Here is a 288,358-nt window from a genome sequence, read left to right as displayed (position 1 = left end):
AAATCTTTGGGTTGTACGTGATTTGTTGAGATACGAGAATATTTCATTTTTTAAATAATAGTTATCGTTTGAAAAATGAAAACAGGAATAAAAGACTGTTACTGTTTGCTTGAATTTGGATAAAATACACTGGATATCTTTTATTGTTTTTTAAAATTTGTATTATGAATAAGAAATTATCCTTAGTTGTCGAAATTATCACTAAATATTACGTAAAAAATTATTTATACGTAATAATTAATTATTATTTGCTTTCAAAACATTTAATCTTCACTACCAGTTAATCAATCCAAAGATAACTTTCGACGTAATATATCAACATTTCGTTGTAATAAATTAATCGAGAATAAATAAATAGCAAATTACTTTAATCTATACAAATTTTATTCTACTATTCTTTGAGTATAAAGTAAATCTGACAAGAAAGATAAAATTAATCGCGCAATTTCCCTTAAAAAGAAAAATCTGAAAACCCTGGAGCGTTAAAATTAAGTTTAATTATCTAGTGGCGACGAAACGATCGATCAAAAATGAAAATTGATTATTTTTCTAACGTACAATCTTCGATCCCATAGGAATCTTTACAAGGCTGATCAGCATACGGCGGCCACGATTACCAACTAAATCAAACCGATCGCGATTATTGAAATATGCTAAAAGAATCCATACCGCCACCTGTTCCCTTAATGCACTCATATGTATGTGTAGGATATTCTAATGTAATTTCCAATTCATAATGCATCAAAGGAGAAGAGGGAGCAAAGACGAGAGCATACGAACGTGACGGAAACAAGAATCGCGTTATCTTTCCGAATTTTCGAAGATATGAGATAATTTTAATTTTAATCGAGGACCAGATCGAGAGAGATCGATATCTTTCGCGATATATTCTTACAAATTGATCCACCGCGTACTTTTTTATTAATTAATTGATTAATTTAATGCAAAAATAATCGAAAAATATTTGTTCGTATTAAAAAATTTACAATATTCGATATTGTAAATGAGGAATTCCGATGCGACCTATCCTCGTCTAATTTGTATATTAATTTTCAACTTGTTCTCAAAAATTTTCAAAACATTTCCCGGAATGTTTCACAGATACGTAATTCAAGATATTTTCATGGATTCTAGCTTTTCGGTCGTGGGCTTTCCAACACAACCGAAAACGTTGAAAATATTTTACACCGGTAAAAACTAATCAGAATTTACATTTTCCTGAGAAAATAGACCATGAAAACTGCGTTAAATATAAAGTCAGATGAGAAATAATGAAAAGCGAGCCTGAATATTCTTCCATTTTGGCTGATGCTGGTTTCCGGGAATGCATTAACACATTACACGTTCGTTTATTACTAGTTACATATTCGTAGTACGTATTAACGGTACATTGCATTAATGGAAATGCCCTTTCTGCCATTTATCGAAACTAAACAGAATTCCTTTTGCATCATGCTAGATCCGTACATACACTATTCCATGTCCGCGCTATACATCATTCTAATCACGTGATTTATACCCGACTTTCTTTTGACGTATCGCGTTCTTTTTCATTCTTAACATTTTTCACGGAATTCCGCAAAATAAAATATCCTATAATATACGTCTCGATATGATTGTAAATAAAAATATTGTATTATTCTTAAAATCGAAAAAATGTAATGCAATACATTCCAAAATTCCCTAAACTCTTTCTCTGTTTCACATTCACTTCTAATATATTCGATCGTGTCCAAAAATTTCATTACATCATTCTTTTTAACAAAGAAAAATGTATATATTCTTACCAAATTCCTCGTAAATTTTCTAAGTAACACGATCCAATTGTTTATTAAGTATATTTGGTAAAATATTTATATGACTTTTTTTATTATTTTTACTTATAAAAATATACCAGTAGGCGAAAAAAAATATGGGATATTGTAGCATTTCGATCAATTCGAGTTAAAGTCATCGTGTACAGTGGACATTCGGCCGATCCGTAGAAGTGTTGAAAATACGATTACGATGGACACGAGGGAGAATTTTGATGAGAAAGCCCGTACGAATATCCCTGACGGAGATTTACACTCTGGTGAAAAACGTTACAGCATTGTACGAAATCGATGGGATTACAGCCCGGCCCGAAGAGAAAGACAGATTTCGCTATCGTGCTTCCATCATCGGTATTTTCCTCCTTTTTTCCCGACCTATATCTCGCCGATTTTGCCTTCGATAAATGTTCATTTCACCGGAACGAGAATTATAAAATCCCGCGAAAAAGTTCCCACGCCGATGTCCGTGACAATTGAATTCCGTTGTTTCCGTTTTGACATCGAGCTAATCGAAAGGTAAGTTTGTTGCGCGGCAATGGAAATGGAAATAAAAACGCTCCATCTTTCCACCTAGGTAGAAATACATCGTATCGAATTTAATATGGATACCTGACGCGAAATTAAATTTAACCGTGAAATGTGGATCAACCGCATTCGGATCGAAATCGATCGATGCGATTCTTCTGAAATCCCTTGTGTAATAACCGATGTGACAGCCGGTTTTATTTCCCACAATAATACACCAAATTGAAGCTACATATTTCTCGCTATGATAAAGAAAAATATATATATATATAAAAAAAAGAAAAATATAAAAGAAAGGAGTCTCTCTCCCTCTCACAAGAAATCAGTTCAAACAGGAAAGGATAAAAAGGAGAGAATCTTGGAGGCAAAAGCAAAATAAAAATTAAATATTAACTTTATGAGGAAGAAAAGAAATCTCTCGCAAGTATAATCCCAAATGTTGAATTGAAGAAAGGATGACACGGAAAGCGAAACGCCACAACCAGAGGAATTTTCGAATGATCGTAACGGGACGAGATAAATATTTCGAAAGCGCAAGATATGGAAACGGATATGATGGCTAATGCGAATAAATGGAGCAGCAACTATTCGTATATACCGAAGCATTATGTTATAAATTAGCCATTGTTGCCCGGTCATGTCCGGATGTGGCTAACTGACGAAGGATAATTTAACCGTGCCGCGTTCAGCAGTATCCATGGGGGGTCGCCGCGAATATCCGGAAATGCCCTTTCTAATTAACACACCGGCCCATGTGGAAATTATGTCCGATTTGTTACCGATTTGACAGGATACGGAAGCGAAACGAAATTCCCGCTCGACGATTTCGTCGAATTAACTGGAAATATTTCAAATTTCGGTGTTAATTAAACGTATCGTTCGATCCTGCTTTGGAAATGATATAATTCCGTGAACGTTGATCAAAAAGTCATCCATTTGTAATATAAAAAAGATGGTGGAATAATTTTGGGGCGATGATTTGAAGATTTGAAGAGGCGTTTTGAAAGCGTTACCAAGAAATTAATCATCTTGATTACTTTCGATGTATAAATGTAATTGAAATTGGAATTGAATTTCGTTAATTAATTAGAGCAACCATAAGATTCAAATCGCTGCATTGGTTTCCCAATTTCTCTAATAGTTAAATCAAAATTAAATCGAACTAAAAATACCATTACTAAAAGAAAATACTGTCGAATCGAAATTACTTCGATGAAAACGTTTTTTGAATTTTCATTTATTTGCAAATTTTCCAATTAATTTTTCGTATCGACACAAGAAGAAAAAAAAAGGAAATACCAATACAAATTCCAATAATTTTTAAGATCGATTAGTCTCTCCGTCCAAAATCATCGATTTTAAATTTATATCAAATACAATTGTTCGAAAGATATCATTTTTTTCCATGGAACGATTCGCACGAAGGACAGGCAAAATTTTACGTTAGCCGGTGTTCGAGGTTGGCCGAGAGAAAAATTAGATTCCCAACACGAAGGACGACAAACTGGTAACCGCGACTGTGCCCGCGAACCATCGATTGTTGCGAATTGAAAAACAATTAGTGAATTGCGGTTTGCACCGGCACCGCCACCATTTGAACGTATCACCACCCCCACCCACAATCTCTGCAATTCTCTCATCCTGCAATCTCGTCGAGGTCATTCTACATATATCGATGTTCATTTGCATACGCGCGTGGCTGGATGGGGGATAAATGAGAGTTGCGAGAATTTTAGAGGAATTGGTGGTTTAAGCAAAGCATCGATGTTTCAGAGAATAAACTAAGAGAGAGGGATGGAGGAAAAGAAAGAAATTGATAAAATGATTGGAAGAAATATTTTCGAAGTAAATTATAATAATCGTATAATAATCTATCTTTAATTCTAATCCCTATAATTTCTAAAGGGTATGTAATAAAATAGTTTTTATTAAAATAATTTAGTTTCCTCTCTATATCTTTTCTGATTCACACCAGATTATTTATATCATCATTATACTTTGTTTCTGAACGCTTTTGCCGAATATCCAGAATCTTTTTCTTTAAATCAGTTTAAAATTAACAGCTCCTTTCGGGTTGTACAAGTACTCTTAATTTTTCGACCTGTGATTTTTCACCTAACGATTAATAATTCTTTTTCTGCTCATAATCCATTAAGTAAGATTCACGAATACAGGTGTAACTATTAACAAGCTCGATCGATTTTTCGTCCTTCACCCCCCGCGGAAAACGTCGATATGACTAATAACGCCGATTAATATCCTACCATCATCACTCGATAAAATGACTTAATCACAAAGAAAAATCCCCTGAAATAACTGCTGTCCTTTCGCGCGAATTTCAGGTTCAATATATCTCGCTTAACTTTTCCTTGCACCCCCTGCCCCGATTTCCTTGCTCGCCTATCAATCTATCTTCCCCTCCGCCCAATTCATTTTTACTTTCCACCTCGTCCAGCTACGAGGCAATCCGTCAGAATAAGTTACAAGCACGAGCGAATAATTCGGTTAACTGGACGCGCTCTCTCTCTCTCTTTTGCCGGAAATTCCAAGAGAACGAGGAGGAAGAAGAAACACCGAGAAATCCAAACATTGTCGGTCTAAATCATTCGTAAGTTTTTGCCACGATCATTCAAAATAATATCCTCACTCGAAGAATTTTCCATCGAATCATCGAAGCTTCGAAACTTTCTCGATTTTTCTCATTTATAAATGCGTTTAATTTCGTTTAATTTTGTAGGAATTTAGCTTATCCGAGACTCGATTAGAAATATTTCAAAATATATTGCATTATAGAATGCATTATAGAATTATTGCATTTTTCAACACTTAGACGGCCAAAGATCTATCACAGAGAGAAATTAAAATGAGCTGCATTGACTGATATACGATTATAAATAAATCTGATCGAAAGTAATTCGAATTTTTCCTATTCCATTCCTTCAATTTCAATTCGTAATTAAAAAAAAAAAATAATCATTTTCTTCAGCATTAACAGCACGATGAAAAAAACCACAAAAAAGAAAGAAAGAAATAATATATTCAGCACGGGGCGAAAAAACGAGCGGTGCAAGCCGATATTTCACAACGTCGAGCCTACGGCTAATTTCCATATCATTTCAACTACACGCGCGAACGTACTTCTGACAATCATCCGTTTTATACGCGTACACACGTCCAGAAATTCACGCTGACCGATGCACCGGGACGAGCATCACTTGAAAATCAAATTCTCACCGATATATTTCAGGGGGAGGAGGAGGAGGAGGCGGGGAGGTGGTAGGCAAGGGGCGTATAGGGGAGGCGATTCAAATACACGCACTTAAGTTGGCATAGTGCGTTTGATAGTTGTGAATTGTTTTATTCGCATGTGACAGATTGTATTAAACGAACGAGCGGAACGGTAATTGACGCGTTTATCGTGTCCACGTTTCTCACCCTCTTCCCCTGTTTATAACGAATCGTTTATAAAGGTCATTCCGCGAGCTCCGTTGCGAGAATTTAATTCCACGTGTATGAATACGCGGTCGAGAACGAATTTTCGCTCCTATTATTCCTATAATGAGCATCGCGAAATCGTGGAAAAGTGACGATTTTTACGATCGAACAAATTATTTCCATATCCCCTTTTCCCTCTCATCTCTTGCGGGGGAAAAAAAGGTGATTTTTCCGATGGAAGAAATTATTCTTTTGCTCTATTCATTCTAGTTAGAGTTAATTCTGTGATTGTTAATGTTTTGATGTAAGATCCACGGTGTTGGATTGTACGGAAAGTTTGTCAGAAATCTGGAGAGACACTTTCCTCAAAAATTGGTAACGATGGGGAAAACGATTGAAATAAAAAATACCGAAGTAAACTCATCAACGTAGTGTTTCGATATGCAATTATAAATATCGCAATTAAACGAATAAATTCGATGGTTATAACATATATACGTACTGGAATTTTAATAATTCCAGTTATCCAGCTATAGATTCCTGCCACTCGACCGACTCAATTATACGCCCGGTGAAATAATCTTCATTCATTAATGTTTTAATAAACATAAGGAGGAACGGCAGATTCGCAGAGGCTGAAGCACGGCGGACTGTCACGTCAAGTGTCAGGAAAGCTTCAGGAAGACGCACTTCAGCACATCATTAGTCGGTATAATCATCAACAGACCATAAAAATTCACAGAACCGTGAAGTAGCGACAGAGTGAAGGAGAGAGAAATAGAGAGAGAGAGAAAAATAATAACAAATCGAAAAATTCTGACCAATTCTGACGCATTCTTTCAATGCTTCCTAGAATCATCGAAGGGAGAGAGAGAAAGAGCGAGAGGATTTCCTTGAATTTTCGAATATAAGAACATAATATTTACAATATTTATCTATGATCGTAGAAACATTTTCATCGCTCTCGAGTTTTTATTTCTTTTCATATATCTCTTAAATATTTGGCTGAACGAACGATCGTACAACGAAACAGAGACTTTGAATAATTCGCAATTAATTTCACGATTTATTAAGCATTTTTTGATCGACGAATTGTGAAAAATATTCGCGAGGATTAATTGTCTATCCGCGAAAAAGATTCACGAATACGTATCGTACGAAACGAGAAGGAGAAAAATCTTGGAAAATCGTAATCGTAATAAAAATCGTTTGACGATAAGGACGCAATCGGCAAAATTAATCGAGAACACGAGCAATTCGCAAACGCGTGTATCCATTCACGTGAATGACGCGATAATGCCAATACAAGCATAGAAACTACCATTCGTTTCTGGGTGAAAATCTCGCTTAATATCTCGAAACACATTGACCCAGGCTACCAATTTATCCTACATATACGCGATTAAAATTCTATTTGTAAAATTCATTATACGATGCTTCCGTGTGCAGATGCTGCTCGATAATCCCCTTAAAACACCGATGTACCGATTCGACGATGCACCACCGCTATTAACAAGCTTCACAATTAACAACTATGTCGCGATTCCCGTGATTGAGAATGGGATACGATAAGCAACGCTCGAGATGAATAAATTAATAGAAAATATTGTTTCCAGATCGTTGTAAATCCAACGATATAAATTATTTTCTTTAATATCACGTGAAACATAAGAAGATTTATTAAAACATTGTTGTAATTATCTTTGAGCGAATATTTCGATGCAAGTGCAAATGTATTATATCGAGGAAGATTATTTTTCTTCTTCTTCGTTTAAGAATTTTTAAATTCTTTCGTCACTGTATAATCTCAGACCCTTTATTTATTATCGTCAAAAATCAATATCCTGTTCGAAGAATTTATTATCGAAGAAAATTAAATTACGAATTTTTCGAGTAGATTATACATCGACGTAGAGTCGTGAAATCAGCGACACGATTGAACGCGACAACGAAAACACACACGATGGAATTAAAATAAACGCTTATCGCGTGTTCGGGGATCGATTAAATGATATAAAAAAAAAAAAAAAAATATTGAAATTACTTTTTATACAAAATTGATATTAATGTTTATCGAAAATGTCGTCGAAAAAGCAGTAAGGCCCGTTTCCATTAATATGACAACACATCGGAAACATAGGGGGAAAATTGTTAAAAAATCGGAGGCGTTCACCGTGAAATTTCAATAAATTCGTTTCGTTCCGAGTTTTCGAACATTACAATAAAAACGCATCAATTCTCTCTATACTTCCTGATAATCGTATTAGCACCAACACGAGACTGCCACCGATATTTTCGATACAATTGCACGAGAGAATTTTCATCGAACAATGACCGTTCTCTCTCCTTCTCTATCTCTCTCTCTTTACCTTTTTCTAGCCCTCCTCTTTCTTCGGCCTCGAAACGAAAAAGGGGGAGAAGCAGAGGCGAAAACACGACAATTATCTGGGAATCGCTAATTTACAATTTTGTATCGTTGGAGCCGGTGCGCGTTATGCGGCTCGAAAGGATTACGCGCATTCCGACATCGAATTCGAATTACAATTAATCTAGCTAATACTGAGGGAAGTGAAAGTTTGGTGGACTGCTGAACAGAATTGCTTCCACATCGAGCGACAATTGAATTCTTTATATTATCGTTAATAATCGCATAGATGCGATTGACAGATCATCAAAAATCTGTTAAAAAAAACACACACACGCGCGACGAGCAACGTGAAATTTCACGAAAAAATTACCTATGAAAAACAGCAACAATGCGTCATTCGACAAAAATATCGGGTGAAAAGGAAATAGGAAACGCAGAGAAGAATGGGCGGGGAAAGCCGGTATTGGTCCAGTGGCCCAATTCGCGTATTCTTTTTCGCATGCCTACTATACGAGCACGGTGTATACACACGTGATACGTGTAGCAAATCGAAATTCTATCTCCGGACGATGCGTGGAAAAGTGGTATCGAGAAGTACGGGACTTCGAGGCGGGCATGAACATCCAAAACGTATCTCGAACGCACACGTACGTTTCGACCACCTCTCTCTCTCCCTCCCCCTTCTCGACCCCTTGTCGCGTACGTAGTACACCGGCTAAAACCAAATTCAACCGTGCTAAAGGGCTTTTTTTTTCTTTTTTACACGTTGCAAACCTACCGTACGCGGGACGAAATAAACGACAGTGCACCGCATCTCCGCTTTCCGCGTGTAAGGGTGTGCGTGTGTCGATAGGCGCGAAACTACGAGCGTTTTGTACACGAAACGTAACGTGTGGATTTTTTAAATCTACGAGAAATTCCGCTATCATGAACAAGGGAAAAACGAGAGAGAGAGAAAATTGCATTGATATATCGATATGCGTAAATTACGCGCGCGAGAGAGAGAGGAGAATAATATCGAAGCGACCTAGAAATTTCTGTTGCGACGGTATGGGAATCGTTATCGATAGAATTTATAAGCGATCGAGAAATTTATATGTACTCCGATGTCAATTACTGGAAGATTAATCGAACGCCAGAACGGATTAACGGCGATTAATATTGTTAACATTACACGTTTATGGAATGAGCTTTACTGAAATGCGCTATTGAAATAGATGGAGGGGGATAAGTAGAAAGACGTGTAAAATTCTATTGCTATATCGAGCCAATATGTTGTAAAAATGTGGAAATTTCTGGAGAAATTGATTTGTTATTTATTGGCTGAAAGATTATTTATTAATGAACAGAGATGTACTGTGTATTTAAATAAATATATTATAATAATACGATTTTCCTAGACTTCCAATTTTAATGAATTTGAGTTTCTGAAATCAAATCTTGTAATTGTTATCCTTTTCTTTCTCCCTTTCTCCCTATATTCAAAGATTTCTATTTAATATCCAATACTAGTCGTTAATTTATTATTTAACAAAATATTTAAATTTTATTTTGAAAAAAAAAGATAAGTTCCTAATTTTCTTCCTCAAAACGAACAAATTATTGAATATTTTGAACAGATTGAAAAAACAAAATAATTAATCTTCCTTAACATAAACAAAATCGAAGAATCTTAATACTTAAAATATACACAATCGGTTGTATCTGTAATACACGTAGTTCGGAAGTGCATTAAAAATTCACACGTAACGTTCCACGTTTAACTTTCCTGCGCTAAGTTTCGTGCCAGATAGTTGAACGAGCCCCGATTCAATAAAAATTACAAAAGTCGATTTCGAACCATGGAACACTGTACCCCCAATTGCGATGTATTTGCATTTTCGCGAGCTCCAAGTTCGAAATTGTTTCGGGGTCAAGATTTACATGTCGAGTACACAGGGAAACGTAAATTTGCTTTCTCCAAGAAATTCTTCCATATTAAAATCTTCGTTAAATGTTGGGAAAAAAACTCGTAACTTGGAGGAAAATTAAATAATAGGGAGTGAATTAATCGAATCTAGGAATAATTTTTCCTCTTTTCTTTTTCAGATAATAATTTAACGCTACTAAATTATCATCGAATACAATATTTATCTTGAGAGAAAATAGAGATAAATTTATAAGAAATTTTCTCCATATTTCGAGTGTTGCATCCCTAGTTTATAAAAACTTCATAAACTTTTCCGTTTCCCTCGGCATAAAATTTGAACCGAACAAAATTTTATCAATCATCAATATATTTGGAGTTCAATTTAACACATTTGTAAAATTGCAATCTCTGTATATTCGATATTTCCATTTGGACACGATTTAATCGTATCGAAATGCAGTTTCGATACGCCACGCGATCCTTGTCGCGGCGCGTTTATCAAATTCTTGTTTATCGAAGCCGCGGATAAATTGGCTTCGAGGGTGGCCTCTCTGTCGCGGGGAGATTTATCGTTACCGCCGACTTTCCACGGACTTTTCCACGTGCTCGTCGTGTCGAGGAAACGAGAAGCGATGCTCTCACGTCGGCCGCGACGTGACGGCATAACTTTGCATAGACCGATATGAGCCACCTACGCGTCATCCGTATGTACAAACCCTTCCAGTCGAATCTCGTGATCGAGATAAGGCGTTCGGCTCCGTGTACGAAGCACGGCATCTCCGTCGCGAGATAAGCTACGACGCGAATACGAAAGAGTACGGCTCTCTGCGAATTTATAGGGAATCGTCTTTCTTCTTCCTTCTATCGCGACAACTTGTGTAAACCCAACATCCCCCCCCGCCTCGATCACGTGCTAGAGAACACGTTTGTTCACGTAGCACATTTTTTTAACATTGGAAGTGTTGATAATCTCGTCGAAATGACTTTAGATTTTTAACTTTTGTATCGAGGATCAAGATTAAGAGAAAATTACATGATTTTTTTTCCTGATAATGTGAAAATGTTAATTTTAACACTTCAGATTCGTGAAGAATTTCGACACCAGGGATGAGACATTCGGACATTAAATATAAAATACAGGAAAATTTAATTTTGCGAACTGTGAACTAGCAGAGACTGTGAATTAAATTGCAAGAAAAAAAATGAAAACTGAATAAATAGCGGAATTTTTCGCATCGTTTGAATCTAAATTTGAAAAATTCCAAAAATCAAAATTTGTTAAAATTTTAGTTGACGATAAAATGGATATTCGTTCGAAGAAAAAAGAAATAACATAAATAACTAAGTTTCGCGAATTTAAAAACTAGATTTCGAATTATCTCTACTAATTATCCTTATTACGTAATTAGGATAAGTTAATTTTTAATCATTAAGAAGTTTCGCGTTCTCTTTCTCATTTTAAACTTCTTTTATTTTGTTTCCTATTCTCTTTCTTCTCTCCCTTCTTTCCATTCGAGCAGCTTGTCTACCAGTTACATCGCTCGAGGCACTTTTCAAAGCACTAAATGGCAACCAAGATGAAAATTTAGCATTGAGCTACCCTTTAGTTCCGCGGACTGAACTTTTGATGAAACAGGAAGGAACAGAAAAAAAAAAGAATTGGATAATTCCAATTTTTAAGTCGAAGTTTGAGTATATACAATAACGTTAATATTTGATCGTAAGTTCTAAAAAAAAACTGATTAAATCTCGATGATTTCTTATAAATTATAACATCCTCTATGAAGAATACACTCAAACTATAATAATATTAAATTATGTAGATTTACATATACCCATATATATATAAATGCATAAATTAAATTTGATTAATTGAAAATTTTGTAAAAAATATTTATGAAATGTTATAAAATATCATCTGTAAAAACAATATTAAAATATTTCACGTAATCTATGCTTTTTTATGATTCTATTATGAATTTATTCGCGTTATCACATCTATTTATGGAACAAATTACGAAGCAATAGTTTTCGCAACAAATACATCGACATGAAAATGGAATATTCACTGTAAATAAATATATCTAAAGCTGGAAGTTTCGCATCAGCAACAAATAAATAAAACACAAAATGTCGTTAAATTAAACATTTCGCTTAACTTATGCTTAAACAAAAATAAATATTCCATTAAAATTAGCATGTTATACGTTTGTCGAAATGTGAATGAAACGGAAATACGATTGAAAATAAATTCATTACCGTGAAATAAAAATTTTGAAACGTCGATAAATGCTCGCCTAAATTTAAAAAGTAATTCAAACGTAATTTCGTAAAGAAACTTTTAATTAATCCCTAGAGCGAATCACTGAATCCTCTCTTTTAATATTTCAAAACAAAGTTATTAGGGACTAGATGTGACGAAAAGGAATAATGTTCTAATGCAGAGGAATTATTTTTATTTCCTTGAATGGAAGATCTTCTGATGGCACTTAATAATTATAGATGACTCTAAAAACCATTCCCTAAGACTATTTCCTAAAACTATTTGCAAAATCGTTTTAAAAACTGAACGAGACCCTGACTTGCTCCATAGTGTTTTGTAGATAATCACTTAAATCCGAATATTTATGCATGTAAAATTTGAATATAAAAAAATACACATACGAAAAAAAAATGAGTGCATCTCAATCAATGATCATGCAATAAAATTTCTACACAACAGATAATTATTTAACGTTCCAAATTAGATCTAATCCATTTTTTACACGAATGTGTCATTCAATTTCAACTTAAAACATAATTATCCTTCGAAGCAGAAACCTAATTTTACGACTATACCCGATGTAATAGAATATCATCAAGATAATTCGAAATTTAGTCGGTTGTCGAGACACGCGCCAAAATAAACAGAAGGACAAGTAAAAGCGACCGAGAGCATGACGCGGGGGCGACATATGTCCTCGGGGAGAGGAGAAGAGCCGCGGGCGCATTTACGCAGAATCCACCCCGCGAGGGATATCTGGATTTCTCTCAACCCTCTCTCGATTTTCTTCCTTCGCTCGAGTTCTTCGTTAGCGGTTTCGAGGGGTAAAGTACCGTGGAGTTAGCTAATTGGTTGAACGCCTCGGGCGGCCACTCTCGGAATCCATGAGATATCCTACCCCCCTCCCCATATTTTCACCCAACCTTTGCTCCACCGTATCTCGTATATCTCGATATCTGGAACGGCTCGAGGAAGAAGAAGGTGCAACTATATACTTTCTTCGAGATTAGGAAATCGCGTTTTCGAAGGGAAAAGGGCAGCGGTCGGTTGCTGCGGGGGTGGAGAGTAACGACAGAAGCGAGGTAACGGAAGGAACGCTTCGAGGACATTCCCATCGAGTTTATCGTGAAAGTTTTCGCCGGTTGTCCGAGGATAAGGACGAAAATCCGGCGAGATCTTGCCACCGCGACAATCAGGACTTCTCTGGACGATATCGTACGATCGTAATATAGTGCTACCGATTTCGGTGGCGAGAATGGCCACGAGATACCCCACGTCCCCTCTGTTTCCTAGTTTCTAGCCTTTATTCTCGGATATATTTTCTAGCGATCGTTAATTTACGTTCGTAAAATTGGAATCACTATCGTTAAAATCTATATCTCGATCGGGATGTGAAACTCGTAAGTTTGAAATCAGAAAAATTTAGGATTCTCGAAAATTCTTTTACTTGCGTGAAATTTGAAATCGAGATGAAAAATAATATGTGCAATTTCTTATGATTTGTACAAGACTATCACCATATGTCTTTGTTTTTATTTAACCGATAATGACACAATTGAATTTATGTTTATACTATAATGTTGATTCCTTTTAATTAGTATGATTTCACATCCCGATTTTTTTTATTATACATTATACTATATTTTTTTATTATACAAAAATTAAAAATAAAAACTATTCACTATATTGATATAAAAAAATGTATAATTGAATAATAATTTCATATCAATTGTTATTGAAAAAGCAAATGTTATAATAATTTTCACAATTCTATTAATTAAATTCAAAATTTTCTAACATACAAATGTTTTTTTGTATAATAAAAAATTTCTCAAGGAAATTTTGAAAAAAAACTTCTACCTATATTCCTCTAGAGGTCACAAGTTAATAGACTTCTCACTTATTTATCATTGGTTGAAAATGTAGAAACCTAATTTTCCATCACTAACATTTTAATATCATTTTCAATATTACCGATTCAGCATAAAAGAAAGACTTCAATATCAACCGTAGATAAAAAAAAAATTTCAGTGCGAAACTACAAAGTACAGACACAGTTTAGAATAAGAATTTCTATATCTAGCCTATAAACAGAAAAAGAACTACTTATATCTATTGCTCTAAAATACTAACGTCTGAAAAGATCAATGTGTTTCTATTAAATATAAATTCTAGTAAATATTATCATATCAGGATATTTTATTATAAATTCTAAATTATCTAGAGAAATAATAAAAAAAAGGACATAACATTCAATTCCCATTCTACGCCTTACGTAACATGCTAAAGCATCAAGCAAGAAGAACAAATAGTAAAAAAAATACAAATACAATAAAAATTGAAAAATCAGCGTCATTTTTAGAACATCGAAAATAAACCAACAACAAATACAGCAAATAATTAAAAAAAAAGGAAAAAATAAAAGGAAAAAAGAAAAAAAAATAAGAATTGATTATCAGCGCCATCTCTTGAAATTTAAAAACATCATTCCAAAACAAATTATATACCGACGAAATTCACTATTCTATCATATCACAAGCACAAAAAACACAAACTACACAAAAAACACTCATAATTCTAGAACATGCCCTCGATCCAATATTCATTTCATTTAAGCACATACAATACAGTGAATGACTGTTGCCAATAATCTATTAGACGAAATAATATACTTTTCAAAACCCAAAATGAAAATGTTACAAATAACATAACAAAATATAAAAAAAATTCTAAATCGCGTGCGCAGCCAATTAGCTCATATTATTTTCTATAAAATTTATAATCGTATCATACATGATACAATTATGAACAATATAGTAAATAATAATGATTTTCCAGGTCTCACCACGTGGAGGTTGCTGCGAATTGGAGACCCACCCTATCCACGGTCCCATCCACCCTCCTTCGCGGAAAAAATTATTTAAAACCAATGATAAATTTTCCTTTTGATGTAATTCTGCAAAACGTTCGATCTTTGAACGTTGTGCAAAACAAACAGCAAAAAGAATTATAAGGAAATCGACGCGACAAGCTAAAGCTGAAAGTAAAAATAAAATTGTATCGTACATAACTCTACATGAGATACATTACGTTATGTACAGTTACGTTATGTATATCAACAATATTAAATTCATAAAAATATAAAAATATAATAACGAAGGAAAATTCAAAAAACGAAATGTATTTCACACAGAATTATTATATAACCACCAGCATTTTAATATCAACATTATTATTTGTTAAGCATGCACATATGCAGATACATTATATTTTGAGCAATATTTCTACAGCAGCAGTTGTACAAGCAATCAACTAATATTCTATTTATATATTTTAAATTTGTAAGATTTTACGAATCACTTAAATTTAACTTAAAAACTAAACTTAAATATACCTTAATTATAAATGTAACTTAATATGATCGTTAAGGAATAACAAAATAGTCTAAACCTATGTTTGCAATTCCTACCTTGACTATGTTAGTCAAATGCTTTTTCTTCGCTACATAGAATAAATTTAAAAATAATAACACCATATATTAAAAATAATTTAAAAGGAAAAAATTTCAACAAAAATAGGAGAAGAAAAGGATTATATAAAATACAAGTATCTTTTTTTATCGAATTCGTATTTATTCCACATTGATCGCTAAAATAAATCAAATTACAAATAATTAGTTCCATAAGATATGAATACTTACTATTTACTGATAACACATTTCAATATCATATTCATTTCAAATACATAAATGGTGTTTCCGCGAGTTAATAAATCTGAAACAAATTTATTGATTAGTATAATAATAAAAAAAATACAAACGAAAAGAATATTTTCAAAAAAAAAATAAATCTAATATAATGAACATTTATTAATATTTATTACAAAAAGTTTATTATCAAAGGCATTTAAATTTATTATTTAAAAAAAAACTTAGAAAAAACAAATATACATATTATAGTAATATCTCTTACAACAAATGCAAAATGATAAGGGGTGCTGAAAAAGAAAAAATAATTAAGTAACCAGATGGGTTACTAAAATAAAAATATTCTTCCACTCGATATAAAACCCGAGCAATAAACCGCGAGTGGAATATTCATTTCGTATCGCGACACTAATAAACTAATATTTATTGCAAAATAAAAAATCTTTTAAATGAACCACGATGAGTGCATTACAATATTTGCAATATTAATTAATTTACAACTGTCAAAAAAAAAAAAAAAAAAAAAAACTGAAAATTTCCCGTAAAAATCGTATCAATTATTTTCGCAACTCTACTCTACGCACTCAAATTTAAATAACGCAACACTAATGATACTGGAGAGAATCCAATGCAGTCTCCTTGTATGACTGCTATTGTACAATCACCTTTGCAGCTTTTTTAGCCGCTTAAAGTGATTCAGGAACAGGAGTGCGAATACTTTCACACTCTCCATAGAAGACATTTGGGCATTTATTATTATTCGCAACACTACTTAAAAGAACGCGATTATTTATAAATTTAACGCTATTATTTAAAATCAAATATAAAAAAATAAAAAAAAAATCATTTAATATTATGATTGGAAAGTTATTATTAATTAAAAGTAAAAAAATTAATGACAAATGATACAAATTTTAAAATTATATAACAGTTTATAACAAAAAAAAACATATCTTATAATTCGCAACACTAATGCAAACGCGGCTCTCATTTTAACGCAACACTAATGCAAACGCGGCTCTCATTTTAACGCAACACTAATGCAAACGCGGCTCTCATTTTAACGCAACACTAATGCAAACGCGATTCTCATTTTAACGCAACACTAATGCAAACGCGGCTCTCATTTTAACGCAACACTAATGCAAACGCGATTCTCATTTTAACGCAACACTAATAAAAAAACGCGATGCCCATGATGACTGGATCTGGATGATGGGCCGGCATGCATAATCGGCCAGACGATACAACATCAAATACTACGTATTACTAAACGAGCACAGTGACAAAGTAATAACAATGATTTCCCATTCTTTGGACCCAGACAAGATCCAAAAAATGAGAAACCATTCGTTGCAGCCCTCTTCGTGACAGTTTGTCGGGCCTCTTCGGTCTTCCTCCTTCGGGCGCAATGCCCGCTGAAACTTAAATCTAGGCTCGAGATTCACTGATCGCAAATCAAAAAAGGAAAAAAAAAGGACTAAATCGCGGAAACTAAGTACATGGACGACCAACGATCGCAATGATCCTTCTCCGTACATGCACAGAATCTCGAGCGCAACGTTCGTTTCGAAAGCAAATCGCGACCGCGACCGCGAAATTCGAAAAATCGAAAAGCGAAACCAGAGACGAATAGTACTACGAATAGTAGTACATTCGTCTCAGCTTTACCCTCGATTTTTCAAATTTTATTTCCTGAAACAAGTTGTCACGCGAAAACGCGCCTACCCGACAGAGACTGTGACAACCTGCCCGGCCCTACCTACTTATAATTAACAAACACACAGAAGTATACTACCTATCCTACCTAGCCCTATATTTAAAAAATGACAAAACAGGCATACCAACACATTCATTCCACGATTCTCACACATAATACTCGGGCGCAAAAGCCTACACTAGGGAAAGCGTCCCGGGACGCCTCCGACACCCGAGCTTGGCACACTACTCGCACACTCTAACTGTACGTACCATTTTCCTGAAATCGACTGACGATGGCTAGCGATCATTGCGTTATGCGTATATCTTAATTTTAATTACAAATTCTTATTGTCAATAAAACAATATGTCTTTTAAAATAATTAAATCATTAGAATAATATAAAATTTGATATAATGTCGTAACTTCAAAGTAAGAATTATAATATCGTATAACTTATTGTTAGAAATTATAATAGTAATTAATATTGTAAATATTTTAAACATATCAAGTTAATACTGTATGCGATTATGTAAACGAACCGACGCAATTCCACAGCCTAACCACACACACATAATGTGGAAAATACGTCGTGCACGATACACTAACGCATCGTCAGTCGCTGAAAAGTCATTAATCAACTTATCAACTATGATCATCATATCCATCACCTCTCTCTCACCCAAGTAGCACCTGGGCACGTGAGTGAGATCCTGGCAATGAACATGGAAGGGGTTAAACCTGAAAATCCTGAGCTAAAAAGAATATTAGTGGTTCTAACGGACTAATGTTCTGTAAAATTCTTTGAAAATTTATTTGTATTTTAAAATTTAATCAAGTTTCATAAATTTACTTTAAAAATCTAATTAGTTCTAATCTTATTAATTTCAAGAACAAAAAACAAATATGAAATTTATTAATAATAAATTTTTATATCATAATTTATATATGTAATTAATAATAAGAAATTGACTCTAAATGAAATATTCATAACAAAAACCTCAGGCGATCTCTTCATCAAAGTACATTTTCGAAAAAGCAAAATCAATGTGAAAAACTTGTTACTTTGATCTAGAAATCTACCTGTCGCGAAATATCTTCTTGCACATAATTTTTCATACATTTTTCTTACGGAAAAAATAAAATATTTTCACATTTCAAATTATGCTTCGCTTTACAGAAAATCAAATAATATTATGAAACTAAAGATAGAATTAAACGTTATTCGTTATATTCAATATTATATTATTATTATACTATTGTGTAACATTTATTTTGATATTTTTATTGTAACGAAATCAGAGGATATCTGATTTCTTCACTAAAAGAGACTTTATTCAAGTCACTTCAATATTTCTCATTTATTAAAATATTCACACATTTTATTCATAAATATATTCATAAATGTATATACCTATTTATTATATTTGATTTCACAAATAATTATATATATAACCAAACTAATTATTTATGTTATATTATATTATATTAAAACATTATTAATATAAAATTAACTATCAATATTGTCTTTTCAAAAACGCGATGTGCAAGAAGCCCTATCCTGATCTAGTAAATAAAACATCAAAAAAAAAGAAATGTTATTACTCACGGGTATAATAAATACCCGCGGTCACTGTGCTCGTGCAAAAATCTACGTATACAACCAATCACCCGTGTCGATTCGGACCTTTCATCCTACGACATGATTGAGTGATTGGAGGAACATAAATGCATGCGACTCACCAAACGATGCGAAGAATCTGCAATGCTATCCAGGACCCAGGGCACGTCATCGAGAAAGGAGTCATCAAGCATAGGAAACTGTAACAAAAAGTGCAAAACCATTATTTAAACACACTGATCATTTGAAAAAGACGGAATAAATGGAAAATATATAAAAATAATTACCTCTTCGCGTGATGGATGATCGCCTTATTCTCTTGAAAAGCACTGACTCTACTTTATACCGAAAACGAATATTTATACACACATATATATATATATATAAAAAAAAAAAAAAAGAAAAAAGAAAGAAATTATTAACCCGTCCGTATAATTTTCAATCGGCGAACAAACACTGACTTTAACTTCGCGAATATAATATGTATAAATTTATAATAATATATAAATTTAATCAGAGCTTTCATGCTCTAAAATATCAAAAAACTCTTACGCAGCAAACACTGAATCTATAGACCGCATTGCGCGCGATCAAAAAAAAATTCTGAAAATAAATCTGTATTAGTTGGGGCGAAGGGAATCTTTAGAAAAAGAACCTACTAATGAAAATATTTTTTCCATAGTTTCTTTCCTTTCATAGAATGTACTTATGTCATAAAATATTAGTATTTATTAAAACTATGGACTAATTATTATCAATTTTTCAGGAATAAAAAATGTTATATACAAGGAAATAGAATAACTATTTTTAGATTGAATACACTATTTAAAGAAAAGTATTAGTATTTGTAATAAATGTTCATTATAAAAACGATCCAATAGAAGTAAAATAAATATATATAATATAGAAATAGAATAAACTTCTCTTTGACAAATTATGATAGCGTTTATACTGGAACTTTTTCCGCTCGTCAAGTTGGATGATTCCATTTATTGTTTTGGACCAGCCATGTACTTTTTGGACGAGTCTATGTAGAACAGATAATAATTCGTAAAATTAAAATAAAAATTTACGAATAATGTATAAAATATTTAAAATTAATCGATCATGTTAAAATAAAATATTAATCAAATATAAATTCTTTTTCAGATCATGTTTAACATAAGAGAATTCGAAGTTATTAATTTCGAATCATTGTGCGTATGCTGTAAATCGTTTTTTCTTCGAGGTATATCAATAATCGAATGATAATTTATCCAAATGAAAATTAAAATCGTAAAACAGACATAAAAGAATTATATAAGATGAAATAACGTGCGAAATCAAATCTCAATTGAAAGAAATACGAAACATCGATAATCTCGATGGTCGAAATATACGATCCACGAAAAATACATAAAAAAACGTAAAATACTAGATAAGATTATTAAATAAATGAAATTGATAATAATTTATAAAGTTTATAATAAAATATGAACTAAATTACTTACTGCGTAGTTGAATCACCAAAGCCGGTGACACGATTACGATACACGTCTTATCACTATGACTTTTCATAGAAGACTGACACCGCGCGCCAAAATTCTCCTTGGCGCGCTCTGATTGTTTAGCGTCGTAAGCAAATTCGATAATCGAAATAGCATCGAAAAATAAAATATTAAATAATATATTTTAATTATAACAATTAAAAATAAAATTTTAATATATTTATATATTAATAATTTTTAATTTATTAATTAATTTCTATATTTGTACATTTGTTTATTAATTAATTTATTTATTGATTTATTTATCGATTTATTTATTTATACATTTCTTTGCATATTTCTTTACTTTATACGTATAAATATATGCATCTATTTAGTAATTTATTTATTTATTTATTTATACATTCCTCTACAAAGTACTGATAAATTTTTTTATCTGTATTATTATTTATCCATTTGTCCAATGATTTGTTTTTAGATTTGTAAATTTTTTTTAAATTTGTCTTATTCACTCATCAATCTGCATCAATTTATTTATTTCCCTATTCCTTTCTTCATTTATTTATTTTCATATTTATATATTATCTATAATTATATTATTTATTTAATTCATTTATCTACTGATTTATTTCTAAATAATAAATAATAATAATAGTATTTTGAAAATCATACTTTCTTGCACTTATGCATATCTCTATTTATTTATTTATTTATTTATTTATTGAGTTATTCATTTTTTTAATGAAATATTTATACATATTGTTTCAAACATTTTGTTCATTCATTTATCATTTAATTTACTTATTTGTTTATTCAACTTTCTAATAATTTAACTATAAACATTATATAACTAATTTCATTCTTTTATGCACTTGTTTATGAATTAAATATTTCTTTATTTATTTATATATATTTATAATGATTCAATTATGAATATAGTTGTCAAATTTTGCTACCTTTCTTTTGCTACTTATGTATGTATGAATTTAATTTTCCATTTTTTGTTTCATTTTTATTTTCACATATGATCATTTCTTTGTCAAGTGATATCAACATTTTTATTTCTCCGATATAAATAATTAAATTAATATGGTAAAAAATAAAAAAACAATTATCCAAATAAAAATATAAATAAATATTATATGAATGAATATATATGAAGAAAATGAATAAATGAGAAAAAATAAATGAGAATAAAAATATTTACATAACCAAATATGACGATTTATAAGAAAATAAATAATGTAAAAAAGGAAAATATAAAAGTGTACAACAATTGTCTACAATAGTAAGTCTACAAATAAATCATAAAACAAATGAAAGAATAAACATAAATAACTCTGTAAATAATTTTGAAGAAGATAAAATGCTGATGAAAAAAAAATTTAATTTTTTGGAAAAAAATAATGAATAACATAACATCTATAAAAAATAGTCCATAAAAAAATAGTATATAAAAAAATTAACTATTTAATTAAGTAATTATAACTAAATGAATAAACAGATTGATATTTAAATGAACAAAAAATTACATTTGTAACAACTAAACTGTTTACAATTAAATCACTAAATAAGTTATAATTAAAAATTAATTAATACTTGTACAATTATGCAAAAGAACAAAGTTAGCTGCAATGTTTATAACTAAATCATTATAAAGTTGAACAAACAAATAAATAAATTAAATGATAAATGAATGAACAAAAGAATGCCCGCTACAATAATGTTTAACATTAAAAGAACGAATAACTAAATAATATAAATGAATAAAATATTAACAAATAAATTGATATATGTAAAAAAATATGCAAAAAAATAAAATTTACTGCAGTATGCAGTAATTTTCTTTAAATAAATAAATAAATCTTTCTTTTAATATAGCATTGCAAAATGTTCGATCTTTGAACACTGTGCAAGACTAACAATAAAAAGAATTTAAGAAAATCTCTAAGAAAATCAACACGATAAACTGAAAAAAAAAATAAAAAAATAAAATTGTACCTTAATGCATAACTCTTCATGAGACACATTACTTGTGTTACGTATATCAACAATAATATATTCATAAAAATATAAAAATATAATTAATAAAATTCAAAAAGTAGAAGTAAAATTAAAAAAAATGAAATGTATTTCATATAGAGTTATCATATTAACCACCACCATTTTTAATACCAACATTACTATTTATTAAGCATGCACATGCAACTACATTCTACTTTAAGCAATATTTCTATAAGCAGAAGCAATTCTACAAGCCATCTACTTACACTTTACTTATATATCTACTTTCGTATTTAAACTTCTAAGAAATCACTTAAATTAAAGTAAACTTAACTTAAAAACTAAACTTAAAAATATCCTAATTATAAATGTAATTTAATATGATCCTTAAGGAATATCAAAATAGTTTCATCTACATCTACAAATATTTGCAATCTACATATTGTTCAAATGCTCCTTTTTCTTCCCTACCTAGCATAAGTTTAAAAATAGTATCTTCATATATTGAAAATAATTTAAAGAGAAAAAAATCTCAACAAAATCAGGAGAAGGAAGAAGAGGATTGTAAGAAATACAAGTATATTTTATTGATTCCGTATTAATTCCACACTGATCTCTGAAACAAATAAATCTACAAGGATTAATAACAATTGCATAGAGCATAGTTGCTTTTCAATTAATTAAAAACTCATGTAATTTTCTACAGAAATATAAATGTGCATATAAAGAAATTTTCTTCCTTCCTAATGCTGAAAATACTATCTATCTATATTAAAATCTAAGATTTATTTAGGGGCCCCTCCTACATAAATTAATCCTACTAATATAATCGAAGGAAAGAAAAATATACCTTTACTTTGATTGATTTCACAATTTCTGAATCACAGTCTCTGAAACAAATCAAACTACAAATAATTAGTTCCATAAGATATGAGTACTTACTATTTATTGAAAACACTTAAATATCACATTTAATTAATTAACACTTAAATATTACACAAATGGTGCTTCCGAGAGTTAATAAATCTGAAACAAATTTATTCATTGAATTAGTATAATAATTAAAAAAATACTACCGGAAAGAATATTTTAGAAAAAAAAAAATAAATCTAATATAATGAACATTTACTAGTACTCAATATAATAACTTTTAAATTATCAAAAGCATTTAAATATTATTATAATATTTATTATTTTAAAAAAAATTAAACTATTTTAAAAAACAGAAAAAACAAATATACATATTATAGTAATATCTCTTACAACAAATGCAAAATGATAAGGGGTGCTGAAAAAGAAAAAATAATTAAGTAACCAGATGGGTTACTAAAATAAAAATATTCTTCCACTCGATATAAAACCCGAGCAATAAACCGCGAGTGGAATATTCATTTCGTATCGCGACACTAATAAACTAATATTTATTGCAAAATAAAAAATCTTTTAAATGAACCACGATGAGTGCATTACAATATTTGCAATATTAATTAATTTACAACTGTCAAAAAAAAAAACTGAAAATTTCCCGTAAAAATCGTATCAATTATTTTCGCAACTCTACTCTACGCACTCAAATTTAAATAACGCAACACTAATGATACTGGAGAGAATCCAATGCAGTCTCCTTGTATGACTGCTATTGTACAATCACCTTTGCAGCTTTTTTAGCCGCTTAAAGTGATTCAGGAACAGGAGTGCGAATATTTTCACACTCTCCATAGAAGACATTTGGGCATTTATTATTATTCGCAACACTACTTAAAAGAACGCGATTATTTATAAATTTAACGCTATTATTTAAAATCAAATATAAAAATAAAAAAAAAATCATTTAATATTATGATTGGAAAGTTATTATTAATTAAAAGTAAAAAAATTAATGACAAATGATACAAATTTTAAAATTATATAACAGTTTATAACAAAAAAAAACATATCTTATAATTCGCAACACTAATGCAAACGCGGCTCTCATTTTAACGCAACACTAATGCAAACGCGGCTCTCATTTTAACGCAACACTAATGCAAACGCGGCTCTCATTTTAACGCAACACTAATGCAAACGCGATTCTCATTTTAACGCAACACTAATGCAAACGCGGCTCTCATTTTAACGCAACACTAATGCAAACGCGATTCTCATTTTAACGCAACACTAATAAAAAAACGCGATGCCCATGATGACTGGATCTGGATGATGGGCCGGCATGCATAATCGGCCAGACGATACAACATCAAATACTACGTATTACTAAACGAGCACAGTGACAAAGTAATAACAATGATTTCCCATTCTTTGGACCCAGACAAGATCCAAAAAATGAGAAACCATTCGTTGCAGCCCTCTTCGTGACAGTTTGTCGGGCCTCTTCGGTCTTCCTCCTTCGGGCGCAATGCCCGCTGAAACTTAAATCTAGGCTCGAGATTCACTGATCGCAAATCAAAGAAAAAAAGAAAAAAGGACTAAATCGCGGAAACTAAGTACATGGACGACCAACGATCGCAATGATCCTTCTCCGTACATGCACAGAATCTCGAGCGCAACGTTCGTTTCGAAAGCAAATCGCGACCGCGACCGCGAAATTCGAAAAATCGAAAAGCGAAACCAGAGACGAATAGTACTACGAATAGTAGTACATTCGTCTCAGCTTTACCCTCGATTTTTCAAATTTTATTTCCTGAAACAAGTTGTCACGCGAAAACGCGCCTACCCGACAGAGACTGTGACAACCTGCCCGGCCCTACCTACTTATAATTAACAAACACACAGAAGTATACTACCTATCCTACCTAGCCCTATATTTAAAAAATAACAAAACAGGCATACCAACACATTCATTCCACGATTCTCACACATAATACTCGGGCGCAAAAGCCTACACTAGGAAAGCGTCCCGGGACGCCTCCGACACCCGAGCTTGGCACACTACTCGCACACTCTAACTGTACGTACCATTTTCCTGAAATCGACTGACGATGGCTAGCGATCATTGCGTTATGCGTATATCTTAATTTTAATTACAAATTCTTATTGTCAATAAAACAATATGTCTTTTAAAATAATTAAATCATTAGAATAATATAAAATTTGATATAATGTCGTAACTTCAAAGTAAGAATTATAATATCGTATAACTTATTGTTAGAAATTATAATAGTAATTAATATTGTAAATATTTTAAACATATCAAGTTAATACTGTATGCGATTATGTAAACGAACCGACGCAATTCCACAGCCTAACCACACACACATAATGTGGAAAATACGTCGTGCACGATACACTAACGCATCGTCAGTCGCTGAAAAGTCATTAATCAACTTATCAACTATGATCATCATATCCATCACCTCTCTCTCACCCAAGTAGCACCTGGGCACGTGAGTGAGATCCTGGCAATGAACATGGAAGGGGTTAAACCTGAAAATCCTGAGCTAAAAGAATATTAGTGGTTCTAACGGACTAATGTTCTGTAAAATTCTTTGAAAATTTATTTGTATTTTAAAATTTAATCAAGTTTCATAAATTTACTTTAAAAATCTAATTAGTTCTAATCTTATTAATTTCAAGAACAAAAAACAAATATGAAATTTATTAATAATAAATTTTTATATCATAATTTATATATGTAATTAATAATAAGAAATTGACTCTAAATGAAATATTCATAACAAAAACCTCAGGCGATCTTTTCATCAAAGTACATTTTCGAAAAAGCAAAATCAATGTGAAAAACTTGTTACTTTGATCTAGAAATCTACCTGTCGCGAAATATCTTCTTGCACATAATTTTTCATACATTTTTCTTACGGAAAAAATAAAATATTTTCACATTTCAAATTATGCTTCGCTTTACAGAAAATCAAATAATATTATGAAACTAAAGATAGAATTAAACGTTATTCGTTATATTCAATATTATATTATTATTATACTATTGTGTAACATTTATTTTGATATTTTTATTGTAACGAAATCAGAGGATATCTGATTTCTTCACTAAAAGAGACTTTATTCAAGTCACTTCAATATTTCTCATTTATTAAAATATTCACACATTTTATTCATAAATATATTCATAAATGTATATACCTATTTATTATATTTGATTTCACAAATAATTATATATATAACCAAACTAATTATTTATGTTATATCATATTATATTAAAACATTATTAATATAAAATTAACTATCAATATTGTCTTTTCAAAAACGCGATGTGCAAGAAGCCCTATCCTGATCTAGTAAATAAAACATCAAAAAAAAAGAAATGTTATTACTCACGGGTATAATAAATACCCGCGGTCACTGTGCTCGTGCAAAAATCTACGTATACAACCAATCACCCGTGTCGATTCGGACCTTTCATCCTACGACATGATTGAGTGATTGGAGGAACATAAATGCATGCGACTCACCAAACGATGCGAAGAATCTGCAATGCTATCCAGGACCCAGGGCACGTCATCGAGAAAGGAGTCATCAAGCATAGGAAACTGTAACAAAAAGTGCAAAACCATTATTTAAACACACTGATCATTTGAAAAAGACGGAATAAATGGAAAATATATAAAAATAATTACCTCTTCGCGTGATGGATGATCGCCTTATTCTCTTGAAAAGCACTGACTCTACTTTATACCGAAAACGAATATTTATACACACATATATATATATAAAAAAAAAAAAAAAGAAAAAAGAAAGAAATTATTAACCCGTCCGTATAATTTTCAGTCGTCGAACAAACACTGACTCTATTTTGTACCGAAAACGAATATTTGTACACACACATATAAAAAAAAAATTACTAACCCGTCCGTATAAATTTCATCGGCGAACAAACACTGACTTTAATTTCGCGATTATAATATAGAAATTTAATCAGAGCTTTTATGCTCTAAAATATAAAAAAACTGTTACGTACAAACACTGAATCTATAGACCGCATTGCGCGCGATCAAAAAAAAAATTCTGAAAATAAATCTGTATTAGTTGGGGCGAGGGGAATCTATAGAAACAGAACCTATTAATGAAAATATTTTTCCCATAAAATGTATTTATTTCATAAAATATTATTATTTATTGAATCTGATTATTGTCAATTTTTCACGAATAAAAAATTTTATAGAATATTTTTAAATTATTTAAAGAAAAGTATTAATATTTGTAGTAAATGTTCATTATAAAATTTAATAGGAATAAACTAAATATGTATAATAAAGAATAAAATAAAATAAAATTAAAATAATATAAAATAAAATAAAATAAAAGAAAATAAAATAAACTTCTCTTTAACGAAGTATGATGGTGTCTGTATTGGAACTTTTCCCACTCGTGATGTGGACGAGTCCACTTATTTTTTTTGGACGAGTCCATTTTTTCTTTTTGGACGAGTCCATTTTTCCTTTTGGACGAGTCCATTTCTCTTTCGACGATTCCACGTAAAATAAACTATAAAATTAGAATAAAAATTACGAATAAACATATAAAATATATAAAATTAATCGATCATATTAAAATAGAACAATAATTAAATACAAATTTTATTTCAGACGATGTTTAACATAAGCTAATTGAAATTATAAACGTCAAAAGAATGATTGAAAATAAAACGAATTCAAACCGAAAAAATTCACAATTATATAACAAACGTGTATTGATTAAATAAAATATCACTATGTAAGGAAATAAATCACATTTGTCAAAAAGAAATAGAATTTTTAGTATCAGAAATATCGATAGCACAATGACGCGCACGTTACAATTTTGAATCGCGTAGTAAGGGAAAGGGAAATGCGCAACAAGTCGAAACATGTCGAGCGTGACACGAACGCGAATCCCCAATTTCTTAGAAATATTACTTAGCTGTTATGAAAAACATCAACAACCTCGAGCATAACATTGAACGAAAAAAGAGAAAAAATTATAAACATTATGCAGAGGACGCATATAGAAACATACAATATGTATCACTGATAATTTAATATTCTAAAATAAAATTTGTATCCTGTTTTAATACGAATAAAAATATAATATAAAAATTTATTCTAAGCAAAAATAAATTTATTAAAAATAATAAAACATCAAAATTATTAATTCCGAATCGTTGTGGTATGCGTATGCTGTAAATCGTTTTTTTTGCGAGCTATACCGACGATCGAACGATAATTTGTTCAAATGAAAATTAAAACCGTAAAACAGAAACATAAAAAATTATATAAAGATGAAATAACGAGGGAAATCAAATTTCAATTCAACGAAATACGAAATATCGGTAATCTCGAGTGTCGAAATGAACGATCCACGAAAAATACACAAAAAAACGCAAAATACTAAATAATTTTGTTATATAATATATAATAGATTGTTAAATAAACGAAATTGATAATAATTTATAAAGTTTATAATAAAATATGAACAAAATTACTTACTGCGTAGTTGAATCACCAAAGCCGGTACACGATCACGACGCACGTCTTACCACTATGACTTTCCACAGAAGACTGACGCCGCGCGCCAAAATTCTCCTTGGCGCTCTCTAATTGGTTGGCGTCCTAAACAAATTCGATAATCGAAATCGCATCGATAAATAAAATATTGCATAATATATTTTAATTATATTAATTATAAACAAAATTTTAATATATTTATATATTATTAATTTTTAATTTATTAATTATTTATTTAATTTCTATACTTATACGTTTTTTTTATTAATAAATTTATTTATTGACTTATTTATCGATTATCGATTTATCGATTGTATATTATTTGTACATTTCCTTGCACACTTTCTTATTTTATACATGTATATATATATATATATATATATATATATATATATATATATATGATATCTATTTATTTATTCAATTATTTATTTATTTATTTACGCATTCCTCTATTTATTGATTAGTTATTTTATTCACATAATTATTTATCCATTTGTCCAATGATTTATTTATAAATTTATTTTTTTTAAATTTTTTTTAAATTTGTCTTATTCACTCATCAATTCGAATCAATTCATTTATTTTTCTATTTCTCTTTTCATTTATTTATTTTTATATTTATCTATCATATATTATATTATTTATTTAATTCATTTATATACTGATTTACTTATAAATAATAATAGTAGTATTTTTAAAATTATACTCTTTTGCATTTATACATCAATTTATTTATTTATTTATTTATATATTTTTTTAATGAATAAATTATAAACATTGCTGCAAATGTCATTCTTTTGTTTAATTACTTATTATTTAATTTATTTCTTTGTTTACTAAATGATTTAGTTATAAACATTGTAGCAAACTTTTTTGTTTTACACAATTGTACATACATCAATTTATTTATTTATTTGTTTAATTATTTATTTTTTTAACAAAATATTTATTCATATTATAACAAACTTTATTCTTTTTTACATCTTCTATACATACATGAGTTCATTTATTTTTTCCTTTGTCTATTCAACTTTCTAATGATTTAGTTATAAACATTGTAGCAAAGTTTTTTGTTTTGCACAATTATATTTACTTTAATCTATTTATTTATAGTTTTAATTCTTCAATTTTTCAATAAAATATTTATACATTCTAGTAGAAAATTTTATTTTTTTGCACATCTATTTAAACATCAATTTATTTATTGATTTATTTAATTATTAATTTTTTTTAATAATTTAATTGTAAATATCGTTAATATTGTACAAATATGATCCTCTTCTTTATTTATTTATCATTTTTTTATTTATTTATTCATTTATATTCTCTTTTAATAAATAATTTGTAAACATTATTATTTACATCATTTTTGTCTAATCACTTGTCATTTAATTTATTTCTTTGTTTATTCAAATTTCTAATAATTTAATTGTAATCATTGTGACAAACTTTCTTTTGTTGCATAATTATAATAATAATAATTCAATTTATTTATTTATTTATATAATTGTGTGTTTTTTAAATAAAATACTTATTCATATTATAACAAACTTTATCCTCTTTTACATCTTCTATACATACATGAGTTTATTTATTTTTTCCTTTGTTTATTCAACTTTCTAATAATTTACTTTTAAACATTGTGGCAAACTTCCTTTTTTTGCATAATTATACATAATTCAATTTATTTATTTATTTGTATAATTGTGGGTTTTTAAATAAAATATTTATTCATATTATAACAAACTTTATTCTTTTTACATCTTCTATACATATATGAGTTTATTTATTTTTCCTTTGTTTTTCAACTTCCTAATGATATAGTTATAAACATTGTAGCAAAGTTTTTTGTTTTGCACAATTATATCTACTTTAATCTATTTATTTATAGTTTTAATTCTTTAATTTTTCAATAAAATATTTATACATTCTAGTAGAAAATTTTATTTTTTTGCACATCTATTTAAACATCAATTTATTTATTGATTTATTTAATTATTAATTTTTTTTAATAATTTAATTGTAAATATCGTTAATATTGTACAAATATGATCCTCTTGTTTATTTATTTATCATTTTTTTTATTTATTTATTCATTTATACTCTCTTTTAATAAATAATTTGTAAACATTATTATTTACATCATTTTTTTGTCTAATCACTTGTCATTTAATTTATTTCTTTGTTTATTCAAATTTCTAATAATTTAATTGTAATCATTGTGACAAACTTTCTTTTGTTGCATAATTATAATAATAATAATTCAATTTATTTATTTATTTATATAATTGTGTGTTTTTTAAATAAAATACTTATTCATATTATAACAAACTTTATCCTCTTTTACATCTTCTATACATACATGAGTTTATTTATTTTTTCCTTTGTTTATTCAACTTTCTAATAATTTACTTTTAAACATTGTGGCAAACTTCCTTTTTTTGCATAATTATACATAATTCAATTTATTTATTTATTTGTATAATTGTGTGTTTTTTAAATAAAATATTTATTCATATTATAACAAACTTTATTCTTTTTTACATCTTCTATACATACATGAGTTTATTTATTTTTTCCTTTGTTTTTTCAACTTTCTAATGATTTAGTTATAAACATAGTAGCAATTTTTTTTGTTTTGCACAATTATATCTACTTTAATCTATTTATTTATAGTTTTAATTCTTTAATTTTTCAATAAAATATTTATACATTCTAGTAGAAAATTTTATTTTTTTGCACATCTATTTAAACATCAATTTATTTATTGATTTATTTAATTATTAATTTTTTTTAATAATTTAATTGTAAATATCGTTAATATTGTACAAATATGATCCTCTTGTTTATTTATTTATCATTTTTTTTATTTATTTATTCATTTATATTCTCTTTTAATAAATAATTTGTAAACATTATTATTTACATCATTTTTTTGTCTAATCACTTGTCATTTAATTTATTTCTTTGTTTATTCAAATTTCTAATAATTTAATTGTAATCATTGTGACAAACTTTCTTTTGTTGCATAATTATAATAATAATAATTCAATTTATTTATTTATTTATATAATTGTGTGTTTTTAAATAAAATACTTATTCATATTATAACAAACTTTATCCTCTTTTACATCTTCTATACATACATGAGTTTATTTATTTTTTCCTTTGTTTATTCAACTTTCTAATAATTTACTTTTAAACATTGTGGCAAACTTCCTTTTTGCATAATTATACATAATTCAATTTATTTATTTATTTGTATAATTGTGGGTTTTTTAAATAAAATATTTATTCATATTATAACAAACTTTATTCTTTTTACATCTTCTATACATATATGAGTTTATTTATTTTTTCCTTTGTTTTTCAACTTCCTAATGATTTAGTTATAAACATTGTAGCAAAGTTTTTTGTTTTGCACAATTATATCTACTTTAATCTATTTATTTATAGTTTTAATTCTTTAATTTTTCAATAAAATATTTATACATTCTAGTAGAAAATTTTATTTTTGCACATCTATTTAAACATCAATTTATTTATTGATTTATTTAATTATTAATTTTTTTTAATAATTTAATTGTAAATATCGTTAATATTGTACAAATATGATCCTCTTGTTTATTTATTTATCATTTTTTTTATTTATTTATTCATTTATACTCTCTTTTAATAAATAATTTGTAAACATTATTATTTACATCATTTTTTTGTCTAATCACTTGTCATTTAATTTATTTCTTTGTTTATTCAAATTTCTAATAATTTAATTGTAATCATTGTGACAAACTTTCTTTTGTTGCATAATTATAATAATAATAATTCAATTTATTTATTTATTTATATAATTGTGTGTTTTTTAAATAAAATACTTATTCATATTATAACAAACTTTATCCTCTTTTACATCTTCTATACATACATGAGTTTATTTATTTTTCCTTTGTTTATTCAACTTTCTAATAATTTACTTTTAAACATTGTGGCAAACTTCCTTTTTGCATAATTATACATAATTCAATTTATTTATTTATTTGTATAATTGTGGGTTTTTAAATAAAATATTTATTCATATTATAACAAACTTTATTCTTTTTTACATCTTCTATACATACATGAGTTTATTTATTTTTTCCTTTGTTTTTTTCAACTTTCTAATGATTTAGTTATAAACATTGTAGCAAAGTTTTTTGTTTTGCACAATTATATCTACTTTAATCTATTTATTTATAGTTTTAATTCTTTAATTTTTCAATAAAATATTTATACATTCTAGTAGAAAATTTTATTTTTTTGCACATCTATTTAAACATCAATTTATTTATTGATTTATTTAATTATTAATTTTTTTTAATAATTTAATTGTAAATATCGTTAATATTGTACAAATATGATCCTCTTGTTTATTTATTTATCATTTTTTTTATTTATTTATTCATTTATACTCTCTTTTAATAAATAATTTGTAAACATTATTATTTACATCATTTTTTTGTCTAATCACTTGTCATTTAATTTATTTCTTTGTTTATTCAAATTTCTAATAATTTAATTGTAATCATTGTGACAAACTTTCTTTTGTTGCATAATTATAATAATAATAATTCAATTTATTTATTTATTTATATAATTGTGTGTTTTTTAAATAAAATACTTATTCATATTATAACAAACTTTATCCTCTTTTACATCTTCTATACATACATGAGTTTATTTATTTTTTCCTTTGTTTATTCAACTTTCTAATAATTTACTTTTAAACATTGTGGCAAACTTCCTTTTTTTGCATAATTATACATAATTCAATTTATTTATTTATTTGTATAATTGTGTGTTTTTAAATAAAATATTTATTCATATTATAACAAACTTTATTCTTTTTTACATCTTCTATACATACATGAGTTTATTTATTTTTTCCTTTGTTTTTTCAACTTTCTAATGATTTAGTTATAAACATAGTAGCAATTTTTTTTGTTTTGCACAATTATATCTACTTTAATCTATTTATTTATAGTTTTAATTCTTTAATTTTTCAATAAAATATTTATACATTCTAGTAGAAAATTTTATTTTTTTGCACATCTATTTAAACATCAATTTATTTATTGATTTATTTAATTATTAATTTTTTTTAATAATTTAATTGTAAATATCGTTAATATTGTACAAATATGATCCTCTTCTTTATTTATTTATCATTTTTTTATTTATTTATTCATTTATATTCTCTTTTAATAAATAATTTGTAAACATTATTATTTACATCATTTTTTTGTCTAATCACTTGTCATTTAATTTATTTCTTTGTTTATTCAAATTTCTAATAATTTAATTGTAATCATTGTGACAAACTTTCTTTTGTTGCATAATTATAATAATAATAATTCAATTTATTTATTTATTTATATAATTGTGTGTTTTTTAAATAAAATACTTATTCATATTATAACAAACTTTATCCTCTTTTACATCTTCTATACATACATGAGTTTATTTATTTTTTCCTTTGTTTATTCAACTTTCTAATAATTTACTTTTAAACATTGTGGCAAACTTCCTTTTTGCATAATTATACATAATTCAATTTATTTATTTATTTGTATAATTGTGGGTTTTTTAAATAAAATATTTATTCATATTATAACAAACTTTATTCTTTTTTACATCTTCTATACATACATGAGTTTATTTATTTTTTCCTTTGTTTTTTCAACTTCCTAATGATATAGTTATAAACATTGTAGCAAAGTTTTTTGTTTTGCACAATTATATCTACTTTAATCTATTTATTTATAGTTTTAATTCTTTAATTTTTCAATAAAATATTTATACATTCTAGTAGAAAATTTTATTTTTTTGCACATCTATTTAAACATCAATTTATTTATTGATTTATTTAATTATTAATTTTTTTTAATAATTTAATTGTAAATATCGTTAATATTGTACAAATATGATCCTCTTGTTTATTTATTTATCATTTTTTTTATTTATTTATTCATTTATACTCTCTTTTAATAAATAATTTGTAAACATTATTATTTACATCATTTTTGTCTAATCACTTGTCATTTAATTTATTTCTTTGTTTATTCAAATTTCTAATAATTTAATTGTAATCATTGTGACAAACTTTCTTTTGTTGCATAATTATAATAATAATAATTCAATTTATTTATTTATTTATATAATTGTGTGTTTTTTAAATAAAATACTTATTCATATTATAACAAACTTTATCCTCTTTTACATCTTCTATACATACATGAGTTTATTTATTTTTTCCTTTGTTTATTCAACTTTCTAATAATTTACTTTTAAACATTGTGGCAAACTTCCTTTTTTTGCATAATTATACATAATTCAATTTATTTATTTATTTGTATAATTGTGTGTTTTTAAATAAAATATTTATTCATATTATAACAAACTTTATTCTTTTTTACATCTTCTATACATACATGAGTTTATTTATTTTTTCCTTTGTTTTTCAACTTTCTAATGATTTAGTTATAAACATAGTAGCAATTTTTTTTGTTTTGCACAATTATATCTACTTTAATCTATTTATTTATAGTTTTAATTCTTTAATTTTTCAATAAAATATTTATACATTCTAGTAGAAAATTTTATTTTTTTGCACATCTATTTAAACATCAATTTATTTATTGATTTATTTAATTATTAATTTTTTTTAATAATTTAATTGTAAATATCGTTAATATTGTACAAATATGATCCTCTTGTTTATTTATTTATCATTTTTTTTATTTATTTATTCATTTATATTCTCTTTTAATAAATAATTTGTAAACATTATTATTTACATCATTTTTTTGTCTAATCACTTGTCATTTAATTTATTTCTTTGTTTATTCAAATTTCTAATAATTTAATTGTAATCATTGTGACAAACTTTCTTTTGTTGCATAATTATAATAATAATAATTCAATTTATTTATTTATTTATATAATTGTGTGTTTTTTAAATAAAATACTTATTCATATTATAACAAACTTTATCCTTTTTTACATCTTCTATACATACATGAGTTTATTTATTTTTTCCTTTGTTTTTTCAACTTTCTAATGATTTAGCTATAAAATTGTAGCAAACTTTATTCTTTGCAAAATTATATATATATAAATTTATTTATTTATATAAATATTCATTTTTTTAATGTAATCTTTATACATATGAAAACAAACTGTATTTTTTTGCACACCTATATATCAGTTTATTTATTTATTTCTTTGTTTGTTCAACTTTTTAATCATTTAGCTGTAAACAATAGAGAAAACTTTATTATTTTGTACAATTATACTTAATTTTAATTCATTTATTTGTATGTTTTGATACTTACTTTCATAATGACATATTTATATTGTAGCAAATTTTGTTTTTTTACACATTTATTTATACATCCATTTATTTATTGAGATTTTATTTTATTTATTATTTATTCATTTAATTATTTAATTATAAATTTTGTTGTAAACATTATTCTTTTGTTCATTTATTTACGAATTAATTAATTTATTTATTTATATACTTTTTTAATGAATAATGTAAAAACATTGTTACAAATGTCATTCTTTTGTTTAATTACTTATCATTTAATTTATTTCTTTGCTTATTCTATAATTTAGTTATAAACATTGTAGCAAATTTTTTATTTTATATAATTGTAATGTTTATAATTAAATTATTAGAAATATGAATAAACAAAGAAATAAATTAAATGACAAGTGATTAGACAAAAAAATGATGTAAATAATAATGTTTACAAATTATTTATTAAAAGAGAGTATAAATGAATAAATAAATAAAAAAAATGATAAATAAATAAACAAGAGGATCATATTTGTACAATATTAACGATATTTACAATTAAATTATTAAAAAAAATTAATAATTAAATAAATCAATAAATAAATTGATGTTTAAATAGATGTGCAAAAAAATAAAATTTTCTACTAGAATGTATAAATATTTTATTGAAAAATTAAAGAATTAAAACTATAAATAAATAGATTAAAGTAGATATAATTGTGCAAAACAAAAAAAATTGCTACTATGTTTATAACTAAATCATTAGAAAGTTGAAAAAACAAAGGAAAAAATAAATAAACTCATGTATGTATAGAAGATGTAAAAAAGAATAAAGTTTGTTATAATATGAATAAATATTTTATTTAAAAAACCCACAATTATACAAATAAATAAATAAATTGAATTATGTATAATTATGCAAAAAAAGGAAGTTTGCCACAATGTTTAAAAGTAAATTATTAGAAAGTTGAATAAACAAAGGAAAAATAAATAAACTCATGTATGTATAGAAGATGTAAAAGAGGATAAAGTTTGTTATAATATGAATAAGTATTTTATTTAAAAAACACACAATTATATAAATAAATAAATAAATTGAATTATTATTATTATAATTATGCAACAAAAGAAAGTTTGTCACAATGATTACAATTAAATTATTAGAAATTTGAATAAACAAAGAAATAAATTAAATGACAAGTGATTAGACAAAAAAATGATGTAAATAATAATGTTTACAAATTATTTATTAAAAGAGAGTATAAATGAATAAATAAATAAAAAAAATGATAAATAAACAAGAGGATCATATTTGTACAATATTAACGATATTTACAATTAAATTATTAAAAAAAATTAATAATTAAATAAATCAATAAATAAATTGATGTTTAAATAGATGTGCAAAAAAATAAAATTTTCTACTAGAATGTATAAATATTTTATTGAAAAATTAAAGAATTAAAACTATAAATAAATAGATTAAAGTAGATATAATTGTGCAAAACAAAAAAAATTGCTACTATGTTTATAACTAAATCATTAGAAAGTTGAAAAAACAAAGGAAAAAATAAATAAACTCATGTATGTATAGAAGATGTAAAAAAGAATAAAGTTTGTTATAATATGAATAAATATTTTATTTAAAAAACACACAATTATACAAATAAATAAATAAATTGAATTATGTATAATTATGCAAAAAAAGGAAGTTTGCCACAATGTTTAAAAGTAAATTATTAGAAAGTTGAATAAACAAAGGAAAAAATAAATAAACTCATGTATGTATAGAAGATGTAAAAGAGGATAAAGTTTGTTATAATATGAATAAGTATTTTATTTAAAAAACACACAATTATATAAATAAATAAATTGAATTATTATTATTATAATTATGCAACAAAAGAAAGTTTGTCACAATGATTACAATTAAATTATTAGAAATTTGAATAAACAAAGAAATAAATTAAATGACAAGTGATTAGACAAAAAAATGATGTAAATAATAATGTTTACAAATTATTTATTAAAAGAGAGTATAAATGAATAAATAAATAAAAAAAATGATAAATAAATAAACAAGAGGATCATATTTGTACAATATTAACGATATTTACAATTAAATTATTAAAAAAAATTAATAATTAAATAAATCAATAAATAAATTGATGTTTAAATAGATGTGCAAAAAAATAAAATTTTCTACTAGAATGTATAAATATTTTATTGAAAAATTAAAGAATTAAAACTATAAATAAATAGATTAAAGTAGATATAATTGTGCAAAACAAAAAACTTTGCTACAATGTTTATAACTAAATCATTAGAAAGTTGAAAAAAACAAAGGAAAAAATAAATAAACTCATGTATGTATAGAAGATGTAAAAAAGAATAAAGTTTGTTATAATATGAATAAATATTTTATTTAAAAAACCCACAATTATACAAATAAATAAATAAATTGAATTATGTATAATTATGCAAAAAAAGGAAGTTTGCCACAATGTTTAAAAGTAAATTATTAGAAAGTTGAATAAACAAAGGAAAAAATAAATAAACTCATGTATGTATAGAAGATGTAAAAGAGGATAAAGTTTGTTATAATATGAATAAGTATTTTATTTAAAAAACACACAATTATATAAATAAATAAATAAATTGAATTATTATTATTATAATTATGCAACAAAAGAAAGTTTGTCACAATGATTACAATTAAATTATTAGAAATTTGAATAAACAAAGAAATAAATTAAATGACAAGTGATTAGACAAAAAAATGATGTAAATAATAATGTTTACAAATTATTCATTAAAAGAGGGTATACATGAATAAATAAATAAAAAAAATGATAAATAAATAAACAAGAGGATCATATTTGTACAATATTAACGATATTTACAATTAAATTATTAAAAAAAATTAATAATTAAATAAATCAATAAATAAATTGATGTATAAATAGATATCCAAGAAAATAAAATTTTCTACTAGAATGTATAAATATTTTATTGAAAAATTGAAGAATTAAAACTATAAATAAATAGATTAAAGTAAATATAATTGTGCAAAACAAAAAACTTTGCTACAATGTTTATAACTAAATCATTAGAAAGTTGAATAGACAAAGGAAAAAATAAATGAACTCATGTATGTATAGAAGATGTAAAAAAGAATAAAGTTTGTTATAATATGAATAAATATTTTGTTAAAAAAATAAATAATTAAACAAATAAATAAATAAATTGATGTATGTACAATTGTGTAAAACAAAAAAGTTTGCTACAATGTTTATAACTAAATCATTTAGTAAACAAAGAAATAAATTAAATAATAAGTAATTAAACAAAAGAATGACATTTGCAGCAATGTTTATAATTTATTCATTAAAAAAATATATAAATAAATAAATAAATAAATTGATGTATAAATGCAAAAGAGTATAATTTTAAAAATACTACTATTATTATTTATAAGTAAATCAGTATATAAATGAATTAAATAAATAATATAATATATGATAGATAAATATAAAAATAAATAAATGAAAAGAGAAATAGAAAAATAAATGAATTGATTCGAATTGATGAGTGAATAAGACAAATTTAAAAAAAATTTAAAAAAAATAAATTTATAAATAAATCATTGGACAAATGGATAAATAATTATGTGAATAAAATAACTAATCAATAAATAGAGGAATGCGTAAATAAATAAATAAATAATTGAATAAATAAATAGATATCATATATATATATATATATATATATATATATATATATATATATTTACATGTATAAAATAAGAAAGTGTGCAAGGAAATGTACAAATAATATACAATCGATAAATCGATAATCGATAAATAAGTCAATAAATAAATTTATTAATAAAAAAAACGTATAAGTATAGAAATTAAATAAATAATTAATAAATTAAAAATTAATAATATATAAATATATTAAAATTTTGTTTATAATTAATATAATTAAAATATATTATGCAATATTTTATTTATCGATGCGATTTCGATTATCGAATTTGTTTAGGACGCCAACCAATTAGAGAGCGCCAAGGAGAATTTTGGCGCGCGGCGTCAGTCTTCTGTGGAAAGTCATAGTGGTAAGACGTGCGTCGTGATCGTGTACCGGCTTTGGTGATTCAACTACGCAGTAAGTAATTTTGTTCATATTTTATTATAAACTTTATAAATTATTATCAATTTCGTTTATTTAACAATCTATTATATATTATATAACAAAATTATTTAGTATTTTGCGTTTTTTTGTGTATTTTTCGTGGATCGTTCATTTCGACACTCGAGATTACCGATATTTCGTATTTCGTTGAATTGAAATTTGATTTCCCTCGTTATTTCATCTTTATATAATTTTTTTATGTTTCTGTTTTACGGTTTTAATTTTCATTTGAACAAATTATCGTTCGATCGTCGGTATAGCTCGCAAAAAAAACGATTTACAGCATACGCATACCACAACGATTCGGAATTAATAATTTTGATGTTTTATTATTTTTAATAAATTTATTTTTGCTTAGAATAAATTTTTATATTATATTTTTATTCGTATTAAAACAGGATACAAATTTTATTTTAGAATATTAAATTATCAGTGATACATATTGTATGTTTCTATATGCGTCCTCTGCATAATGTTTATAATTTTTTCTCTTTTTTCGTTCAATGTTATGCTCGAGGTTGTTGATGTTTTTCATAACAGCTAAGTAATATTTCTAAGAAATTGGGGATTCGCGTTCGTGTCACGCTCGACATGTTTCGACTTGTTGCGCATTTCCCTTTCCCTTACTACGCGATTCAAAATTGTAACGTGCGCGTCATTGTGCTATCGATATTTCTGATACTAAAAATTCTATTTCTTTTTGACAAATGTGATTTATTTCCTTACATAGTGATATTTTATTTAATCAATACACGTTTGTTATATAATTGTGAATTTTTTCGGTTTGAATTCGTTTTATTTTCAATCATTCTTTTGACGTTTATAATTTCAATTAGCTTATGTTAAACATCGTCTGAAATAAAATTTGTATTTAATTATTGTTCTATTTTAATATGATCGATTAATTTTATATATTTTATATGTTTATTCGTAATTTTTATTCTAATTTTATAGTTTATTTTACGTGGAATCGTCGAAAGAGAAATGGACTCGTCCAAAAGGAAAAATGGACTCGTCCAAAAAGAAAAAATGGACTCGTCCAAAAAAAATAAGTGGACTCGTCCACATCACGAGTGGGAAAAGTTCCAATACAGACACCATCATACTTCGTTAAAGAGAAGTTTATTTTATTTTCTTTTATTTTATTTTATTTTATATTATTTTAATTTTATTTTATTTTATTCTTTATTATACATATTTAGTTTATTCCTATTAAATTTTATAATGAACATTTACTACAAATATTAATACTTTTCTTTAAATAATTTAAAAATATTCTATAAAATTTTTTATTCGTGAAAAATTGACAATAATCAGATTCAATAAATAATAATATTTTATGAAATAAATACATTTTATGGGAAAAATATTTTCATTAATAGGTTCTGTTTCTATAGATTCCCCTCGCCCTTAACTAATACGAATTTATTTTCAGAATTTTTGATCGCGCAATGCGGTCTATAGATTCAGTGTTTGTACGTAACGGTTTTTATATTTTAGAGCATAAAGCTCAGTTAAATTTCTATATTATAATCGCGAAATTAAAGTCAGTGTTTGTTCGCCGATGAAATTTATACCCGGACGGGTTAATCGTTTTTTTATATGTGTGTGTACAAAATATTCGTTTTCGGTACAAAATGGGAGTCAGTGTTTGTTCGACGACTGAAATTATACGGACGGGTTAATAATTTCTTTCTTTTTTCTTTTTTTTTTTTTTTATATATATATATGTGTGTATAAATATTCGTTTTCAGTATAAGTAAGTCAGTGCTTTCAAGAGAATAAGGCATTCATCCATCACGCGAAGAGAGGTAATTATTTTTATATATTTTCCATTTATTCCGTCTTTTTCAAATGATCAGTGTATTTAAATAATGGTTTTGCACTTTGTTACAGTTTCCTGTGGCTGTCCTTTCTCTGATGACGTGCCCTGGAGTCCTGGATAGCATTACCCAGATTCTTCCGCATCGTTTGGTGAGTCGCATGCATTTATATTTCCTCAATCACTCAATCATGTCATAGGATGAAGGTCGAATCGGCTTTAGGTGATTGGTTGTATACGTAGATTTTTGCACGAAGCACAGTGACCGCGGGTGTTCTTATACCCGTAGTATGCTGTTTCTTTTTTGATGTTTATTACTAGATCAGGATAGGGCTTCTTGCACATCGCATTTTTGAAAAGAAGACAATATTGATAGTTTTAATTTTATATTAATAATGTTGTAATATAATATGATATAACATAAATAATTAGTTTAGTTATATATATATAATTATTTATGAAATCAAATATAATAAATGAAGTATATACATTTATGAATATATTTATATAGATAAAGATGTGTGAATATTTTAATAAATGAGAAATATTAGGTAACTTGAATAAAGTCTCTTTTAGTGAAGAAATCAGATATCTGATTTCGTTACAATAAAAATATCAAAGGTAAATGTTACACAATAGTATAATAATAATATAATGTTAGATATAACGAATAACGTTTAATTCTATATTTTAGTTCATAATATTATTTGATTTTCTATGTAAAGCGAAGCATAATTTGAAATGTAGAAATATTTTATTTTCCGTAACATGAAAAATTATATGCAAGAAGATATTTCGCGACAGGTAGATTTCTAGATCAAAGTAACCGTTTTTCACATTGATTTTGCTTTGAAAATGTACTTTACAGTAGAAAAGATCGCCTGAGTTTTTTATTATGAATATTTCATTTAGGTAATTTCTTATTAGTAATTACATATATAAATTGCTGATATAAAAATTTATTATTAATAAATTTCATATTTATTTTTATTCTTGAAATTAATAAGATTAGAACTAATTAGATTTTTAAAGTGAAATTTGTAGACTTAGTTAAATTTTTAAAATACAAATAAATTTTCAAAGAATTTTACAGAACATTAGTCCGTTAGAACCACTAATATTCTTTTTAGCTCAGGATTTTCAGGTTTAACCCCTTCCATGTTCATTGCCAGGATCTCACTCACGTGCCCAGGTGCTACTTGGGTGAGAGAGAGGTGATGGATATGATGATCATAGTTGATAAGTTGATTAATGACTTTTCAGCGACTGACGATGCGTTAGTGTATCGTGCACGACGTATTTTCCACATTATGTGTGTGTGGTTAGGCTGTGGAATTGCGTCGGTTCGTTTACATAATCGCATACAGTATTAACTTGATATGTTTAAAATATTTACAATATTAATTTCTATTATAATTTCTAACTATAATAAGTTATACGATATTATAATTCTTACTTTGAAGTTACGACATTATATCAAATTTTATATTATTCTAATGATTTAATTATTTTAAAAGACATATTGTTTTATTGACAATAAGAATTTGTAATTAAAATTAAGATATACGCATAACGCAATGATCGCTAGCCATCGTCAGTCGATTTCAGGAAAATGGTACGTACAGTTAGAGTGTGCGAGTAGTGTGCCAAGCTCGGGTGTCGGAGGCGTCCCGGGACGCTTTCCCTAGTGTAGGCTTTTGCGCCCGAGTATTATGTGTGAGAATCGTGGAATGAATGTGTTGGTATGCCTGTTTTGTCATACTTTTTAAATATAGGGCTAGGTAGGATAGGTAGTATACTTCTGTGTGTTTGTTAATTATAAGTAGGTAGGGCCGGGCAGGTTGTCACAGTCTCTGGTCGGGTAGGCGCGTTTTCGCGTGACAACTTGTTTCAGGAAATAAAATTTGAAAAATCGAGGGTAAAGCTGAGACGAATGTACTACTATTCGTAGTACTATTCGTCTCTGGTTTCGCTTTTCGATTTTTCGAATTTCGCGGTCGCGGTCGCGATTTGCTTTCGAAACGAACGTTGCGCTCGAGATTCTGTGCATGTACGGAGAAGGATCATTGCGATCGTTGGTCGTCCATGTACTTAGTTTCCGCGATTTAGTCCTTTTTTTTTCTTTTTTTCTTTGATTTGCGATCAGTGAATCTCGAGCCTAGATTTAAGTTTCAGCGGGCATTGCGCCCGAAGGAGGAAGACCGAAGAGGCCCGACAAACTGTCACGAAGAGGGCTGCAACGAATGGTTTCTCATTTTTTGGATCTTGTCTGGGTCCAAAGAATGGGAAATCATTGTTATTACTTTGTCACTGTGCTCGTTTAGTAATACGTAGTATTTGATGTTGTATCGTCTGGCCGATTATGCATGCCGGCCCATCATCCAGATCCAGTCATCATGGGCATCGCGTTTTTTTATTAGTGTTGCGTTAAAATGAGAATCGCGTTTGCATTAGTGTTGCGTTAAAATGAGAGCCGCGTTTGCATTAGTGTTGCGTTAAAATGAGAATCGCGTTTGCATTAGTGTTGCGTTAAAATGAGAGCCGCGTTTGCATTAGTGTTGCGTTAAAATGAGAGCCGCGTTTGCATTAGTGTTGCGTTAAAATGAGAGCCGCGTTTGCATTAGTGTTGCGAATTATAAGATATGTTTTTTTTTGTTATAAACTGTTATATAATTTTAAAATTTGTATCATTTGTCATTAATTTTTACTTTTAATTAATAATAACTTTCCAATCATAATATTAAATGATTTTTTTATTTTTATATTTGATTTTAAATAATAGCGTTAAATTTATAAATAATCGCGTTCTTTTAAGTAGTGTTGCGAATAATAATAAATGCCCAAATGTCTTCTATGGAGAGTGTGAAAATATTCGCACTCCTGTTCCTGAATCACTTTAAGCGGCTAAAAAAGCTGCAAAGGTGATTGTACAATAGCAGTCATACAAGGAGACTGCATTGGATTCTCTCCAGTATCATTAGTGTTGCGTTATTTAAATTTGAGTGCGTAGAGTAGAGTTGCGAAAATAATTGATACGATTTTTACGGGAAATTTTCAGTTTTTTTTTTTGACAGTTGTAAATTAATTAATATTGCAAATATTGTAATGCACTCATCGTGGTTCATTTAAAAGATTTTTTATTTTGCAATAAATATTAGTTTATTAGTGTCGCGATACGAAATGAATATTCCACTCGCGGTTTATTGCTCGGGTTTTATATCGAGTGGAAGAATATTTTTATTTTAGTAACCCATCTGGTTACTTAATTATTTTTTCTTTTTCAGCACCCCTTATCATTTTGCATTTGTTGTAAGAGATATTACTATAATATGTATATTTGTTTTTTCTGTTTTTTAAAATAGTTTAATTTTTTTTAAAATAATAAATATTATAATAATATTTAAATGCTTTTGATAATTTAAAAGTTATTATATTGAGTACTAGTAAATGTTCATTATATTAGATTTATTTTTTTTTTTCTAAAATATTCTTTCCGGTAGTATTTTTTTAATTATTATACTAATTCAATGAATAAATTTGTTTCAGATTTATTAACTCTCGGAAGCACCATTTGTGTAATATTTAAGTGTTAATTAATTAAATGTGATATTTAAGTGTTTTCAATAAATAGTAAGTACTCATATCTTATGGAACTAATTATTTGTAGTTTGATTTGTTTCAGAGACTGTGATTCAGAAATTGTGAAATCAATCAAAGTAAAGGTATATTTTTTCTTTCCTTCGATTATATTAGTAGGATTAATTTATGTAGGAGGGGCCCCTAAATAAATCTTAGATTTTAATATAGATAGATAGTATTTTCAGCATTAGGAAGGAAGAAAAATTTCTTTATATGCACATTTATATTTCTGTAGAAAATTACATGAGTTTTTAATTAATTGAAAAGCAACTATGCTCTATGCAATTGTTATTAATCCTTGTAGATTTATTTGTTTCAGAGATCAGTGTGGAATTAATACGGAATCAATAAAATATACTTGTATTTCTTACAATCCTCTTCTTCCTTCTCCTGATTTTGTTGAGATTTTTTTCTCTTTAAATTATTTTCAATATATGAAGATACTATTTTTAAACTTATGCTAGGTAGGGAAGAAAAAGGAGCATTTGAACAATATGTAGATTGCAAATATTTGTAGATGTAGATGAAACTATTTTGATATTCCTTAAGGATCATATTAAATTACATTTATAATTAGGATATTTTTAAGTTTAGTTTTTAAGTTAAGTTTACTTTAATTTAAGTGATTTCTTAGAAGTTTAAATACGAAAGTAGATATATAAGTAAAGTGTAAGTAGATGGCTTGTAGAATTGCTTCTGCTTATAGAAATATTGCTTAAAGTAGAATGTAGTTGCATGTGCATGCTTAATAAATAGTAATGTTGGTATTAAAAATGGTGGTGGTTAATATGATAACTCTATATGAAATACATTTCATTTTTTTTAATTTTACTTCTACTTTTTGAATTTTATTAATTATATTTTTATATTTTTATGAATATATTATTGTTGATATACGTAACACAAGTAATGTGTCTCATGAAGAGTTATGCATTAAGGTACAATTTTATTTTTATTTTTTTTTCAGTTTATCGTGTTGATTTTCTTAGAGATTTTCTTAAATTCTTTTTATTGTTAGTCTTGCACAGTGTTCAAAGATCGAACATTTTGCAATGCTATATTAAAAGAAAGATTTATTTATTTATTTAAAGAAAATTACTGCATACTGCAGTAAATTTTATTTTTTTGCATATTTTTACATATATCAATTTATTTGTTAATATTTTATTCATTTATATTATTTAGTTATTCGTTCTTTTAATGTTAAACATTATTGTAGCGGGCATTCTTTTGTTCATTCATTTATCATTTAATTTATTTATTTGTTTGTTCAACTTTATAATGATTTAGTTATAAACATTGCAGCTAACTTTGTTCTTTTGCATAATTGTACAAGTATTAATTAATTTTTAATTATAACTTATTTAGTGATTTAATTGTAAACAGTTTAGTTGTTACAAATGTAATTTTTTGTTCATTTAAATATCAATCTGTTTATTCATTTAGTTATAATTACTTAATTAAATAGTTAATTTTTATATACTATTTTTTTATGGACTATTTTTTATAGATGTTATGTTATTCATTATTTTTTTCCAAAAAATTAAATTTTTTTTTCATCAGCATTTTATCTTCTTCAAAATTATTTACAGAGTTATTTATGTTTATTCTTTCATTTGTTTTATGATTTATTTGTAGACTTACTATTGTAGACAATTGTTGTACACTTTTATATTTTCCTTTTTTACATTATTTATTTTCTTATAAATCGTCATATTTGGTTATGTAAATATTTTTATTCTCATTTATTTTTTCTCATTTATTCATTTTCTTCATATATATTCATTCATATAATATTTATTTATATTTTTATTTGGATAATTGTTTTTTTATTTTTTACCATATTAATTTAATTATTTATATCGGAGAAATAAAAATGTTGATATCACTTGACAAAGAAATGATCATATGTGAAAATAAAAATGAAACAAAAAATGGAAAATTAAATTCATACATACATAAGTAGCAAAAGAAAGGTAGCAAAATTTGACAACTATATTCATAATTGAATCATTATAAATATATATAAATAAATAAAGAAATATTTAATTCATAAACAAGTGCATAAAAGAATGAAATTAGTTATATAATGTTTATAGTTAAATTATTAGAAAGTTGAATAAACAAATAAGTAAATTAAATGATAAATGAATGAACAAAATGTTTGAAACAATATGTATAAATATTTCATTAAAAAAATGAATAACTCAATAAATAAATAAATAAATAAATAAATAGAGATATGCATAAGTGCAAGAAAGTATGATTTTCAAAATACTATTATTATTATTTATTATTTAGAAATAAATCAGTAGATAAATGAATTAAATAAATAATATAATTATAGATAATATATAAATATGAAAATAAATAAATGAAGAAAGGAATAGGGAAATAAATAAATTGATGCAGATTGATGAGTGAATAAGACAAATTTAAAAAAAATTTACAAATCTAAAAACAAATCATTGGACAAATGGATAAATAATAATACAGATAAAAAAATTTATCAGTACTTTGTAGAGGAATGTATAAATAAATAAATAAATAAATTACTAAATAGATGCATATATTTATACGTATAAAGTAAAGAAATATGCAAAGAAATGTATAAATAAATAAATCGATAAATAAATCAATAAATAAATTAATTAATAAACAAATGTATAAATATAGAAATTAATTAATAAATTAAAAATTATTAATATATAAATATATTAAAATTTTATTTTTAATTGTTATAATTAAAATATATTATTTAATATTTTATTTTTCGATGCTATTTCGATTATCGAATTTGCTTACGACGCTAAACAATCAGAGCGCGCCAAGGAGAATTTTGGCGCGCGGTGTCAGTCTTCTATGAAAAGTCATAGTGATAAGACGTGTATCGTAATCGTGTCACCGGCTTTGGTGATTCAACTACGCAGTAAGTAATTTAGTTCATATTTTATTATAAACTTTATAAATTATTATCAATTTCATTTATTTAATAATCTTATCTAGTATTTTACGTTTTTTTATGTATTTTTCGTGGATCGTATATTTCGACCATCGAGATTATCGATGTTTCGTATTTCTTTCAATTGAGATTTGATTTCGCACGTTATTTCATCTTATATAATTCTTTTATGTCTGTTTTACGATTTTAATTTTCATTTGGATAAATTATCATTCGATTATTGATATACCTCGAAGAAAAAACGATTTACAGCATACGCACAATGATTCGAAATTAATAACTTCGAATTCTCTTATGTTAAACATGATCTGAAAAAGAATTTATATTTGATTAATATTTTATTTTAACATGATCGATTAATTTTAAATATTTTATACATTATTCGTAAATTTTTATTTTAATTTTACGAATTATTATCTGTTCTACATAGACTCGTCCAAAAAGTACATGGCTGGTCCAAAACAATAAATGGAATCATCCAACTTGACGAGCGGAAAAAGTTCCAGTATAAACGCTATCATAATTTGTCAAAGAGAAGTTTATTCTATTTCTATATTATATATATTTATTTTACTTCTATTGGATCGTTTTTATAATGAACATTTATTACAAATACTAATACTTTTCTTTAAATAGTGTATTCAATCTAAAAATAGTTATTCTATTTCCTTGTATATAACATTTTTTATTCCTGAAAAATTGATAATAATTAGTCCATAGTTTTAATAAATACTAATATTTTATGACATAAGTACATTCTATGAAAGGAAAGAAACTATGGAAAAATATTTTCATTAGTAGGTTCTTTTTCTAAAGATTCCCTTCGCCCCAACTAATACAGATTTATTTTCAGAATTTTTTTTTGATCGCGCGCAATGCGGTCTATAGATTCAGTGTTTGCTGCGTAAGAGTTTTTTGATATTTTAGAGCATGAAAGCTCTGATTAAATTTATATATTATTATAAATTTATACATATTATATTCGCGAAGTTAAAGTCAGTGTTTGTTCGCCGATTGAAAATTATACGGACGGGTTAATAATTTCTTTCTTTTTTCTTTTTTTTTTTTTTATATATATATATGTGTGTATAAATATTCGTTTTCGGTATAAAGTAGAGTCAGTGCTTTTCAAGAGAATAAGGCGATCATCCATCACGCGAAGAGGTAATTATTTTTATATATTTTCCATTTATTCCGTCTTTTTCAAATGATCAGTGTGTTTAAATAATGGTTTTGCACTTTTTGTTACAGTTTCCTATGCTTGATGACTCCTTTCTCGATGACGTGCCCTGGGTCCTGGATAGCATTGCAGATTCTTCGCATCGTTTGGTGAGTCGCATGCATTTATGTTCCTCCAATCACTCAATCATGTCGTAGGATGAAAGGTCCGAATCGACACGGGTGATTGGTTGTATACGTAGATTTTTGCACGAGCACAGTGACCGCGGGTATTTATTATACCCGTGAGTAATAACATTTCTTTTTTTTTGATGTTTTATTTACTAGATCAGGATAGGGCTTCTTGCACATCGCGTTTTTGAAAAGACAATATTGATAGTTAATTTTATATTAATAATGTTTTAATATAATATGATATAACATAAATAATTAGTTTGGTTATATATATAATTATTTGTGAAATCAAATATAATAAATAGGTATATACATTTATGAATATATTTATGAATAAAATGTGTGAATATTTTAATAAATGAGAAATATTGAAGTGACTTGAATAAAGTCTCTTTTAGTGAAGAAATCAGATATCCTCTGATTTCGTTACAATAAAAATATCAAAATAAATGTTACACAATAGTATAATAATAATATAATATTGAATATAACGAATAACGTTTAATTCTATCTTTAGTTTCATAATATTATTTGATTTTCTGTAAAGCGAAGCATAATTTGAAATGTGAAAATATTTTATTTTTTCCGTAAGAAAAATGTATGAAAAATTATGTGCAAGAAGATATTTCGCGACAGGTAGATTTCTAGATCAAAGTAACAAGTTTTTCACATTGATTTTGCTTTTTCGAAAATGTACTTTGATGAAGAGATCGCCTGAGGTTTTGTTATGAATATTTCATTTAGAGTCAATTTCTTATTATTAATTACATATATAAATTATGATATAAAAATTTATTATTAATAAATTTCATATTTGTTTTTTGTTCTTGAAATTAATAAGATTAGAACTAATTAGATTTTTAAAGTAAATTTATGAAACTTGATTAAATTTTAAAATACAAATAAATTTTCAAAGAATTTTACAGAACATTAGTCCGTTAGAACCACTAATATTCTTTTTAGCTCAGGATTTTCAGGTTTAACCCCTTCCATGTTCATTGCCAGGATCTCACTCACGTGCCCAGGTGCTACTTGGGTGAGAGAGAGGTGATGGATATGATGATCATAGTTGATAAGTTGATTAATGACTTTTCAGCGACTGACGATGCGTTAGTGTATCGTGCACGACGTATTTTCCACATTATGTGTGTGTGGTTAGGCTGTGGAATTGCGTCGGTTCGTTTACATAATCGCATACAGTATTAACTTGATATGTTTAAAATATTTACAATATTAATTACTATTATAATTTCTAACAATAAGTTATACGATATTATAATTCTTACTTTGAAGTTACGACATTATATCAAATTTTATATTATTCTAATGATTTAATTATTTTAAAAGACATATTGTTTTATTGACAATAAGAATTTGTAATTAAAATTAAGATATACGCATAACGCAATGATCGCTAGCCATCGTCAGTCGATTTCAGGAAAATGGTACGTACAGTTAGAGTGTGCGAGTAGTGTGCCAAGCTCGGGTGTCGGAGGCGTCCCGGGACGCTTTCCCTAGTGTAGGCTTTTGCGCCCGAGTATTATGTGTGAGAATCGTGGAATGAATGTGTTGGTATGCCTGTTTTGTTATTTTTAAATATAGGGCTAGGTAGGATAGGTAGTATACTTCTGTGTGTTTGTTAATTATAAGTAGGTAGGGCCGGGCAGGTTGTCACAGTCTCTGTCGGGTAGGCGCGTTTTCGCGTGACAACTTGTTTCAGGAAATAAAATTTGAAAAATCGAGGGTAAAGCTGAGACGAATGTACTACTATTCGTAGTACTATTCGTCTCTGGTTTCGCTTTCGATTTTCGAATTTCGCGGTCGCGGTCGCGATTTGCTTTCGAAACGAACGTTGCGCTCGAGATTCTGTGCATGTACGGAGAAGGATCATTGCGATCGTTGGTCGTCCATATACTTAGTTTCCGCGATTTAGTCCTTTTTTTTTTCTTTTTTTCTTTGATTTGCGATCAGTGAATCTCGAGCCTAGATTTAAGTTTCAGCGGGCATTGCGCCCGAAGGAGGAAGACCGAAGAGGCCCGACAAACTGTCACGAAGAGGGCTGCAACGAATGGTTTCTCATTTTTTGGATCTTGTCTGGGTCCAAAGAATGGGAAATCATTGTTATTACTTTGTCACTGTGCTCGTTTAGTAATACGTAGTATTTGATGTTGTATCGTCTGGCCGATTATGCATGCCGGCCCATCATCCAGATCCAGTCATCATGGGCATCGCGTTTGCATTAGTGTTGCGTTAAAATGAGAATCGCGTTTGCATTAGTGTTGCGTTAAAATGAGAGCCGCGTTTGCATTAGTGTTGCGTTAAAATGAGAATCGCGTTTGCATTAGTGTTGCGTTAAAATGAGAGCCGCGTTTGCATTAGTGTTGCGTTAAAATGAGAGCCGCGTTTGCATTAGTGTTGCGTTAAAATGAGAGCCGCGTTTGCATTAGTGTTGCGAATTATAAGATATGTTTTTTTTTGTTATAAACTGTTATATAATTTTAAAATTTGTATCATTTGTCATTAATTTTTTTACTTTTAATTAATAATAACTTTCCAATCATAATATTAAATGATTTTTTTTTATTTTTTTATATTTGATTTTAAATAATAGCGTTAAATTTATAAATAATCGCGTTCTTTTAAGTAGTGTTGCGAATAATAATAAATGCCCAAATGTCTTCTATGGAGAGTGTGAAAATATTCGCACTCCTGTTCCTGAATCACTTTAAGCGGCTAAAAAAGCTGCAAAGGTGATTGTACAATAGCAGTCATACAAGGAGACTGCATTGGATTCTCTCCAGTATCATTAGTGTTGCGTTATTTAAATTTGAGTGCGTAGAGTAGAGTTGCGAAAATAATTGATACGATTTTTACGGGAAATTTTCAGTTTTTTTTTTTGACAGTTGTAAATTAATTAATATTGCAAATATTGTAATGCACTCATCGTGGTTCATTTAAAAGATTTTTTATTTTGCAATAAATATTAGTTTATTAGTGTCGCGATACGAAATGAATATTCCACTCGCGGTTTATTGCTCGGGTTTTATATCGAGTGGAAGAATATTTTTATTTTAGTAACCCATCTGGTTACTTAATTATTTTTTCTTTTTCAGCACCCCTTATCATTTTGCATTTGTTGTAAGAGATATTACTATAATATGTATATTTGTTTTTTCTAAGTTTTTTTTTAAATAATAAATTTAAATGCCTTTGATAATAAACTTTTTGTAATAAATATTAATAAATGTTCATTATATTAGATTTATTTTTTTTTTTGAAAATATTCTTTTCGTTTGTATTTTTTTTATTATTATACTAATCAATAAATTTGTTTCAGATTTATTAACTCGCGGAAACACCATTTATGTATTTGAAATGAATATGATATTGAAATGTGTTATCAGTAAATAGTAAGTATTCATATCTTATGGAACTAATTATTTGTAATTTGATTTATTTTAGCGATCAATGTGGAATAAATACGAATTCGATAAAAAAAGATACTTGTATTTTATATAATCCTTTTCTTCTCCTATTTTTGTTGAAATTTTTTCCTTTTAAATTATTTTTAATATATGGTGTTATTATTTTTAAATTTATTCTATGTAGCGAAGAAAAAGCATTTGACTAACATAGTCAAGGTAGGAATTGCAAACATAGGTTTAGACTATTTTGTTATTCCTTAACGATCATATTAAGTTACATTTATAATTAAGGTATATTTAAGTTTAGTTTTTAAGTTAAATTTAAGTGATTCGTAAAATCTTACAAATTTAAAATATATAAATAGAATATTAGTTGATTGCTTGTACAACTGCTGCTGTAGAAATATTGCTCAAAATATAATGTATCTGCATATGCGCATGCTTAATAAATAATAATGTTGATATTAAAATGCTGGTGGTTATATAATAATTCTGTGTGAAATACATTTCGTTTTTTGAATTTTCCTTCGTTATTATATTTTTATATTTTTATGAATTTAATATTGTTGATATACATAACGTAACTGTACATAACGTAATGTGTCTCATGTAGAGTTATGTACGATACAATTTTATTTTTACTTTCAGCTTTAGCTTGTCGCGTCGATTTCCTTATAATTCTTTTTGCTGTTTGTTTTGCACAACGTTCAAAGATCGAACGTTTTGCAGAATTACATCAAAAGGAAAATTTATCATTGGTTTTAAATAATTTTTTCCGCGAAGGAGGGTGGATGGGACCGTGGATAGGGTGGGTCTCCAATTCGCAGCAACCTCCACGTGGTGAGACCTGGAAAATCATTATTATTTACTATATTGTTCATAATTGTATCATGTATGATACGATTATAAATTATATAAAAAATAATATGAGCTAATTGGCTGCGCTCGCGATTTACAATTATTTTAGGATTTGTTACGTTATTTGTATATTTTCATTTTTATGGTTGTAAAGTGACATTTCGTCTAGTAGATTGTTGGCAATAATTGTCTACTGTATTATGTATATGTAGGTTGATAAAATGAATAAATGGAAAGTGCTAGATATAAGAATTTTTTTTATGTATTTTGTGTTTATAATGTAGTAGAGTAAAAATGTATCATGTAGGAATGCAGAACGTATAATAAAATATAAAAATGTTGATCTCAATCTGCAGAATGTCGAATTAAATGAATTTTTGCAAAAAGAAATGAAATTGGGACATGTTGGACATAGAAAAATTCTTATCTTTTATGTAAGAAACTGAATGGTCGTGACATCTTACGGCACTTTTGTCATATGTTCTGAAATATCGACGTCAAAAAAAATTAGAATTTTTTTTGTGGCATCTAACATGCTAAAAATTTAGATGTGTCGATAATGATCACAATAATGAATGACTGTAAAAGTATTTTTGAAATTTAATAATTATTAATTTAGTAATTTTTATATTTTTGTTATTTAACAATTTGTTATTTATTACTTAAAATTGATACTAATTTCTTTAAAGATAATAGATAAAAAATATAAATAGAATAACAGTTATTTTTCAGTCTTTTATGTCATTTTTGGAATTTTATGGATATATTTCAAGAGTAAAAATAAATATTATCATTATCTCTTGAATGATAAAAATATTTTAAAAGTATTTAATAGATGGCGCTAATATTCATTTCTTATTCTATTTCTATCCTTCTCATGTGATTTCCTATCCTTATTTCGTGCGATACTCTGTAGATGGCGCTGATTTCCTTATTTATATTCTTTCTACCTTTTGTTCTCCGTATTTATTTTTCTTATTTATACGTAATTTACAAAATTTATACTTTCTAGAGACGACTTCGATATCTGATTAATTTTATTTTATTTTTTCGTTATGCATAATTTGTAAATTAAAAATCCTAATCTCTATTAAATCAAATTGTTTTGTCGTAAATATGCATTTTTATACATTTTATTATATATCATATATCATTTTAGTTATATATATATAAGTTTTTTTTCTCTAAAGTATATATCATAAAATGTATATTTTATATATATATATATATATATATATTGTGTGCAAACTATCAATATGTACAAATAAATTTAAATGTAGAATATAACCAAATTGTGAATAATTTAAATTATATATGACAATCTACTATTCATAGCATTCAAATAATTTATCAAGAAAATTATTTTTAAGATCTGTTGACTTTATCAATCTTTGTGATTAAATTGAATATAATTTCTGCATTAATCGTAGAGGGCATGCCAAACATTTCAACTTTTTGCGCAATCGGTATGTCAGGATATGGAACATGAAATTTTATAAAATATTAGATCTTTTCTGTATATCGTTTTTAAAGCGGTATTATATTATAAAAATTATTTATAATTCTAATGAATCAGATTTATTTACCACCATATGGTATGGCGTTATCTAAATTGGAAAAGTCCCATATCTAGTAATTTTTTAGATAAAGTTGTCAACAATGTTTGCAACTAAACTTGTATATTTTGTGAAGGTTACTACGTGCGTGGTTCCTGTTAGTTCATGTTTTGATATTTTTATGCCATTAAGGTATATAGTTTTGCCAAAATATGCAGTGCGTATAACCTCAAAAAATATAGTTCTGATAGTCCTTAAAAAATACATTCAACGATAAGTGTCGACGTGTAAAATGGCGTGGTTCGGTGACGGGCTGCCTAGCTTGTCGAATTTAAAGGGACAATTAACGAACTTTACAAAGGAAGTATTATCAGAGGGCATTGTAGAAGAAATAGGTGTGTGTAATTTCTTGTAAATCATATAATTAACGTAAATCATAGCCTATTATCGCGCAACGTAAATTACTGACGACTGTCAATGTAAGGGTTTGTTTTATCGAGTGAGTGCATGACGAAGTGGCGGGAAATTCAAAACGCAAAAATATAATTGAATAAACAAAATTTTGTATTCTTTTATCAATTATATGTAATATTCCAATTCTCTATTTGCATAGACGAACGATCGAAAGCACTGAAGGAAGCAAATCAAAAATGTATCGAATTGCAAGAAATACTTAATTCGAAAGATGCTGAAGTAAGTATAATTTTAATTTCTAATTTGTTGATTAATAATTTATTAATATCCAGTTTTAACTGCTGTAACCTTATGTAACACTATCATTAAAAATGCATATTATGCATTTTTATTATCACGTATTCTAATCTTCCTCGATATGCGATATGTAAATAATTTTCACAATATCGTTATTCCTTGAATGCAAAATTATTTCCATTATCTTTATTTCTATATTTAACAAAATTTTTATATTTTTAATAGTAGTTTTTAAAGAAAGTATTAATCGATCGCCAACATATTTTATTGTAAATTCTTGACACGTACGCAGATGTCGATCACCTCGATAAGAGAATATAGTTACTCTGCGGTAAGGAATTATTTTAACAGATGTTACTTTCCATATTAAACTGGATTGAGTACAATGTAAACACGTTTACCTTATCTCGCATGACACCAACCCCGAATCCTTTCAATCCTCGACAAGGAACGATAGGAAACTGTCCTTTATTACATAAGCTATCAATCATATTTTCCATATAAAAAAGCTTTACCATTTTAAACGAATTAAACAAATTAAACGAATTAGAAATTTCTTTACCAATAAACTGACGAGCCTTCGATCTCGTGATCCTCGATCTTGATAGTTTGATCGATTGTTCAAATTTTCGCTCGTCCACGAAAAAGTTTAAATATTCCATTTTCTTCGATATCGTGGCATTTCTTTCATAAAATATTACACGTTCGACCTTCGAACGTGCAATCGTTCTATCGTGCAAAAATAGTTTCTGGGGGGGGGATAGGGATGTCGAAGGAAGAAGGGGGGTCATTGAAGTCTGTACGGTCACATCGTTCCGGTTTGTTATCGCGGACAATTTGTGGAAGCATAAGAGGCCGAAAGCGTGCACCATGTTTGTTCGTGCTTTTGTGGTAAGCCTTAGGATCGTACCCTCCGTTGTTCTAGCAACCAATAGATAGCGATATCAAAGCCTTTCGCTATTCATTGCGCAATGCTTATATGCCCTGCCACCCTTAGAAATATGTATCTAAGTATATAACGTTATAGTGTTAATGCACCGATTGATTTTTACCCCATACCTTGGTACATAATACGTATTTTATATATATATATATATATATTTGCCACGAAATATGACCACTTGTAAATCGATCGCGGTATTATATGGACAAAGTTTTAGAAACGATTCGACTAATTAATCATACATGGACAGAAGGAATTGGATGATGAATTTGGATAATAAAGAAGTTTGTACTTTGTTTGTTCTTCTTAGTGTACAAACTAAATTGTATTTCAAAATTTTTAACTTATTTATTATCTTTTATGTGTATTACTTGTAAGTATGTAGCTTATCTATGGTTGATAAGTTTTTCAATAAAAGCTTGGATAAATTTATACAATATTTTTCAACAATAAGTTTTAATTCTGATTAGAGATTAAAACTTTTTATTATAAGAGTATATGTATTTGTATATTAATACAAGTTCTCATACAAAAACAATTTTCTTTAGAAGGAGAATAGAAAAAGGAAATAGAAAAAGTATTTGTTATTTATTATTTTTCATGAAAGTCTAGATAAAAATAGCGTGATAAAATAACGGGAAATTTAAAAAAAAATACAAAAATATAATTAAGTAAAATTGTTATTATCAATCTAAATAGATTTTCGGATCACCAATATTAATTATAAAATAACAATCTCTGTAATATTTCATTCTATACATATATATTTCGCGTTATTAATCATAGCAATACAAGTTAAAATAAATTTAAAAAATATATTTAATTTTTGTTTAATTTTACGAAAAATTGGTCGATTTCACATGAAATGAATTATTGCAAGGATTGAATTCGTTACAGTTAAATATGATCGTTGATGACGAAATTATATTTAATGATATATCAAAATGATGGGCTATCGTTGTAGTGCAAACAAATAAAATTGTCCAAACTTTTTAAAGCATCTGCTAATCGCGTTATCAACCTGCTGGAATCGTAATATCGTTTTCCAATATTAACGGTCGATATCCGAGTCGTGTTCCTGGAATATAAACCACATAGTATATAGGAATAGGGAGTGTCTTTGATCGTAAAAGCCAATCGCGTATTTTCTATCAAAGGGAGAGAGGGAGAGTTTTTCGTTCAATTTCTTTTTAAAACTTTATATCGTTTTCTTCAAACGTCTCAATGTTTTTCGTTAAATCGCTCACTGGCAAACTTTTTATATTAAAACTATTTTATACAAGTTCGAAATTGCTTTGTTGATAAGCTCGTGTAATTTCGGTAAATTCGTAAAGATGATATTAAACTCTATCTTAGTTCTCTACTGTAATTTTAATAAATAGATCGCTGTACATCTCTTTTTCAACCACGCAAATTTTTCCACTCAATGATAGACAAACAAAAAAAGTTGAAATTCTGAAAAAAATATATATATATATTCTCCAATATTACATCGGTATAAATAGTATCTATGTGTTAATAAATACATCACACTTCGTCCACACTTAAGTTATCTCATCAGAAATTTCTTTTACACGCCCTCAAACTTTCGATAACTCGAGAAAAAAAATAGAAAAAGGAAAAAAGGAAGAAAGGAAAAAAATATCCGATTAGTTATACGCGTTATTTGTGGTGAATTTAAAACGTTTCGAATCGTTTCACTTTCGTTGCTCCCACCGTTCATGGCAAGATGTTAAGCCGGTATAGGTGGAATAACGTTTGGAGAAGAGGAAGGGCGGTTTATCGCAGCGCAAACCTGAGATAAGAAAGGCAAACAGAAACGCGCATCGTATGGTCCGTATGCCCATGGCGTACCACCGGACTTCCTTCTGATTATGGTTACCAATATTTAAGTCTGTAGCATGATTACCGTGTTCTCCATGTCAGCTTTCCTCTTTCCTTGCCCCTCCACATTTTTTTCATTCCCCTTCAGGTTAGGAGATATCGATTTTTTTGTTTGCTGTTTCAACAAAATCATCGAATTCTAGATATTTGACTCATAAATATCGAATGTGTTTGGATTTTACAATATTATCGCGTTTCGTCAATTTATTTATTCGTTTTTTTTTAAGGATTATAAGGATAATTTGGAAGAACAATGGAATCTGTGTAAGATTTTGTGTAAAATGTGTTATTGATCTCAAAAATATATAATTCTTCTAATAATTTCATAATTGTAGAATGATGTCATATTTGTAGTATAGTGTAATATTTATTTTATAACGAAATGATTTAGAAAATTATCTGCTCTAACATGATTGCTCGGTCTAGTCAAATATTAAGATAACATTATTTCATTGATTATTTTACGAATTTTCTATTTCAAGAATATTCAAAGCTTCGTATTTCAATGTTACAATAGGTGAGTAATATTTAATAGCATTTAAAATCAATTAATTAATTAGCGTCGTACTATAATAATATAAATAACGAAAAATTTTATGAAGAACGAGAAGTTATATTACTTGGTAATATTTCACTCGATTTTAGAGATTAAGTTTTAAGGTATGATGTAATCACGAAATTAATAACTTAAAGTGTCTCGCGTTTAGATCGTAATTTGCATTATGAACTCGATATTACAAGGCAAGCGAATGATTTAAGCAATTACGTTTAGCATTTTCACGCATTAAAATGCTATTAAAGTTCCTTTTCTTTTTTATTTTGCGTAGATTTCATTACTACGTCGACAAAACTGCGAACTTCAAAAGGCAGTCGTCGAATTAAATGCGAAACCAAAGGAATCGGTAAGTTTTTAAAAGCATACATATATGTATATATTATTTGTCACAAAAAAAAGATATCATTTATAATACTGATATATTAAAAAAAAAAATTTTTTTTGAAAAAATATACTTGTTTATCCAAACTTGCATATTCAGTGCTTGAATAATTACAGGATTTTATTTGCATTCGTGACTCAGTAATAATACATTGTTACTTAACTCAATTGAAAATGTTAGCTAAACATTCATTTATTTATTTTTGTATTTCTTTAATTATTCCAAAATTTTATATATTAAAATTCTTTCGTCGACTTCGTACGTAATATTAATTTTACCATAAATTCCATCGTGAAACGAAAGTTATTCAAATCTATATAAAATACATATATTTCCATAAAATTATTATTATTCCATATTAATTAATCGGTTCACTTTCGTAATCGTGCAACTATGTGTAAATGCTGAATAGCAGCTGATGAAGCAGATATAAAACTGCTAAACACAGTTCCCTCTTCGTATTTCGTTTGTATATATATATATTCGCTCTCTAAACGGTTCCACGCGTTCTCGATAATAAATAATTATTAAAATCTTGCTAAGTACGTATACATTAACTTACAAATTCTTCTCGCATTCTGAGGTAATCTCCTTCCATCCCTTTATTGTTCTAATTTTTATTTGTTTAATTTTTCACGGGACTTTAATGCGATTTATTTCGAATTTCTAAATGGGTTTTTAATAAGATTTAAAAATTTAAAGTTTAACGGAGATATTGATTTAAAAATGTAGTATCCCCCCCCTTTTTTTTTTTTAATTTTTAATCAACGACAGTGATGTTTTCAATGTACTTCGAATTCTTCTGTTACGATATTCTTGGAACCAAAGGCGTATTCTTGGTGATATTGACAGAGGTAACTTCTGCACGGAAGAATTATGCGTATAAATATTTAGATATTTCGCATAATTGATTGTGATACGACAGATATGAATAAAAATAAAATCCGATACTTATATTTCAAGGAATGTATACTCTACGTACAATGTAACCATTCAACAAATGATTAGGTTTAGATTATACTTATACTATATCTATGCGACAAAGATACAATTGAAATCAGATATTTTCTTTCAAAAATACACAAGAGTTTGTTTACTTAGATCAAGAAAATACATTAAAATAATTAAAATAGTTAGAGAGATATCCTTTGGAAATTCGGTATCCATCCATTTCAATAGTATATTTATCCACTATTTTTAACAAATCATTTTATCCTCATTTGGCGTGCACAAATTAAATTAACAGTTTAGTAACATTATCACGGTTGTTGCAACCAACTCTTCTTAATTCGCTGTCTCGTAAAATATCCGTGGAAACATCGAGAGGAACGCGTTTCACGCGTTCGAAAGTTATTCACCGTCCCATCTATCAATGGGAATAGCAGGCGGTACGCGAGTTCCGTTTACAAATGTATTCCTGAATAATATTCATTAGCTTCCTGGTGCGACGTTCCTGCGTCCATAGCCGTGCAACAAACAAAAATTGCATCGCAATAGGTGTACGCAATTTCACGTGGTTTTCACGCAGCTGTTGGGCCGCGTACCATTTCATTCTGAGCTCACGACCCGAGTTCCATGAACCCTGGTGACGACCGTGTGTATGCAGAAACATACCGTGTAAGTAAGTACAAACGAGCCATTCTCGAGCGTTCCACGCCTCGACGAAATGGTAATAAAAAAAAAAAAAAAAAAAAGGAGGGGAGGGGAAAAAGGGAAAGAGAAGAAATGGAAGGCATCTAAACAATGAGCGCGTATCGTAAAGGTTCGGTTGCACGATCCACGAAGCACGTACCCTGCCACGACACGTAACTTTTACCCTGTTAACATTCGAAAGACGATAACTCATTGTTAGGTCATCGCAATAATAATCAACGATCGAGTGTCATTAAATTGCTTGCCACGGTGCGTTATTAAGTTTCGAAAGTGACGCAAGCGTTTAGAAATATGGGAGCAACACGTTGAACACGAAGAGCAGCGATCGTTTCAGTTCCTACTGGGAATTATTTTTACGCGAGCCCCTTTTTTTTCTCTTTTGGAACGAAATGCGTGAATCGAAATGCAGTAGGGGAGTTAGTGGAGAGGTCGTGGTTCACTTGTTGCTTCCATGGAAAGGAAGTCGATACTTTTGTCGAAGGGAGGATGTTGGCATATCCGAGAAATTATTTCTCTTACGGAATTCCAATATTATTAATGAGATTGTACATATCGTGTTAATAAATTTTCTTCTTTTCTACAATAAATAATAAAGGAATGTGTAAATCGTCGAGTTTCTGAAAAATGACCATACATAAATTTAGATATTTTCATTGTGATTTTTTGAGTTTCATTCAATTTACAAATCATTTAATTATTCTATGATATTATTCTATGTTATATATTTGATCCTAATGTTATTACATTCCCTCGTATAATAGTATAGAAGTTGATAGTAGACAAATGAAATTTTAAAAGCAGATATTCTTATTATCCATTTGATATAAAAGAAAAAAGAAATCTAAAAGAAAGAAGAAGAGTTTATAATCTACGATAACATTATTAATTCATTAATGTCGATATTATAAAATCTATATAATAAAATTTTTCCCGTCAAAAGAAATAAAATAAACGATTTATATAATTTAATACATAATAATTAATCTATATAAAAAATATTAAAATTCTGTTGAACCAATTTATATTGTGATTAAATAATCTAAAGATAATTCAGTACATTTAATTACGCTTACACGTCTCGTTATTTAAAAAAAAAAAAAAGTAATCTCAGTTCACAAAAACTGAATATTTCAATTATACCGTTTTAGTAGATTTCTATATTTTGTTTAATATAAATAAACTAATTTTTGTGTTTAGATTATTTTGTAATTAATTATTTATAATATATCAAGATTTAAAAAAATAAAAAAATAAAAAGATTCTTATAAAATTAAAAAATATAGATCATTTGTATTTTAATTGTGATATATTTTTCTTTATTAAGAAAAATTTATATGTATATATTCCTGTTTAAAACGGAAATTTCAATTTTTACAATAGTAGATATGTGGATATATATATATATCTATTTGAAAGGGAAAAATCAATTTAAACAAATATCTCTTTAATTCTGAATAGTCGATTAAATTCATATTATTCATATTCGAATAATATGTTCAAAAGATTATCCTCAATTATAAATTATTCTATTAAAACTATCATGTAACTGTATTAATTATAAAAGCAATTTTAAAATTAAACGTGAGACCGTCTGACCTTCCTTTTGGAGGCTAACCAAGAAATGAGTCATTTATATTATCTAGAACTCCAATAAATTTGTGATATAAGACTAAAAGAAAAAATATTTCTAATACAATAGGAAAAAATAAAAACAAGTTTCAAAACATTAAAGCTCTTCAAAAATTTATTCAACAGAAATTTATCGTTGAATAAATTTGAAGTTTTTTCCAGCATTAAGGAATATATAATCTTTTTATAATTTTGTAACGTTACGATAAAAAAAAAAATAAGAAATATCGTCAAAGGAAGTAATTGAAAAGATTTCTTCGATACTTGCACTGTGTGTCACATTAAAAACGTTAGGAATGCGAGATAAGCTCGATAACCATAGCCTCGCACTTTATTTCATATCTTGGACCAACAAAGGATCGGTCCAACCTCTCCCTATTTTTCCCCTATCGTCACGGATAAAGTTTGAGAGAACGTTTCTTTTTTTTTTTATTTTTACATTTTTTTTTTCATCTATCATTTCTCAAATTTCTTTTTATTCAAATTAAAAAATGATTAAAGATTTAATTTATTCAGTTAGCTTTTATTAAGTATGATTTCTATCTTCATATAATTTAATCCTAAAATCTAAATTTAACAACATAAATTTTAAATGAAACAAAGAATATTCGTTAAATACATATACATGATATAAAACTTCAAGTTAATGCAAAACTATTGCAACATTTGAACTACGGATGTTTATGCAAAAATTTCATGAATATTTTCTCATTGTTCAAATATCGTATTAAGTATTATATTTTATATCTTTTTGCGTATTATGCGCATAGTTTTTTATATATTCAAATTTGCATTAACATCTTCAGTTTAATCGTTTTTTAATACATTCTCAGGCGCTTCCGCGATAAAATGTTTACACAGTGGTACGAAAATGTGGCGTAAAAAAAAAGTGTATTCGAATTAAAATTCAGATTAAAATTCAAATTAAATTCTACAAAAGGGGGCCAAACACATGCGTCTTGGACTGATCAAACGTTGTGCCATTCACGAGCACCGGATATGAACAATGACCTCTGCCACTTCGGCTTTTAATAACTTTAAATAATCAGATGTCGAAGCATCGTACAGTATTCATTGGCCTGATCGCATAAGAATTCGCGATTAAGCAAGATAAAATTCGTTAGTGACACATTCCTCGTCGACGAACGGTTCCGGAGACATTTCAGCCATTGTTTTTAACAATCCTCGGAATTTTATTCCAACTTATTTCACGTTGCATTTATTTATAACTCGTATTGGATGGAAATTGTTTGAATAAGCATTGGAGGAATTAATTTTTTTTTTTTTTTGTATAATGCGTTGATAGTTATTACAACTACTTTGTGGTTAATTTATTGACTGTGATACACTTTATCGCAACCGGCTAAATACGTTAGCTAAATATTAACTTAATAACAGCACGTTAATTATCGTTTCACAGTGTCATTTGAACTTACATTTAGCACTTATGTATTTTCAAACGTAGTTCGATAAATAGCCTCGTCCCATAATGCCTTTGTGAAATAGGAATATACAACGTTATCGTATTATTTGTTAAAAAAAGAATTATTAGTTAGTTTTACTTAGATAAGAAGTTTCGATTCGATCGAAGAGAATTTTGAAAAAAACAATCATATTTATAAAAAATTATATAACGATTAATTTCGTAGAATGTAATGAAAATGAATCGTTAAATTAAAAAATTAAATAATTTCAAAGGTAGAAATAGAATTTTTCTGTTCAACAAGATAAAATTGTTCAATTTTTAATAATTTTTCGAATATCTTTCGATATATATCGGAAATTTAAAATTTCTGGTTTTTAAAAACAATTCCTAAACAATCGAATAAACTATTTCAAGCTAAAAATTCTCTGTCCATTCATTTCCTCATAATTCATCAAATGAATCAATGTTAGTAATAAAAAACAAAAAAAAAATCGAAAAATCATTTCATACAGTTTACATTGTTCAGAATTATAATATCACAATTATAAATTAAATATTAACAATTTTTATCTCTTAAAAAAAAAAAGAAAAAAGGAAACACTTCGATCTGATCAGCGTATGCGAACATTATTACTTCATTTTCGTTGATAACACATCAGATCCATGATAGGCTGAATAACAGGGGGTGCTTAGTCTCCGGGGATGATAGTGTCTATGACTACCCCCCACGAATGGCTATAAATGTAGGTCGAGCGAGCTTTCACTCCGCTTACGTGTCTACCGCTACTCTGTTCGCCTAATTAAGAATTTCGCCAAAAGGTTAGTAGAACGAACCCTTAAATGTTATTTTTATTCCTTAATATTAGAATCACCGCCTACGCTATCTCTTTGAACGTTATTTTAATATCGTTTTTAATAATACCGACTAATATCATGGTGAAATTTCACTCGAAAACAAAATATACGATATCGAATCGCTTCGTTTCTTTTATTTTTAATCGAACGATGGAATCAATAGTTCATTATCGAAAATTTTAGCAAGTCGAACGGAAGATTGCTTTGGTCGAGAGAGTGTTAGCTATCGGGATTAATATCGCTAAAATTCGAAGAAAATCTGATAAAGTGTAAGATAAAGTTATGAAACGTTTGTAAGCAATAATTGTGATAGTAAAAATAAATTGATGATTCAACATACACGAGATCTATTTAAATAATAAATTTATTGATGATTAAATGTTTTGCTGAATAATATTTGTTACACAATTTAAAGATAATGAAATATATATATATTTTTTTTTATTATGAAACGAATAGAGGATTTTTAACGGATTTTCACTTAAACAAATCTAATCTTCGAATAAATTATATAATATTGTTTAAAAAAAAATATCAAAAATAAATTAATTCATAATATAATCTCATTTTACATGATGAATAACCATTTCAACATAATAATAGATAATTCTAATTTTCCATGAATCTTATCAAAATTGTTTCTTACCATGTATAAAATCAGGTTTTCTTCAAATTTTATCGATACGTTTGTTTTAAAAAAATTTAAGAATATTTCAATCGAAATACAATTTTTAGCGCCAATGTTATCCGTTTATCGAACACAAAAAAAATCATGATACATTTTTCACTCTTCCAACTCTTATATTCATTTTCGAATATAAGAATATAAATTATCCAAAATCTTGAAACTCGTCAAACACGAGTTGCATACATACGTTTCTCAACGATTTTTAAAACGTCCAAATGTCTGATATCGCGAATGACGTGTCAGGTTAGATTAGTTTCCAGACCACGAAACTCGTCTCGAGTTGTCAAACAGAGTTCTTCCGTTGAAAAAAAGAAAAAAAAAAAAGGAATTCCTCGTAGGTGGGCCTCGTAGCCACGAAAAGACAGGGGAAAAAATATGGCAGTGACCACGATTCTCCAGTGGGGGAGAAGAAATCGAAAAGAGGGGCAATCCCTCGATTATCATAATGTCACCGGTAATGTACCTTTTCCACTCTGGTTTCCTTCAGCTGCGCCCGCAGCACCCGTTCACATGAGGGCCGATAAAAATGTCCTGTCGTTAACAGTGACGCGTTGTACATTCGTGCACAAACATGTTCAAATGGAAAAGGCGGCTGCCCAGCCTAATTACATTATTCATGACCACGTCTGCGGTGTTTCTCCGTTTAAACGATACGTTTTGTCAGACGAAGAAACGTTTTTTTTCTTTCTTTTTTTTTTTTAAACGAATCTTTATGCACTCCGGAAATTTCGTCGACGCGTCCGCATTCGCGCTGCAAGAACACTGGACTATTTCCTGTTACGATTTCGTGTGACGATTTTAATTCTAAATTTTAAATTTGAATGTGTTATTTATTTTTATTTTTTTTTTATAATGTTACATATGTATAATTAATGAATAATTAATTCGTGGAATGAAATAATTCAGTGAAAAATTTGTAATTATAGGATTTAATGAAAATGTTTTACAAGTGAATGTTTTTTTTGTTAACTAAACATAATAAATATTGCATAATATTTATATAAAGGAAAAATAATGTAATATTTTTAGTGTTTTTATAGAAAATACAAATGTATATATAATTTTTGTAGTCAATATAATAAATGATAAATAATATTTATAAACATTCACATAGAAGAAAAATATTACAAATATTTTCTTAGTATAATAGCGTTTTTGTGGAAAAGTGTATTATATTTTTAAAATGATTATTCATATTTAAATTTAAAAAAAAATAGCACAAATGTATTCTAATAATGATAAGAATTGATACAAATGCATTATTTTTCCTTAAATAAAACATAACATTTAATGTTTTAATATTTGAAAAAACATACAGATTATTTTATTAAACAAATAGAAAATATTATCACTATATCACTTTTCTATCTTCAATTAATCTTCTAGATATATCTATTCTTATCTCTTTATTTGAAGCAATTTGTCAAACTTATAAAAAAATAAATGATATATGTAAATAACTAATATGTGAATTAATAAAATTTCTGAAATCTACAAATTTCTATGAATTTAATTTAGGTGTTAATTAAAGTTTCATAAATTAATATTATATTTGTGAAAAATGAGATAATTATTATAGTTTGTAAAAATATTGTCAAAATATAATATAATTCAATGTATATAATCTTTTTTTATGATAAATTTATGGAATGCATTTGTAAAATTTATTTCGTGGAAGAATATTTTCATACAATTCTTCTCTCGTTCTTCTCGAAGAAGATTTTTTTTTGGATGTTTCGAAAAGAAATATAGATCGTTTACATTTATCAAGATACGATTTGTATTTCATGATTTCATGAAATCACAAATTTTTATTTTTTTCATTGCTGAAAAATATTTTAGTAATTGTGAAATAATGACTTTCACTAATTGCAAATATTTTAAATATCTTAAAATTAAAGGTCTTTAAATATTCATTAGTAGTAATGTTTCTTTAATGTATTAACTAGATAGATAAATTAATCGAACGATCAATCACATATATTTATTAATTTTTATTTTTATGAATTATATCATATGCATAAAATTGGACAAATTGTTTCAAAGAAAGAGAAAGAAATTTTTGATATCTTTTTTAATATAAAAATCAATTTAAATTCTTGATATAATAATGATGCAGGAATAGATTTTTTTCTTGAACGTTGATAAAATAATATATTTTTTTAAATATTCATTCATCGGAAGCATTAATTTGATTATCTAAAAATTTCCTATTTTTTTAATGTATTTATGTTTACATCTTCAAAGAATAACAACAATATGATAAAAATTCAAACTTCTCTTTGTTTTAATTCTTTGCTTGTCAAATGAAAAAGCGTTTGTTCAAGAATTCATTCAATTAAAAAATTAACGAGGTTGTAAGCAAGTAAATTGACTCTTGATACGCTCATTATTCACAATCCCTACTCTCCAGACTAAAGCTCCTGTTTCACGAGCATTCACAAGTAATAAATATTTTCCTATTTTCTCGATATGAACTATTCAGCACTTTAAAACAATTATAAGTTCAATTTTAAAAAATTTCTTTCTTGTTAAATTTATGCTTCAAATTCGAAAAATTCGCTAATAATTGAAACAAGAAATTATCAATCCTATAGCTATTTACTACTTATTATGTATAAAAAAGATATATTTCTTTAATTATTCTTTTTAATCTCAAAAACAACTTCATAAAGCAGATTCTCCTTCTAATTTCTCTAAAATTGTTGCAAAAACGGATCTGTCCTCTTCTCTTATTGCAAAACCTTCAATTAGAAATTAACTCGATTCTTCGTTCTGCCTTTCAGTATTCTTCCGAATATTTATAAATTATCAAGTCGACATCGAAATCAATTCCTAATTTAAAGTGTCAACATTTTCATTATCGTATTGTGCGTACATTTTCACTATCCTACAGTGAATTTGCACACACGGTAACTGAGCAACGGATAGGACAGAGCATATGGCACGATGTCCTCGAGGATCGTCATCATGGTGCATAGAGAGAGCCGTATGCGATCGCTTGCGTGCAAACACGACAGCGTTTACGACACGCTTTGTGCGTGCAGCAATCGTTCGGATGCACTTGCGTTTGTCATCGGTAAGCAGACTAAAGAACTGCATCGTGCGTAGTATGTGCACGTGCGAACTGAATATATTATCGAGTGCATCGACGAACGTATTAGCGATGGACGAAGTGACGATGAATGTAGTAGAATAAGAATATAATAGGAAAGGTGGTGGAAACGACTCTTGATAATTCTTGTACTTTTCAAGGAGAGTGAGAAAATTAATTAATTTTTTCGATGGTAGGAATAATTTATATATGTATCATTTGAGTGTTGAAAAGGATTTTGAATTAACAAATAATCTGTAGGAAATTTTAAAAGAATATAAGCAAAAACGAAGTGCGGTTTGGAATATTTAAAGAATGAAACAATCTTTATTTCAGTTTTATTTTTGCAATTACTTTATAAAAGAAAAAATTAAATTGAATTTAAATTTTTGCTATGAATTTCTTATTTATTTAGCAAGTATGTATCTATTTCTGTAATTTTAAGGATATGATAGCAGGATCAGCAATTATTCATGATAGAACTATTTATAATAAAGTGAATCAGTAAAATTATAAGTTTATAATTATAGTAGTTATAATCAAGCGATTTAACATGATGAAAATTAAATTTCCTTTAAATAGAATTTATTTCTGCATCATGCATCATGCAATTATTATTAATAAAAGATATTTTTATTTCTAGAGATTCTTATTCTCTATTCAACAACTTTTTTTTAAAGGAAGCAAAAATCCATTATCGATTATATTTCAAGAAACCCGTGACTTAAGGGCAGGAACGAATCTATATGATAAAATTAATCCAAAAAAGAGCTAAAAAAACCTTAAATATCTGGAATATCAAAACAATCGATCGATGCTATATATAATTTACAATTTTAAACAAACGATATTCCTTTTTCCCTTTCTTTCATCCACTATCTTCACCTATAAATACTTGAAGAAAATGGACTCACTCGAATGCGAGTTCACAACAGTAAAGTTCGACTGTTACAGCACACACTGGTGCATATACCTTCTTCTACCTGCACTTCTTTTCGTTTCTCTCCTCTCAACTCGTTTTTCGTAATGCATTTTTCGTTTACACAGGCCCGACTGCGCTCAGGTGTACGCTAGGTGCGCGCGCGCTCACCCCCGTACCTGTATAGGTGTGGAAACACGAATCAGCCTTATACTTACACCAGCTCGCATCACGTATACACCGCGTATATCTTTGATATCTGCGTTCGCTTGCTGTGGCGCGAGCGTTTGTGTGTCAGCAGTAGAACGTGGCCTCTTGGTGCGTGTGCCCTCCTCTCCACGAGGAGGGTTGCTAGGTGGTAGGAGGTGGAGTAGCCGCGAACGCACAGTCGCTTCTCGACGGTTGGACGGTGAACGTGGCCGGATCGTCCAGCACGTGACGGCTATCCTACTCGGCCGTGAGCGTCTACGCGGCTGCAACCTTTTTTTTTTCCCCCCCACGTTTCACCCCGGATATTCGTGTGTTGTTCCAGTGGGAAGGAAACATTTAGGGGTGGCTACGTTCCTTATAATTCACCGATGGATGAGTACGAATTGCGCAAGTAAGAGGTCTCTCTCTCTCTCTTTTTTTTATTCTTCGTTTTTCTTCTTTTATTATTTTTAAAATAGGCACCCGATGGAAGAATTCTGTTTCGGATAAATTTTAGAATTTGCAGGTTGGTGTTAAAGATTTCGATTTAAATAAGAAAGTTGATCGTGTTGGAATAGACGGCCGAATGGAATGGAAATGTTTTAAGTGTTAAAGTCGTGACTTATCTATTTGACGAAGGATTTCCCCACTAACCCGTGGATCTGGAGCGTGAATACGAATGTGTGTATCGCGTGTACGTGCACGCACGGTGGAAACCGAGATAAGCGTTATTTCCATCGAGCCTATTAAAAAAAATCGAATCGAAACACATCGTGACAGGATTAATATCGCGTCGAGCTACTGGTGTGTATTAATAATATTTGTTACGATGAGAATCGCGTTACAATGTTACATATCGTTGATTCCTGGTAAGTTTAACTAGCTGTAAAACGAATGCGACACACGAGACTGTGAGACGGTTGCCAACCAGTGTATTACGTTTCCTCGGACTATGTCTCTGGGACAACATTTACTCTTTCGACTCGTGATGATGTAGTGTTTCTTTGAAACTTGCTTCGAACAATATTTAAATCTAATCGGAACGTGCTGCAGCGCTAATGATCATTTTTCACGATCAACTTTGTTCGTAATAGAGATTAGCTATTCGGGTGAGTTGGGTGGCGCAAAGGATGCGCAACAAGTTTCCAATGGGGTACAATTTAACTTGGTCTAGTTTAAATCGAGAAACATTTTCCGGTTAAAAATCGCTTAACTCGTTAACTCTTTGATTCGTTTTTAATGCTTTTCGATCGTTGCAAGTTTTTCAAAACGATGCAAAAATATAATAAAAATTAGAATTTTTATTCGAGATAAGTTCCATCGGGAAATTTTCATTAATCCAGTTATGGATTATCGTTACGTGACACGTTTACTTTCAGTTTATAATTCCTTCTGAATTTTTCGAAAATCAAATTACGATTTTTCCTCGCAATTCTCTTAACGTGTCTCTCTTACGAAAAATCCTTCGTAATAATAAGTTGAAACTATAGACAATTGCCGTGTTATTTGCACGAATGCAAATCATGTCTGTAGACGGCGACATTTTTCATAGGGTTTACTGTTTCTCGGTGTCTGAAAATGGCTGTTGCAAACGACTCGCGGCCCATTTGCCGAGGACGATGCTCGCCACGTGTAACAATTCGCTGTTGAGAATATTATGGAGTCGGTCTGCGCAAATAAGCCTACGAAATAATTTTCCACAAACGCATTTCGAAACGTGAATAGCGCCGCGTCGGGCAAAGATTTCCAGTTTTTAATTGCGCAATTATGTCATCGATTTATATCTTGAAAATATGAATCTATTGTTAGTGTAATTATAGTATTATAGTTTTGTTTTTGTGATAAATTGTTGTAAAATCGAATATAAATTATGCAATAATTTGAAAAAGAAAATGTAGATAAATTAACGTAAACTTGTATTTTAAAGAGGCTAACATATTTAGAGAAGAAATTGGAAAAAAAAAGTTATAACAATTGATTTTACGATTTATTTTTATACATTTTTTAGGCGAAAATTTATTAGTATCTATCCTACTAAACCGTTTAACTTTTTTTTGGAAATTTTGGAAATTTTTGAAACGATTGATTATCTTTAGAAAGTTATTCAAAATAAATAAAAATGAATTTTCCAATTACATTTATGTAATAATACGCGTTAATCGAAGTTCCAATCGAAGGAGAAGAACTCTCATAGATTAATTCCGGAGAAAAGTAAATTTCAAATAAAAGATATTTGATGTCATTAACAAATTAAATCTTAATTCGTTAAAATATTTATACAATAATGATATTTTTAATATTTTAAATATTAATCTAGTCTAGAATTTTCAAATATATTGAAATATACATATTAGTTTTAGTTAAAATAACTTCAAACCGAATAAGTAAAAAAAAAAAAAAAATGAAACACGAGTACGCTATCGGTAGATAATAGGCGAAGGACGAATTTACCTGATTACTTAACGAAACTGTCGAACGATTAGCCATATATACATGTATACCATCATCTTCGTTGTAAAAGTATATTAGTTGTGTCGCGTGATAAAATTCGCGGTGCATGCTTATCTGAGCGCCATAATGCTTAACGTGCATCAATACGCGCGAAATTTTATATTTTTAACGTGCTCTTTTTTTTTTCAAACAATGGCGTACAAATGAAATTTTAACAAAGTTGGAAGAGATTTGATAAGATCGTAAAAAGAAGAAGAATTAAAATACTAATAGAACTGGATTATGAATTGATACAAAGTAAAATGAACTTTAATCATTTTATGTCATACGTGATATTTTATAATGTATTCATTTTAAAATATGCAAAATATCTCAAGAATTGATTTTTTGATGCAATTATCACGCTGTAATGCGTTGATTTTTCATCGGAATAAATTAGATTATATTTAATAAATAAATGTAATGCAATCTTTATAATTTGTAGAATTCAGAATAATTCGATCTTTATAAGTTGAAGTAGATGAAACTTTTATCACAATTTTTATAATCACTATCACTATTTCTACATTTTGAAGTAAATATATATCGCGATCTGTTAATATCTAGACATTCGATAAATTTTTCTTTCTTTCTAGCTCTTCGCAGTTGGAAAAATATTAATCATTATATAAATTTTTTTTTAAAATAGAAATATTACTTAAATAAATATTAAATATAATGATAAAATATATTTATTTACTAAATCGTCTGATTTATATTGGATATGTATTCTATCATTTAATTCCTATTTAATAATTTATAATTTAGAAAATTCATTTAAATAAATTATACTTGATGAAACGAATAAAATAATATTATATATGATAATACAATTTATTTAGATTCAGTAGAAACGCAATTTTTATTTGCACAATAAAACTCGTTTTAAAAATGTACATTCTTGTTTAACGGGATTAAAAAGATGATTTAGAAAAACCTTTATGACAATGCTATGTGACAATGTAAAACACATTCTAGTGATTTGAAATATATATAGATAAATAGATTCTTGATTGACGATAATTAACACAACGATGGAAAATAGAACCATCGGCGTACTCGATACGAGAACGATATAATATTTTCAGCCATCGCTACGCTTCTATACCTGAGGTTAACAATGAGATTGCGTATCGTACGATCAACAGATTAATGTATAGCCTAATTTATCAAAGTTCTATATAGGCAGTACATTATTTCAATTGTGTCTCGATATAGTTAGTTTTTTATCGCGTAAGACTTATAGCGTTTTCGTTATCACACAATGGAGAAATAACACTTGCTATGGAAAATTAACATTTGCCAGAAAGAAACTGACGTGCTGCATAAATGCAACTATATTGAAAAATTTTATTTAATAATTCTTGATTAATAAAGAAAAAAAGAAAAAGAAAAGATTAATAAACATGTATTTAACATTTTTAAAGTTGGAATCGTACAAAAAATATATTAATTATGAAATAGTTACACGTACAGTTACGTGTATTACTTGAACGGCTAATTAAATCGATCCTTGTACTTTAACCTTAGAGACAGTAGCTCTGAATCCATGGTAACGTGCAATTGCACCTGTGTTCGTGGTTTGCTTATCTATTTCTTGCATGTCACGTTTCATATATGTTGCGCTTTTGCAAAGTGATGAAACGTTACTGAAGTCCGCTAAAAATTAAACATATCCCCAACTTTTAGGTCTTTAACAGCCGTATCTTTGTATATTGCAAAATCGTTTATTTAATTTTAGTTTGATTCTTTTTTTTTTTAATCTTTTAAAAATTAAACGAAATTAATTTATTGAATAGTTTTTATGCAGAGATGTTCAAGATAGCGTATTATCGTGAAGATGTTTATCGATGAGAAATTTCTTCCGTCAACAAGAATTTTTCTAAACGAGCATTCGAGGAAAGGAAAAATTTGCTCGAAGACTTGTGTATCGTGAAAATAAAAATACTTGCAAAAGTGCACGCGTCATCGAGGCCTGTGTTCACCGATCGAGTTACGCAATATGAGTTTTCAGAACTACAGTATTCATTTTTTTTTTTTTCGTTATGTTTCGATGATGGAAAAAAAAACTTGCGCGAATTTACTTTGCTTGAACAGAACGCATGTATTTTCTATATAAATTCATTCTCGATAGAAAATTATTTTAAGAATTAAAATAATTCGAAAAGAGAAAATGGAATAAAAATTCACAATAATACAATATAAAAATTTTTTGAATTATTCGTAATATCGTGTATTCTTTAACTTTTACTCGAAGAAAAAAATACTTAATTTCTCGTTAATTCTATTTACGATTTCTCTTCTCATTTTTTGAAAATTACTCGAAATTAAAAGCAGCGATAATATCTCGAAAATATAGCTATTTAGTCGAAATAATTTCAACTCGATTCTACTTTTGTTAAATTATTATTAAATAATTCAATTGTTTCAAAATTCTACAATTTTTTAAAGTAACTCTTTTTTTTTTCGAAAGAATTCATCGATTAAATCGTATTTTTTGCTGAGTCAATATTTCCAACATCTTATGCTCTATTTTTTCATATTTAAACTTTTTTTACGTTTCAAATATCCTTTGTTCGGATTTTTATTATAAATTTCGTTCAATATATATGATTCGTAGTAAATTCTTCTTTCGTAATCCATTTGAAACGAACATTCTTTTATTACTCTATCTCTCCAATAAGTTATTTGTCAAGCTTAACTTCAATAAATTCAATTTTAAAAAACCAATATACCATTAATCTTCTTTTCGGATCTCGAATTCATCAATCTATTTTATAACAATTAACGTAGTACGAAAATTTAAGTCCATTATTTGTCCATTGAATTAAATCTCTGTGAAGGAACAACACTTCACATGCACCAACTTAATTCAAATTTCTTGATACATTATCGCTGTTTGAAATACTTCACTTCGTACAAACGAATCGGCGAAAAAGAAGCAAACCATTCAATATATATACTTCGAATGAAAAATGAGCATCGAGCGATTGCTCGTGAAAAAAGGAAAAAAAAAAAAGAAGAAGAAGAAGGGGGGAAAAATGAAAAACGAAATGGTAAAAATATCCGCGAAGGTGCAAGCGTAATCAAGGTCCCCGTCCACCGATCCAGTTGCGCAATAAAACGTGTCACGTGATTATCGTGCTCTCAGGTAGTTCCAAGGAGGCACACGGCAACGTAACGAGACTTCTTACCGAGATTCGCAGATTTGGAATAACGATAAGTGATAGATCACGGATAGAATTCAGTCTAATCTTTTCCGCTTCTTTAATTCAAAAAGCCACGATGCATCGGCGACGTGTCTCGACTTTACGTAAGTAACCGTTGACAACCGCGTCCAAAGTTCAGGCTTATGATAGTGGAAAAGGGGCATTCGAGAAACATGTCTTGAGAAATTTCTGTACGTCGTTTTTCGAGTATTCTGAAGGATTTTAAGGAGAATTTCGAGGAGTGTGACACGAGGATTGATGAGAAATTAGGATACCATCGAATGCTTTTGAAAAATCTTTTAACCGGAAGAGACACTTGTTCATATTTCTACGTCTGGCTTTGCATTAAAATCATTTGTAAAGAGAACTTTCGTACTTTGGAATTTTGTGAAAAAATGGAATTTTGTTTTTTTTTTATTTTTACACGAACTGAATAATTAAAATAAATAATATCAATGCAGAGAACTTCTTTATCTACGAAGAGGGAGACGGGCAATTATAATTTTTTGTGTATTTAAATAATTGTTAATACTTTGCTTTATGGATTTTGCTAAATGTATTAAATACCGATAATGTAATATTTTAATAAAAAAGAACTTTTTTATTAAGTAATAAAATAGTGTTAGTTGATAATTAGGCAAAAAATGATAAATGCTATAAATATATTATAAAATAATTAATTCTTGATTTTTCAATAGATATTACTTTCCTTTGTAATAAAAGAAATGTGTGATATGCGAATCTTTGAAAAATTAAATCTTAATTTTCGATACTGTATAAGAAAATCAGTTCGCATTATTTCTTCAGCCATTTATGATTTTGTATCTTTGGAGAATTTCTAGATAATTTCTTAAAATGCGACAAATAAACGTTAACTCATAAATGATTTTATATAATATATATCTCCATAAAAATGAACTTTCTTTTTTGTGAAAATTTTCACCTAAAATGAAAATACATATAAAATTTACATCAATTGACTTTTAAAATATAGATATTAGGAATCATAATACATATTAAATAAAAAGAATGAATATTTTCTATTTTATTTAATATCAAATTTAAAGTGCCATTCATCAAAACATAAATAATATCTATATTTTTAGTCACATATTACAATATTTCTCTATCTTCAAATCTTTTTACGTAACATTCCAATCATAAAATTACACCCTAAATTTAAAAATGAATCATAAACTTTAAATACGACTTCTATAGAAACCATTTTCAAATAAGAATCTCACCGAACGAAGTAGAGCACGTCGAACTTTCAGAAAACACGTTCAATCGTTCATTCGTGTGGGATGAAATTGTTAAGACAAATAAATTCGTTAAATTTATCCCGGTTAAAAATTTTCACCGATACATGTGTAGCACACCCAACGGAGCATACGTGCATGTATTCTGGTTGTTTCGATGCTCGAACGTCCTCGAACGTCAGAGCATGGGGGAGAGACTTAGGCGTGAATTGGAACGCACAACCCATGGAATGCTGTAAACTCGAGTAAATTAACATCGACGTGTTTTCACTTAACGAAAGAAAGAAGAAGAGAGAAAGAGGAGAAGCGGCGAGAAAGAGTAAAAAGAAAATTGAAATTAAGATAAAGAGGGAAGAGAAATGGAGAGAAAAAAAAGTTTGAGTTATTTGTTTCGAGCACTACTGACAACTGTTTCGTCTCGCAACATCAACGTCGGCGAGTTAAATGAGAAGTGACGGAATATACGATTTTTCAATTGTTTTTATCCCTGAAGATAATGCGCCATTACGTGAATTTAATCTTGAAATGGAATCAAAATCATCGTTGCATTCGTCAGTGTAATATGCAGAATAGAAAATTAAAAGATATTAAATGTGATCGATATTTTGTAAATGAAATTTCTTTATTTGTGAAAGAATATGTAAGTTGGTTGATGATTGCAATTTTTTCAGTTTCATCTGAAAAAAAAAGAATTAAAAAGTTGTGTCAATTGATTTTCATACTTTGTCATGCTGTAATAACGGAATAATGTAATGGTATAATATAGTGATAAAGTGATAAAAGTGATTTTTCTCATGGAGAAAAAGAAAATGCAAAATATTAAACATTTTATTACTTGAAACTTTATTCTCTAAAACAAATTATCGTTAGAAGAAAAGTGATACGAGTGATTTTAAAATTGCAAATTTTGAATTCAAAATTTTGGAAACATTTTATTAATATTCCAACATCAAAATCAAACTATTAATTTTCTGTTTAAAATTCTATTATATTAATCTCTTTCTATTCATATTTCTGAGAATTTAGAGAATACAAACAGCATACATCGATAATATAATTACAGAATTAAAAATTATATGTGATCCAGAAATAAAAGTAAATTTACAAGGATCTAAAAGTTAAAACTCGGGATAAACATCCAAGTCGAAGTAAGTGAAATGAAGGCAAGTAGGGGTTATGATTTCACGGTAGCAAAACGGAGAATGGGATTACCAGTGTACCACGAACCGCAAATGCGGCCTTTCCCGCTCGATGTACTCGCGTGCCCCGATTTTTAGCCACGGCCTGATTTGCTCGTCGATGGGCAAAGATCGATAGGCAACCGTGTATAATTGATATTGGAGAAAGTAAAGGTAGACCCGTGTGTATTACCGTTTTTCACCCCTTGTGAAACGTCACGTTGGGCAGAACGCTGTGATATGAAATAGAGATCTATACTCGGTATCGATCTTGCGCAATTCGACCAATATTATATTGGCGATATTTTTTTCTTTTTTTTTTATAAATAGCCGTTATGAGTTTAGTATGTTAGTTACGAGTTTACTATGTTAATAGTTTTTCTTGCGTAACATGTTTACAGTAGAACGAAGGAAGCTCTGTTTTTGAAGTGAATTTTATGATCTGCTTGGTCAAAGTTATATTATGTTATATGTAAAAGTTATTGATAAAAATTAAGAAACAAATTAAATATTTGCAAATTGTTTTTGCTTGCTCTTTATACAAGCACTTATTCGAACTTGCAAGCATAAGAAATTTATTGTTTATCGATGTATAAATAAACTGTTTTTCAAAAGATCAAAAATATAAATATATAAATATATTCGAATATATGAATTTATTTCTTAATTTTATCGGTAAATGTACATTCGTCTCTTGATATTATACTTGATACTGATTCAAATATCTAAATTTTTGCGTGATTATAAATAGATAAATAGATAATTTTATCTCAATGATATAGTTAATTAATATATATTTGGTAATTATAGAAAGAAGAATATGAAATCTATTGATATTGATAGATATAATAGTTAAGATACACGATCAAAACTAAAACAGAATAATATTGTTATCGATATTCGTATTCTCCATCGGATAATCTTTTCTATCAAGTAAGTAAATAATTCTTACCATTGTTGAGAAACCATTGTTCCCTTAGAAAAAAAATTTTGTAAGTATCCATTTTCCATCGAACGAACTTTAACATTGATTAATATTTTTTCGTCAATTCATCGAAACAAATACAGTATCTACTTTCGAATAAAGGTCTTATATATACCCTCTCTTTGTGCCATTCTCTCGTTTCAAACCGATTATACACGTAACAATCGTAAATTATCGGTGACCGTAATGGCACTAGTCGCAATTCTCTGCTCGTTGAATCAATCTCTCGGCAATCGATTCAACTTTGACAAGCGTTTTAAACTGTACCAAGGTATTTGCAATATCGCGAATTACCTGGATATCGTGAAGGGAGGCGCGTTGGGATTGAGTTGCGCGCAAGTTGGCAAAGTTGAGAATTTCCTTGTTACACCTATTGCACAGGAGGGCAATAACTTATTATTATGTTATTTCGTTGACATAATAATTAACCACCGGCTTGGTTAATTGGTTAAAATATCGTAAAGGAATCCGTCTTGAAAATGGATCGATCATTTCTTCGTTATTGCCCTATAATTTTGAATTTTGGACTTGATGATTCATTTTTTAAAAATCATATTAATTTAATAACAAAATAATAAGAAACTTTATCTTATATACGAGATCTTGTTCAAATTTTATAGTTTATATTAATAATTATATTCATTTTTTGCGAATTTTGAATTAAATATAGGGTTGTTTCTTGCATGCTTATATATAAGTCAAAAATAATGAAAATATTTTCGTTTTTGAGAAAAATTTGTTTGAATATTTAGCGCGTAATTGTTTACAACTGATTTTCGAAAAATTACAAAAAAAGTTATTATTTGTCCAAAACTTTACTCAAATTAATAATTTATATTAATAATTTTAATAAAATATAATTTTCGAAACACTTGAAATAGAAATCTATTTTAAAGTTCAAAGAAAAATAGATATTTTTCTAAAATCTCTTAACAATTGTTCCATTGTAATTAGATTTTCACGTCAGAAACTTTTCCAGCCGCGGCGATTGGAATTTTCATGAACTTTTAAAAATTTTTATCGGTAAATAGAAGTTTTCTCATGCATGTAGGCAAACAGTTCACGACGTTAAAGATCCGATTTTCCATTAATGGGGACAAGCGTAGAAGCATTGAATATCTGACACAATTTCCGGCGTGCATATTTTATTTATGTTTAAATACATAATCCGCAACGCTATCGACAGCCATTCGATAATAAAAATTTGCATCGCTATCGAACTGTTGGACAATAAAAATTCATTCGCGAATGATATATCATTATCTATGAAATTTTTCGATATATTCTAAAACCAATAAATCTTGGAAATATTTATTTGGTAATGAAAAACGTACATGATATTAATAATAAATTACGGATGAAGAATATCTTAACGAGATTGATAAAAAATTTAAAAAGATTCTAATGATTCTGAAAATTAGAATGAATATATAAAATTATTTTTAGAGTGAGTAGTTTAATTTTATATTATTGTAGATGAGAGGAAGATGGGATGTTGCAGATATAAAGCTATCTCGCTTTAATGAAAAATTAATAATCATAACTCAAAAAATAAGCTTTAACAAATATTTTTTCCAATTCTAATATTTATTGTTATAGTTTTTAAAATTATTCTTTAAATTACCTAACTTATTCTAAACGAATTATCTTATATATTAACTGATGAAAAACGTTTTAATTATGCAAAAAGACAAAAAAAGCAAAAACTGAAAAATTAAAAGATTTTTGAAAGCTCGTTTTTTCCCCCACATGATCTAAAAAGTAATAATTAAAAAAAGGAAATAAAAAAACGAATCAAATATTCAATGAAATTGAATATTTAAATTTCTTGGATAGTTCGAGCACGTTTCATTACAGGAAAGTATCAATAGCTGCATTTTTCATACGTCTTGTTTAGAATATTAAACGATAATAAAGAGGGAGTAACTTAATTTAACGTATATTGTTTGCGAATATAGCAAAATACTTTAGTGGAAATAAAAATATAGAATTAATTTAATGTTTAATTACAATAACTATCATAAACTGTAATTGTCGCTAACATAAATATTTACGCTCTAATATTTTTCTAATTTTTTTTATTATATTTATTATTATTTATTTTTTTTATTTATGAGAAGATTATGGAATATTTCATTTTTTTTCAGAGCCAAAGATCAAGAACAGCACGAGTAATAGGTTTCCCTGTCTTAGTACGCTATTACATCGATAATATATATTTAGATGAGTTTTTTACATGAAAAGTAAATTTCTATTTTATAAATATATTTGTATGGAGAAAAAGAATAAAAATAACCTGTTCAATCGTTCGTAATAATCATAAATAAAAATTTCATATATAATATTTTTAAAATGAAGAACTTGCATGTAAAAAATTAAAGAGATTAAATGCTTTTTAATATTTTTAGAAAAAATGCGATTAATACGGGACAATTATTTATAAATCAGTGGTATTCTCAATAATTAAAAAATGTAACAATTGTACGTGAAAGAAAATTAAACTTATATATATATATAATTATTACATGAATTCACACTATAAGCAAATAAAATTGGATATTTAATCTTTGTTCGATGAATCATCACGAAGATTCATTTTAAATAATTAATATTTTATTTTTTCTCTTTTATAGAAATTCCTCCATTTCCGTTAAAAAAATTCGCCAAGAAATTGAATCAAAGATTAATAAAAGGAAAATTTCAGTATTAATTCAAAAACTTTCATCTCGTCATTGAATGTTCGTTAAATAGGCCGTTTACCCTGACGGACGTTTACCGTTTCTTACGTAAACTTCAACCACTTAATATTTCATCACATTGATGGAACTAACGCTAACACGTTCTCGATATACTACCAGTTTGCCCTCTTTTTCACTGAAAACCGTTCGCCCACCTCACCGGTGTGAATTTCCAACTCCGTCCCTCTCATTGTTTAAGGTTTTACAAATTCCATGAACTGGATGCGGAGTTTCTTTAAGGTGTTTCACACATCCCGATGTGTGTTTTCGGTGCTATTATTTGCCCAAGAATTACGAAACGAGGAGAGACACTCGCGCCTCTTCGGACGAGGAGGTGGAGGAACCTGGTGAATCTCGAACCGTGTAGGTGAGGAATCCTACTTGGGACCATTCGACGTTGATGTCGACTTTCTTTCGTTTCTTTTTTTTTTTCGCGACATCGGTCGATGTACGAGATTTTTCCGTTCGCATTACGTGACGTGAAACACAATGGCCACGTGTCGAATGAATAATATATTTTCTGAAACGATATACATCCTTTTTTTTTTCTTCTTTTCCATTTCTCAATGCGTCATACGAAGGATATGTTCCGTTTGCAGGCACAGATGTACGTACAGTCGGTGGAAGAAATCTTTGTACATGGGGGAGGAAAAAAAGATCGATAACGCAACGATCGAAAATGGTGAAAGATATAAAAGGAATTTTTTGATAGAATGTTATTTTAAAAGAATGAAATGAACTTTAAATATAATTTTGGAATATATCTCTAATATTTTCAATTCTTATAAAAATATAAAAGCATTTCAAATGAAAATTCGAACTTTAGCGAACTTTATTAAGAGATACAATGGTTTTTTCTATATTTATTTTATAATAATTTACAAAAAATAGCATATTTTTAATTATATTATTTTTGTTTTATACAGGAAACTTTTACTTTAAAAATTAACTTTGTCTCTTCGAAAAGATTTTGCATTGAAAATAAATGATGTATAATAAATATATATATATATAAACTTTTATTAAAATCAAAAGTAGGCAAATTTTCTTGTAAAATAATGACTTTCGTGACTGTACATTTGATGAAGCAGAAACGGAGATTATTTATAGTGAAGGAAAAAGGAATAAATATTTGCTGATAAATGTAAAGGAGAATGATAAGATGAAATGAATTGATTCGTTGTTAGTGATCGGAATATAGATATTTTAAAGAGATTAAGATATTATATTATCTCGGGGATTAGATATTATATTATCTGTGTGTATAAAAAAAAAATCTAAAGTGTAGAATTTTATTACGAGGCAAGAAATAATTGGAATGCTGACATCATTAACATTTCATGAAACGTGAGGGTTATTGAAATATCACTTTATTAGTATCAAATATAGAATTTTAGAATCAAGTAAAAAATAAAATTATTAGAATGCTGACATTATTGAGATATTGAGAACTACTTAATTAATAAAATTAAACGTAGAATTTTTATTTTCAAGATCAAATTATTATTGAAATAAAGATATTTAAGAAATATTTGAGTTATTAGTATTTTAATATATCAAAAAAATCAATATAAATTTAATACTATATATTTCATCGCATTGATTGAAAGAAAAACTTATTTGGAGAGGGTTAAAAGAGTCATCGCGATCCCGCGGTTGACCGCGAATCCAGTTCCCTTATCTTCAGTTGGAACTCGCTGAATGTCAACTTCTGAGTATACGCGAGACACGGTATATCTTTTCCATCTAGCTCGGTAACATAGCGAGAAGGGGGTGGATGGACTTACTTGGAAAGAACCGTGGGGGTGGGTGCAAAAGGAAGGAGAAGGAAAAAACGATGAGAACGTCGAGTCTCGTCGCAAACACACTTGTCGCTCTGCTGACTAATCGTTGGTCGTCTTCTAACTCCTCTATTTCGTAATCGTGTGTCCTGGATTGGAGACATTCACGCATCCGTTCGCGAAATTTTAGAGCCGATTTTGCTATACGCGCCGCGATAAAACCGAGATAAAGTGTGATAAAGAATATCGAAGATTCAGATATTTTATAATACGTGGTTTGTAATATTCGATAACTTTGTAGAAAGTTTCTTTGGAACTTGTTGACGTTCCATGGAAAATAAATGGTGAATATATTCGAGGATTTGTATTTGAATTTAAAAATATTGTGGATAATTTTTTAAAAGAAGCAATCACTATATATATATATTATTTTTATAGGTTTGAAATTTCGAATTTAATGTAAATTGGAATGAGTTGATACGTGATCAAAATTTCGAAGAATACAAAGAAGAAAATCAAAGAAGGGAAATTATTCAATTGCAAGAAATGGCAAATTGAAAATCCTCAGTGTTAAATCTTGAAAAAATATTGTTTTACATTATTTTGCATTATATTAGATTTGATCTAATAATTTCGTGAACGTGTTTCTTTATGGGGAATGTTCTCGCATTCGTTCGCGAAATTTAAGAACTGATTTCGTTAGCATTATAGAAACTGAGTGTGCAGTGTGATAAAGAATGTCGAAAACTCTGATATTTTATAAAAATATATTAAAGGGAGGTCTTGATGAAATATTTTTAAAAGCTGTGTTTAAATATTTTATGCTGATACTAATATATTAATATTTAGTATTTCGAATGAAATGTTAATTAATATCAAATTATACTTTTCAATGAAAAATTTAATTGTTAAATTCTGAATAATTTTAGAATCGACCATTTCATATGCAAACATCTAGTATTATTTATTTAATGAATCTCTAATATTACTTTTCTGACGTCTTTGCATTTATTACATCTCGTTCATGTTTAATTAATCGATTGGATATTGAAATGTATCAAATTCATTCTTTACAATACTTTAAATCCTTTATGTCGATTAAACCTTTCAATAAACTTCAATTTTTAATTTTTCATTCTAGAACAAATGTAAAAAAAAAAAATATCCAATTATGCGCAAAGTTCGCTCGAAGTTGATCAAAAATTGAAATTGTCTGACAATATTGAATTTCAACCTTTTTGTTTTTTTGCAAAAGCTCTCGTCTGCATTCGATTAATTACATTTCACATGGAAAACGTTTCGTCGTCAGTTATATTTAATCGAATATAAAATTGAACGAAACGATGTATAATAATCCCACGCAATGCGAGGATAAAAAAAAAGAAGACTTACCGTTTTGAAATATACATTCGTTTAAGAAGTTGGCGTGCTGATGCAACGAAAAAATTCAGGAATGAGAAGAGCGTAAAGATTCGTTTTTTACGACTCGATTCATCAGAGACGGAGATGACGCAATTTAGTGACCAACATTTATTACAATTATTCACTAAACCTTAAACCGCTATTGTAATGTTCACGATCGAAATAATTTCTACACTGGTGTTTTATGCTTCGAGGATTCGAGGACTTTGAAATTGTTATTTGAAACTTTGATTGAAAATAATCTACATTATATAATGTTATGGAAAAAATGTAGAATGTAAAAACAGCGGATAAAAAATATATAAATAAGAAAAGAATATTTTATTGCATTTGTAATAAGCAAATTGGATTTTTTTTTCTTTTATAATATATTATAAAACGTTCATTTTTATATTGAAATTAAGATAAGTCATATATATTTATTTTCTAATATAAGAAACTTACGTCGAATTAGAAATCATTATCCAATTTGAAAAAGATTTATTAACGGAAGAATAAAAAAAAAAAAAAGAAAGGCTTTTGCTACATCTTCTTACGAAATTAATACGTAAGTAGTCATTATCTAATATAATACTTATTGCATATGTATAAGACAGAAAAATTAATTTTAAAAATCCATGATTTATATTAATTAATATACATTTCTTCAATTTTTTTTAACACTGTATTCGTTACATTAATTTAATTTTCTATACCGATTAATTTCCAAATAATGATAATAATTCAATACAAATTTTGAATATTTAAAAAAATATTTATTATAATTGAGGAATTTTAAGTATATTCGTTGTAGGAATAAAAATATATCGGCAATAATTAATAATTAATTCAATCAATTTTACTTCTAATAAATCGATAAACAATTAAGAACGGGATAATTAAAATTTTTAAAAATTAATTATAAAAATGTATGATAGAAAAAGGAATTAGAAATAGATTGTTGAAATAATTATGAAAAAAATTAGCTTCCATATCTTCTCTTATTAGTAATTATATGTCAAAAAAGAAAAAAAAAAATTAAAATAATCATCACGATACAAAGTATAATCGTCATGCACAGCTAACAAATTTAATATTCTTCGAAATGTCACTGATTAAAATTCAGACACTCTGTAACATGAATGGTGGCCATCGTTGAGTTATGTCACTAGCATCGCGCGACATTATTACATCCGTACCGGTACAGGTACAATGTACTTACCTGGCGGAGTATTAGAGGTAGTGCATGTTAACCTGAAATACTGCACACATACGCATGCAATAAAGATAGGCGCTAAGTCTATTTCATAACGTAGCGAAACTTGATAATTCGCGAGACCGATTTGTACCGTGGTGTCCTCTTTAAAAATTGACCTTCTTCCCCGCTTGAATTGCCAAGAGTTTATCTCGCAGAGAACGATATATTTCTCTTATTCCTTACATGTGCGTTGGATAATAGAAATTTGTATTGTAATACTTATACTTTTTTATATATTTCGTAATTAGAAATACTAATTTTTATTATGTCATATATTTTGAAAATATTCCTTTTTTCTTTCTTTCAATTCTTTCTTAATATTTTTAATATTATAGATGATTTTAGATTGTAAAATTTTCTAGTTATTTCTTTTCCTTTCACGAGGAAATATTGCTGATTTTTTAACAATTCGTAAAACAATTCTCTTCTCTCTTAAAATTAATCCTAAAAAATATCTCGCTTTCATTTTCTCGTATATGGCAATAATGATCTTTATTTCCCAAAATAGCATTTGAAAAAGCATTTAATAAATAAATACACGATATTAAATCAACATTAAAGGACAGGTTCCACACTATTTTCTTGATTCAATCATCGCCGTAATTTCAGAAAATCCTGAAATGTTGAACAACTTTTACAACGTATCGATACAAGAATTCCTTGACCACTATGCTCACGTACTTACACACACGGGCAACATTTTAATTAAAGAGCTTAATGCAACACGATCGATTCTCAAAAGCAGAGCAGTTTCAGCGATGTAGGTCTTTGCCGTTATCCATTGTTTCCAGTGGATACAATACGCCTCTTCGCTGATACCTTTCAATTTTGAAAATTATATCGCTTTATCGACTCGTGTTTTTACACACGTGCACCTCGTTATATAACACAATTAACCTACATAGAACGCATGCAACAACGAGCGACAAATTTTACGGTGCTCTGAAGGGACATTAGTCGGAAACACATTATTCATAATCAGATTATGCGGATGTTTATGTAAATTCGTAAATTTTGATGGGCGCAAAAAATACAATAGAATTCAAGTAAAAAAATTGCCTATTTTCATATGAAGCTTATTATGAAACTATTCATCGTAGAAAAATTGTAAGAAGATATATGATGGATAGTAATTATTGATTTTTTCAATTATCATTAAAGGTAATGATCTAATATTTAAGAAGTAAAATGATTGAAAATGATTTATTCGTCAAATAAGATTTTAAAATTTATTTGCACATGTTTTCATTTAAAAAAAATATCCAATCTATTTAGAGAGCAAATAGTTGACAACAAACTCAAGCATCGTTTTAAGATAAATATTCTTTCCCTAAATTATTTTTTCGCTCCTACGTTTCACGTTGGTGCGCGTTCATTGTGCTAATTCGTTCGACTGTTTGCCTTTTCCCTTTTCATCGTGCACACAGATATACACGGTATGTAGGAGTAATTTTTCAAGGGGAAAGTAACAACCCGCATTGTGTGTCGTATAAATTCTCTTCATTTTGCAATCTGCTTTATGCTTATCCTTTCAATTTCAGCGATTTCACGCTTTTTACCGAGTCCCGTGGTAAATTTTCTTCTTCTTTTTTTTCTTTTTCTTTTTTCTTTTTTTTCTTTTTTTTTTCTCTTTTTTTTAATAATTCTCTCTACCACTGTTGTTGCTTCGAATAGACAAAGCGCTCTCCTTGAAAAATTTTACATAAATCTTCTTTTTTTAAAAAAATTATAATATATATCTTTTAAAATAATCTTTAAAATTTTAATATCCAAGATATTTAAATTATACATCATTTTTTTTATTTATTTTACTTATGGAATAATATTATTTTATATTATTTTAATAATTTGTAATTCGTATGAAAGAAGATAAAAAGATAGAGTAAAGATAAAAAGAAAGAGAAAGTACATTTATATGTATTCGTTTAAAATATCTTTAAATTAAAATTTAATATTCTGAATATCTGAATTCTTTATCGTTTTTTATTTTTACGATTCTTCGACGAGAAAAATGTTATTAAATATTCAAACATCCTTTGAATTACGATCGTGGAGATAATGCGGAAAGTTTTCACCATCAATCCGTTTTCTTCCTCGTTTCACTTGAAACTCTTAACTGACATTGGTGGAAAGCGAAAATTGATCGTCAAGATAAATAGACAAGAGATTAAAGGATCGAATTACAAAGTTTCCAATTCAATTTACTCCGTTCGCGATCAAATTCATCAAAATCAAACTCGACACTCGCTTGACACTCGCACTTAATAACTTTCTTCTGTACAAAAACGATTTGGAATATAAAAAGATATGTATTAACGTTTCTTTTTTAAATTTTCTTTTAAAAATTCGAAATACGAAAATTATTTTAAATATTCAATCTCAAAAGCTATCAGAACATTCATATCGACTTATTACATACATTTCACATAGCACCAGAATTGATCACAGAATTCCTTTTACAATTTTTTCTAACTATAATCTCTAACCAATAATTTTCTAATATTTTAAAAATAATATCTCTCCAGAGAAGAAATCGCAGAAAGCTAGGAGCAATTTCGGTGTCAGACGAAAAATTCCAAAAAAATCCACACTTGTATCGAAAAGTTTGCAAAGAATCTGTGTTTCTATGAAATGACAAGCAATTTCATGCCGACTACAAAGTCGAAACGCAAAATTCGAACGGTTAAACAGCGAGACACCTCGCGTTGGTGTCTGGTTGGCAATTATATCGAACAAAAACGGGAGAAAATGGGAAAGAAAGGGAATTACCATCAGAACAGGCAGACAAGTAGCGCAAGGAGGTCACGATAAGAAGCGGGTATAACCAAAGGTTCCCCCGTTTCCCTCCACCTAGATACGTCACTCCAGGTATCAGGAATAACGAACGTTCGAGCATTCAGCCACTCGGTGCATTGTTCGCACTGCAAATATTAGCTGCGGTCTCGAGTGCGGCTCGGGATATTTCTATCTGCTGGTGGTCTCTCCCGTAAATTTACCGTATAATCTACGTTTCCTTCCTTTGAAATGTAAGATTGCACGCGATTACGATCAGGGCACATTTCATTTACTTTTGTGTCAAGGGGGAGAGGGAAAGTAAGGAATAAATTATTTTCGTATTATTATAATTTTAACTTTTTTGAGATTAGTGGGATGATAAGAAAATAAATAACAAGAAATCGAAGAAAACTATCTGGAAAGAGAAAGGGGAATAAATTATTTTCATGAACATCGGTGAACATAATTTAATATAATTAAATATTTTGAGATTAGTAGGATAATATTCGAAAAAGAATCATTTATTTTTTCGAATAGATAATAGATGAGAAGTTGACTGATATATGTCTGAAATGTGAGATGATCGTAATTATATCGAATTTATATAAATGAATAAAAATAAATATTACTATTTAATTATTGCTACAAGCAAGATTTTGAAAACGACTTCAGAAAAAGAAAGTTGAAGATAATCGATATGCTATAGAATTTTAATTACTTTGTGAATGCCATAAGATTAATGAGATTGAAAATCACTGATCCGTATCAATATTTCCCAACTGATGTGAATATCTTCAAGTGTGTAGCTGTGAAAGTTTCATTAAAATTTGACATAAAAAAAATTATTTAATATTTTAAAGCAGTCAATACTCATAATCAAAATATGTTATCATTTTAAAAAAGTAAAAATTACGATGTGCTGTAAAAAAATCTAATTAATTTCAAAAATTGGAAAAGATTGATTTACATTTATAAACAATTTTATTCGAATGTTTCATATGAGACCAAAAATTTCATTCAGACTTATCTGATACGAATTTAACAACTATATTACAATTTCTCGTTTAATCGCCCATAATACTCAACTATTCTATCTGTCAATTAAAATAATCCAATTGATGTTAACATTCACCTAACTCGAAGCCCGCACGAGACATAATTGCCTCTTCAATGGCAATCGATGAATGCAATTTCTAACCCCGACCTGCATTTTACTTCAATCACGTTATAACCAAAGACGATCAGTTCATTAATTAATTGTACAATTTAATTTTCAATCAAATTCGTTTATGATTGACGAATCAAAGCTTGATAAAATTAATTTTAAAATAATATTGGCAAAATATTTAAAAATTTTAATGTGAACGATGTAAATAAATTTCGATGCGGGAAATACGGTATTTACACAGACTGTCGCGTTTATTTTATTTTCACAATTGCAAAACAATTCATTTGCTTTTATAAATTTATCCTTTTTTTACATATAATTAAATAAATAATATTTGAATTAAAATTTGCTTCGCGTTGTAATAAAATGAATATTTGTTTTTAATATTGTCAAAGCTATCAAATTTATCAATGTACAACAAATTTTACATTTTTTGTTCTTATAATTAATAGAACGTGTTGATGCTTTTATCACTTAATTAATTTTTATATAATAATATTAATGAATATCAACATTTCCTAATTGTTATCACGTAGCACATATAAAATATGGATAATCTATTTATTTTATGCGCATATATATATATTTTTTCATACTTTAGACAAAATTTTTTAAATGTCCTCGATCTATCAACTTTAATCTGACTAATTTTTAACTCGCTTAGAGACACTCTCGACATCTAACTAAAAGAATCGAACTATCCTCTCTAACGATTAATTTTTATTTGTCAATCAAGTGAAGAATAATTCGTGATGTAATAGAGCTAACGTAAATCAGAGGTAGAACGAACGTTTGTTAGGCACATCGAAATGAAGAGCAGAGGATTCGAACGAGGCGTGCAATTAACGAAATCTCTCGTCCCAGAAATGGTATTGATATACGTGAGATGAAACGAAAGCGTATGTAAACGGGCAATCACTGATTGCATATAATTGTTCCGTGTGCCACACGATTACGCGTAATCCCGTGCATGTTACAAAATGTATTTATTACGTGATTCTCGCGCAAGAAATGCGGTTAATAATTACATCCAATCGCAAATGATGAGGGTAATTATTAAGAGTGCTGTTGACCAAATCGATAAAAATTACGAGGAAGATTTTTTTTTTATTTCTGTAATTATTAAAGATACGAAGAAGCTGCTTTTAACAAAATTAATGTTGATTTTTAATGAAATGTTTTATTTTTTATTACACAACTTTCATCCTTTAATTTTATTTTATTGCATAAATACTAAAAATAAATGAATACTGTAATTATAATTCTATAGTATATTCTTTTGGTAGATTTCAGATTTTTTTTTTGCATATTTTCATATTATTTTTTGTAAAATTAGTCTTATAATTATCAATAATATTCATAATTAATACATTATTACAATTATTATTATTTATTAATTATATAATCTTTATTTTTTGATTTCGCCTAATTTATTCGTTATTAAAATATCGTAAATATTTTAATAATTATTATCAAATATTAATTGGTAGAATTTTAATAATTATAGTTTGCATTATAATGATTTTGTAATATAATATAAAACGGTCTGATCTTTTAAAACTTCGACGACAATTTGATACTTTGCTTCCTAGGTTTTTTTTTTTTTTTTTCTTTGAATGAAGGAATATGACTGTTCATTTGCATATCTATTTTTTTATCTTATATTATCTTTCATATATTAAATTAAATTTACAATCACAAAGACTCGACAATATCGAATTGCGTAGCATGTGTCTCGCTTGAGTTTCGTTTAATTTTATCCACGTTGCTTATAGTGGAGAAATAACAACGAAGATACTCGATCATCAATTGAAAACATAATATAGTTTCTAGCTGCGACACGCGTCCACCAACAGTTTTCATAACTGTCGATTCTTGTCTCTCGATGTTTGATCGTTCATCCGATCGAATATACAGGATGAGTCAGATATATGTGTGTGTTAATATCTCAAAAAGTAAATCTACGCACTAAAATAAATAAAAATTTTCATGTGTCATTTGTTCATTTGCTGAAATAATCGTATAATTAAAAAATATATAATTTTAGAGACAATTATTTTCAAGTTAATTACAGCAAATAAGCAATATGTTTTGTACATTTTTATTTTCCAGATGATTAAAGAAAATACTCAATACTTTCAACAAATGCTATTGTATATCTCCTTGTGTGGAATTAACATCAAAAGATCTACTTCACTTTATCCAAGGAGAACATCTTTGCAAAGATAGTCACACAATAAAGGACGTATGTTAACGTATAAAACGTAGTTTATACGTCAGCATATAAAGCATTCTTAATAATTGTCTTATTAACTCGAAAATTAAATTATATAATGTATAGAATATAAGTATATTTTATATTTTTTATTTAAAATGTAAATTCATCCCTTGAAATGTTGACGTGTATCTTCGTGAATGATTATGTAAAATTTTGCATGATGTGAAAAAGAGCCGCCAATGACAAAGAAATTCCGTATCATTGAAACAAAGCATATGGACACGTACAAACGATGTGACGCAAGTTTTATTACAGTCTGTGTTGACATAGCTCTCGCATTAGAATATCGAGTAGCATCTGCACGAATTTAAACGTCGCAGTTCAACCGTCTTCTTCATCGCGAGTCCCCCATTCGAAAATTATATCGAAGAAGGAAATATTGAAAGATCTGATCGATCGGAGTTGAGCGATATCTGACGAATATCTGGTCACGTCGTTCGATTGATTTTTGTTCGCGATGATAACGTTCTTTGATGTGGACAAGAGTTTTAACTCGAAATAAAAAATATTATATTATTCTTTTCAAGTTTTAAAATAATTTTTTCGACAAGACGAGAATATACGATATACTTGGAAAGATTAATTATCTATCTTATATCTCTATTATCAATTTTTGAAGGGAACGAATTTTATTTGCTATGAGACATTGAAATATATTATTTAGTAGAGATTAAAGTAAGGTACATTTCTACCAGCAAGCTGATAGAAACTTCCTTTCCCACGGTTGTTATCAGTAACTACAGCATTTAGTTTCAGGATGTCTCTTCGATAAGGTGACACAGTTACACACGAATCATTCAGAAATAGGATTATTCGTGTTTTTATTATTGAATAAATATTCAGTGTATAGAAAAAATTTAATATACTCGTACTTTTTGAAATTTAAAATGTAATCCTGATCGATTGAATATAACTTGGATCTTCTATAAATTGAATATTATTTATCTTCTCTTAAAATTCTTTTCTTGTTATTAAATGTTAAATTGTTTGAGAATCGTAAATTAAATTTTAAAAATATTGTATAAGAAACTTGAATAGATCTTGTTGCATCGTTTTTTTTTTTTTTTTTTTATTAAGCATCAATTACTAATTAAATCTTTTTAGACCGCAAAAAGAAATAAGTACTATTTGTAGAATGGATTAGAATACACGTGTCCTTGCTACACGTGATTCACTTGGAGTGCGGTGATCAATATACATTTAATGGTGCTCGAATGACTCGTCACCATGTTTGAGGTTCTGTGACGTCATTTATCTGTACAAGATTATAATTACTGTTTAGAGACCTCGAAGTTACATCCACAATCCATATAAAACAAGGTTTCATTTTCCACATTGAATATCTTCGCTTATAATTCTTCGATCCACGATCTTGACTTATTTCCACTTACGCTAATAGATATCTATTAAGATTATGATAGATCAAGAAACATATAAGGAAAAGATGTATAATTTCAATTATATATTATAATTATATATAGTATGTAAGTCTTATTTTTTAATGTTTTTAATTAAAAAAAAATAGAATTAATTAATTTTTATTTTAATCATGATATTAATATAATTTTTAGAATATAAAAACGATTTTCTTTTATTTTTTTTACAAAATTTAATCAACTTAAGAAAATATACATTTTATTATTTAAAGACATTTATGAGATATTATTTGTCTCATGATCTTTTATGATTTTATTAAAAAATATGTTATAATAATGTATGCAATTTTAAGTAATAATTATTAGATTTTCTAAATCACGGTATTAAAATAATTGGTATTAAAATAAAATAGACTTGTCACAAAATGTATAAATTTTAAGTGATAAGTTTAATTCATTATTTCTTCAATTTATTATTTAAAGTGTCATGTAAATATTGATTTTAGCTTGAATTAGGAAATTCAATAAACGTTAAAACGAAAATAACATTGCAAACAAAGCTCATAAATGATATCTGTTGTATGATATAATCAGTTTATTCCTTATCATCCTATAATATTTATCCAAAATTATATTATCATATCTTTGATATAGCGAATCATTTTTAAAATTAAAATCAATTTTTTCAATTTGATATATTTTTTCAAAATTCAATATTTATAAAATCTTAAATTTCTGCAAGAAAATTAATCTATTTATAGATTGTAGAAATTATATGAAGTTTATTCTTTTTTTTTCTTTAAAGAATTAATTGTGATTGTATAAATAATTGTATTAATATAGTCACAACTAAATACACATAAAATTATAGAATTAAAATTTTTTAATTATATTTTCATATCTCTGTAATATCATTTGTAAAATGTAATAAAATCAAGAGAAAAGTACATGATTTATTTTTATCTTATTGCAATCATTCAAATAATTGCACACTGCACACGTTATCTCATAACGTCTCATAAGCCTAAGCAAAAACGGAAAATTTATTAAATGATAATCATATAAAAGTATTTAATCAAAAATTCCATTTTCTTATCCGAAAAGGTGTGGCACTTGCAACAAACTTATTACTTACTGATAATTTCTTTTTGTCAGTATTTATCTACTGAGATAAATTACTTATAGAATTATTTTTATATTAAATTTTTATCATTAATTCTAATATTCGAAATAATATATATTTCCTTTATATCATTTATCTTTTCACAAAAATTGCATGGATCTTATAACTATAAAACATTCAAAATTTCTTTTTGTATTTTTTTATTGATAGTTATATTTACAATTTATATTTTATTACTTATAGTTATTAATATCTGCAATAGCTTGACCTTGTTTTATTTATCTTTTCTAATAAAATTTCATATCTCTTTTTTCTAATAAAAGTTTTTATTATTCAAATAATCATAAATGATAATAAATATCTATCCTATAATTATATATATCTATTCCTTTTAAATAATATAACTACATACATATAACAAAAATAATAAAAATTATATTATTATGTCTGATATATATATATATATAATTTGAATACATTTCCACTCACTCATTTATTTAAATAATAATAATTTTTAATTATGAAAGGCAAGTTATGATTTTAATTTCAAAAATAAAGTTTCTTACTAATGCTTAGCGCAGACTATTTTAAAATAATTAACGCCAATTTTATTACAAAGTGATTTCACAATCTTCGAAATCGTTCAAATAATTAAGAATAGAGACGTTAATTTTTTATTTTTTTTTAAATTCGCTAATTAAATTATGTTTATGAAATTCTATTTTAAAAAAATTAATTTATAACCATGTCATCAGCTTTCTTTATCTTTTAATATCAATAAACAGCTTAAAAAACATATGCATCTATAAATCTATGTCATTGTGTCTACACATTCACGATCTGCATCAAAGGTTGATACAATAGATAAAATAAATATTTTTTTTTTTTGAAACGTGTAAAGCAAATAGATATTGACCACTATGTTGGAAAACAGAAAATTATTATCATTCTATTTCATCATAGACGGTTTACTTTATAAAGAAAAAATTGTATTTTTTTACAGTAATACAAAAAACCAAATTACCGTTTATTTATTTATTCATTTTTTATAGCTCTTTATATGAATTCAATGATGAACATATGGACATTTAATAAATTTTTTATTGATTCAATTTTATAATAAAAATATATTGTAGAAATCAAATATCAGAAATTTGATAATATTGAAAAATATTGAAATTGTAATGGAAAAATTACTATTCCAATATATATTTCCATGTATTTCCATATATAATTAAATGCTTGTCTCCATGAATTAAAATTAAAATAGATTTTAATACAATAATAAATTAAAGTCTAATTAAAATATCTATATTATTCACATATAATAATTTTTTATTTAATTAAAAGAAATAATACAATCAACTTCCTATTTCATCATTTCATTATTCTCTTTCATCTAACAAAAGAATTCTTTTATTTATATATTTTTAGTCTATAATCAATGTGATTCGTGTGCAAAATACCCGATAAAAACTTGTTGTCTCTTCAATTAATTCAATCAAATTTCGATCGGCGATATCGGTGATCTCTTTTTATCTTGTAATTTCCCTTAATGCGAGGTAAATGCATTGTAAGATCGTATCAGATATATCATTTCCCTCGTTTTCATTTTCCAAATAATAATTTTTAATGAATTACATGCAATATCTTTTCGCAAAGATGATATTGTAATCATAAATATGTGTGAAGTGAAATTAACACATCTCTTAATGTTATACGTTTTTTTGAAAAAGATTAACGTTTTACCATATATAATAATAAATGAAAAATATATCAATCATGAATATATCAACAGAACGAGCCCTTAATTCGATGCATAAATTGCGTAGCATTTTTTTTTCCAAACGACCCTGGAATCTTCTCCCTGTCAATCTTAACATATCATATGTTCAAGGTGAAATAAACGTATAAACAGACCGTAATGGAAAAAAAAAAAAAAAAAAGAAAAAAAAAGGAAACTTTTGTCGTGTAAGACTGTATGCAAGTCAAACGATGCATTATTCCTTGACCTGACCTAACGGAGACTCCTTTCATATTCATTAGAGTTGCGCTCCCCTTTGGGTACGAGGCGCCTGCATGTTTGTAAGAATACAATGTTTCAGCCCAACTTTTTTTTTTTCACGCAACTGCTTTTTTCTGACATATTTTGTCTTGGTTATTTCTAAAAATAGACGTGTTAATTCTTTTTTTTTTATTATTATTATTATTATTATTCATCTGTCGATTCGTATCTCTAAGAATATTATTAACAAGATAATAAAATTGCGATAATCGGTAATTGGTATGAGAATGAAGATATATACACGAGATGTGTTGATATAAAATGAGAAAATTGTGTTTCTTAAAGATCGAATCAAAATTTAAGAAGAGAATTATATTTTCTTTTTTTTTTTTTTCTTTATAATGAAAGTTTTAGAATTCAGGTTAATTAGGGGAACACACAATCGTTTAGGAAGATTGATGTATTACAAGATTACGCAACAAGTTTAAGTTTTATATTCTCACATTATTGGAAAAAGGGGAAATTGAAAATTATTTAAATTATTTCTTTCTCTTCGCGCTAAAATCGGGGTTATATTCCGGGGGCAAAAGGACTGTTTATCGCGGGCAGGATCGATTTAAAAAAATATCAGTCGGAGGCAGGCAAGACAGATGCATAACGCGCGTGCATCGATTACCATTTCGACAGTGTGCATCGAAAGCTTTTCAGTATCAGTCGCATATCTGAGAGGGTCGTATGAATAATATGCATCGATGCGACACCAAACTGTTCCAACATATGCATCGACGAATTGATTTTTGTTTATTCAAATTACTTTACAAAAAAAAGACAGGAAAGATCATGGAAATATTCCGTCCTCTTGCGTATCAATCTTTGGAAAATTTAAACAAAAAATATAACTAAATACGTATCATCATAATTTACATAATAATGATTAATAATTTTTCATTGAATATTATAATTTTTTCTTCATGTTGAATCGATTTTCCAAGGATGTGTTATATGATTCTTCAATGTTAACACTGTGGAAAAATTACAACTCGTTAAATTAATTACTTTGTATAAAACGAGCTCTTTTTTTTTCTTAAAAATTATAACGAGAGCGTTAATATAAAATATTGAGAGAATCGATTTTAAAGGTTAAAACAATCACGAAAGCAATTACTATAATTAATTGTAAGCAATTCAAGTTTGCTTTAGATAAAGTGAGACAAGAGATGGAGTAAGATGGCGCTTTGACGAAGATACAGTTATCTTGCTCTATCTCATTTCGCCTAATGCAAACTCAATTGCTTTATAAACTTATAAATAAATTTCAACCGATATTTTTGCATACGTTTGTATTCGATTTAATCCTCAAGATCAATTCTCAAAAAATATTCTATGAATTATTATCCACATCCCATACACAATACATTTTTGCCTAACATTTTTGCTCTATTCTTTTTACTATTATTTACTTCTTTTTACTGGTGGCAAAGAAGAAAACGTAGGATTTGTCTGGAGTAGGCGAAGAATTGACTTTTAGATGAAAGAACTTTGGGCAGCATAAAGCCCGGTCGAAAGATGAATCTTTGCTTCCCCTGTCGAGATGGGAGAAACTTATGGTAGGTTAAAAACCTATTTGTAGTCTTTTGTCAGGGTTATGCGTGGACACAATGACAACCCATTGAATAATTTGTATAGAATTATGGTAATGCATGGCGAAGGACTTTCGAATCAATTGACAAGCTATTTCTCTCTATTGACTCTTGACCAAAGGAATTTCCACATTTTTCGAAACAATCCTTACGAGTGTCCCTGTAAATTTATTTTTTTCAGGGATAATAATCTGTTTTACAATTTAAATTGGATGTGGCGTTCATTAACGAGGCATTGTAAGTTTTGAAACAATTGTTTTTCCCTTTTTCTCAAGCGAGTTATAGTTGAGCGCATTATAAAATTTCGTGACTCGCTTTTGAATTATTTTTCTATTCATGAAGTTATTGTAATTTATTAAATCTGACTTTATTAGATTACTTCTCTATGGTTTATGCTATTTAGGTTTGAAATTATTCAATCATCTGATATTTCTTCATGTTTGAAACATATAATTGCGCATTTATTACATAGAGAACGATAGAGAACGAAAGACGCATTATTATTCAATTATTATTAACTATTAATAGAAATAATATATATATATATTCGTTCGTATTTCACTTTAAACTTTTATCTTATTATTTTGAATATGAAAATTATCCATCATATAGGAAATAATAAAAAAATAAATATATTTCTAAGAATAAATTATTATTATCCACACTATTACGTTTAATAAAATAATTCCACTAAACAAATTGAAAAAATTTTGAAATTTTGAAATATCTATCTCTTTCACGTTATATATACAGTGATTCGCCAATAAATAAATAAAAATATAAATTCAAAAGGAAAAAAGCTTTTCAGTTAGCTTATCAATAACCTAGTTTCCTCGACAATTGAAAACAAATATATACACTTTTAACCGTTCTCATTTCAAATATAAAAATTATTAAATAGATAAATAGATAAAATAATAAAAAACGAAAGGCACACGAGCGAATACAACCCGTTCGTTCAACGATCCTCGGTTCTAAACTATCTAAAGGACCCGTTACATTTATATCATAAAATACAATTCGAACAAACTTCGAACCGTAACAACTTTGAAAAGAAGAGAAAAGAAAAGAAGGAAATAAAAACAGAGATAAAAAGGAAACGAGATTGCAATTTATCCAGCACGCGTTTTCAATAACAAATTTAATTTACCGTATCTGGCGGTGCGAATTGAATTAAATTGAGATATCCGATCGGCTTTTGCATAGATAAAAACAACAGGCGAAATATGCATGGAACACGTGAGAGAGTACACGAGGGGTTACATAATCGAGGCAATTTCTATGGAATGACAAGGCTTTTATAAGGTCTCAATTCACCGTAAAATCTTGACATCCTTTCCCGCATCGGGTGCGGGCAATTTGAAAAACCGAATGTATCTTCAATGTCGTTTTTCTTTCTCTTCCTCAAAGAGACTGATCATAATTTCGATTGCATAAGTGCGCCCATCCCCGCTACTCTTTTTTATTTTTTCCCAGTTTTCTCTCTCTCTCTCTCTCTCTCCTCTCCTTTCGCACGAGACCATGGTCGCAGCAACAACGTCTATGCTAGGTTGCATTGTTCATTGGCATACGAGATACTTATGTAAACCTGTGTAACAATCATAAGTTAGTAATCATATACGCTGCTTACCAGTTGGTCACATCCTGCTTCGAGTCAAAAAGTTGCAGAGAAACGTCAGTGTGGCACGATTCATGATGCAATGTTTTGACAATTGGGTATATTGAATTTAGGATTGTGTATCTACTATATATTGTATATTTAACGATGCAAGTTAAATATCAATATCATTGACATCAATGATCCATTGTATTCATAATCAGATTTATATTAATTTTATAAAAATATTCGCATGTTTTTACTAATTATAAAAATCGAAAACTTACTCATAGTTTGGATACGTTCGTTAAATCTTATAAAATACTTGAATTTCAAAAAGCAAGTAGCTAGATTCATACATTTACAGGATAGGAAAGTTCCGATTAAAGTATTATTATTCGGAAAGATTCGAGTTAAAATATATAAAGCATTATATTCACCAAAGTGCTTACTTATTTATCTTTATAAATTTTTATTTATAAAGAATTCGAACTTCTTTTAATTTATTGAATAAATAAAACTGTAATTCAATTTGTTAATATCTTAAAGCAGATTTGTCAATAACATTCGTTACTCAATGTATCTATATTAAATGTAGATTACATTTGTATAAATAAAGAATATTTTGACCTAAATTAATTTCTTAAAATACATTTTATTGATCGTAATTTTTTTTAAAAATATATTATAATATAAGCATTTATTATTTTAACTTCAATTAATCGTTTATTAATTTCTTAAGATCTAATTATTAATTTAATTAATTTAGGAGAAAAAAATTAATAGATTATTTGATATAAATTAATAATAATACGATTCTTTAATATTTCTCTGAAATTCATAAGTCACTCGAAAAATGATCTCCACTATTTTTTACGCGATATAATCGCGAGTTTCCTCTCCGATAAAAATTACTCGCATCCGACATGGCCATTGAAATGTCATGGTACGTTACGATTTGCCGATCTATTCGTCTCGATAAATAATATTTTCTTGTGATTAAAACACGTGTGACACTTTTTTTTTGTACGTGTGTATGTCTTGCGAATTATCGCTCGTTTTCGTAAGAATTGTTACAAGACATTTGAATTTTCAATCGAACCACATGTTTGCTAATGCACCGATGCATATCTTGCTTTCGAAAGATCATCGGGATCTATTTAAAAGATCTTTGTGAATTTTTTTTTTAATTCTATCTCTTTGATATAATAGTGGCTCCTGTATAATTTTATCTTGCATCTTTGCATGATAAAATATGAACGTATCATAAAATAACGATTAATCGTCGAAATTGTTCACAATTATGTTTATTTAGTAGAAATGTAATGTATGTGAAATACGTCGATTGGGAAATTTATAATATCTTCGATGTATATTACGTTTAATGAGATTGGAAGAGAATTATTTGTTATGAGCTTCTGTCAAATAATGAATAAAATGCTGGATTTCGGATTATTATTATTTGTAATTTCAATGATCTGTTCGTTGCAGAACGATAATAATCAAGATGATGAGGGCGAAGTATTTTTTTGGGACCCGCCGTCCGCGAAAAATCGAAATTCGAAAAATCAGAACCACGTACGACAGTTGCAAGAACAATTGGTACAAGCCACCATGAAGATACGAGATTTAGAAGCCGAAGTTAAACGCATTCAAAAGGTAAAGTATTCTATGCGTACAAATTTAATATTTTTAACAAAATTTCTTTCTGTTCTTGCTAATATATATCAAATACAATCGAAAAAATTAAATTTAAAATCTTAAAATCTTATTCAACGATGGGAAAAATTCTAATATTGGGACAAACAAATCTGCATTGATAACGAAAGTTTTGAAAAAATTTTTTATAAACATTTTCTACTCAATTTTATCAATAATTATTATTAGTATATCTTCAAATTAATGAGAATGATTAATGAGGATATATTAATTATTAAAAAAAATATAATTTAATCACGATAAATAATAAATAAATTACAAGAATCGAGACAAATTGTAAATAAATGACTAGCGACAAAAAAAATAACAGTTTAATACATTCTTAAAAAATTACCGGCGCTACTCGTACATATAATATTTTCATAGCTCCCTGTCCATTTAATAATCGCATTGTCTTCTCTGTCCCACTAAACATAAATGGTATAATTACTGATGCAATTGTTTTCAGATAATTGCGTTTAATTTTAACTCGGTACCGACGTTTTACGCACATACACATGTGACAACACATGTCATTACGCATTATCTTCAATCAATATCGTATCACTGCCATCTTATTGATTCAAAATATAACGCGTAACATAATCAATTTACTATTACTGTTTTTTCTAAAATTGCATAATAGATGTAAATGTTGACACATTTTCTACCTCGTTTTACCACTTTACTTTGTGATATTTCATCCTAAGAAATTTTAATCCATTCCATTGTTAAAAATATACGATGAATTTTAATTCACAAATTTGTAATTATTTTTTAATTTTAATTTTAAATTTCATATTACGTGTACTTTTATTTACATGGTCTTAATTATTATTTAATTATGGCGGATAAATATTTACATTAAGCGATATAATTACATTCAATAACAATTTTTATTAGAATAGTACATAAAAATGTTTTTCAACATCTATGATTCTGTTTGTAAATGACATAAACTAAATTATAGGAAGTTACTTTACTGCATAAAAATATACAAATATGTATGCAAAAATGTAAAATTTTTTAACTTGAAATTGTATTTTGAAGAAAATCAAGTTCGAAATAACAGACATTGAACACATTTGGTTAGAAATTGGTCGAATTTACATATATTCGAAGAATTTTCAAACTCAATTTTCTTCAATTTTAAACAAAAAAGTTATTATTTATTCTGTTCTATTTTACATGAATCTTCATTTATAAAATAATTTTGATTTATTCGATTATTTTATTTTTATTGATTCAGAATTTAGAAAAGTATTCTTTTTTTACGTACTTTGTAAATATGTTTAATATATTAATAAATGAATAATGAAGAGAAATAAAATACATATGTCATAAAGAAAAAAATTTAACTGTCGTTGTAAAATTTCTAATAATTATTCATTTCAGGTTAACAATTCCTCCTTGAAAGATGAATTAACCGATGGACATCAGAAAGCAGAATTCTTGAGAGCGAAACAGGATATGGTGAATCGTATAATACAAATGGAAGAAAAGGTATTAGAATTTGATAAAGACAAATCGAAAGTATAATTTATTCTCTTTCAGTCGATTGAAAAGTATGTTTCGACCTTCGTTATGTATTAGCATGATTAAGAAGCATTCCTAGTGAATCATTACGTTTAATCAAACAAATTTGAGATTACTAATATGTCTATGTAACAGATGGTTATACAAATAACAAATTTGAATAAAAGGATGTTATGAAATTGAATTCGACACTATAATACTTTGGATCACTTTATTTTAAACGGCACAGTGTATTTAAAGACTTAAATCTGGTCAAATAAAACAAACGATCCAACACGAAGATATTTATTATTATTAACTGTTAACACTATACTAATGATTCTTACACACTAAGAATATAACAAGTGGTAGTTAAGCACGTGCAAGTGTTTTACTAATTGTTTGCATACTTATTATGAAATAAAATCCAATACCTTTTTTTAGACACGAATTAATATTACGTTACAAAGACTTTTTATAATCAAAAATCCTCTATTCTTTTCCTTAAATTTATTCTTATAAATATTTTGTCCAATATAGAATAGATTTCAATCGATACAAAAGGAATAATTATATTTTCTTGATTAAAAAAAAAAAAATATTCTCGATCAAATGAGCATCGTAATATCGTGTGTTAATTAGAGTCGAGAAGCTGAGAGGAATACGAAACGCATGCAATCGGATGAAACAGCGTTGATCAACGATTTCCGCATGGTGTTGTCCAAATTGAACTCTCTCGAGAAGCTGGATTTAGTTCGAAGTGCGCTAAAAGCGCTGGAAACCGAAAACGAGAAATACAGCGAGGCTAATAAACAAGAGAAATCCGACTTCGACGAAAAGTTTAAGAGACCGAGCACTGTCACCCACGAATCCGTTCCGTTGAAGCCTAATTTCAGCGTGAACTCGGAGAATCACGTGAGACACGATGGATTTATCGAGGCCTCGAGCAACAGGGAAATGGAATTATACAAGAAAATCGAGGAGCTTCAAGAAGAGAATAAAAGATTGTTCACCAGTGTCGAGGAACTCGATCAGCAACACGAAGAATCGATAGGTAATGATATAAATCATTCACAATTATATCTTAAGGAAATTTTTCTTAATTTTAATACATACATAGTACTTTTTCAAAGATCAAATGATTTTTTTAAGTTTTATTTTTAATCCTTTGATTTTACATTATGGTATTTAGATATTATTTTTTTCCAAGATGCAAATTTTAGATTTAAGAATTTTTATACAAATGCATCGCATTAATTTTGACTTATCATTGTTTATGAATTAATACAGTATATCGATCTGAAGTGATTGATTATAACAGATATAATGGAAAGATTAGTTTTAATTAATTATCTCTTCATTCCGTAGAAAAACTGTTATCTCTCAAGGAGGAAGTTGAAAAGAAACATCAGTGCCTTCAAAACGCTTACGAACAGCTTTACGTAGACTACAATCAGGCTCAAGATAAGGTCGTCCAATTGGAAGGTAAACTTAAGGAATCAAGCACGTTGATACGAACAGAAACTGTTCCATGTTTCGTGCAAACTAATAGTTTAGAATATGTAGATAAATGTATCCAGACAAGTGATCCAGAAATGAAAGTGAGTGCAGAAACGATCGAGGTGCGGGACAAGAGAATTGACTTGAACAAATTAACCAAGAGAGTGAAGGATATTTTGAAGAGCTCTTTCGTCGAGATAGAACCGGACGAGTCGATTTTCGAGACCCTGGCGAAGGAGTACATAGACGTGAAATGGAAGAAAGATGTGGTGGAGAAATGGGTGTCGGAGTTGAACAGAGAGTTGAAAGGGGTCGTAGAAATGAAGGATGACCTGCAAATGGAGTGTAACATTAAACAGACTCATATCGACACGCTGTTGCAGGAGATCGAAGATTTAAAATTAAATTTACCGCCCATACCTGAGGCGAATGAGGAACGAGTCGTCTCTTTGGAATCGGAAATCGAATCGTTGAACGAGGAAGTGAAACATCTTCAAGCGGAGAATTCCGTGCTGCGTAAGAAGAACTCGTTGCGAAAGAAAAACGCTGTTATACGCGGTGTCGGCCCGAACGAAACCCGATTAAAGGCTCAAGGTAGCGCGACGACCACGTCTCAAACTAGGAAACAAGGAAAATTGGAAAATATTCCGGAGGATATAGAGGACACGTTCAACACGATGGAAACCCTGAATCGAAAGTTGAACGTGACGTTGGACGAGAACGACGAGTTACGAAGAAAGATAGATCTGTTGGAGGGCACGGAGAAGGAGATGCAGGAACAATTGAGGATGTCGTTGGAGAGGTGCAAAGATTTGGACGGAAATATCGAATTGATCGAGGAGTTGAAACACGATCTTGAGAATACGAGGCGAGAATTAAAAACGTCTACCTCTAACACGAGGCAATTGGAAAACACGTTGGCGCAAATTCGAGGCACGAAGGATGAGATTCAAAAGGAAAACGAGGAATTATCTCGGAGGAATGAACAATTAGAAACGGAGATCTCGCAGTGGCGTGAAAGCAATTCAGAGACGGGGGGTAACGATACGTTGAGAGATCTTCAGGAACAATTGAACAGAACTAATCGAGAGAAAGATGATTTGGAGTATGATATATTAAACATGAGGAAAGAATTGGACGAGGCATTTAATCGGATAGACGCGAAAGAGGATTGCATAGTGAGATTGAGCCAAGAAAATGAAAGTTTAACGAAAGAGAAGAATTCCCTGTTAGAACAGTTGACTGCCATTCAAGACGATTCCAACGATAAGATAGATTTGGTGAGCACGGAAAAGTCTCTGTTGGAACAGGAAATGTCGGAATTGAAAGAACGAGTGGCGAGTAAGGAGAAAATGTTGAGTGAAATTAGAGAAGAATTACGCGAGGCGGAAGAAAGGTATGCGAAATTAGAGAGTGATTATTTTTCAATGAATAAAGCAATGGAAAAGTTACAATTGGAAAACGAAAATTTGCAAAATGAAATAAAAAAACACGAGGAATTAAAGAATGAATTTGAGATTAACCAGTTAACTGAAAAATTAAGTTCCATGCAAAATGATCATGCTCAATTGATGAACGAAGTGGAGACTTTACGTTTGAGGGAGAGGGAATTGACAAAGTTACAAGAAAATTTTGCAACTGTCACGGAAGAGAACAAAACTTTAAAGAGCGAATACGAAGTAATTCGGGATAATTATAAGAAATTGGAATACGACGTAGCATGTCTACAAGAGGAGAAAAAGGAATTATTAAATCGTATAAATGAAAATGCCTATGACAACGAGAAACAACAAATTGCAGCGTGTTTAGAGGAAGAGAAACGTCAAAACGATGTTCTGAAAAACGAAAATAGCAAATTAATCGCGGAGATTACGGATATACGAAAGAAAATGCAAGACGCTATCGAGGGTTATAAGGAATCGGTTGATATGGGTAAACAAACGATAGAAAGTCTGTCTCACCTTATTAAAGAAAAAGACGAAGAAATCAATGGCCTTAAAAATGCGCTTCATCTTGCTAAAAATAACGAAGAAACGTCGGATCATTTTTCGACTATAAAGAACGAAAGGGACGAACTCGTGAAACTTGTAACCATCAAGCACAATGAAAGTCTGCAATATCATGGAGAAATCCAAAGGTTAACGCAACTGTTGAACGAGCAAACATCGCAGATTCAGAGTTTATTAGCAGAGAAGGATATACATTTATCTGATCTGAAGGAGAAAGATGCTCAACTTTTGTGGACGAACAACGAGTTGCAAGCAGTCCAACAGCGTTTGAGAAACGCTGAAGACTCGAGCAGCGGGGCAATTTGTGGGATCGTCGAGCATTCAACGCAAACATCAGAAATTGAGATTCTCACTGAGAAGTGTAACGCGTTAGAAGCAGCTCTAATTCAAGAACAATCGAACAACAGAATGTTGCAGAATCAACTTGGCGAAAGTCAGAGCAAAGAAGCGAACGCCGCGAAAGAATTAGAAAGGCTAAGATCGCATTTGGTTGAAATGGAATCGAATTACACGGAGGATGCTTTGCTTGCTGAAGAAGGACGAAAAGAATTGGAAGCGAAACTACAGCAAGCTGAGGAAAAGTTGAAGACCAGTTCGAATGTGTATACTTCTGCTAATATAAGAGCAAATCAACAAGTGGAAACATTGCAACAACAAATGGTATTGATTGTTCAACAAAGGGATGATATACAAAATAAATTATCCGTTGCTGAGGACAAGATCCTATCCCAAACTGCGTCTTTGACCAATTTACAAATTGTCCTAGAACAATTCCAACAAGGTAATTCAAACAATTTCGTAGTTTTTACGAGCAACATAAAATATTATGAAATATTGTTGCTTATTATCGTCATTTATAACAATAATTGATAATTTGTAATTAATAACTTTTAGATAAAGAAAAAGATATCATAGCAGCAACAGAAAGAATTCAATCTAAATTAAAAGAATCTTATAAAAAAAGGGAAGAGTTAACCAATGATGTTACAAATCTTAAGGTATATTTATATAATTATGTATAAACGTTAAAAATATTATTTCTCTAATATTTAATGTGAAAGTATATAATTGTTCGGTAATTGTTAATAGGAACAATTAGCTGAAGCTAAAGAATGTTTACAAGCAGCATCCAGATTAAGCGAGCAACTTGATAAAAAAACAGAACGTATCGAACAACTAAGCCAAGAAGGTATTCGATTCTACTATTGTTATAAAGTATTATATTTGCCTGCATCTTGTTTTTTTTTTTTTTTTTTTTTACATTTCGCATGATTAGCATTTTTTCTTTTTCTTTTTTTTTCTTTTTTTTTCTTTTTTTTTTTTTTGTAATTAAAAATTTCTTCGATCGTTGTTTATCGATAGCAAGCTCGTGTAATCTTTATACGATCGCAAGGAAACATCATATTTGCAAATTCATGTAAAATCAATTCATATATTTAATGTAACTAATTTTGAAATATGTCAGATATATATAATTTTCGAAAACTATTAATTTAAAATAAGTGAATAATATGTACATGTGTGTAAGCACTTCTTTGGTGTGGATATGTAATCCCGGGATTTTTATACAATTTACAAAATGAAATTGCAAGTAACAATAAGCTAGAAATATTCTAAAGATTTTAATTCTTTAGTGTCAAAGCTTCATATTGTTTAATTATAAAAATTTGCAATATAAATTGCTGTAACATCAACATCAGTATTGAATGTTATCGTATTTGAGAATAATTTGCTTTAATTTTTTATAATAATTTTATTATACTAAATATATCATTTTATTTTTTACTTTAACATATAATTATATGAAATTCGTAAGTGAATTATTCTCATATAATTTAGACTGAAAGAAAAGCATAATATATTTAAATTAAATAGCAAATATTTTTGTAGTATATGTTTTAATTTTTTACTAATATATAAAATAATAACTGCACAAATTTTGCATCATAAGTGATCATATGTGCTATGAGAAGTATTAATGTCAAAATATTAATGAACATAAAAATCAGTGTATTGTGTGGAAGTGCATTGGATCAATATATTGAATTATTTAAAATTCTTTATTTGTAAAAATTAGGAAAGCACATGCGATAAATTTATGAAAACAAAAAAAATTTATTACCGTTTAATAGCTTGTTTTTACACGAAATATCACACTTTCTAATTACAATTTATGCACTGAAATGGTGAAATGGTTAAATCCCACTTTATTATCATCAGTTTGAGTGTGACCTGTGACTAATCTGCAAAAAGCAAACACATAAATAATCCGGTGATGTAGTCAAATATCAGCTGGTAATTCTGGGATTTTGACAATAACCCAGGATTCTTGCTGGTATCCGGCTACGAACTGGACGATCGCCTTAGCGCACTAAATCACATCTTCGTTGGCTCATGCATTGCCACTGGTGCTGGTACTATCTTCTGTTTTTCTAAATATAAATTCTTATCTACTAACATATGAAGTATTGCTAGTCAGCACGAAAGTAAAAAATTTTATTGTATGGCAATTTTTTGTTTATATTTAATTATATTTTCCATTTAATCTGTCACATTTTTTTATTCATATCATTAAAATTTATATTGATATTGATATTATATTGTAAAAATTTTTTATATACATTTACATCTAATAATTGCTAATTTTTTTTCAATTTATACAATTAGATTGTTAATATATACGTAATATATAATTTAATAATTATAAATTAAATCTTTTAATAAAAAATTATATGTAAATTCTTAATTGTACTATCTATCACTAAATTTGCAATAATATTGTATAAAAAGATTAAATTGACATAATAATATATAAGGATATATGTACTTTTGTAATTATTTTAATGGCATTATGCTATTTATAAATGTGTAAATAAGATGAATCATATATTTTTAATTAATAAATTTTGTTTAATAAACATCCAAATACATAATAGATAAACTAAGATATTCAATCGTATGTATATTGAAATAATATATGTAACATAAACATAAATCTTTATAAACATAAAATTTGGTAGCGTTGGAGTGGGTAATCTCATGCGGTAACTGTGAGTGTGTGAATTGTAAAAGCTCATATTACCTCGTGGGGTTTCCCACCCGTTACCATTATCCTACAAGGATGAAAAAATGTATTTGAAAGATTTCATTTTGCTAACTATCATGTATATTATATTCTTTTGTCTTTTCTTATTAATGGTTTTTGAAAAATCAACTTTCAAATTTAACATTGATACCTTTAATAATGCTAATATTATATTCTATACATAAACTATTTTAAGCTTATTATAATATAGCCATTTCAAATTATATTAATTTGTAAGATAAAATACGTGATTTTATTTGTAAAGAATTTCAATGAAATTATATTAGGATAGTTGTTCTATTTTAATGTAATGTAATGTATTGTAACATACTATACTAAAGTATACATTACTATTAATATAGCTTTCTTACTTTTAGTAGCATGCGTCATAGTTTGCTAGTATGGCATGATAAGTGAAGAATGCAGCATGAGCAACTAAGACATGGGTGTGAGTATTACATCAGGTACTGGTGTGATATTCAGACAACCAGTACTTGTGTTATACTTACGCTCATGTCTTTTCAACCTTCAAATCTGCCAACTTTACAACGCTGGAATGCACATGTATAGAAATGAAACATCCAACATTCTAAACTTTCTTTTAAATGGTTAATAATTTTACTGAAATTGCATTTTTAAACATATTATTATTCATTGATAATATTGTAAAAATTATTTTTTGATATTTACACATTACCAATTTTGTTTTTATCTCTGTTTCTTATAATGATTTATCATGCATTTATAGTGGACCGATTAACGAATCTCGTAAACACTGCAGATCAAAGAATAGAAGAGGCAAAACAAAGTGGAGAGGGAAAAGTTGATAAGTTAGTATTTATTTCATATATTTATAAATATTACTTTCATTCAAATTTCAAGTTCTAATTATGATCAAATTATATTATAGTTACAACTCGCAAATTAATATTTAAATTTATCAATTACTTTATATATAATATCAGAAAAATTTTAGATAATTAAAATAATCAAATAATTATTTTTTTCAGAACTCTCATTAAAAATCTTTTATTGGGTTACTTGTCTTCATCAGCAGCAGATAAATCTTCGGTCCTTAGAGTGTTTTCCACAATTTTAGACTTCAACGAAACGGAAAAGGATAAAGCAGGATTGAATAACACAATTGGACAAAATAGTTGGTTTTCTCGTTTAAATAGCGGATCTACAGTTCCTAATAAAGTAAATTAATTTTTCTTTTTAATATCATAATTAATTTTAATATATAAAATTATTAATCCACGTGCAAGTGCACATAACTAATAATATAATTTAATTATTCTTCTTTATATAATATATTATATAATATATATTTTTTATAATTAAATTTAATATTACGAAATATTAATTTAACATTCTTTGTACATATATATATATATATATGTATGTATGTATATACTTATATAAGCATTTATATGAAGTATATTTATATAGAATTATAATTATATAATTGTATAATTATACAAATTATGTTATTTAGAATCAAGAAGCATCCTTGTCAGCAGCATTCATTAGATTTCTAGAGAACGAATCGAAACCTAAACCACAATTACCCGCATTACCAATTCAAACACCGGTAAGAACAAAAATTAATTTTTATTTTCATTTATTTTCAAAGCTTTGTCATTTAATGATTATTTTTCTTCTAGGCATTACCACGGCCTGGTCATAGTAGACAACAGTCAACTTCATCTACGCAATCTACTTCATTACTTTCCAATGTAAATTTACCAACATTCCCGGATTTTATCCCAGCCAGAAATACAGGATCTATTTTGAAAGAAGTATTGAAAGACAGCTGATATTAACAATTTCGATATATTTTATGTTTTGTAAATTTTAAGATTATAGCGGAAAAAATGTTTAAATAAGATATGTTTATCGAATTTCCACTCAATAAGAGTATAAAAAAAAAATTAATTATGAGATATTAATTATGCGTTTTTATAAAAGAAAAACCGATGTTTATAACATATATTTGTCAATGAATTGTTAATAATAATTATGCATTGCTTCCTTAACATCGATTTTTCTATATAAAAAATATAATCTAAATAATTGTAAAAAGTCTTATTAGTAAAAATTATATGTAATACTTCATGGTGCTTGCGACATAAACGTTTAACGTCGATTCAAAAATTCAATTTTTCTTATTGACAATAATTAAGTATTGTACATTGGAAAAATATGTTATAATAATTAATATAAAATGAAAGTTTTGTCAATTCAAGATAATCCGTAATTATAACTGTTTTATTAGAAGCATTTAGATTACAACGAATGAAATACTAAATAGGATATATTTGCAGTATTAAATTCTTTCATCTTTTGTGTCATTTGTAAAAATCGTATGAAGTATTATATTTTTGTTTGTTCATTTAACAAAAAACATTAAATTTAATGTAATATAATTTAAAATTTGATAGTCATTATAATTACAGATTTTATTTATATTTGTAATTTTAAATATTATATATAATGCTCTGAGATAAAATACTTAAGCTTGAATTAGTTTTACGTTAATTGTACATAAAGTCGTGTATTAAAAAACAAAATGGTGGGCTAGCAATAAATAATAAATTATAAATTAATATTACATACATTACATTTTTGAGTTACATTGCTTAAAATTTTTAATAAGAATTGCAAATATACATATAATCTTTTACAAATCTATTTTTATTATATAAATATTTCAAATATATATATATAAAAATAAATTATTACATTTTGTAAATTATTTATTAAAATAATTTTGAAAAATTTGTAATAGATTATGAACAAAAAGTAATATTTATTTTTTTTAGATAGTTTCAATTTTTGATTATTATTAATTATCTTTTATTATCCTAAAAGTGAATTCTTTTAAATTATATATATGTATATATACGCATTCTAAAAATAATATATTCAAATATGAATATCCATAAATTTAACATTGCATAATCTAAAGAAGACATTCGATATTGAAATAATTGAAGGATATTTTAAACAAAAAAAGAACATAAAAAAAAACTCAAGATTATATTTTATCGAATATTTATTTTAAAAAAATTTTTAATCTATATTACAAAAATCGAATTAAATAAATGACAAAATAAATTTTAAGAAATATGAAAGCAGTAAGAAGCAGGAACACAATATTATCAATAATTCAACATATTTTCAGATTCTAATTTTCTTCTTTCTTCTCTTCTTTCTTCTCTTCTTTCTTCTCCTCCGTGTTCTCCTTCAATGCCGGTTTACCCGTCTGCTCGATAGTTATATTCCTTTCGCTCTGGATCTTTGGTTGCTCCTTCCTAGGTGCAGTGATGTTCAATACACCATCCGATGATAAACTAGATGTTACTTGATCAATATCGCATTGCTCAGGAATCATATATCTCCTGGTGAATTGTCTCGAAATCCAACCATGCTCATCTTGTTTTTCTTCATGTTTACCCTCGACGACAACACACTTGTCGACGATTTTGACATTAATTTCATCTGGTTTAAATTGCTGAACATCCAAAATTACTTGGAACTTATCTTTATCCGCTTTCACGGTTGATGTGCCTCCTCCTTCATTTTTTCGCAGAAGTTCACCCCAAGGTCTATAATATATCAATGGATTTCTTAATCTTTGATTACGATTGGGTAAGATATATTGATCGAGAATGTTTGAATTCAATAATTGTTCGGGATATATTCCCAAACCAAAATTTTGATCAAGTAATCGATGTGGACGATCCAGGTCTTCCCACCAATCAGAGAACAGCAATGGAATCAAAGACATTTTAACTGAATTATTTGATGTTTGATATATTAAATAATGTAAGTCACAGACTTTTTCGAAATGTTCACTTTTAATGTTTACAGCAAGCTTGTCAAGCTTCTCTGTCGACTGTTTTCTGTATACTGCTTTGACTGATCGCGGCGCACGTATTTATAGCACCGGCTACCGATAGGTGGAGTGTCCAGAACATTCTATTATTTGCGAACATTTTCGAGAAAATACTATATTTTATTTATCTAGAAAGATCTTTTTAGATATTTATGTTGTCTATAGAGACTTAAAATATGGAATTATATGCAATTATACACATAACAAACACAAATTTAATAATTAAAAGAATCTTTTGCTGCGCAGTCGTAAAACACCCGGCATATTAAAATATATATTATACAAAACATCGAATGTCATTTTTTTTATTTACCCTATTTTATTTCTATATTTTATTTCTATATTTTATTTCTAGAATATTTTATCTTGCAGAATATGTAAATATTTTATGATAGTAATTTTTTCCAGTAATTTTTTTCTAATAAGGCAATTATTTTATAAAAAATTCCATATTTTTCTAGATTTATCTATTGATATATCATATCAATGATTTGATACATTTTTATAATGAAATTCTTGATATTTCTACAAAATGTTTTAACTTAAATATATTATAAATATAATGAAAAAAATATTAAGAAATATCATATAAGTATTATAAATAATATAATTTTAGTGAATTTTATGAAAATAATATCTGTAGATTAAACACATATTAAACGCATTTTTTACATAAAAATTTATATTTTTATAATTTTCAACATTAATGTTGAAAATATAGAAATTAAATTAATCTTATTTTCAATTTAAATTAAAAACACTTTAAAATTTCAAAATATTCGTGATAATATATGATCTTGATATAAATATACCTACATATAAAATCTCTGTATGAATAACTTCAGCCAACAGATTATTACACGAATAATATTTTCAACATATTCTATTAAAATCTAACTAACTCATACTTATTATTAATAACATCTATTTTCGTTTTATATTTTTTAAATAAAAATAATATTGAAATAATATTGATTTTTTTAAACTAAACTCTATTATTTTTAATACATTGTAAAAGTCGATTAGAATTTTAGTCTTATTTAAAATATTTATGTGAATTTGTATGAATATGTGTGTTATCGATCTTTAGGCTAGTTTTATTCACTGTCTTTGCAATCTATTCTTGCACAGTATAAAATTGATCCTTCTCGGTGCTTCTAAGCTACCATCTTATACGTACAGTTCATCACAAAAATATCTGATTATGTGCATATGTATTACTTTTTAACATATAATTTTTATATATATAATATATTTTTCTATATATAAATAATTAGAACAATATTATATAATTTTTTTAAATAATATATTTAAATTAATAAATTTAATAAATAAAAAAATTATATATTTTTTCTACACATAATTATTATGATGAATTATTTATGATTATTATATTATTTATTATATTTATGATATTTATTTAAAATATAATATTGATTTTTTCAAATACAAATTGCTATATACAATAATACACTATATACAATAATACAATAATACACATCAAATACTAATCAAATTGTTTTTGAATTAAATTTCTTCATATTATTTATACAAATTAATAAATATAAAATATTTTCATGTTTATAATAAATTTGTAACAAAATTTTCAATGTATAGTGATATGTTTTTCAACAAACATTGAATTAAATTATTATCATAGTGCAAAATAATAAATATTTGTTAAAAATATTATAAATTTTAATTATTTTTTTCTTTATTATAAAATGTATGCATTTAAAAACAAATGTATACTCTTAAATATTTTTATGATTAACTGTACATATATGGATGCAGGCTCACGTAAATACACGTAAATATGCTTATTATTAATCAGGTCAACGTACGCTAAAAAATTCTGGATATTTCTGTCATAAAATAAAATATATATAATTATTTTTAATTATTATTTTTAACAGTTTTTAACAAGTCGTATTAGCTAAATGAGAAATCTTAATCTCTAATAAAAGATTCAATTTATTAATTTCGCATAAAAATATTTATTCTTTATTAAATAAAAAAATATCATTTCAATATATATACATAAATATATATATATGTATTTTTGATAGTATATATTATATACATCAATTTATTTATTAAGATATAAGAAAAATTAAAATATTTTATATTTGAAAATATGTAGAAAATAACTTACTTATGAGAAAATGAAATAATTTTTTTATTAATTAAAATATATTTGAATATTTTTAGAATAATTTTTTAAAATTATCTTGTTCTAAATATTTAATAATGGAAAGAAAAAGAACAAATAAAAATTTATTTTTTAACAATTATTTAAAATTGTTTTAAAATATATTATCTATTATATATATGTTTAAAAATTGGAAAGGGAAAAAGAAAATAACAATTAATTTTTGAATAATTAATTGAATTTTATTATCATTTTGTGGAATATTATCATGTAAAATGGAAAGGAAGGAAATAAACAAACAAAAATTTAAATCAAATAAAGTTTCTTTATTATTTTATTAAAGAAATAATTAATACAATATTTATTGCATGTCTTTAATTTTGTACTTGTGCATGTAAAGTTTAATATACATATAAGTTTTATATAATGTTTTATAATACTATAAATTATGTTTACTGTGGTGGAAAAAATTAAAATTAATAATTAAGATGAAAATAAAAAAATAATGAATATGATTTATACACCTTTACTGCCCTTTTTACAACGCTGATGTTGTTGATGTTGCTGATTTTGTAATTGCTGATTTTGCTGTTGTGATTGTGATTGTTCTCGTTGTGGAATTTGTTGTTCTTTTTGTGATTCAGAAACGTCATTTGAAGAATCATCAAAATTAGTCAAAGCTGGTTCACCCGTATAATGTACCTTCACTGTTCTCTCATTTGATCTAGATTGTAAAGGTTCTTTTCTTGGTGCCGTAATAGATAAGATACCGTCGGAAGACAAATGTGATTCTACTTGATTGATATCACATTGTGACGGTATAATATATTTTCTGATAAATTGTCTGGATATCCAACCATGTTCATCCCTTTTTTCTTCGTGTTTAGCTTCGATGACGACTTTCTGATCTACTACTTTAACAGTAATTTCCTCCGGTGCAAATTGTGATACATCCAATGTCACTTGAAATTTGTCTTTATCAGCTTGAACAGTTGATGTACCGCGACCATGCCTTTTGTTGAAAGCCTTCAAAAATGGATGATGATTATGACGATGATGTCTTCTGCCGCGTTTATGTGGTCGATATAGCAGAACTTCTGAACCAAGTGAATCTAGATCGTTAAAATCATCTAGATCTATTGCTGTGCCAAAATGCTGATCCCAAAGACGATGAGGTCGGTCTAGATCTTCCCACCAGTCGGAAAACATCATTGGTATTAATGACATTGTGCAAGTATTTTCAATACCAATTCAAACTGTAGTTTATGTTGTTAGGAATATTTCCCCACTTTCCGAATATAATTAATTTAAATGCTTCACTAACAAATTATTAAAATGCTTTACCTTTGTAATTAATTTTATGAAACGCGTATAAATTACTGATTTATTTGCAGCTGATTAATCGTCGTACTGTTATATCGTTCATACGTCGACATCAACTGTCGGCAACTAGGTAGTACTCTTTTATACATATTTGTTGCGCACTAAGGAAAATGGTGGGGATAGAACCACCGCGCGCATTCGAGAAGACCCTGGAAAATGTCGAGTTGCCCTTGAACACAATCGTCGTTTTCGTATCTTAGATCAGTTTTGTATAGCAACTTGCGCAATATAACGTAACTTAACCATAGCATGTACGTTTTATGTTTTACGCCACTGTCTATGAAAACTGTGTTACTATGTATACCTATTCTAATATAAGAACAAGTTCTTTAACGTAAACCGCTTAAGAATGTCTTTAGATGTCAAATCGACTGTATATTCTGATAGAAATAAATTATAATATTTTATAAAATCTTTTGATATGATATGATTGTATATAATATACGCATAATATAATAATATAATAATAATTGCACAATATTTTGTCATGAATCATGAATGTAATATGTTTAATATGCTTTATCATAAACTTAAAAGTAATAATATGTTTTTAATTTTCAGATAAATAATCATATCTTTAAATATCAATAAATCATCTTCAAAATGATAAGAAAAAAGATAAAAAATTTAATTCTATTTATTTTTTATTAATAGAATTCTATAATTCTTTAATTATATAACACTTAATAATAAATTTAATAAATAAAAATTAATAACATTTTATAAAAGCATATTGGGTATATACTGATTTCTTAAAATTTTTCACTTAAAGGTTATTAAATTTTGAACTTAATAAATTATTTTGATATTTATATATTTCATAGAAATTAGAATAGAATTTACAATAAATGTTGAATGTATAAATATTTGGAAAATAAACTGTATATTTTTTTTTCTGTTATTATATATAATTGTATGTAATTAACGTATATTAAAATATTCGACAACGTTTTTTCCTAAAAAGGAAAATTATATAATTCGTATGGTAAACAATAAGAAAAATAAAAAAATTTTAAATATAATAGAGGATTATGTGAAAATGTGTTATAGTATAAATAAATAGTTTTCAAATTTATTTTAAATTATATAGAACATCATTTACATTTATAAATGTGAAGAAAAATTATAAAATTTAAAATTTTGTATTTATTCTTGAAATTAACAAAATAATAACTAAATTTTATTAATTTCGTACATTACATTATTTTTTAATTTGAAAAAATTGTTGATATCTACAAAACAATTTTAATGATTAAACAACATATTAAAAATAAAACAATGTAATATTATTTATTTGATATAATTATTTGATTTAATTCCAATATATTTAATAATAGAGAAAGATAAAATAAAGTACAATATTTTCTTGAAACATAATTTGTTGCAATAAATCATTAACTGTTATCATTAAATCTAATCTTATTGATTACATCTATTTACATGCAAATGCTTCTTATGAAGCATGAAAATATGTATAATATTAATTAATATGAATATTAATTTATTATTCAATAAATACATCTAAAATAATAATTACATCTAAAATTACGTCTATTAGAGTTAATATTTTTTTTAATGATAACATACATCTATTATCTATAATCTATTATAAATTTGATAATTTGAACTAATCATAATTTTCAAGTATTAAAAAACAAATTTACATTTATCAAATAAATGCAATAAAAATAAAATCTATTTTCTTTACTTTCTTCACGATCGTTTAGATTTGTTTTACAATTACAATAAATTTCGATATATTATCCACCGCTTATAAAACTTTACACATACAGTACAACTTTCATACATAGTACATAGATCAATATCATCATTTGCCATCACATCATTAAAGAGATAGATATATATTAAAAGGATATAAATAAAATAAAATAAAAAGATATTCGAAAATATAAAATATTACAAAATGACAAATAGAAATAAATAATTAATACACTTATTCATACATAAAAATAAAATTATTTAAAATAATAGATAATATCGTATGTATTCAGTGAATTTTGTACTTTATACGTACATGAATATTCGCGCAACGAATAATAGCTATACACATCTAAATACGTTTAAGACGTATTTAATACGTAAATACATTTAATTTTTTTCATATAACACTAAATAAATATTTCCGATAAGAGCTAGAAACAGTAAAGGTGATAAAAATCACTGGATCATTCCGTATTAAGACTTCAAGTTATTTACTCCACGTCCTCCTCTTTCTCTTTTCTTTCTTCATTTTGCGCATCGCATGGTTTCCCAGTATGTTCAATATTAATTACTCTTTCGCCTTCCGAAATGACTTTTTGCTTGCGTGGTACAATAATCGAAAGGACACCGTCAGATGAAAGTTTCGAGGACGCTTGATCGATGTCGCATTGTTCAGGAATTATGTATTTCCTCATGAATTGCCTGGAAATCCAACCATGCTCGTCCTCTTTCTCTTCATGCTTTGCTTCGACAATCACGAAGCGGTCGACAACTTTAACATTGATTTCCTCAGGTGAGAATTGTTGGACATCCAGGTCCACACGGAACTGATTTTTGTCAGCTGTCACTGTTGATGCACCACCTTCGCTTTTGCGTAACAATTCACCCCATGGTCTGTAGTAGTCCATGTGCAATTTTGGACTCGTTTTTTGTGGTAGGAAATCATACACGTGCATGATTTTCGAACCCAAATTCTCTGGATTGATTCTAACTCTAAGATTCGGATTTATAGTGGAATGAGCACGTTCCATATTCTCCCATAAATAAGGAAGAAGCAAACTTTCCAGATTCATTTTAGATTTGCAAAATTAATTCGACTATGTAGACTAGAACTTGGTGTTGAACTTTGGCTCTCTGATTTAAAATAATCGATTAGTTTGTGATAGATTCACTGTTCCACACGAACTGCTGTATTTCCCGACATGACCGTAGCATATAAAGGAAGGCGCTTCAATCGAACGAATCAGCACCTAAAAATTTTGCAAGCAGGCGCAATGCGAAATTTTTGGAAAATAATAAAACCTAAATAAATGATTAAATATATAACTTAAATACTATGTTTTATTTCATTGTCATTAAATATTTGATCAATAAAATTTATGAAATTGTTATGATTCATAATTTATAAATAAAATTTAATAAATTGAAAGGTTTAATTGAAAATATATTATTATAAAAATGTTTAACAAATTCTTCGTAGTTTGTATTTAAAAGAAGAATGATCTTATAGCTTAATATTCAAATCTAGATAATATATTTTATATTTTGATATAATACAAATCTATCAATTAATAATAACTTTTAAATTTTTTACACTACAACATTATCAATTATTAATAATAACTTTTATTTTTTACTAATAATATGATTTTATTTAAAAAAAAAGTAACTATATTTATATATAAATAAAATTGAATTATAGGAAACTTGTAATTCAAAGGATTTTAATGATATTTTTAATAAAACCCTAGAAATGCGGTTTATTAATAATCAATATACGTGATATATATACATCACTGAGATTCAATATACATATAAGGTTTAATGCAAGTATTGGCGTTCTGTCCGCAGTATGATCTTACTTACGAGTTTGCGCGTAATGCACAATACATGCAAGACTGCCTCCTAAGTTTTGGCGCCAAATAATTAAAATATGCTCATGTAAATGAAATATTTTATATTGTAATGTATTATATTAACAAGTTAATTATAAATTTTTTTGATCATATTGCCTATTTTTAAAATCTTTAATAATCTTTAAAATTATTAGAATTGTATTATACAAAAGACAATTAAGATATTATTTGTTTAGAATAATGGAATAAATTAAATGTAATAATAAGAAAATAATGAAATAATAAAAAAACCTATAAGAAGAAGAATAAATATAATATTTTTATTGTACTATGTAAGTTTCCAGTTTCTCATTCACTTGCATCTTCTTTAATGACAGAATGAGATGTAATCTATCTGACACATATGGATATTCTATTGTTAAAGAGAATAGATATACAATGAAATCGTGTAAAATATTTTTATATTTTCACAAAGAACCATCTTGTTTCGTAATAATACGTATTTCTAATGGAAATTATTTCATAATTATAATTATTTATCCACAAGAAATAAATTTTAAAAATCTTGATATTTTATATCTTTTTTATTTATTTTAACAAATATATATGTAATTTAAAAATTTGCAAAAAAAATTTTTAGAATGAAAAAGAATAAATCTTTAAAAAGAATTAAAATATCAGATAAAATTAGTTTTTAATAGTTTATTATAGAAAATAAAGAAATCGTAGAAATTACACAATAAAATATTATTAAACTTTTTTTTTTATTAAAAAATTATAAAAAAATGAACAATATTTTATAACAAAAATTCATAAGGCAATTATCATTCAATCATCATTAATTATAATAAAAAACAGTCTAGACATATTAACAGAAATAAATTAGAAATAAATTACAGGAAAATTATAGGAATAAAAAAGATTTAATTTTATTTTTTCTCTGGCATCTCTTTCGTCGGATTTTCTGTCATTTCCTCCGGATTTTCATTCTCAGAGACTGGTTTCTTCTCGTCAGCTATTTGCTCTTTCGAATCAGCACGAAGAGCTGGTTTTCCTGTGAACTCGACTTTGATGTTCCTCTCGTTCAAGTTTTCTTCAATCTGCTTCAATGGAGCCGTGATTATTAATATGCCATCGGAAGACATACTCGATGCCAATTTCTCTTCATCCACTTGTTCAGGTAACAAGTATTTTCTTACAAACTGTCTCGAGATTAAACCGTGCTCGTCTTTCTTTTCTTCGTGTTTCGCCTCTACCACGACCAATCGATTGATCAGTTTCACGCTGATCTCCTCGGGTTTAAATTGTTGGATGTCGAGTATCACTTTAAACGTGTCCTTGTCCGCTGTAATGGTCGATGTGCCACCCCCGTCACGTCGCAAAAACTCAGCCAAAGGTCGATAGTATAAATCCAACATAGCTCTGTTGTTTAACGGCGAATACATTCTCGAATCGATCGAACTGGGAAAGATTAATTGTTCAGGATATAGGCCCATGCCAAAATTTTGATCCCAGATGCGATGTGGACGATCCAAATCTGCCCACCAGGCAGAAAATAACAGCGGCAATAATGACATCATGTGTGTTCAGTCAAATTCAAGCTCCTCAATCGATATTCTCTTTTAATAGTTGAAAAATTTGAAATCGAAATTTACGTGTTTATATTCGAAATAAATATAGCGTATTTCTTCTCAGCGATGTGTCCAATGTTTGAAGTTCAACTGGAGTTCTGTCTCAGCGTCCGCTATTTATGTATGACTGAGTATCGTTGTAGTGGTGCGTCGTCTATACGCGGAGTATCTCGTCTATTCGAGAAGTTACTAGGCTAAGAACAGAAATGCAATTCTCATATTTGTTTTATCATTTTTAAGCTGATCAAATAATGATTGATATTTGTATTATTTTGTTGTAATACTTACAAATTTAGATACGATGATGTAATATTTACGAATTTAGATACGATTGATCGAATCGTATTGCTTTTGTTTACATTTGTTTCACGTATTACGACAATTTTAACATTGCTTGCAACAACTGTTTAAAAAATTATATTTATTATACTTAAAATTATTTTATTATTGAAATTAATAACATTAGCGGATAATATAATATGAATAATTACGTATCAATAATTACGTATCAAATACGTAAATGAAAAGATGGTCATTGATCTTATTTTTCATGAATATAAAGAAATATATGTATTTGAGAAAATAAAATTTGGTATTGTAATTTATAATTTTGCGGAAAATTTTATTGTTATATAAAAATTTTACATATATATATTTGTACTTAAAATAAAAAATCATTTAATAAGATATATTTTACATTTTACATTTATTTCTGATTTTATTAACATTGAATTATTTCATTAAAGTTCTTATAATTTATAATTTATCAAATAAGAAATTGTTGAAAAGTTCTAGAAATTTGAGAAATATTATGACCTTATGTGTCCATTACAAATTTGATAAATGCGTCTAAATGAATCATTCTTACGTATATACAACGTTATCCAATGATAATGCAATGATGATGCAAATACATGCACTTATATCAATCACTTATGAATCAAAAACATGAGAAATCAACAAATTATATGTATTATATTATATTCATTTTATATTATTATAAGAATTTCTAGAATTTTCTACATTATATACATTATAATAAAGGATATTATAATAAAATATGTTGTTTAAATAACATATTTTTATTGATTATAAAAAATAATTTAATATCTGATTTTTAAATAAAAACTTTTATATTTATTAAAATTATAATATGTCAATGTATAGATTTTAATATTAAAGAGTTAAATATACATTTAAAAAATTCTAACTTTGCATAATGTGCGATTTATTATAATTAATAAATAAAAAATGTAATTAGATGTATTACATTAGATTATATGTAAATATAATACCAATAATATAAACGTGATTGTATAAAAACTTTTTAATTGAAAACAGAATAATTTTCAATAATATATCGCATCTCTTATGAAGTGTTAATCTATGACAATTTTATTTTTATACATATTATTTGCATTATTCGTTTGATGATAATCATGTAAAAAATATGCAATTTATTTCCATGTGACAACTTTAATTGTCTTAAATTTCGAAAAATATATATTCTATATTTTGAATCATTATTATTAAATATATTAAATATAATTATCAGAAATTATTTTAAACTATTTTAATTTCTTATTATCATATATGTTTAAAAATAATAGTACATCAATTTCTTATGGATACATATACATGTATAAATTATTTATCTTAAGCATTTTAAAATATTTTCTATCTCCTTTGTTTAATATTCAAGAACAATTATGACTAAACAGTTAAAAAAAAATTATCTTTTTTTGATTTTAATTTATTCATATTTGAAAATATGTAAATAAATTAATATTGAGGAATAAAGTTCAACGATCGTGTTTATATACAAACATATTTATATATATCTATGCAAATGCACAGATGCATATAGAAATGTTATAGTTATGTAACATTGCGCACGGTCACGGTTTCCTTCGAGAACTTGTTTGAAAAGATCGATACAGACCATGATAAGAGACCATGACAGCACATGATAACATTATTATGCGTTACTAAAATATTTACTAAAATATTAAATTTGAATGAAAAAAAATATTATTAACTAATATTATAAACTAATATTTAAAAAAATTAATAAAATAACATAAAAAAAAAACATATTTATTATAATAATGTTTAATATTATATCTCACAGCTCTTAAAAATTGATTCTATTAAAAATTATATAAAAACAATGCAAATAAAGAAATTAACAAATTATTAATTCTATCTTTCTTTGTTAAATAAGATATTAAATAATTCTATACAATATATGACAGTACATAACAATACATGACAATATATATTTTATATAAACATTATATAACAAATATACTTAAATATCATTAATTAAATCGTTAATTTATATTTTTATTTTTAGATATGGCAAAAATAAATGTCTTTTTTATATAAGAAACTAAACTTGTATATCTATCTACTATAAAGCTGATGCAATATTAGGCTTTAAGCAGACAATGATGCAATTTATATGGAGAGGTAAAGGTGATGTGACTCTATACAAAATAAAATGATGAAACTTTTGTTAATAAGCATAAAATCTAAAAAAGTAAACTCATATACAAGTATGAATCATAAATTAATTTCAAACTTTTATGAAAAATTTATTGCAATATGACTTCGTACATATTCTAATAATGTATTCAAAATAATTTTAAATCGTAATAATATTCTAAAGTTTTTTTAAAAATATATTTATTTTTATTTTTCTTTTTAGGAAAATCTTTTTAGGAAAATATTAATAATAAAAAATTAAAGAAATAACAAATAGAAAAAATTTAATTCTCGCTCGAAAATACTTTGCTTTTTTTTAGTTATCAATTTGTAATTATAAATAATCATGACATATAGATATGGCATTACGTCATTGATCGATTTAGAAATTTCTAGAAAAATTCAAAAAATGTTCCAGAATTTTCATGAAAATTTTCAGTCGTCATTTCACGCGCGTCTAAAGACCCCCTCTTTGAGTATATATAAAGTTGCGACGTCGGCATACACTGTCAGTATACAGAGATCAAGTGAGGAGTGCGCACGTATTTCCGTATTGACAACAAAGTTAATTCTTTCAAGAAAGTGAATAAAAATAGAAATTCAAAATGAGGAGAGGAATGACATTAATTCCAAGATTGTTTTCCCATTGGTGGGAAGCATTGGAACAACCACATCGATTATTGGATCAGCATTTTGGAAGAGGATTACGAGCAGATCAACTTTTTCCTTCAATACCATTCAGATCATTTCCTTATAATTTTTCTCGACCATGGATAGATTGGGAACGAGAAGAAGATTGTGGCTGGTCCATAATGAGAAATGATAAAGATAAATTTCGAGTGATTCTTGACGTGCAGCAATTCAAACCAGAAGAAATAAATGTCAAAGTTATTGACAATTTCATTGTTGTGGAAGGTAAGTTTTTTAACGCAAATAAAATATTTTGAATGCAAGAATGTTAGGGAAAAATTACATGAAAATATTAAAAAAAAAAAAAATAAGAATATAATAATTATATGTATATTGCGCGCTTTTTTTATAGCGTTGCAACACGTATAAAAGTAATAACAATTAATACAATGAATATGAATATGAATATTTAAATGTTGAACATATATTCTAAATTTTATTAAATCTTATTTTTACAGGAAAACATGAAGACAAGGCAGATGATCACGGTTTAATCTCCAGACACTTCGTTAGAAAATATTTAGTACCAGATCAATGTGATCCTGAGAAAGCTGCAAGTAGTTTGTCTACAGATGGTATTTTAACGATAACAGCACCACTAAGACCTGAAGCTGCTGAAAGTAAACGAGAAAAAACTATAAAAATTGAACAAACGGGGAAGCCTATGGTAGAAGATGAACCTCAGAAAATAAAACAAACACAATAGAAAATGAATTAATTTTGTACATTTAGTATTTTTGTGTGTTTTTTTACTATATTCATTAGTGTACAGATAATTATAATTATTTTTATATATATACATATGTATTCGAAAGATGTTTGTTGTGATGAAGAATAAATGATATGTAAGTGATATTATAAAAAATAGTGTAATATTTCAATATTACTTATACAACCTGTATTCCTTGTATTAAATTTTAATTAAGGACATTTTAATTAATTAATAACAAAAAATTCTTCATCAATACGTATATGTTTTGCATATATATTACATATATATTTTACCTGTTTAATAGAGATTATTTTAGTATGTATTTCTTTTAAGTATGAATATTGTAATAAGAATTTAATACTTAATACTATTTAAATTTTATTTTTTATTTTATTTTATTATCTAAAATTTAATATCATTTATTAATTATCTATTTTATAAATTCTTACGAATTTTTTAATAAATGCTAAAAGAGCGAAAGGAGGAAAAATACATTAGAAAATATACATATTAAAAATTAATAAATATGATTTATATTTATATTTGAACATCTATTGGAATTAAATAATATTTTTAAATTGTGATATCGTTCCTTGTGTATATTTTATCATGAAATTTGACATTATGTATTGTATTTTTGAAATTCATAAAAGAAATTAATTCTTAAATTTTTTCTTTTAAACAAAAAATTCTTTAAAAAAAATATTATTACAAATATTATGAGTGCTAAAAATTCTAATTTTAATTAAAGAATAATATTTGCAATGGCTTTTATTAACAATTACAAATAATATGTATTTTGGATAATCTTTATTTTTTAAATAATACAATATAATTTTTAATTACATGTTAAAATTTGATATTTTTTAATAAAAGACTTTCAAATGAGATATACATCTTATTATGATTTGTTATTATATTTGTTATAATTTTCAAAAGTTTAGGAATTAAAGTTATGTTCAGATTTTCAATAGAGAGAATTGAAAACTAGGAATGATAAGAAGATAAAATTCATAAAAAAATAAATATAATATTTAAAAATCTATTAAAACATAAAAAAAAATTACATAAAGCTTATAAATCTATATTGGCAGAAATAATTATATAACATATACATATATATATATATATATTTACGTAGTTATGAAAATAATATACATGAAAAAAAAATGAAATAATTATTCACAATATATATTACATCACATCTTTAATAATACTATAATAATTTTAAATGTTACGATAGGAATTTAATTGTAGTTCAACAATAATAATTATATTAGGAAATTTCATAAATGGCAGAAATATCTAATTGAAATTTTTATTTCTTCTCTTCGTTTTCTTCATTTTGGTTCTGCTGCTGTTTGGGTGGTTTCGTCTGGATTGCTGGTTTACCGGTTTGCTCGATTTTGATTACTCGTTCATTCTCTATATTTCCTTGATCCTTCCTTGGAGCAGTGATAGTAAGAACGCCGTCAGATGATAACTTCGATGAGACTTGTTCAAGATCACATTGCTCTGGAATCAGATATTTTCTGACGAACTGACGTGAAATCCAACCGTGCTCATCGCGTTTTTCCTCATGCTTTGCCGTAACAACAACAAATTTATCAACGACTTTAACATCGATTTCATGAGGTTCAAATTGTTGAACGTCAAGTACAACTTGAAATTTATCTTTATCTGCTTGAACAGTTGAACTGCCTCTGTCACTACGAAACAGTTCAGCCCAATTCGGTCTGGAGATGTAAACGTTTCCTCTTCGTGGTTGTAAACATAACTCCAATCGGCTCGGTGATAACAATTGTTCCGGATAAAGGCCTAATCCGAAATTCTGGTCCAAGAGACGGTGCGGACGATCCAGAGTCTCCCACCAATCAGAGAATAGCAAAGGTACCAATGACATTTTGCGACGATTTAATTTAACAAATGTATTAATGTCTAATGCTTTTATTTAGTGAAATTGAGTGAAATTCACTCAAACTTGCGATCTTCACTGTTTGGTTGCTAACAAAATACTGACGATAGCGGTTCTTATCGGCTGTATTTATACATGAGTTTGCGCAGTCGCGAAACTTCAAGAGAATTCGAGAACGGAGCAACTATTGAGTGGGCACTGTATAATACATACATATGTATATCTAGGTTAACAGTTAGAAAGAGTTTATTGTATGAGAAATTAAAATTTTTCATATTTTAAAATATGTACATATATATTTCAAATACCTATAATAAGAATTAAATAAATAACTTGTATTTTCATTTAAATATAATATATGTAATACTTAAGTATTCAAGTTAAATATAGTTTATAATAAACTATATAATAATATTATTTAAAATTTATTAATAAATTTAATACTATAATATTTATATTACATATAATTTATTTGAAAAAAAAAGTTTTTATATATATAAAAAAAAAGCATTTATATATAAACATTTTTCATCTTACTTATTTAAATTTAAGATTTTTATAATAATAGTATAAAGATAGTAATTTCTTCAAAATTGTTTATTAAATATGTAAATTTTATGTATATATTACATATTACATATGATGGATTTATTTAATACGTATGTATTATTTCTAAAAATTCAGTAAAGGAAATTTTCTAACTGGAAATATATAATGGATAAGTTAGATCAGATTGAAAAAATCAGATTAAAAGAGATTAAAAAAATAAACTATCTTAAAATATTTAAAATTGTAAATCAAAAAATATATAAAAAATATAAAAATGAATATTAATCAGTTATTGAATATATTACAAATTTCAAATAAATTCTTATAAATTTTAAGAAAATTAATTCATTTATCAATTATTTAATATTTTTTTATTAAGAAAATATAATTTCTAAATTTAAAATTATCAACTATTAATAATTTAATAATTTTAAAATTATTTAAAATATAAATTATATAAAACATTAAGTATTTTTTTAAATCATTTAAACACAATTTTTATATATTTTTTACAATATATTGTCATAGTATAAAAATAATATAATATGACAAAATAAAAATCTTATATATAACATTTTATAAGATTTTTTTAATGTGTTTAAAATGAATTATTATGTAAAATCAATATATGTATATATATTATACAATATATTTTATAGAGTAGAAGATTCATGATGATTCGAAACTATATAATTTTATTTACATGGGCTAGTTGCTAATTGAATATTCGCGCGTTTTTAAGCAGATAGAAACAATATTTTAAAATAGTTCTTATTTTATTTAAAATAATTAATCAAAAGTTAAAAGTTAATATTTTGGCAATTAAAATTTTTCTATTTTCTATTTAGAAAATTCGATTTCCAGAAAACTCTATATGTTTCTTGATTATCGTTACCCCCACTTTTCATAGCATATGAAATATATATTCGCGCGTAGAAATCATTATAATAGAATTGGAACGAAATTATTGCACAAACATTTAGTCAAACATCTTATTGTGGTCAAGCAATACGTGAGTGAATAAAAAAGCTTTACAAAAGAAAAGAAAATTTTAAGTGAAAAAATAAGTATTCGACAAGAGATTGAATTTATTTTTGAATTAAAAAAAAACAATGTCTTTTTTGCCGGTACTTTTTAATTGGGGAGAGGATTTGAAGACACCTTATTATCCCTTTGACCAATTTTTTGGACTTCCACTGAGTTCTGAAGATTTATCAACATCTTCCTTTCCTGACGATACTAATATTTTAATGCTAAGACCTCATCGCTGTTTTCGCAGATATCAACCTTATAAAAGATTTACAGATCGTACATCCAGTGGAACATCTACAATACAAGCTGATAAAAATAAATTTCAAGTATCATTGGATGTTCAACAATTTGCTCCAGAAGAAATGAGTGTTAAAGTTGTGGGAAAGAATGTAGTTGTCGAAGGCAAACATGAAGAAAAACAGGATGAACATGGATGGATATCTAGACAGTTTGTACGAAAATATATTGTACCAGAACAATGTGATATTGATCAATTAAAATCAAGTTTATCTTCTGATGGAATATTGATGATCACTGCACCAAGAAAAGAGATTGATCCAACATCAAAGAATGAAAGAATTATTAAAATTCAAATTACAGGAAAACCTGCTTTAAGAGATGATACAAAACTAATTGAAAAACAAAAGGAAAATCAAGTTCAGAAGAATTCCATACCACAAAGAGGACAAGAACAAACAGTAAAAGCTGCTTAGGAAAATAATTTATTGTAAAATTGCTATAACAAGAATTTTCTTAGTATTTTATGTTTTGCATATATAATTAACTTAGCTCAACTAAATTCTATTTTATATTTTCTAATAAAATAAGCAATTTAGTTTTAATTTTTCATATTTTAGATTTAAGTGTGATCAAGTTAAATGACAAACTAAATTTGGAAAATAAACATTTCTCATTTTTATAAATTATTTATATATTATTTAAGATTCATTTGTCATAAATATGTTTTTTAATAAAACTGTTACTGTTTTTGTATTGTTTTTATATAATTTTGAATTAAGTATATATCCTGTAATTTAATAATTTTATGTATCATTTTCAAATATAAATAAATATAACAAATTTTAAGATAATATTTTTATTGGATTATACATATAAAAATTAACATTTAATATTTAATAAATTTAAAAAATTATTTTTTTGTTTAACAATGGACGGAATTTTAATATATATCTATTAAAAAGAGATTTAAAAATATTTATACTTATTGGCTAATGAAAAACAAAATTTAGTAATATATGTTATATATAAATTAAGCAATTTAGTTTTAATTTTTCAATACAATAGATCAATATGTTTTCTTCAGTATTGTTTAATGTTTTAATATAATATTACTTCATATAAAAATAATATAATTTCTTTTAATTTATAAAAAGATTCTTATGGACGGAATAAATATGATACAATTAGATATTGTATATCTAAAATAGATTTTATATTATGTTATTTTTACTATATTATGAATTTATTTGAAGCTAAATGTATTTTTTTGTATAGTATATAGAAAAACTTTTAAAGATAGAAACATAAATATCAAATTTAAAACATTAATATCAAATTTTTTGTTGATTTTATGATTATCATTGAATTTTATGTAAAAATTGATATTTTTCATTTTTAAATGCTTATTTACACTATATACAAAAATTACAAATATTAAGTTGTATCAAAATTTAACTGCATGCAGGTACTAATATAAGTAAATGCACTTAATTCAATTTCATAAAAAAAATCTTTGATAATATCTATGTAATATTAAATATTAAATATTTATATTTAATATTTAATATCTGATAAATGTTTTATACTGCAAATTGTATTCCAATACCTATAAATAACAATAGTATTGAAATATTAATATTATTAGAACTATTACATCTATGATCAAAATAACAGAAACACCATGTTACTTCATCATAATAATCTCTATGAATATCTAATTGCCAAATAGAATTATTTACATAATGTCCTAATCTGACATCTTTTGCAGCTGGTCGACAACCTTCATACCGATCAGCTGGAATATCTGTTCTAAAACTACGAACAGAACTTAAACAATCACGTGTTATCATGGTTTCAGCTGAAATATATATTTAATAATTAATTGATTAATTAATAAATTTTATATATGATTAATTATATAGAATTATATAGATTATAGAAAAAATTTACCTCCTTTTCTTTCAATAATTTTTACACATTTATCATCATATTCTGGACATGTTTCTCCCCAATACCATAACCAATTCAAAGGTGTGCCACACCCAGGATGATTGCTATCACAGCGATAACAATATAAGCTTTCTCCTAAACATGCAAATATATATTATAAAAATAATATTTGAAGATAGATTAACTATATCTTTTGCATAATAATAATTTAATTATACCTTGATTAATTAATAAAGTTAACAAAATAACAATCAGAAAAATTAATTTGTTCATTTTAACAATGATTTTAAATAATTCTATAACTTAATTATTCTAGTTTCTTAGTCGTAGTTTAATATATAGTATAGTATATAATGATAAAAAATATTTTAAATAATTTTTATACGATGATTACAGCAACAGTTATCAAATATACATAAGTAACATATATATGAGCATAGATCTTCACATGGAGAATATATGTTTTTTTTGTTGCCTAGTTGGTCACGCGTATTGTAAGATTCTAGTGATTTTTTAATATTAGTATAAATTATGTAATGATATATGTATAATGATCTTTTTATTGAGAATATTATTTTGATTAGTTTTTTTTAAACAAACAACAAATATTATATCATTTATAAAATTTTAATATTTTTAATATCGAATATATCAACATGATATATGATATGTATATATTTATAAAATATAAAGATAAAAAAATAAACATTTACAATATATATTTATATATTATACCAAACAATGTAAAAAAATTGAATCAAATAGATTTTTAATTATTATATGATAAAAGATTAGTGGAAATAAAATAATAGGAAAAAAAATAAAAAAAAATGTGAATGAAATTAGTTAATTATCAGAATTATTAAATTAAGTGCATAAATTATAAATATAAATAAATAAGGGGAGCAAACAATGAAACAATGATAGAAATAGAATGAAAATTAGAGAATTAGCGCCATTTTAAAAATATCACAAAAGAAGTAGATATATACAAATACAGATAATAATAAAAAAAAAGAATAAAAATAGAGTAAGAATTGATCATTAGTGCCATCTTTTGAGTAAAATCTTTCTCTAAAGTCATTTCTTTAAAAAATGATTACAAACTAGATATAAAATAAATTGAAAAATATGGAAAGATAATTATTTCTTCCCATGAAATATCAGTAATTTTAATAATAAAAAAATACAAAGAAAATTAAAATATTAATTAATTTTATTATATAATATTACAAATATAATAAATAAATTATTACATAAATAAAACTGATAATAATTTATTCGACAACATAGTATAAATAAAATTTCTTGAATCACTGAAACTATATTATGATTACATTTTGCTACAATGATTTTTTATAGGAGACTGATATCACATGCTAAAATTTGCCTAATGGTCCTTCGATTGGTTAACAAATTCGATAATTGAAATCGGGCTGAAAATTAAAGCATTGCATGATATATTTTAATTACATTAATTAACAATATATTACATATATTAATAATAATAATTTTTAATTTATTAATTATTTATTTTTGTATTTGTACATTCTTTTATTATTTTATTTATTTATTGATTTATCTATTATCGATTTATTGATTCATTTATTTATATACTTTTTTGTACTATTCTATATATATATATATATATGCATCAATTTATTTACATATTTATTTATCCATATAATTATTTATTCATTTCTCTAATACTTAAATATTTTTGTATTCTTCTTTTGTTTACTTATGAATTTCTTATTATTTTGTTTTTTTTATTATTTATAAACTTATTATGTACTATTTATGTACTTATTTACTTATGTATTTATTTATGTGTACTTATTTATTCAACAATTTTTTTATAGATTTTGTTATAGATTTTGATTAATTTATTTATATAAGTATCAATTTATTTATTTCTTTATTTCCTCCTTTATTTATTTATTTATATATAAACTTTGTAAATTTCTTTATTTTATTTATTTATCAATTTATTTATTTTTTTCTATTTCATTTATTCATTTTGTTATATATTTATTCATTTGTTTAGTTTTACTTCATCTGTTAGTTTATTTATTTATATAAATGAATAAAATTAATAAATTAATAATTATATCACTAAATAAAAAATTAAATAAATTATTATATAAGATAAATAAATAAATAAATAAATTAAAAACAAATAACTGGATGAATAAAAAAATAAAGAATATGAATAATAAATATCAAATAAAAAAGTTTACAATAAAATCTATAAATAAATCAATAAATAAATAAATGAAATATATAAATAAGAAAATAAATAAAGAAAGAAATTGATGTATATATAAGTATCTAAAATAAAATAAAATAAAGAAATTTCCAACAAAATATAATATCTATAAATAAATCTAAAAATCCATAAATTTAATATCTATAAATAAATCTAAATATGACTTATAAATCAATCACCACACAAATAAATAAATAAATATATAAATAGATTCATAGACAAATTAACAAAACAAAACTATTATATTATATTATATTGTAATATTTATAACTAAATTATAAAAAAATGAAAGAGTAAGTAAATACATAACTAATGCATATATTAAGTAAAATAAAGAAGTATTTGCAATAATATTTACAAATTAATCATTAAAAAATAAGTATTAAATAAATAAATAAGTTGTTGCATACATAAATGAACAAAAAAATTAATTTTACAACAATGTTAATAAATAAATCATTAAAAAATGAATAAGTAATAAACAAATAAATTGATTCACATATAATAGTGATACACAAGTGTAAATAATAAATTTTGCAACAATGTTTATAAGTATTTCATTAAATAAATGAATTAATAAATAAATTGGTATATACATAAATGAACAAAGTTTACAACAATGTTTTTAAGTTTAAATTATTAAAAAAGTGAATATCTAATAAATAAATAAAGTGATGTAACATAATTAAGCATAAAAATAAAATTTACAACAACATTTGTAAATAAATACTTAAAAAAGTGAATAACTGTAATAAACAAATAAATTGATGCATATACAAGATAAAGTTTGCAACAATTTGCATAAGTATTTTAAAAAATAAATTATTTATTAAATAAATAAATAAATTAATTAATACATATAATATGAACAAAAAAATAATGTTTATAGTTAAATTATTAGAAAGTTGAATAAACAAATAAATAAATAAATTAAGTGATATATGAATGAAAAAAAGAATGATGTTTGTAAAAATGTTTACAAATTATTCATTAAAAGAGAGTATAAATAAATAAATAAATCAAATGATAAATAAATAAACAAGAGAATCATATTTATACAATATTAACAATATTTATTAATTATAACAAATTAAATCATTAAAAAAATTAATAACTAAATAAATCAATAAATAAATTGATATAAAAAAAAATATGTAAAAGAATGAAATCTGCTAGAATATGTACAAGTATTTCATTAAAAAAGTGAATAACTAAACATACAAATAAATAAATTAAAATTAGGTATAATATTGTATAAAACAATAAAGTTTGCTATAATGTTTACAATTAAATCATTAAAAAGTTGAACAAAGAAATAAATAAATAAATAAATTTATATATACATTATTTTGCAAAAGAATAAAGTTTGCAACAATGTTTATAGCTAAATCATAGAAAGATAAATAAACAAATAAATAAATTAAATGATAAATGAATGAATAAAAGAATGATGTTTGTAACAGTGTTTAAAATTAAATCTTTAAAAAAATAAATAACTAAATAAATCAATAAATAAGTTGATGTTTAAATAAATAGATAAAAAATGAAGTTTGCAACAATATATATGAGTATTTCATTAAAAAAATGAATATCTAAATAATTAATTAAATAAATTGATGTATAAATAAGTGTAAAAGAATATAAGTTTTTTGAAAATATTATTATTATTATTTATAAATAAATCAGTAGATAAATGAATTAAATAAACAATATAATATATGATAAATAATATATAAATATAATATAATATAAATAAATAAATAGAAAGAGTTAAAAATAGAAAGAAATAGGCAAAAAAATAAATTCATACAGATTGATAAGTGAATAAAATAAATTTAAAATATATTTATAAAGTCTATAAATAATGTCTATCATAAATCATTGGACAAATAGATATAGATATAAATAGGGGAATGTATAAATAAATAAATAAATAATTAAATAAATAAATAAATGCACATATATATATACATACATTTCTATAAAATAAGAAAGTGTGCAAAGAAATGTACAAATAAATCAATCGATAAATCGATAATCGATAAATAAGTCAATAAATAAATTAATTAATAAAAAAAACGTACAAATATAGAAATTAAATAAATAATTAATAAATTAAAAATTAATAATATATAAATTTATTAAAATTTTGTTTTTAATTAATATAATTAAAATATATTATGCAATATTTTAATATTCGATGCGATTTCGATTATCGAATTTGTTTAGGACATCAACCAATCAGAGGGCACCAGGGCGAATTTTGGCGCGGGGTGTCAGTCTTCTGTGGAAAGTCATAGTGCAAAGACGTGTGTCGTGATCGTGTACCGGCTTTGGTGATTCAACTACGCAGTAAGTAATTTTGTTCATATTTTATTATAAACTTTATAAATTATTATTAATTTCGTTCATTTAACAATCCATTATATATTATATAACAAAATTATTTAGTATTTTGCGTTTTTTTTGTGTATTTTTCGTCGATCGTGTATTTCGACACTTGAGATTGCCGATATTTCGTATTTCGTTCAATTGAGATTTGATTTCGCACATTATTTCATTTTTATATAATTCTTTTATGTCTCTGTTTTACGGTTTTAATTTTCATTTGAATAAATTATCGTTCGATTGTCGGTATAGCTCGCAGAAAAAACTATTTACAGCATACGCATACCGCGACGATTTGGAATTAATAATTTTGATGTTTTATTTTTTTTTAACAAAAATAAGTTTTTATATCATATTTTTATTTGTATTAAAATAGGATGTGCAAATTTTATTTTAGAATATTAAATTATCAACGATACATATTGTATGTTTCTATATGCGTCCTCTGCATAATAGTTTATAATTTTTTCCCTTTTTTCGTTCAATGTTATGCTCGAGGTTGATGATGTTTTTCATAACAGCTAAGTAATATTTCTAAGAAATTGGGGATTCGCGTTCGTGTCACATTCGACATGTTTCGACTTGTTGCGCATTTCCCTTTCCCTTACTACGCGATTCAAAATTGTAACGTGCGTGTCATTGTGCTATCGATATTTCTAATACTAAAAATTCTATTTCTTTTTGACAAATGTGATTTATTTCCTTACATAGCGATATTTTATTTAATCAATACACGTTTGTTATAATTGTGAATTTTTTCAGTTTGAATTCGTTTTATTTTCAATCATTCTTTTGACACTTATAATTTCAGTTAGCTTATGTTAAATATCGTCTGAAATAAAATTTGTATTTAATTATTATTCTATTTTAATATGATCGATTAATTTTATATATTTTATATGTTTATTCGTAATTTTTATTCTAATTTTATAGTTTATTTTACGTGGAATCGTCGAAAGAAGAAAAATGGACTCGTCCAAAAGGAAAAATGGATTCGTCCAAAAAGAAAAAATGGACTCGTCCAAACAAATAAGTGGACTCGTCCACATCACGAGCGGGAAAAGTTCCAATATAGACACCATCATACTTCGTTAAAGAGAAGTTTATTTTATTTTATTTTCTTTTATTTTATTTTATTTTATATTATTTTAATTTTATTTTATTTTATTCTTTACTATACATATTTAGTTTATTCCTATTAAATTTTATAATGAACATTTACTACAAATATTAATACTTTTCTTTAAATAATTTAAAAATATTCTATAAAATTTTTTATTCGTGAAAAATTGACAATAATCAGTTCCAATAAATAATAATATTTTATGAAATAAATACATTTTATGGGAAAAATATTTTCATTAATAGGTTCTTTTTCTATAGATTCCCCTCGCCCCAACTAATACAGATTTATTTTCAGAATTTTTTTTTTGATCGCGCGCAATGCGGTCTATAGATTCAGTGTTTGTACGTAACAGTTTTTTTATATTTTAGAGCATAAAAGCTCTGATTAAATTTCTATATTATAATCGCGAAATTAAAGTCAGTGTTTGTTCGCCGATGAAATTTATACGGACGGGTTAGTAATTTTTTTTTATATGTGTGTGTACAAATATTCGTTTTCGGTACAAAATAGAGTCAGTGTTTGTTCGACGATTGAAAATTATACGGACGGGTTAATAATTTTTTTTTTTTTTTATATATATATATATGTGTATAAATATTCGTTTTCGGTATAAAGTAGAGTCAGTGCTTTTCAAGAGAATAAGGCGATCATCCATCACGCGAAGAGGTAATTATTTTTATATATTTTCCATTTATTCCGTCTTTTTCAAATGATCAGTGTGTTTAAATAATGGTTTTGCACTTTTTGTTACAGTTTCCTGTGCTTGATGACTATTTCTCGACGACGTGTCCTGGGTCCTGGATAGCATTGCAGATTCTTCGCATCGTTTGGTGAGTCGCATGCATTTATGTTCCTCCAATCACTCAATCATGTCGTAGGATGAAAGGTCCGAATCGACACGGGTGATTGGTTGTATACGTAGATTTTTGCACGAGCACAGTGACCGCGGGTATTTATTATACCCGTGAGTAATAACATTTCTTTTTTTTTGATGTTTTATTTACTAGATCAGGATAGGGCTTCTTGCACATCGCGTTTTTGAAAAGACAATATTGATAGTTAATTTTATATTAATAATGTTTTAATATAATATGATATAACATAAATAATTAGTTTGGTTATATATATAATTATTTGTGAAATCAAATATAATAAATAGGTATATACATTTATGAATATATTTATGAATAAAATGTGTGAATATTTTAATAAATGAGAAATATTGAAATGACTTGAATAAAGTCTCTTTTAGTGAAGAAATCAGATATCCTCTGATTTCGTTACAATAAAAATATCAAAATAAATATTACACAATAGTATAATAATAATATAATATTGAATATAACGAATAACGTTTAATTCTATCTTTAGTTTCATAATATTATTTGATTTTCTGTTATAAAGTGAAGCATAATTTGAAATGTGAAAATATTTTATTTTTTCCGTAAGAAAAATGTATGAAAAATTATGTGCAAGAAGATATTTCGCGACAGGTAGATTTCTAAATCAAAGTAACAAGTTTTTCACATTGATTTTGCTTTTTCGAAAATGTACTTTGATGAAGAGATCGCCTGAGGTTTTTGTTATGAATATTTCATTTAGAGTCAATTTCTTATTATTAATTACATATATAAATTATGATATAAAAATTTATTATTAATGAATTTCATATTTGTTGTTCGTTTTTTGTTCTTGAAATTAATAAGATTAGAACTAATTAAATTTTTAAAGTAAATTTATGAAACTTGATTAAATTTTAAAATACAAATAAATTTTCAAAGAATTTTACAGAACATTAGTCCGTTAGAACCACTAATATTCTTTTTAGCTCAGGATTTTCAGGTTTAACCCCTTCCATGTTCATTGCCAGGATCTCACTCACGTGCCCAGGTGCTACTTGGGTGAGAGAGAGGTGATGGATATGATGATCATAGTTGATAAGTTGATTAATGACTTTTCAGCGACTGACGATGCGTTAGTGTATCGTGCACGACGTATTTTCCACATTATGTGTGTGTGGTTAGGCTGTGGAATTGCGTCGGTTCGTTTACATAATCGCATACAGTATTAACTTGATATGTTTAAAATATTTACAATATTAATTTCTATTATAATTTCTAACTATAATAAGTTATACGATATTATAATTCTTACTTTGAAGTTACGACAATGTATCAAATTTTATATTATTCTAATGATTTAATTATTTTAAAAGACATATTGTTTTATTGACAATAAGAATTTGTAATTAAAATTAAGATATACGCATAACGCAATGATCGCTAGCCATCGTCAGTCGATTTCAGGAAAATGGTACGTACAGTTAGAGTGTGCGAGTAGTGTGCCAAGCTCGGGTGTCGGAGGCGTCCCGGGACGCTTTCCCTAGTGTAGGCTTTTGCGCCCGAGTATTATGTGTGAGAATCGTGGAATGAATGTGTTGGTATGCCTGTTTTGTTATTTTTTAAATATAGGGCTAGGTAGGATAGGTAGTATACTTCTGTGTGTTTGTTAATTATAAGTAGGTAGGGCCGGGCAGGTTGTCACAGTCTCTGGTCGGGTAGGCGCGTTTTCGCGTGACAACTTGTTTCAGGAAATAAAATTTGAAAAATCGAGGGTAAAGCTGAGACGAATGTACTACTATTCGTAGTACTATTCGTCTCTGGTTTCGCTTTTCGATTTTTCGAATTTCGCGGTCGCGGTCGCGATTTGCTTTCGAAACGAACGTTGCGCTCGAGATTCTGTGCATGTACGGAGAAGGATCATTGCGATCGTTGGTCGTCCATGTACTTAGTTTCCGCGATTTAGTCCTTTTTTTTTCTTTTTTTCTTTGATTTGCGATCAGTGAATCTCGAGCCTAGATTTAAGTTTCAGCGGGCATTGCGCCCGAAGGAGGAAGACCGAAGAGGCCCGACAAACTGTCACGAAGAGGGCTGCAACGAATGGTTTCTCATTTTTTGGATCTTGTCTGGGTCCAAAGAATGGGAAATCATTGTTATTACTTTGTCACTGTGCTCGTTTAGTAATACGTAGTATTTGATGTTGTATCGTCTGGCCGATTATGCATGCCGGCCCATCATCCAGATCCAGTCATCATGGGCATCGCGTTTTTTTATTAGTGTTGCGATATATTAATTACGGGTTGAATTAGTGTTGCGTTAAAATGAGAATCGCGTTTGCATTAGTGTTGCGTTAAAATGAGAACCGCGTTTGCATTAGTGTTGCGTTTAAATGAGAATCGCGTTTGCATTAGTGTTGCGTTAAAATGAGAATCGCGTTTGCATTAGTGTTGCGAATTATAAGATATGTTTTTTTTTGTTATAAACTGTTATATAATTTTAAAATTTGTATCATTTGTCATTAATTTTTTTACTTTTAATTAATAATAACTTTCCAATCATAATATTAAATGATTTTTTTTTTATTTTTTTACATTTGATTTTAAATAATAGCGTTAAATTTATAAATATTCGCGTTCTTTTAAGTAGTGTTGCGAATAGTAATAAATGCCCAAATGTCTTCTATGGAGAGTGTGAAAGTATTCGCACTCCTGTTCCTGAATCACTTTAAGCGGCTAAAAAAGCTGCAAAGGTGATTGTACAACAGCAGTCATACAAGGAGACTGCATTGGATTCTCTCCAGTATCATTAGTGTTGCGTTATTTAAATTTGAGTGCGTAGAGTAGAGTTGCGAAAATAATTGATACGATTTTTACGGGAAATTTTCAGCTTTTTTTTTTTATTTTTTTGACAGTTGTAAATTAATTAATATTGCAAATATTGTAATGCACTCATCGTGGTTCATTTAAAAGATTTTTTATTTTGCAATAAATATTAGTTTATTAGTGTCGCGATACGAAATGAATATTCCACTCGCGGTTTATTGCTCGGGTTTTATATCGAGTGGAAGAATATTTTTATTTTAGTAACCCATCTGGTTACTTAATTATTTTTTCTTTTTCAGCACCCCTTATCATTTTGCATTTGTTGTAAGAGATATTACTATAATATGTATATTTGTTTTTTCTGTTTTTTAAAATAGTTTAATTTTTTTTAAAATAATAAATATTATAATAACATTTAAATGCTTTTGATAATTTAAAAGTTATTATATTGAATACTAGTAAATGTTCATTATATTAGATTTATTTTTTTTTTTTCTAAAATTTTCTTTCCGGTAGTATTTTTTTAATTATTATACTAATTCAATGAATAAATTTGTTTCAGATTTATTAACTCTCGGAAGCACCATTTGTGTAATATTTAAGTGTTAATTAATTAAATGTGATATTTAAGTGTTTTCAATAAATAGTAAGTACTCATATCTTATGGAACTAATTATTTGTAGTTTGATTTGTTTCAGAGACTGTGATTCAGAAATTGTGAAATCAATCAAAGTAAAGGTATATTTTTTCTTTCCTTCGATTATATTAGTAGGATTAATTTATGTAGGAGGGGCCCCTAAATAAATCTTAGATTTTAATATAGATAGATAGTATTTTCAGCATTAGGAAGGAAGAAAAATTTCTTTATATGCACATTTATATTTCTGTAGAAAATTACATGAGTTTTTAATTAATTGAAAAGCAACTATGCTCTATGCAATTGTTATTAATCCTTGTAGATTTATTTGTTTCAGAGATCAGTGTGGAATTAATACGGAATCAATAAAATATACTTGTATTTCTTACAATCCTCTTCTTCCTTCTCCTGATTTTGTTGAGATTTTTTTCTCTTTAAATTATTTTCAATATATGAAGATACTATTTTTAAACTTATGCTAGGTAGGGAAGAAAAAGGAGCATTTGAGCAATATGTAGATTGCAAATATTTGTAGATGTAGATGAAACTATTTTGATATTCCTTAAGGATCATATTAAATTACATTTATAATTAGGATATTTTTAAGTTTAGTTTTTAAGTTAAGTTTACTTTAATTTAAGTGATTTCTTAGAAGTTTAAATATAAAAGTAGATATATAAGTAGAGTGTAAGTAGATGGCTTGTAGAATTGCTTCTGCTTATAGAAATATTGCTTAAAGTAGAATGTAGTTGCATGTGCATGCTTAATAAATAGTAATGTTGGTATTAAAAATGGTGGTGGTTAATGTGATAACTCTGTATGAAATACATTTCATTCTTTTATGACTTTTACTTCGTATTTATCAATATTTTATATTTTCATATATAAAGTATTAATGAAGTATATATATAAATAATAAGTCTCATATATGTACGATTCAGATACAATTTTATTTTTATTTTCAGGTTTAGTTTATCACATCAGTTTTCATGGAATTCTTTTAATTGTTTATTGTGCACGATCAAAGATCGAACATTTTGCAAAGTTACATCAAATGAAAAATTATTTATTTAGTTATTTATTTTTTTAAAGAAATACTTATACATGCATATAGCAAATTTCATTTTCTTGCATATTTATTTATACATCAATTTATTTATTGATATTTTATTCATTCATATTATTCAGTTATTCATTTATTTATTTATTCTTTTAATGATTTAATTTTAAACACTTACTAACATTCTTTTGTTCACTCATTTATCTTTTATTTTAATTATTTAGTTATTCACTTTTTAAATGATTTATTTATTTATATAGTTATAAATATTGTAACTTTTGCACAATTGTATATATATTAATTAATTTTTCTTTTTTAGTTTTTTCAGTTATTATCATATGTATATATATATGTATATAAATTATATATTATTATTCATCAGTTTGTTTATTCATTCAGTTATAATTATTTATTTGAATAAGCAATTTTTCTATAGATATTATTAATGATGCTTTTTTTCCAAATAATTGAATTTTTATTGCATCAATATTTTATCTCCTTCAAAATTATTTACAGATTTCTTTACAAATTTATTCATTCATTTGATGATTTATTTATTCATTTTCTTGGTAATACAGCTACTTATTTAGATTTTTATTTGGATAATTATTTTTTTATTTTTTAATATATTAATTAAATTATATTAGAGAAATAGAATGTTGATATTATTTGACAAAGAAATGATCATATATGAAAATAAAAATGAAACAGAAAATGAAAAATTAAATTCATACATAAGTAGGAAAAGAAAAGAAATTTTACAACTATATTTATAATTGAATCATTATAAATATATATAAATAAATAAAGAAATATTTAATTCATAAACAAATGAATCAAAGAATGAAATTAGTTACAGTTTAGTTACAGTTTATAGTTAAATCATTAGAAAGTTGAATAAACAAATAAGTAAATTAAATGATAAATCAACGAACAAAAGAATGTTTGAAATAATATGTATAAGTATTTCATTAAAAAAATTAATAATTCAATAAATGAATAAATTAAAATATATTATTCAATATTTTATTTTCCGATGCTATTTGCTTACGACGATCAGAGCGCGCCAAGGAGAATTTTGGCGCGCGGTGTCAGTTTTCCGTGAAAAGTCATAGTGATAAGACGTGTATCGTAATCGTGTCACCGGCTTTGATGATTCAACTACGCAGTAAGTAATTTAGTTCATATTTTATTATAAACTTTATAAACTATTATCAATTTCATTTATTTAATAATCTTATCTAGTATTTTACGTTTTTTTATGTATTTTTCGTGGATCGTATATTTCGACCATCGAGATTATCGATGTTTCGTATTTCTTTCAATTGAGATTTGATTTCGCACGTTATTTCATCTTATATAATTCTTTTATGTCTGTTTTACGATTTGTTTTAATTTTCATTTGGATAAATTATCATTCGATTATTGATATACCTCGAAGAAAAAACGATTTACAGCATACGCACAATGATTCGAAATTAATAACTTCGAATTCTCTTATGTTAAACATGATCTGAAAAAGAATTTATATTTGATTAATATTTTATTTTAACATGATCGATTAATTTTAAATATTTTATACATTATTCGTAAATTTTTATTTTAATTTTACGAATTATTATCTGTTCTACATAGACTCGTCCAAAAAGTACATGGCTGGTCCAAAACAGTAAATGGAATCATCCAACTTGACGAGCGGAAAAAGTTCCAGTATAAACGCTATCATAATTTGTCAAAGAGAAGTTTATTCTATTTCTATATTATATATATTTATTTTACTTCTATTGGATCGTTTTTATAATGAACATTTATTACAAATACTAATACTTTTCTTTAAATAGTGTATTCAATCTAAAAATAGTTATTCTATTTCCTTGTATATAACATTTTTTATTCCTGAAAAATTGATAATAATTAGTCCATAGTTTTAATAAATACTAATATTTTATGACATAAGTACATTCTATGAAAGGAAAGAAACTATGGAAAAAATATTTTCATTAGTAGGTTCTTTTTCTAAAGATTCCCTTCGCCCCAACTAATACAGATTTATTTTCAGAATTTTTTTTTGATCGCGCGCAATGCGGTCTATAGATTCAGTGTTTGCTGCGTAACAGTTTTTTGATATTTTAGAGCATGAAAGCTCTGATTAAATTTATATATTATTATAAATTTATATATAATATATTCGCGAAGTTAAAGTCAGTGTTTGTTCGCCGATTGAAAATTATACGGACGGGTTAATAATTTCTTTCTTTTTTCTTTTTTTTTTTTATATATATATATATGTGTGTATAAATATTCGTTTTCGGTATAAAGTAGAGTCAGTGCTTTTCAAGAGAATAAGGCGATCATCCATCACGCGAAGAGGTAATTATTTTTATATATTTTCCATTTATTCCGTCTTTTTCAAATGATCAGTGTGTTTAAATAATGGTTTTGCACTTTTTGTTACAGTTTCCTGTGCTTGATGACTATTTCTCGACGACGTGTCCTGGGTCCTGGATAGCATTGCAGATTCTTCGCATCGTTTGGTGAGTCGCATGCATTTATGTTCCTCCAATCACTCAATCATGTCGTAGGATGAAAGGTCCGAATCGACACGGGTGATTGGTTGTATACGTAGATTTTTGCACGAGCACAGTGACCGCGGGTATTTATTATACCCGTGAGTAATAACATTTCTTTTTTTTTGATGTTTTATTTACTAGATCAGGATAGGGCTTCTTGCACATCGCGTTTTTGAAAAGACAATATTGATAGTTAATTTTATATTAATAATGTTTTAATATAATATGATATAACATAAATAATTAGTTTGGTTATATATATAATTATTTGTGAAATCAAATATAATAAATAGGTATATACATTTATGAATATATTTATGAATAAAATGTGTGAATATTTTAATAAATGAGAAATATTGAAATGACTTGAATAAAGTCTCTTTTAGTGAAGAAATCAGATATCCTCTGATTTCGTTACAATAAAAATATCAAAATAAATATTACACAATAGTATAATAATAATATAATATTGAATATAACGAATAACGTTTAATTCTATCTTTAGTTTCATAATATTATTTGATTTTCTGTTATAAAGTGAAGCATAATTTGAAATGTGAAAATATTTTATTTTTTCCGTAAGAAAAATGTATGAAAAATTATGTGCAAGAAGATATTTCGCGACAGGTAGATTTCTAAATCAAAGTAACAAGTTTTTCACATTGATTTTGCTTTTTCGAAAATGTACTTTGATGAAGAGATCGCCTGAGGTTTTTGTTATGAATATTTCATTTAGAGTCAATTTCTTATTATTAATTACATATATAAATTATGATATAAAAATTTATTATTAATAAATTTCATATTTGTTTTTTGTTCTTGAAATTAATAAGATTAGAACTAATTAGATTTTTAAAGTAAATTTATGAAACTTGATTAAATTTTAAAATACAAATAAATTTTCAAAGAATTTTACAGAACATTAGTCCGTTAGAACCACTAATATTCTTTTTAGCTCAGGATTTTCAGGTTTAACCCCTTCCATGTTCATTGCCAGGATCTCACTCACGTGCCCAGGTGCTACTTGGGTGAGAGAGAGGTGATGGATATGATGATCATAGTTGATAAGTTGATTAATGACTTTTCAGCGACTGACGATGCGTTAGTGTATCGTGCACGACGTATTTTCCACATTATGTGTGTGTGGTTAGGCTGTGGAATTGCGTCGGTTCGTTTACATAATCGCATACAGTATTAACTTGATATGTTTAAAATATTTACAATATTAATTACTATTATAATTTCTAACAATAAGTTATACGATATTATAATTCTTACTTTGAAGTTACGACATTATATCAAATTTTATATTATTCTAATGATTTAATTATTTTAAAAGACATATTGTTTTATTGACAATAAGAATTTGTAATTAAAATTAAGATATACGCATAACGCAATGATCGCTAGCCATCGTCAGTCGATTTCAGGAAAATGGTACGTACAGTTAGAGTGTGCGAGTAGTGTGCCAAGCTCGGGTGTCGGAGGCGTCCCGGGACGCTTCCCTAGTGTAGGCTTTTGCGCCCGAGTATTATGTGTGAGAATCGTGGAATGAATGTGTTGGTATGCCTGTTTTGTCATTTTTAAATATAGGGCTAGGTAGGATAGGTAGTATACTTCTGTGTGTTTGTTAATTATAAGTAGGTAGGGCCGGGCAGGTTGTCACAGTCTCTGTCGGGTAGGCGCGTTTTCGCGTGACAACTTGTTTCAGGAAATAAAATTTGAAAAATCGAGGGTAAAGCTGAGACGAATGTACTATTCGTAGTACTATTCGTCTCTGGTTTCGCTTTTCGATTTTTCGAATTTCGCGGTCGCGGTCGCGATTTGCTTTCGAAACGAACGTTGCGCTCGAGATTCTGTGCATGTACGGAGAAGGATCATTGCGATCGTTGGTCGTCCATGTACTTAGTTTCCGCGATTTAGTCCTTTTTTTTTCTTTTTTTCTTTGATTTGCGATCAGTGAATCTCGAGCCTAGATTTAAGTTTCAGCGGGCATTGCGCCCGAAGGAGGAAGACCGAAGAGGCCCGACAAACTGTCACGAAGAGGGCTGCAACGAATGGTTTCTCATTTTTTGGATCTTGTCTGGGTCCAAAGAATGGGAAATCATTGTTATTACTTTGTCACTGTGCTCGTTTAGTAATACGTAGTATTTGTTGTTGTATCGTCTGGCCGATTATGCATGCCGGCCCATCATCCAGATCCAGTCATCATGGGCATCGCGTTTTTTTATTAGTGTTGCGTTAAAATGAGAATCGCGTTTGCATTAGTGTTGCGTTAAAATGAGAACCGCGTTTGCATTAGTGTTGCGTTAAAATGAGAGCCGCGTTTGCATTAGTGTTGCGTTAAAATGAGAGCCGCGTTTGCATTAGTGTTGCGAATTATAAGATATGTTTTTTTTTGTTATAAACTGTTATATAATTTTAAAATTTGTATCATTTGTCATTAATTTTTTTACTTTTAATAATAACTTTCCAATCATAATATTAAATGATTTTTTTTTTATTTTTTTACATTTGATTTTAAATAATAGCGTTAAATTTATAAATAATCGCGTTCTTTTAAGTAGTGTTGCGAATAATAATAAATGCCCAAATGTCTTCTATGGAGAGTGTGAAAGTATTCGCACTCCTGTTCCTGAATCACTTTAAGCGGCTAAAAAAGCTGCAAAGGTGATTGTACAACAGCAGTCATACAAGGAGACTGCATTGGATTCTCTCCAGTATCATTAGTATTGCGTTATTTAAATTTGAGTGCATAGAGTAGAGTTGCGAAAATAATTGATACATTTTTTACGGGAAATTTTCAGCTTTTTTTTTTTATTTTTTTGACAATTGTAAATTAATTAATATTGCAAATATTGTAATGCACTCATCGTGGTTTATTTAAGATTTTTTATTTTGCAGTAAATATTAGTTTATTAGTGTCGCGATACGAAATGAATATTCCACTCGCGGTTTATTGCTCGGGTTTTATATCGAGTGGAAGAATATTTTTATTTTAGTAACCCATCTGGTTACTGAATTATTTTTTCTTTTTCAGCACCCCTTATCATTTTGCATTTGTTGTAAAAGATATTATATAATATGTATATTTGTTTTTTCTAAGTTTTTTTTAAAATAATAAATTTAAATGCTTTTGATAATAAACTTTTTGTAATAAATATTAATAAATGTTCATTATATTAAATTTCTTTTTTTTTTGAAAATATTCTTTTCGTTTGTATTTTTTTTATTATTATACTAATCAATAAATTTGTTTCAGATTTATTAACTCGCGGAAACATCATTTATGTATTTGAAATGAATATGATATTGAAATGTGTTATCAATAAATAGTAAGTATTCATATCTTATGGAACTAATTATTTGTAATTTGATTTATTTTAGCGATCAATGTGGAATAAATACGAATTCGATAAAAAAAGATACTTGTATTTTATATAATCCTTTTCTTCTCCTATTTTTGTTGAAATTTTTTCCTTTTAAATTATTTTGAATATATGATGCTACTATTTTTAAATTTATTCTATGGAGCGAAGGAAAAGCATTTGACTAACATAGTCAAGTAGGTAGGGATTGCAAACATAGGTTTAGACTATTTTGATATTCCTTAACGATCATATTAAGTTACATTTATAATTAAGGTATATTTAAGTTTAGTTTTTAAGTTAAATTTAAGTGATTCGTAAAATCTTACAAATTTAAATATATATGAATAGAATATTAATTGATTGCTTGTACAACTGCTGCTGTAGAAATATTGCTCAAAATATAATATATCTGCATATGTGCATGCTTAATAAATAGTAATGTTGATATTAAAATATTGGTGGTTATATAATAATTTTGTGTGAAATACATTTCCTTTTTTGAATTTTTCTTCCTATTTATATTTTTATGAATTTAATATTGTTGATATACATAACGTAACTAATGTGTCTCATATAGAGTTATGTACGATACAATTTTATTTTTACTTTCAGCTTTAGCTTGTCGCGTCGATTTTCTTATAATTCTTTTTGCTGTTTGTTTTGCACAACGTTCAAAGATCGAACGTTTTGCAGAATTACATCAAAAGGAAGATTTATCATTGGTTTTAAATAATTTTTTTCGCGAAGGAGGGTGGATGGGACCGTGGATAGGGTGGGTCTCCAATTCGCAGCAACCTCCACGTGGTGAGACCTGGAAAATCATTATTATTTACTATATTATTCATAATTGTATCATGGATACGATTATAAATTTTATAGGAAATATATATGAGCTAATTGTCTGCGCTCGCGATTTACAATTTTTTTTTTAGATTTTACGTTATTTGTACATTTTCATTTTGATTTTTGAAACTTGTGATATTTTGTCTAGGAAATTATAATCATCCATCGTAGCAAATATAGGCAAATAGAACAAATAATGTAAGAAGGATAGAAATAGAATAAAAAATGTTGATGTGAGCATTGTTCCGATACTGTTTTAATAAAAAAACATAAGTTTGATTATTAAAGTCAGATTAGATATAATAAATGTGACAGATCAATCAATTTATGGATATTCGCGGTTCACTATAGTATCGACTTGAAGTTTGATACTGATTTCATTTATCGTTTGTTGATAAAATATAATCTTGCGATGAATAATTATTAATGTGTTAATAAGAGTGAAATGAATCATTAAATATATTTGTCTTATTCGAAAACAATTTCATGCAATAAAATTTATTAAATTTTTAGGTATTCTCGAAATTGTAGATCTGTAAGGCATAAATTGATTATTAAATAAAATATTATGTTTTTAATCATATTTTTGCCATTTTTTAAATAAATAAATATTCATGAAAACGATAAATTATTTTTAAAACATTCAAGGAATTATTTTTAAAAGAAAAATAAAATTTTTGAAAGCAAAATTAATCGATTAATTAGGAAAAATTGAATTACTCTGTAAGAAAGTAATTAATTAATATCAAAAAATATAGAAATTAAAAGTTAATATATTTTTATAAACAATTATAAATATGTATGAATGAATTATTTATGCTGATGTTATTGTGAGCAGGTAAGGTAGAATGAATCAAAATTGAGCATCAGCGCCATCTCTTGAAGCATGATAGATAAATGTTTGTGCAGTTCGAGAGATGGCATTGATGGTCAGTTTTCCAATTAATTTTATCTTTGTCCTTTTTCCACTATTTGCTCTTACAATGGATGATTATAGATGAGTTATGGGATGTTGATAAATGTTTTCATCATTTTTTCTTTCAAAATTACAATGATTTTCAATCTTTAATATAGAAAATATATATAGGTATTTTCAATTTTTAATAAAAAATTATGAAATATATGATATTAACATTAACATAATATACTTTAATATTTGTTTTCTTTTAAGTTTAGTAATAGTAGTATTATAGAAAATTTAATATCATTTAAATTTTTTTATTAATTTAATAATACTTTTCCTTTATTATCGATATGAGTAGTTTTTATAATAATCTTTAATAAAAAGATACTGATGTCTTTTAATGTGATATTTTTTCGTGAAATGTAATGAAACAATTGTTGTATAAAAAATTTCAAAGTAGCGGTTGAATATGAAATTAAAAAATAATAAACATTCGTTATAAATAAATACGTAATTCTAATAAATATCATTACTATTCGAAATTCATAATAAACATTTACGAAGAAGCACTATTATCGTTTGAAAGCGCCACGGTTGTTGGGCGAAACATGCACTTGTAACACCTGTTTTAAATAGGACGCTCTCGCGTCAATTTACTTTTCTGTTTCATAGCAAATAAATTCTTGGATTTTTCGAGAATAAAAAAATCTTTTGAAACGAGATAATACGAGTAATAACGGTAATATATCATTCAGAAAAGTGGCTCAATGTTGAACGATTTAAAGGGAGCCTTTTCTGTTTTACTTCTCTTTCTCTCTTTTTTTTTTTTTTGTTTGCTTTTAATTCGTATCTCACATTTTCTTTTATTTTTAGGAAGTCAACTTGATTGCATGGGCATTATGAAGCAGCACCTTTTTATATGGCTTCTTTCTCTGTGTCGTGTACCAAAGTATTAGGAAGAATGGTGGGCACGAGGCCGAGGTCCTCAACAGAGGAAGGTGAGTAGCGGTTGGGAGAGGGACAGACGCTCTTCGCTATGCTGTGCTTACACGCAGTGCCGTATCCTTTCTCTATAATATATGGGCTTCAATTGTATTTTTAGTTATATTTTAAAAATTACAGTTACAATTCTTTTTATTAATAGAATATCTTATTTTTATTAAAGAGAAGTCTTAAAAAAGGTAACTTTTATATATTTTAACGGTATATAAATTTTTTATTTATGCGAGCTTTCTTTTTTTTTTATCATTAATCTGGCATATTTTAATCATATAAGAGATTATACTATTACTATTTTGATTTGATTATTCGTATTTTAAAAGCTTTGAATTAGGCACAAAAAATTCTCTACATCAAACGCACGTGATTTTTGAATTAAAATTTGACCGAAAACGAAACAATTACCGTACAAAGAATTCGTGACAACAAATACGAATGAAATTGATCATCAACGAGTGATGAAAATTTAAAAATTATACGGTTAATCGTTCGAATATTTTTTGCCAATAAATATCGCATTAATTATTCTTTCCCCACCGATCTGGCCAATTATCATTCGATTCCGGCAACAGGTCCCCTCGAAAATTTGTACCATCGATCCGAGGCCGCCACCGGGATCGACCCGGTATATAATCGCAACAGCTTAACCAAGCAACAATCGGCGTTGAAAAGGTTTCGGTGGTCGCGTGACGAGCCGCAATTTCGTTGGGTTACGGAGGAGCCGAGGGGAAACGGTCGAAGGAAGAGTCCCGAGTGGCGGAGCCTACGTCACTGTCCACGCTATCACGATTAACAGAGTGAACAGCACGAGACGTCCGCGCGCGCGAGCGAGATGAAACGCGTGGCGAAGGAAAGGTAAAGGAAAGGAAAGGAAGGCGCGCAAGGTAAAGGCACATCTGAATCCTTCGGTTGACTCGGCTCAGTCTGATCCGAGCCAAGCCACTGCCCTGATCCCCGCCGTTCCTCGCTCGCTCTCTCCGCGCTTGGATCCGCTCTTCTTCCTTTCCTGACACACGCCACCAACACACGCACGCCGTGCTCTAATCCATACCGGTGTCATCGATCACCGATCCCGACTTCCTTCCTCCGCGTCGGTTCTCGCTGCGCGGTCAGTTCAAGTCGCGACCAGTTCCCGTCGAGTTCGGCCCGACAGACGAAAATCACCACCTGACATGTCACAGTGCACGCACCAGCACCGTGTCGATCGGTACACGCGCGTCCAGTGAGCAACGACGACGCACCATTCCATCGCTGGTACACAGTTTTTTGTTCAGTTTCGCTCGTACGTGCTTTTCCTTTCTTCTCGGTTTTTCGTATTAATTCGAGGTTGGAAAATTATACGCGTCGTGACTCGTGCGCGCGCGTTTCGTGGATAATTTTTATGGATCCTCTCAGGTGGATCCTCGACACACCGGAAGTGTGATGACCCTTCCAACGAGGCGTGCTGCATCGATCAACGCGGCGACAGCGTGCCTTCGATCTGGGATCTGAGTTTTCGCGGCCAAGGTGCGTACCATTGAACTTTCTCTCTCTCTCTCTCTCTCTTCTCTTATTTAACGTTATCCTCGATCTTGTTTTTTATTCGATTCGTTTCGATCGTTTGTTATCATCCACGGCTTTTGTTTTTTCAACTTGACGTTCACGAAGCGTCGATACAAAGCGTCGAGGTATTTAAACGGATCTTTTGTTCGTTTCAATTTGATTCCATTCACCGCGCGGTATTTTGCAGTTTGTTTATAATCGAGGAGGAAAATCGAAGATCGTTTTTATTGAATGTAATAGTATTCCTCCGTCACGGTGTATGCCTTCCCTTTGTCTTATCGAGGAGAGCGATAGAGGGCCGGCCACGGGAAATATTTATCGTCGGTATAATTTAATGCCTCCTTAAAGCCGATCGACGAATGCTTAATGTGGGACGAGAGCGCACTTTGTATTGTATTCCGAAACGTATCGTCGACGCTCGCGTTCCTTCCGATCCGACTTCTGAAAACGTCTCGGATAAATGAAACATTTTTCCCGCTTCTTCGCGGTAGACAATAGGCTATTAACTGTAAGCACCAATTATGGGGCTGTGTTACGGCCGCCCTTCTTTTCCCGGATAGTCGCGCGCGGATAAGTAAGCCAGCCAACCCGTCCAGAGAAGAATCTCTTCCGTCCACGTAGGGGATGCGATTAAACGAAACCGGAAACGCGTCTCCAACAACAAGTCGACTTTCGTCCATTCGTTCGTTTTGCCGCGCGAAACTCTCGTAGAACCGTCGGGACTAATTAGACGACACACACGATCCTTGTTGTTCTTCTTCGTTAAACTCGTGAACGTTTCCATTTTTATTCTCCTGTTATTTATTATCGATCATTATTCGTCGATCGATTCGAGGAATCTCCGTACGAATCTCCATAAACCGTTCGTTCCTCCGGAATAAACAAAATTTACGAAATTGAGAAAATATAAAAAAGGAGGGGAAAGGGAATCGAGGGCAAGGAGGATACACAGATATTTACACGTGAAATCGCAGCTTCGTATATCGGTTAACTGTATCAGCTTCGGAGAAGCTCGTTTTCATTTAACGACTTCGCGGCACGTCGAAACGATGGGGACAAAAGCAATCGTCGTGGCGTCCATTGAGGATGGTTTATCCGGGAGTCTGGCGTATCGAAGAAAACGGATCGCCTCGAATAAATGTTCTCTGTTATCCGTTCTCCTTATTCCTCTTCTTTTCCTTTTTCTGATGAAGGGTATATCGGGTCCGTGTCACGGTCGAATAGCAAACAGACGCGTTAATCGAGCAAGGCAGGCTTGTTCCGATTAATTCCTCAACAAGGGCCAACCGTATGGCTAATTTGCTAAGCCCCGTCGGTTTCTATTATCCCGGCTCTGATTCAGGGATTCTGGATACGAAACCTGTTTCACCGATGCAACGCGCCGCGCGACCGCCTCTCGCGAGAGTTCAACGGCACCCGCCACAGTTCGGCACATTCGAACAGGCATTTTTCAACGCGACACGAGGACACAAAAGGTGGCACCTTGGTCTCTTGACCTTCTCACGGAGCCGACTTGTCGTCCACCATGGGCGTCTTATCGCCTTCGAAAGGCCCCCGCTACATACGTGACGGGAAACAATCACCACGGGAAAACGATAACCGACCACGTGATCCTGATTTCCGTGTGATTATTGCGTAAAAAAAAAGAAAGAAAAAAGAAGGAAAAGAGAGAAAAGGAAGTTACACGTATCGAGGAATGGTGTGTGGATAGTCACGTTTCGGAGCGTAGGCGTGTTTCGTTGGGGAGGAAAGTAAGTACTGGTAGTAGATGATCGGGATAACGAGGTGTCAACAGCGGTGATGGCTGATTGATTAGGGTCAGGTATCGGTGATAATATCTGAATTAATAGGTTGGCTCTTAAGAAGGAATTTTAATAGTTCGTTACGCTGGTTCGTACCGATTTCTTAATCATACGCGAGAGATTTATTATGTAAGGGAAATGGACAAGCTATCGGGAATGTTGGTTTAATATTAGAATTATCAGATTCTTGTTAACATGATGGATTTTCGTATTTTTTGTTCTACGATTGCTGGAAACTTGATTTTCTTCTCTTTTCTTTCTTTTTTTTTTTTTTTTTTTTTCATCTCTGATGAAATTAATACGGTGGGAAATTATCTTACGGATAAGTTTGAGTGGAATAAATCAAATTCATGGCACGAGTAAGGTTTTATTTGTATTTTATTTCTTGTTAAATTTATCTTATTCCGTGTAGAAATCATTGTATTCGGATAACAAAGGAGGTTTTCTAACGAATTAATTAGGGTAGGATATCCCACTGTATTGTATTTTATTAGGCAGGAACGTAATTGTTTATTTTCATTAATTCGGTCTTATAATAAAATTTATTACAAATCAGATGATTCTTTCGATGAATTGTAAAAGATCATTTCCTACAAAATTGAAGCCTAATTTATCTTGTAATTAATATTTTGATCGAAGTAGACAAAAGAATAATATTAACGTTAAATAGTTTTTGTCTTCTTTAATTAATCGATGATTTTCATATTAGGTTAGGTTAGATCAGTTCATTGACGTTCGATTTTAATACTTAATTGTAGTCGTCTCTCGAATTGACTCATTGGTTTAATTAATCGATTAATTTCATTCATTAAAATGATAAAAGATATTTCTAGGAATTGCGTATAGGGACAAAACAAAATTAAACATATTCTTACAATATTGCATTTCAAAATTATTTTTCCTACCATAAATCATACGAATTATCCATACAAGTTACTCAATAATTATTATTATTGGTTATTCCTTGTGTATATATGTACATATATATATACACACATATCTCATTTAAAATTTAATTCAATTCTCCACACAAAATTTTGTCTCTTTCACTAATCCCAAGACAATTTTAACCGAAAGATATTTAAAATCGTCGAACCTTTGGAACAAACTGTTTGGAAACGCGCGCGAATTAAAATTCAATCAACAATTCCCCAACAATAAAATTTCTCAATATCCCTTCGAAATCCCGCCAATCCCACGGTATATACGTTTCGCAAAAATCCATCGGTCAAACACAATAACTTATCGCCGTTGAACGTGAAACCGCAGCAAATCTCCAGCCGTGTTCGATTAGGATTCGACATCGTGGCGTGTTGTACGCGCGGCGTGTACGAACGAATAAAATAATTCATCAGGCGGTGTGACAGCGGTGAACAGCGTCAGCTAATGAATAATACGTGAACACGTTCACAAAACCGCGCGACGATCGCGAGACGATGGCGCGAGCCACGGTAGAAGGACGCGAGGCAAGGGTGTTGTGCACCGGCGGCACCCAGGAGTAGTGGAGTCGCGTGTGAGCTCGCCTCCAGAACCTGGAAGGTTATACTCCACTCGAGGGGATGAGAAGGATATATACTGGCATTTAAAACTTCTCTAGAGAATGCAAAGCACGAGCCATTAATTTTCTTAGCGATTCGTCGAGCGTAGAGACATTCTTTTCAAGGCTTGATATATTGCACGCTTCACCGGCCAACGTTTGTGCGCGATTTTTGTTTTCAGTTTGGACTTGAGAAGGGGCAGGGGTTGGGGAATCGAGTGAAAGATTGGCGGGAATGGAGAGAAGAATGGCCCTCCTACCGGCAACGAAACAGTCGTTTCTCGATTCGATCCGCGACTACTCGTGTACCGGAGCTAATTATGAAAGAGATGGGCCACTTTTTCCCCCCCTTTTAAATCGGATTATGCGTGTAATTAATGGAGAGGAAGCCTTTTTCCTATATAACGTGATGTATCGAGGAAGTTTATATTAATGACGTCTAAATATTGGAAGAATTGTAACAGTTTAAGAGATTGGCTCAAATGATCTATACACCATGAATTAGTTGAATGGATAGAAAGTGTTTTACGATTGTTTCAACGATTTTTATATTTTACACAATTTTAAAAATCATCAAACCATAGGTTGGTTTCTCATTTAAATAAAATGACTTCTCAGCCAATTATTTCCACAAATTATTTAAATATCATCCCCATCTCTCTTTCCTCGACAAACATTTTGAAACGAAGGGACAAATATTCAATTGCAAATGGCCACGATTGAAACACATAAATCGGGAGGGATCGTGAAACAGCTGGAGTAATTTTGCGCCGGACTTAATGAGTTTAAATATTTAAATTGCACCGACGTGGCGGCCGACCGGGTAAAGAAGTTCTTCGATGATTTACTCTCGCCCGCGCGCTGGTACATTTATCAGTACACCCTTGGATCCTTTTCGAGGTGTACTCTCAGGCTCGCGCAGTTGGCTACCTTCACTTTTTAATCGGCTCGTTCGGTCGTGCATCACCCTGACCTACACTAATAGCGACATGGATATAAATAGCCCGAGACAATGAGGTACCGTATCCTGGATATGTTCTGGTTGAATTGCAATAATGGCGTGCGTCCTTTCCACGTGTTGGCAAAATGGATGAAGGGTGTATTGTGTCGCGGGGAACGTAGGCGTTTCGACTTGAAACGGGGTTAAGGGAGTTTCGTTCGAAACGTATTATACATCTTTGGAAATTTAAAATATCCATCTATAGATATGGCCAGAGAAATTATTAATTTTCATCGAAACTTTGTATTTATACAAATGGAATAGTATCTTCGAAATGTCAAAATTTCGAGAATGTAGGAGACTGGTAAAATAAGAAAGGAAATCCACTTGTTTTCATTTATTTATTCGTATTATCATATCAATTAGAACGTTAGAAATCTCTTACCGTCCACTTTTTGTATCGAGCTTGTTCTAATTACTTGAAACTTGAAGATATAAAAATGACTATTATATCATCATAGATTTTTCGCGGCCTGGCCCAAAGTAGAGATGCGTGCCAACAGGTATCTCGAATATAATCGAAGGTATTTTAAGTGGTAGCCGCTCGTATAATATTTGCGCGTACATACACGTGCGTTGCCGAGCGCACGTCGAATAGAGGCAGGCAATCGTATTCGAGATGTTACGTCGGAACTATGAGCTAACGGTACAGACGGGTAGCCGGGCTGTGGATACCGAGCTGTTTACGATTTTTCAGACGCCATCAGGAAACGTGCACGGCGACTCGAGGTGTTGAAAATAAATTTGTGACCGTCTGCTTGATCAGCACACAATGCTGTTCAAACTCGATAAAATCATCTTTTAATTCAATGCATTGCCTTTTGTTTCGTAAGAGCGAGATGTACTTCGTACGATGTTGTGTACGTACGTTTTTAAGACGCGCGTCAAATCGAGAGTAAAACAATAATTATTGCTCCGTCGGACAATCGTTCCTTAATGGCCGCCGATGAAAAATAAAAACGTTTGAGTTTTATTTTCAAATTATGGACGTTCTTAAACTCGAGAGTTTTTAAATGATCTCGGGAATGATTTCTATGAGTAGAATCAAGAATGAAAATTATTCTAGACTTATTCACGTATTCTCGTACTAAATATCTACATTACAAGAAATTTGTTTTAAGAGGTTTATTGCCCGCTTGACTACAGACCATGCATTGTACCATAATCGTATCTTTGCATCTTTACGTTACCTTCCAAGCAATTACAGTAGAACTCCATTTATATGACCCCATAGGGAGACAAACGTCCATTTGTTCGCACAAGTATCCGGTTGTGCGAGTACGTTGTACTTATAATTAATTTGTAAACGGTTTATACTATGCATTTTACATTATTTTTAGATCATTAGAACCGCTACAAGTTACATTATTATCCACAGGTTCATCGTTTTTCCTTATCAAACGATTACACGTTAATAAACCCTCCGGTATCGTGCATCATTCGTACACGTAACATCATGTATCATTCGATCGATATTCGAGATATCATCTTTTGCGAACATTTCTAAATAAAATTCTTTCGAGGATTGAATCTAATAGCAAAACTTTCGTTTTCTTTTTTTCAATTTCTTCCTCTCTCTCTCTCTCTCTCTCCAAGTTGTTTCGCTCGATTTATTCACGATACTCGTATACTCGTTCCATTTCGTTGATGTTTCTTCTCCGTTACAAGACAACGAGCTTGTCCCAAGATTCTTCCTACACGCGGTCCACGTGTTCAAATTTCAATAGTGGATGTTTTCGATGTTTAGTCGTTTAGCCGATTCGGGTCGACAACATTTGGGACCAGGAAATTAAAGTGCGAGGGCCCTAAGGATTTTACATCCGTGTCGCCACGGTGTTTGTTGCTTAAACTTGTTATGTAAATAATGGTCATAGCGTGGCAATTATGCGCGGGAAAGGGGCGTGCATAAATTAACTCGATACGCTTAAAACGAGCGGGCGTCGATGAAGCGGACCGTTTCGGGATTTGTGCACCGTAGAAATTTGCATTGTAGATAATTTATCGTGCTTAGCACGAGCGCACACTCGTATCTTAATGGGATGGAAGCAGATCTCCACCTTCGAGCCAACCTCGTTCACTTTTCGTGTGTTCTTCCTCTGCTCCGATGTCATTTCTGCATCGAATTTTCCTGAGATTAGTTAATTGTTGTTTTTCGAGAGGCGCGTCTTCTTTAAATCCATTTTTAATCGAGCAAAGCGAAAGCTTGTTATTTTATTCGATTCGAGCGAAGAAGAGTGTGATAAGTTTTCCTCTTTGCGAAACATACGATGGAAAACGCCGCTCTGCTCGAAACTCTTAGTCTCTTTCTTTAAAAAAGAAAAAAAAATAGCGAGAAGGTCTCGGAACGAAAAATTCGATCGGACGTGAAATCGATTAAAACGCAACTCTTCTGGCGACTGTCAATCTTTCTCGCTTGCCTGGATGTCATAAATCACGAAATCAATTGCACCAAACCCGATCGTTCCGCTCTTATACACGCGTCTTCCTCGACGACAAGTCAGGACAGAGATGTAGATAATTCCACCTTCGTTCCTTCGTGTCCTCCTTTCTCCATTCCACACCACCTCGATCCTTCTTTTCTTTCGTTTTGTTCCCGTTGCTTTGGTGGAGTCGACTCTATTAGTCGCGCAAACGTGCCCTGTTCAAAGATCTCGTCGAGATAGATATCCGTCTGATTAACGATCAGATCGGGCCAATATTCTCCTGCTGACTGATTAACGAGCAAGTTTTCTTTTCGACCAGTCGCAGTCGAATCGTTGGACTGTGTCGATTCGTTAGCGTTTCATTATTCTATTGCCGCGGTGGACGCGTAATCCCCTTAGGTTCAAAGGAATTAGTTAATTCGCCCATTTATTCAGTCATTGTACGGGACAATTTTAATTGGTTTCGTTCAACCTCTATTGAACTCTCGTTCGAAGAAGTCGAAACGATTTTTGTCACGTTTGATCTATTCACTGTTCGCTGATCGGAGCGAGCTCGTTCGCGCGATTCTGGGTCAACCATAGTTTGTTTCGTTTATTAATTTTCTTTTTTTTTTGTTTTATTTTTTTCTACAGGAATATTTAACAAGTAAGTTGATTTATGATAGAGAAATATGATTATTCGTGATTTATTTACGCTGAAAATATAATAGCGAAATAGTTAAACGAGATTAATTGGTTATCTTGAACACGAATATTCCTATTTATCATTTTAAAAATTCAATTATTCGTTCAATTATTAAGGAAATAACGCAGAAAGACTCGAATAATTTCTTACATCTTATTCGCGATAAAAGAACACATTTATTCTCAATGTGAAGAGAAAAATTAATAATAAAAATTCTTTATGCGTGGAAGGATTAAAAACGCCCCACAGCTTTTTTGTTCCTGTCCATCGCTATGTACGTACAAGCGACAGTTTTGATCGGATTACAGCGTCGTCCTCATCTTTCAGGATGACCAAAACCGATGAGCGGATGAACGAGTAAAAGCCAGGAAGGAATCACAAGGGAAACGAGGGGTCTGCCGAAGAAAGAGATGGTGGTGGAGTGGCTCTGTCCTGGACTTAGGCCGGCCGGAAGCCGTAGGCCCCGTCTTCTTCACTGCAAAGTGATACTTCTTGACGAGCACGAACTGTTGCAAGATGTTTTGGTGAGTCTCGATGTAATATCCTTCGTTACTTTAATTTTTTACACGAGAGATTTGGAAAGAAATTGATATCGGTGATAAAATTCTCTAGGTTTCTTTTATTTCAGGGCACGACTTTTTATTCCTTTGATGAAGTTTGAAAAAAATTTATTACAGAAAATTATATTATTTATTTTTTAAAATATTTGATAATTAGTTTGAAGAGAGATATATATATATATCTGTCATTTTAAATATTATGGATAGTTAGAATTCTTCGTTCAATATCTAATTACATTCTTGATCTACTTTAAAGATGAACTGATCAAGCGTGAATTTATTTAGGGAAAATAGTTCATCTATTTATCATATTATTTATCTTAGTTTGATCATGGCCAATGTATACATTGAAATTATTCTACGAATTTAATCTACTTACGATACCTGAACACACGTTCTATTGTTTCGCACGTGTTACGACAAACGTCGTCGAGTTTATCCTTACGTGAAATTGATTTCGCCTTTTTATTCACGACCTAGTAACAACGGGCAAAAATTTCGTACACCCACGCTTTAGGCCTTTTCTGGCAATAGAAATCAAGAATATAAAAGGTGGGTAGGCGATGTGGGCGAACTTGTGTCGCGAACTTATGTTCCTTCTTCGTGCATATTCCTTTTAATAATAATTTTACGCGTGATAAAAATGTTTTCCAACTGAAATCGAATCCTTTGATCCTTTGCAATTACATGCAGGTACAAGAATGAATATTTTTGTTAAAGGAAGTTTAAATAGATTTACGAGGTGTACTTAACGAGGTAATCAATATGATTATTACTTATATATTTTTTAAATAATAGAGTTTTGTTCTTTTGAAAGAAGATAAAAATTGACAAGAGTCAATTACTGTATCATAGTAATACATAGTACTTTTTGAAACTTTGAAACATAAAATAAAATTAGGTTGTTAATAATATATAGAAAATTTGTTGGATCCAAAAACAATTAATATGTATATAAATTAAAACTAAATTCGATAAGAAAATTTAAAAATTACAAGTTTCATCGTGTAAAAAGTATCAAACTTACTGGTAATTTCGTGCTATCGATAAAAATCCATGTAAAATATTTCACGATTAACGCGATGAATAATCTTAATATCGCACATATAAGTACTGCATACAAATTAATTACACGCGATAAATTTAAAAAATGAGGAAGTATTACAGTTGCCGTTTCCTGTTCCTCTTTCTTTCACTTTTTATAAGGACGGCGATATACGATGCGTATTCCATTTCGCAAAAATGGTAAATGATTTTCACGAGGGTTCCCATCAATTTTATCCAAGCATTTAAGACCTCCATTACCAAAAGTGGGCGATACTCGATATTTTAGAATGATTATCGGTTCGTGGGGCAATTTCGCGCAGACGCGTCACGTAATGAGCATCCTATTAATTGCTTTTGCCCGTAGATATCGCGTTCCTGTCTTCGTAATTGTCTACCTCTCGCGGATATTCTCCTTCGATACGATTTATCGGGGATAAAATATCTTACGCTTTCATCGATGAAATTGATACTTATTCATTTTCGAGTTGGATCCCTATATCTGTCGAAGAAGTGATACGTTTCGTAATTAATTTTTGTAACATTTTTAAACGTAAAAAATTAAATTTGTTATTTGTTTGTACGCGTTTAATTTATCGCGTTGAAACTGTGTATAGGTTGTGAGAAGGTTGTGTGAAAGTGGCGATGATGAATAAGAAATATGGTAATTTTTCTTGTGTCTCTCTCTCTCTCGATTGATTTAATTCAATCGATGAATTTTATATGTTTTCATCGTGGAATGCATCTTAACAAGTCACTGTACAAGAAGATGTAGTAAGTAATAGATGTTTTATTGCTTACTTTAATTGAATAGTCGGAGAAAAGACGCGTGATATTGGTCAGCATAAATTTCTTACTGTTCATTTTCGATGCGACTATTTTCCGTTTTTAATACCTCGTTTAATCGTAGAAAAGATTAATAATATTCGACCAATTAGATAGATATTCGATCGTTTAATCGTACTCGTACGTTATTACGCAAAAATATTATTTCTCGTATAATATGAGAATCCGATGATTTCACATTTTAAAAATCTGTTTTAATACGAGTTCATTGAAGAATTTATTAATCTTGTCTCGCCTGTTGCGAAGATAGAAAGGTAAATTTTACCCCGACACTCGACTCAGACGTAAAAACGATTAATGTATCTGAATATTGTGCGCGGTGCATCGATAATTATCGATATGCTCATCACGTACGCTCATTAAGGGGAGTGAAACGACTTGCGCTTCTTTTGATGGAACAGGCCGATTTAATAAATGTCTCAATTCCGAAAAGAATTCGCCAAGTATCTTATATAAATCGCATTATTTGTCTCGACATCCAATTTAATAATTAAATTAGATCCGCTGCTCAAAAAAAAAAGTATCGATATACCAATTCGCTTATTCATTTCTCTCGATATTAGGAAAATTTTTAAAGGAAGGGGGCTGTTCGAGTTCAATTCGATTCTTAAGATTCGTCGTCTATTACGATAGGTCGTGAAAGAAATCGGCTCACTCGTTCCATATTTCATCGTCGTGGCAATTGCACGCGCGAAGCACGCCCGCGCCGCGACTAATTCCTCGCACAAATCATCGGCCGAAATTCAACGCCACGACGACCTACTCTATAACACGGCTGCGGGCAAGAACGCGAGTTTGCACGCGTGTTCGTTGCACACGTTTCACTGTCCTTAAGCTTCGTCACGCTAAAAACCTCTCGAGCACGCCACGATTTTGTCTTCGTGCGTGGCGCACGTGCACGTCGCGGTAAATGTCGCGTTTTCAACGGGCGTTGAGAATCGACGGCAGATTGTGCCCATTCGATACGCTTTCTTTCCCCAATTTTTTTAACCGAATCGAGAATACCAGGTTTCAAGGTGGTTTAAGACAATCGAGTATTATTGTATTGATCGTTGCGCGAAGCAGAGCTTCCAAACTTGGTCGAAATCCATTTTGAAAGACGATCGTTTTTTCTCAGATATCTGCTGTAATTATACGTTTATTATTTGATATATTAACTCATAAGATTAATTGCGTTTTTTTCATCAAAGAATGTCGCGAATTTTCATTTCTCTCTTCCATTTCTCCGTGCCAGGAGAAGATGAAAATTTTGGAGAAGCATGCTCGGATCATATGAATTTAAAAATGTAAAACCTACTCGAAATACCACCAAGATCGATCACTTGTTACACCGTGGTTCAAAATACGTGTATCTTGAATCATTCCAATTCTCTTTACTGTTCATTTTGCCGATGATCTCGAGCAACCGAGCGAGACACATCGACCACCATCGATTATACGTAGAGAAAATGTGAAATTACCGATCGTAATTGGCCAACTCGGTGGGCATTAATGGAAGGCCGTGGTGGGCAGTTAGGATCAGTTGTTCGCCGCTTGTGCAGACGTCAGATCGTTGGAGAGCGAAGGTCTGGACAGCCCGGAGGCGCTCTCTCTCTCTCTCTCTCGATTTTATTCAGTGGCAAATTAACGGCCGTTTGGCGCGTGGGAGAGCGAAATCCTCGCGGATAAACTGGCCGACGAAGGTTTATGATTTAATGATGTACCGTGATGCGGCCTTAATTGCCATCAAGATTGCACCGATGGATGCCGATTATTGACGGTTTCGCGTCCATTGATGTCTGTATCCCCGGCATGCACAACAACCACGAACCGCGCGGGGCGGTTTAAGATCTTTTTCATTTACTTTCAAACCGGGGTTAAATATTCATGGTTAATCTCGCGGAACGGCCGCCTCTCTTTGCCTCGGCTTTGTTATTCAAATTGGCGGCCGGGGGTTTGCTCGGTTATGCACGCTTCCGAACGTTGATTTCGCGATTGGTCAAAGATGGTACTACGTCGTGGTTGAAGGAGTTTTGCGTAGGTTCGATCTACAAGTCGAGTGGGTTTTAATTTACCAACCTGCGGTGGAGTTATTTTCGATAATTTTACGAATCTTGCTCTACGGGGTAGTAAGGGAAATAGGTAGGTTTTATAGCTGTGGTATACGTCCGAGTGCTTCAAGTTAGCTTAGATTTATCGTTATTGCAACGATTAATTTTTGTATATGCGTGTCTTGAACGATCAATGATTTTCTTTAACAAGATTTTCTTTAATATTTATTTGTACGAAACATTCGGCAGTTTGATAGTCATATCGTCATGGTCTTTTCGCGATGATTGTTAATTTTTTAAATTTTCCTCGTCAACATGGATCCACACGCGTTGCATCTTGTAACGCACAAAGGTTTGGTTGAACAATAAGCAATAACGTGGAGGAGATATTGCGAAATTCATTGATACGCCCCCGATATCTAGAGCAGATATATGCCGGCCCGATTTACATTCAAAAGGACACCCTTTCGCCCATCTTTCTCCCGGTGAAACATCGCCGGTGGTTCCCCGCATATTTTCGACGTCGGTATCACGCGATGTTAGAGCAGGGCTGCCAACTTACGCGGCATTGGACCGCACCTCTTTCGTGACGATCCCATAATCCTCGAATCGAGGTTTTCATCTTCGGATTCCATCATTAGACGCACGCGAAACGACGGGCCCTTTTTCATCATGACAATTTAAAACCATCCATTACTTGGCTACTGATTGACACACCTACTATAAGGCTCGACTCACAATAGCCTCGATCGATGGGGGCTGAAAGCGAGGTTAGATCGTCGAGCGTAATTTTCCTTTTCGAGATCGAAAATTGATTCGAAAGGGGGGAAATTATTGTGCTCGAGTATGGATGTTTTCCGTAATTGATATCGAGAATTTGAGATTTAATTTCGTCCTCGCGTGACGTAGGACGACGAGTTTCCCTCGCTTTTATCTCTCTTATCTCGAATATGCAAATTTTATTCCAACGGTCTTGTCCGATTGGCCACGAGTGATCCTGTAAACGAACGTTTTTGTGTTTTCTTTACCTTAGATTCGTTTCAATATTCTTTTATAATTCGGTAATTTGTATCGTTCGATACACGAATTGAATACAGATACTGGGATATGATTTTTATTCGATTCATTCTGTAAATTATTCATATTGGTATCATATTAAATGTATCGATAATATTTACATCGTATTTTTTTTTTTCGTTTTTATATGATACGTTTACAACATTGTGAATTAGAAAAAGATGTCTTAAAATGCGTTCAATCGTTTAAAAATTTATACGGAGATGAGTCTATTGATTAAGAATTTTATTTTCTTGTTGGATTTCGTTTATCGAGTTATACAAGTGTTACAGTTCTTTTAACTCGACGCAAAGGTAATTCCACTTTTGCTATCTTCTTTCTAAATCTCTTCAAGTTATCATTTCCCCGGAGTAATGTGCTTCCATCCAGATTATAAATCCATTGAATGTTGCCATAAAACCAGAATTCCATACTCGCTTAATTCAACGTTTAAATATAACGTTATAAATATTCTTATACATTAGTAGTTTATCTTATTTTTAAAATCTCACTTCTGCATTTAGAGCCATTATTTCTGCTTCGAGGCACGTTAAAGATACCCCTAAAAATATACACTGTATAATCAGTCCCTACCAGTTTCCTTTTTTATCGTTTATTTTTTAATATGACGTACAGTCAATCACGCAAATATTCGTATTCCACAAAGGCAAAGAAATTCTTATTCGGCCAAAAATTTTGCTCCACTGAAAAAAATACCTTCGAAGAAAAACACTTTGAGCATTCGTTTCATCTTTTTATATTCCATTTTGAAAATAATTCCCATTTTCACAATATACTCTTACAAAATTTCGTAAAGGACGAAAGAAATTAGGATATAAGAAAAAAAAAAAGAACTTCTGCGACTGACTATACGTATCTGAAACTGGTTAAATGTGAATCGACCTTAAATCCCTCGCGCATCGTTCGTGATATGTAAAACACGACGTAGCTCGCGGCACAGCTATACGGCCGGGGTCATTAAGTCCAAGACACTTGGCGCACGTAACTGCCCTATTATTCATCCTAGGCAAGCGCTGTCTATCAGCCTCTTCGCCTCTCAGTTTGCCCAGGCTACGTTCATAGCTTGTAAATTATCCTCGCGTTCGCGACTCTTTAATTAGACGTCTTCAAAAATGGAATGCATCGAAAGTATATTAGGCATATACGATCGGACAAGGGTCGAAAGACGTTCGAACAATTTGTAATGATAGACGGGTTTAGAACGGGTTTAGATTTATCTACCACCTCGCGCTGCCTGCCAGAGTTCAATGGATTCGTGACGATTTATCGTTGGACAAATAGGGTATCGTTAAATCGAGCGTGTATAAATTGAGAGTGTCAGAATTTGATGTCTTTCGAATATGGAAGGTTTCTATCGATTTCTTATTTGTCATTCATCCATGATGGATATTCGATGGAGGGATGTGTCGTAAACGTTGGTGCGTCGTACAGGATTTTTACCTTACTTTAAAGCATAAATTTATTTATCAATTATTTATCATCAACGTTAAATTAAAATTATTAAGAGCTGTATAGCTGTACATATAGTAGGGTATTTCAATTATAGGGTAGTTCCTCTTTTAGTTTCTTTCAGTTCTCCTTTTGTAATATTCAAATAACTCGATCCTCCGTTAGATAAAGAAAATTAATAGCGTGGAATGATTAGCGATATTATCTTTGAATCGAGTGGCAAGAATATCGTTTCGATATCTAATGATGATAACAAGTGTCATAATTTATTAGGGAAATTTAAATAGATTGATCCGTTTCGACAAATATTCACTCGGTGCCATGAATATCACAGGAAATTTCAATTGCTAATTTAGACTTCAAATCACAATCTTGAAAGTAGTACCAGTGAATAAGTGACACGGTTTATAAAATATGAAGAGGAATTTGTCATCATCGGCTACTAATTGCCCAACCAACGAACGCGAAATGTTTTCAAATTGATATTCTTAGCAATTGAACACGTGTGCGCGCATTCTTCAAAATCGAGTCTATATCTCGATTCGACTATCTTTTAGCAATGCTGGTCGAATATTTTACACGTTAATGACAAACGAGAAACACGTGTTGCACCATTTTGCGTATACATTGTTGTAATAATATATTATTTATCGGAAATTAAGAAGAATTTATACGAGTAGAAGAATAAATTGTTCGTTCAGAAAAAAAGTTTATATTTTAGCCAAAAATTGTACATTAGAATATTATATATTGTGTATTATGATATAAGAGAAAAGAAGTATAATTACCCTCATCATTTATTCACTCTAAAGATTGATTTCTTCGTTCGTGATTGTGGGAAAGAGATATATAAAATCTAGAAGTAATTAAGCTCTCTACCATTGAATATAAAAGTTCATTTTGCACATGTGAAAAATATAAAAGAAGGGTGGCCTCTTTGACAACGTAGAATTATTTTCGAAGATAAAATTATGATGGTGTGATCTTTCTAAAGTTACTTTATGTATTATTTAATATTAATAAGAATTTGTTCTTCTATTCGTATAAATTTCTCTTAATTACGTTATAAGACGGATCTATTTTTCGTTAAAAAGACTCAATCAATGAATTTTATCACGAGCATGTCCGCTGGACATCTTCACGCAAGTTTTCAACTTTCTCTCACTTCTTGGAATTTTGTTGGATGTTGTCCAACATCCGAATGGACATCAGACACGCAAAGCGAATGACATTGCTACGTTAAAAATTAATCTCTTCGAGTATCCGGTATCGAGTGTGAACCAGTTTGCCAGCCAGTTTTAAAAATATAAAAATTTCACTTTTGACTTTCTTTTCTAATTGCGAATAGGTGGAAGAGTAGATCGTTTCCTAACTAGTGCGCTACACGCATAACGGTATAATAATTATTCATATCTTATCGATTAAAATTTAAGAATTTTTAAATTCCTATAATTTTTTAATAACATATGGAAATTGATAAAAATCAAAATGTCATTAAAATATCTTCGTATTCAGTTAAACATCCATCATTTTGCACATTCTTTACTCTGTACGTAGTTTGGTAAAATTTTAATGAAATTTCCACGTCATATCAATTCATTGACGTACCATGACACATCGATTGTTTCGTCGTATATAAAAATGAAATATTATCAGCATCTACAGCCGATACAAATCTTTTTCATCATCAATCACTTCGACAATCGTTCCAAACGAATCGAACGAATATTTTTCGCATCTAATTGAAGATATTCATCGGAGAAAAAGAAAAGCACGAATACCGGCGATTAAGCTATGGAATCTGCGTACATATCAGGACTCCCGTTAAACGCCTCGAGTTCACGGCGTATCAGAATCGAAGGAATTTGACGCGAAATAGCCGTTCTTGTCCAAGGAACCGTGACCAGCATCGCGCGTAGTAGAAGCGGGCTGCATTAAATCCGGCCGAAGATCGATATTCATCGTGTCGGTCAGGTGAGGATTCCACTGGCTCCGTATAAAGGATCTGCGGCTCGTGGAACGCCTCTAATTAATTCCAATTACCAGCGATTCGAGTTGCGCGCCTACTATCTATTACGGATCGTCCCTTTTCCCAACGTGTATAACGTAGTTGCTTTAAGTCTTTGCCGGCGTGATCCACGACGCGAGCGTCGTCGCACGCAACCACGATTATTCGTAGGATCCGGTTGACTGGAAAGTCGAGGAGAACGTCGCGATTAAGCCTTTCGAAACGGCTACGTTTGGGCCTTTGTATTTTATGTTACTACGTATTTGTAATCGGAGGCAGATGAAATTTATCGAAAAGTGATTATTAATAATTTGGGCAAGGGGTTTAGAATATGTACGCTTCAGTAGTAATAGACAGACTTGTGTCGGACATCTAACTCTCATCGTGTCTCTAATACCGTAAAGAAGCAAGAAAAAGGTGTACTTCTTACGATCAGAAGTGAATAAAATCGTTCTTTGGATTTTATTTAAAGAATTATAGATTATTGTCGAGCGATGATTATTCTTTTAGAATTTTCATCAATCACGATGAGTTAAAGTTAATCTCGAACGATTCGATCGATTTAAATTATTATTAATTAATTTATGAATATAAATATAAAAATTTATAATAAATAAAATTATTTTATATGGGATAACGAAATAAAGGACTTCTCGTCGACTATAACAGCGTTTTATTTTTCAATCGATTATCAGAAGCAAGATGCAGAACCTTCAACTCGTGACTAGTAATAGAATACATAGTTGGTTGCGGTCGTATGCAACTAAATCGCGCATTATCACGCAGGAATGTCGTATTTATCGGCGGACGTTCAGTTTCATTGAACTCGAACGCGGATTCTAACCGGGAATCAGAAAGAAAAAGAGGAGGAGGAGGAGGGGATGGAGAGGACGATCTGGCGGATATTTAAAATGTTGCGTAATGCGGAGTAACCGGATGAGAGACGTCTCATTGCTCTGTTTCTGTTTCGCGAGAAAACGATTCAACGACGTCCCGATGATAGTTATCGCGGACATAAATGATTATCGCGAAAAATTGTAATAGGTTTCGATGATAAGGAGAAATTTGTGATCGTGGGAATCGTGAATCGGCTAGTTGAAATTTATTGTGGGAGAAAACAAGATGTTCCAAATTTAACCAATTTCTCTTACCAACTCGACCCACGAGCACGCAAGTAAATATCCAACTCGTACAATTACGAAAAAATTCGTAACACTGTGTTCGAAACGAAATGAAAAATGTTTCACTCTCGCCTTCTCTAAATACGTTCAACTAATCCCTCGCTACTTTTAGCAGCCCCAATTATATCGTGGGGATCCCAGGGCCCGTCATCTTTGCCGCGTTATAATTTAAACGGGTTAACAATATTTCGTTTCACAGAAGAGAGCGGGGTTTCGTTCAATGGCTAGCCCCCTCCGTGACCGGGGGCTACGTCGGTGGTGGGTTATGGCGGTGCACGAACAAGGGGCGTACGTATCGTAGGGGGTACGCCGGCCACCTTATTCTTCTTGGCTGCTCTGTTATTAGGCGATACACCAAAATTGGTGGGCCACTTCCCCACAGGGCAACCCCGCAACTCCTCCATCCACCCTGCACACTAATTCACGCGGCTTTTAACTTGGCCTTCTCCCTCCCTCCCTCCTTCCACTCCTTGTCTCGCTCGCCAACATCTCGAACGACCGGCCACGGATTCCAACATGGACACGTGTGCGCGTTCGTGTAAGCTCGCAACCGGGCGAGCACGGTCGACCGCCAAACATTAAGAAGGAGGAAATTATTGCCTAGAGAGAGGGTATCGCCGTCTACGGAGGCCCGTACCGATTAACAGCGACCGTGAAAAGTTTTGGAATGCTCTCTCGCTGAACAGGAGAGATCTCTGGAATGCCTCCCCTCGGGCTGTTAGAATGAAACGTTCCCTCGGCCGATCCTCGATTCGGAAAGGGTAATCTTGTCTCTCGGCCGGTGAATTTTTCAGGGATAAAGTTCTCGATCAGACACGAAACTTCTACCCGAGATGTGTTTCCCTTTTTGTCTTTGTGTTTCGAATGTTCCATTTTCGTTTTCTTTTTCGTCTCTACAGATGGAACGTTTCGAGAAACGTTCACCTCTAATTACGGGGATATATCCGAGGATAGAATTTCGAATCGGTTGAAAATATTTATAATTCGCTTCCTGTTTCCATACGTATGTTTCATACGAAAGTATGCTTGAATTGCTATCGGAACGTTGAGCAAAGTAATATTGTGATTAATATAAGACACAAAGTTGTATATTAATATTTAATCGATTTAATTTAATTTTAATAACATCTCTTAGCTATTCTTTCCTGCGAATTAATATTTCAATAATTTTCTGTTGGGTTGGTGTATCTTAACAGATACATTTTTATTTTATACATCTATTTTATAGTAATTTATGAATCTTCGAATTAAAAGAGACTGATTAAATATTAAATCGAGCGAATTGATTTAAAAATTTTAATCTTTTTTTAAATATTGGAAGATGATGCGAATAATCTATAAGATTCTTCTTGAAAAGGGGAAATTTTTCAATTTCTTTTCAATTAATACCTCGAATATTTCCTTAATTTACATGATTATAAAATATTTCGTTGTTTTTATAAGAAATATGAATTAAAAAAAAATACATTTTTGGATTGATTAAGTTAGAACATGTTTGAGATTAAAAAAAAGAAACGAATAAATGATACTTATTGCCAGATATCAGGCGAACACGTTTTATATATTCGCAGGCTATAATTTATGCCATTCGAAGTAGCTTCACTCCCGGGTGGGAAATACGACTAATTTAAACGTTACATGGGATAAATACGTTATATTATGCGTTACATCGAGTTTCATGAATATTTCATTACTCGTGTGTATCTCTGCATTGGCCGACTACCCCAAGCGTGAAGTATACGTACGAGTGAACACCTATTGTATTTTTTTTACCGTTTTGTAGGATTTTTATCATATTATTCCCACATTCGTTTCTGCTTGATCATCATAGTTGTTAGTGAAATCTAAAGAGTGATAATTAATACGAAATACATAATTTATACGTATGTATCCTTTCGAAGAAAACGATAAGGGATGAGATTATGATACTTGTTATCGTCGTAACGTAATATCCTTTGAGAAGAATAATTTAATGAGTCCATGATTCAAGTTTTTAATTCTTTAATTTTTATGCACATTATATTATACTTTTGCTTTTATATTAGTTTGGATTTTCAAATTAAATTTTATTTTATTAATCTTATCGAGATTTTACTTACTTTATTTCCTTGTTTAATTCAAGATAAAATCAAATTAAATTTTTATCACTTAATCTTCTCCTTCTTCAGTTTTTTAATAAAAAATATTTCTTCGATCTTAAATACTTTCCAAACTACTTCAAACACATAAACATCTTCTTACACAATCATCTATCATTACTTATTTTTCAAACTTATTCCATCATTAATCTTTAATCTTTTTAATTCACAATCGTGCAGAAAATATTCTTTCAATTTGAAACAATTCTTGATACATCTTTTAAACAAACACAGACGTTATTTACAGAATTCCAGCGTTTCCCTTAATTACGAATTCGCACAAATTAACTTCATTTTCGGCAAACAACAATAAACCGAGCAAACAATTCGTAGTTCGAGCTCCGCTTAAAGCAAGTTTCCCTTTTCGTAAATCTTTGGAACTTTCCCGTCAGAATCTTTTTACTTTTCACATTTACGATTTACTCGAGTAACTCCTTAATTGTTGCACGTGCACACACACGTGTTTTTCCCCTTTAACCGGGAATTATGGAAACTGGCGAACGGAAGTGAATCGAGGAGCTCCTGTTTATTGTTTGCGTTAAATTTCCTCAAACGAATCTCTCACGATCAAAGAAAATAAGATTCTCGGTAATATTCAAGTTTACCGATTTCTCACAATATTCTACTATTCCTTTTTTCAACTTTTTTCCATTATTGAAGATGCATTTCACAGTAATACGAATTCTCTATTAAAAACTTTTAAAATTTTACCCATTTTTTCTTTAAAAATATTCCTTTTCCTTGGTAAAATCAAGATTTATTCTACATCAAAATCGGATAATCCACGCCAGTTTTCCCTCATTTCGTTAAAATGAATGGAATTATGATACTTTTACAAATTCTCCCTAATTGAAATCTTATTTCACCGATGAAACGAAAACTAGTATTATTATTAGAAATTGAAAGAAATTATTAAACCAGAGCACAAAATCGTTGTTTGCTACATTCAACAATTATCATCCTCTTCGATCCCGAGTTCACCTTCCTCCATCCGGTGACGGTCGTGGAGAAAATTCGGCCGAGATGTTCGGTTGGTCGGTTCGACTTTCATCGGGTGGGAGGAGGATGGACATAATTTAATCAACCCCGATTCGAGGGTTCAATTCGACTGTGTTAATCCGCTCCGTCGGGCGAAAGTCATCGAGGAAACGCGTTTCAGCAGAAAACGGAAGTTGGAAGCGAGCAGCATCGATAGCCCACAGATGACGATGGTGGTGCACGAGGGGGCAAGTTTATACAGAGGGTGCACGAAGCGCGAATTAGGGACAATGGAAACGTCGTTCCTCGAATCGCGACCGTGCTTTCTCTGCCCAACTTTCCAACCGATTTTCGTCCATCCTTTTCCGTTTCCGGTTGACGTCTGGAGCGACGATCCCAATAAAAGTTTCTCTCCACGGTGAAATTGAAACCAGTCTGATTATACCTCCCTCCTTTGCAAATCGTTCATTCTCCTCCTCCTCCTCCTCCTCTCCCTTTTCATCCTCAAACCTCCTCGCCAGCCATCCATTATCCTCGTTTCTCTTTCACTATAAATATTAGATATATATATTAAATTCATGATGAATTTGTTCTGGAGGAAGGGAGTTGAAAAAAATTCGCTCATTCTTGGACTATTGCATTACGTCGGACGAATTTTAAAGTTGAATTACTTGATTAGGAATCGAAAGGAATACGAGTTATCGACTTTTCTTCCTTTTCCTTTTTTTTATTTCTTCTTTTTTCATTTTCGAAGAATTCAATAGACATCTCGTGATGGATTTTAGGGAAGTACCTATAGGGATAAATTAGAGAGAAGAGGATGACTCGTCGATGGAAAAAGCAAGGCTTGTTCAGTAGCTCGATCAAAAAGTTTGATTGATGAACACCAGTACGGGTGATTTATTAACAAGTTCCATTTCTATCCATTTTTATTCTCTCTTCGAATTACAAAATTACAAAATCAAAACAGATGTTTTGCAAACTGTTGTACTCTTCCTAACATTAAATACATCGTTAAAATCTAATCTTTCTTACTTATACGAAGCTGTAATAATCTCGCCTGTCTATGATAGACAACACGCGCAACAAGTAGAACAAGTAAATCCCACATGGATAAACCGTGAATCATCGCTTCCTGAAATCGATCGTTTTACCACTCGTCATTCAAGTCGCTAGCCATCGTGACATCTGTCCGTAAGAAAGGAAACGGGGGTCCCCTGCCAATCGGGATTCCGTCGTACCGTATTTCGCAATCAATTTACGAGCTTATGTGCTCGTTCGAGCTTACTCACGGTGAGAGGTAGGTAGCCCGAGAGTACGAACGCGATGGAACTCGCAGTATGCCGTTGGAACACACCAACCTACTGTCCAACCCGATGAAAAACGCGACTCGCGTATCCTGCCTCTGTCTTCATCCAGCTTAAACGCCGTGAACGCGGTGTGTATTAATAGAGCTCCTCGACTGGGGGACCGGTTGGCAAAACTCTTCCCTCCCTCCGAGCCCCGTTCCGATTATATCCGATTTCAATTATCGAGATACGTATCGTGACATCTGTGAAATAGAATAGAGGGATTCTTTCGGTTTTTGGACTTCGAAGCTGATTCTCGACACGATTTTTGAGAATTGAGAATTTCGAAGAATTTACACGTTGATCAGTTTTTTTTTAATTGGTAATCGAAGAATTGTGAAGAATGAAATAAAGGATTCTGTATTTCGAGAATCGAATGATTCGAACGAATCTCATCGCTCGTTCACTCATGGTGGAAATAAAAGAAAGAAGAAGATGGTAAGAAGCGAGTATGGAGAGGGAAAGAGAAAAGGGACGACATCGCGGATTATTAGAGGTGGAACGAGTCGAGAGTCGTTCGGTTGGTAACCACGATACTTATAGATACTATTTCTCGCCATCGATATACCAGTATACGGGCCAGGTATCTTCCCGGTTTTATATCGCCGGTCATAGAACCAGTCTCGCGTAACCGAACAGCCTGGAAGAATGGCCATGCGTCAAGATAATGCGACCGGATAAATGTAACCCTTTCCGGCAGAACCAGATATCGCCGATACATTGCTCCCGTGTATCGTTGTTCATTGCGATCCTCCTCTCGATCCGCGATGGAATTTGCATATTATTTACCGCTTGTTGGGATATTAAACCCGGTTAATGAGCGGCTCTGAGGATTTTACGATTCGAGAGGATAAATCGTGTGATAATCGCGCGACAAATTTTTGTCTTTTCATCGATTCTTTCGGGATCCGATCCATTTGGTTTAATTGGAAAACTGGATTCGTCAAATTTCTATTTTCAAGATTTCGGTGAATCTATCTTAAATTGATTCATTTTGCTCGTGATTTTTCTTGATTATCATCGATGAGTTTGAGAAATCTTATTCCCTAATTTTTCTAGAGTTAAAATTTCTCGTTCTTTTTACATTCTTATATATTGATTTTTTACAGTTTTATTATACAAGTACAATGATAATAGTCTTTTATGGAATACAAGAAAATACACTAACGACAAACAGAATAATGCATTGTTGTTGGAAAGGCTGGTAAAAAGTTCTTTTCTCAAGATGTTGTAAATGTTTGGATTTGCTCTTTTTCGCGTTTATGGAGATTGAAAATAGGATGTCGAAGGGGCAGGTTTCGAAAAATGTTTGTATACGCGTGTTGTTGGTAAAATGGTTGAACTCGTATCGCTCCCATTCAATTTACTCACGAGTCGGGATATGCCTATCTGAGATATAAATTTCTGTATAGGATGTAGAAGGCTGGCGGAGAATTACGTGAAAGCGAGGAAAACGGCTCGCAAATCCTGTCTCGGTATATCTTGGTTTGTATCACTTTCGGTGGAAACTTTTAGCTTCTATAAATTTTCCATGCTAGCGAAATGAAAGTAGAACGCAACGTGTTTAAACGCATACGCGTTTTATGTTAAATTTTATTGGGCGAGTTTCTTAACATTCCGAGTAACTTTGAGAATTAAAAATTTGCTGGCGAAAAAACGGATAATGATGTAGAAACGTCTATTTTTCATTTTTTAATTATAATAACGGGTATAATGTATCATACTGTTTTAACGTATTAGATATTTTTGTGCTTTACATTTTTACACCTGAAACACGTCTATAACCGTATCAAATTCTTTACTTTTGTAAAATATATTCTTTTTTCGCTAATTATTAGCAATGGAAAAATATTTTTCATGACGTTTTTGTGAAAAAATAAAAAATACGGTATATTAAAATTTAAAACCTGTTTTACTGAAAAAAAATAATATATATTTATGGTTTAGTTATCTTATAAAATAGTTAAATTACTGCAATTATATGCAAATTTGCTCGTGAAAGGGATAAAAGATACGATTTGAATATCACGTATCAGACTCTATCTTGCTGATAATTATCGGATTGAAAAAGAACAAAAACATTTAATGTTAACAAAATTTATAGATATGATTCGATTTTCTCGTATATCATTTAATTAAAATTAAGAGAAAAACAAATATCCTTCTCTTCTATAAACAAGCGCAAAAATAAACGAAAGAAAGAAGAAGAAAAATGAATAAAACACAAGATATATACAAGATGGAACAAAATTCAACGAAAAGTGAACGCCTTTATGAAACACCCGTGGAAAATTTCGCAGGCCTCGTTAGAATAATTCTAGCGATCCAAGGCATCGTCCAATTACCTCCTACGACATTTCTCCGCAATTTACGTCCACGTTCCGTGGCATCCGTGGAAGGCGAGAGCCTTCAACGAGACCTGATTAGAAAAGCCACGTACTGGCTTCACGGCCAGTTTTCCTGGCAAAGGGATAAGTCGAAGCGATGAAAAGAAGTCGAGGAAGAAGTTCGAAGAAGAAGAAGGTTTTTCATCGCGATTGGCTCGAAAAATTTTTGCTCTTCCCGACTAGTTTCTTTCGAGCTCTTCACCATTCGATCCAATTGACCACGAGCGATTAATGTAATTTACCAGAGGTGTAATCTCCTTAGGGGCGCTTTTTCCATTGTTTGGGTAAACTCTTTTCATCGACGTTCTCGTGGTCGTTTGCAAAAAAAGCGCATTACAACGGAGGTAAACAAGAAAAGGAGAGAGAGAGAGAAACCGGTTGGAAATTTTCCGCTTTGTTGCCCGGAGGGGGCTCTGCTTCTCTTCCGGTGAACGATGGAAGCATCGTTGTTTCGGATAATTTTTATAACAAGCCCGTAAAAAGGCTCCTCTTTCCTTCTCTCTCCTTCTCCTTTCTTTCTCCGTTTCTTTTCGCAGGCTTTTACTTTTCTCCATCCTTTCTTACCTCCCCCTTTTTTTCTCTCTTTACGCGACAGACGTTGTATTGATTATTCAGATTCCGATTCGTTATGAATAAAGATCACATTCAAGTAAACTCCGCCGTTTACGGGGATGACTCTTGTTGCTCGAGTGAAGAAGTTTCTGATTTTTTTATATCTGCTGTTAACAGCGGGGAAAGTTTGGTCGTTAACGAAAATTCCCTTTTCTCCTCGCGACGCAACAAACTGTAACGAAGCACTCGAGGATTCCATCCCGTTGTTTCGCAAGATCGCTTCTCTCTCTCTTTCTTTCTCTTTCTATATCTCGCGCAATTAAGATTATAAAAATATAATCTAATCTTTGGACATCTTTGTTGAACGATTGAATTCATTAATAATATTTTACAATTCGTAAATATAAATTTCGTTACATGTTGATATTAAATTTCGTATACGAATATATAGAAATATAAACTCTTATGAATAAATTCGAAGCTTTCTAAAAAACAAAAAAGGATTCTTTAGTAACAATTCTTAAGATCTTGATACAATTTTCATTAGTCGAAAGGAAGAAATGTAATAATAGTTCATATATCAAATCAAACGTAAAATGTCAATTCTGAATCCAAATTTTCATAAGTGTACGATAAATTAATTTTGCACCACTTTCTGCTTTTTAGTTTATTCCATCTATAAAATAATTTTGTTCTTATTCTACACAGAAATACGCGTTTTTCCAAATCAATCACGAAAATTAAAATTCTTTCCGCGCGAGATACTTCATCAAAAGAGCGCGCTATATTCAAATGGCTCTTTTTGTCGCGTCCGATGAAAGATTGTCCTCAAGATGAGAATGAATATCAAGCAGAAGAAAGGTTGAATCGTGCCTCGAAGTATTATCAGCGTTGCTCTCCGTGTCTGCCTTCTTGTGCTCTTTGATACCTTTGAAGCCATCGCTCTATAAAGGTGTCAAATGACAGTCGCGACCAGTATTTTCACTGTGATAAAGTTTTCCCGTATATTCCTATCCTATTTCTCCACGAAGAAACATCTTGCAATCATCTCTCTCGTGTTTTTAAAAATAAAAATTTCTCCCTCCCTTTTTTTTCGAATTTTCGATAATTATTACGCGAAACAAATATGTCTTTTCCATTGTTTCTTTTTCCAAACAATAAATAATTTTTCTTAATTTCTCCAAAATTGTCACAAATTGTTAATAAACATTTAACAAACATTCCGAGTCTCGTACACATTTTGCATCGAAATTGAAGCAAAACGATAATAAAAAAAAATGGCGAGTTATCCGCCAACGCAATTAAATCCCCTAATAATCGTCGTGGCTCGTTGATCGCCGATAATTTGTTGTTTTCTTCGAGAAATATATCATCTCTTTCCTCGCCCGTGGCGAGGAAGCTGCACTTTTTCTCGGGGCGTCATCGATGATCCCCAACGAACTGTAACAGAACAGGCTGGGGTCAATTATCGCGGCGGTAAAATTATCCCTTGCCAGTTGGCGGTGGTGGTGTTGCGACGAATGTCTTCTTTCTGCGAGCCTACGGAACGGTTCAACAGACTCCTCCTCGTAATATCCATCGATGATTTAAAACAGTGTTTCCCAACCTTTATCTCATTATGCACATTGCGATTCTATTCTTTGATCACTCTTCTCCTTTATTACTCTCATAATATCCATTCAAATCCAGTAAAAAATATTTTCTGCATCCTTTTCAGAAGAAAGACTCGCAGCACTTTTGAAATTAAAAGTATTTTACGAATTGAAATAATCTTTCCGTGTATCTTACGATGTCTCGCAACAAATTGTCGAAGAAACGATCCATTTTTTCTACGATTCACTTAAGACGATTTTCAAACGAATCGATTCAAATGAAAAGCGTTTTATTCCTGCCATTCCGTTGCAAGTCGTAGGTCGCGCAGTTGGGAGGCACTGACTTAGGGCTTCGAGGCGTTGGGTAGCTCTCGTAGCCCTGAAATGACGAGGTGCCCTCGCGAAACAGCCGATTCGGGGGCCCCCCAAGATTCGCGTTTACGGTGTTCCGATTCCCACGACAAACCCTAGCCCCGGGGGCTGAAAAGTAGCGCCAGCGGATCAGAAGACGGTAAGGGAGAGGGCGGTATGCCTAAATAAACGGTTTGCCCGGGACGTGTATATGAAAAATGAAAGAAACACGATCGTGGTGAAGAAGGGAGCAAGAAGAAAAGAGTGAGGTCGTTCGGAGCACGCAACCTAAAGATGATTACCTACCTCCTCCTGGACCTTCTACCCAGGTCCGTTCGGCCTCCGGCCAGAATGGGCCAGTAAACGGACCTTCCACCTCTTTTTCATCCTCCTCCTCCTCCTCTTCTTCTTCTTCATAATCGTCCATGTTCCTCTTCCTCTTTCGTTTCTCTCCAGTGATCGCCCTCTACTTTTATCGCATCGTCTCTCGATCTAGACACGGTTCGATCTCTTGGCTGCTTTTTCTAGCTTTCGTGACGCAGCACGCTTTTAACTTGAGGTTATCGTGTACTCCACCGTGTCGTGGTCACGGAATCCCGCTGCAGAACGATGTTAGGCAGCACGTATTAATCGCTAAGTCAAGTTTTCGATTCGATAGTTGTTGCTATACACGTGGTGGAAGGAAATGGGAGATCCGAGGGAGTGGTTCTCTTTTTTTTATTCTTTTTTCGCATTTCCTTTTAAAAAAATGAACGGTGTGGTTTAGTTATTCATCGTTCTAGTTCACGCGAGATAACTTCGTGGAAACGCCGAGATAATTGTCATTTAATAACGTTTAACCGTTTCATCTTGCTGTTTTTATTGGTAGTTCAAGGAGGATGTTGAGAAGCATTGAATGGTTTGCATGTTTGTATCTATTCTTCTTCGCAGATCTGATGAAGAATACATTTCGCTAAGGTAAACGTAAACAGAAATTAAAGGAAAATTAAGTTAAACTCTGATTCGATATAAAAGAAATGAAATTAGAGAGTAAAAGTTGGATCGTAACTGGAGGTTATAAGTATTCTTTGCTACGTTATTTAAATTTTATTATATTTATCTCAATTCGGGGATGTTTCAAAGAGACGGGAAAGAATTCGAGGAATTTCTCTTCACTTCATTTTATTACATTATAACTCTACCTTACCCGCGCCTTTCAATCATTCTGTAACCGGCGTACCAAGCTTCTTTTTTTTCACCTCACGTATATTTCTTCTACTTTATCTTCAAAGCACTCGCCTTATCCGTGTGCGGGGTAAGACGATGGCTGCTGCCATTTGGAATAACTCGTAATCAGTGAAATAACTTTCCATAGAAACGATATTTACATATTTTTACTTGCGCGAGAAATAATGTAATATGTAATTTGAAATCTGCGATTTACGAAATCTTGCAGTCGTAACATGCGATTCGAGTCGTTGAAATTATAGAGAGAGAGAAAAAGAGAGAAAGGAAGAATCAAAAATTAATTTAATAACGATCTTTTTCGCACTGAAAACAATTTTTATGAACGTAATATTGTGAAATCTACAATCTTCGACTCAGTTTGAAATCGATCTTTCATTACGGACGTAATGATTGTATAACATATAATATCAACTGGTACAGTTCTAAACCTGGACACACGAATGCCCAAATCCAAAAGATAGAACGTTCAAAATTTTACTGGACCCCGAGGAAGGATCATTTCTAAAATCGATCGTCGTCATATCCAATCATCAATCCCAACGATACGAGCGCAATGGATACAGAGCAGAATCGAAGCGCAGAACAATGCTTATACGCCAGCACCGTGCTCGTTTTCTTCATCTCTCCCCTCATCCCTCCTCGTTTTTCGTGCAGCCAGCGATGCATTTCCTGTTGAAAGCCTACGGGCGCGCGAGCCTGTTGCAGTGTTGAAATATCTTCGTATATACGACGAATGCCTGTTTACCCGGTTGCTCCCTCCGGTTGCCTTGGCCAGAGGCAACGCGACTTAAGACCGCTGTTTCCTTCCCTCTCGATTTTCCTCGTTGGATTCGACGCTCGTCCTCGTTTCGTTCCATCCATTAGCTATCTCCTCTCCCTCTCTCTCTCTCGCCCCGAAATGGTACGAGGCTTCCAAGTTGCACAATAGCCACCGTTACGGGAGAACGGCGGAGCTTCCTCTCACGTTTATACCGGTGATCGTTTCCTCGCGCAGGAAATCTCGTTGTTTCAACAGCTCGTTCTTTCAATTAGAGTTTTTGCGCGATTTGTATTCGGCGAATACGATCTCCGCACGATTGGCTCGGCGAGTTTATATAAGCGTGGAATCGGTAAAACAGGCTTAAAGGATAAGGGAATCGTTACCGTTCGTGAATGCGTTCCGTGGAGAAATGGGCGTTAAGTGTATTGTTGTTTGCTATCCGTTAAGGAATTGCAGACAGTTGATTTAACGCAACATCGGTCGGGGAACAGGGATGCAGCATACTTGCTTGAGAAATACAACGTGGACATGTGATATAGAGAATCGGCAAATTATCTGATCAAACGTGAAATTGTAAGAGAAGGAAATCGAAGAGGACAGGGAATTCAAATTATCGGAGAAATAATAATTCTTAGGGGCGAGAGACGTGTAATTCGATAAAAGGATCGAATATCTTATAATATGATACGTCAACGAAAACGTATTTCGGGAATTTCGAGTAACGAGAAGATATTTGCAGGACAGTGGGATATCACGGGGTGAGGCAAGAACTACCGCCTTGTTGTTTGCGCGTAATAACGACAACTCGATACCAAGAACTATCGAAGCGTTACTTCCACCTAAGTAACTCTCGGCTACATCGATCCTAAGCACGCCGCGGAGCATAAATAGCAAAGGTACAAGACGTTTCACGTCAAGCTTAGCGGCGCGGCTTAGAAAAAGTGACAAATGGCCTGACGAAGTGCTGTCCTTGCGGCCATCGAAACCTTCCCTCCTGCCAGGGGCATATTAAGTATGGACTACGCATTCTCTGGGCTATGTCCACCACGCAACTATTTATAGACGACAGACCGATCGACCGTGATAGAAATGCCACGCTGAGAATTCTATGTCCCTTGCCTTTTCTTCTCTATTTTTTTCTTTTTTTTGTTTCTCCATTTTCCTCCTTCTTTGCTCGTAAACAGGGATGATACGAATGGATATGTATATATGGCGATTTTGACGTGCAAAAATGGGAACGAAAGGAAAGAGTAACGTTTCTTTCGTTTTCGAGAAAATTCAATACTTGAACAGTATAATAATTTTTGGATATTTGATCTTGCCGTAGAAGATTGGGATGAGAGAATAAATTATATTCGTCCTAGTTTGGAATATACAATTTAAAGATGGATTCAGCACAAAAAAGAGTACACAATGATTCCGCATGCGAATCGAAAAAATAATATTCTTCGAAGCTTGATTTTGATTTTGATCGAGAAACAAAATTTCATTTTACTTGGAAATCACCGCCAATCCTCGTTCGTTATTACCACCTCCTTGCGCACGTAGATCGGATAACGAGCACGGTAAATGGAAGCGGGCAGTGTTAATCAGCCGCCCTTGTTCCACGATGAATGAATCCTTCATAATTCCGGTGCCGTGGTTCGCGGAATATCGAGTTAATGTAACCACAGATTTGTGGGTGAAAAATGGTAATGGCCGGCCAATGGCAAAGAACCACGGCGGGGGCACCGTACACGCGATGCGTGCGTGCAACTACCGAAGCGTTCCCTTCTTTCCAGCGGTAAGTTACTCGGGTTCCCGTCGATCGCGAGCCGGCCAAGCAACGCGGCGCGGTGGAGGGCCTTCGCCACGGTTGGAAAAAGTGACAAACAACCCGGGGAGGGGAGGAGGTATCGTCCTCGCGCGCGAATCGTGCAAGAAGCGCATCGGCCGTATAAGCCGTTTTACCTGTACGCCGCGCGTTTAATTAACTAATTTATTTAATTGCTTAACGATTACCTTTGCCAACACGAAAACGTGTAATTTATTTTCGCCGTGTAACGAGCCGACCAAACCTCCCTCCTCCCCCTCCCCTCCCCGCCTCTATCTCGTTTTGTTGATTACGAGCTCGTTCGCTCGTGCTTGGCTGTCGTCCGTGATCACAAGAAGTCCCGAACGGTGTTAATTGTGATCGATCGTGATAATTGATTGGCCTCGAAACGCTCGTCCATACGTGTTTCGCCGAGAGCATGCTGCCATCCCTTTTATTTCGCCGAGACAAATTTTGACGGGGACAGAATGACTCTAAGAATTGCGTACGGATCGAGCCAGGATCCATAGGACCTCTTCTTCCCTTTTGAAACAATTTTGTAGAAATTGGGAGATATTGTTATTTACGCTGTTATGCTTTTCAATTCGACGAGTGGAAGCGCAAGCGAGCTCGTGATATTGTTAACCCATTGATACTCTAAGAGCTATTTATCAAACAAAGAAAGAGATGGTTGGAAAAGCGTTCGATTACAGGCGAGAACGAAACTCGAGTTACCTCTGCATCCGACCTATTACATAAACCTGATCATCCTCCACACCAGCAACAGTAGGGTTAATTCATTGGTGGGACGATATTATTCACCTGTAGCTTCGCGTGTGCCTGCACACACGCGGCTGTTGATCGAATAGTTAGTCCCGGGGCGATCGGCCGAGTGCGTCGAGGCCGCGTCGAGTGAACAGCTCGTCGAAAATTGGTATTCCCCGGTAGGTATGAGTTAGCGGCATCGGTATGTGGGTATTATACCTTTTGTATTCCGATGTGACACGCCTCCGTCACGTTTGCGGCCGTACAACAACGACGACAGTCGTGTCGGCCACGGCTGAACGGCCTCTCACCGACGTATACGTGGACAAGAGTCGTCTCCTCCCGTTGTCGTGGACGTTCGCGTACACCTACACACGGATATTCGAGAAAAAGGGAAAGAGAGAGAGAGAGAGAGAGTAGGTAATACGTGGACGCGCGTACCAAGACAAGGGCGCCACAGACAGAAGGAGAGGGCCCATGCGGATGCCATACGTAAAGGCTCACTGGTAGCAGAGTACCAAGAGCCCGTATGTACGTTTGAGAATACATTATGTAAGCAAAAGGTGAAAAAAGGCCGGTGGAATAAGCCCCACCAGATTCTATCGAGTCACGTCCCTTCGTTCTACTCCTTTCCAACGCCTTCTTCTTCTTCTTCTTCTTCTTCTGCTGCTGCTGCCTCTTCTGCCTGTTCCTGTACCCCCGAGCCCGAACATCGTGGCCAACCAGCATCAGGGCATAGACCTTCGCTCTGTTATACGTGTACAGATGGTATATATATGTATATCCGCCGATACCGATGTCGTTGTATACCGAAACCGAGCCACTGGCTTTCCTCGAGAGCTGAAGAAAGAAGGGATGAAAGAGAGAGAAAGAGAGAAAGAAAAAAGATGAAAACAATGCATCCTGGAAGCGATCGAACGAACTTCAACACGGGGACACGAGGAGAGAAAGCGGGATCGAAGCTGATTCTTCTTCTTGCGGACGTTGAAGCGATGCTTCTTCGATCCGACGATTAGCAAGCTTCCATCAGAGACCAGCTGCTGCACTGAAAGAATCTTTAAAGAGTCTTTTCGGGGTTGTACTATTGCAATTATCCACTTTACGATTGTTCGTGGATGTCTGAGGGAATCTTGATATTTTTCGATAATTTATGCAGGTAGTAAGTACAATTTACGTAGTAAGTTTTAGGTAAATTTTTTATCGTTTGGCAATATTTCGATTCGAATATGCAACGAAATTCTTCAACTTTTCTATAAATCATACCATCTTCTTTGATATATATATATATATATATATATATATATTAATAATAGGATATAATTCGAACTGTATCTAGCAATATTTAGATTCTGTTATCATACGTATAACATTCTGTAATCCGTATTCTCCAATTTCTTCCACCAACCGTCTTTCTTCAGAGCGACGTTGAACATAAATCTCTCTGAAGAAAGAAGAAAAGAAAAGAAAAAAAAATACAACTCTTATTTCCCTCGTTTGCAATTCCATGAAGGCAGCAAGTTGATTCACGAAATTCAAAATATTCAGAAGCCACGCGTGTCTCTCGAGGATCACGTAGCTGGTGGACAAGAAAAGCGTGCTCGCATTCGTACGATCGTTCATCGGTTCACCGTTTTCTAATCGTAGTCGTCGTTGTTTTCGAAAAGTCTTCGATGTTCGCGATCTCAGTCGCATAGATTATCGAGATTTAAAAGGAAAGTAACCGGTCAAGATGAGCAGTAAACCTTGGATCATGTTAAACGTTTCTTTTCTGCTCTTTTCTTTCTCATCATTTTCTTCTCTCTCGTCTCTTTTCCATTTTGATTGCGTCTTTGTTTCGGTATATACATGTTTTAGTTACAATGCACCGTAGCTGCGATTTTTTTCTTTTTTTTTCTATTTTAATTGATAAAATCGCGATTCACTTCGTGGCCCAAACGCTCTATTTCATTTGGATTACGTATTGCAAGTGATTCAACGAGTGAGCCGGAAGATAAGGATATGTTTTAATAAAATTGCCTGTACTATTCGCCGCGAGTGATGCGTTATAAAGGAAATTACTTCCGTCTACGATCAGGGTTTAATAAAGAAGGAAACGAGTTGTACCCGTATCACTAGGTTTTAATTACAATAGAAATTTGTTTTTTGCTCTTTGTAGGACAGAATTTTTCTCAATTCTCAGTTCAAACTTTGTAAACTTCACATCAATAAACTTAAACATTAATAATAATCGTGAAATAGATCGAACAAATTTTTTCAATATCTGCATTTATTTAAAAAAAAAATGCTAAACGTGACTGTACGTATCCGTCCACAACAACTTGTTTTTAAAATATTTAAAAAAAAAATCGGAAAACATAAAAAACCACTTTCCAGAAAACTGTTCCCGTCCCAGGAAAGTCGATTTTACATAGTTTCGAATGAATCATTGAAAAGGTACGTTCTCACACGGAGCACTCGACCGATAAAGCAAATTCCCTACTTTAGTTTTACATAGACATACGTGTAAGTACAGAACGTTTCGTGCAACATTTACGAACTTCTCTTGTTCGTTAAATAAATTCGCGGGCGGAGAGGAGAAACCAGTGATCGTACTTTTCGTTGAAAATACGCAACAGATTACGCGCTCGCGCGATCCGCATTCGTTCGTTGCACCGATTCCAATGTCATTATACCCGTCTCGGGCGGAAGAAGAACTGGCTTGATCCGTGGAAGGTGCAAACCACCTCTTCGCGGTAAAAGTGCAGGTGCAGCAGAGGTAGAATAGATGCCAGATCCGTGGATGAGTTCACGGTGCTTACAATAAATTTCACGACGCTGCGATCCAGATACGAGAGACACAGTCGGAACGAGAGAGTAAAAAGATAGAGTGGAAGCGGGGGGAAGGGGGAAAGAAGGAATAGGAAAGAAGAAACGAGAGCAGGACAGAACTGCCTCGTTCGATATTTCTTTCTGTCCCTTTTCCATTCCTCGTTCTTATTCTTCGTTCGTGTATATAGTCTCCAATATGTTTTGTCGTTGACCCCGGAACGATGAAAAAACCGGCTATCGAAAATCATTACTTCATTTTGCTTAATGAATTCTTTTGTTGGCTATTGATTAATACTTAACTCTTTTGTGTTGTGAACGCCGGTGGACGAACATTTATGAAACGTATGCAGTGGTTCAATTGATTATTGTTTCGTTGATTATTCGAGATAAAAATTTGGGATTAAATTTTTTTTTCTTTTTTTTTCTTTTTTTTTTCTTTTTTTTTTCTTTATAAAGATAGAAATAATGGAAATTATTATTGGATAATGGAAATTAAAATTGGAAGTAGATTGGTAGTAAAAAAAGTACAATAAGAAAGAATAATTTAACGAATATTTTAAGTTTCTAAATTTTTTTGACAATAATTTTAATTTAAGTCATTTTTAACTAGAATTGTAATTTATTGTGAAGAAATTTCGAAAAAGTAAAAACGAATAAATTGCAGTTTTTATTATACATAAAATTAAAATTATTATTGAAAAGATTATTCTATTTTATTTTTAAAGATACTTTATTCTTTTTAATATTGTGTTACATAATTATTTTATTTTTTGTCCTTTATATTTGTTAATATACTTTTATTTTATTCGTTTCTAATCATAATTTATTTAAACTTCAATTTCATAGGTTTTTTTACAATCTGAACTCTAAAAAATATATTATTTTTAGAGTTCTTGAACAGAAAGCATTGCAATTGTTGAAGAAAATTTTTTATATCGTCGATTATATCGTAATTAAATTCCTAACAATATTTTATAAACTTTTTTAAACGATTCAAGTTTCTCGTGAAACATTATTTATTTAATTAATTATCGAACAATATAATTGTTGATTATTGTTGATTACATAAGATTCAAGATAGAAAGATAATATTTTTTTAAAATTTAGTTTATTGTTATTTGGTATTAGATAGTCTAGTTAAATATTTCGTTAAATCGTTTTTTTTAATAACAAAAAAAAATTAAACAATTTTTTTAATTAATATACGTACTAAATTATTATATAATTAAATTAATTATTATATTGTTACGTGAAACGCCGTGGATAACATAAATCGCGGCACGAGAAATGTAAATATCGAATGTTATTGATATCGATTTAACTCAGTCGTATTCGGGACACGGAACGAAACAGACGTGTCGCTCTTCGCTCCTCGAAAGAATATTGTATTATATAGTAAAATAATTATATTTTTTTATAAATAATTATAAATTAATTAATTATTGTTATAAATTATATAAATAAAAACACGTTATGGAAAAACGAGTGCAAATCGAATTCAACAATATTACATAACAATATTATATAAATTATAATATTATATTTATTTATAAATTATTTTATTGCATCGTCTTCCCTTTAAATTTATAATTTTTTCAATTATAAAGTCCAATAATTAAGAAAGGGAATAAAAAATTAATTTTATTTTTCAGATTTCATTAATGTTAATATAACTAGACAGATGAAAGTTTCGATAGTACAAGTATAAGTTTCGATTATTCATATCATTCTTTCATTTAAATTATATATTATCATTTGATCGTTAGAGAAATCAACAATGCGTTTAGTATCGTGGAATTTTTTATGATCCGTGTACATTTGAAATATTTGTGTGGTGTAATGAGCACTTGGAGAGAAAATGATATAGAGGGAATGGAAGGAATAATGATATTCAAATGGCTCGATAGTTTAATAAGCCTTTCAATGTTTCAAAATTTATAACGTGCTATTTAAGTTGAATATATGAGATTGTTACTTATTTATCCACGATATTTATAGAAAAAATTTTTAAGAAGAAATTTCACTCAACGGTAAAAAATTTCTACATACCAAAAAGTTATCGCATATCAGAACACAGGAATTTTGAATAATCGTAATTTAAATCAAATTCAAATAAAAGAAAAAAGAATCACAACTACTCCCATACATATTTTCCAATATCTCTACGAAAGTAAAACCAACACGGTTACCCAGATCATTCGAAAGACTCACTTCTAATTTGCCTTCGAATTCCACGGTTTCACGAGACCTGAACGCTTTCCCTCGACAAATCACGAAGCGTGACAGTCGCAACGGAGCAAACTAACGATTGTCTCTCGAATACGTGCACAGCGTGGCGATGATCAATACATATCGCGCACAACTTGTCAAAGTCGAGCCACCGCGAGATCGTTAGAGGCATCACAGACTCGACTTCAATTATTATCCTCGAATTCCATCCGGTGTGTGTGCACGCGTACAAACTCAAGAGACGCGTCTTCTCCTCTGTATATATATAACGAACGATCGAAGGAGATACAGAGTCGGGTTTATGGAATGTTTCGCTTCTAAGAGGATAGACAGATAATGTATCTTCTTCGAAGGTGCACCATTGTTTGTAAGTATCTGATCGATTCGTGTGCTGATAATATCTATCTATATAAAATATTTACCAATGTAAATATTTTAATATCGTAATTAAAATTATTTTCATATTTATTTCTATGTTTGTCGTTACAATCGATGTTATTGTAAGTAATATATAGATTCGTATAAGGTATCTAGAAATTTTTAAAAAAAGAAAGAGGTGAAAGGATGAAAAGTAGTAATTCTACGAGCAAAAAAAAAAATTCTACAGGGCGATAAAAGAAAAGAGATTCGATATTTGCGAAACATAATATTTACTATGAGAGAAATAAAAAATATTCAATCATAGATTCCCAAAGCAATTATTTCTATAAAAAATTAATTTTTATTATTTAGTAAGGTTCCATTGATTCCTTCGCAAATTAAATTCGTTATATTTTTTTACTTTCCTTGAATATTATATTCTCTTAAATATTATAAATCTTATAAATATTGAATCTCGCTTTCTTGTTATTCTATATATTTTTCGTATATCTATAAATATATCTATAAATATCTTGAAAGAACAAACGAAAATGAAAACGTGCATCGCACAGATTCCCGTTAGTTTTCCTCGTACAAGAAACGAGTCATGATTCTGAACCACAAAACTGGGAACCGGAAACCAGCGATTTCAATCTCAGTTCACCGGTTGCATGCCTCGTGGTTAAATTAACATCAGGATCGATGCGGCAAACTATCCTCGTATTTTTCCCCCTTTTAATTGTTATATAGCTGACTCGTCTGTTCGAATTTTTTTTCTTTCCTTTTTTTTTTTTATTCCCTTCCTTTTGTCGAAACAATTATTACGAATACGTATTTACGAATATGTTGAAATACTTGTAGAATATTGCGAATCACGTAAATGAATTTTTGAAAGGATGACTAATTTCTCTCTAAAATTTTTTTATAGTATTATTAAAATTTCTTTTTTTAATTTTCGATAGATTTTATTTATAAGAAATAAAAATAATATAAAATAATAATAGACATCAGTATAATTGAAAATTTCTTATAAATCATTTCGATTTGAAAAATTTCTCTCTCGTGTTCTAATTCTTGAAGACAGGAATGGTAAAATATATATTTTTCGATTTGAATATAAGTGATTAAATAAATTAATATTTCTAGATATAATATTTGATTAGTAGCATGGTATGTTAATTGGTAAAGTATTCGAAGTGAAAGTTTAATGGACAACTGTATCTCGTTTAGATATCACAATATTAAATATGTTTATGATAGGACAAGAATAAATATTATCTTGCTACATATTCATACTGTAGAGTTAAAATGTATACAATATCATTTTTCTGGAAAACGAATTATACTTATTCAAAGAATCAAAACATCGTTCCAGACTCTGGAATTTACGAGCAAGAAACCAATAATCCCTCCCTTATTACGTTTATAAAATAATTGTGTAAAAAACGTATACACAAAAAAAAACCAAAAAATCGATCATCGACGAATTCAGTCTCATCTCAATCTCTCGCATTTTATTATTTGTCTCGATATTAGAAAGATAAGACATTCCTGAAACGCCATCATACCTATCTTCGTGTAACGATAATAGCAGTAGTAGTTAACGTCGCACACTTGATACGTTCACGGACAGAAGTTAATTATCCCGCGTGCGGTTAGAAAAACGAAAATCGGCGGAATTCGTAATGACAGATTGCTGGTTGCTCTTCGGTTGGAAACAGATGGAAATCGGCCGGTTAAAAGAACCGTTATGAAACGTGTCGCGCAACCTTCCCTTGAATCAGGATCGATGGATCTAGTATTTCGTATCTCGTAGATATGCAAAGGCGAATAAACGCGTTTTAATGCAATTGGAAGTACGACGTGGTCAATGACGCGTGCGCATCACGATTTAAATCGTCACGGTTGATCGAACTCGGATCGAAAGTATACTCGCGCCGATATTGATGTAGGAAGTAATTTGCTTCGTGTCGGTAACTCCATTGTTATTGACGGGATAAATCAAACAACGATTTGCTTTCTTCCTTTCTTTCTTTCTTTCTTATTTTTTCCAGAGCTCGAACCTCGGCCAAGAACTGTTGGACAGGGTGTTCAGGCATTTGAATTTATTGGAGACGGCTTACTTCGGGCTACGTTACCTGGATCACGGTAATCAGACGGTAAGAAATGTTTCTTGTCTAGATTACATTTGATCGAAGTTTCAATATAAGCCATCCCTTCGATTTACATAGTTTAGTGATAATCGAAAAATAAGTCTGGTTTCGTATTTTTGATTTGAGTTTTTATTGTGTTAATTATTGTGTAGGGAACAATCGAATTCGTGATTTTAACTAAAAATCAAGATGACTTTTTCTATTCTTTGCATTACGTTTATTAATAATTGGGAAATATAGGATATTTCAATATTATAATTATTATAATATAACGAAATATAATGATGATGATGATAAAAATTTTACCATTTAAAATCGAAATCTTTTTTCAAAATTCTTTAATATCTGTGATGTCGTGGACCTCGATATTCAAGTAAAAATATATCAATTTGGAAATTTAATTTACTTTCTGAATAATTAATAAAATTAATAAAATTAATTTTTACTTTCTGAATAAGATTTCGCAATTGCAAACGTTTCCTTATCTATAATTAAAGAAATTATCTTCGTACTATCGAAATGCAATAACATTAACGCATATGATTTCGAATGAATCAATTCTAATTTAAAGGAGCAGATATGGAATAATTTACCCTTTTCAATTAGATAAAAAAAATTAGATGAAAAATCGAGTCGATATCATCAACCCTCGGGCCATGAAGGAGAGGAATAGAATTATTATTCACAGGAAATGTCGAGCTGTCTGTAATTTCCGGTCCGCTTGACCAACAGTTTCGTCGTAACTCTTACGGTCCGATCGTTCGAAGGGATTAATTATTTACGAGTAATACTCGATCGTATGTGTATATGTGATCTTTATAGCAATGGCTCGATCCAAGCAAGAAGATTGGAAAACAATTGAAAGTCCAAAAAGGAGATCCGAGCTCGGATGTCCACACCCTCTATTTCGGTGTGAAATTCTACGCGGCCGATCCCTGCAAACTCATCGAAGAAATCACAAGGTAATCAAATTGAATTTATCTTCTTACATCTTATTCGTCCTCGATATTATCAACGCTATGTTAATAATTCAATCGTAAAATATAATTACTTGCTAAATCAATTGCTGCTAACTCAAATGAAATTTTATTCGATCGATTATCGTTATATTTTAATTCATTATCGTTTCCTTTGATTCTATTTTGTATTCAAAATGAATCTAATTATTCGGTAATGTTGTATTCGGAAATTTACATTTCGTTTTGTAATTGATCGGCTGTGATTTATGGACGATTAATGGAGGATTAATGAACGAAGCAATTTTTTTTACTATCCTTCAAATCAATTCCGACACCAGTAACGAAGCGCATCAATGCGCATCATTGTGCCTGTGCCGAGTCTTGTGAATGTATGCACAAAGGCGATTCAACATGCTTTCATTACACCGTGAATACGAAATAGGCACGATAGCACGTGTATAGATCTTGCGTGATAGGATGCCACTCTTCAAAGCAAATTTGAAATTTATTTTACGTCGATCCTTTGTTCTTAAAGGAATTGAAAGAAATTTTATAAATTTTTATAAATATACGTACAATTTTTCGAGCGAAAATGAAATGAAAATGAAGAATAAAAAAACCTGCTGTTTGTTTTTGACATTTAAAAAATTTGCCAACGAGCCTCTTTATACTTGGAATAAACCTATGAATCTAAGATATGAAACTGAGATTTCATATTTCAAATTCTATGAATGAGAGCTTCTATAGTTCGAAAATCTTAACTTCCTCGAGTTTCGAGTTGTCAAGGTTGAACTGTAATAATCAGCGGGGGAGAGATAATATGCGCATCTCGTTATTGATATTATTTATACACCGCTTGTAGTGCTTAGATCCTGATATCCCGTGGCTCGTTCATTGTGCATTGAAGTCGAAACTGCAACCACGACAGGATCTCGACAAGCGTCCATCGATTGCTCATACTCGAGATAAAAGATGAACGCATTTGCATATAGATTGAGTTCGTTCGTTTCCAGAGACTTCACTTTTTCTCTCTCTTTCTCTCTTCCTTTTCTCGATATGTGCATCGAATGATGTGGCTCTACTACTGAATCAGGTGAACGAATATCGTTTGCGGATTTCTCGTTTCGCCACAAAAATCTTGAATAATGGTCGACATCTGCCATAAAATACTGATCACGGATTGACCAGAATTTCTCCATGTACAATTTGACTCAACGGATTGACGTCACAATAAGGCAAATAAATCGATATAAAAATAAATATCTGGTCAAAAAGTTACGATCATTTTCAATGGTTTCAAAATTTAAAAATTTGAATTTGATGATATGCACATGTGTGCACATATTATAGTTTTATCTATATCCTTTGATATAAATAAAATGCGGCTATTTTATTAGAATCAATCAGACTTTTATTACAAATATCTCTTTTCTTATTAATAATAATTTAAGTAATTGAAAAAGCAATCATTTGATATTTCCTTGATTTCATAAGGGATGTTGAACAAATTGATTCTTAAAAATTATTTTTCGTTAATAACAGATTCAATTTCTTTCAAAATTAACGAAGATATAGATCGTTAAAGCATACGTTAGTGTCTAAATAGTGTCTTCGTGACTCGCAGTACGAAACTAAAATCCCTCGACGATAAAAAGAACCTGTGTTAAAATATCCGAGAAAAGAAAGAAAATCGCGAAAAGGCAAAAAGCTGGCGTAAATCAGGAATGCTTGAAACGCGATGTAAATGGAGAATGCACAAGGAGGAGGGATCCAGAATCGGCTGGCAATTTCTTTGGCGAATTCGAGTGGAAAGAGATCGGCGAGAAACGAGAGAGAGAAAAAAAATACGTTTATTTAAAAACGAGAAAGTACATTGACAATGTTTTAACAATGCAGGCTGATTTATAATCATTGCGGGCATTGACATGGAGCGCTGATAAACGATGCTCTCCTCTTGAAATTGTGTAACGACGAGAAAGAAGAATACAGAAATAGAAATTGTCGAGAGAAAGAAAAAGAATGAAAGAGCCGGCGTAAGACGACACGATTAAGAGAGAAGAAAAAAGAGACGTGAACAGAATGTTCGTACGAAATAGGTAGAAAATTTAAAAAGTGACTTTAGACATTGGGATAAACACGAAAAGCAATATGCAATGGCAATTTTACATTAGCTGAAACGAAGAGAAGATAATTAAAGTGTAAAATTAAATTGCTCGTCATTCATTAAATAAATTGAATTTTTACATAACAAAGTATTTATTACTTCGTTCAAACAATCTTACGTACGCGAAAAAGAAGAAAAAAAAGTTCGAGGTTGCGCAAACGAAAAATTGAGGCGATGATTGAAAGAGAAAGAGAGAGAGAAGAAATGAATCCCCTCTGAAAAAGAGAAACTTAATAAATGGGATTTTAACGATTTCAAGATAACATATTAAATTTCTTGAAATGGGTGTTGAGAGGAGGAGGACGATATAGATATATACGTGTCATTTGTGCGATCGAGGATGGAGACGTAGGAAAAACGGAAGAGCGATGGTAAATCTTATGGAATTATCCTAAAAGAAATTTCTAAAGTAATCCTTGCATCAGTAAGGATTCAGGAAGAGAAAAGAGATAAAGCGGAGGAGGTGGAGGGAAAGAAAGAGAATTATTCGAAAGAGGGAAAAGTCCCTGAGGGATTCGGTCTGGGGTTTTGGAGGATGCGGAGTATCCGCACAGTCAGTGCGGGGAATTATTCATGTGTTAATAAACGGGATCGTTGTATATCAAGAAAATGAAATAGAAAGGAAGTTTATCGTGCGACAAGTCGACTGATGCTTTAAGCGAGAACATCGTTTGTACATCGAAGATACGAACTATTTTATTTCTTTTCTGGAAAGAAGAAAAAGATATGAAGATACTCGTTCAAGGATATAAAGAAATTGTATTTATAATTGTAAATAGAAGATAATTAAATCTCTGGTGATACGTTAAATATTAAAGTGGACGTTTAATCGATGAGTAATTAAACAATGAAAAAATAAATTTTATATATTATCCAAAAAAAATTATATATTATAGAAATATTTTAGATTAAAATGTGAGAATTAATTTAAAATTCAAATTGTTCGCGTAATATAAATTTGAACATGGTACAAATTAGAGAACAACGATTTAATCGCATAATTTTATAAAACATCAAGTACATCACTTAACTTTTAATTTAAATTGCAAAGACTTATGTTATATAGTTTTTATTTTTTTTCCAAGATGTAAGACAAAGAAAACCTTATATGATGAAATAGAGGCATTCATCTATTTTTAATGAATGATTTCACTCTAATTAGTTGGATTTTAGCTAAAAAAAAAATCGTTCATCTTCTTACAAAATTAATATTATAAATAATTTTGTATTAACTTTTATCTATAAATAATATCCAAAGAGATTTTCTTACGAAAAATCTTCTTGTCTGGCTGTAAATAAAAATATATTGTTCCAATAAACAAAAAAACACGGTGATAAATCGTGTTTGCAAATAAGAGAAGGAAAAAAGCGGAGGAACACGAGTCGAGACGAAGGTGAAATATCCTCTCGGGGGCAGGTTGGATGAGCGAGGAAAGACACGGGACAAAAGATTGGCAGGCAGAAAATGAAGAAAAAGCGAGAGGAGGAGAGGGAAGAAAAAGTGTGCTAGCGAAAAGGAATCTGCGTACGAGGGAATAGGCTTATGCGCGTAACGAAAGGGAGAAAGCGTATACGAAGAAGAGACGACAAGTGACATCGGTGAAGTGAAGTCGTGGCAATGTGGATTGTAAAGCGAGAAAAAAAGAGAAAAAAAATAAAAAAAGCTACGAAATCCTTTTAACGATGACTTTGCAAGAGGAGAAATCGCGAGAACAACGATAGTAAAATCGAAATTCAAGGCGAATCGTGACCGCAAGTTGACCCCAGTCGTAACTTTTTTTTTTATTTCCCCTCTGCTCTTCTTCTTTTTCTCCTCCTTCTTCTTCTTCTGCTCCTACTTTTGCTTCCCTCCTTTCGATACGCTCTTTTCGCCTCGCTGTTTTTTCTTATTTTCACGTGTGTCACATGTCATTAACCATATTCATGAAATACATGCAATAAACGTTTTTTTCTTTTTTTTTTATGTTTCTTTCAGGATGAAGAGAAGAAAGGAAGAACTACTGTAAAGTTTATTATTTCGATATTAAATTGTTTTTGCTTTTTTTATTGCACTATTGAATTTTGAATTCATTGGAAAAAATAATAAAATTATAGGAAATTATCCAACTAATTTAGTCGAAGAAAAAAATACAGTTTTTTTGTTCTCCTTTTTCATTTTTACGATAAAAATAATATTTCTTTTTCTTTTGATTCATAGGTATCAATTTTTCTTACAAGTGAAACAGGATATTCTGCAAGGAAGACTTCCCGTGTCTTTCGACTTGGCTGCAGAATTGGGAGCTTACGTCGTGCAATGTAAGAATATAATATTTTTTTATACTAACTTTTAAATAATAATGTAGATTTTTTTCTTAACGAGTGCTATACATGATTTATTAATATTCACATAAATATAATATATTGATTAATATTTATGTGGATATTATTTATAAAGCGTGTGTTCCTTGTTAGAAAATATTACATAACAAAATTTCCTAATATTTTTTTTTAATAATTGAACTTTCTAATGTAAAACCAACGAAGAAAGTTATTATATTCATAAATAATAAACGGAAGTCTTAAGACTTTTCATAAAACTTTTTTTCCTAAATTTGCACTTCTATATAAGATATCATCTCATTTGATAAGGCTGCGAAATAATCATAAGTTATTTCTTTTTACGATATTTTATATAATGACGCGAACAAATATATCGTTCAATCACAAAAAAGTAAAAAAATTAAGATATTCCATCTTTTAAAAACGATCGAAATTCTCGTTTGTTTCTTTCTCTCTCTTTTTTCATTTTCAAGATGGGCAAGATTTTTCAAACAGGCAAAGTTATAATTTGAAGGAAATGCATCATGCAAATGTATAGCGGAAGCGAGCATGACGAGCGCAATCAATCAGATGGTTAGTTAATGTTCGCCCGCGATTTCTTTTCGCAACGCGGCTTCCGTCAGCCGGTTGAACACGAAGATTATTACCGGTTCTAATGAACGTTATGATTAAAATTGGTGGCTTTAATTAAATCCCGGGGTATTAATCTTCTCAAGGTCAAAGAAAGTTAGCCTAGTAGACGCGGAAGAAGCGGGAGGAGCCGCTATAATACCGTTGCGGCATTAACGTTCAGTATCAAATGTGTCTGTTGCAAAGCTGGATTAAGTTTCTGTCTTCTCTTCTTCTTCTTCTTCTTCTTCTTTTTTTCTTTTTCTTTCGAACAAGGAAACAAAGTTTTTTTTGAAAAAAGAATCCTCGAAAAGAATCTTTGAGATAATTGAACGAAATAATTAATAAGGGAGAAAACGTGATAGTTATTTTAAAAAATTTGAAGATTTTGATTTTATTGAAATTTAAAAATATTTCGATCGATTGATTAAGTTAATATTATGATTGAAGATATATATGATATAATATAAGAGTAGTTATATGTAACAAAATTAAAATTTATTTTTGGAAATTTTAATAATTTGAAATCTTATATATAAAATGAAAAGTCTATAAGAAAAATAGGTATTTTGAAAGATATTTGTGTGAAATGGTTTTTTTTTATTTCTTTCTTTCTTTTTTTAATAAAATAAAAGCTATATTCTCTTCAAAGTTTTCTATGTAAGATTACACGAGAAACTTTTTCAATGTAAAAAATTTTAAAACGTATGTTCGAGGAAATTGCTTAAGTACTGGTTCCATGAATGCTTAATGAAGAACCCGAAGTAATGGTTCGTAAAATAACCTTTTCCAGTCAGTAAAGTTTCTGAAAATTTCTCTGATTACTAAGAAATTTATTTAAGAAATTTACGTAGGAAATTTTTATTTAAATTTTATCTGACAAAACATTCCATTTATTTTTATATACTTTTTTATATTATAACACTAAAATTTTCAACGATTGTTCCAACAAAAATAATCGTGAAAAATTATTATACCATTTAATATCTTCTATCTTTTACCCATTCTTAAAAAGAGATAAAATTGATAGTATACTTTATAAATTTATGAATTAACTTTTTCAAAATTATAATTTAATGATGAAATCACAAGTCATGATTTCATTATACGTATATTCAATTTTACATTTTTATATAAATTCGTCCAATGAATCGGCATTTTATTCATTCATTCAATATTTTTGAAACGTATAATTTTGTTCTTTATTTCCTAAAATTTGACCTGTACTCCTCTCAAAAATATCTCATTAGAATAATTCCAAGGAGTCGAGAACAACCGATATACATATATGCGACAATTCCGCAATTGTAGCCAAGAAAACTGCTCTAATTGAGATCGAGAATCAGGTCCAATTAAGGAAAGACAATTCGAAGAGAATTCGCATTCTATCCCAGGAACGTGTATCTCATGGGTCTTGAGCAAGCATAAAGGAAAATCGCTTAAGCAAGTAATCTTGGCGAGACAATTACCAATGTAACCTCAAATGGCCTCAAAGTGCACGTCCCTCATTAGAGATGCCACTATAATTCTGAAAATGAGGCGTAAACTCCTTTTGTTTCAATGCCAACGACTGTACTCGCATCATCTTCCGGTACCATTCTTACCGCAATTGTCCTTGAATGTCTGCAGGCGCAGAAAAGGTTGTTCTGCTTCTTTTGGATGGGAACAATAGACATTATATGCGAAAAATAGATGGCATACGGAGTTTGTGTATCATTTTGATAATATTATACCTACTCGTTTCTCGCGCGATCTTTTATTTATATAATTATCGATGATAAATTGTCGATTCTTCCTTTATGTAGGAAAGACAATTTATTTGAATATTGTGAAAGGTGCTCGTAAATATCGATGCTTTTATTTTCTTTTGAGAGAAGAGAGAAAATTCAAGGTACATGAATTTATACGATAGAATTTGATTATTTTTAATAATTTCTTGAAAATTGTAATATCTTGACAATGGCTTCTGCAAAGATTTTCTTATATAAATATAAGAAATGTAAATTAATAGAATGATAAATATTAATGGAATTATTTGAATTGAAATAAAATATTTCTGATTTGTTTATTTCAAGATTTATTTAATTCGATATGTCGCACGTTAATTTTTTTTTAAATACATTATTTTATCTTCATATGTGTAAGATGTGTACAATGATTAATTTCACGCATAAAGTTGTACACTATTATTTTTCTGAAAGTTTAAAATAATTACCGTAATAGCTGTCGAGTTATACCTCATACGATTCCTAATTATCGAGCAGTAGTAACAGCTTTCAGTAAAGGAAGCTTGATTCAAATGATCCCTCTTCATTTCAGTTAAACTTCATTTGTGATAATTTGCATTAAATTTATGCCAACATTTAATTATCCTGTTTAATTAGCTTAATGCGATGTACAATAATTCATTTGATATACATAATTTCGAATATGTTTAATTTAAACATAAAACAGATATTAAATTATCTGTAAATTAATATTGTATGTTTTTATTTGGAATTAGAAAAAAAAATTAAATATAAAATTCACTTGTCAAAATTATCTTTCTATATTAGGAATAATAACTACTTAAAATAATTATTTAACGTTTACTGCTGATTACATTTGATTAATTTTATTTGTTTGAATATAAATAAGCGAAGTCAATTAAAATTTTCATTTATTTTACATCTTATTTGTTAATGTAATTTCTCCAATAAAAAATATGTTTCCTTTTTAATATCTCCGTAATAAATATAATATTACACATAAAATCTCGATTAACCGGTTTACGATTAATTAATATCTCAATTAGAGTTCCAATTATGCAAGTATTCTCTTCTTTAAAAATTTTCTTTAAAAAAGAAGGAAAAAAATTCGTATTTATAAAATAAAAAAGCGTGAATAGACATGTCTGACCACGATTATATTAATAGAAAACTTATTTCACTGCAATCAATTTTCTTTTTCCTATCCTCTGTACGTATAATCGTTAATTAAAAATATATAACAAACGCACATCGTCTTTCAACGAACGCAAAAACGTATGTGAAAGGTTCTACCAAGAAGAAAGAAAAATATTTTTCTCGAAAGAATATAATTATCGAGGGATCTTGCATCGTCCAAAAACTCGGAAAATAACTCGCGCCCTCTTACCACGAGTACAGCCTTCGAATAAAAGGTCGTTGCACCATTCTCATTACTCTTATCTTTTTTCGCTTGGAAGCGAGTCGTGCAACGCCCGATAAGGTTTTATACGCGGCTGGAATCACCGTTTCCTGCGGTCGCATCGAAGTAGACAAAACACGAAGAGAACGATGAAACGTGTGCAATTTTTATCGCGATAACGCCATCTTGGTTCCGTGGTGGTACCTCTAACGCTCGAAGACAAGGGCAGCAAGGGCAGCGAGGAAATTTCACAGGGCAACGCCTAACGCTCGGGCACGCTTATTTCCGAGAGAGAGTCTAAACAAAATTGCATGGTGGGTGCTACATTATGCACCCACGCGGCACAAAGCCGCCACGTCGAAATTACACATCACGATCGTTTCTTTTTCATCGCGTTTCTGGTGAACCGACAACACGCCACGTTTCGAATTTTCTTTTTTTTTTTTTTTCGTGACATCTCTGTAATTCTTTGCTATTTCCATTGAATTGTTTGTGTATCGGATTTGCATCGAAGTGGATGTACAATCGTGCCATTCTGTATTAATCGTGAAATTATAATTTCGTTTATTTTTCTTTTTGAAACTGATTGTTTTTAATTTTTGAAGTTTCAATATTTTTTTTCTAACTTTGTTAAGAAATAATTTCTAGGTTAAGATAAGTTTTGAAGAAATTATTTTATAATTTTATTCTTCTACGAATAATTGAAATATCTTTTTTTCTATACTATGAAATTCTTAAAAAACGGGACTCGCTCGAGAGAATCGAGAGAATTGTCTCATTATAGATAAAATATTTGAGCGAAAGTCCGATAAAAAGTGATATAAGAAGATTCGCGGGATCTTTGAACGGTATATGATTTCAATTTCAATTTCAATCGGTGGAAAGAGATGTCCACATGTTAAACTTTTTGTTAAAGTGCTTCTCTAACTTTTCTCCCTTTGCAGACGGTTATTTCTGTTCCGAAATACTTCTATTCAAGCATTGATGAAACGAAGAAAGTAATCAATTTATGTGAAGGAGATCAATCCTCTTATATTTTTGAAGTATCTTGAAGTTTTTATTTATACAATCGTATTTTATATTTGAAGAGGAGAAATTAAGAAATTGAAAATAAAGTTTAATCGAATATATTTTAACTTAATTGAATATATTTTAAAATTTACAATCTACTATTTACTATTTTTAAATATTTTGTGTCAAGAAATAAATATTATTAGTGAGAAAAGAAAATATTAATGGAAGATGGAGACGTGAATATTTTACTCGTTCATTTTTTTTTCAATTTGTTCAAACAAATTCCATTTTGGGAAAATTTAAAATTGAAATTGAGATTACGTTTGTATTAATTGCATTTAAAATTTTTTGTATAATCCTACAATTTATTCAATGATCCCGAATCGAACATATTTCTTTTACTTAATAAAAAAAAAAAACAGTTGAATCAAGAGACCGAACTTAAAAACTTAATTTAAAAGTATAATTGCCTTAAAGATTCTTCAAAATTATACTATTTAAAAGAAGAAATTTTTTTTTGCCTAACGCGAATAATTGTGATCTCAATTTTTCCAAAACATCACGAATAATAATGATCTCTGTCTACGGAATAAATCTTAAATAAAAAATAATTTACTCGTTCCCGGAGAGACGTTAAGAAAGAGAGACTATCTCTATCATCCCCTTAAATACTTAAAAATTTCGAAACACATCCGCTTGCGCGCGAGCCGAAAGGCGAAGACGTTGGTAAGAAGGAAGCCGCGTGGGTCCACACGTTAGTTATCTACTGCTGAGATTCAAAGTCATGGAAATAGAGAAAGGATAGATATCTGCGGAAGAGTAAGGGAAAAAAAGAGAACGAGAGAAAAAGATACGGCCGTGTTTGCGTCTCATCGCCGTCAAAAGGGACGAAATGAATGCCCTTTCTTCTTGTTCACTCTCTGTGCCCGTTGACGACAAAACGCGGAACGGACAGAGAGGGTGTGAACCTCGTGTGAATAGTAGAGAAAGAGAGGGGGGGAGAAAAGGACACGGCACGCGTTTTGCTTCGCGAAATGGAGATAAACTTCTCTGAATGCGACTGCAATCCGCCGCGGATGAGATCACCGTGCGACGATGAATTGCAACATCTTGAGCAACAAAATTTTACGTGTTTGACTTTCGACATCCTTTCCTTTTTTTTTTCCATCTCGAACCTCGCCATGAAATCTTCCTCGATGTCGCCGAATCGAAGATCTTTATGTGCGTGATTTGGATTGGTTCAGAGCTAGGGAAAACAGATTTGTAGAAACGGAATATGAATAAAAATTTATCGGTGCTCTTATCTCTTCGGGTGATGACAATATCTTGCAAACAAAATTTTTTTTTCCATACAGAACTTCATTTTGTACGAATTTAAACTTATTAACCCGATATGAAGTTCATGCAAAGTGATTTTCTTTGTTGAAAGAAGTTTTCCAATTAATTATTGATAATAATTTACGTTTCTTTATTAGTTATTTAGTCATTTACTCTCTTTTCATTATTCTTTGTTCTTCCTATGTTTTTCACCAGGTCGGTTCTCAGTCCGTAACTAGTTAATTCAAGTGTAATCCTTAGATTGATAGATTATGTAGATTACATTTTTTGAAAGGAACACTCTCACATCATGCTCTTGTTTGCTCTAAGTCAATATGTATTCTATACCACATATCCTATGTACATACTTACTCTATCTCTTTACATCATTTCAAACACCCAATATTTATTCATGCACCTAATACCTGAGACTTTCATTCATGTCTAACGTCAGACAAGTTTATTGGTTTTAACTTTTACGGTCTGTAGGATAAGAAAGAACAAAAAAAATTTTTTAGAATGTTTCAAAATAATAAGAATCAAAATAAATGCTTATCTATCATTAAATGCAAAGTAAATTCTTAAAGATTCTTAAAGATTGGATATTAATTTATTGACATTGGTTTATAAGTTAAAAGTTATTAGAATTTTCTATACGTTTATTTCAAATTCTACAATTTATTTAAAATTTGATTTATTAAGAAAGATAATTTAGGAACATTGATTAAATTTTTATTATCTCATAAAATAAAAAATTTATTTTTTCTTCCCAATGATATAAATCATTTTATCTTTTATTTGAGATCCCTCGGAAATTTACAAATCCTTTTAACAAGGAAATTATTGATAGACAATAATTTTTATATTATATTTTATAACGTGAATACACGTTTTATATCATCTTATGAATATTATTCAACGTAATTATCTTTTCGATGAAAACTACGTAATAACAAACTTTATAACAAACTCTGCAGAAGTAATCCTTCAAATTCATTCCCAAGTTATTACATATTCTTCTATTTAAAACGAGAATACTGCGAGATAAAAATTCCGCATTTCTCTTTTAGCGCAGTTCAACAATTAAAGAAACCTTTTTCCTCTCGCGAGGAAGAGGAAAGAAGAAAGAGACAAAGGTGTAAGAGACAGAGGATAAAAAATAAAACGAAAGTTCGTCGTTATACAGCATACGCAATTACGCGCTTGTTCAACGTCGGAAAGTAATTTTACGAGGAGGGCAGTTTAACGACGAATATTAATCAACTCGCCAACGACGAGGATAGTCACTCGTACACGATTTTTATCTCTCTTTCCCTTTCTTCATTCGAAAACATCGCCATTCTTTGGTGTAACGCGTTTTCCTTCCTAGCAATGGATCGTCCCAACCCTTTTACACTCAGCTTCCGCAAATATTGGAGTTACCCTGGAAAATAAGCAGACAGGTCCCATGTTTTACGAATCGAGATAATGCTTGCGCCGTTGAAAATCGTTGTCCATCTTCACGGAGATCTCAAACAAGATAGCCAAGAAGCTTTGAGCTTACAATGCTATTACAACGGCGGTGAAAATACCTTAAGGCGTTCCTCCTTCTCCCTTCTCTCTCTCTCTCTTTCTCTCTTCCTTTCTTTCCCCCTCCCCTTTTTTTCATTCAATGTCTTGCCAGAGCAGAATCCCATTATTCGCCACGCGTATTTCTTCGAGCTCTCTTTCGTTCGGAATTCGATTCATTTTTAGAACGGCATTTCGTAAGTTAATTTATCCCAAACGAATTGTTCCACGAATAAGACGAGGAAGAAGCTCTCGAGGACGGCTCATTGAATCGCACGAACAATGGAATCGTAGCCTGCAAATTTAATTGTTTCGTACGTTCAGCCTGTTTACTCTTGCTCCCCCTGTTGTCTCTTAATTACACACACTTTTAAACTGGATCGAATTGGAGACTGTACTAGAAAAAATACGCACCCATTTTTGATAATCTTCTCGTTTGCCGATCAAATTCATCCTCTTCGAAAATATCGCTGGCCAAAGAATTCCATTCGTGGAAAAATGTCTTCTTCGAGCCCAAAAATTTTATGAAATTTAAGACCATCCTTTCAAAACTTTCTCAGCGGGGTTACCATGCACATTTTCCTCCGCCATAATCCCTCTGTCTATCGAACTCCCCCTTCATTTAGGCAAAACTGCCAGGACAACTCGGTTCGATCCCGATCCACGTTTCGCGGTCCACGAGCGGCGGCCTCGTAATTACACGAGCGAACGAGCATGCAAGAAGTCGGCATCGACGACAAGGTGCGGGATTCCGTTGGCCTGGGACACGGGGGGAGGGGAGGGGAAACAGGCAGGGAGAAAATAAAGTGCCCCTCGCGCGACGGTCGGAGCCGATATTCATCAAAGTCAGCGATTCAATTAAGCGACTAGGATGATTTCTGGAGGGCATTTCTACGCTGCACCCTATGGGAATTGGCGGTGACAGGCTTGGAAGGGGCGGGCGCGTGGACGAAAGAAGCGAAATTCCAAAGGGATGAGATTCCTCGATGTTAACTGGATTTATGCGATTAGAGTCGCGTGGACGTTCGAGGTCGTCACGATTTTGTCCCCGACGATTTTTTTTTTTTGTTGCTGAGGCGTCGCGTTTCCCTCTTTTAAGGATTTCCCTCGTTTTCGATTGGCCGAAACGATGAAACATTCTGAGATAGATCGCTGTGGATAAGAAAATATCAAAAAGGAAACTTGTTATGTGTAATTGAATGTGTAATGTTTCGTTAATGGCAATATTATTAATAATAATATCTTTATTCGTATTTTATGGATTTTTTTTTAAATAATAGAATGTTGAAAAGAAGTTAATGAAGTTGATGTCGTGGAAAATATGTAATTGATATGTAATAAGCGATGCGTTAAAATAAGAATTGTTTAACGCGGTTTAATTAGTTAGCAACAAACTAGTTGATTCATCAAAGATAAGAGAAACGAGAACAGAAACCAGCAGACAATACTAAATCAGAGACCTGGAATTAACTCAAATTTCAAACAAGCTTAATTACACAGTGGTTTGAATAGGATTCCTATTCTCATGTTCTCCGACAATTAATTGTATGTAACTACGTACAATATACAACAATTCAAATATTGTAGCCATGAAACATTCAATAATTTTTATACACTGTGTCTATCGTCCGCGTTTTTATATACTTGGTGTTATTTTTGCACGCGAAATATACCTTTGTAAAAAGTCAGGTTCAATTTTAACTTTGAAATTTGAATTGGACTTTACCTCAAGATAAAATAACGAAAAGAAATCTAGAAAATTCACTACAATAAAAAAAAAACATGAAAAAGTAAACGAACTGAAAGATGTTCGAAAAAAATTCGTATGATAAAAATAATAGAAATGGAATGCTATAAAAATCATAAGAATAAAAGAGATATAAAACGTTTCTTATTTATCTTAATAATATTTTCTAACAAATTCTATTTCAACCAATGAATGGAAAAACATTTTTTCACGATACTCTTCCAAGAAAAATATCTCTCTAGAAGAAAACTTTGCGCAACCTTTATCATTTTAAAATCCTATTCACGCGTTTGCACGCGTTTAAATCGAATAAAGCAAGAAACGAAGGGAAAGGAATAAGAAAAAGAATACAAAAAAAAAGAAGAAGAAGAGACGAAGAAACAAGTTGTGCGTACTTACATAGATTACAGGATGAGAGTGCTATCGTAGTTTTCTTCCTAGCGTAGATAATGCGTGCGAGCATCCGGCTGATGGAATGCGTGTTACTGAATGATTTGCTTGATACCATGAAAATAAATCGCGGACGTGTGTGCATCCCGCGCGCTCGATGCAATCGTACGCTTGTGTGAAGAAAATGTATGGAATTACGTAACGAGGAAGCATTAAATAATTGTGATCCGTTACGTGCACGATATACAAGTTACACCGAGGATATTTTTCTTTTATTTTACGCGTGATTTTATGAAATGTACGTTTCTACATAACCAGATATTTTAAACTTGATTAGAAACGTTGAAAGTACTGAGGATCGTGAGATATCCTTATTTTGAATAATTATAAAATTTGGTACAATTATTCGTATTGGTATTGATTTTTGATTGATTTGATCTAAATTTATTATTTCTCAATTATCGTTTGAAAAATACAAGTAGTATCGATTCTTTGAAATAAAAAATAAAAAGATTGTTTAAAGTTAAGGTTCATATAATTGCGAAGAGACATTGAGATCTATTTAACACGGATTATTTCCAGTGATAAATATATTTCCAGACGAATTAATCGAATTGAAATTAATGATGATCATAAAGATGCTGTTTCAAGATTTATTTGATCTAATGAATTTTTATTCATGATTTCAGCCGAACTTGGAGACTATGATCCAAGGCGACATTCTGTAGGATACGTCACAGAATTTCGATTCTTAGCGAATCAAACTACGGAATTGGAAAATCGTATAGTGGAACTTCATAAAACTCTTGTGTAGGTGTTGAAAATTATTTTGTTTTATACAAATTCAATCAAAATTATATTTAACAATATTTTAACGTGATGAAATCTTGCATTCAAATCCTAAAATTCTCATCTAATAACAACTTGCATCCAATTTAAATTGATAAAGTCTTCTTTTACCGTAAAATTTTATCAAAAAAAGGAATACACAATGCTGTTAAATAATCATGTAATTTGAAATAACAATGAATTCGTTCTTTCAGAGGACAATTACCATCCGCAGCAGAGCTGAATTATTTGGATAAAGTGAAATGGCTGGAAATGTACGGGGTTGATCTGCATCCCGTCTTGGTGAGTACCTGTTCCAATGAACAAAGGCCACAGATCTCTTAATGAGACGTGATGTTGTAATCTCTCAAAACATCTCATCTCTCTATCCACAGGGCGAAGATAGCGTGGAATATTTTCTGGGTTTGACGCCGAGTGGGATAATTTTGTTGCGCAACAAGACCAAAGTGGGAAATTATTACTGGCCTCGAATCAATAAAATCTATTATAAGGTAAAGAAATTTATCTCAAGATTTTTTATTCCAAATAAATACAGAATCTATCTATATGTGAATATATCTCCAAATATTTACTCAAACTATCGCTCAACATTTCTATGAACGTTTTAATTTATTAATTTATAACTGTACGTATGATAAATAATAATTGATACGTATAAATAAATAATTGATTTATCGAGCAACAGGCAATTATACCATATCTATATACTAACTATATTATACTCTAATATCAAACAATTAATACCACAATCTCTCATGATAGATACTTCATGTTGAGAGTAAGTGAAAAGAACTCCGAGGAGAGGATTAATACCACAACTAATACCACAATCTCTTTTCAGGGTAGATACTTCATGCTGAGAGTGAGTGAAAAGAACTCCGAGGAGAGGACACACGGTTTCGAGACGCCGTCAAAGGGCGCATGCAGACATTTGTGGAAGTGTTGCCTGGAACATCAAGCGTTCTTTCGATTGATGGCCACCGGTCCGCCACCGTTGAGCCCCTACTCTCGTTTCCGCTCGTACAGCCCGCCGTCTGGATCCGAGAAGCACACCGTGATCAGACGGAATCCACCGCCTATTTTCCAGAGGACACCCAGTCGCAGGGCCCAACGACGCGTGGTCGAGGGCCAAGAGATGGTCGGCCCATTTGTGGAAACGCCCGCGACGGTGAACTCGAATTCGAACAGCAATCCGATCAGCGGAAATGTTTTGTGTAATACTCAAAGCGCGAGACAGGTGAATAATTCGAGTCCCAGGAGCACCAGGAGCGCGCCGTGGACTCAGAGCCAACCTCGTGGCCTTTATACCTCGTCTAGTCCTCGGTCCGTCCGCTCCGCGGGAACGGCGCCGGCAGTACGTTCCTTACACGCATTTCTTGTTTGTAATAAGACTTTGTTCGTTGTAATGTCTTCTATGTGTATAGAAAAGATAGATGGGAAATAAGTGGGTAGTTATAGTTAGGTAGAAAATTATTCTTCAAGTTCAATTTCATACATTAGATGATATTATACTCCATCTCATACTTTTAATGTTTCTCTCTATATATCATTCTTTAAATTTTCTAACTCTTTCTCAGACATATTTTTATTCCTTTTGATAGATTAGATTAAATGCTGTTTCTTTAAAATCTTATTATATTTATAAATTCCAACTTTTTAAACTTTGAGTAATTTGATGAAGTAAGTAAATTTATTTTAATAGTGATTCTTATCGCATTAGAATTTCTCTTCTCTATAAATTGTTTATTATTTATATTGTAATTGATACGTATAAATAATATTTTCTTTTTTTTTATAGCTCTTGAGCAGACTCCAGCGACGGAGTAGCTCTGTAGAGAGTCAAAGTTCAGGGGACAGTCACAGTCGTGGTGGTCATCGTAGAAGAAGTCATAGTCATAGCCATCGAAGACACAGTCGTCATTCTGATTGTGAATCTGAGCTTTCACGGGGTTCGGACACTAGGTCGGGTCATCGTAAACACCGCAGAAAGCACAGAAGCTCTCGTTCGTCTAGGTATAGTTTCTCGCTCGTTTCATTTTATATGGAGCAACTACATACCGATATTTTATATTTCATTGTTAACAAAAGTCGAAGAACTATTAAAAAGAAGAAAAATATTTTAATTGTATTAATAAGCCACGTAATATACGTTTGTTATCGTATATTGAAACAATTAAGCCATGCTATATGCCAGCCTAATTATTAATTAATCGACTCAATAAAGATCCCTTATACGGTGATGCGAAAATGAAATAACTTGACAGTACGTCTTGGACGAGTTCGTCGACCGTAAAGACGAGAAAGAAACCCTCGTGCTCATTATAATCTCACGGTAGGGTACATAGAGCGCATAAAGGTGATAATTATTTTAATGACGATGCGCTTGAGAAGTAGCAACGAAATCTTTCTACGCGATATTATTCCATTTTTTCAATGAAAAATCACAAGCAGAACGAATTTCAAATTTAATTTGTTACTTATTATAATTGGTACATTGAACATTTCGGAATTTATATTATACACGTGGTGAATCTTTTCAGACACGAATTGGTAGATTCTGAACCACAATGGAGAGAAGCACAGAAGCGGAAGGGCGAAGGAGTTCAACGGGCTGTTGTAAGTTCGATGGCAATATAATTTTTATAATGTAATTCGATATAATAATGTTTTTGTTTCTTGTCTTAATGTAATATGTTTCAATAGGTGAGTCATACAGAACCAAGAAGAAGGCATAGAAGTAGACACCGGAGTCCTTCTCAAAAGCAACCACTGCCAGATGAGCTTAGGAAGTACGTTTTCTTTATGAAACTATAGTACAATATTGAAATAATTGTTTTTTTAAATATTTAATTTTTATTCTCGTGTCAGTTCGGTTTGAATAAAAAGACATCAGAAAAAATTGTTTGATTTGGAGGGGTAAGTATAATATTAAGCATTTTGTGATATATTACATTATATTGTGTAAATCTTAGATTTATTATAATAGCACATAATTATTATTAAATGCATGAAAACGAAATGATGAAAAGTGAATTTTTGACTACCTGCTCAATATAAATATAACATAATATAATTTATAAATATAAATATAATATAATTTTAAAAAAATCACTGTAAATATTAATGTTAAAAATTGCACAAAGTTTTTGTATTATATTTCTTCCTCCAAATTAAACAACCTGTGCAACCTGTGTATATATTACACTCTATATATTACTATGTAAAGTATACTAATCTAAAATAATACTAAATTACTTCTGGTGTGAATGAAATAATTTGAATATAATTTATGCAAGGCAATTTATATAATAATTATAACACAACGAAGTTCCTACGAAATTAATAAATTTCTTTCATTATATAGCACAATGCATAACGTAAAACAATGAAACAATGGCTGATTTTCCAGACACTTGGAGTTTGGGCTAGTCGATACTTCTGGAATGAGTGAACAGCAACGACGAGAGATACCATATACGGTGGTTCAATCGCAAACGTCCGTGCAACAATGTACTCTACAATCTAGTAATTCTCGATTGGACGATGCAGACTCGTCGTCCCTACCTAGGTACGATGATCTCAAGACGGCCTGCAACATCCACAGTCATCCTCCACAGTTGGAGGATGAGACGGGATCCGTAGTCATTGTTTGAAATGTTTCCCATTGCATGTGGTGTCTTTTTTTTTCTTTTTTTCTTTCTTTTTTCTTTTTTTTTTTTTTTTTTTTTTTTTTTAATTTATTCAGAGAGCATGTAAATGAATTACTTTTAAGCATGCCCCTTATTATTTATTTAAAGCATGACAGATATTTAATAAATCGATGAGATTAACAGCTTGTTGCACCTGTTTATTTATTTCCTGGCTGGCACACCTATACTGATGCTTTCGCTATTCCATGAAAAATACATTGGTGTTCCATGAATGTACGTTATAGCAAGAAAAATTGTAGCATTTGTTCATGTGTGTTTTTTTTTTTTCTATTGAAATGTTTGTTGTGTACTTTTTGTGTATGGTATAATAATGCATCGTGTTAATTGTTAAGTAAATGAGATCGGTATATGGGAGTGTTGAAGTTCTGGTAATTAATCATTGTCAACGATCCGGATCTTCATTGTGCCAGATGACTCGAATCCCTGAAACACTTTTTTCTCATAGGTAGCCAGTAATATCATTCTAAAAAAAAATATTTGTAGACTTTTAAAATATATTGGCGTATGTAAATGATCGACGAATGAAGAAATTGTTACGTAAAATTTAGTGTTTTAATGTGAATAAAAATGTGTATCGCTATAAGGAATGCAATATGGCTCGTAGTATGTATTAACCATGTTATGAACATTTGGTAAACTAAAATGTATTACATATGCATCGATGTCGTAATGGTGTCCGATCTGGGATGTGCTTAAATTTTGCCGTGATATCCCAAGATTGTTAAGGAATCACTTTCAGAACGATCGGATCCGTTGGCAAAAGAAACAGAAGAATGATACAACATAGTCACGATGGAAGTTATAATTTGCCACCAACCAGACCGAGTCAAGTTGATATAAAATACTACGATGGTAATAGGAGCGAGTGCAATATGAGGAAGGACTTTTATTATACACGTAACAACAGAATATTGATAGGAAGTAACGTGGACAGTGGGCTCGGGGAAAGTACACCGCAAGAATTTTCAAGTTGCTGCTCAAGCTCTGCCGACAGCGCTAAGCCTACTCGGGTAGTATGTATTTTTTTGCTTGCTCGTTTATAACAACGTTTATTTCTTCGTTTATTTGATTTTGGTTACCAGTTTTGGTTTCAAGTGAAACTCGTTATTTTCTATATATATTTTTTACTCTTTATACGTAATTTTAATTCATTGTGTTATTATTTATGTTATCAGAAAATAATGGGTAACACTTTTGCTTCAAGTAGTTTAAGCTTTTTGCTTTTAAGAAAGAATAAAAGATTATTATAATCTTTTGAATTTATAGATAAAATTATCTTTATTGAATTCGCTCTTATCATCATATAAAGGTCTTTTAGACACACTAAGCGCTTTTTACAAACATATGTGGTTAAGGCTTGCTATTTCTTCTTCTGCTAGCCACAGCATTTTATTCCTTTCTTTTTAATTATAGAGTGATAAGAATTGATTCAACAAAATGCTGTTGCTAATATGTGTAGTGTATTGTATTGTACAATTCTTTGCATAGTAAATTAGTAAAATAGTTTTGTTTGGTATAGCCGCAAATGCAATTAGGGGGAGAGGTACGCTATGAACTGTCTTCAAATCAAGAAATCTACCCTCCTGTTGATACTACTCTGGATGCTGTTCTTCAGCCCATTATATCGTAAGTGCTTCTTTTCATTGCTTTGTGCTTCTCTCTTATAATAATATCTAGTAAAGAATTAAAATTAAGTTTGGCTTTATTAATAACTAATGCACTATATGCTGCTGTTACAAAGATATAGACATAGTTACACTTTCTAAGTAAAAAGTATTGGTATTTTTCAAATAAAGATATCACATTTTTACATTTTTTAATGATTTATTTAGAAATTTATTTTTAAATAAATTGTTACTTATATACTATGATACATTTTGTACTGTTTCAGAACTTTAACAAGGAGGCAACGGAACCGCCCGAATTGAGCATGAAGCTTTAAATAAATACAAATAGACATTTATGCACATATTGTATATTTAAGAAAATTTTTATACCTCATTCAAATTAAATATCTATAATCCCATCAGTCACTGAATCTTATGAAATGGAACAACATAAACATGAATTAAATGCGCAGCACTTTTATTCCTTGATTAAAAAATGTCCCTAATTTTATCTAGTCCTTATTTAGCTCTCCTTAGATGCCATATGCCTCATCAAATTTCCTATAAATTTTTCCATCTTTTTTAAGTCCTGTGCTATTTCCGTTTTATATTGTAGACACTATAAAAAAGAATTATAAATATATTATTTAAATATACTTTTAAGAATTATAAGGTAAGTTGTATAAGAATAAAGCTTACCGTTCGATTATCTGTAAGTTTTAGACATAAAATACCTTTATTATGGCAATATTTCATTGTATACCGAGCCTAAAGAAACAAAACAATAAATTATAAACTTCATAATTATTAAACTATTTATAAATACTATCAATTTCTATAAATTTTATTAATCATACCTCTAATTTAATGTTGATCAATTGATTAATTTTAATAATAAAATAAATATTAATTTTTTATAAAATAAATACTTATTTATATCTAAATTAATGAATATAAAAATTTTATATATTTAAAATAATATTATTTTTTCATTTTAAAAAATTATATAGTAGAATTAGAATTTAAATGACATATTGTCATGTCACGATTATAATTTACTATTTATATTTAATCAACATGTTATTAATTAAAATACAATTATGTTATAAAAAATATAATTCTTATAAAAAATTGATTAAATTAATAATAATTTAATATAAAATATACCTTCATTGGATCTTGAAGATATAACCTCTCAGCACCTTTTTCGAACTCTTCCCATGAATTTAAATACGTCATTTTTATTAGTAACAAAGTAAGAATTATGTAGATAATTAGAATTAGATATTTAAAGATATAATTATACAAATAGTATTTAATGCATTGCCAGAAAAAACTTTGTTTATAAGAATCACAAAACGTGAGAGAAACATACACAGATGTCTTGTTGGAACTGGAATGAACAAAAAGAAATTGTTTTCGTGGCGGCCCCTATGGATAAGTCGGTATATTAAATATCGACACTGACAAGATATCGATGCACTAGCTTTTAAAGATAAAGAGAACAAATAATGGAAAAGAGATAGAAATAGGATAAAAATATTGAAATCAACGCCATCTCCAGAGTGCCGCAAATGAAACATATATAAAAAGGACAATAAATAATAAATGAAGGATAGAGATAGGTAAAATAATAAAAATTGACTATTAACGCCATCTTTCGACTATTCGAGATATTTATCCAAAAATAGGACGAAGTAGGGTAAGAATTGAAGATTAGCGCCATCCTTTGAGTATTTTGTAAAAAAAAGTTACTTTTGATATTTAAGAGATGGCGCTAAGAGTCAAAAATCTTGCTCTATCTCTATCCTTTTCTTATTATTCACTATCCTTTCTACGTATGTTTCATTTACGGCACTCTAGAGATGGCGCTGATTTCAATATTTTTATTCTATCTGTCTTTGTCTTGTCGTATCTCTCCTTGTCTTTACCTTGTCTTATTCCGTAAACTTTATATTCTAAAAAACGACACCGATATATGATTATTTCATCTGTTGTCTTTTTTATTTTATTTATTTAACTTATTGATATAATAATAATAAATCTTAACATAATCATCCAATTTTTATATTATAGGTATAATATATAGTATATGTTTAGTTTTATTTATTTATATATTATATAGGTATTTTATATACATATGATTATTTTAGGTTAGAAAAGAAAACACAACAGAAAAGAAAATATTTTAATCTTATTAAATTTTAATTAAAATTAAAATTTATTTAAATTTTTAATAATTATATTTAATAAAATGTTCGAAACATAACAATTTTAATTATAGTTGAATGATTAAATTTCATATTGTTATTAATATTATTATAGATAAAAAAAATAAAATAAAATCAGAATTAATTAAAATGATTATTAAAAATTTCAATAAAAAGAAAAAATTTTAATTTAATTAAAAAAAGATAATATATATTTATATAATTGTTGATTCGTTGATATTTTCTTAACTATATTTTGGTAACATGTTATCATATAATTAAATTATTAATAGTCTAATAAAATATATATATATTTCACTAAAATAAATAAAAAAGAAATATTTTACAATATTTATATAGGGAAAATAAAAATATAATTCTAAAAAGAAATTCTTAAATTTTATTTAGAATAGAATTTAAACATATTTTCAAATTTTACAATTTTATTTTCTTATATGCAATCAATGAATATAATCATTGCAAATGCAACAATGAGGAATATGATAATAAATTTAAGGAATATTAAAATAATTAATGTAGAGTTCATTATATAAAATATAGATTAAGTTTACTCTACATCTGTTTTAATAAATTATTATTATTTTAAGAAAATTCAAATTTAAATCTATAAAAATATATCAAGGCACAAAATATCAGGTTCTGTCTACAGACATATATATAGCAAAAAAAAAAAAATATATAATATGGATAAATATTATTAGATACAAAATTTTAAATATAATACTTTCTTTTTTTTTTGTATATTTTAAATAAAATTTTGATAATAGAATTTATAAGAATTTTACGTACTCACGCGTAAAATTTACATAAAACATTTTTTCTAAATATATGTTTTTTTTTTAATCTATTTAACATGTTTCTTGTATTTTTATTTTACATTAAATCTGCGAGTAGAAAAATTTCTTAAAATACGGACGTATTTGTCTATTTTTGTCAATGATTTTGAAATATGCATTATATTACGAGTATAATGTCTTCTCTATCCATTCTTCCATTGTGAATGTTGCCGTATTAGTTAAATCTGGATCACGTTCTCTGAAAATATCTAAAAGCAACAAACATATATTAATTATGCTATATTCTAGCTATTTTATCTATTAGTGTTTATTCATTTACCTATCATTGTTTTGAGTCGTACTGCGCACATTATATAATCATCAAAGGTAATCATACCATCTTTCGTTCCGTAACGATGCACTAAGATATTTAAAATATGATTATTGAGCCGATAACCCGCGCTATTTAATGCTTGTCTCAATTCAAACGCGCTTAAATGTCCAGTTTCATCTCTGTCGTATAATTTAAACACAGCCTGGAAATTAATTATTTTTAATTATGATTATTTATAGTTATATTTTTTAAGTTAAAATTGGATAGTGCAATGAAATATTGTATTCTAATTTATTTGTTTAAGTTCTCAATTTTCTAAAATTTTAAAAAGTAAAAATAATACAAATTATATATTATAATTTAAAATATTTGAAATAAAGTATAATTATTCATATTTGATAATAAATTTTTAGAATAAAAAAAATTATTCAAATAACTTATTTTAATAACAATTAGATTTGTTTAATTAAACATTAAGAATTTCACTTTACTTGTAGATAATAATTGTTACACTTCACATTCAAATTATTAATATTATTATTTAAAAAAAATTTTATAAAATTTCTAATAATTTTGATTTTCTAACAAATAAGATCTCAAATGTCTCTGATAATCAAAAATTTCATTTTTTTACGATTTTTGTAAAAAATTAACATACTCTCCATTTCTTTATATCGGTCCATAACTGTCTAAATTCTTCAAATCCGAGTTTTCCAGAATGATCTACATCTAGCATAGCTACCATGCTACGACATACATCCTTACTGAATCCTTTATTATTTGTTTCTGAAATAGAAAAAAACACTTTCGCTTGTGATATTCATTTATATGATATATGATACTATCATGTTAAATTCATATTATTATACATAGTACATTTTGATTAATATAAAATTCTGAAATATAAAATATATATGAAATATAAAGCAGAAAGGTAATAAGGAGTTATCGCTATAAAATTAACGACGACAACACTACAGATATAAACATAATATAAATAAGATGACAATGGACTGTAATTAGTAGCATTATAATAAAGCTACATTTTTACATTCTGAAATAAAAATTTAATAAATTATTTCCAAGCTCGTTAAATATCTTTTTCGTGACAAAGACACATGCACAAACTTAATTATCTGTTCCTCAAGCTTTTGAATTGCTTTTGCATTTATGTTTTGTTACTGATTAAATATTTTACTACAAATTTTAAGCAGATTTTGTTAAGATAAATGATAATTTTTCTATTTAATCTGTTCAATTTATTGATTCTTTATTTTTAAATTTCATCATTTTGAAAATGATTCGTCTGATATATTTAATGATTCTTAGTTTTGTTTAAAAAAATTTTAGATAACATAACAAAATTTTAGATAACGTAACATAACATAACATAAAATTTAAGAACAATCTCGCTTCCTAAAATTATATATAGAAAAAGAATTGGTCGATTTATGTTTAAATTATGTAATTTTAAAAGATATCATTTTCATTAAAAGATAAAAATCAATTGTTCATTTACAATTTTATGATTTAACTAATCTTTTTATTAATTATATTATGGCATATAATATCTAAAAAATCGTGTCAGATTTCAATTGCATATGAATATATTAACATTCTATTAATGAAAATTATTAATTTAATTTTTTTTATAATACAGACATTATATTATATATGGTATAAACCTACTATGAAAATAACAATTTCTAAATATAAATTATAAAAATTATAATTATAAGATAAATTGATAAAAATTTAAAAATAAATATATACTTACTATAATATTATCAAAAGAAAAATAAAAAAAATTATGATCTATATTCAAAAATTAATGTTTTCAACAAAATATTTTAGTAATCGAGCAATTCTTTTTCTATAAAGGACATTGTCAAGAAAATAATTTTTCTCTATATTACATATATAAGGAATGATGATCTGTAGGGTAAAGTATATACATATACTGGATGATGTCTTACCTACAGTCTTATTGTATTGTTCATTATTACAAAGAATGCCGCACAGCAGTGAGATGAGAGTGTCGATAAACGAACCATTTCCTTGTACAGATTCAGGGGCATGAACTTCACTACGACGAGCCGACTGTGGTAGTTCTACCCGTAACATACAGCTACATGTTAACATTAAATTTTACATATGTACATTCGGGTCAAATCAATCGATATATATTAAAACTTTAAGATCATAAAACTATAATAGTATATCAGTAAATCTTTTCTTAGAATTCTTTATTTTATATCAATTATAACATACTTAATATCATTACAAAAAAAGCTTTGTCGAAAAATTTGAATTTAATTTCTATCATTTCTAAATTAATTAAAATTAAAAAATTTTCAATGTTAATTTAAAAATTAAAAAATCTTAATCTTAATTATGAGTAGTCATTTATTAATCGCCATTATGTTACATACATATTGTAATAAATAAGTTTAAACAAAGTATAAATTAATTATATAGACTTTATGTATTTTTGTCTTTTAGAGGACCCAAATGTATTTATGTATGAAGTATGTATGAAGTAATTATGTATACAGAAAGAAACGAAACATGCACAAGAGTGAACGAAAGTGAAGTTTGCGTTACATTAGCATTCACACAACTGATTCACGATGAAAATGAATTAATCGAAATAATGCATTAACAAACTACTAAAACCAGAATGCATAGTGCTATTTGCGTGTCACTTCATAAAGTATTCTGAACGAATGATTAATAACAAAAAAGCATTATTATGAAAGCTTTACGAATATTACAAAACCTTTTCTTAATAATAAGCGAATAGCCAAAATAACAAAATAAAATAAAAGAATTGTAAGATTATATACGATAACTTATTTCTAATATCATAAATATGATATTTTCTTAATTATGATATATTTTTTTCATAAATTTCATTTATAATATTATTCTTCATATTACATTAAAAATTTTGCAATTAATATAAATAAATTAAAATAAATTAAATAAATAATCATACCTTTTCGCATCGCAAAATCTAAAATTTCCTTCAGTTCCATCCAATCTACTTCCATATCGTCACCGGCAAGCTTTTTAAAGAATTCTCGAACTTTTTCTGCATTTCGATCTGGTTCTGGTTCATCTCGAACCTAAAAGATGGAAATATTGAAATTTGAGAAATGAATAATATGAGATGATAAATTTTATTATTATATAATTAAGTTTTAATAATAATTATCATAAAATATTTATGCTTGGATGAATATTAGCGTGCAAATATTTACCTTATCTCCATCAGCGTGTTCATCAGCACTTTTAGGATTAATGATCTATTCGCCAAGCAATATCAACATGCAAACATTATTATAATTATTAATTAGAATTCACGATTATTGATTAAATTTTTTTTGATTAAGTTAATTACGCAATTAGATATATACATATATTATATATTTTCACAATAAACAATATTTTTAAAAAGCACTATTAAAGCTTAGCATATTAAATAAATATTATCAATATATAAATGCACAAGTAAATAGAATTGTGTGTATTTTGCATATTATTATGTGTTAATAATAGATGGTGCAAAATCTATTATCGTGCGATCTATGCACATTTATTTATTAACAGTAATTGTTTTTAAAAAAAAATATATTAAAACATAAATTTTTATACCGATATTTTTAATATTTATATATTATATATAATATATTTAATTATAAATATAAATATCTTACCCTATCATCAACTTCTCCAACACCAACCTCATCATCGTTTTCTCTAAAGAAAATATAATTTTAATATAAATTTTTAATTTTTACTGCAATAAAGTTCTTATTATAAAGAAAGATATACTTACTGCATATTGTTTTTATTTTCAGAGAAGATTCTTAGCAAAAATTCACCTTCTTCATTAGGATCGAATGTACTTGGAACTATACAATACACACCAGGTGGTAATTTGAAACGGCACGTCACTTCTCGTAAATTTATAAATGCTGGTGATCTTGCAACTGATGCATTATATTTGAAGAAATTAATGTCTAATGGTTTAGGTAACCGTTCAGGATATTCCAACTATATAATCATTATAATCAATATATTGTCTTTCATAATATTAATATTAATATTTTTGAATTATTAGGTATGAAATATTCGTTAATATTATAATATTATAATTATATTATAATATAAACACCTACATGATATATTGCAAATCCAATTGTCAAACATTCTGCACCCATTCTCCTCTGTGCTCGCCTATTTTTTTGCATCAATGCAACAATAACTGTACACTTATCATCATCTTCATCAGGATATTCCAATGTAATTCGGTATTGTGGATTATGCCAAAAAGTTTCTATAATTTATTAAAAATAAAAATGAAAATTCATTATTATTTTATAACAGCATAATAGAAACAAAAAAATGATTAAATAAGAATTAATAAAATAATTAAATTAAAAGATCAAATAATAAGAAACGTTTACCTAAAAAGTTCCTACAACCTCCTGCTGTAACACCACGTACCCATTCTCCTTCAAACACACTCATCTCCCATTTCTTTTTACCAGCATTTAAATCGTCCTCGCTCAACGAGTCTGGATTCAAATTACATATTTCTAATTGTGTAAAATATTTGATAAAGTCATGATATGACATCCAAAATTCACCGTCCATATCGAACGTCAATCCTAATTCTTCTTTCTCATGATCAGGAATAAATCTCCATTCTGGAGACCTATTAGGTAAAAATTCATTTTATTAAATAAAATCATTATGTGAAACAAAATATGATGTTCTCTATAAGTTAGTTCATAAGAATATTTCATTGTAAGATTTTTTTATGAATAATCCATATAACGTGTTTCATTAATATTTTGCATATATATTTATTCATGTTTCAATAATATTCATAATTTTTTTAAATAAGAAAAAAACAAAAGTTATCAAGTAAATCTTAGATATTATAAAAATTATAAAAATTTAAAAAAAATTATATTCTCTTTCAGAATAAGTATAACTTTGTTAATTTTGAGAATTCAGAGTTCTTTATATATTTTTTATACATTTATAATTTAATGCCTTCATAAATCTATTTAACTTACTGATCACTCCATGGACCATTCCATTCTGCTTCATTACCCCATGGATTTCTAAGTCTAAGTAGAGGTATTCTTCCATACTGGTTAGGCGTTTGAATTTCTACATATTTAACACGTGTAATACTGTAAGCATGACCTCTGATCAGACCTTGAGGTGTCTCAGCTTCCAATATACTTGGATCAGGCTAAAATAGTAACTTATTTTATTTGTGGATTCGACGATCACTGAATTTAAGAAAATGTCAAATTATACCTCTATCGAACATCCCATCAACGAGTTTCTTTCGTAAGCTTTTAAGAGAATATTGAATAGATTTGGAGGCGTTTCATCCATCTGATACATTTCCGTTACACCACCCGTAAAGTCCTCCATGGCTTCACAAGTAGTTCCACCTTTCAATGCTTCGTACGAGCCATGAAGCTTCGCATATGCTTTCTCTAATAAAGCACTCCAGAATTCGTTGCTCTCAGCTGAATGTAGATATACCAATTCACCACGATAAGTTGGTAATCTATCGTCGATAACCACGTCTACCCATCTACCGTACTGCCAAAATCTATTTTTAACAAACATAAAAATTTATACGAATAAATATTTTTCGTTTACGAAGTATAATGTATATGTTTTGAAATGATTCAACTAATCATAAAAATACCTGAAATGAAAAATACCAGCATAATTTTCCTCAAAACTCTGATCTTCTGGAACTACTTGAAAAAATAAATTGACATCCATAGTGAGATTTGCAACCGCTGCCAATAGCCAACAATCTCCTAATTCGCCCTGCTGAACGTCGAATCGGGAAAAACCTTCAACGAATAGTTGAGGGTTGTCCGCAATTTCCTGTAATAAAGTGTAAAGTGATTTAAAAATCTTATTCAAATCTATAAGGAAGTAACTCTTCAATTTTATCCAATTATTTAATAATATTACAAACAAAATGCTTAAAGCTATGTAATGCATGAAATTTTATAATTCAGTGAATTATAAAATAATTTCTCTCTCTTCTTTTGTCTTTTTTTTTTCTTTCTTTCTTCTTTCTTTCTCTCTTGAAATTTTATTTGAATTCTGCATATTATATGTATGTATTAATATTATATGTATACATGAAATTTCTTACCATAGGTCGTTTCCATTCTATATATCTGTCGGGCCTTTTTGAAAAATACAACGATGAATCGTCTGCTGGAAATTCGGGATCCTCGAATAATGTTCCCGTCGACAAACATTCTTCCCTGAGTTTCTGATAATCTTGAACCACTGCTCGTGGCCTGAAGCCAGATCCTTTTTCCCCTAACTAAAACAAAAACAATATTTTTTGGCACACTTTTTTATATGAATTATAACTTTATAATTATAACTTTTATTTCTTCGTATAATTTTAAATAACAGTTCCAAGATACCCTACGTTGTAACAAGATTTTCCAATAAAATTTTTAAATGTTCTTAGAGGTATATTTTTGTACGTTTTCTTTATTTTTGTCGATTTTGGCTGAAAATTTGTATTTTTTCCTTCCTCTTTATGCGAATGAAATTTTATAGTACCAGAAATAGGAATTGAATTTTCTTTCTCGATATTGATTTTTCTATTGAATTCTAATTTCTGTGATAATTTCAATTCCGCTATATCTTGTTGCACATAATTTAAATATCTATAACTCGCGTATTTCTGTTTTTGTTCCATTTTGATGTATTCGACGTAAACAAAGTTACATTACAATTGTCATTATTCAAAGAAAAAAAAGAAAAATTATAATTATTTTGTTGATTATTTAAACAATTTTATTGTAACAAGGAAACTAAAGCTCTCGATTATGGATGAAAATATACTGTTATTGCAAACCTGTGATTAAATTTATAATATGCATTATTATCATAATACGAACGGATGAAAAACTAACCACATTTAGTTTAGATTACAAAGTATTACTGATACGAGATATGCAGAGATAAAATTCTATTTCCAATATTAGTCACATAGTGCGTACTATCAAGTCTACATGTACTACATGAGTTGATTTATTAGGTAAGTAATATAATATGTTTTTATTCTTTGATTTTCGATAACAAAATATATTACAATTATTACAATTATAAAAATAAAATTTAGAAATAAATAGACTATAATCGTTGTATCGAAAAAAAATATTTAAACTTAGAATAATAAATTATTTTTTCAGATCATCAAATTGTGCATTGACATATTTTAAAATCTTTTTGATAATACATTTATATTATATAAAAAAATTTTTGAAAAATTCATTAATTTCAAATATTTGAATTATAATTAAATATAAATAAATATGCATAGTGTTATATATTTATTGATTCATATATTTTTTAATTTAAAATCAATGCAACTATAATTAAGATAAAAAACCTATTTTTATTAAACATGAAATATTAACCATAAAATCATGAATAAAAGCATGAATAAGTTAATGTCAATAATAATGACTTACTAATAGATTTCAATCTATCTCTACGATGAATCATATATACAGTTAAAAAATAATAATATTAAAAAGAGATAAAAATTGAATGTAGAGTTAGATATTTTAATTCTATTAACTATTATTATTTCAGAATATAGATTTGTTATTTCTTTAAAAATTACATTTTAATAAAAATGATTTTTTTATAAAAATTATAGCTAGTATTGTTTATAAAAGTTGATTATTTATACATTTATTAAAAATTTATTTATATGGAATTAAATTAAATTAATTAAAATAAATACATTAAAAAAAAATTCTTTTAAATATCACAGATAAATTTTATCAATAAGAAACTCTTTTTTATTTTAACACTTGTTTTATTGTATGTACAATGAATGAATAGTAAGGTGTATGACGCATGATGAGAGTATTTTATTTTAATCGTATTCTCTGCAAGCATATCGTTAGATAAAAAATGCGTATGTATTGATTAAATTATCACAATCAATGTTATTATCTTTGAAAATAATCATTTTCATTTATAGTTCTATAATAATCGAATTAACATTAAAAATATTAAATTCATGAAAAATAAAAAATAAACAATTGTTCAACATTTATATCTCAAAATTGTTTTAAGTCATATATATACTTCTATTGTTTAATACAAATGAATTTATTATGATATATATACAATATAATAAAATATAATATTTCAAATATTTTTAATTATTTATGAATTGATAAATTTTTTAAATATTTCGATTATTATATATTTTAAAGTAAAATTTGTTTCATTTTAAAATTTTTAGAAAATTTTTATTTAATTTATATTAATGTAACTTAAATTGAAAAACTTTAACTAATTTCATAAAAATAAATTGTTATATTATATATGTTTTCAATGAAAAAAAAATCATTTATAAATTTAAAAATTGAAGATCATGCGCATATTGAAATATTATCAATTAAATTTAATTCAATATCCGGTTTTAAATTGCTTCAATATCATGCGTATAAAGAATATTATGTAATAATAATAACACAAAAAACTTATGTATATGCAAATTGCTTTGATTTCGTTTAAATGTCATGACAAACAGAGTAATTTAATTTAAATTGTTACTGGAAATTTGTTCGTTATCTTTCAAAAATACAAATGGATATAAATGTATATGTATATGTATATGTATATTTAGTTAAAATAAAATAAAATATTCGTGATTGTTTTTCTCAAATTATATTATGTAGAATCTAATAAACAAATGAAATTTCATTACTTCTAAATACTAGTAAGCAAATGTATAAATACGTAATTTTTATCTCATAAAAAAGAACAAAGACGAGATATGCGTTACACGCAATAAATTTTTGAAGTAGCTACAAACAAAAATATTGAGAACATATTTTACAACGAATTTTTAAATAAGAAAAGGATTTTATTAATAGTCAATTCTAATTGCGTTAGCCTTAGAACATATCGAATTAAAGCTCTAAAAAAAATTCATCAAAACGCTTCAAAAACGCCTACCACTTTGATGTTGAAAAGTGACGGGAGAAATCGTTTGACTTCAACCGCTGTCTTAACGAACACATCGTTAAGCACAGTTCCATTCCTATCGTCGTAATAACTCATTTTTTACGATGATTACGCCCTGAATCCTGACTAATCTACTGAGATCACCACTAATCACTAAATACCTATTTTTCACACTATTTAGATGTTTTCAATAAAAGTTAGCAATTTTCTTAGTTCATGATTAGCTCATATCATGTGCTCTATGTAAAGCTAAATGATTTAGATTGCGATAAACGAAAATTAACGGAATATTAATGCTACTATTTCACGAGATTTCACAGTACGGATATAGAACCGTTATGTTGATAGGTCTGGAGACACGAGAACTGAGCTCATTCTTCTCTTGCCCTCACCTATTTCGTCATACGACACGGTTATACACCACATAATGCAGAGAACTTTTCACAAGTATAATTTTTTTTATAATAGCACAACACTGTCAACTATTACATATTGAACTGTTATTACTGAAACAAATCTTGTAAAATACATGAACATTTTATTTTTTAGCATAACTACTCTTATAAGAAGTAAAAAGGTTATAGTATATGCAAACTACCGGTATAAAGAGTTATTATATCTAATTTGTTTATGTTCAATTTTATTTGGTTTCATTTATTTCTATTATTTTAATGTGTACGCAGCTTAATAAAATAGCACCATCTATGAAATATGTCATGAATTAATCTATGAAAGCGCGATCTTTTGAATTTTAGAAATGTAATAAAGACTTCAATTAATTTTATTGTATAATGATGCAATAGATATTTGTCTTTATTATTCAAAACACAAAATTGCTTTAAAATTAACAATTATAAAATTATAATCTGATATTAATACTCACTTCCGCCTTCGATGCTTCTTGTTTTATAAATTCTGGTTCGCTTATTTCTTGTTTCCATCCATATGAAAAGTTATTCATTTTGCTTTAGCTACGATTTATTGGTTTATATAAAATATCCTTTGTTGTTAAAGTCCAAACTATATATAAATATAAAATTAATAAAAATGTATCACTTAACAAACTATTTAAGAATTTTAGAATTTTCTTTTTAATTAATAAAATGCTTGATGAATTAGAAATACTATCACTATCAATCTATAAAGATAAGAGTGTCTTCATATAACTATCATGAATGATTTGATAACAACTTGTTAATATGCTTATATTGTTAATAGTAGCTCCATGTTTCGATCGCACTGACACCTAACTTACTGCATGAAACTTCAAGACGTACATAGTTTTTAACATGATTCGATAGTTTTCTGAGCACTCGCTAAGAAAAATATTTTTTGGATCAATCTTGATGTACGTCATACCGTTTAAATCTATTGTAAGTAATACTAAATTGCAATAAATTACTTTAAATTACTTTGTTTTGTTGAACACTTATGTGACATAAACGCGCAAGAATGACTAACTATTTAATTGCATATATATATGAATGTTTTTATTTTGTGATTACATGTATATATATTACTATACGACTTATATATAACTTATTTAATCTGTTATATACTTTTTATTATAGTTTCGCAACGTTTTGGTTGCATCTAATGTTAACCTTTTTTCCAGTTCCGAAATAACTTAGATTATGTTACCAGAAAAGAACATAATTTCATTTTATTGTTTGGAATATTATTATCGGATTTTCTTAAAAGAAGCTCTTATCAAAGGTAAATGTAAAAATAAATTTATATAGTGATGAAATATAAATCAATTAAAAATTATATATAGCTAAAGTTTTAAAAATGTCGGATATATTTTTTTAAACAATGAATATGAGAAATTACATGTCTGCGTTTTTTATTTAAATCAAAATAATTATATTATGTCTATTTTAAATATTTGTGATATTAAAAATGATATTTATAATAAAGAAAAAAATTTAATATTTCTAACATAAACTAATTTTAGTTTATCTATAATTTTCTTATTTATTAAATATTTTATTATTGTAACTTAATTAATGCTAATAATATTTAATAATATAGAAATATAGAAATATAATATTTATTAGCTTCTTAATTAATTTACTGAATTTATCTATTTTTGAAATGGACTTGAATTTCATTATATTTTTCGTATTATACTAATAAAAAGGTATCGCGCCATTGAAGGAGATCATGTGAAAGTAGACCTTGATGATGTGTCATTCTATTTTCAGGCATTGACCCCTAAACTTAGTCCACCATATTCTTGACATTAATTATACATAGTACCGATTATACATATCAATAATTAGTGATTATATCGAAAATAAAGATACATAAAATTCCAAATTATTTTTACATTTATTGTCATTTTTTTAAATTATAATATAACTTAAAACAACCAGGCAATAATCGAAAATTTTTATACTTTAACATGCATCACATATTTCTTTCATCTTTCAGTCACATTATTGAATTATGAAACAATCATTTAATTACCTAAAGTAATAACAATTATCGAATGGTTTTCTGAAACTATAATAGAAATACACTATTAAAAGCAATGTAATTGCAACTGCAAGAAATAAATATCACATTTTTTTCAAATTGTTACATTATTAACATTGAATTATTCTTTATTAATTGATAATTTTCCATTGATTTTCATATAATATAATGCGTAATTGTGTTAATATATAATTTAATAAAGAAAAAGGAAAAAAAAGAAAAATTCAACGAGATAAAATCGACAAGGAGAGTGATTGATTGGAAGATATGTTGTATAAAATTATATATAAAAGATTTCTTACCCTCTCTATTCTCAAGTCGATCAATAAAATTCAATTTAATGATAATCTTTCTATCAAGAAATTAATACAAAATTGATGAACTGATTCTTTGTTTAAATTCTATGTATACCATTTGTTAACTATCTATTGTTTATATTATAGCATGATATAAATCTTTTGATAAACTCTGTAGTTTCCTTGAACTTATCTTAAACTTATGTTAAATTTTTGTTCGTAGATGAGAAAGTTATACACAATAACCGTCTTCGATGTAGAAGTGCTCGCGATATACTGACTAAATTTCTCGAAAGATAGATGTCTGAATCGAAAACAACCTCCTCCCTCGCACGACGGCGTCGGCGTCGAAATGCTAAGGATGTTGTATATTGAAATATATGCATTTATATGCAAGAATGGTATCGAATGGAATTTAATTTTATTATTTTTCTTTTTTTTTTTTTTATTTTTTTTCATTAAAAAGTTAAAATTTATCATAACCAAATAACTTTAAAAATGTCAATATAAATATTTGCATTTGGATAAATTTTTTAGATTTTATTATTTTTTTTATTTTTTTTTATTCACATATTTGGTTATGAAAAATTTAAAGTTTTAGAATATTAATAAAATTTAAATTTTAATTTAGAGAGAAGTCAAATAGATCCGATAAAAGTCAAATAATATAGGATAAATAAATAATGGTAATTATATTTCATTTTTTAAATATTTTTTAATGTATTTAATTTTTTTATTATTAGATATATATTTTTTGATAAATGTTGATCTAGAAAATTTTTTACTCATTTTATTCTTTTTCTAATTAATATTAAATTCTTAATTTATAATTATAAAAGAATTTGTATAATATTTTGAGTACCGCGTATATCATTTTCTGTGCAAATTAATTTTCTATTTAAATGTAATAAGATTTTTTGTTATAACAACCAGAATATATTAACTCATTGAATAGAATATTCAAATATTCAATAAGTATCATTATATCATTATTTTATATTCAGTCTACGTTTCAAAGTCATGAATCGAATGAAAAAAGAATAAATGCTGTGCATAAACCAGGATTGAAAAATTTAAATAAAATATGATTTTGATGAATAGAATTAAAGTACTATGAAATAATGATACAGTTTTTTTGATAAATAAATGCTTATTAATAATCTAACAATAATAATAACAACGATTGTGTTGATAAATTTTGATTGATATTTTTTAAATCTTAGATACATATAGCTAAATTAAATTAGCTAATTAATAGCTAAATTAAAATTATATTATAACAAGTATATCAAGATTATAGAATGAATTTATATATCATATTTTTTTAAACATTATTTTCAAACATAATTTATTGCTTGTATCTTATAAAGTAATTTACACAGCAATATATTTTCAGAAGTTATATATATATATATAAATATATATATATGCTATTTTGCAATCATTACTGATATGCATTTTCAAAATTCTGAAAATTCAAACGATCTTATCTATTTTTATTATTGCAATATATTGACAGTGTTTCATAAAATTCCTTCTAATGATTAAAATTAAGTTTTTTTCGTCGATTAATTAAACAAGATGTAAAATATCAAGTTTAAAAAATCGATTAATATGATTAATATTATATGATTCCTTTTGAGGTAAAAAAAAATTATTTAATTATGTCTCATCGATTAATTAAACCAGACCTAATGAAATATTTCATTAATGTCATATTTAAATTCCATAATATCATTAGATATTATCAGATCGTGCACGCAATCATGCTTACAATTGCAGGACACATATATATCTACGAATAAGAGTTAATCAGACATAATATTTTGCAGCCAGAAAATCATTATTATCGCCATTGAACAAAAGATTAGAAGACTTTATATTGGAAGATACTTTTGAAATGTGGCAACGACAAGAAAACTGGGTAACAACCTTGGCAGTAACGGGACTAAAAATATGAATTCGTTCTACGTTATGGCCGGTACCTCGTATACTAGAGGGGGTTCGTTTTATGTTAAAGTTAAATTTGGCGGCGTTCCAAACGGTGCTTGGGAATAAAAAAGAAGAAAATTTCCCCCCTACTGACATTATTCGGGCATAGTCAGGCCTACTTCATTCTGGCCTTTGCCGAGTTCATTTCGTTCGCGGTGTTATTCACTCCATGGAATGTCTTCGAGTAAATGAGCTGTAAAAGATTATTAAGGAGTCAGGGAAAAAAGGGAAAAGAATAGAAGAAAAATTCGTTGGTGAATCGCCAGAAAGGTTTTTCTCGTTTTGCGGATAGACCGCTCGTTTGAGTGAATTACGATCAAAGAAGTTATTTGATTTAATGACAATCATTAAAAAGTATGCGATTAACCGAGCACGGACCTTGAAAATAGCATTCGCTGGATGATAGATATCACCTGAACCGGAGAGTCCTCCTCGAAGCAAACGTGACAGAAGATTGTAACGACCATATGTAGACCATGTGTCCTCCGGCGGCTTAAACAGGGTAGGATTCCTACGAATAAATCATCTTTTCTGGAGAAATTAGCGGCTATGTTGATCACGTGGTAGAAAAACACGTGTATTCCACTCTAACATCTTGTCCTTTGTTAAACAATTTTTTAATAACGTGACAAGTTTTCACATACTTCAGTTATACAGATTTCAATTACATCTTGAACGTGAAGATGATATTTATTATTATTTAACAATTGATTGAACAGATTGAAACGAATGATCGTGAAAAGAATAAAACTAGATCATGATATATGATGCAAAATCGAAAAATCATCCGATCAAAAACATAATAGCTTACCCTTTCAAAAATTTATAAGTTTTTGCCTTATTGGTACCGTCGTCGATAACTTTCACGTAATAGTACGAGTAATTCGACATCTCTTTAATAATGATACTTCAACAATAAATATAACCGACTAACAGTAAATAGTCGCGAGATTCTCGAAAGGGTGGCACAAACGCGCACTGTTCGCCGAAAACTACACTCGAATTGTCGTAGTGTACCCCTTCTTCTTCGTACCATCGATGCCTGTGCTTCTATCCGTTTGTCTGCTCGTTTGTAGTTTTCTTCGGTTATGTATATACATATATTTTCAGATGCTTGTACGTCTACACGAAACTGGTGGAGCAGCTACCGACAGTAGATTGTAATATAAATGAAATGACAATGTTATTTTTGTTCCTCGATAGAAAAGTTTCAAAAGCTGTGTTGAACATTGAGCTTTGATTATAATGAAATTTACTTTTTCGATATAGAAAATATAATATAATACATTTTACTAATTTTACGATGCTATGATATATTTGAGAGATTATTCATACAAGATTGATAACACTAAAAATTTTAATTCGTCATTTTACTTTATTTTAATCTCATTTCATTCAAACAATTCAACAAAATCATCAGTTTTTCCCAGTGTCGATTTCCATATCTGCTTGATTTTTTCTTCAAAGTTTCCCGTTGATGATCCAATAATATATAATTTAATAATTCAATCAAACTAGTAGTCTTAATAGTAGAGTCTTCATATTTTGAATAAAATTTTAGACAATCTATATCTTAACAAAATATTTTATTTTTAAGCAAATAAATCTGTCTATTTACAAATAAATTATTATTTATTTTAGCATTCATTTATTTTTAATTTATAAATACTTTTTAATATTTCTATTTTATTAGTCGTCTAAATTTCAAATATGAATGCATTTAATGATATGAAGATCAAGAATTTGAAATTTGTTTTTTTTCACTATATTATTTACAATTAAAATCAATATCATATATATCCATTATCAAATCAATCAAATGAGTTTTTAAATAAAAATATTATATATAATATCTAAATAAATATATAGATGATAGCTAATTTAAAACAAACTTTTAAATAATAATTTGAAAAATATTATAAAATATGTATACATATTTTTTCTATTTTAATTAAATAAGAAAAAACAAAACGTGATTATCTATCCGTTGATAGTAATTTTAATTAATTAAACGAAATGAATGAGAAAAAATCTTCTTTTCCTAGAAATGACTAATAATTTATCTATTTGAGGATTAATTTCTAAAGCCAGGAAAGAATATAATAGATATGTAACACGTCAATTAATTGACATTGACTGATATATATTGAATACCATTTTTCAATCTATCGAGAATAATGAATCACGAATAATAATACATTGTTTTCCACAAACATGTCTTTATTACGTTTCACGTACAGATATATGGTGGTTGACTTTCATACGCTGCGCGTACGTAAAGTACGTCGTCGTTGTAAGAAAAATAAAAAAGGGCCAGTACTCTTTTTCTCGTTTCGAAAGGTTTGTCTTTTCGTTTGCCCATTCCCCCTCCCCCCATTTTTTCTTTTTTCTTTTTTCTTTTTTTTTTTTTGCAGTTAACGATCGTATACAACAAGATCGATGTTAAAAGTAAATGGACTTTTCACCATCCGTCGTTCTTTCACAAGCTAACAACGAGTCAACGAGGTAGGTGAGGATATCCTATTTTATTTCATTTTTGCATGCACCAACAGTCAGGTAATTTTTTCACGGCAAGAACGTTGATATCAATCGGATTTCTCGGTTTGATCTGAGAAATCGATCACCCTTTTTTTCCCCTCTTTCTTTTTTTTCTTTTTTAATAATTAAACGCTTTTGGAGAAATTACGATCGTTGTTCGAATGATATATTATTATTTAAATCATAATATATCGATGAAGGCGATTCGACCAGCCTTGCCTAAAGTTTTCTGATAAATAAATCTATATATAGAATATACATATTATAATTATACATATAATATATATAATTATATATATATAATATATACATTTATACATATGTATATGTATACGTAAAGGTTTACAGGTATGTGTAGAAAGAACGCCATAGGCGTACATTTTTTTCTTTTCTTTTTTTTTTCTTTTTTTTTTTCTTATTTTTTCTTTTCCTTTGGTGTAAATTAAGTCTTGTGTATATAGCGTATTGTCTCTCTCTCCCTCTCTTCCGTTCTCTCTCTCATACACACACGCATTCTCTCATTTAAACTCTTCATCTACATATATATATATATGTATATATATATACATATATATATATATCACACGTTGTGTACATCGCTTGTATCTTTAAAAAATGTTTCATACAATTACACGATATTCGCGATTTGACGATCATCCTGCATATACTTTATAAAGGACAAGAAGGATCCCTAATTGAATTTTTCTGGATAATCCTTCTGCAGGAGGAACATCGATGATAACAGCTCGTTAACAGCTATATCTACATAGTTTCTTTCGTTAATTTATATTTGTTAATTTATATCTGTAACTGTGATGTGTGGTAATGTACGTATATGTCGAATATTCAATGTATTATTGAACATTACAATGAAGTGTATTTGTATAGGTACGTGATTCGTTTCAGACTTAATACTTTGAATTTTCTTCTCGGTTTTATTTTTTTTTTTTTTATTTTTTTTTATTTTTTTCTTTTGCGTACGTATGTTAAACATTACGATAGTACGTTTCATTTTTTCTAATTCTTTCTTTTTTCTTTTTTTCTATTTTTTTAAATTCTTTTACATGTAATATGTAGATACGTATATAACTTTACGCCCGCAAGTGTGTATCGTAAGTGTGTTCGTGTTCGTGTGAGTTTTGAGAAAAAGGATTTAGTTGAGTTTAATAACGGACGACCTCAAGCTCATAATGTTTCATTTTTGTTTTACAATTCCTTATATTCGATATATGCTACTATAAATAAATTTTATCGATGATTATTTTCGTTCGTGTCGCCATATGATGAAGGGAATTCACTTTGAAGCTTCTAAAAAATAAATAAAAACATAAAAAAACTTTCTTATTTATAAACTAAAATATTACCTAAACTACGATAGATTAAAAAAAAATTCTCTTATTTTTTAAAAACTTCTATATTCCCCTAATATGCATCATAATGGAGAATGCGTGACCATCCATTTAATAAACTCAATTAAAATCTTTCCTCTGGTATATGGATAAAAATAACTTTTTTTCACGTTTAAAAACAAAAAGGAAAAAACAAAGAAAAACAAAAAGGAATGAAAAAATAATACCAATTCATTTGTTCAAGAAATTTCCACTTATAGCAACGTTTCTTCGGAGTATACATGACGCGAATATTCTTCATTTCGTATCCATAAAAATGATGATGATTCCTTGAAACGTATAGCCATAGAAACTGCGTTTACAGTTGCGGAACGTCGCAATGATTTAGTCGAATGCATTGTAACATTGACTATCGGGGAATTCTGTCACTCCCCTTTGTACAAATTTCAGCAAAAGCATTCCTCTTCCTTTGGAAGCTCATGACCCAGAAGATCCTTCGTGTGAAGAACAGAGAGACGATAGTTCCATCATACATAGAACTGCGATTAAACGAATTTTAGGGATAAGCATCGCTGGATTTTGGAAATAAAAAAAGACACAACATCGAGTATCACGAGTGTGTATGCTAATCCTGTGCACTCGAATCGCTTCACTGTGAGATTAATCACAGATTAATTTAAAGAGAAAATACAAAATTCTTGTAATAATAATATTTTACAGAATGAGAAAATGAAGGTAAGGGAGTGCAAAGGGTTATATGTGTTTTACGTGTTAGATGATGATGATTGGAAAAAATAATGGATATTTCTTAAAGAGTAAAAATATTAGGATGGATATTGTAATGGATATTTATGATGTTTATGATAATTTGACAGAAGTACAGTTATATACGATATAATTGTTTCTTAATTAATATTAATTTGTTTTTAAATTATAATAATTAATTTTTTATATAATATATAAAAAATATATAATATATATATAACTATTACATACATAATTCTCTTCTGTCAATTAATCATAATCCTATAATCTTCTCTCTTCCTTCACATAAATATTTCATAAAAATATTTAAATTACCTTCTTGATCTCCATGCTGCCAGGGGTACTTGAACGCTGTGGTGGTGGCGAGAATGCTATTTTTTCGTACGGTATCGTGCCACGACACAGAGCACTAGGATCCAAACTGAGCGCAGCCTTTAGGGCGTTTTTCTTTAACATTCCATTAACATTAGTGGCGCTCGTATTTAGGCCAGTGTGACTAGGGGATCGACTACGTGTGTTCGGTGACGAATTGATCGTATCAGGCGGTGTATCCGAGGAAGCAACGATTAAAGAATCAGAATTGGTCTCAGTGGTAGTTATGCTTTCATTGCCATTCCTTCTATCTATGTCCGTAATATCAACCGTGCTATTTCGACGATTCTCGATACTTGATGCACGATTATTACCATTATCCGTGTTCCTTAACCTATTTTCGATGTCCGTCGAAGTTCGATGTACGCTTTTCTCCTCGCAATTTAAATTGTCAGCCTTATGTTTGTTCTGTAAATTTGTTGAAATCGTTATAATCGTTATTGGAATATCATTTTGTTAATAAACTGCGAATTTATACGTTTATATGAAATTAAAGTATAGAAAAATATACGGCATACATGGAAAAGTATATGAATTATCCAAAATAAAGTAAGCATTATAATATTTAATTCCTTAATGTTCCAATTTTTTTTTCATTAAATTTTCATTCAAATATTATTTTGTAACGATTTTTTACAAATAATATAGTAAAAGTAGGTGTGATATATAAATTATATATGATATTAATATATTCGACATCTTTGAAGAGTTAAGGTTAGGAGAAATACAAAAGTTAATATAGAATAAAAATATTCATTAAGATTTATTTTATAGTTTATGAGCAGTTTAAATTTGTTAAATGAAGTAAAATAGAGGTATGATAGAGGTAAGAACTCTGTTTCTTAGAGTTTTAGTTTTTAAAATCAATTCACTAAATAAAAGTGTACCACGAATATATATCAACCATCTATATTTTGATATAAGATATTCTAATTTAAGAAAAATAGGCAAATAAATGGCAAATAGGTAAATATATTATATAATTATGATCTTAAATATGTAATATTACAGATATGAACATTAAGGTATTAAAAAGTAAGAGATTTCTTTAGATTTAAAAAAAAAAACAATAAATATAAATTTGCATAAAAATTCATAATTTATTTATTATATTGGCTATTAATACATTACAAAGATTTATGTGATACATATATATTTATAAAATTTAATATAATTTAGATAATCACTTTAATAATTGTATATTCTATTAATAATAGAGAAGGATTTTCTGCATTATAACGTTTATATTAAATAATCAAAGTTTAAGCAATGTTATAATTAGATTTGTTATTAAATTTTTATTATTGTTATTAAATTTTTAATAATATACTAATTTAAATGTTCATAATTAAAGAACTATTCATTAATGTCGGATGGACTAGTAACTATAAAAGTTTGATTTCAGTTATTTAATTTTAGAATATTTCATTTGAATTGATATTGTAAGTATATTTTATATAATAAATGTTGATGATATTCTTATTTTGTAAAATTTAAATTTTAAAAAAATTAAAAAATAAGTATTTTTTTGTTTAATAGAATAATATTTTTGTGGTTTAATGAAAACCACATTTATATTGAATAATAATTGAAGTATAAATATTTTAGTACATATATTTATATTAATAGCCAATATATTAAATATTACACTTTTTAAATATTTAATAATATCTTAAAATCAAAAAATTAATAAATGATTATGAAAATTAATAAATTAATAAAAGAAATAATACACAAAAATAAAAAATATAGATTAACAAGTAATATGAATGTTTACTAATGAAAATAAAACTAACTCTTACATATATAAAAAATTATTCACACAAATATCACATTATGTATATATTATTTATTTAATAAATGATTTTTTATTCATTTTTATATTAGCTATCATAATCTATATATCTATTAATGTATGTAATCTTATAAATCAATAAATATATGATAACATAATTGCAATTAGTAATTCAATTAATTAATTATGTAAAATATATTATAAATATGATGTAAATAGATATTTTTGTGAATAACATTTTAACAAAGCATTTAATTCCTTAAGAAATATCAAATAATAATAATAATTGTAATAATAATAATAATAATGATAAATAATAAAATTCCATTTAGTCAAAGTGAGAAATAAAAGTTCATTTAATCAATAATAAAAAAAATATATGCTAGAAAATGAAATTTTGTACAATCTTTATCCAATATACCTCTGAATGAATATTTTCATCCTTAAAATCTTCGCGACTCGCGTTTCCACCCAAGGTTTGTTCAGAATCTGTATTAGTGCCATATGGAATTGATTGAAATCGTCCTTGCATATTATTTCTTTCATTCGAATTCATTCGATTCGGATTTTCGTTTCTGAGATTAGGATTATTGCTCGCAATAGCTTGAGCCATGCGTTGACTAGCTGATCGAGAATCGATAATTCTGGGTTGCATGTATCCACATGCATCCAGCTATAAAAACGGACAGTATTCTATAATGTTATATGTATTCGTTGTTCGAAGAAGTATCGCGGAACAAATATGAAGAAGAATACATCAAGTTCGAATATAAGTAATCGAAAAAATGGAACGTTAAACAATATATACTTACTTCTGACTGTACATTGATACATTCTGTTTCTGGATCAGGTCTCATTATCGTCACTTCACGATCGCAGATTGGCAAAATATCGAAATTGGGGGTTGGATGATTTATCACATCAGGATCCTAAGCATAAAAATTAGAATTATTGATTGAAATTCATTGAAATCATAATTCTTATCTTAATTTTCATTAATAGTATAATAAAATATTTATATTATTGTAAATTATTATATGCAAAAAGATTGTATCTAATCAAGAGATTTTGAGATCATGTGAGATTTTATTTCTTATTATTTGAAAAAGATTTTTTAATTAATTAATTGTTTTTACCTGTAAACAGTAACCAATTCTCTCGACGATAGTTGCAAAACTAGGCCGGTCTTCAGGGCGTGGATGCCAACATCGTGTCATTAATCCATAAATAGGATCAGGACATCCTGCAGGTTTTTCCAAACGACCTCCTAACGTTACCATTGTCATAGCTTCTCTATTAGTACAACCAGTGTAAGGTATATAACCGAAAGACATAATTTCCCATAGTAACACGCCAAATGCCCTACAATAAATTAATCATAAGGAATTGATAATGGAAATTATTAAAATCTTAAAAATATAATTTTTTTATTTTTTTATTTTTTTATTTTCAGTTTCAAACAAATTTTATTTATATTCACAAATATATTCCTTGAGAATATTTTTAATCTATCTGGATCGATTATGCAATGGACTCTTAAAAAATTTGATTCTTTTAACAAAACAAACATTTGTTCATAATTTTAATAATATTTATCGCATCTTACATGAATACTACGAAAATTTACATAAAAAAAATCTAATAATAAATACGAACTTGTTAAATATAAACGAAGTTGTTCCGTAATTCGAGATGAAACTCACCAAACATCAGTTTTCGTAGTGAATATTCCATCTAGAAAACTTTCTGGTGGCATCCATTTAATCGGTAACATCGCCTTGCCTCCTTTTCTGTAATAATCGCTCCTATAAATATCCTTTGCCATCCCGAAATCCGCGATTTTCACTATACGACCGGGTCCCTTAGACGTGAGCAAACAATTTCTCGCGGCGATATCTCGATGAATAAATCGGGCCTCTTCCATATATTTGCAACCGTTCGCTACGTCAAATCCGCACATTATCAAATCCTGCATCCTCAACGAAGTGGGCCGATCCTGCCAAAACAGGAATATACGCATGCACCCCATTGATGACGAGCGGCAAAAATTAAGAGTTGACCCTGTTTAAATTGCAATCGAGAACGACACATAGTTAACAAAAAGTAATGGAACTTAATAGAAAAATTAATAAACAAGATTCGGTGATTAAAATTATGAAATAACGGAACAAAAATGGAAACAACTTAATTGTGAATTTATTAATTCAAATAAATAAAACGTAAGATTCTTTTAATTGTAAAGTAATATACAGAAATAATTAGAGATTTTTCGAATTAGATTGATAAATCTCTGTTCCTTTTCTTCTCTCTTGGAAAAAAAGAAAACTTCATAACATAATATAAATCGTTACGTTATCTTTCATCTATATAATTAGCATATATATATATATTAAAATACAACGAATTTTACGAAATCGATCCAATATTTGAAAGAAAACGCTATTTACCGCGCGTGGTCTTTCTTCTCGAAGAAAGTTCTTCAAATTCCCTCCAGCGAGCAATTCTAACACGATATACTTTGGATTTCTCTCGAAAGAAACTCCAATAAAATGTACGATATTGGGATGATTAAATTTGCTCATTATCAGAGCTTCCATCATGAAATCAGCTTCCGTCTGAGGCCTAGACGAAGAGGGGATTGCCTTCACAGCGACAGGTTGTTCTTGATTCCGTCTATATCTATACACACCTTGAAAAACTTCGCCAAAAGCTCCTTGACCAAGCGGTCTACGATACAAAATAAAACAATTAATTTATCGAATTGAGAAGAAAGAAGAACTGATCATGTATTTTTTTTGAAAAGTTGAGTCTTAACCCTGAGATTGTATCACTGTGGTTATTAATGATCATTAAATTTATACTTACCTTATCAAAGTTATACATTCGCGTGGGATTTGCGTCAAGTCTTTAAAACTATAAAGATTTCCAGCGAACTCATAGTTCGGATTGAATTCGGTCATTATAGTGTCGGAAACAGCTTGCAGCGACGTTAATTCAGTTCCGTTACCAAACATTACTTGTCGCCGTTGTATAAGCGCCTTTCGATTTTGGTAACGATTATCTATCGACAAAAGTGAGATTTCGCTTACATGATATATAAAATTATATCCATACGATCGTCTACTTTCAAACGTTCTTTTTATTAAAAAAGTTTCACGTTTAAGAAAATACGAAATTTCTAAGATTACAGAAAACAATGTATGTTACAATATTATCGAATAATTTCTTACAAAGTAGTAGGCAGAGAGCGGTGAAAGCAAAGAGTAGGCCAATGCTTACAACTATAAGGGGTATCATGAACGGTTGATGCGTAACTTTTGAATCACCTAAAACATTGTCATCGGCTAAAAATAATTATATCAATATTATTTTATTGCAAAGTTATGCTCCAAAGGAGAGAAAGAAATAATTTTATTTTTTTTTTCTTTATGATACTCACGAACACAAGATCTTGAATTATTACTCAATAACCAGCCTGAAGGACAGAGACACTTTGTCTCGCTAAGGTACTGATCGAGAGAGATGCAACGGAAGTCACAACCACAACCACTGATAGCAGGAATGATGTAAACCTCTCCTGGCCCATGATTTATTCCTGACAGGAAGTGAACGTACATAAGCTCGCTGCTGGCGTAGGAGTAACCACCTTCACCGTTACCAAGTTCCTTGTGACCGGTATTACCACCTAAATCATTATGTAATTGAATTATCAAAGAGTGGTCAAGATGAATTGAATTATCAAGAGTGGTCATACGTAAGACTTATGTGATAAAATTAAACTTGGTAAATTTTAATTAAATAACATTGTTTTTGTATTTTTTTCTTATAGGATTCAAAACATGAAATATAATTGAATAGTACAAGATATTTTGAAGGATATATTTGCAGTTAACTATATATTAATTTCAATATACAAGTAAAACTTCATTTGTAGTGAAGTTTTAAATTGTATCTGATTAATCAGAATCCTGCCAATTGAATCTATTTATCTGTATCTTATGTGAATAAAAATAATATTTCCAATTATATTCAGATACTTCAAACAATCCAAATAATGAAATATTATATATGGAACATAGCAAACAAGCATTTAAATGCAATCATTGATGATTGAATCCTATTACGATATTAAAAGTTCGACAAAAAGTAAAGAAAAAAAATTCTTTTCAAGTATTGAAACGTAACATATATTGTACAACAACATGGAACAGCTACATCCAATTATCCCAATTATTTCATCTGTTCCGAATTCCAAATGCATGGGTAATTGAAAGCGATATAAATGAATTCTAGATTCGGTTTAAAATCGCGTTAATATTGATTCTGTTACCTATGTAGCCACCTCCACCACCTCCAGTAAGACATCCACCACCGCCGCCGCCGAATCCTCCGTTTCCGTGATTTCTAGGTCCGCAACCAATTCCGCCTACGCCACCCCTAACAAGGGGCGCGCCTGCTGTAGTTCGTTGACCCATACCCGATGACTCGTTCAATCCTCCACCTGGGCCGCCTGGGCTATCTGGGTATACACCATTACCAGATTTATGTAATTAACACAGTTTCGAAGCAGTTAAAACTAAATCTAGATCGATGCGCATCATAGACAGCAACGTTCACGTTGCCTCTAAAACTAAAGTATCGTACATTGATGCGAGAATCTGAAAATTGTTCTCTCGCGTTTGCGTTTAATTTGAGAATGTCAAACTGATAGTGAACTTTAAATTAAAAATGACTCACGAGAAATGACGTGGAATTTCAAGTCTTTCTTTCATTCAGAGGAATAAAATTTATCCAATTATCTTGTAATTTAATTAGAAATTTTTTTAATTTCAATCGATTGAGAAATAATTTTTCGAAATTATCGGATAAGAAGTTGGAAATGTTAATAAAACGGAGGATTATAGTAATTATTAAATTATGAAATATAATCAATCCTAAAGAGATTGAAAATATGAGACACAATGGATGCATTTGTATAAACGTTAAACAATTAAAAAAATTTTAATGATTGTTCATATTGGTACACAATTAATGATAATGATTAAATATATATTTTATAACAGAAAAGATTTAATTTACATATCAAAGTGAAGTAATAATTGAAAATCTTTATACTTTATAGTATAGTAAAAATATAAATCATAAATTTTTATTTACCTGCTTGTGATGAAAGAACTGTACCCGAAGTAGGTTGTCTTCCAGGAGGAGCGGGTCCTCGACCATGTTGATGGCCATTGTCAATAAATTGTCCTAATCCTAAACCACCTCCACCTCCTGCGATAAGTATGGGATGTTGTTCTCCATTACTTTTTAACTGTAAAGAATGATAATTAATCATTAATATTTTATATTTTAGCATCAACGATTTTGCTTACTGTAAAAATGTACGTTGCACCACCACCACCACCTCCACCATCTCTTATCTTCATCCTTCTTACTTCATGTACTTTGGAAATTCCTAAGGAAGATTCATATGCAGGGCCTTGACAACTGTCTAATTTCTGTCCCAAGATCTGAAAATGAAAGATGTACAAGAAAAACTTTGAAAAACTGTATAATACAAGATTTTAAAAGAAATCTTATTGAAATGAAAAGGATGGATCATTTTCACAAGAAATCTCAAAACTGTTTGAAATTCAGGAAAGTTTCATTTTGAAATTTTTTAAAGAAAGAAAAAAGTGAGAAAAAAGAATATTATAATATTATTAAAACTCGAATAGTATCGGATTCAATTCATCTCTAGAAGTAAATAATATTAATCAAATTAATATTTTATTCGTTTTTATATTAAGATATATATTTCTTACTTTAGGACACGCATCCATTCCTGCTTGCCCCACCATGAAATACAGTTGATCACCCTTTTCTAATTCGATTACACCACGGACAAGTGCACCCAACGTGCTTCCCATACCACTAGAACCTTTTCCTCCACGGGCGCCCATTCCAATTAAACTACGTTTATAATATAAATTGTCTTAATATTAATATTGTAAATAACAAATAGGAGAAATTAGAATGAATTCTTACGTATAATATCCACCACGAGGTACTATCCATCGTTGAATACCATTTAAATTGAAAGAAAGGGGATCTTCTTCTGGTGAAGGTGTAACTAATTCTATGTCTGTTCTATTGTATTCCTCGTTACATTGCTCAGAATTGGGGCCTATTCTTCCTGTATTTCCACATGTGGTAATATGTATAACTGAAAATATAAAGAGTTATACACTGATGAGATGCGTATTACTGTATATCGTAATATGCAAGCATTTATCCAAATTAAACGGCGATTGTTATAATTTTTTTAGAAGATGTACCAGTTTCGTTAACAAAGTCTGTGTGTTGATCAGGGATTTTTTCCGAATCAATGACGGGGTTAGAATAATTGAAATCTCCTACGACTTCAGGAGGAACTCCTAATGAAAAATGATACATAATTATTTTATTAAAATATGTATACTTTTGATTATTAATTTTGAGAAATCAAGAAATTTGGAAATTTACCAATGCCAAAACATTCTGGACTTAGGGAAAAATCATCGATCGCTACATCAGCTTTTGAGTAATATCCTCTGCTTGCCTCAAATTGAAGAAAATATCTATGAACAAATTATATATATGTAAAATTTTACAAAAATTTACAAAAAATTAAATTTGAGATACCTTTAATAGGTAAAGTAAATAATTTTTTAATTTAATAACAATTTCAATTTTTAATATTTAAGTTAAATTAAATGATTTAACGTGTTAAATTGAATCACCTGTATTTGATATCAGGTAAAGAAACAGCTTGTTTGTACCAAACGTCATTTCTGTCACCACTAAGATAAGTCCACCATAATCGGTCGTAATATTGGGGTTGATGTGGTTTTACTTGAACTAAATACAATCCAAGAGAACCGCTGTTTGCACCATATTGATGATAAAAAAACCGTACCTGTATAAGTATGTACATATTAATATATTCTATTTAATAATATAATAATTCTATAATTAATTTTGAGGCAACTTACTTGACACGACTTATAGTAAAAACTTTGTGGATCACCATTATAAGGTGGTGTAGGATTGTACAATGGACTTTCAATAGTACCATGGCTACCATATTCTACTTTTGGTGACATACTTACATACGCGTATGTCCCTGAAATGGAAAATTAAAATTAAATAATTAAAATGATTGAAATTTTAAAGTATCAGAAGTATTTTTAATGAAGATAAGTGAATTTTTAAGTATTTAAATTTAAATACTTGTACTTTCATCTTTGAAAATTATTATAAGGAAAAAAAAATAATATAATTTTTATCCCTAAATATTAATAATATTTAAAATTTTAGGATTAAAATATAATTTTTTAATTTAATATTAAATCTTAAATATTGTATGATAATTTGAAATGAATGAAATTTTTATCAATAAGAAGAAAAATGTAATACATATATGGAATTTTATGTGGTATATATTAAATACCTTGATATGAATATTTAATGAGATTCCATATTTATTCAGATGAAATTATTTTTAAAGATAAAAAATTATTTTTAATAAAAAAAAAATTTATATACAAAGAAATATTACGTTCATGGTAAATAGTTTTTACTCATTTATTTTGCTTTTTTCTTTTATAACGTTGAATTTAGCTTTCAGATATTTCTTTAAATATTTATAGTACATCAATAAAAGGAGGCAATAAAAGTACTATTTTTATAGTACTATTTTAATTACAAAAGGATATCATATTCTCATCATATTTTCTGTTCTTTTATTTAATTCTCTTTTTTAAAAGTATAAATAACTATTTTATTTCATTTTAGATATTAATATTGCATATTCAAAAGGATGCAAGTATAATAGTAATGAAATATAAAACTGTCATCAATAACAATATGCAATGCAATTAATTCAAAATTAATCAATGGAAAATAATAATAATAAAAAAAAGAAACAAATTTTTGTATAAAGAAAATGACATCTTTTCATAAAAAGATAGTATACTCTTATAATTTCAAATAATTTTGTCCTCCTGTACATTATAAATACATATTTTTCACATATTTTCAGATATATTGCATATTCGGGATAAAAGAGTTAAACGCGCTACAATAAATCCAGACAAATGTATTTAAAACCGAGCGAAAATGGAAGTTTCATTGAAACGTGCACACATAATATGTACATACATATACATAACTATATACGAACCGGACGCATTGCGGTATGTATGATCGTAACTAGGTCCAGTTTTCTCGGACGGTGTTGCGCCACGATGGAGGGTCCAGTTTAAAGGTCTTCCCGGTATGTTTTTCCATCCACACCATCCATGCTCGAAATTGCATCTCGCGTTCTTCGGTATTTTGTCTGAAACACCTTTTTCGATTACGATCTGTCCGCGACACAATGACTAACTGAACTGACCGCGGAGGAAGAAAGTGGAGGTATAATAATTTGACAATTACCGCAGTCGTCCTCCTCGTCTTCGCCCTCGGCGCAGTCTTTTGTTAGGTCACAGACACGTGTTCTGTTTAAACACGAGCCATTCTTACAGCGATACATGTTTTCCGTGCATATCGGTTCTGAGTCTGCAAATAACGATGCATTTGTTTCTCTTTTCTTACGTATATAAGCAAGCCAATGTTTGTTCAGTCTTTTCACTTGTTTGGATTATGCCGCGTCAAACTTTCTAGATGCCTAGAAATTTCTCGTATTTTCCTTTCAACTGTGACCGTTGCTTTTATTTTCTTTGACCACCGGTGGTACTATATTTATGCGCGTGGTGAACGTCGTGGTATAATTCTAACTTGTTATAATTGTATAGCGAGATTATATTTTGATATAGAAAGGGATATTGAATTCGTTTAAATGAAAAATTATAATTTTGTTTCGTTGTGTATAGAAAATGTGTAATATCGTAAGTATTGTAGTTATAATTTATAAAACAGTAATAATAGAACGTGTAATGATGACTACTATTGTAACGTATAGAAAAGAAATGGGGATTATTTAAAAAATTTATATACGTGGGAAATATTGAAAAATACTGTAAAATTTCATTATTAGAATGTCTTTTTATCTGCAAATTTATGGAAATAAAAAGAGCTTTTTACAAAAAAAATAAATGCAATAAAATTTAAAGATTAATTAAAAATTATTTTGGAAAATATTTAGTTATATTTTTAAATTTTCAATATGACCCACATATAAGAAAAATCAATAAATTTGTTGCAATATAAGAATTTTTAATAATTCATAATTACCCGAAAAACATTCGATTAGTTGAATATTATCAATAGCGATGCTAGAATTAGAATAGGGTACTATCATCTCTATAATTAACTGATGTGGTTGAGAGATAGTACCTATTGTAAAACGCATTTTCTCCCATCTGTAATTTAACAGATAAATTCCAATTTTTATCGAAAAATATTTTTAATTATTATTACAATAACAATTAAGCAATCGTTGAAAAATTACGTACTTTGTATGATTATTTCCTTGCCTCTCCGCGGCAATCCAACTTGTATTGTTTGTAATTATGAGTAATTTGATAATACCATTGCTCATTTCAACTTGATATAGAGCTAATTCTAATATGCAACGTGGTCCAGTTGGAGAGATTTTACTGGACCATATTTGAGGTTTCCCGTAGCCAGTAAACCATAAGAAATGCCCTAGTGGAAATCGAAATTAATATCTTAGGTATTTCATTTTTTCGCCACATTTTCTCCACAGATTTTTTCTCTTTTATCTTAAATTGCTATAAATATTGTTTAAATTATTTATTTAAAATTGACTTTCTACTTTTGAATATTTTGGATATAGAGTAAATAAATTTAAAAAATATCTCAGTACTCTCAATTGAGTATTCACGTAGATTTTTAGGATTTAAAATTCTAATTAACTCGTGAGAGTGAAGTAATTAATCACGTATCTCACACATCTTACCCTCAGTAGAATTACTGGCATCCATGTTAGGCCCCAATTTATTTCGCAAGGGTGGGCTGGTTTTCTTGAAACTGTCCAATTGATTCCACGACCAATTGCAAGTCTTTTCCAGATCGCAGGCGTATTGAGACTCGTGGCTCGTGATCTGCATGTTGTTGTTGGTCCCACGCGGCATTCTCTCTTTCCAATCGCAGTTTGTACCCGTGATATAACAAAGGCCAAGAAAAATTCTCAACAATAGGTTACCGCTTAAGGCGAATTTACGCCGCCAGTCATGCACGGTGCGACTCGCCTGTTTGAAATTCGCGGTCAACACCTCGGATCGCGTATCACTGATCATTACTCCGCGCTTTCCTCGTGTAACCGCTCGATATATCCTGAAAAGGTAAAACAACGCAGTTTTTACAAATCACGTTTTCTTTTCTTTTTATTTTTTTCCCCGTTTCTAACTTTTCAATCCGTCTTTTTAGTTACGTGGTAATAATAATAGCCGGACGCCATTTTGAGCATCTAATTCTCGGATGCAATCGCAGATTTGGCTTTCTTTATCATTAGATGCATGCGTGATCGAGCAATTGAGCAATTGCGTTCGAAACCTTTGAACATCGAGCAGAGAGATTTCCAACAATCTCTATGATTACTTTTACAATTGCAGTTCAAACTTTTGCGGTTTCGCGTTTGCTGGAAGCCTTTCGATAGACGAAAAAATTGGAGATTTTTTATATTTTTATGATTTTTTTAAAAATTGAACAGCTTGCATTGAAAGGAGGATCAATAACAACTTTAAGGAAATTAAAGAAAAAAAATATAATATAGAATTCAATTAAAAATATATTTGCCTTCCTTAGCTTTATAAAAGAAAATTTATTATTATAGATTATATTAAGCGAATCGAAAAATAAGAGTATGTATACGTAAGTAATATAAAAATTGAAGTTATGAAAACATTATATGTGATTTAACATGTAAAAGTAATTTTTAATGCTTTATCGTTTTAGATAAAGCAAAGAAAATTACTTGTGAAAACAAGGGAACGAACTGGATGTTGAAACGAAGCTGTGATTGGCGGAAATGGAATAACTGATTCGCCGATATTTCATAATTTCCGGTATGCCGGTAATAACGAAGACATCCTTGGTAATGGTAATACCAATAGAGAAATTTATTCGAATGTCATTTTGTATTCGTAGAATACGTAGATTTTATTCTACCATTTTTTCCTATTATTGTTTCTCTAATTTTAAAATAGAGCAGTTAAGTATAAAGTATATATTCTTCAAGAAAGGATATATATCACATTAGGAATTTAAATATGATATCAATTTTTTTCTAATATTGATTTCTACAAATTTCAATGAATACCAATACGAATGAATTTATAATTTTTTTCTTCTATTAAAAATTTCATATAAAATTATTTATAAAATACTTGTATTATTTATATTTTATAGATAATTAAGAATGATATCAAAAGTTTCATTTATCATTCTTTTTTTAATTATATATATATGTATGTTGGTTCAATAATATCAGTGTTCACAAGTTTAAAATCAATTTATAAAACGAGTTAGACTTCATCGAGGTGCCTATTGAATCTCGTTACGTTTCTGTGCTAAATACATTATCATATCACTTATATTCAATAAAACTATTTTTCTTTATGATTGAACTCAAGGTTATATATAATTTATCATATAATTTATATATAATTTTTTTTATATAAAATTATATAATTCTTTTTTCTATAATCTATTATTACATTATTATTATTATTATTTTATATTTCTAATTAAAATATATATACAAAATTAAAGTAAACATAAATACGAACGAATTCTTAACAGTTAGAAAAATTATCAAATAATTTTTAAATTTCCAATTTTTCCTCCGTTAAAAAGAAATAATTAAAAAAAAATAATTATTTATATATTCCAATAATATAAAAATATAATCTACTATAAAGTTCTTTTTCATGTCAGCATTTAATTTAATAACGTATGTCAAGAATATTTCCTTGTTAACTAGAAAAAAAAATAGCCAATAATTTAACGGTGAATTCGTTCAATTCTTTCTTGTTAAATGAAAAGCACACCCAACAGGGATATGGCTATTGTCAGCTCGCAAACATCGATCGAAAATCCAACTAACACTAGCAAACTTTTGGCCAATTCAGCGAGGCGAATTGCTGAAAACGCATCCACTAATTCCCTTCGTCCCCTTTTCACAAATCTCTTGCTTGCTTAAATGTAGCCCTGTACAATGGCCCAGGAGAGTGCACGAACGAAGTTTCGATCGTGCACTATTTTTGCCACGTTTTGCAGACTGTTTCTAGCTCCATTTTCAAAATTACTTCAACTCCAATAATGGAATATTTAGAAAAATATAATGTAGGTAATAATAGATCATGCCAAACGATGGGATTCTTTTTTTGAATTGATCAATATTTGACAAATACATAGCCCATTTATTTTTTATTCATATTATATATCTGAATAGTCTTGTAAATTTCCCTAATCTCTTTTCTGTACATTTTGAAATAAGGAGAATCAGAAAGGAAATTTATTTAAATCTTTGTTTGTTTATTCATTTTACTCTTTCTTAAAACGGTAATTAAAAATTGTAAATTATTGCAAATAAAACAGAATTATCGGAAATAAAGGAAAACATTATTATTATCTTTGCTAAAATTTTTTAATATTGAAATATATTTAAAAAAAAAAATAAAAATTTCTGTACCTATCGCAAAATTGAATTTCACGAGAATCTCTCGTAAAAGAAAATTCCTGTTATGAATTGACGACAGAAAAATCGAGAAGGAATAAAGATTGATAAGATGCCAGGAAGCTTCTAGCTCTATATCGATAGACACGGTAAAGAAATTATTCAAGATAGTATTTCTATCGATCTTTCAGTCATTCTCGGTTTGAAAGCTTAACAACATACTATATTCAGTCCCTGTACGTGCAGTATAACGGGATATTAATAATGCGTAACGTATCATGTGAATCGATAGTGTATCTAACAATTGCAAGTAAGTACATTGTTCGTGTCACTCTGTAATAACAATGTCGTATTTTATCAGTATTCGCAGATATTACAATAATAACAGAAAAATGCAAATATTTAACATGATATTTCATTTGTGATATAAGTTTAAAATATAGTTTCATATTTGTTTATCTTTGAAAGAGAAGTTTTTGACAACCGCAATCACGAATATTTTATTTTCATTCTATCATAAATTATAAATCATTTTTATGATTAAAAAAAAAATCGATCGTATATTGGATTAGAGTTAAGATCTTCAATCGTTCGATATCCATAAATAATTGTATTAATTTCTGTTACTTCGATAAAAATTAAAATTTCCCACGAATTAGCGAAAGTAAGGCTCTATAAATATCCAGCTTGATAATTTCTTATTGCACGACGCCTCGAGAAAAATTTCCATAATATATTCTTACCGCATTATCGCGGACCATAAACCCACAACGCACGATAGCTATTAATTGCCCTAATTGTTCCAAAATCAAAAAATGTCAGGCCAACAAGTTGTGTTACTCCTACCTTCGATCCAATGCGATGTCGTACAATATGCCAGCATAGTTTCCAACAGTTCATCCGTTCATCCGTAGCATTAGCAGCCCTTGGGTATCCTCGATCGTTGATCACCTCCTTTCAATCCCTCAATCCAGGGTCGACAATAACAATTTTGTCGCGTTTCGATCATTCGTCGGCCAATCGCGATTCCCCCTTCGATCCTTGCCACCTGTGCCAAATCGAAATATACGTGCTCAATCAATTTTTTCGACGTGTACGCGAAGATAAAGAGACAGAGAAGCGAAGATAGGACGAGCCTCGCGAATGTCGAATGGTAACTAGCTGCATCGCGTTGTTGGATCAACCAACCAACAACGCTCTCAACTGGATAATCTCTTCTCTCGTCGTTAAAGGCAATCCAACGAAGGTTTTATTTTTCTCTCTATCCTGTTATCCATCTCCTCTCCCTCTATCCGATTCCCTTCAACCCCTCCGTCTCGGTACTTCCTACCTTTTCCTCCCTAATAAACCTATCTCGCTCTTTTCCGGAATATTCAAGCGATCGTTTTACAAGTGAGAATTAAGTGCTCCCTCGACTCAATTCGACGCAATTTGGACGGTACTCGTTACTCTTATTTCCGCTTCTCATGTATTCTCTATCCTGTTTCGTTTCTCTTCTCTTCGATGGAAGAGAAAAATCATCGAGCGAGGAGGAAGAAAGATTCGATAAGTCCATAAGTACCTTTAATGGAAGTTCGTGCGAATATGTATAATAGATTATATATAGAGCAACTTTTCTTTTAGCGGAATATTATTTTCAGGGGGGTGAAACTCAAACTTCTTTGATTTTAATTTTATAACGATTCGGGATAGAAGAAAAATAGTCAATAGTTTTATCACGAATGAAAATCTTCATATTTGAAAGAGCAAAAAGGAGTGATTTAAAACGAGATTAATTAAAAAAAATTCGATTGATGGGATTGAGAACATTTTTCCTTTTATAATTACGTATAGAAGTACGTAATTTGTAAAGCAGATTCTGTATAAAATTCTTTCTACATAAAACGATTTTTAGGTTAATAAATTACTAGATAATTATAGATCGAGAGTCTTGAAATTTTTCATGCACGTTTCGTCATGTTTCGAGATAACGTAATTTACGACCTTGCTATATCTCTTTCACAGATTACACAGGCATGCACTTTCCTTCGATTTAGATCCTCCTACTATTTTTCTTTTCTATACATTTTACATTCTCGCGTGCGTCCGGTATTGACATTATATTATCACGTTCTAAATTTTCAACAAAAGAAGTACACGCGTATCTGTGTGCTCGCAATTAACACGCGAGAAGTCGAAGGAGGCAATGAAACACGGAGAGGTTAAAAAAATTGAAAAATCACGCCGTAAATTTACGATGGTTTTTTAAGATCTTAAAATGAATTTCAGAAAAAAATCAAGAGATTCTGCGAACGGTATTTTTCACGGATAGATATTATTTTGAAAATAATTAATCCGTGATTTTTACTCTCCAAAATAATTCTCGAGAAAATAATTTTCGATGGTATTGCAGTCTTGGAATGCGACAATATTTGATATCGATGATCCAAAGCAAAAATAATCATCGAGAAATTATTAATTATTAATTTAAAAAATTTTACTCTCGAGAGAGTAAATTTTATTCCTGATAATATTTTTGGCAAATAGATACTGTGTTGCGAGTGATGTTCTAAAAATAATTTTCGAGGATATTAAAGTAATATTTTCAAACTATGATCCGCGATTATCTAATTAATAGTCGGAGATCTACTAAGTAATTGTTCATGCTGAAATTTGATTTTTTTTATCTGATCTCATTATGAAAAATGTAAGAAGAATATCATGAAATTTCAATTAATCTCTCATTACGATCAATTTCTCATTTGTGAGGACGCATTAAATTAATCATTAAAAATGATTAGGGAATATGAATGTGTAATACGAAAAGAGTTTAATCTTACACGATTGTTATGCGATCTCTTGCCTTGTGTCTTCTTAATCGATAGAAATTGAATTGAATAGGAAGAAGAAAGTCTCTTGCATCCAACTAAAATTCTCAAATCTAAAAATTCTCTTGTCGGAATATTAAATATAAAAGAGTTACTTCTCGATTCTTCGATTAAATCGATCGTTGGCTAATATATCGATGTGCTCCTATTTTCAAACGGCCACGTCTGTCGATTAACACAATTTATCTCGAAAAAGATTCAGCTGAGTTGTCAAGTTTATAACTTGTAAATTTTATCATACATAGAGCAGTTGCTAATCATCAAAATGATAGAATGCAAATCTTTTATTTTTGCAATTATTAAAAATATACAAATATATATTTGACGAAAAAATATATAATTATACTTATTTATTCCTTTATTTGTTTTTTTTTCCTTTATTTATTCCTTTTATTATGCTATTACGATCGTTTAATAAGAGATTAAAATATGTATTTTCCTCTTGTACAAAATATGTATTTTATATATATGTTTGATGTCAAAGGTGGAAAAAATGTTGATAGTGAAAAAATAAAAATAAGTATTAGTCTGTTCTTTATAATTTTATTATACTGTCAAAAGGTTAAATATACAATCGCGTTTTGGCAAAGCATACGTATCTTAGCGAATGAAATTCTAGATTAAAATAGCAAAAAACATAAAAAATAATCACGTAATAATTTAAATTATCGCTAGAGCCGCCAAATCAATTAAGTTTTTTGTTGTCTTGCAATTACTAAAAAATATAAAAAATTAATATTGATTACACGTAATCTAATTATACTCATAATACATTAATTTTAATTTTAATATATTTAAACGTATATACATATTATAGTTATCAATAGATGTAATGCTAGGTTATTTAATTTTAGATTCCTTATTTTAATTTATATTTTATATCATTTCTTAAAATAAATAATCAATATGGTGATTTTTTCTTTTTCTCGCATTATTTATAATCTCATTAATCGCTTGGATAATTAATAAAGAAATAAAAAGTTAATGAAATTATAAATTAAATTTAAATAATTCAATTTAACACGCATCTAACTTGAATCATTATAATCGTATTATAATCCAAAAAATATGAATTAAAATTTAAAAAAATATCTTGTTCTTCGATATGTTAATTGTTAATGTGTAATTAATAATTAATGTAATAAATAATTATATCATATGTTAAGTAAGCATACGATTCAATTAACATAAATTTAACATAAATTAATACAAATTTAGTTTCACATAGATAAATATATTTTTGCATCTTTTGACTAAATAAAGTTTTTGATATCCAAACCTAATTTTGTTTTTTACGTTCTAAACTTTCGACAAAATTTGTAAAAATTCTATAAAATATTATGTTATCGTTTAATTATGTTATCAAATCTATTTTTCTTTACAAAAGAAGAGTTTGAAGAAAAGGAATAAAGTAAAATTTCATAAAATTTTAAATCGTTGACAATTCATTTTTTCTACAAAGGATTAATTATAATAAAAAAAAAACGTAAAATAGTTTATTAACTTAATATAAGGAACGAAGTAATTATCATTTTAATGTCATTTAACTGAGCTAGTCGTAAGAAATTCCATCGTGCATCGCACGCAATCATTATGCCTCATCAAAAGATTATGGACTCTTGAAACTACGCTCTTCCAACAATCGTGTAATCCATGATTAAAGTCACGAAGAAACTTCCCGTCAAATTGCCTCGAATATTATTCTAAAAAGGAAATATGTCAAGTCTTGTGTTTTTCGTGTGAATGGATAGACAATTTTATCGTTTTATCTAAATTGAATTTGTCTCTATTTGCATTTAGTTAAAATGGCGGTATAACGAGAAATATTATTGGATTGGATGTAAAAAAAAAAAAAATAGGAAAATACGTCGAAGAAATTAATGAAATATTCTTTAAGTTTACGAATGATAAAATGATATATTCACAAGAATATAGTTGATAATATTTACAATATAATTTAACTGCATAATGAGAACAAATATTTATATTAAGACAACAAAGCACGAGTTATCGCGTTATTTAACGTGAATAAATTAAAGATTGATTGTTCTTATTGCCTCGAGAATTGCATTGCATAACTATGACATAGCTGTAGTTGCTAATTGCGCGATAAGTATAGCGATCAATGATCTATTCGATAACAAAGTTCCACTATACTCGATATATAATATCTTTCTTCACTTTCATCGCAAAATAAAATAATTTTTATGATAAAAATCCTTTGCTTTAAATATTAACTATTTTTTTTTTCATATAGTATCGCTATAAATTATAAAAATTATTGAAACGTAGCGAGGAAAGTTCAAATTTTCAAATAGATATATCGCGAATCACGAAAATTATTTATATTTGAAAACAGATCATCTTGAAGAAAGGTAATAATTGTTAAAAATTCGTTATTTTTAAAAATGATTTTTTTTTCATCTCTCAAAAAAATAGACGATAAAAATTACCCGTCTCACGGAAATAGGTCGAATCGCGATTTGGCACCGAGGTATCGAATTTTGATAAATCACGGAACGGTATCAAACCGTTTCTTCCATTTCGGCCTGAATAGTTTAAACGCATACCATAACGTACCGCCTTTCTCCTCCATTTCAAACACTCGAACACACTGTTACTGTTTGATAAATGTCAAGCGGAGGAATGTTAGAACAGTTACGTTGGAAAGTTCAACCGGGTTTAGGTATCAGTATGGAGCAGATATACTTTTCGCAACGGTTCCCGTGTAATGTAATTTTTTTAAAAAAACACCCCTCCTCCAATCCTCCAATTCTATATCCACACAGATTCGCAAAGGATCCAATCGCGCGATTAAATCGGACAAAACTCCCGTATTTATCTCGTCCGCGTTCGATCCGCGAGAAAAATTCGGTTTGTTGTGCGCGAAGACGAAGAAATCACTTACATCGAACGAGGCCAATCAGCTTCGAGCTATCCGCGAATCCTGTTCCATGTACACATACACGCACACATACACAAACAAGGGATCACACGTTTTAATAACCACGTTCCATCAACCGATCACATACTTTCTCCGCGGCGACCTCTCGCATCTGTCACCCCAACACCGAACCACCCTTTTCCACTCTCTCTCTCTCTCGCGATGCACGCTCACCGAAAACACCATCAGCTGGGAGGACGGGTCTCGTAAGTGGGTAGCGGCACTGCACCCATCCCGGATTGATCCTGACGGGAAACACAACGGCTTGGTGGGCAACACACGTTGTTGGACCGCACGGAATTGATTCTGTCGCAACGCAAGATCCCCGCACTCTCGAATCCAGCACGTCTCTCTCTCTCGTATCTCGTCCCACGACGACAATCGATAAAAGTCACCTCTCTTTCTCTCTCCCTCTTCCCCTATCCTTCTCTCCGATATTCTCTCCCTTTATCCCGCCATCTCTCCGGATCTTGCTTATTCTCTCCGTCTGTCTATCTCTCTCTCTTCCTCTCTTCGAGTATACTTCGGTTCGTCGCGGAAAGTGTCGAGAACGATTATCCCCCGTGGAAGATCCGTCGTCTCGCGGCCGCGTCAGCTCTGGGCAATCGCGGATATTCGAGCAACAGAGTAGCGCGGCTCGCAGGCAGCGGCGCGTCTCCTCTTTGCGCGTACACGCGTGGACCGAGCACACCGTGGCGGTCTGGTTCAGCAACCATCGATCGATGATACGTTCATCAGGATTCACCTTGGGCGCATATTCTCGCTTCGAAATTCTCGCGCGTGCACTTCTTCTTCCTCGCTCGCTCGCGTCTCGTCGCTCTGCTCTCGTGGATCTACAACAACAGCAACGGCGGCGGCGACGGCGGCGTCGCGGCGTCTGTGCTCTGGGGCCGGCTCGCTCGACGTGTGGGTATATTTGGAGAGGCGTACCGCGAAAAAATAGTTCGTCCCCTGGAACGAAACTAGGAGGAGGAAGGAAGATGGAGGCGCCAGGGTAGATGATGAACGGGTAGATGGAAAGAGGAGAGGAGATTCGTGGAAGAGGTAGATGGAGAGGGGGAGGAATGGAGGAACGCGATTGAAACGCGGAGGAAAAGATGCGAGGGAGAAAAGTAATGGAGGATGAGAGAGGCTGATTATAGGGAGAGTAAAGAAGGGGAAGATCGGGAGATGAGGATGAAGGGTGGTAGAAGAGAGACGAAATAGAGGGATATGAGGGAGCATGCTCTCTTATTGACAAAGGGCAGGGACTCCGCCCCTGTCGAGAGTTGGACTCACGTCTGCGCCTCTTTTCTGCCAAAACGATCCACGCGCTCCGACCGTGGTCCCTGGAATTCAGCTACTGGAATTCGTTCTAACCGTGGATCGAATATTTTCTTCCTAACTTTCGAACAAGAGACCTCTTTTCTTGTCGCGCGTGCAACGATATTTTTCGTGAAATTTATAATAGAAAATTAGATAGAAAAATTACAGGGAAAATTGTTTTCAAAGTTATATTCTGCAATTGGAAAAAGTAAAGATATTTAGAGCAAAAAATATTTAATTATATTCGATTAAACTGATAAACTTATATGTAGGTATATTTTTAGATAATATCGAAATATATTTACATTTTATTTTTAATTAGGAAAAGTAACATGCTAACCTTTTAACATATTTACTTTATGATTTTCAGGAATTGCAGAAATATATATATATATATATATAATTATACGCGTAAAAAATAAATATGACATCCTTTTCATCTTTATGAAACTCATCTTCATAATATTTTATGATTTTAAATATTAGCCTCTTCGAATCATTAATAAAAATTTCAATTCTATCTGTCTAATTTCGCGGAAAACACTTTATCTCTTTGTATAAAAAGCTTTATAAAAAACATTCAAACATTGTTTACGCATTTCATTTCAATCTACATTTATATAGCAGTACTCTTATTATTAAGATTAATTTCAATAGAGTTTACATAATTCTCGTATCACTTGAAAAGTTTCAAGTTCCATGCTGTGATAATTACGCGAACGTTCGTGACGTATAGCTCATTATCGCACTGCCACGGATAACCATATGCCGCGTATGGTTGTTTCACATTGATATCTCGTTAATTTCCGTTATATTATAGCCGATAGAAACGTCGAAGGGATATTGGCTTCGAGCTGTTTTACGTTTCCAATCGTGTGTCCAACCAGCGATTTATACTTAAAGGAAAAAGAGGGAGGAGGGAGAAAAAATAATCGCTAAATCGTGACGCGTTTTGCATCTCTCTGGAAAATATCATTCATCGTGGAATTATCACGAAAAGCAAAGAGTCGATGATTTTATCCGGACATTTAATTTTTACTGCACGATATGAATTTTTTTTCGCGTTTATCTGAGAAAACATTTTAATCTCCAACGCTTGCCAAGACGTATGGATCGATTTATACGGATGGAATGCAAAGAAACAAGAAATTCTTTCTATCGTGTTCTATACGAAATAAATAAAGGGGTTTGAGTTAACTTGAATTATTAAATATATTATTATTAACAAATTGATTAACAAAGAAATTTCTATTGCACAAACGAATGGAATAATGTTGAGCTGGCTTGAATTTTTTTAAAATTCGCATTTACAATTTTCTTTGTTTTTTATTATCAAGCATCATTAATTCAATTGTATTAGAAGATTGCGAATTGTTTTTCTATTTACAAAAATATTTTAAATTTAATTATTGATGTTAATACCATTCGTTATCGATGAAATATATTTTGAAACAATAATTAAGATATAGCAGTAGCGTAATAATAAGTACTGATAATTGAATTGATGCATTTACATCGATACGAAGTTTTTTAAAAACTTCGCTTCCTTTGTGCAATTATTTAAATCGAATATTTCACTCGCCTCTTTCCCCTAAAATTCTATCAATTCAAATATAATATAAAATTTCCATATTCTAATTTACGTGCCATAACAAGCTCAATTGCGAAATTATAACATGTACAAACGCAAACATAAACGCGCTATTCCACAATATTTTGTTTCACAAAAATCCAGACACATAACGCATCAATTATTACACGCATATTCGATGGAAAAAGAAAAAAAAAAAAAAATAATGAACGCGTGTATTCCCTCGACGCGTGAAGAAATTTAAATTCTATTTAACATTCGTGGGGGGGGCGCGATATTTTTCGAACGTTGATTTTCGCTTCGTGTGAAAAATGATTCATTTCCCTTTCCCGATTTATCTCGCTGTCTCACGTTTGTTTCTCACGCCTTCGCGTACGTAACACCTTTGACGTCATTTACATAATCGGAAAAATAGGAATGAAACGAAAGGGACGGAGGGAAATGCAATCGGTATGATTACGAGGCAAGATTGATTTTTTCCCCAGGCTCACGGGAGAGAAAACGTGAACGTGCGGAATTTCGTTTCCCCGGGTTGCACGTCCCGGCGAAACTCGATGACGCTTGAAACAAAACGACGGGAGAAAAACAAGAAACGAGAGGGAGGGAGGGAGAGCAGAAATGTCAAATCTCAGAAATATGCCGATCCGTAGGCCGAGGCGAGTTTCCGGTTAGATGACTTTTTTTCCAGGATGAACGATAAATCACGTAATATCTATACGGCGTGTGCCGCTTCCACGCCAGCCAATTTATCGAACAATAAAGTAAGAGCTCCCATTGTTCGGGATAGAAAAATCAGGATAAAAACTTCCGTTTTGCACCGCTGTTCTACTTCGGCCCCGTGTGATCGCGTATCGCGTATGTTTGGGAACGAATGTTAGTTAAAATAACACACGCGTCCGCTTAAATCGGTCGTGGACGATGTATGATGTTGCACAATTGCGTTTTGAATACGTTTGGAAATTTTCGAACTCGTGAATTCGGCACGATTGAAATACGTTTTTTGTAATAGCAGTATTTTATATGTATATATATATATATATATCTGTCTCGATAGAAATATGAAATTTGCAAGAATGAAAATTTTTAAAAATATAATAAAATAGATGTTGCCGACGAGAAAGATCATATTTCGAAATTTTCCTAAATTTACGCAATTATATTCATATATGTGTATATATATATATATATTCATATAGATAATAAATATGCAAGAAAGAATAATTTCTCGTGTAATAATAATAAGTTATCAAAGTGGAATAAATTTTCTTTATATGAAATTTCACTTTTGGACAAATTATTTAACGAATTAACCTTTTCGTTTAATTATAATTTGATTTAAACGTAAATCCCCGTTGTATTTAATTATACATATGCAGATAATCATAATAATTGATCTCAAATGTCTAAGTAAAATACTTTGTACTAGATTAGAATATCAATGTAAAATGAGATAATAAATATCTATAAAGCCGAATTTACATTTTTCCTTATCAATATGTAATTTTTCATAAAACAAAGAATGAAAAATTGCATATGTTATTTGCATATTTTTATCGCCAAAATTGAAACTTCAGATAAACAAAATTTATCACACATTTCTGACTTTTTTTACTTTAAAAAAAAAAAAAAAGAAAAAAAAATACCGCTATTTTAGTCCTCCACGAGATATTATTTCGAAACTCATTTAAATCATTGTTCTACACACAGTTTTTGAAGGATTACTACAAATTCGTGAAACATCATTTAAATGAAAATTATTTGCCCAAAAATATCACGAGATTTCCCGGTGTGGACGAATTAAAAGAATTCGCGGAAAAAAAATTTTTTGAATTTTTCAAGCTAGAGCCTACCTGTGCGGTGTACGCGCCCGGAACTCTCACCATAGCTGGCAAGTGTATGGGTATCGCTGAAAGTAAATCAGTGTCAATGGTAGGTGCAAATTCAAGCATTTTTGCGCCGATTCACTGCAAGTCCCGATTTTCCTAGTTTGCACGATCGCTGAACATGCACTTTTCTCACGTGATCGTGACGCTTGGAAAAAGGAATAGAGGCGTGTAATATACACACACACACGTACACACATACACGCGCGCGCGCACACACATTTGTCTCCGTTTATCTTCCCTTGAAATAAAACAGGCCATTCAACTTGTCACGTTGATAGTTGGTAAATACTATCAGTACAAACGATGTCGGATTATATCTTACTTGGACAAAACTAAGGTGGAAAAGGTGGAAATGGGCTTGAAGGAAAACGATCTTTACATAGCAGCCGAAGAAAGATTGTGGATACGTTATTTAAAAGGAGCGTTGCGAACTTTCAAGGAAAAGTATTGTAGGTATTAATCGTTCGTTTTCCGATCTCGTTCGATTCGTTTAGATTGTCCCAGATTGTTTAACACGTTCACTATCGGTCCACTTTTTGATTATTTATGTTATATATTAATATACATATAAGCAATTTTTGCAGAATAGAATCTATTTTTATTATATATACGAGACAATGATGTTTCTTTTCTGAGGATATCATTGAAAAATACATATGTACTCATATATATGTATTTCGAAATTACTCTATTAAAATGTGATGCATTGATATTAATGGAAATAATTTACATGTTTGTTATACTCGAATATATATTTTAAATGAATCATTATAAAAATTATATTCAAAGAAATTTATGTTCTCACAAGATGATATCGTAAAATTAAATATAAAATTGCAATTCAAATATTGAATGTATGAAACGTTTCTTATTTACGACTAAAAAAGATTTCCAATAATATCACGTTTTTTAAGAACAAAACTTTGTTTTGAATAATGAAAAAATTTATTTTATCGAATATTAACGATAAATGTACATTTCAACAAAATACTTTTGTGATGAAAACGTGTTATACTAAAATTTAAGATTAGTTTTATCAAAATAAAAAAAATCAATTAGTCACTTAGTTAATAAATACAATAATATTATATATAATATGCATGCAATGCCAAATATTAAAAGATTAGAACGATTATATATAGAGAAAAATTTCAGAGAAAAAAATTAAATTTTATATTATTACTATATATTAAATATAGTTTTGTATTTTTTTTTTTTTTTTTTGATAATTCGATCCTTGATCCTTATAAAGTATTAACATATCAAAATTAAATCAAAAATTATAGATAAATAATATATATTCAATTTCTTTTACCCATACTTCTATTATTTATCTAGTCATTACATCAATGCATAAAAAGACAAAGATAATGCAAAATTAGAATAATATGTTATTTAATTTTATCTATTAAAATTCTTTTCTTTATTTTTAATTATTTTAAAGATATAGTTTTGAAAAAAAGAGATAATTTATATTTCCTACATTCGATAAAAAAAAACTATTATTGTAATTAAATCATATTATAATTGAACTCTTTTTTTACAATTCATGACTATCAATAGTAAATATAAAGTAAATTGATATATTGAAATTGATATCGCAAATTGATATTGCTAAACGAAAAATTGACGAACATAATTCGTAATGATGTAGGCAACTATAATTAAAATCTGAAAATAAAATTATTTTGACGAAGGAAAAAATATATCATATAATTGATATTGTTAACAGCGTACATTCCTGGTTTTCAAATGGTAATCGCCTCCAACTTGCCTTCAAATTATGATCTTGGGAAAAATGCAGCCTTAATCGTTGCTATGTACATGTTTCTTGAAACAGTAGCACATACTTATACAGTAAATATTTTAGAAAAAGCGTTAATGTGTCATTTGGCGGAAAAATTAGCGATAAACTATCCTTACAAAGCTCGAATCTCCGATGTCTTGATTTCTGTTCTTGGAAAAGAGGACAAAATTTTCATCACCGATGCACAATCTCTTCATTTTGATCAATACAACTGGAACAATATCGATGTTGAATTGATTCTCATAGAATTAAATGTTGAAAGAAATAAATCATCGGAATGGCATATAAGTAAGACACAATATGAAGAAATCATGACAGTGATAAACACGCAATCCCGATGGCGTACACATCCAATTGGCATGTCAATGATAAAATATTTATTTCCGGAAAAAACGACAAAAATGATTTACGATGCGATTGATAAGGATAAAAGAATAACAAAAATAGCTTACGCAATTCAAAATGAACAGTGGGAAAAACTGGGTAGGATATTATCAAATGGTTTGATATATTATATAACTTGTTTTCCATTGTGTAGTATTAATATTGTAATAATTGATGTAAGCAAGTATATTTTACATAGATTGTTAAAACATTACATGAAACATAGATACAATGTTGTTATTTAGGCTGTAGCTTTTTTTTTTAAATATATATATATATTTTTTTTGTTTTACATATATAATAGTAGGTCATATCTTTTTAACTTTGATTAATATGTTTCAAAAATTAGTCTATTTAGGTACCGCATATTTCTTTGAAAGCAACTTAGCTTTTTTTACACATTTATATGCAAATTTCAATTCAATATTTATATTGTGTATATTATAGGAAAGCTTTTGTGGAAAAATCATGAATTTGTGTGTAAATACTTGACTTTCTTATCTGACGATATTAAACATATCGAGAATACATTCGGAATTATCGAGGGAGTTTTAGGAGCCAGCATTATCAATTATGGTACAGCTATCGTAACATTGGTAATTTAATTACTCTCTTTAAAACAAAACATTTACTTTGAGAAAAAATAAACAAAAACTAATAAATACTATACATTTTAATCATATAAAAAAAAAAACGAAAAATGTAAATATAAATGAAAATATATATTATATGATTATGATTATTACGTAAAATAATACGTTAATTAACATTATATTTTCTTGTGTATTCAAAATTTGTTTCAATATTTGTTAGTAATATAATTATCTCTCTCAACAGGTACAAAAATCAAAACTGAAAACTTTTCTCTCTTGTTTAAATCGTACACAAATTCCCTACCAAAAATGTTACTTAATAAAAGCTTGTTCAGGTGCAACTGTAATTTATGGTCACGAAAAACGTATAACGACGCTTTTGGGTAAAAAATATATTTCTCGTCAGCAAATAAAGAAGTATTATCATTTGGTCGATTATGATTATCATGACTACGAATTTACATCAAAATATGAACCACGCTATAGCGCATCACTAACTTTACCACGTATATCTTTTGTTTAAATCTTTTTAGATATCTGTTTTTACTATGAATATACACGTAGGAACCTTTATATTTGTGTACATTTCATTGTGCTTATATAAATTTAATTGTTTTTTATGAATAACAGATTGTAAACAAGTATATAAATAAAACGAAGAAAAGATATTTTACGAAATGATTTTCATTTGAGCAAAAAATATTACGTGGACTTGTTATATTGCAGAATTGATCTTTTTGATAGAATGTGTTGAATTTGATTGGTCGTCAACTTGCGTATGCATGTTACGCGTGCGCATTGTAATACTATATTTTCTATTCTCTTTATCTCTTTACTCTTTCATCCTTAAAATCCTATATTCTCCCCACTTTTTTTTTTATATGTAATATTCTTTCTTTATATAAACGCATACATTATTACAATGCGCAGTCATAGAGATAGAAATAGAGAAAGAGACAGAAAAAGAGACAATATTAAAATGCGTATAATTCGTCTTTGTAATTGGGTACAAAGAAACGGAATTCGCGTTTGCACATCACATTACTAAGAGCACTTAAACCACGCGACACTTAAGTGCGTTATAAAAATACGCAATATTATTATGGTAAAATTCATAGTTTTTTAGTTTGAACGACTGTGTTTACTTATTGAAAAATGGAATTTTCGCGATGACAATCTTGGTAATATCATAGCGTACGGTAATTTTGTTCGTTCAGTGTTCTATAAAATTTCCAAGAGAGAGCACCAATTGCCATTAAACCTGTAGCTAAAATGATGCCACCTAGAAAAAGGCAAAAATAAATAATTTTTTATCTAATGATTGGTCATCATTATGTTTAAATGAATATTTCCATTCAAATAATTAAATATACAAATGAGCAATTAAAGATTTAAAAAAAAAGTTAATGTATATATCATATATTAATGTAATAGATTATATATAATGTAATAGATATTAATATTAAATACTTACCTAAGAAGCTAAGACCATCAAAATGTCGTTCTTTATAAGATGGTGCAACTTTTGTTGATACTGGAACTGTAGTAATTACAGGAGTTGATGAAACGATGGATGAATTTGTAGTAGGTATAATATTTGTAGACTTTTCGGTAATAGTTATATTTTCAGTAGATGTTGTAGGTTTTAAGGTAGATTGAGATATTAGTGGAGTCACAGTAGTATTATCATTTATAGTTTTGTTACTGATAATAGTAGGAGTAGTAGTAGTAGTAGTAAAAATATTTGTAGCAATAGTGACAGAATCAACAGTATCCTTAGTATTGTTAGTAGTAGTATTAACTGTTGTAATAGAATTCGGGGAATTTGTAGTAGGAACAGTATCATTAACTACAGGCATTGTCTGCTGATTGGTAGGTTTATTGAAATCTTCTTCTGTAGTACTAGCTGTATAAAGAATTAATTATATGTATTACTATTAAATCTTTGTTCTTAATGAATTGTTCTTAATGAATAAGATTTAATAAAAAAAAAATAATAAAAATAAAAAATAATAAAATATTAATAAAATTATTTAAAAATTTTTTTATTTTTTTTAATTCTAAAAATTAGAATTAAATTTTTGATATTAATAATATTAAATAAAATTAATATTTATTTAAAATTTAATATTTTATATATATATGTATATATATTATAAAAAAAATTCATATTAATAAAATATATATATACATATATATATGTATATTTAGTTTATAATTGATTTTCTTAAAAATTTTAATAATGAAGATTAATAATTTACATGCAACATAAAATAAAATTAATTCATATAAAAGAATTTCCTATAAATATTTTCGACATTTTGTTAAAATTAATAAAACTTTGTAAAATAAGTATGTATCTCTTACATTACAAAATATTGTGAAGTAGAAACATAAAATGGATAATAATAAAATTCTACGCATAAAATACTGAAACATAATTAAAAAGCCTAAATAAACTGTTAAATCATGTAGAAATAACGGATTTTAGGAACGCGTTTCTAGAGACATCGAAAAACATAGCAACGACCTGTCGTCTTGTGTAATATGATACAAGTGAACGTAAGCTACTACTGCGTAAAATTAAAAATGTAAAAGATCATATAATACATATTGCTACTTTTCATAAATTGAATATTTTATGCAATATTTTAAGAAATTTTGAAAATAAACTACTCATTTACATGGCTAAATACGAAACATTTAGCACATTTATACGCCACGTAAATTGCCGACATCTGAGAACGAATTTTCCGTTTAAATTTTTCGTGAATATTTTCCGTGTATATAAAATAAATAATAATATGAGCTAATAATAATATACAAAAGTTTGAATAGAATATCACGCATGAATGAAATGCAGCACATATTGTGTTAATAGACATTAACAAAGCAAACATAAAATATTAATACTTACCATTGTTACTCGCAATGCAGTTGATTGTCGTAACCAATAAAATGCAGATTATATGCACTAATTTCATTTTTGTAGTTTTTAAATGAAAACAATTTCAATAATCACGTATGTTTTTTTAACAAAATTAGATGTTTACAGACAAATTCTCCGTTACAAATCCGCTACAAAGAAGCGTGCAACGTAAGCTTCTGCTGAAATTGAACTGGTCGCTAGCATCAGCTTCCACCAATTGCAACTGTACGAAGACAGTAGCGACGCTACGTATATAACTTCACTTGTTAAACATATTCCCTAGATGGTTCATACAATGTATATAAACTTGAAATATATTATTTTTTAACCTCTTATTAAATAAATATCGTAAAATATTGATATCATCTATGCAATAATTTTGCATTTTTTTAAATATATATCAATATTATGATAATTTAATAAGCATGAATCAATTTTATAAATTTTTCAAATATATACGAATCACATAATTTTATTTTGTACATTTTATACATACGTATTTATAAATTTTTACATCGCAATATATGAAATCTTATTTAAAATCAAAATATTATAGACTTTTATAAATATAGATATTTTTAATATATAAAAACAAAAATACATAAATATATAAAAGTATATATGTTTTATCCAAATTATATTAATATTATTTCAAAATATGAAATATTAAATTATGAAATATTAATATATTTCAAAATAACTTATCTCGAAAATAAGTTACTACACAAAACTTGAAAATAATTATTAATTTTGAAATTTATAAAATCAAAATACATATAAAATTATATTTCATTATAACGTTCTCAAATTTAAATTTCGAACTAGCATTGATTAACGCATTTTCTAACGACTTAACACATATAATTAGGATAGAGAAAAATGCACCAATCAGCAAAGAGCAGAGTAAAACCAGTACACATACCAAAGCGCATATGAACGTTATATTTTACATTCTGTTCTTATTCGTGCCGGCTTCTTTGCAGGATATTCTAATAAAGTGGCGCACTCTGCCGTTGGAAAGAGAAATCGAAGAGGAACAGTCGGGAATGCCGATGATGCGCGCTCAGCGGTTTGCTGGATCAGTGCTAGTGCTTGATGCGAGGCGAGTGTACGGTAGCGCACGGGCGCTTCGTGTATACGAGTTGTGCACGGACTGTTTTCGTTCTGTCGTTTCGTTAAAGCGCGTTCGTACTACTTGCCACGATAGTGTACGTACATAAAAACATTAGCATATAAAGACATATAAGTAACAAAAGTGAACGAAGAAAGAAAAATTAATCGACAGTCAAGAACGAACAGTTCAACGAGGAATAGGAATCGACCAGTTGAAAAGATCGCGAGTGAAGGAAAAGTGAAGGAACGTAGGGCAGGGTGCCTCGTCACCAGCCCACGAATAAAGGGCAAGAGAAATGGGCCGATCCGTACTTACGTGATAGGAGGTGCATGAGCGCGCGCGCGCTCGCACTCGCTCGCGTGTGTATGTGCGTGCGTGTGTCATCGCTGTGCGAGTGTGTAAAACGAGAAAGGGATGAAAAAGGGTGAAAATAATTTGGCTAAATTTCAAAAGTGAAAAGAGTTGATCACGGTGTCGTGGTCGCGATTGTGATCGCGTCCGTTTCTCGGCTACAAGTTAATCGAAAAGCCGCGCGCAACCACCGTCACGCAAGATGACAGCGAAGTATGTTTTTATGACGCTGATCAACGCAGCTTTTCTTTGCCTTGCATCAACGATACTCTCGGAATCGGCTGGAACCTCTTGCAAGTGGTTGTCGGAGGGTGGTAACGACACACGTTCCGCGGACTGCACTCTTCGAGTATTAGATCCTGGTGCGATTACTGGTCTAGTCGCGTCACTCGACGGCGCTCTCAAATTACGGATACGGTGCAGCGACGTCCATCACTTCGAAAGCAGCTTCAACGCACAAAGTTGGCAACGTTTGACTAGTTTACACGAGCTGCACGTGCACGGTTGTAAAGTATTGCGAATACCCGAAGGTGCTTTCCAACCGCTTTTAGAACTGAAGAAACTGACTGTACAAACTTTTAACTCTGTATGGGGTGCAAGCCGTTTTCTTGAACTCGCTCCGGACTCTTTCCTCGGTCTACGGGAATTGCATACGTTAGAAATTGTGGAAAGTAATGTGCAAGCGTTACCAGTGAACTCGCTTTGCTCCTTGGATAATCTACAAACGTTAAATTTAACAGAGAATCGTTTACGCGATATAAACGACATTGGGTTGAATCGACGTGACTCGGATGACGGAAACGGTGAGTCATCGTGCCGCGCGGACATTCGAATTTTAGATTTGTCGCGAAATGAGATTACGCGTTTACAAGAGAACAGCCCGTTGCTCGATCTTCGCCAACTTCAAGAGCTACACCTGCAACGGAACGCGATCGTTGAAATAGCCGGTGACGCGCTCACCGGGCTTACAGTGTTGCGTACTTTTAACGCCAGTTATAATTCTCTGGACTCGTTGCCCGAAGGATTGTTCGCCAGTACAAGGGATCTTCGCGAGATACACCTGGCGTACAACGGGCTCCGCGACCTGCCCAAGGGTATATTCACCCGTCTGGAGCAGCTGCTGGTACTCAATCTCGCTGGTAATCGGCTCGGCAGCGATCGAGTGGACGAGACCACGTTTCTCGGGCTAATACGACTGATCGTTCTCAACCTGTCTTACAACATGCTAACGCACATCGACGCTCGTATGTTCAAAGATCTTTTCTTCCTTCAAATTCTCGATCTTAGGAACAACTCGATCGATCGGATCGAGAGTAACGCCTTTTTGCCTCTCTACAATCTACACACCCTCGAGCTGTCCGATAATAAGCTTCACACCGTGGGAGCGCAACTATTCAACGGTCTGTTCGTTCTGAATCGACTCACGTTGTCCGGCAACGCGATCGCGAGCATCGACCCGCTCGCGTTTCGCAACTGTTCCGACCTGAAGGAACTGGATCTGAGCGGTAACGAGCTTACGTCCGTGCCCGACGCGCTACGCGATCTCGCTCTTCTGAAAACTCTCGACCTAGGCGAGAACCGGATCAGCAATTTTTATAATGGCTCGTTCCGTAATCTCGATCAACTTACAGGATTGCGGTTGATCGGCAACGACATTGGGAATCTGTCGCGCGGTATGCTGTGGGATCTACCGAATCTGCAGATTTTAAATTTGGCTAGGAACAAGGTTCAACACGTTGAGAGGTACGCGTTCGAACGGAACATGAGATTGGAGGCGATCAGGCTCGACGGCAACTTCCTCTCGGATATTAACGGCGTTTTCACCAGCATTGCCAGTTTATTACTATTGAACCTGTCGGAGAATCACATCGAGTGGTTCGACTACGCGTTCATACCGGGAAATTTGAAATGGCTGGATATACACGGAAATTTCATCGAGAGTTTAGGAAATTATTACAAGATTCGCGACTCGAAGGTAAAGACATTGGACGCCAGTCACAATCGTATCACGGAACTGTCCCAACTGTCCGTGCCGGACAGCGTCGAGTTGCTGTTCATAAACAACAATTACATCAATCTGGTACGACCTAACACGTTCACGGACAAGGTGAACCTGACCAGGGTCGACATGTACGCGAACATGATCGAAACGATGGAACTGACGTCGTTGCTGCTGACCAAGGTAGCAGAGGACCGACCCCTGCCAGAATTCTACATCGGTGGTAATCCCTTCAACTGCAACTGCTCGATGGATTGGCTGCCAGGAATCAACAATCAGACCTCGACCAGGGAATATCCACGGATCATGGACCTGGACAATGTGATGTGTCGCACATCCGGACCACGTGGCGTAGCTATCGTGTCCGCCTCGACGGCGAGGTCCGAGCAATTTCTCTGCCGATACGAGGCCCATTGTTTCGCCCTATGCCATTGTTGCGATTTCGACGCTTGCGACTGCGAGATGACCTGTCCAGCGGGTTGCAAGTGCTACAACGATCGCACGTGGAACACGAACGCAGTGGACTGTTCCGGATTGGGCGTCGAGGAGATACCACGTCGAATCCCGATGGACGCGACCGAGGTTTACTTGGATGGTAACGTGTTACGCGAGTTGCAGAACCACGTCTTCATCGGACGGAAGAATATGAGGGTGTTGTACGTGAACGGAAGCGGTATAGAATCGATCCAGAATCGTACGTTCAACGGGTTGAACAATCTTCAGATCCTACACCTCGAGGACAATCGGATACGAGAGTTGAAGGGCTTCGAGTTCGAACGGCTGTCCCACCTGCGCGAACTCTACCTCCAGAACAATCTGATCGGATTCATCGGTAACCTGACCTTCCTCCCGTTACGTTCCCTCGAAATATTAAGGCTGAGCGGGAATCGATTGGTGACTTTTCCGGTCTGGCAGGTCACCCTGAACGCTCGTCTGGTCGAGCTGTCTCTCGGTAGTAACCCGTGGTCCTGCCGTTGCAAGTTCTTGCAAGAACTGTCCTCGTGGGTGTCGGACAACGCGCACAAAGTGGTGGACGCGAGCGACGTTTGGTGCTACTACGGGGGTGACGCGAGGCCGGCTTACAGGCGGCGATTGAACGTGAACGAGACGGTCTGTTCCGATTACTTCTCTCAGGGTGGCGTGATAGAAAGCATCATGGTATCCGATTACTTGCCACTGGTGGCCGCCACGTTCTCGGGAGTGCTCGTCCTCCTCGTGATCATCGTTCTTGCGTTCATATTCCGCGAGTCGGTCGGCGCCTGGGCATACTCCAAGTACGGGTTACGATTTTTGCGCGCAAAGCCGGGCAAATCGAGCGGAACCGCGGCCATGGCATCCGCTGCCCCGATGCCCGCCTGCTGCGACTCCGACCGCGAACGTCTCTACGACTGTTACGTTTGTTACAGCCCCAACGACGAGGATTTCGTGCTGCACTCGTTGGCCGTGGAACTCGAACACGGCACAGCCGGCCTCAGGCTGTGTCTGCATCATCGCGACCTGCCCTGCGTACTCCGTGCTTCCACCCCGGCACCGGTCGTCCTCGAGGCGGTGCACGCGTCGCGCCGCGTGCTAATCGTCCTCACTCGTAACTTCCTCCTCACCGAATGGTCCCGATTCGAGTTCCGCGCCGCGCTCCACGAAGCCCTCCGCGGCCGGACCGCGCAATTGATCATCGTCCAGGCGGAGAACGCGTATCCGGAAGTGGAACTGGACCGCGAGCTACGCCCGTACCTTCGTACCGCGGCCGCGATCCTCACGTGGAACGAGAAGAGGTTCTGGGAACGTCTTCGGTACGCGATACCATCGACGAGCACGATGGGCGATATATCGATCGAGAGTAAATCATCCCCGCTCGTCTACAAGCGTAACATCAATACGTACACGTTGGACGGTGTCGGTAGCGAGAAGACGAGCATGTCGACGTTACGCGGCCAAGAACGACAACGTTCCCTGTTCAAAGACTCGTCCCCGACCACCGCATTAATGTTGCAACACGCGCCGCCCGCCTATTCCTGCGGCACGGTCTCCGTGCCGCAACAACAACTGCCACCTTCGTCCCCGCAACCCAGGCTGACCGTCAATCACGCCTACCGAGATGCGGTTACCGTGCCAGGTAACAATCTCATCGCCACGAACACGACGGTCAGCAGCGGCAGCAGCGAGGATCACAGAAGACCGCTGTCCGAGCACATATACTCGTCCATCGACTCGGATTATTCGACGCTGGAGAGAACCGCCTGGAGACAACAGCAACCCCCGCCTCCGCCCCCACCGCCATCCTCCGGCCAGGCCTATCTCGTCTAGCTTCGCGCCGATTTTCTTCTGCTTGTGATACTTACTTCTTTCTTTTCTTTTCTTTTTCCCATTCCTTTCTTTTCTCTCTGCGGAGAGGATGAGAAAAAGCTTCTCTCGCTTCGTTGTGTTTCACCGCCGTGTTTCGGTGCCGCAAAGGGGACGGATTTGGTATGTTACACACTCGATGAACGATACCGTGTCCCGCTCGAACCAGCACACCTTGGATAATTGATAAATGAAAGATATTATTTTCTCACTTCGATCTCGTATATCAAGTATCCAAGGTTAACACGAATGGGTGTGTATCGAACGATTCTATCATCCGATGTATACCTCGAGAGATATATATATATATTCGTCGTCGAGTTATTTCGCCTTTTCTCGGGCTGTGCTCAACACAGGGAGACGTTTTATTAGCGTAGCTTATTAGCGATAAAGGAATAGGCGATTAGCCGAGAGTATTTATTCCACTCCTACTACTTTAGAAATATTTGTCCGCGACGATCCTTTTTCTTTTCTCGTTGAATACGTGTTCGCTCTTGCTTTGTTTCATCGGTAAAAGGCGTGATTGTTCACTTTTCCACTTCTGCATTTTCCCCCTTTTCTTTTTTCCATCCCTTCCGTCTTTTTTCCCCTCGGTCTATCCCTATTCTATGCCTCTTCTCCCCTCTTCTCCTCTCTCTCTCTCTCTCTTTCTCTCTCTTTTCCGTTGTCTCTGGTCCCTCGATATCAGAGCCTCCTCTCTCTTCTATTCGCGAACAGATTGCGCGCGCGCAAACTGTATGATGCGAAATTTCTGAATGGCGTCTCGTGAGAATCTAGTTCGACAGGGACTCTTCTCTTCTCTACTCCCTCTCCCACTTTACTTGACGACTTTTCACCGAGCGATAAAGTATAAACATGCCATCTCCTTTGCGCCGGGATCACCGGGAAAAATCGTATTTTAATGGCGATTTAGAGATCCACACACGTTGTACATATCTATTATTATATATATATATATATATATATATATATATATATATATATATATATACGGAAGAAAGAAAACGCAATATGTAAATAGAGCTGCAAGCTGTTGCAAGCTTGTATCGGCGTACGTGTACCTATGTACATTGTATATATATATATTACTTATACATATTATCGAAGAACGAACGGTCGAACACAGAGACGTGTTACGGTTCTATCGGCCCGATAGAAAGAGAGAGAGTTTTAGCTTCGATTTTGAATTCTCGACTAGATAGATACGATGACTTTTTGTAATTTTATATGTCCGATCCGAATGATAAAAAGAGGAAACACTTGTACGATATGTAAATATGTATAATATCTATAATTGAAACGTCTTGCCTCATGTAAAATAATTATTTCATCGCGTAAGGATGAAAAAAAAGAGGGATGGAGGAGGAACAGCAAAATACAAATGCAAACAAAAAAATATATATATATATAAAACGGTGAAAACAAAACGGTAATTATGAGTGAGAAACAGAAAAATTAAATAAAATAAATAAATAAAATAACGAGAAAGCATGCGCTTTGCGATCTACTGTGAAACACGACACAAATTGCGCAGGTGTCGTAAACTTAACTGTATACTTGATTTATTTAAATCATGTGAATAAATTTATAAAATACGTTATTACACGCTTGCGAGCATATATCCCGCAACTGTTTCCCGATCCGCACGATAATTCATACATATGTTGATACACGCACACACACACACATACACACACACATATATATATATATATATACTATATTATATATAGCACGAACGACGAACGTGTTTCCGTTTACTCCTTACTTAGTTTCGATCGAGTTTTCCCGTACGAAATTAACGTTTACGGCGACGAAATTAATCGTCGATGCGTAAATATTTCACAACGTGCACGTTTACATCGAAAAAGGGGGGAAGAAAAACATTTTTATTTATCTCTGTTTTCCTTCCTTTTTTTCTTTTTACGAGTATATATATATATATATTTTTTGTTTTCGTCATCTACAGCATACTTTTTACCACTATATTTTAACATGGGTATTGTTCAAACAAATCCGATGAAATACAAGCCAGAATTGATCATGTGTTTACGCCACGTATGCTTGTTTTCAAATACATATTCCATCCCACGCGTTTGATCAGAATATTTGCAAATATATTCTGTGGAAATGGCTTGTGTAACAGTGTGTTGTTTCTCACATAGCCAGCGTGTTGTCGTTACATACACTGTACTATATACTATATAGATCGCGAACGGAACATTGATCCTAGTCAGCGCCACCGCGCACTCACTGCACACCATCTGCACACTTACATTATTAATGCGCCTACACCACCGCCGCAGGCTGTACGTACCACAGAGACCAATGTTTCTATTTGGAAAATCTTTTTTTTTTATTTATTTATTTATTTATTTCGACAGATGGACAAACGATCGTGGACGTTCGCTGGAATTCTCGACTTGGACGATGACGGGGCGGGTATCGTGAATCGGCGAGAATCGACGATGCCGACAGTGACGTAGACATCGTTTCGCGTTCGATCGCGTTTCGTAAGCAAACCTTTCCCTCCCCCCTCAGTTCCAGAAACTTTAAACGCGTCGTTTATAGGACGATGACAGCGAAAAGAAAGAAAGAGAGAAAAAAGGTCATGCACGATAGTCGCATATATCCAACCGAAAGCAACGTATACAACACTTTTATTCCACAGGGAAGAGTTTAGCAGAGGGAAATAAAAGGAGGCGGGGAGAGGGGGAGAGGGAAAGAAAGTTTGCCCGTAAAGTTTTAAGCGCATAGTTGCTCTAAGTGCTGATAGAAATCTCTCTCTTTCTCTTTGTCCCTCGTTGTCCGTCCATTTGTCCGTGTATACGCGCCCCTACCCATTTTAGCTTACAACCAGCCAGGTGTCGTTGAAACTCTACTATAACATAAATATTTCGTAAAATATAACTTCCGCGGTGCTCCGGTAATCGAGTACGAGTGGGCAGTCCGCTCGAAACCAGTTTTCCTCGGTTCCCCGCGGAATGTAAGTACAGCTGTAATTACTTCCACACCGTACTTACTCGGCCACGTGATCGAATCTAGCCATAGGGAATCGAGTCTATGGGGGCATTCTCCTTGACGCGAGCGATCTTTGCGGTATCCGAGCGCCGCGCCAATTTCCGTTCCCGTATCGTGCTTGGCAAGAGCGCGCGAGGCGGGTCGATTCCACCAGGTTTGCTCTCACTGCTGCACCACCACGCAATTCAGGAGAAAGGGAATTCACGGATAAAACGGTCGAGCGTCCTCGAGATTCGCGAGAGCACCTTTCACCGGAGATGAAAAGAAGAGGAGGGTGGGCGCCACGCGTCGCGTCAAGTTCGTTATATGGGTCGTTCTTACGAAACACCCATCGAGGACCAAAGCTGAGCAATTGTCGGCCTTGAGGATAGCGCTCGGTCCCAGTGGCGCAACCGGCAGGACATTGGCCTGCATCCAACGCGCGATGTGCCCTCTCCTCACTGTCATTTACATACCGGCCTCACGCGTATCCTCGCAGCTTCCTATATCGCGCCCGGTTCCTTCTTCTTCTTCTTCTCCCTCTCCTCGTCTATCTCTCTCCTCGACGACAACAAAATACTAGTAATCTCCCCGTTGGATATATTGCTCCTTCGATCGGTAACTCCCTTATCGATAATGAAATCAATTTTGCGCCGCGTTTCACTACGTAGCCTTCCACGGCTACGCCTCTGCACTCCTTTACTCAGCTCCGCTCCGCTTTGCCTTGGTAACGTTGCGTTACCAAGGCTCGGGGGGGGAGATCCGTTTTTTTGTCCGTGCGGATCTCCTCCTCGTCGTGTGTCCGTGCCTGGTAAAATCGGTTTTATCCGATCCGTACTTACGCTGGATTCTTAGCAAAAAAAACTTTACATATCCCCCATGAGTTTGAGTTATCGTGGTACATGTGCCGATACCGCTCTCTAAAAAGCTCGCCCCCTCCCCTTCCCACCCGTGTCTCTCCCGGTCTCTCCCGTGTCTCTCCCGGTCTCTCCCGCGTCTCTCCTGGTCTCTCCCGCGTCTCTCCCGCGAGCCAATTCTCGGTTATCCTTCCCTATCCTATTAAGATTTTATATCGGTCAGGAAACAACGACGACGACGACGACAATCGTCGGCCATCGCGTGTAATGGTTTCGAATACCCGTTTTTCCTAGTATTTGTTGGCGAGTTCGAAAGCCGCGATATCGTTGGCGGGTTTTGAGACTTGCGTGACGACTGCCATGTTTGCGGAGCGAAGTTAGCGCGGCTCGCCCCATCGCGCCACCTGCGCACCGTTACCTGTACTTCTTATCCGTGTGCATATATACAACCGTGTGCAACCATATCCCCCCCTTCATCCCCCTTCATCGTCCAACACCACCTTGCATCCCTCTCACCCTTGCTGGCACCCGTTAAGCGTACGCCGGTGAACCCAGTAATTTCGCGAAAACTGCCACCACCGTCGTCACTGTCGCTGTCGTTGCACTCTTTTCCCTCTCCCCCTCCCCCTTTCCTTTTTTCTCCTCCTGGCTCCTACACGCCACCACCGCCGCCCAACCTCCAACGACGACAACGACAAGAACGGGAACAACAATGGGAATACCACGTGTCTGCACGCGATCCTATCCTGACATTTGGCCATCCCATTTCCAAGTGTTTCCCCGTGGCTGAAGAGGGAGGGGAAGTTGTACCTTTAATTCTTAATTGTAACGTTAGATTTACGAGTCTCTCCTTCTAATACCGCGTTAACCTCTTTCCTCTGCTTTTCTTCAGGGAAAGGACAAGAGAACAGGGAAAGGAAACCGCTCGATCAAAAAAGCTGATTCGTACCTCGTTTCCAGTCTTTTGCTCCTCGAGCTTTTTTTCCTTTTTTTTCTTTTTTTAACAATTACCCCGTGTGGGGGAGCGAAAAAAATTCCAAGATTCCAAGGGAAAACGAGTCTTTCTACCTACCCTCCTCTACCCTCTCCGATCTGAAACATGCGCGTACGTACACCATCAATGAGGCGGGTAAATGGGACGGGTACCGCGATCTAAACTGGAAGGCTCCGCTGCGTGACCTGTCACCGTGAACGCCGCTAGATTTATACGCGGATGCTAACTTGTCGCATATTTACTTGGTCGCCGAGTTCCCTTCTCGCCGTATCTACTCCCGCCTTCCTCCAGCTTTTTGAGGTACCTTTCCCTTCCCTTTAGCCCACCTACCAGACCTACCCACACACACACACATAATCTCTCTCTCTTTTTCTAGTTTCTTGTCCCTTTTGCTCGCACCCCCTCGCGATGACAAGCCGCAACAATGCCGAGGGTAGACTGCCCGACGCCACGAGCAGATACCAACTGCCACGCAGCGACGACCACTTTTTTCCTTGCCTCCCTTGTGTCGTTTCTTTCTGCCTATGGGGTAGGTAGATAGGTAGGTAGGTAGAGGTATACCTGGCCGCAAATGCCGCGTCCAGGTAGCCAGCCGACTGGTCTGCGTGTATCGACCACCCATATATTCAGGAACTCGTTGCGGGGACCTCGAGTGCAGTGATCCGCATAGAATCGTAACTGAAAAGATCGGGCAACAACGGCCGCCGGCCCGCTCTCTCAGATTTATTTGTAACGCTATTATCTGTTGCACGGGCTTTGCCGTGCCTCGTAGAGATACTCTCTCGCTCTCTCTTTCTCGATAGTTGTTGCCGGACCGGTGCCCAACCGGGTGTGTTTGCTCGTTTGATCGCAAAGGCGAAATAAATCGTGGGAGGAGGAGGAACGTTATTTTTCAATCTCGCATTATCGTATTAACGGTGTGTGACGTTCGAAATGCTTTTCGTGTAATTATCTGGTCAACCTCGCGAAGCGTACGAATTATTCTCCTCCACTTTCTGAAAACGGTGTGCACTTTATTTTTTCCCATTTGCTTTCCTATGTTTTCGCTATTCGCCACTTGGTCTTTTTTTCACTCCTCCCTCTCTTTCTTCTTACTTTCAACGCGTTGCCTTCGGGAAAAGGAAAATAGAGATACACAGTGTTTCCCACAGTTGTTGTTCGCCCCTCGAGTATACATTCACTTACTTGCTATTCGGTGAAAAATTGAATTTATCTTCGATCAGTTTTCTCGCTAATTGTCAATGGTGGAAGGCTCACTGAAGTCACAGATGGAAATCACCAGAGAATCAGCCTTCTCATCCGGTGTGTATTTCGTTTTGTTCCTTGCCAACCCAGTCATAGGTCCCGACGTATATTATATATATATATATATATAGATACACGCGTATCGAATGCAACGAATCGCGATGGAACAATAACCGACGAACATTTTCAATCGTGAAGAACGCATATATCGATGCGATGTGCCATTCATAAAAACGAGCAAAAAGGCAACATTAAAAAAATACAGAGAATGGAGAAAGAGAGAGGAAGAAGAAAATCGTGGACAATTCTTTCTCCTGCCAATTATCGGAACGCTCGCCAGTGTTAAACGAACCAAGTATCGGCGTATAAATACGGCAAACGTATTCTCGTACGTTTAAAATATTCCTGCCTGTTCTCCTTGCTCGACGAATAAAACATGTTACCTGCTACGTTTGACGTATGTTTCCACCCCAGGATCGCGGCAGGCCAAATTTTTGGAAGTTTTTAGCGAAGAATTTGTTCCATTGCACGCAATCTTGACTTATGCATTCGGCCATCGTGGCGGATGCATCCTTGGCATACCTCCACATGCCTACGTGCCCCGTACGTTTATATAAACTCATACCTGTGCATGTGTGCAGAATTTACATATACACGCAGGTACATACGTACACGTGTAACGTGGAGGATGGCAGGGAAGGAGGAAGCCTGGGTCTGTGTTCCAAATTCGGGGCAAATCGGTGATTCAATTACGACGAAATGTGAACGAAAAGCCTGAAGAGATCTACCGTGATACTTTGCGAAATGCAGTCTCAGCTGTCTAAAGTACCGACAGGGCGGAAATGATAGGAATCTTTTACGTAATCGAGAGAATCTCATAATCGATGCAGCTCGATTTTTTTCACGGTGCATTAGCTCCCTGGGAAGGACCGTGCCTTAAAAAATATAAAAAAAGAGACATATTTTTCGATTCGATTTAATTTTTTTCTTGTGTAGCGTTTCCTTTCTAACAAGAAAGCGCAACGAATCATTGGCCGCGTGGAAAATTTTAAAAATTAAAGTCAAATATTTATACAAGATTTATTTAAGGTGAAAGCGTCTTTATAGGTTCGCACTGTACCTACTCGGTACAGAGAGAAGCAAAAAATGTTTAACCAACATAGAACATAAAATCAATACTTTCGGTATAAAATATAATTTTGCATGGATTTCTTGCATGCGATATACGTATGTAAATAATATAGTTGAATTTCGGCAAATGGAAATTATATAGATATCTAGGGTTAACTGATATTTGATTGATCGATGACAATCTTTGTCGTTTGAAAAAATATATTTTTACGATTTTAAATTTTAAAATGTTTTGACGAAATATGTATTTGATCAAAATTCTCATATATTACACTTAACTCAAACGATCCATTATCTTTATTATTTCATTATTTATCTAATCTAAAGAAATTTTTATTAATCCGTTAGTCATTCTATAATCTAATCTATATATCTAACGGTTTCAATATCCATTTTCCTTTGACAATATTTAAAATTACTTCAAATCGCTTCAAACATTTCTGGATTCTTTAATTACATTCTAACGCGTTGCTAAAGGATAAAAGAAAAATAATCTAAGTCACTCAACTCAACGGAATTATATTTCACTTGTAAAGAATCGATTTTAGGTTCCATGTTGGTTAACTATTTTTTATCCCTGTTAGAGAGTTATATAAGCTGGTAAAGTCTTTTAACATTGTGTATACATAGTTTGCATTTAAAATTGCAAAACAATGCGTGTGTCACGCTGCAGAAAAACAGATCTCCGCAATCGGCGATCCATTAACGATGCAAATCGATTTGCCTGCATGGTTAATTAGATATAGGTGGGTATATTTTGCACGTGGCGCGTATTAACGACCAAGAGAATTAATTAAAAACGGCGTGTATAGTTATACACAACAGAATATACTCCCTTTGCAATATAAACTAGCGCGGTGCTTTATCATCCCGCATACAGGGCAACAGGCAACTACACCGCAATCGTGTGCCTTACGCGTGAAAAAAAGCGAAACTTTCGCGTTGTAAAGGAGTAAAATACGCGCTAGATTGTAGCAGCTATGATTCAATATTTTTATCCAAGCACACCGAGAAATATCTCGCCAATGAAACTTCGTCCACTAATATCCCCACCGAGTCTTCCCTGCAAGCTTCGTGAGAAGAATTCCCTAGATTCGCCGAACGAATCAACGCAACAATCTGTCTGGTACGATCTTTGGTCATCGAATCAACTCGGGACTTTTGGCATTTTTCTTTTTTCTTTCTTTTAACAAAAATTAATTATCGTGTTTCGTTTCATAATAATTGCAATAAGATTTTTGCAATTAAATGTAAATGTAAAGTAAAGTAAATAATTTACAATACTTATATATCATGTTTATGTTTATATATTTCTTCTTTAAAACATTGTACAAGGAAAACTATACAATAATTCTAAATTTTTTTTTTAAATAAAAGTAAAATTAAAAGATTATAATTGCTTTGGTAATTGAAATGTGTTATACACATTTTAACATCGTTAATAATTTCTGTTTCTTTCTTTGTATTAATTAGAGCACATATTCTCTTCAAAATAAAGATCGTAATATGCGTGTAATAAAATATTTAAACATCGCAGGAAATAAAACTTGTTTTAATTTCGTGTAATATATGTCTAATATTTTAAATTATCGTCACTTTAATCCACTTGAGAATTATAATGAAATTGATTGAAGTACGTAATTGAAAGATCGACATATTTGTAACACCCGGAAGTGTTATCTTCAAGTTAATTAATGACTAGTGAATTAAATGATACATTGCCATGTATATGTAATAGCATGTGTCTATATAATTTGACCAGTTAAGAATAATTTAGTCTATAACTTATTTCTCCCGTTGTATTTAAAGAAATGAAATTATAGATCATTCGCGCAATGATATAAATAAATTGATAAATTATGAATCGTAGATTACAAATGTTTCTTTTTCTTTTCTTAATTTTACAATTATAAAATTACGTAAGATCATTTTTATTTTATTACAAATTTGTTATATAAGAGAATTTATCGGTACTCGTAACTTGTGATTTATGACTTGCAAAATTTTACTAATAAAATCAACAGTTAGTTAGTATAAAAAGCCCCAGATGTTGTGTAAGAACATTTCTAGTTGTGATTTCAAAATTACAAACTATAATGAAACGACATACTATGATTCATTTATATATTAAAATATGATTCTCTCTCTCTCTGTCTCTCTTCTTATTTGCATTATTCACATTCTTGAATATGTTATTAACTACATATTTATATTAAGGATTATCATATTGATCGAAATTGATAAATGGATAGTCGTTTAAACATTTTTTTCTTAAAGTTTTTATCTTCAATTTTTTTTTAATTGTTTTATATTAAACAATTGCGAAAGCTATTTCAATATCTAGATATCATTTATCATCGTCGTTACAATATACTTCGACGATACTTCGTTATATCAATTCTTCTTTACAAATCTTTCTATTCGTTTCGATAATTTTTACATAATTTTAAAAATAGAGGGAGTAAATTTTCTTCTAAATAAATTTTTATTCAAGATCCCAAATCCTTGTTTAGAAAAATACTGCTCTTTTTCTGGACGTTTTACGATTCGTTGGAGAAATCCGTTCAAAGGTGTCGACGATTAATGGTAGTTCACGCCCAAAAATAAGTCTCATAAAAAAAACATTGTCCAAATTTTCACACTGTCCTTATTTCCAAGATCCCTTTTTTCATTAATGTACCATTCTCGCCACAATTGTATCTCTTTCATTGTTAAGAAGTTTCCATGGTTCCAGTGAAAAATATAAAAGAATTCAACTTGTCGGTAAATTTTTTTCAAAAGTGAAAATCTTTTTGTTTGTCGTCGAAACGAAAGCGAGATTCGGATGAAAAGAGACTGTAGAAGGGGTTAAAGATGTCGTCCCTTTATGCGAAGGTCAAGACATTTGTTAGAACCCTACCTATAGTATGTGGTAAAGGAAATGGATGGGGGTCAGGCTAGCTAACTTTTCCAGAAATTTCATTCTACCTAAACATCTAGATAATAATTTTACTGCACACGTTTATTAAAGAGGGCCGTAATTTCGTTTAGTTATTGCCGGAAACTTTTTTTCCCTGTACAAAGAGAAACAAGTTTCGATTCGACCTCGAGTTGAAAAAAAAGCACTCGAAGACTTATCCCTTATAGTCACGATAAGATTTACAACATTGACAAGGAATAACCAGTTATGGAAGTAGAGCTTATTAGTTGCATTCTCGTTAAAACGAACAATCTATGAATCTTAAACGAGTCCTGTATCATTTAGGATCGAACGTACCGCTCCGCGTGGTTCGCCTCCCCCTAAACGTCCATTCATCCGTTCAATAAAGCCAATTAAATCTTCTTGTCGATAGAATAGCTTTGATTGATACGCGTGGAAAGTTCGTTTCCTAGTAGAGGCCGAAGGAAATGGCAGAGAGAGAGAGAGAAAGGGAAAGAGAGCGAGGTATGTATACGGCAAAGATTCGCCTTGCATTTCTTCATGGTCGATCTTTTCTAACCGGGGGATCGTCGTGAAAGTGCAGTAAACGGAGCAATCGGATGGACGAAGGAACGAAGAGCGCGTTCGAGGCCGACGAAAACAAGGATCCCGAGGCGACCGGTGTACCCCTCGCTGTTTTTGCTTCGTTGGGTTGACGTTGCGACAAAAAGAAGGAAAAGAAAAGAAAAGAAAAAGAAAGGGATGGCGACAAGAAGGGAGAGGCGTTGGGACTTGCCTGCTCCGGTTCCCCGGCTACCGTCGTTCGATCCGATGATACGTATCTCTCGACGAGTTGTGCGTGTATATACGCATACACGCTTCTTCCGTTCCGTGTACGTACGCGTACGTGCGTGTCGAGGGATTACACGAACGCGGACCACGTATATATACATATATGTATATACGTGTATATATTAAACGTACGTATAAACGAGCAAAGAAACGCGGTCTCATAGCAAGGCGCAAGATATACATTAGTGCGTATGAGAGACGTAGTAAGTGGCTGCTTACAGGATACATAAGACTCATCGGTAGATAGTATATACTATTCAGGTTCACTTTGCTCGGAAACAGTCTACTCGTTCGGTTGGTTGGCACGCTATGCCGACAGGCGTAGCCTTCTCGGAGGTTAGATGCGCGTGATAATGCGATCCACGGCACATCGTATCCTCGAAGAAGCTTGGCGAAGAGAGAGGAGGAGGAGAAGGATGTAGGAAAAGGAAAAGGAAAAGCAGAAGGTAGAGGCGGGAACGGAACGGAACGGAACGAAACGGAGCGGAGTTGTGCTCCCGAAGAGGGAGCAAAAGAGTGAGAGAGATGGGAAGAGTTGGTAAGGTATATACCCTCGTTCGCGATGGAGTAGGTAGGTATGTACGGTCGGCAAAGTCCGCTCAGTCGGCACGGATAGAATGGCGGGTGTGGTACGTGACTATGCGCGATAGAAGGAGAAGGTCGAAAGAAAGGACAGAGGGGCGGCAGAGCGAAGGGTGGGTGAGTCAGAGAGGAGAGAGAGTAGTAGTAGTAGTAGTAGTAGTAGGAGGGTAGCTAGTGGAAGGAAGAAGCGGCGGAGGGAAGGTGGTGGTTGGGAGAGCAAGAAGAGCTACCGGAGAGCCACGAGAGGATGCGTTGGTTCCGTTATCGACCTGCAGCAGGGCGTGTCTCTCTTCTTCTTTCTCGCTCGCGCGTCCACCCTAGTAACTTTATCCTTCTTCCTCGTTCGCTCCTTTACCATTGGCCCGACGCGGCTAGTTCGTTCTTTGTCTGTCACATAGTAGCGCTCGCGGCGCTCCGGCTCTTCCGTCTTCGTCATCGGCCGGCACGGCAGCTCGGGTAGAACCGAGCATGATGCGAGTCCGACCGATTATGAGCCTTCAAGCACGAGCCTCTACCCTTCGACCCAATCCCGGCTTCTATCGTCGTCTCTCTTGACTTCTCGATTGCGCCACGCTCGGGCCCTTAGTTATTGGTATTATTATTATTTGCACCTTTCCGCGCGCGTACACCGCACGCTGTGAGAACACCCTCGCATGCTCTCTCTTCTCTCCTGTATTATATACAATGATCGACCAGCCGGCCTCGTTGCACATGGACAGAACGGGACCTCGCGAGGTGGGTGGAGGGGAGGGAGGGAGCTCTCTCGAAGCTGCTGGCTTGTAACGAGTTAACGAGTTTAAAGAAATGACTCACTACTCGCCCGTCTACCGCACAAAGGATAATAAGATGGAACGTGTGACGAATAATCGCTCGTTAGAAGCGGAACGATATGGTCGTGCGCATTCTTCAGTCCGGCATCGTAGATCGATGATGAACGTTGGTATACGCACGCGGTCGTCGGAGAAACGAGCAGAGAGCCGTCGATTCGATAGACGTGAATGCGTGTTCATGCTCTCTGCATGTTTTGTCTAACGTTCCGTTGCACTCTCGTCTCGTTTTTTTTTGTCCCTCTTTTTTTGTTTTTTTTTTTTTTTTTACCCCAACCACCCTTTATCTCTCCCTTTCGTCTTTTTTTTTTCTGTTCGCCGTTTATTCTTATTGCTCATTTTTCTGTTTTAATAATGGACGTCTCGTTGTGCTTTTAACGCGAGACATTGAAGTCCGACGTATTAACACGCGGCCGCATGTTGTCATCCAACAAGTTCGTCATTTTTTAATTTTCATTTTCCCCGTTCTCGATCTCGAAACCACACCCGTTTCTCCCGAGTCTCGTAAACTTTTATCAAAATTATTACAATTATTATCGGTGGAGCTTGTTGCGCGTTGTCCGTTCACAATGGGCTCGGAGAGTGGTTTTTGCAAATGGTGTAATAATGAAGATAACAAGCGAAAACAGAAATGGCGGGTAGTTCTGTGAAATTACGAATAATTAAATTACAGCGTCGTTACAATTTCGATTGTTGCTTTGCTCCTTTTATCGACGACTGACGACTATAATTACAATTACTTTTAAATGTTCATGGCGAAATCGCCTATATATTTCTGAACTTTTTCTCAACTCCAAGGTTGCATAAAGGTGATGCTATTATAAGTCATTCGGATTGATCTTGACCGCGATTATTACGCCCCGATGATAAAAATACGTAGTCCCATTTAGGAATTTAAAATCACAATCTAAATCTAAAAATCTTTATAACTATATAATATTGAAATAAATCTTTTGCCTATTGCATTATTCCTTTCTAAACGAATAATGTTCGTTAGAATTGTTAAATGATAATGTTTTAATTTTTTCTTTGCAATTTTTCTTTTAAAAATTTTTTTATATCATCAGAAATAAGCGAGAAATATCTATTCTATTTAGGTTAGATAAGATACCTCGCATATTAATCCTCATTCATCGTTCATTTTCCTAACTTAATTTGTCCCTTGGTATCAAATTGACGTAACGGTAAAAGAATCAATATAATGAGTAGATAAATAGCTAAATTTTTTTATATTTTATAAATAGCTAAATAACACAAAATTATAAAATTATTTGATAATAGTCGTAAAACAAAATTTCTCTTTTAATATAGTAACAAACAATTATTATATTGTTCAACATCAAACTAATTTAATTAATTTGAATTTGAGAACAAGTTTTTCGCTTTAATCTATCCAAATTTGACAGCGGTGGGAGAAGTCAAGATGTAATATGTCCAAACTTTATCGCATTGTTCGATAATAATTTCGTGTATGCTACAAGAGGGAAAGTTGTAACAATTTCAATCGTTAATTTACAAATGTTGCTATTTTTAAAAAATAGAGCAATTATGATAATAATATATATATACAAATTAAATTATTAAAATTTAGTATATTAATTACAAAGTGAAATATCGAGAGATCGTAATTTTCAAAATAATTTTCAAAAACTATCCTTAAAAAATAGGTTAACGAAGTTAATTTATCGAGAGATTTTTATTCTCTGGTTT

At 30.1% G+C, this 288,358-nt stretch overlaps 16 protein-coding genes and 5 long non-coding RNA genes across 76 annotated transcripts; 8 read left to right on the top strand and 13 right to left on the bottom strand.

Annotated features, from left to right (window-relative positions):
• Positions 1 to 15,925: 15,925 nt before the first annotated feature.
• On the bottom strand, positions 15,926 to 20,913 carry LOC133665710 (uncharacterized). Its single transcript, XR_009828950.1, has 3 exons — positions 20,830 to 20,913; positions 19,627 to 20,366; positions 15,926 to 19,539 (listed from the first exon to the last, which is right to left on the bottom strand). It is a non-coding gene; the product is annotated as an uncharacterized LOC133665710 (long non-coding RNA).
• Positions 20,914 to 26,533: 5,620 nt separating this feature from the next.
• Positions 26,534 to 29,341, bottom strand: LOC133665731 (uncharacterized). The gene is made up of 3 exons (XR_009828978.1): positions 29,268 to 29,341; positions 27,420 to 28,287; positions 26,534 to 27,332 (listed from the first exon to the last, which is right to left on the bottom strand). It is a non-coding gene; the product is annotated as an uncharacterized LOC133665731 (long non-coding RNA).
• A 19,788-nt stretch (positions 29,342 to 49,129) lies between these two features.
• Positions 49,130 to 51,313, top strand: LOC133665659 (uncharacterized). Its single transcript, XR_009828795.1, has 3 exons — positions 49,130 to 49,214; positions 49,678 to 50,411; positions 50,499 to 51,313. It is a non-coding gene; the product is annotated as an uncharacterized LOC133665659 (long non-coding RNA).
• A 4,981-nt stretch (positions 51,314 to 56,294) lies between these two features.
• On the top strand, positions 56,295 to 115,353 carry LOC107996024 (thyroid receptor-interacting protein 11). 4 transcript variants are annotated; one of them, XM_017053877.3, is made up of 14 exons: positions 56,295 to 56,834; positions 57,053 to 57,132; positions 60,805 to 60,879; positions 103,121 to 103,288; positions 104,723 to 104,830; positions 105,485 to 105,896; positions 106,211 to 106,327; positions 106,409 to 109,132; positions 109,246 to 109,349; positions 109,441 to 109,540; positions 112,185 to 112,266; positions 112,447 to 112,636; positions 112,935 to 113,030; positions 113,104 to 115,353. In XM_017053877.3, exons 1-14 carry the CDS (start codon positions 56,732 to 56,734, stop codon positions 113,254 to 113,256), a joined length of 4,512 nt encoding a protein of 1,503 aa, XP_016909366.2. In that variant the 5' UTR covers positions 56,295 to 56,731; the 3' UTR covers positions 113,257 to 115,353. The 4 variants fall into 4 exon arrangements, with proteins under 4 accessions (XP_016909366.2, XP_016909364.2, XP_016909365.2 ...); XM_017053875.3 differs by having other exon boundaries at positions 106,211 to 109,132; XM_017053876.3 differs by lacking the exon at positions 60,805 to 60,879 and having other exon boundaries at positions 106,211 to 109,132.
• Positions 71,638 to 83,007, top strand: LOC133665709 (uncharacterized). The gene is made up of 2 exons (XR_009828949.1): positions 71,638 to 71,780; positions 82,637 to 83,007. It is a non-coding gene; the product is annotated as an uncharacterized LOC133665709 (long non-coding RNA).
• Positions 114,477 to 115,229, bottom strand: LOC107996027 (protein lethal(2)essential for life). The gene has a single exon (XM_017053882.3). It carries the CDS (start codon positions 115,227 to 115,229, stop codon positions 114,627 to 114,629), a length of 603 nt encoding a protein of 200 aa, XP_016909371.1. The 3' UTR covers positions 114,477 to 114,626.
• A 2,441-nt stretch (positions 115,354 to 117,794) lies between the features above and the next one.
• LOC107996025 (protein lethal(2)essential for life) lies at positions 117,795 to 118,835 on the bottom strand. The gene has a single exon (XM_017053880.3). It carries the CDS (start codon positions 118,714 to 118,716, stop codon positions 118,006 to 118,008), a length of 711 nt encoding a protein of 236 aa, XP_016909369.2. The 5' UTR covers positions 118,717 to 118,835; the 3' UTR covers positions 117,795 to 118,005.
• Positions 117,795 to 121,667, bottom strand: LOC107996028 (protein lethal(2)essential for life). The gene is made up of 2 exons (XM_062071861.1): positions 118,834 to 121,667; positions 117,795 to 118,676 (listed from the first exon to the last, which is right to left on the bottom strand). Exon 1 carries the CDS (start codon positions 121,665 to 121,667, stop codon positions 121,086 to 121,088), a length of 582 nt encoding a protein of 193 aa, XP_061927845.1. The 3' UTR covers positions 117,795 to 118,676; positions 118,834 to 121,085.
• A 1,470-nt stretch (positions 121,668 to 123,137) lies between these two features.
• LOC107996022 (protein lethal(2)essential for life) lies at positions 123,138 to 124,030 on the bottom strand. The gene has a single exon (XM_017053873.3). It carries the CDS (start codon positions 124,028 to 124,030, stop codon positions 123,380 to 123,382), a length of 651 nt encoding a protein of 216 aa, XP_016909362.1. The 3' UTR covers positions 123,138 to 123,379.
• A 2,412-nt stretch (positions 124,031 to 126,442) lies between these two features.
• On the top strand, positions 126,443 to 128,123 carry LOC107996023 (protein lethal(2)essential for life). Its single transcript, XM_017053874.3, has 3 exons — positions 126,443 to 126,553; positions 126,987 to 127,483; positions 127,717 to 128,123. Exons 2-3 carry the CDS (start codon positions 127,174 to 127,176, stop codon positions 127,962 to 127,964), a joined length of 558 nt encoding a protein of 185 aa, XP_016909363.1. The 5' UTR covers positions 126,443 to 126,553; positions 126,987 to 127,173; the 3' UTR covers positions 127,965 to 128,123.
• A 962-nt stretch (positions 128,124 to 129,085) lies between these two features.
• Positions 129,086 to 130,053, bottom strand: LOC107996026 (protein lethal(2)essential for life). The gene has a single exon (XM_017053881.3). The coding sequence runs from the start codon at positions 129,871 to 129,873 to the stop codon at positions 129,289 to 129,291; it is 585 nt and encodes a 194-aa protein (XP_016909370.1). The 5' UTR covers positions 129,874 to 130,053; the 3' UTR covers positions 129,086 to 129,288.
• Positions 130,054 to 131,164: 1,111 nt separating this feature from the next.
• Positions 131,165 to 132,557, top strand: LOC107994022 (alpha-crystallin A chain). Its single transcript, XM_017050749.2, has one exon. The coding sequence runs from the start codon at positions 131,547 to 131,549 to the stop codon at positions 132,177 to 132,179; it is 633 nt and encodes a 210-aa protein (XP_016906238.2). The 5' UTR covers positions 131,165 to 131,546; the 3' UTR covers positions 132,180 to 132,557.
• LOC107994023 (uncharacterized) lies at positions 132,547 to 134,119 on the bottom strand. Its single transcript, XM_017050750.3, has 3 exons — positions 133,875 to 134,119; positions 133,657 to 133,791; positions 132,547 to 133,564 (listed from the first exon to the last, which is right to left on the bottom strand). Exons 1-3 carry the CDS (start codon positions 133,927 to 133,929, stop codon positions 133,287 to 133,289), a joined length of 468 nt encoding a protein of 155 aa, XP_016906239.1. The 5' UTR covers positions 133,930 to 134,119; the 3' UTR covers positions 132,547 to 133,286.
• Positions 134,120 to 151,507: 17,388 nt separating this feature from the next.
• LOC107995386 (band 4.1-like protein 4A) lies at positions 151,508 to 215,911 on the top strand. Of its 11 annotated transcripts, none has more exons than XM_017052869.3 (18): positions 151,508 to 153,483; positions 154,057 to 154,339; positions 154,880 to 154,990; positions 162,801 to 162,997; positions 194,011 to 194,115; positions 194,932 to 195,071; positions 199,430 to 199,527; positions 210,013 to 210,133; positions 210,367 to 210,454; positions 210,547 to 210,663; positions 211,014 to 211,526; positions 211,971 to 212,185; positions 212,713 to 212,788; positions 212,876 to 212,961; positions 213,582 to 213,740; positions 214,622 to 214,895; positions 215,402 to 215,508; positions 215,774 to 215,911. In XM_017052869.3, the coding sequence occupies exons 4-18, from the start codon at positions 162,884 to 162,886 to the stop codon at positions 215,808 to 215,810; spliced, it is 2,250 nt and encodes a 749-aa protein (XP_016908358.1). In that variant the 5' UTR covers positions 151,508 to 153,483; positions 154,057 to 154,339; positions 154,880 to 154,990; positions 162,801 to 162,883; the 3' UTR covers positions 215,811 to 215,911. The 11 variants fall into 11 exon arrangements, 10 of the variants coding, with proteins under 10 accessions (XP_016908358.1, XP_061927840.1, XP_016908359.1 ...); XM_062071856.1 differs by having other exon boundaries at positions 154,057 to 154,766; XM_017052870.3 differs by lacking the exon at positions 154,057 to 154,339.
• Positions 203,897 to 209,463, bottom strand: LOC107995388 (uncharacterized). Its single transcript, XR_001765543.3, has 3 exons — positions 209,333 to 209,463; positions 207,601 to 208,338; positions 203,897 to 207,481 (listed from the first exon to the last, which is right to left on the bottom strand). It is a non-coding gene; the product is annotated as an uncharacterized LOC107995388 (long non-coding RNA).
• On the bottom strand, positions 215,687 to 217,083 carry LOC107995387 (signal recognition particle 9 kDa protein). Its single transcript, XM_017052871.3, has 3 exons — positions 216,657 to 217,083; positions 216,189 to 216,257; positions 215,687 to 216,108 (listed from the first exon to the last, which is right to left on the bottom strand). The coding sequence occupies exons 1-3, from the start codon at positions 216,726 to 216,728 to the stop codon at positions 216,013 to 216,015; spliced, it is 237 nt and encodes a 78-aa protein (XP_016908360.1). The 5' UTR covers positions 216,729 to 217,083; the 3' UTR covers positions 215,687 to 216,012.
• A 996-nt stretch (positions 217,084 to 218,079) lies between these two features.
• LOC107995383 (calpain-B) lies at positions 218,080 to 233,617 on the bottom strand. Of its 17 annotated transcripts, none has more exons than XM_017052855.3 (16): positions 233,477 to 233,617; positions 233,044 to 233,176; positions 225,039 to 225,215; positions 224,574 to 224,761; positions 224,171 to 224,474; positions 223,921 to 224,102; positions 223,303 to 223,553; positions 223,015 to 223,172; positions 222,672 to 222,889; positions 222,550 to 222,592; positions 222,094 to 222,138; positions 221,829 to 221,958; positions 220,807 to 220,941; positions 219,489 to 219,616; positions 218,837 to 219,032; positions 218,080 to 218,765 (listed from the first exon to the last, which is right to left on the bottom strand). In XM_017052855.3, the coding sequence occupies exons 1-16, from the start codon at positions 233,554 to 233,556 to the stop codon at positions 218,680 to 218,682; spliced, it is 2,454 nt and encodes an 817-aa protein (XP_016908344.1). In that variant the 5' UTR covers positions 233,557 to 233,617; the 3' UTR covers positions 218,080 to 218,679. The 17 variants fall into 17 exon arrangements, with proteins under 17 accessions (XP_016908344.1, XP_016908349.1, XP_061927834.1 ...); XM_017052860.2 differs by lacking the exons at positions 233,044 to 233,176; positions 233,477 to 233,617 and adding exons at positions 228,780 to 228,916; positions 230,680 to 230,900; XM_062071850.1 differs by lacking the exons at positions 220,807 to 220,941; positions 233,044 to 233,176; positions 233,477 to 233,617 and adding exons at positions 228,780 to 228,916; positions 230,680 to 230,900.
• LOC107995379 (toll-like receptor 7) lies at positions 225,807 to 275,864 on the top strand. Of its 22 annotated transcripts, none has more exons than XR_009828939.1 (15): positions 229,128 to 229,269; positions 229,512 to 229,612; positions 230,897 to 231,074; positions 231,305 to 231,359; positions 232,506 to 235,005; positions 235,080 to 235,170; positions 242,933 to 243,238; positions 243,314 to 243,747; positions 243,823 to 244,767; positions 244,841 to 246,159; positions 246,265 to 246,432; positions 246,517 to 247,073; positions 247,303 to 249,815; positions 249,901 to 250,344; positions 250,429 to 250,847. XR_009828939.1 is itself a non-coding variant. In XM_017052853.3 (3 exons), the coding sequence occupies exon 3, from the start codon at positions 270,125 to 270,127 to the stop codon at positions 274,223 to 274,225; it is 4,101 nt and encodes a 1,366-aa protein (XP_016908342.2). In that variant the 5' UTR covers positions 225,812 to 225,944; positions 235,080 to 235,170; positions 269,441 to 270,124; the 3' UTR covers positions 274,226 to 275,864. The 22 variants fall into 22 exon arrangements, 4 of the variants coding, with proteins under 4 accessions (XP_016908342.2, XP_016908343.2, XP_061927827.1 ...); XR_009828937.1 differs by adding an exon at positions 240,631 to 240,799 and having other exon boundaries at positions 240,938 to 243,238; positions 243,314 to 244,767; XR_009828938.1 differs by adding an exon at positions 240,631 to 240,799 and having other exon boundaries at positions 235,080 to 235,174; positions 240,938 to 243,238; positions 243,314 to 244,767.
• On the bottom strand, positions 236,137 to 249,770 carry LOC107995378 (leukocyte tyrosine kinase receptor). 6 transcript variants are annotated; one of them, XM_017052848.3, is made up of 24 exons: positions 249,431 to 249,770; positions 248,964 to 249,156; positions 248,743 to 248,870; positions 247,945 to 248,067; positions 247,691 to 247,846; positions 246,501 to 246,631; positions 246,249 to 246,424; positions 245,992 to 246,086; positions 245,805 to 245,903; positions 245,515 to 245,692; positions 245,292 to 245,439; positions 244,860 to 244,997; positions 244,642 to 244,798; positions 243,815 to 244,003; positions 242,924 to 243,169; positions 242,715 to 242,828; positions 242,350 to 242,545; positions 241,932 to 242,211; positions 241,188 to 241,480; positions 240,621 to 240,846; positions 240,297 to 240,413; positions 239,906 to 240,157; positions 237,633 to 238,097; positions 236,137 to 237,091 (listed from the first exon to the last, which is right to left on the bottom strand). In XM_017052848.3, the coding sequence occupies exons 1-24, from the start codon at positions 249,768 to 249,770 to the stop codon at positions 237,080 to 237,082; spliced, it is 4,452 nt and encodes a 1,483-aa protein (XP_016908337.1). In that variant the 3' UTR covers positions 236,137 to 237,079. The 6 variants fall into 6 exon arrangements, with proteins under 6 accessions (XP_016908337.1, XP_061927822.1, XP_016908339.1 ...); XM_062071838.1 differs by having other exon boundaries at positions 236,137 to 237,046; XM_017052850.3 differs by having other exon boundaries at positions 242,715 to 242,810.
• LOC107995377 (uncharacterized) lies at positions 259,175 to 265,636 on the top strand. Its single transcript, XM_062071977.1, has 4 exons — positions 259,175 to 259,240; positions 262,566 to 262,787; positions 262,929 to 263,193; positions 264,477 to 265,636. The coding sequence occupies exons 1-4, from the start codon at positions 259,175 to 259,177 to the stop codon at positions 265,178 to 265,180; spliced, it is 1,257 nt and encodes a 418-aa protein (XP_061927961.1). The 3' UTR covers positions 265,181 to 265,636.
• LOC107995384 (sialomucin core protein 24) lies at positions 265,075 to 268,922 on the bottom strand. The gene is made up of 3 exons (XM_017052864.3): positions 268,446 to 268,922; positions 267,003 to 267,434; positions 265,075 to 266,810 (listed from the first exon to the last, which is right to left on the bottom strand). Exons 1-3 carry the CDS (start codon positions 268,510 to 268,512, stop codon positions 266,716 to 266,718), a joined length of 594 nt encoding a protein of 197 aa, XP_016908353.1. The 5' UTR covers positions 268,513 to 268,922; the 3' UTR covers positions 265,075 to 266,715.
• Positions 275,865 to 288,358: the final 12,494 nt, after the last annotated feature.

The sequence above is a fragment of the Apis cerana genome, linkage group LG2, assembly GCF_029169275.1.
Source record: "Apis cerana isolate GH-2021 linkage group LG2, AcerK_1.0, whole genome shotgun sequence".
Lineage (NCBI taxonomy): Eukaryota > Metazoa > Arthropoda > Insecta > Hymenoptera > Apidae > Apis > Apis cerana.
Note: the sequence above shows the minus strand (reverse complement) of the source record. Positions and strands in the feature narration are given on the sequence as shown.

What these genes read in the sequence shown, in the direction of transcription:
- LOC107996024 (XM_017053875.3), top strand. Translation starts at nt 56,732, where the DNA reads ATGGCGTGGTTCGGTGACGGGCTGCCTAGCTTGTCGAATTTAAAGGGA. An exon ending in ATGATGTTACAAATCTTAAG is followed by an intron (nt 109,350 to 109,440) that starts GTATATTTATAT and finishes AATTGTTAATAG; the next exon opens with GAACAATTAGCTGAAGCTAA. An exon ending in GGAGAGGGAAAAGTTGATAA is followed by an intron (nt 112,267 to 112,446) that starts GTTAGTATTTAT and finishes TATTTTTTTCAG; the next exon opens with AACTCTCATTAAAAATCTTT.
- LOC107996027 (XM_017053882.3), bottom strand. Translation starts at nt 115,229, where the DNA reads ATGTCTTTGATTCCATTGCTGTTCTCTGATTGGTGGGAAGACCTGGAT.
- LOC107996025 (XM_017053880.3), bottom strand. Translation starts at nt 118,716, where the DNA reads ATGTCATTAATACCAATGATGTTTTCCGACTGGTGGGAAGATCTAGAC.
- LOC107996028 (XM_062071861.1), bottom strand. Translation starts at nt 121,667, where the DNA reads ATGAATCTGGAAAGTTTGCTTCTTCCTTATTTATGGGAGAATATGGAA.
- LOC107996022 (XM_017053873.3), bottom strand. Translation starts at nt 124,030, where the DNA reads ATGATGTCATTATTGCCGCTGTTATTTTCTGCCTGGTGGGCAGATTTG.
- LOC107996023 (XM_017053874.3), top strand. Translation starts at nt 127,174, where the DNA reads ATGAGGAGAGGAATGACATTAATTCCAAGATTGTTTTCCCATTGGTGG. An exon ending in CAATTTCATTGTTGTGGAAG is followed by an intron (nt 127,484 to 127,716) that starts GTAAGTTTTTTA and finishes TTATTTTTACAG; the next exon opens with GAAAACATGAAGACAAGGCA.
- LOC107996026 (XM_017053881.3), bottom strand. Translation starts at nt 129,873, where the DNA reads ATGTCATTGGTACCTTTGCTATTCTCTGATTGGTGGGAGACTCTGGAT.
- LOC107994022 (XM_017050749.2), top strand. Translation starts at nt 131,547, where the DNA reads ATGTCTTTTTTGCCGGTACTTTTTAATTGGGGAGAGGATTTGAAGACA.
- LOC107994023 (XM_017050750.3), bottom strand. Translation starts at nt 133,929, where the DNA reads ATGAACAAATTAATTTTTCTGATTGTTATTTTGTTAACTTTATTAATT. An exon ending in AACTTTATTAATTAATCAAG is followed by an intron (nt 133,792 to 133,874) that starts GTATAATTAAAT and finishes TTGCATGTTTAG; the next exon opens with GAGAAAGCTTATATTGTTAT. An exon ending in AATTATTGAAAGAAAAGGAG is followed by an intron (nt 133,565 to 133,656) that starts GTAAATTTTTTC and finishes TATATATTTCAG; the next exon opens with CTGAAACCATGATAACACGT.
- LOC107995386 (XM_017052867.3), top strand. Translation starts at nt 162,884, where the DNA reads ATGGTGGTGGAGTGGCTCTGTCCTGGACTTAGGCCGGCCGGAAGCCGT. An exon ending in TTGATCTGCATCCCGTCTTG is followed by an intron (nt 210,455 to 210,546) that starts GTGAGTACCTGT and finishes CTCTATCCACAG; the next exon opens with GGCGAAGATAGCGTGGAATA. An exon ending in GTTCTTCAGCCCATTATATC is followed by an intron (nt 215,509 to 215,773) that starts GTAAGTGCTTCT and finishes GTACTGTTTCAG; the next exon opens with AACTTTAACAAGGAGGCAAC.
- LOC107995387 (XM_017052871.3), bottom strand. Translation starts at nt 216,728, where the DNA reads ATGACGTATTTAAATTCATGGGAAGAGTTCGAAAAAGGTGCTGAGAGG. An exon ending in ATCTTCAAGATCCAATGAAG is followed by an intron (nt 216,258 to 216,656) that starts GTATATTTTATA and finishes TTGTTTCTTTAG; the next exon opens with GCTCGGTATACAATGAAATA. An exon ending in AACTTACAGATAATCGAACG is followed by an intron (nt 216,109 to 216,188) that starts GTAAGCTTTATT and finishes TCTTTTTTATAG; the next exon opens with TGTCTACAATATAAAACGGA.
- LOC107995383 (XM_028665526.2), bottom strand. Translation starts at nt 225,602, where the DNA reads ATGGAACAAAAACAGAAATACGCGAGTTATAGATATTTAAATTATGTG. An exon ending in GCTGGTATTTTTCATTTCAG is followed by an intron (nt 224,475 to 224,573) that starts GTATTTTTATGA and finishes TGTTAAAAATAG; the next exon opens with ATTTTGGCAGTACGGTAGAT. An exon ending in GAAAATAAAAACAATATGCA is followed by an intron (nt 222,593 to 222,671) that starts GTAAGTATATCT and finishes TATTTTCTTTAG; the next exon opens with AGAAAACGATGATGAGGTTG.
- LOC107995378 (XM_062071838.1), bottom strand. Translation starts at nt 249,770, where the DNA reads ATGATCAGTGATACGCGATCCGAGGTGTTGACCGCGAATTTCAAACAG. An exon ending in GAGAAGAAAGACCACGCGCG is followed by an intron (nt 241,481 to 241,931) that starts GTAAATAGCGTT and finishes CTGTTTTGGCAG; the next exon opens with GATCGGCCCACTTCGTTGAG. An exon ending in ATGAAAATATTCATTCAGAG is followed by an intron (nt 238,098 to 239,905) that starts GTATATTGGATA and finishes ACAAATTTACAG; the next exon opens with AACAAACATAAGGCTGACAA.
- LOC107995377 (XM_062071977.1), top strand. Translation starts at nt 259,175, where the DNA reads ATGAGGGAGCATGCTCTCTTATTGACAAAGGGCAGGGACTCCGCCCCT. An exon ending in CTGTCGAGAGTTGGACTCAC is followed by an intron (nt 259,241 to 262,565) that starts GTCTGCGCCTCT and finishes TTCTACACACAG; the next exon opens with TTTTTGAAGGATTACTACAA. An exon ending in AAAGTAAATCAGTGTCAATG is followed by an intron (nt 262,788 to 262,928) that starts GTAGGTGCAAAT and finishes TATACACACACA; the next exon opens with CACGTACACACATACACGCG.
- LOC107995384 (XM_017052864.3), bottom strand. Translation starts at nt 268,512, where the DNA reads ATGAAATTAGTGCATATAATCTGCATTTTATTGGTTACGACAATCAAC. An exon ending in CTGCATTGCGAGTAACAATG is followed by an intron (nt 267,435 to 268,445) that starts GTAAGTATTAAT and finishes TTCTTTATACAG; the next exon opens with CTAGTACTACAGAAGAAGAT. An exon ending in TGATGGTCTTAGCTTCTTAG is followed by an intron (nt 266,811 to 267,002) that starts GTAAGTATTTAA and finishes GCCTTTTTCTAG; the next exon opens with GTGGCATCATTTTAGCTACA.
- LOC107995379 (XM_017052853.3), top strand. Translation starts at nt 270,125, where the DNA reads ATGACAGCGAAGTATGTTTTTATGACGCTGATCAACGCAGCTTTTCTT.